This window comes from Hemitrygon akajei, chromosome 30 (genome assembly GCF_048418815.1).
Source record: "Hemitrygon akajei chromosome 30, sHemAka1.3, whole genome shotgun sequence".
Taxonomy (NCBI): domain Eukaryota; kingdom Metazoa; phylum Chordata; class Chondrichthyes; order Myliobatiformes; family Dasyatidae; genus Hemitrygon; species Hemitrygon akajei.
Window position 1 is genome coordinate 1,725,601 of NC_133153.1, and position 288,358 is coordinate 2,013,958.

Sequence of the window (288,358 nt, forward strand, 5' to 3'; positions counted from 1 at the left end):
CCAAGATTACCCCCTCGCAGTCCTGCAGAAATGTAAAGAATACTCTGAAGTAAAACGAGTACTAAAGCAAAAAAAGATTAGATTTTAAACTCCGTACCCTGCTAAACTTCGAGTGTTTTATGAAGACGGGACGCGGTTGTACCAGACAGTGGAAGAGGCGACTACAGACATGAAGGCCCATCAGCATGACCAAAACGAGGGAAAGCCTGGCAGAGGAATTATCCTGCTCCGCTTGGGAAATAGTGCGAGAATCGAGAAGGCAGGAGACGGGAGGAGGCCGAGAGAAGTATATCAGGAAGAGACCGGGAGTTTTCCAAAGACAGTCCTCACCCCCTCTAGAAGAGCCATAAGGTTTGGCTAACTTTAAAAATGTTGAGAAGCTAAACGGAAGCAAAAGTAGACAGTGATATACCTATCTCGAGAAATACTTATTATAATGTGGATTTTATATTACTTAGTTGTTATTCTTTATTCGCTCACTTACTCTTTCCTCCCCACCAAAATGAGAATATATGTGTGCACATATATGTATGTATGTAATATATGTGTGTGTGTGTGTGTATATATATATATATATATGTGTGTGTGTGTGTTTGTGTGTGGGGGTGTGTGTGTATATATATATATATATATATATAGGAGCACACAGGGATATCTTTTCTGTGTAATGGATTTGTTCACTGACTTTTATGAATACTGCAATGGGGGCCCTCAACTCACAAGTAGGAGGGGTTATCCCCCACAGCTAGACATTTCCTCTAGCTCAACGCAGGGTCATCTACTAGAGACCTCAGCCTTGGAATCACACGTTCGTTGCCATTTTTGTTATTATTTGCGTTTCTTGGTTCTTATTTGTTCAGGGAGTAGATCAATTAAGTTTTATTCTGCTAATTTCAATGATACATTGACAGATAAATACAGGTGACTAAGGACAAGGTAAAATTCATTTCTTTTAATGTCAATGGGCTATTAAATCCAATCAAGCATAATAGAATTTTATCCAAAATGAAAAAAGAACAAGCCCATGTAGTATATTTACAGGAAACTCATTTAAGTGATAATGAACATAAAAAACTAAAGAGAATGGGCTTCACTAATTTGTTTTTCTCCTCATATAAATCAGGACATAGGAGAGCAGTTGCTATTCTTATCTCAAGTAAGCTAAATTTTGAAAAAGTATTCAAAATGAGAGATAAAGAGGACAGATATATTCTGGTAAGGGGAAAATATAGACGGAAATTCAGTTACTCTATTGAATATATACACATCCCCGGGAAGTGATATTGGTTTCTTTCAGAAAATTACTGATATTATGGTAACGGAAACAGAAGGTCTCCTGATATGTGGGGGAGACTTAAATTTACAATTACAACCAAACTTAGACTCTTCCAATAGAAAACCCTATGAAACAAAATCTTTACATAAGAAGGTCAATACACTTTTTGAGGATATTGGTTTAATTGATATATGGAGGGACCTTTTCCCTGACAAAAGGGATTACACTCATTATTCTGCTCCACATTCTGTATATACAAGAATAGACTATTTCATAACATTTGGAAAAGACAAAGACAAAATAAACATCTGTGGAATTGGGACAATAGATGTAAGTGACCATGCACCTATACATTTATCTGTTGATTTTGATCTACAACCGAAGACTACTATTTGGAAACAAAATTCAAGTCTACTCAATGATCCGTACTTTAAGGAACAAATTAAAAAAGAAATTGGTCTCTACTTAGAATTCAATGATAATGGAGAGGTTTCACCTCCCATTTTATGGGATACTCTGAAGGCTGTCTTGAGGGAAAATTATAGCGATATCTTCATATAAGAAAAAAATAAGGAATAAGACATTAGAGGAATTACAAAATAGGCTGAAGGAACTAGAGAAAAAACACAAATTGAATTTGGCACAGGATACACTAGGGGAAATTAAAAAAAATAGGAATGAAATTAATAATTTGGCTATGCAAGAAATAAAGAAAAATTTAATGTTTCTGAAACAGAGACATTATGAAAGTGGATCTAAGTCTATGAAAATACTGGCGTAGAAACTGAAAAAATAGCAGAAAATACAATTCATAGAATTAGGGATCCAAGAACAAAAATGATAAAAAAAAATAAGCTAAGTGAAATTCAAGAAGCTTTTGAAGTATTTTACGAAACTCTATATTCCAAAGTTCCAGGGGGAAGCAAAACCCAATCTGACACCTTCCTGAATTCTCTAGAGTTACCCACTTTAAGCAAAGAACAAAATAGAACAATGACTGCTGACATAACTGAAGTTGAATTAAAAGCTGCAATTAGTAGGCTTAAATTAAGCAAGTCACCAGGATCAGATGGGTATATGGCACAGTGGTACAAAGAATTTAAAAATGAGTTAATTCCTGTTTTACTCCCCACACTGAACTGGGCTCTAAAAAAGGCACAAATGCCACCCAGTTGGAAGGAAGCGATAATCTCAGCTAAACCGAAAGAAGGCAAGGATAAAATAGAATGCAGGTCATTTAGACCAATATCCGCTCTTAATGTAGATTATAGATAATTTACCTCCATCATGGCCAAACGATTAGAGGAGTTTCTACCCATACTGATACGTAACGATCAGATAGGTTTTATACGACAACGCCAAACACAAGACAATATACGAAGGACACTTCACATTATGGATCATATACAAAAAAAAATCGAAGCAATAGTGATAAGTGTGGACAATGAAAAGGCATTTGATTCAGTTAATTGGAATTTTCTTTACAGAGTTTTACATAGATTTGGTTTCCAAGACACAATTATTAAAACTATACAAACACTATATGACAACCTTACTGCTAGGATTAAAATCAATTGATATTTATCAAATAGTCTTACCCTAGAAAGGGGCACGAGACAGGGTTGTGCATGGTCACCGCTACTCTTTGCATTATATCTGGAACCATTAGCTCAATATATCAGACGAACTGAAGATATCAGGGGAATTACTATTAAAGGTACAGAGCATAAATTGGCTTGTTACGCGGATGACATTTTGATCTATCTAGGGCAACCAACATACTCTTTACCTAAATTGATGCAATCCTTTGAACAACATAGTCAATTATCAGGATACAAGATCAACATAGATCAACCCAATTACTTTCATATAACTATATCCCACCAAGAGAAATTGAAAGAAGATATCATTGGGCATGGCAAACAGAGTCTTTCAAATATTTGGGCATCATTATGCCAAAAGATTTGGCAAAATTATCAGAATGTAATTATCAGCCTTTATATAAAAATTTTAAGGAAGATATGGTAAGATGGAACCTGATTCCTTTTTTTAGTCTCAGTTCAAGGATTGAATCTATTAAAATGAATATACTGCCCAGACTGTTATATCTCTTTCAGACAGATTAATCAAAATCAATTCAATGAATGGAACATGATATCAAGATATATTTGGCAAGGTAAAAGGCCTAGAGTTTGTCTCAAAACTTTGCAATTAGCAAACGAAAAGGGGGGTTGGGGCTTTCCTTCTCTTAGAGATTATTATTTTGAAGCACAGTTTATTGCTGTGATATGTTGGTACAACCCATCATGTGACGCTCAATGGAAAAACATTGAGGAGTGGGTACTTCCCATCCCCATACAAGCAATTTTGGCTGATAACAACCTGCAAATGTACATAAATACTATTGATAACCCATGGGTGAAATTGACTCTTAAAATATGGAAAACTACTATAAAAGAATATAATCTAGAGGGAAATATTGCAATTCTTAAATGGTGTGCATATGACTTGGATTTTACACTGAATAAACTGGATGCTAGATTTAAGGACTGGACAGCTAAAGGAATAACAGTTCCTTGCAACATAATGAAAGAAGGAACACTGTTCAGTTTTAAAATGCTTAAAGATTTATTAGAAAAACAAGATTTTTATCGGTATTTACAGATGCGACAGTATGTTAATAGGATGCTTAAAAATGTAACCAAGGCAAATACATGCTTGATAGAACTATTTAGAAAAGCATATAATTCAGGTAACGGTAGTAGAATCATTTCAAGCATGTATAAGGGTTTGTCAAATCTTAAAACACATTTGACTTCATACATTAAAACAAATTGGGAGAAGGAAGGAGGGATAATTATATCTGATGAAGAATGGACAATGGAGGTATCAATGGAAGTGTACCAGTTCACAGAAACGGAGGGAGTTCAGATGGAAAAACTTATTAAGATATTTATCTCAGAAATCCCATTATGATTTGCTAGAGAAATTGTGGAAATCAAAATGCAAATTATTATCATATTTTTTGGGACTGCCCTGTTTATCAAAGACTGCCCTACAAGACATCTTTAAATGTGAAGTACCCTTAGAGTAAGACCATATATTTTGGGTAGATACCTCATGAATGGTTGAAAAGAGATAAATATTTCATGAATATACTGTTGGTGACTGGTAAAAAGACTCTTACTAGGAAATGGTTATCACAGGAGATCCCAACTTTAAATGCATGGATGGAAATTACAATGGACATTTACAAAATGGAGAAGATAACAGCATCTGTTAATCATAAGCTGGAACAATTTGATTCATACTGGGAAAAATGGTTTAACTACATAATGCCTCATAGGCCTGATTTTATTCTCACAAATCAATGAATATGTTGTAAGAAAAAGATCACTCTCTACTTGTACATAGTTTTTTTTCCTTTTGCTTGTTTTTTTCTTCCCACTTCCCTCACAGGAAAATAGCCACTCACAGGAGACCTTGCCCACACCCAGAATTACGGCTGCACAGGTGGAAGGTCAACTGAGGAAGATCTGTACCAGCAAGGCGGCTGGACCGGATGGAGTTTCCCCACGATTACTGAGGGCCTGTGCTACTGAGCTGGGAGAACCACTACAATGCATCTTCAACATGAGCCTGGAGCAGAGAAGAGTACCCAGACAGTGGAAGACATCCTGTATTGTCCCGGTACCGAAGAAACCACAACCAAAGGAGTTGAATGACTTCAGACCTGTTGCCTTGACGTCGCACGTGATGAAGACCATGGAGCGGCTGATAATACAGAATCTGAGGCCACAAACCAGGCACGCCCAGGATCCTCTTCAGTTTGCATATAAGGAGAAGGTGGGAGTGCAGGATGCTATCACGTATTTACTGCACAAATCACTCTCTCACCTAGGGGGGGTCAGTTGTGCTGTGAGGATTACATTCCTTGACTTCTCTAGTGCCTTTAACACCATCCAGCCCAAGATCTTAAAGCACAAACTAACGGAGATGGGAGTAGACTCTCACATGGTGGATTGGATAGTGGACTACTTGACAGATAGACCTCAGTATGTGCGGTTGGGAGACTGTAGGTCTGACACGGTGGTCAGCAGCACAGGGGCGCCGCAGGGAACCGTACTCTCTCCGGTCCTGTTCACCCTGTACACATCAGACTTCCAATATAACTCAGAGTCCTGCCATGTGCAGAAGTTCGCTGATGACACGGCCATAGTGGGGTGTGTCAGGAATGGACAGGAGGAGGAGTATAGGAAACTGATACAGGACTTTGTGATATGGTGCAACTCAAACTACCTGCGTCTCAATATCACCAAGACCAAGGAGATGGTGGTGGACTTTAGGAGATCTAGGCCTCATATGGAGCCAGTGATCATTAATGGAGAATGTGTGGAGCAGGTTAAGACCTACAAGTATCTGGGAGTACAGTTAGACGAGAAGCTTGACTGGACTGCCAACACAGATGCCTTGTGCAGGAAGGCACAGAGTCGAATGTACTTCCTAAGAAGGTTGGCGTCATTCAATGTCTGTAGTGAGATGCTGAAGATGTTCTATAGGTCAGTTGTGGAGAGCGCCCTCTTCTTTGTGGTGGCGTGTTGGGGAGGAAGCATTAAGAAGAGGGACGCCTCACGTCTTAATAAGCTGGTAAGGAAGGCGGGCTCTGTCGTGGGCAAAGTACTGGAGAGTTTAACATTGGTAGCTGAGCGAAGGGCGCTGAGTAGGCTACGGTCAATTATGGATAACTCTGAACATCCTCTACATAGCACCATCCAGAGACAGAGAAGCAGTTTCAGTGACAGGTTACTATCGATGCAATGCTCCTCAGACAGGATGAAGAGGTCAATACTCCCCAATGCCATTAGGCTTTACAATTCTACCGCCAGGACTTAAGAACTTTTTAAAAGCTATTATTAATGCTTTTTGAGATGGTGATTTAGATGCATATCATATTTTTTTTACTGAATTAAGTATTGTATGTAATTAGTTTTGCTACAACAAGTGTATGGGACATAGGAAAAAAAGTTGAATTTCCCCATGGGGATGAATAAAGTATCTATCTATCTATCTATCTATCATCTATCTATAAGTGTATACCTCAGATAAATACTATGTGGAGATTTGTGACATATATGTCTGAAATACATCTTATGGAAATGTTTGTTTGATGATGAACTTCAATAAAAAAAATAAATTACAAGGAATTGACTGGGGTTCAGAAACCGGTGATCCAATTGCACAGGGAGGCATTGGGGCCAAAGTCTTTAAGCTTATTGATTAGTTTTGACGGGTTGATGGTATTGAAAGCCAAGCTGTAGTTGATAAAGAGCATTCTGATGTGTATGTATATCTTTGCTGTTGAAGTTGTTTCAGGGTTGAGTGCAGAGCTAATGAAGTCAGCACCATGAAGTACATCAAATAAGGTTGACTGAAAAAGTTTCTGTTTGATTTTTTATTGTAGAAAGTGCCAATTGTATGAAGATTGGTTTGGAAATACAGATTTTCACAAACTGAATGTTTTGTAATACCACTGAATCTACCCTGTCAAGCTTACAATGAAATAAATGCTACCAATCAATTCATCGTAATAACAAACAAAACTGGTTGCTACAAGGTACTACATACTTAGTCCACTCTGAATTAGCTCCATTTGCCTGTGTTTGGCCCAAATCCCTCTGGGCCTTTTCGATCCACATTATTAAATATTAAATGTCCTATTAAAAATAATAATTGCATCCACTTTGATGACTTCTTCTGGCAGCCTGTTCTCTGTACCCTCCAACCTTGGTGTAAAAATGCTTATCCTGAGTTAATATTTTCCATTTTACCTTTAAACAGATGCCAGTTTTAGACAATTCTACCTTAGGAACAATGTTATGTCTATCCGCCTTACCTACCCCTCCACCCCTATGATTTTATAAATCTCTATATGCCCTCACCCAGTGGCCTACTTTCAGATTTCCACTATCAACAATATTTTCTTCTAGATACTGGCTCTTTTGTTTATACCTCCACTTGTTCAATTGCTATCCTCATCAAAAAGCACTGCTGAATCTGGTTACATAACCATCCCTGGTTCAGAGATTTCCTTTTGTTCTTTCTTCACCTTCAGAATTTTACTGGACCTTAAAATTAGTTTCCTTCAAACTTTTTCCCAACTTGATGATTGATAATAAGTGTTAAACTTTATCTCTGGCTATATGTCTGATTAATGTTTTCAGATCTGCTGCATACAATATGTAGGAAAATACAGGAATTTAACCATATTAGAATGACCTATTTTGATAATCTCCCAATAGTTACAAATACAAACTCCCAATTCACTGATTAAAAAAGAACACTTTATTAGCAAAGAAACATAAAAGAAACATTTTTACCAAAAAAACACCCAAATATACAAATTGAGAAAATATAAATCATAATGTGTATGGCAAAAATAGATTTTAAAAAAATCCTCAAATACCTGACAGCACATCAAATGCCTATACTCCTTTTACATCAATTATAATTTAACCTGCAAAATCAAGTGTCAAAGAATAGCTGCAATTTACTCAAAATATCTGCACAAAAGGTTTAGTGGCATAAAAAAAATTTGAAAGACATAGCTTTTGACTAACGAAAATTAAAGAATGGGCTATCAAATCCACTGTCCTGTTGAATATTGTTTGTATTTTGTGGCTTGAATAAAGGATGCTTCTTTTGACTACAGCCTTTAGTTAGATGTGATACACATGTTTCTGTCCTTGGGCCCAACTGGGCACTATTATTTATTGTAGGGACAGGATTTAAAACTTCTTGCTCTTGCTCTATATGCAATCCTGAAAAAGCATTTTCATCAACAGAAAAAGAACTAATGCCAGAGGCTGCAGAGGAAACGGAGGGGCATAATTGTGCAATACCACTTGCCATAGAAAATGGTTTATGTTGCATGTTTGTATATGAAGAGGGTGTAGACCCAGCACTTAACTTAGAACATTTAATAGTCATGCTATAATCATCTAGATGACAAGTGTTTCTACCTGTCGGCCTAAAACTGAAAGTGTCTATTTTACGACAGTCAGCAGCTTCGAAGTTAACAACATAACTACCTTCATCTCTCTCAGGGGATTCACAGATGTCAGAAGATGTTCCAGTCAAAATTTTAGGGCAGATATACACTCTTGAGGAATACTTTGAAGATGGGATACCATTATGATCGCATGCCATTTCCAAATGGACAGCTTCTTTTAAAGGTGTGATCCCCATTTGCCTGCATGAACTTTGTAACGGTGCTCTATCAGAACAATTATCAGTTGAGCTGAATACATGTGTTTTGTTGAGAGATGCAAGGGTCAGAAATGTGGCTGAATTTTGACAAGAGGCTACACCACTAGCTTTATGACACTTTGGTTCTGACACAGCATCATTTGACAACAAAGAAGCATCCTTGGGGAAAATGCCAGCATTAAGTTTATGAACATTATCTTGTTTACCAGTTGACAAGTGTTCACCTGATGTGCCATTTTCAATAGTAGCACTGAATAATGATCTGTTCAAACTTTGTGGCACAGATGCATTGCTGGCTGTGCTCTGAACGAATTGTTGGATTCGGTCTTTGCTGGAAGAGAACTTCTCACTTTGGTTTGTCAGCATGTGTGCTGATGCTGGACTCCCTCCACAGTTATCAGAAATATTTCGAGTTGGTTCTGAACTCTTCTTCATAAGTTGTGCTTTAGATAGAAAAATATTAATAAAAACATAGCATAAAACTCACTCAAATATTACAAACAGTCTGCAAATACTGGCACTGATTAAAATCTAGCAATTTGTCCAGAAAGATGTCAATTACAATATGATAACTTGTACAAAAAATAATTACTTAACTCATATTATAATTATTAAATAGCAACACCCTTGTAAAAATAGTTCATTATTAAATTGGAAAATAAAACTGAACACTCATTTTAAAAGGTCTGGATAACTCAATATGCTTCAATAGTACTGAGTTACCTTTATTTATGATGCATGCAACACAAATTTTAACTGTAAAAATTCAATTCACCACTGATCTCAAGATCTTATGCATTTACCTTGATCAATCAACTTTATCAATTCTCTTTGCAGTCGATTTAAAGTTCATTACAAAGTTGCTTCAAACAAAACAACATTTCTGCAGCTACATTAAAGGGATAACATGTTTATATTAATAAGGAAAAATCAGTCAAATACTTTGATAATCAGGACTGGTATGTTAATTGAAATGTAGAGCATGAATTTATATCTGCATTGATCAAAAATTACCATCTTATCCTAGCCTTTCAGTAGGTCAAATCCGTCAAATCCATCAAATTCAGTCAATTCAGTCAAATCCATTATTGAATAGAAAGATAAAAAACCTACTACGTACTTATTAAAAGTTGTCTGGTGGGGAAAACAGCTACACGACACAAGTTCAGTAACTCAGTATTACTTATTTTCATCAGCATGGTTGTTTCTAAATAAATGTTCAAATAAAGTTTTAAACATTTTCCACCTTATATATAATCCATGCATACTTAGAAACAAGTACTGCACAGCAACAGTCTCTTATGCCAAGCATGAAGACAAATTAAACTAATCCCTACTGCCTGCACATGATCCACATCCATATTCCTGTACCTTCAGCATTATTCCAGGCACTACCATTTCCTGTACAAAACTCCTGCTGGTTAAACTTTCCACTTGCACCCTGGGTACAAGTAGATTCTGGCTGCCTACTTTATCAATACCTCTCATAATTTTTATAAACTGTTATCAGGACTCCCTTCAGCCTCCAATGCTCCACAGAAAACAATTCAAGTTTGTCCGACCTCTCCTTATTAGTCATACTCTCTAATTCAGGCAATATCATGATGAACCTCTTCTGCACCTTCTCTAAAGCCTCCAGATAACTTCCTGTAATGGGTGACCAGAACTGTACACAAAACTCCAAGTGTGGCCTGCATTGTGACTTCTTCATTCTTACACAACGCTCCTATCTGCTACTGATCTATATCCTGTAGATACTTTGACACCCTTCATCACAGTCTGCAGATCCACCAATTTTTGTATCATTTGCAAACTTCAAATCAGCACATCTATATTTTTATCTATATGATTTAGATACATCACAAGCAACAGTGGTCCCAGTACTGATCCCACTAGAACGCCACTGGTCACAGAATAACACCCATCCACCAATATCCTGTGTCTCCCTTGGACAAGCTCATTCTGAAACTAAACCATCAAGTCCCCATGGATCCCATGCAACTTAATCTTCTTAATCAAATTACCATGAGGAACACTGTCAAACATCTTGGCTGTGGATGTTGTCCATGTTTCACAATATCCACACCTCTACTTTTATCAATTCCCTCCTCAAAAAAACTCAATCAAATTTGCACTGCGTGAGCTACACAAAGTCCAAAAATCAAAATCTTGAATTACAAATTTCAAACTGTCGTACATACCCTTGTGGATTTCACATTTATCACGTTTTCGATTCACAAGAGGTGTTTCTATAGCTTTGGCTACTGCAGCCAATTTGCTAGCAGCACTCATTATCTTCTTTTCAGCACTGTAAATAATTATATAGGTATTTTAGTATGAAGTTAAACTGCCCATAAATTCTAAACAACCAAATTCTATTTCAGCAAAGAGCTTTCATAATCATACAGCACAGAAAAGTGAATTTCTGACACACCTCACCCTTGCTGACTCCATTTGCTCACATCTGGCTCATATTTCTTTAGGCCTCTGCTGTTAAAAGATCATTTTAAATTATGTAATTTTATCTCTTCCTCTAGCAGCTCAATCCAAAAAGTCACCGACCTCTGTGTGGAATAAATTGCCCCATAGAAATACCTTAACTTTCTGCACTCCTACTTTAAACCTAGACTCATGAGGAAAAAATACTCTACTTATCAAATCTTTTTTCATATAGTCCTCCATTCCAGGCAACATCCAGGTGAATCTCTTCTACTACCACTTTCTTCCATCAGTTTGCCAACCCGAACTATACAGAATACTCTAAGCGCCACATTAAGAACATTTTGAATCAGAACTAGACCTCACAAATTGCATTACATCACATTTGTCAGGATTAAATTCTATCTGGCACTATGTCTCTCAATTTTCCAGCTGATCTATGCTTTTTGTAACTCTTGGACAATCTTCTTTGCTAATCAAGACTCCACCAATTACCATGCTGTCTGCAAACTTATCAATCAGACCACCTACATTCTCAAAGTACTTTACTTATATAACAAGTGCGTGGAATGGGCTGCCGACGACAGTGGTGGAGGTGGATACGACAGGGACTCTTGGATAGGTACATGGAACTTAGAAAAATAGAGGGCTATGGGTAACCCTAGGTAATTTCTAAAGTAAATACATGTTTGGCTCAGCATTGTGGGCCAAAGGGCCTGTATTGTGCTGTAGCTTTTCTGTTTCTAAATAGCTATGGTCCCTGCACTGATCCCTGCCCTACACTACTTGTAGACTTCTAAGAAAAACACCCACCCACCATAATCCTCTGCCTTCTATCACCAGGCCAATTTTAGATACAGTTTGTCAACACACCTTAAACCTTAAACTTCTCTACAAACATACCACAAAGACCATGTCAAGGGTTTTACTAAAGACAATGTAAATCACATCTATTGCTCTACACTTACAAACTTTCATATGTTTCTTAGTTAAAAGCAGATTAAAATCAAGGCAGATTAGTTTTCAGCAACAAATTATTGAGCTGATTCTAGCTGACTGACAGCTAGCAGTTCCATAAGGAGTCACCAGTTGTCAGTAGCTCATGCTCATCTCAGCCTTTGATTGAGCACGTGAGCTTAAGCTGAAGGTCATTATTTAACAAAAATATATTTAAATTACTATTATGACATTTAGCTCAAAGTGATAACTTTCTAGGTTGGGCTTAAGTCTCTGACAGTAGGAACAGCTTTATTTCAGGGTTTTGTGTTGTCTCAAATCTCAAAAATTGCTTCAAATAGTGCTGCAGTCTTTAACTAATTGGTAATCACATCAGACAATATTCTGACAGAACATTAAGATTTTTACCCTTCACTGTTTCCACCATCGGCCAATAGTTGATGGAGACAAGTCAAATAGTACTTCCGCATTTTCCGCGCAGTTTGTTGACGTTCTCTTAATACTTCTGCACAAATCATTTCAGCTGCTCGTACCTTGCTCTCTTGAATGTAGTACAGCATATCTTCTGCACAAAGCAAGCAAATCTCTTAGTCACATTTACCAAAATTTATAAATGTCAATCTCAGAAAAAATATTTTATATAACACCAAATGCAAGGTCAGCACGCTCTAAGTGTTACACACCCAATGACATATTTTAAAGCACATTCATTGCTAATATAAAAACATATTTTAGTGTTCACTCCCAAAGGAATGACCTAATCTATTTTGTGACATAGATTGAGATATTAACATGAAATACAAAATCTTGTCTATTCTGGTCTTCCTTGATGGTGCCTAGTTATCTTTAACACCAAATTGGTATAACAGACCAGAATTAATATTAGCATTATTTTGACCAGTACTGCACTGAAATGTCAACTACAAAATTCTGGGGTAAGGATTGAACTCACAATTGCCTCAGAAGCCAGAGTTCCAGTACTTTCATATACAACAAGCTTATAGTTTTTTAACCTCATACTGTTCATTTATATCTCCTACTTAGATTCACAAATATGTCTATCCCGGTTGACCCAATGTTTCTGCCTGCTCCCCCACTTAACTTGTGTCCACACACCTTGACTCCATTTTGTCACCCTTGGTTCAGTCCCTTCCAGCCTACTCTGTGACACTTGAATCACCAAGTGATTGTCTCTTTTTCACTAAGGATACTGCTATAGGAAGGTCTTAAAGTGTTCCTGTTTCTTTGTGGACAAAATATCTAACCAATTCCCTTTCACCACCCCACTCATCCACCTTGTGAAACTGGTTTCCACCCTCAACAATTTCTCTTTTGGCTTCTCCCACTTTCTCCAAACCCAAGGTGTAGCCATGGACACCCACATGAGCTGAAGCTATGCCTGCCTGTTTGAAGGCTTCACGGAACAGTCTATGCTCCAAGCCTACACAAATAATGCTCCTCAACTCTTTCCATGTTACAAGGATATCTTATTGATGTTGCTTCCTGCATCAATTTCATCAACTTTGCTGCAATTTTCCACCCTGCCCTTAAATTTACTTGGCTCATCTCTGAAAGACAGACTGTCTATTAATACACCCTAACCTCATTATATGCGCCTTCATACAATGCGGATTCACAGTTATGTGTCAAACCTATTTCAACCGACTTCTCCTTATATGCATCCAAAACTCACAGTTATGCAAGGCTGTTGGGAGGAGAAGCACCACTTTCCCGCCAATATGTCATGTGTGCATGCCTCAGTCTCACTCCCGCCAGTTCCGCATTGGTTTTGGCAGCGTGTGGATGTGTGATCTTGGGCTCTTAAACTTTTGCTGTTATTACCTACGGTGCAGTGATTTTGTGCTTGAAATATTTAACTATGCCTCCTAAGCGTGTCGTGGTTTTTCGTGCTTTTCAAATGACCAGGAGACTCAGAAGATTCTTCAAGAAGGGTTAAACTTTAATTTGCAAATCAAAGCTGAGACAGTCATTGAGCTAGTCGCTGATTGCCTACTGATTCTCGGACACAGCAGCTTTTTAAAGCAATCTCCTGGTTTAGCTGCATTAACATATCCAAGCGGTCTATAGGTGCATATCACAAGTACATCCGCCACTATTGTTTTTACCTATTGACTTATTCATGTTCTAGTCTGACTACATAGCTTTAGTTACACATCTCTTAGCTACCTTTTATTAACACATATTGTCTCCTACATAGCTTTAGTTACACAGCCGACAAGTTCAAAGCAAAACATCTCTTAGCTACCTTTTATTAACACATATTGTCGTCTACATTCAATTGGATACATGCAGAGCCCATAGCAAACTTCAAAGCTGGCTACCTCTGATTAGCATATATTAACACACCATTGTCTTTTAGCATTTCACACAGTTTTGGTTACACAGCAAATAATACAAGTTTAGCACATAGCCAACTTCAAAGCTGGCGACCTCTCCCAGCCACCTCTCCCTAGCATATACCAACACACCATTGTCTCTAGCATTCCACATAGTTTTTAGCATTAAGTTTTATACTCCATAATATTTTATACCCCAATAAGCGTCCTATGTCAAGTCCTGGGCCATCAGCCAAGAGGCAGAGAACCGCTTTAACACTTGAAAAAAAGTTGGAAATTATAAACAGGACCGTGTCAGGTGAAGGTAACACAGCTCTGAGACGCTACTTCGGCCTGGGTGAGTCCACGATCAGAAACATAAAGAAAAATGCTGAGAAAATAGAAAGTGCAGTGATTGATTCATCATAAGTGTCTTCAAAGATTGTTACCAAAGTGTGTAATCTGATTATGTCAAAAATTGAAAAAATGTTGAGTTTGTACATTGAGCATGAAAAAAGAAAAAAACAACACTTAGTTCCGATCATCTTTGTGTGAAAGCTTTGGAAATTTATGGTTGCCTTTGTTCGGAGGCTAGTGAGGAAGTGTCATGTGATATTGTTAGCTTTGATGCGAGTAGGGGATGGTTTTCTAAGTTTGTTAATTGTCTGGGTTTAAGAACCAGCAGAAATGGAAAACACACTGGAGTCTGGTATTGCTATAAACTAATAGTGTTTATTAGTAACTAAGCAACAGCAGTAGGTTTTATCTCTGAAGTTGTTCCACTCCACACACGAAGTATCACCGACAGTGATCTTCAACGAATATCCTTTCAACACAAGTGGTACCACACCCAAATTCAGCTACGGGTCATCCCAAAGTGGTGGCCACAGGATACTCGAACAAAATCCACGTATGGATTATCACCAACAGTAGTTTATCACTGAGGTACCATCTTCAAGTGGTAAAACTACCAACCCCGGCCAGGATTATCACATACAGGTAGTTTCCACACCAGGTTACCCCAAACACACAACTGTGATAGCCACTTATCCAGTTCCACTCCTACAGTGATTTGCCACAGGGGTGCCTTTCTTCAGTGAACTACCACACCCAAACAAGGGTAACACACCAGTGGTAATCACAAAGGTTTCCCCCTCACCAGAGTACCCATTCCTGTGGATTAACTACGTGACAGTCACACCTTTTCTGCACTGCGAGAGCCACTGATCGATTTCCCCGAATCAATCTTCCAAAACCCCACCTTCCTGTGGGTGCAACAAAGCTCGTTCAGTGTCTGAAACTGTGAGTCTCGTGGTGTGTCTCTTGTGTTACAGCGGACCTGGTTTTTATCTCCACATGTTGGACACCAGCTGTCCATCAACTTGCTCTGCCCTCCTCTCTCTGTAAGAACTTTACAAGCAGGCAAGCGTCCTTGTGGAAATGTTAACAAACTGCTGAGAAACCATAACATCAATCTTTCGAGCAGTTTCTGTCTGTCTCTCTCATTGCGCTGGACATCTCTCTCTCTCTCTCTCTCTCTCTCAATAACAGCTCAAACAGTGTCCAAAAGCCAGTCTCATTCTTCTGACATTTTAAAGTGGAAGTGCACAGAAAATTTCAGAAAAGTTTTAAGGAAAAACTTCTTCTCCCAGAGAGTTGTGGGGGTGTGGAATGCACTGCCTCAGAAGGTAGTGCTGGCCAATTCGCTGGATGTTTTCAAGAAGGAGCTAGATAGGTATCTTATGGATAGGGGAATCAAGGGATATGGGGACAAGGCAGGAACCGGGTATTGATAGTAGATGATCAGCCATGATCTCAGAATGGCGGTGCAGGCTCGAATGGCCAAATGATCTACTTCTGCACCTATTGTCTATAAAATATGAACCCTAGTGGTACATAGCACAGGCTTCACAACTTGGCTGTATGTAGTGAGCAAGCTAGTGCTGACCATGAAGCTGCTGAACAGTACCCTGTGCAGTTGCGGGCTGTGATAGCTGAGTTAGGCATCACACCAAAGCAGGTGTTTAATGCAGACGAGTCCGGGCTTTTTTGGAAGCGTATGCCGAAACACACTTACATAAGTAAGGATGAAAAGACTGCGTTAACTTTCTATGATTTATTACTTTGAATATTATATTATATTTCATCAATTTAATATGAATGTTGCCTTGTGGTACTGCTTTTGTGTCATTTTGTTATGAAAATGTGAATAAATTACAGATAAAATATATTTAGGAAGCTCTCCAGAACGCATCCCTATTTTCTCCATCTAGAGAAAATGGCGGCACAATGACAGCGCGCGCGGCCACTCCAGGAATGAATATCTGTTATCTGTAAGTAGGGGCCATGAACAATCCTGATTTGATGGGGACGGACATGAGAAGCACAGAGGAACATCTGGTGAAACTTCTGACATGCCTGTTTCGCTGTTGCTGCTACTGTGCGATCGAAAATTCTCCGGAGAGGAAGGCTCCGAATCCTCATCTTTGCCTGTTGCTTGGCGGCCGGGGCCAGGGTAGAAGCACTCAACAGATATGGTGCTCGGTGTTGGAGGGCTGGTCGGTGGCTCAAAGTTTTTCGGACTGACTCAGAGTTGGCTGTGGTTGAATGCTTCGAGAGGCTGCATCGGGAAGCTCTGCGGCACTGGCGGTTCATGGCAGGAAGAGTTTTTCCTCCTTCTGCCGTCTACGTGAGATGATGGGCTATCGAGGACTTTGAGACTTTTTACCGTGTCCATGGTCTGCCCTGATCAAATTACGGCATTGCTTTGTACTGTTGTAACTATATGTTATAATTATGTGGTTTTTGTAAGTTAGTCTTGGTCTGTCTTGTGATTTTGTGATATCATACTGGAGGAACATTGTATCATTTCTTAATGCATGCATTACTAAATGACAATAAATGAGGACTGAGTGTCCTCACAATCTAATCTAAACAATTATTCACATTATGCGTTCCCATACTATGCGTCGTCTGAATGTATCCCCCACATATAACGAGGATAGGGTGTATCTTTTATAAACCTGCTGAATCTCACAGCTCTCTTGACTATATCTCTTCCCAAAATGACACTTGTAAAAATGCCATTTTATTTTCTCTGTTCCTCCATCTCTGTCACATCTGTTCTCATGATGAAGCTTTCTATTCACATCTCAGATATCCTCTTTCTTCAAAGAACAGGGCCACCACCATTGATGCTGCCCTCACCCACACCCTTTCTATTTCTTGCACATCTGCCTTCACCCCATTTTCCTCCTGACATAAAAGGAATAGGATTCCCATTGCCTTCACCCAACAAGCCTCCATACTCAGGACATTATTCTCTGTAACTTTTGCCATCAACAATAGCATCGGGGATGGGAACCAGAACAACAGAGTTGAGGATTGGGCAACTGGTATACAAGTAGGTACAGTGAGACTATGAGGAATGTCCAGCAGTTGATAGGGAAAAATTGCAGTCAGTGGGATGTATTGAAGAGTAACATGAAATAAAGTCAAAAAGGGTGATGAATTGAGGATTGAAGTTGTCACTTTTGAATGCATGCAGTCTATGGAATAAGGAAGATCATCTTGTAGCAAAATTAGAGATTGGGAGGTATGACTGTGGGATCACTGAGTAGTGACAGAAAAGATTATAGTTAGAAGCTCAATATCAGAGGGTATCATTGTATTGAAAGGTCAGGCAGGTAGGCAGAGTGGGTGGGGTGGCTCTATCAGTTTAAAAAAACCCCTCAAATCCTTCAAAAAAAGTGACAGAGGGTCAGAAGATCTGATAGAATCCTTGTTGGTATAATTAAGAAACTGGAAGTGTAAAAAGACCCTGATGGGAGTTATATTCAGGCCCCCAAATAGTAGCTAGGATGTGGGATACAAATTTCAATGGGAGATATAAATGTCATGTAAAAAGGCAACATTATGACAGTGATCGGGGATTTCAATACAGTATCCATGTTTATTGGGAAAATCAAATTCCCAAGAGAGAGAATTTGTAGAATGCCTACAAGATGGCTTTTTACAGCGGCTTGTGGTTGAGCCCAAGGAGAAAGGCAATTCAGGACTGGGTGTTGTGTAATGAACTAGATTTGATCTCTTTTTAGATTTGATCCATGAACACTACCACACTACTTTTTATTTATTTTGCATTACTTATTTTTAACTTAACTATTTAATAGGCATATATTACTTAATACAATTCAGTTTTTTCTCTGTATTTATTTATCATGTATTTCATTGTACTGCTGTTGTAAAGTTAACAAATTTCACCCCATATGCTGGTGATATCTGATTCTGATTAGGAAGCATAAGGTAAAGGAAACCTTCAATCATAAAATTACAGAATCCACCCTGCAGTTTGAGAGGGAGAAGACAAAGTCAGATGCAAGAATGTTACTGTGGAGTAAAGGGAATTAGAGGCACGAGAGAGGATATAGTAAAAGTTGATTGGAAGACACAATGGAAGGGATGATGCCAGAGCAGAAATGGCTGGAGTTTCTGGGGGCAATTTGGAAGGTGCAGAACAGATACATCACAAAGATGAAGTATTCTAAAGGGATAATGAGGCAACTGTGATGGCATGAAAAGAAAATGAAGGGCATATAATATAGAGAAAAAAGTTGGAAATTAGAGGATTCAGCTTTTAAAAACCAACAGAAGGTAACTAAAAAAGCAATAAGAAGAGATGAAATACTAAGGTAGGCTAGTCAGTAATAAAAGGGGATACCAAAGGTTTTGTCAAATATATAAAATAAAAGGGAGGTGAGAGCGGATACTGGATCACGGTAAAATGATGCTAAAGAGGTACCAATGGGAGACAAAGAAAAGGCAGATGATTCTAAGCATTTTGCATCTGTCTTTACCGTGGAAGACACTAGAAGTGCTCCAGAAATTCCAGAGTGTGGGCAAGGGGTGACTATAATTACTATTACTAAGGAGAAACATCTGATGGTAAACAAGTCACCTAGACCAGATGAACTATACCCCAGGGTTCTGAAAGAGATAGCTGAAGAGATTGTGGAGGCATTCATAATGACCTTTCAAGAATCACTAGATTCTTGAAAATTGCAAATATTACTCCACTCTTTAAGAAGGGAGGAAAGCAGAAGAAAGGAAACTATAAGCCAGTTAGCCTGACTTCAGTAGTTGAGAAGATGTCGGAGTCCATTAGTATAGATAAGGTTTTGAGGTATTTAGAGGCACATGCTAAAATAGGCCAAACTCAGCATAGCTTTATTAAGGGGAAGTATTTCCTGACAAATCTGTTGCAAATATTTGAAGAAATAACAGGTGACTCAGTGGACGTTGTTTTCTTGGATTTTCAGAAAGCCTTTGACAGGGTGCCACACATGAGGCTGCTTAACAAGATAAAAATCCATGATATTACAGGAAAGATATTAGCATGGATAGAGGATTGGCTGGCTGGCAGGAGGCAAAGAGAGCAATAAAGGGGATCTTTCTGATTGGCTGCCAGTGTCTAGTGGTGTTCCGCAGGAGTCGGTGTTGGGAAAGCTTCTTTTCACGTTAAATGCCAGTGATGGATGACAGAATTGATGGCTTTGTGGCCAAGTTTGTGGATGATACGAAGATTGGTGGAGGGGCAGGTAGTGTTAATAAAATAGGAAGTCTACAGAAGGACCTGGATAGATTGGGAGAATGGGTAAAAAAAAGTTGCAGATGGAATATAGTGTGTGATCACTCACTTTGGTAGAAGGAATAAAGGGGGAAGAATTCAAAACTCAGTGCAAGGAGACTTGGGGGGTCATCTGCAGGATTCCCGAAAGGTTAACTTCAAGGTTGAGTTGGTGGTAAGAAAAATAAATGCAATGTTAACATGCATTTTGAAAGAACTTGAATATAAACACAAAGATGAAATGCTGAGGCTTTATAAGGCATTGGACAGACTACAATTGTAGTATTGGTGCAGTTTTAGCCCCTTATCTAAGAAAAGATATGTTGGCGTTAGAGAGGGCCCAGAGGAGGTTCACAACAGTGATTCCAGGAATGAAAGGGTTAACATATGAGGAACGGTTGATGGCTCTGGGCCTGTACTCACTGGAATTTAGAAGAATGAAGGGGAATCCCACTGAAACCTAACAAATGCTGAAACGTTTGGGTTAAGTAGATGAAGGCGGGTGAAGAATGTTTCCTATAGTGGGTGAGTTTAGGACCAAAGGGCACAGCCTCATTAAAGAACAGAGATGAGGAGGAATTTCTTATATTTGGAATTCATTGTCACAGACAGCCGTGGAGGTCAAGTCAATGGGTATATTGAAAATGGAGGTTGATAGGTTCTTGATTAGTCAGGGCATCAAAGATTATTGGGAGAAGGCAGGAGAATGAAATTGAGAGATAATAAATTAGTCATGATGGAGTAGACCTGATGGGCTGAATAGCGTAATTATGCTCCCATGTCTTACAGTCTTATAGTCTTATGGTAGCACTCGGCATATCTTTTCTTCTACCCACTTCCACTTTCTCTGGGGAGTGATCTCTAAGTGACTCCCTTGTGCACTCATCCCCAATTTGACTTCCCATTCCATTCTAACATGACCTCCTCAACTGCCACAATGAGCCCACACTCAAACTGGAGGAGCAAAACTTTATCTCCATTTGGGTAGCCTCCAACCTGATGACACAAGCTATCATTTTTTTTTTACTTCCAATAATATCATCCCCCTCTACCTTCTTCTCATCCATTCTCTTCTCACCTCACCTGTCCATCTCCTTCCTCAGGTTCCTCATCATTAAGTTATAACCAAATAACCATATAACAATTACAGCACGGAAACAGGCCATCTCGGCCCTTCTAGTCCATGCCGAACGCTTACTCATTTAATCCCACTGGCCCGCATTCAGTCCATAGCCCTCCATTCCTTTCCTGTCCATATATCTATCCAATTTTACCTTAAATGACAATATCGAACCTGCCTCTACCACTTCTTCTGGAAGCTCATTCCACACTGCTACCACTCTCTGAGTAAAGAAATTCCCCTTCGTGTTACCCTTAAACTTTTGCCCCCTAACTCTCAACTCATGTCCTCTTGTTTGAACCTCCCCTACTCTCAATGGAAAAAGCCTATCCATGTCAACTCTATCTATCCCCCTCATAATTTTAAATACCTCTATCAAGTCCCCTCTCAACCTTCTACGCTCCAAAGAATAAAGACCTAACTTGTTCAACCTTTCCCTGTAACTTAGGTGCTGAAACCCAGGTAACATTCTAGTAAATCTTCTCTGTACTCTCTCTATTTTGTTGACATCTTTCCTATAATTCGGTGACCAGAACTGTACACAATACACCAAATTCGGCCTTACCAATGCCTTGTACAATTTTAACATTACATCCCAACTCCTATACTCAATGCTTTGATTTATAAAGGCCAGCATACCAAAAGCTTTCTTCACCACCCTATCCATATGAGATTCCACCTTCAGGGAACTATGCACCATTATTCCTAGATCACTCTTTTCTACTTCAATGCCCTACCATTTACCATGTATGTCCTATTTGGATTATTCCTACCAAAATGTAGCACCTCACACTTATCAGCATTAAACTCCGTCTGCCATCGTTCAGCCCACTCTTCTAACTGGCCTAAATCTCTCTGCAAACTTTCAAAACCTACTTCATTATCCACAATGCCACCTAACTTAGTATCATCTGCATACTTACTAATCCAATTTACCACTCCATCATCCAGATCATTAACATATATGACAAACAATATTGGACCTAGTACAGATCCCTGAAGCACACCACTAGTCACCGGCCTCCAAACTGACAAACAGTTATCTACCACTACTCTCTGGCATCTCCCATCCAGCCACTGTTGAATCCATTCTACTACTTCAATATTAATACCTAACGATTGAACCTTCCTAACTAACCTTCCGTGCGGAATCTTGTGAAAGGCCTTACTGAAGTCCATATAGGCAACATCCACTGCTTTACCCTCGTCAACTTTCCTCATAATCTCTTCAAAATTTTCAATAAGATTTGTCAAACATGACCTTCCACACACAAATCCATGTTGACTGTTCCTAATCAGACCATGTCTATCCAGATAATTATATATACCATCTCTAAGAATACTTTCCATTAATTTACCCACCACTGACATCAAACTGACAGGCCTATAATTGCTAGGTTTACTCTTAGAACCTTTTTTAAACAATGGAACAACATGAGCAATACGCCAATCCTCTGGCACCATCCCCGGTTCTAATGACATTTGAAATATTTCTGTCAGAGCCTCTGCTATTTCTACACTAATCTCCCTCAAGGTCTGAGGGAATATCCTGTTAGGACCAGGAGATTTATCCACTTTTATATTCCTTACAAGCGCCAGTATTTCCACCTCTTTAGATAGATAGATACTTTATTCATCCCCATGGGGAAATTCAACATTTTTTCCAATGTCCCATACACTTATTGTAGCAAAACTAATTACATACAATACTTAACTCAAGTATTCTTTAACTCAAAATATGATATGCATCTAAAATCACCCTCTCAAAAAGCATTAATAATAGCTTTTAAAAAGTTCTTAAGTAGTTTACTTAAATACATTGAGTCCTAACCCCGGCACTTTAACCTATCTTACTCCTGGCGGTTGCATTGTAAAGCCTAATGGCATTGGGGAGTATTGATCTCTTCATCCTGTCTGAGGAGCATTGCATCGATAGCAACCTGTCGCTGAAACTGCTTCTCTGTCTCTGGATGGTGCTATGTAGAGGATGTTCAGGGTTTTCCATAATTGACCGTAGCCTACTCAGCGCCCTTCGCTCTGCTACCGATGTTATACTCTCCAGTACTTTGCCCACGACAGAGCCCGCCTTCCATACCAGCTTATTAAGACGTGAGGCGTCCCTCTTCTTAATGCTTCCTCCCCAACACGCCACCACAAAGAAGAGGGCGCTCTCCACAACTGACCTATAGAACATCTTCAGCATCTCACTACAGACATTGAATGACGCCAACCTTCTAAGGAAGTACAGTCGACTCTGTGCCTTCCTGCACAAGGCATCTGTGTTGGCAGTCCAGTCTAGCTTCTCGTCTAACTGTACTCCCAGATACTTGTAGGTCTTAACCTGCTCCACACATTCTCCATTAATGATCACTGGCTCCATATGAGGCCTAGATCTCCTAAAGTCCACCACCATCTCCTTGGTCTTGGTGATATTGAGACGCAGGTAGTTTGAGTTGCACCATATCACAAAGTCCTGTATCAGTTTCCTATACTCTTCCTCCTGTCCATTCCTGACACACCCCACTATGGCCGTGTCATCAGCGAACTTCTGCACATGGCAGGACTCCGAGTTATATTGGAAGTCTGATGTGTACAGGATGAACAGGACCGGAGAGAGCACGGTCCCCTGCGGCGCTCCTGTGCTGCTGACCACCGTGTCATAGTTTCCATAACTTCCCTACTTGTTTCCCTTACCTTTCACAATTCAATATCGAAGTGAATACCTTAGTGAATATCGAAGAAAAGAAATTGTTCAAAATCTCCCCCATCTCTTTCGGCTCCACACATAGCTGTCCACTCTGATTCTCTAAGGGACCAATTTTATCCCTCACTATCCTTTTGCTATTAATATAACTGTAGAAGCCCTTTGGATGTATTTTCACCTTACTTGCCAAAGCAACCTCGTATCTTCTTTTAGCTTTTCTAATTTCTTTCTTAAGATTCTTCTTACATTCTTTATATTCCTTGAGCACCTCATTTACTCCATGCTGCCTATATTTATTGTAGATATCTCTTTTTCCTAATCAAGTTTCTAATATCCCTTGAAAACCATGGCTCTCTCAAACTTTTAACCTTTCCTTTCAACCTAACAGGAACATAAAGATTCTGTACCCTCAAAATTTCACCTTTAAATGACCTCCATTTCTCTATTACATCCTTCCATAAAACAAATTGTCCCAATCCGCTCCTTCTAAATCCTTTCACATCGCCTCAAAGTTAGCCTTTCTCCAATCAAAAATCCCAACCCTGGGTCCAGTCCTATCCTTCTCCATAATTATATTGAAACTAATGGCATTGTGATCACAGGACCCGAAGTGCTCCCCCAACACATACCTCCGTCACCTGACCTATTTCATTCCCTAACAGAAGATCCAACACTGCCCCTTCTCTAGATGGTACGTCTATGTATTGCTGCAAAAAACTATCCTGCACACATTTTACAAACTCCAAACCATCCATCCCTTTTACAGTATCCTCCAGAATTTTGCGTGTTAAGATTTTCAGCATCCACAGAATCTCATGTACACAATAAGCTACATCTGTTACTTAATACATGAAAGCTAAATTCGCTTTATAAAGCATTTTACGATGTTGAAAAATCTTCAAGAATACCATACTTAAATATTTTTGTACTGTAATATTTTATCAGTAAATATGCACTTTGTTTCAAATGGTGTCCCAAATTGTTTGCTAGGTATTGTTCTGGTGCTCCCACTACAATATTCTAATTTGAGCAAACTGAGGAAGAATGTCGCAATGGTAAAATGCCTGGCCAGACTACAAATTCAAGTTTGGATATGGAGTTGAACTTGGATATGCACCTCTGTATGAAAGTGCTTCCAATGCATGTAAATTTAAATACTGAAATAGTTTGGAAAAATTAAAGTACTTTACTTGTAAATTTTCTTCAATAAGTTGATATTGTTCTAATTTACCTTCACTACAAAATATCAGGAAGGAAACATAAGGATTCCAAAAAGTATTTGGTAAATTGCATTTAAATGATTTGATCACTCACACAGAAGTATTATTCTTCCAAAAATGTTAATACTCTGAACTACTATTATGGTCAACCTTTGAAGTTAACTCTGTAGTTCAGAATTGTTACATAGTTACACTTACACCATCACCTATCCAGAATTTTTAATGATAATTCACCTGCTTGCCATTGGTCAGCAACTATTTTATCATTCTATTTTGCAATAGACAGAATGACCAAGACAAACTTATGTTGTTTTGTTTACTTCCCACCTATCCCCTTAATTGGTTTCACATATGACCCACCAGCTTGTACTCCCTCCCCTCTTGTCACCATCTTATTCTGGCTTTTTACAGTATGGTAATTAAATTAGAGTCAGATACCTCTAATTTTGTTCACAGCCGTCAGATATTGATGGCGAATTTCTTCTAATCCTTTTGTAGAGATCAACTTAGATGAATTTTTAGAACTGCCTTGCTGCTGTAAACTGAAATTAAGTCAAAAATGTTAATTCCCTGCTTAATTAAAATTATACAAAACAAGAAAGCAAAAGTATAAATGATGACCAAGTAATATTTAAGCTTCTCCCTATGTACTTTTACCCTGCCTATACCCCTCATAATCTCATATACACGTAATCGCTCAATCGCTTATCTTCTGGGGAATGAAGTCCTAGTCTGTGTAACCTCTCCTTGTACCCCAGACTACACCCTGGTAAATCTTTTCCGCATGCTTTCTAGTTTAATAAGAGTGGTTAGCATAATGCTGTTATAGCGCCAGTGACCGTGGTTCTTTTTCAATATTTTTATTAATTACTTGAATAGATGAATACAAAATACATTATGATATTATGGAAACAAAAACAGGGTTGAAATGCCCCATATCTAGGTATAATGAATTAATCATAATATTGAAAAGGTATATTTTATTCTAATCTAAAACAAAATCAAAACCTCATAACAAAAAAAAAGCAAAAAAAAGCAGCTGTTCGGTTAAAAGAAAAGAATATAAAAAAATCTTGGATATATAATCGTAAATTCAAACATATAGTAGCCATCATCATTGCTGAACAAGTCAAAGATTGTGAAAGTAGTTCCAAAAAGGTCCCGATAATGTGAAAAAATCTTGTCTAGGTATAGAAATAAAACATTTAATCTTCTATAGATTTAAACATGACATGACACTTAACATTTTCGTGATTTTTATTAACGACCTGGATGTGCGGGTAGAAGGATGGGTTGGCAAGTTTGCAGCCAACACAAAGATTGGTGATGTGGATAGTGTAGAGGATTGTCGAAGATTGCAGAGAGACAGTGACAGGATGCAGAAGTGGGCTGAGAAGTGGCAGATGGAGTTCAACCCGGAGAAGTGTGAGGTGGTACACTTCAGAAGGATAAACTCCAAGGCAGAGTACAAAATAAATGGCAGGATACTTGGTAGTGTGGAGGAGCAGAGGGATCTGGGGGTACATGCCCACAGATCCCTGAAAGTTGCCTCACAGGTAGATAGGGTAGTTAAGAAAGCTTATGGAGTGTTAGCTTTCATAAGTCGAGGGATAGAGTTTAAGAGTCGTGGGGTAATGATGCAGCTCTATAAAACTCTAGTTAGGCCACACTTGGAGTACTGTGTCCAGTTCTGGTCGCCTCACTATAGGAAGGATGTGGAAGCATTGGAAAGGGTACAGAGGAGATTTACCAGGATGCTGCCTAGTTTAGAGAGTATGCATTATGATCAGAGATTAAGGGAGCTAGGGCTTTACTCTTTTGAGAGAAGGACGATGAGAGGAGACATGATAGAAGTATACAAGATATTAAGAGGAATAGATGGAGTAAGGGGTGGAAAGTTCAAGGGAAATTATAGGCCGGTAGGCTTGACATCGGTAGCAGGTAAATTATTGGAAGGAGTACTAAGAGATAGGATTTACAAGTATTTGGATAGACAGGGACTTATTAGAAAAAGTCAGCATGGATTTGTGCATGGTAGGTCATGTTTAACCAATCTATTAGGGTTTTTCGAGGAAATTACCAGGAAAGTGGATGAAGGGAAGGCAGTGGATGTTGTATACACGGAGTTCAGAAAGGCCTTTGATAAGGTCCCGCATGGGAGGTTAGTTAGGAAGATTCAGTCGCTAGGTATACATGGAGAGGTAGTAAATTGGATTAGACATTGGCTCAATGGAAGAAGCCAGAGAGTGGTAGTGGAGGATTGCTTCTCTGAGTGGAGGACTGTGACTAGTGGTGTGCCACAGGGATCAGTGCTGGGTCCATTCTTATTTGTCATCTATATCAATGATCTGGATGATAATGTGACAAATTGGATCATCAAATTTGCTGATGATACAAAGATTGGTTTTGTAGTGGACAGTAAGGAATGTTTTCAAAGCTTGCAGAGGGATTTGGACCAGTTGGAGAAATGGGCTGAAAAATGGCAGATGGAGTTTAATAGACAAGTGTGAGGTATTGCACTTCGGAAGGTCAAACCAAGGTAGAACATACAAGGTAAATGGTAGGACACTGAGGAGTGCAGTAGAACAGAGGGATCTGGGAGTACAGATACATAATTCCCTAAAAGTGACATCACAGGTAGATAGGGTAGTAAAGAGAGCTTTTGGTACATTGGCCTTTATAAAACAAAGTATTGAGTATAAGAGTTGGAATTTAATGGTGAGGTTGTATAAGACATTGGTGAGACCGAATTTGGAGTATTGTGTGCAGTTTTGGTCACCTAATTACAGGAAGGATATTAATAACGTTGAAAGAGTGCAGAGAAGGTTTACAAGGATTTTAAATCGCAGCAAGAGGCGGAGAGGGAAGAGGTAAAAGAAGTTCGGAAAGAAGCTGTTTTTTTTTAACTGATCGCGGCAAAGAGACTAGGCTGCACAGGCGCGTGTAAGTCGACCTCTGAGATCAGCAGGGGAATTTAAAAAGCGAGCAGAGGTTGAGTACGAGCTTCACTCCAGGTGAGGTAAGGCTGGGTAAGCTCCTTTAATTAATCCAATTAGATTAGGAGTAGGTAATGGAGGCAGCAGTTAGGGCAGCTGAGTGCTCTGTTTGCAGTAGCTGTCCCTGATGACTACACCTGCAAAAGGTGCATCCAGCTGCAGCTCCTGACAAACCGTGTTAGGGAACTGGAGCTGCAGCTGCATGAACTTCCGATCATTCGGGAGGCAGAGGCAGAAATAGACAGGAGTTTCAGGGAGATAGTCACCCCTAGGAGTCAGCAGGCAGGTAGTTAGTTGGTGACTGTCAGGAGAGGGAAGGGAAATAGACAGGAAGAGCAGAGCACCCTTGTGGCCGTTCCCATCAACAGTTTTCTAGGGAAGGTGGGACCTATTCCGGCAGGATGGTTTACATCTTAACTGGAGGGGGACAAATATTCCTGCAGGTAGGTTTGCTAGAGGGGCTCCAGAGGATTTAAATTAGATATCAGAGGGGAGGGGAACCAGAGTGTAGGAACAGATGTATGGGAGAAGGAAGAAAAAGACAGTAAAGTTCTTTGTACTGTTAGAGATAAACAGAGAGGAAGAGGTGGAGAATTTATTAAATGCATTTACTTTAATGCTAGGAGCATTGTAAGAAAGATGGATGAGCTTAGAGCATGGATTGATACCTGGAAATATGATGTTGTAGCTATTAGTGAAACATGGTTGCAGGAGGGGTGTGATTGGCAACTAAATATTACTGGATTTCATTGCTTTAGGTGTGATAGAATTGGAGGGACAAGAGGGGGAGGTGTTGCATTGCTTGTCAGAGAAAATATTACAGCGGTGCTCAGGTAGGATAGATTAGAGGGCTCGTCTAGGGAGACTATTTGGGTGGAATTGAGGAATGGGAAAGGTGTAGTAACATTTATACGGGTGTATTATAGACCACCTAATAGGGAGCGAGAATTGGAGGAGCAAATTTGCAAGGAGATAGCAGATATTTGTAGTAAGCACAGGGTTGTGATTGTGGGAGATTTTAATTCTCCACACATAGACTGGGAAGCCCATATTGTAAAAGGGATGGATGGTTTGGAGTTTGTAAAATGTGTGCAGGATAGTTTTTTGCAGCAATACATAGTAGAGATACCAACTAGTGTTGGATCTTCTGTTAGGGAATGAAATAGGTCAGGTGACAGAGGTATGTGTTGGGGAGCACTTCGGGTCCAGTGATCACAATGCCATTAGTTTCAATATAATTATGGAGAAGGATAGGGCTGGACCCAGGGTTGAGATTTTTGATTTGAGAAAGGCTAACTTTGAGGAGCTGCGAAAGGATTTAGAAGGAGTGGATTGGGACAATTTGTTTTATGGGAAGGATATAATAGAGAAATAGTGGTCATTTAAAGGTGAAATTTTGAGGGTACAGAATCTTTATGTTCCTGTTAGGTTGAAAGGAAAGGTTAAAAGTTTGAGAGAGCCATGGTTTTCAAGGTTTTGGAAAATTGGTTAGGAAAAAGAGAGGTATCTACAATAAATATAGGCAGCATGGAGTAAATGAGGTGCTTGAGGAATATAAAGAATTTAAGAAGAATCTTAAGAAAGAAATTAGAAAAGCTAAAAGAAGATACGAGGTTGCTTTGGCAAGTAAGGTGAAAATACATCCAAAGGGTTTCTACAGTTATATTAATAGCAAAAGGATAGTGAGCGATAAAATTGGTCCCTTAGAGAATCAGAGTGGACAACTATGTGTAGAGCTGAAAGAGATGGGGGAGATTTTGAACAATTTCTTTTCTTCGATATTCACTTCGATATTGAATTGTGTAAGGTAAGGGAAACGAGTAGGGAAGTTATGGAAACTATGACGATTAAAGATGAGGAAGTACTGGTGCTTTTAAGGAATATGAAAGTGGATAAATCTCCTGGTCCTGACAGGATATTCCCTAGGACTTTGAGGGAGGTTAGTGTAGAAATAGGAGGGGCTCTGACAGAAATATTTCAAATGTCATTAGAAACAGGGATGGTGCTGGAGGATTGGTGTATTGCTCATCTGGTTCCATTGTTTAAAAAGGTTTCTAAGAGTAAACCTAGCAATTATAGGCCTGTCAGTTTGATGTCAGTGGTGGGTAAATTAATGGAAAGTATTCTTAGAGATAGTATATATAATTATCTGGATAGACAGGGTCTGATTAGGAACAGTCAACATGGATTTGTGCGTGGATGGTCATGTTTGACAAATCTTATTGAATTTTTTGAAGAGGTTACGAGGAAAGTTGATGAGGGTAAAGTGGTGGATGTTGTCTATATGGACTTCAGTAAGGCCTTTGACAAGGTTCCGCATGGAAGGTTAGCTAGGAAGGTTCAATCATTGGGTATTAATATTGAAGTAGTGAAATTAATTCAACAGTGGCTGGATAGGAGATGCCAGAGAGTAGTGGTGGATAACTGTTTTGTCAGATTGGAGGCCGGTGACTAGTGGTGTGCCTCAGGGATCTGTACTAGGTCCAATGTTGTTTGTCATATATGTTAATGATCTGGATGATGGGGTGGTAAATTGGATTAGTAAGTATGCAGATGATACTAAGTTAGGTGGCGTTGTGGATAATGAAGTAGGTTTTCAAAGTTTGCAGAGAGATTTAGGCCAGTTAGAAAAGTGGGCTGAACGGTGGCAGATGGAGTTTAATGCTGATAAGTGTGAGGTGCTACATTTTGGTAGGAATAATCCAAATAGGACATACATGGTAAATGGAAGGGCATTGAAAAATGCAGTAGAACAGAGTGATCTAGGAATAATGGTGCATAGTTCCCTTAAGGTGGAATCTCATGTGGATTGGGTGGTGAAGAAAGCTTTTGGTATGCTGGCCTTTATAAATCGAAGCATTAATTATAGGAGTTGGGATGTAATGTTAAAATTGTACAAGGCATTGGTAAGGCCGAATTTGGAGTATTGTGTACAGTTCTGGTCACCAAATTATAGGAAAGATGTCAACAAAATAGAGAGAGTACAGAGAAGATTTACTAGAATGTTACCTGGGTTTCAGCACCTAAGTTACAGGGAAAGGTTGAACAAGTTAGGTCTTTATTCTTTGGAGCGTAGAAGGTTGAGAGGGGACTTGATAGAGGTATTTAAAATTATGAGGGGGATAGATAGAGTTGACGTGGATAGGTTTTTTCCATTGAGAGTAGGGGAGATTCAAACAAGAGGACATAAGTTGAGAGTTGGGGGCAAAAGTTTAAGGGTAACACGAGGGGGAATTTCTTTACTCAGAGAGTGGTAGCTGTGTGGAATGAGCTTCCAGTAGAAGTGGTAGAGGCAGGTTCGGTATTGTCATTTAAAGTAAAATTGGATAGGTATATGGACAGGAAAGGAATGGAAGGTTATGGGCTGAGTGCGGATCAGTGGGACTAGGTGAAAGTAAGCGTTCGGCACGGATGAGAAGGGCCGAGATGGCCTGTTTCCGTGCTGTAATTGTTAAATGATTATATGGATGTTGCCAGGACTTGAGAAACTGAGTTACAGAGAAAGGTTGAATAGGTTAGGACTTTATTCCCTGGAGCGTAGGAGAATGAGGAGTGATTTGATAGAGGTGTATAAAATTATGATGGTTATAGATAGAGTGAATGCAAGCAGGTTTTTCCACTGAGGCTAGGGGAGAGAAAAAACAGAGGTCATGAGTTAAGGGTGAAGGGGCAAAAGTTTAAAGGGAACATTGGGAGGGCTTCACACAGTGAGTGGTGGGAGTGTGGAATGAGCTGCCAGATGAAGTGGTGAATGCGGGCTCACGAGGAGCGGGTACTTCCCATCCCCATACAAGCAATTTTGGTTGATAACAACATGCAAAGGTACATAAATACTATTGATAACCCATGGGTGAAATTGACTCTTAAAATATGGAAAACTACTATAAAAGAATATAATCCAGAGGGAGATATTGCAATTCTTAAATGGTGTGCATATGACTTGGATTTTACACCAAATAAATTGGATGCTAGATTTAAGGACTGGACAGCTAAAGGAATAACAGTTCTTTGCAACATAATGAAAGAAGGAACACTGTTCAGTTTTGAAATGCTTAAAGAGAAACACTTATTAGAAAAACAATATTTTTATCGGTATTTACAGATGTGACAATATGTTAATAAGATGCTTAAAAATGTAACCAAGGCAAGTACATGCTTGATAGAGCTATTTAGAAAAGCATATAATTCAGATAACAGTAGTAGAATCATTTCAAGCATGTATAAGGGGTTGTCAAATCTTAAAACACATTCGACTTCATACATTAAAACAAAATGGGAGAAGGAAGGAGGGAGAATAATATGGAGGTATCAATGGAAGTGTACCAGTTCACATAAATGGAGGGAGTTTGAATGGAAAAACTTGATAGTTTTTCTCAGAAATCCCATAATGATAGTAACCTCCCTGTTTGCTACAGAAATTGTGGAAATCAAAATCAAAGCATTATCATATTTTTGGGATGCCCTGTTATCAAAAATTATTGGAGGGGGATACACAATGCCCTACAAGACATCTTTAAATGTGAAATACCCTTAGAGAGTAAGACCATATATTTTGGATATATACCTCAAGAATGGTTGAAAAGAGATAAATATTTAATGAATATACTATTGGTGGCTGGGAAAAAGACTCTTACTAGGAAATGGTTATCACAGGAGAGCTCAACTTTAAATACACAGATGGAAATTACAATGGACATTTACAAAATGGAGAAGATAACAGCATCTGTTAATCATAAGCTGGAACAATTTGATTCATACTGGGAAAAATGGTTTAACTACATAATGCCTCATGGGCCTGATTTTATTCTCACAAATCAATGAATATGTTGTAAAAAAATAACTCTCTACTTGTACATAGTTTTTTCCTTTTGCTTGTTTTTTCTTTCCACTCTTTTCTATAAGTGTATACCTCAGATAAATACTTTGTGGAGATTTGTGATATATATGATTATATGATACATATGTACAATGTCTGAAATACATCTTATAGAAATGTTTGTTTGATGATGAACTTCAATAAAAAAAATTACAAAAAAAAAAGAAAAACTTGGACAGGGATATGGATGAGAGGGGTTTGAAGGGATATGGCCCAGGTGCAGGTCAGTAGGACCAGGCAGAAAAATGGTTCGACACAGCCAAGAAGGGCCAAAAGGCCTGTTTCTGTGCTGTAATGTTCTATGGTTCGATGGGGATATTAGAGGGACGTTTTTTACTCAGAGAGTGGTTGGTGTGTGGAATGCACTGCCTGACAGATACACTAGTGAAATTTAAGAGACTACTAGACAGGTATATGGAGGAATTTCAGGTCAGGGTTATATGGGAGGTAGGGTTTAAGGGTCGGCACAACATTGTGGGCCGAAGCTCCTGTACTGTGCTATATTGTTCTCTATGTTCTATAACATCAATCAACCAATGGGCATGAGTAGGCAGAGCGGCATCTTTCCATTTAAGCAACAAAACTCTTCTGGCTAAAAAAGAAATAAAAGCCAAAACATGCAAATTATTCAGCTTAAGAGTAAAATTATTTCCTCCAACATGCCAAACAAGGCATTCAGAGGGTTGGGTTTAGAGTTTACTTTAAAAAGCTCCAAAAAAGTTTGAAATACTTCTTTCCAAAATTTATCAAGCCGTGGGCAGGACCAAAACATATGAATTCGAGAGGCCTCTTCGACATTATACCTATTACAGTATGGAGAACAATCTGAGTAAAAACGAGAGAGCTTATCTTTAGTCATATAGGCTCTATGAACTACTTTAAATTGTAAAAGAGAGTGACACACACATAATGAAGTGATGTGAACAAGTTTAAAAATTTCATTCCAAGTATCCTCATCAATTGAAAACTGTAGGTCTTGTTCCCAGAGATCTTTTAATTTTGTCTAATGGAATGTTTCTCATTGCCAACAACATACTATAAATATTAGAAATAGATCCATTATGAAAAGGTTTCAGAGTGAAAATGGTATCAATTAAATTCTTATCTGGACATTTAGGAAATGTATGAAGTTGAGAACGCAAGAAGTCTAATTCGTAAATATCTAAAAAAGTGAGCTTTATGAAGATTATATTAATAGATATTTGATCAAATGAGGAAAGACCATCTCCAACAAACAGATCCTAAAAACATTTAATACCTAGTCTATTCCACTGTTTAAAAACTACATCAGTCAAAGAAGGTTTAAAAAGTAATTAGAAAAAATGGGACTAGAGAGTGAATAACCAAATGTCCTAAAGAATTTTCTAAATTGTAACCAAATTCTCAAAGAATGTTTAACTATATAATTATCAGTTAAATTACTTAAGGATAGAGGAATTGAAGAACCAAGAAGACAAATGTTTAATTTTTATAGGTGCGCCATAGAAAGCATTCTTCTAGGGTGCATCACAACCTGGTATGGAAGTTCGAGACGTACAAAAAAGCTGGATGAACTCAGCAGATCGGGCAGCATCCGTTGAAAGAAGCAGTCAACGTTTTGGGTCAAAACCCTTCGTCAGGACTAAAGAAGGAGGGGGTGGGGCCCTATAAAGAAGGTGGGGAGAGGGTGGAAAATCCATCAGAGGAAAGATCAAGGGGTGGGGGAAGGGGAGCAGGGAGGTGATCGGCAGGAGAGGTAAAGAAGGAATCTAAGGGGAAAGTACTATGGGCAGTAGAAGAAGTCTTTTTGTCCCACAAAAAGGTACAGGAGCATGAAGATTCGTACGGCCAGATTTGGGAACAGCTTCTTTCCAACTGTGATCAGACTGCTGAACGGATCCTGACCCGGATCTGGGCCGTACCTTCCAAATATCTGGACCTGACTTGCACTACACTTTACTTTCCCTTTTCTATTTTTCTAATTATGATTTATAATTTAAATTTTTATTATATTTACCTTGATTTGTACTTCAGGGAGCGTGAAGTACAGAAACAAATATCACTGTGATGATTGTACGCTCTAGTATCAATTGTTTGGTGACAATAAAGTAAAGTAAATGATAGAAAATTTATTAACAGAATTAACTTCTGAATAGACTCAAACCGGACAGTCATCACGATTAATATAATATAACCAAAACATAAGGTAGCTTATGTTGACTGCCCAGTAGTAAAACCTAAAATTGGGTAGAGCTAATCCTTCATTTTTTTTAGTTTTCTGAAGGTGAACTTTGTTTAATCAGGGGATTTTATTCTTCCATAAATAAGAAGATATAATCGAGTCTAAAAGAGTCAAAAAAAGGAGTTAGGAATAAAAACAGGTAGGGCTTGAAATAAATATAAAAATTTAGGCAATAAGGAAAGGGGAGACCAGTTTGATAGTACCTTCTTAACATATTCCAAAAGAGTGATAAAGTTTTCTTTAAAAAGAAATTTATAATTTCTAGTAATTGTTATACCCAAATAAGTAAATTGATTTCTTACAATTTTAAAAGGTCAGAGTTGACTGATACCAAATTATTCAAAGGAAAATGTTCATTCTTATGAAGATTAAGTTTATATCCTGACTGAACTGACTGAATTCAGAAAGTAAAAGTACTGAGGGTAGAGAGGACTCCACATTAGAGATGTAGAGCAAAAGGTCATCAGCATAAAGCGACAACTTATGAGTTATGACAACTTATTTTATCCTTAAAATACCCGAGATATCAACGGATTCATGAAACACGATGGCTAAAGGCTCTAAAGCCAAATCAAAAAGCCAAGGACTCAAAGGACATCCTTGTCTGGTACCACATTGGAGATTAAATGGTTTAGAACTCAAGAGTTAGTAAGAACCTGTGCAGTGGGAGATAAATAAAGTAATTTAATCTATTAACCGAAACTGGACCCAAAGTTAAATTTTTCTAATATTTTAAATAAATAATTCCATTCAACCCGATCAAGGGCTTTCTCAGCATCTAAAGAGATAACACATTCCACAGTTTCTTTAGAGAGAGAGAGTAAATAACATTCAGTAAATGAAGAATGCTAAAATGAGAATAACGATTGTTAATAGATCCGGTCTGGTCATCAGAAATAACAGAAGGCTAATGTTTTCCATTCTATGAGCCAAAAGTTTAGATAAAAATTTTAGCATCAACATTAAGAAATAGGTCTGTAGGAAGAACAATCATTTGGATCTTTATTCTTTTTGAGAATAAGTGAAAGAGAGGCGTCATAAAAAGATTGTGGCAACCTGCCTAATTTAAAAGAGTCAGAAAAAACAGAAAGTAAGTGAGGAATAAGCAAAGGAGCAAAAGTCTTATAAAACTCTCCAGAAAATCCTTCAGGATCAGGAGCCTTCCCTGAACTCAGAGAATGGACAACCCGGGTAATTTCCTCAGAAGGAAAAGGTTGATCTAACCATTTTCAATTAACCTCAGAAAGTGAGGGAAATATTTAAATGATTTAGAAAATTATTCATAGCAAAACTGGCTTTAGGAGAATATACAGTTATACAGTTTAGAGTAAAATTCGCTAAAAGTATCATTTATTTCTAATTAATCAGAAGTTATATTACCATTCGCTTTGGAGATTTAGTTAATTTGACATTTAACTATTAAAGTTTTAAGTTGATTGCCAAAAGTTTGCCCATCGACAGGTTTGCCCATTGACAGGTTACTATCAATGCAATGCTCCTCAGACAGGATGAAGAGGTCAATACTCCCCAATGCCATTAGGCTTTACAATTCTACCGCCAGGACTTAAGAACTTTTTAAAAAGCTATTATTAATGCTTTTTGAGATAGTGATTTAGATGCATATCATATTTTTTACTGAGTTAAGTATTGTATGTAATTAGTTTTGCTACAACAACTGTATGGGACATTGGAAAAAAAGTTGAATTTCCCCATGGGGATGAAATTCTATATCTATTTTATCACCATGAACATAAAATTGACTTTTATCTTTTAAAAGTTGAGTTTCAACAGGGTAAGTTAAGAACAGATCATACAGATCATATTTAGTTTTAATTTCAACACGTCTTTTATATAAGACGGGATCCAGATTCCAGATCAGAAGTGCATTTATGATCTAAATGTTTCAGCTGATTGGCTATATCAGTTCTCTCCTTATTAGCTTTTTTCATAATACTTGCTGTATAGGAACTAAATTGGCCTCTAATATAAGCCTTGAAAGCATCCCAAATAATAAGGCTAGAAGTGCCATCTAGCATATTCTCTTCAAAGAAAAAATTTGACTTCCTAAAAATTTTAATAAAGTCTTATCTGATAATAAAATTGGATTAAAACGCCAAAATCTGTTTGATCGAGAAACACCCGGAAGATTTACAGATAAAAAGACCGGGACATGATCTGAAACAGCAATTTCTTTATATTCACAGGATCGAACAGAGGGTATCAAATGAACATGAGAAAAAAAAAGGAATATTCTCTACTTGTTGGATGTAAGAAATGCCAAACATCAATAATGTCACATTTCATTTAATAAATAAAAGCATCTGTCATATAGTTATAGTCTATTGAGGCCTCAACTTTAAAAATGAAAACTAAAAGCTGACTGAAAAATATCCGGAGATTATCTTCAGCATGCAAATTATAATGATTGAACTAAATAATTTCACTTTTGCACAAGAGTAATCTCATATGATTGTAAAACAATTGGAATTGCATGTCAGAGTTCCCTTTCAGATGCACAGCTGGACCTTGTCCAGGAGTAGGGCTATAACTCTCATGACTGTGCAAATTTAATTCATGTTGGACAGAGTGGCCGATGAAATAACATCTTCCTCATCAAAGCATTGGGAAGGAGTGTACACACCATGTTGTCTATTTTAACTGTGTTGCACTTCAATGATCCAGAAAGTGGAAACATAGGTTCAAATATTATCACATAACATAAAGCAGAAATATTAAAATATTGTAATTTATCATACTTCTTAAAACTATCAAGACAAGACTAGAGACGTCTTATGTTTATTAGAAGCTTCAGGTATATATTATCATTACTACCTGAGTTATAGGAAAAAGTTGAATATATTAGGAATTTATTCCCTGGAGCATAGCAGAATGAGAGGAGATAGGATCAAGGAAAACACAGATATGACAAGGTATAGGTAGTTTAAATGCAAGTAGGCTTCTTTTTTACAGCGAATGGGTGAGACTAGAACCAGAAGTTGTAGGTTAAATGTTTAAGAAGAACTTCACTCACTCAGAAGGTGGATCAAGCATGGAACAAGTTGCCAGCACAAGTGGGCGATGCAGGTTCAATTGCAATATCTAAGAGATGGGATGGGTATGGAGGGTATGGTTCTGGTGTGTGTTGATGGGTATAGGTAGAACATTTTGAACATACAGATCAGATGGGCCAGAAGGACTTTCTGTGTTGCAGTGCTCTATGACTCTATCAGTTCCTGTTCAAGATCTCTGTATCAGGAAATTAAGAGGAAACATGTTCATCACTGTATGCATACCTAAAAATCGTTTTCTGTCTCAGTATGGAGAGCAAGTAATGTTAGGAATATATGTTAGGAAATGAGTACTGATAATACACACAATCTTACAGTTTATCAACAGAGGATAAACAATCATTATATACCCTAGCTCAAATTCTAATCTAGCTTCTCCAAGTTATTTTAAGTCTATTGATTATCTGTTGACTTGCATTGGGTTAAACAAATTTATTATTCCGCACAAGTGAAGACATTAAAAAATCTTTGATCCAGCCCAAATTCTTGCAGACTCTGCTTCCCCCTTCAACCCTGCAAAACAAATGCTTTGGCCAATTAAAGCCAAGTCATTTTGAACAAGGAAATTAAGAAGTAAATTCTGCAAAGCAAAATCTGCAATAATACATAAGAAGGATGGAATATTTTTGAGAGAAAAATAGTATGATACCACAATGTCAAAATTGGGTGAAGACTTGATCATAACTGATTTTATCATAAAACAAACTTATAAAATAATAAAACTCTCACTAATGTTCTCTAGGACAGATAATACATTTCATTACAAACATACCAAGTATTTGTTTTATTGATGATTGATTTGTTTTCTTTCAGTCTTTTCAGAAGTTCATCCTTTTCATTTTGCATGAGCTTTATTGTTCTTTCATGTTCTTCTGTGAAATATCATAGTAGAATTTCAGAATTAATTTTCGATCAAAAGAGACTATTAAAATGATTAATTTTGATTTATTTTGTGGACACTCTATGAATTAATAACTTAAGTGAAAAGTCTACTAAAACTTACTTTCCTAAATGTAGAACTCCAGATCTGTTTGGTCAAAGCTACGGGAGCTAATACACATTTCTGTCATTTTCTTACTATGCAAACAATGGCTTTGTCACTTATTAAGAATCAAGACAAGGTCCCATAGGGGATGTTGGCCAAGAAGGTTCAGTCGCTTAGCATACAGGATGAGGTATTAAATTGGATTAAAAATTGGCTTCAAGGAAAAAGCAAGAGAGTGGAAATCGATGGTTGCCCCTTTGATTGGAGGCCTTTCACTAGTAGTGTGTCTAATACGTCAACAATCTGGATGATATTGTAGTAAATTGGATCAACAAATTTGAAGATAACATCAAAATTGCAGGCAGAGTTGACAGTGAAAGACTATCAAAGCTTGTAGTGGGATTGGGACCAGCTGGAAAAATGGGCTGAAAAATGGCAGATGGAATTTAACAGAGACAAGTGTGAAGTGTTGCGCTTTGGGAGAAAAAAAAAATCAGGCTAGACATTACACAGTAGGGCGAGTAGTGCAGTAGTACATGGATCTGGGAATGAAGTTTCATAACTCCCTCAAAGTGAGCACCACATAGCATAGTGGCTAGCGCAACAATGCTCAGGGCATCAAAAGTTCCAACTTCCTCTGTAAGAAACTTTGTGAGCAGATGAGATTCCTCCAGGTACTTTGGCTTTCTGCACAGTCTAAAGATGTACCAGTTAGAAAGTTGATTGGTTATTGTAAAATGTTCTGCAATGAGGCGAGGGTTAAATTGGTAGGTTGCTGGATGGCGTGACTTGTTCAGTTGGAATGGCCTGTTCTGTGCTGAACCTTTAAATAAGTAAAGTAAAAATGGCATCACAGGTAGTGAAAAGGGCTTTTGGCACATTAAACAAAATGCTGAAGGAACTCAGCAGGCCAGTATTATCTAGGAAAAGAGTGCAAGTTAAAACCTTCAGCTTTCATTCATCAAAGGATTGAGTGTAGGAGTTAGGATGTGAGGTTGTACAAGGTGTTGGAGAGGCCTAATCTGGGTATATTGTGTATTGCTCTGGTCACCTACCTGCAGGAAAGATATTGAGGACCTGTGTTATAGACACAGAACATAGAAAATCTACAGTACATACAGGCCCTTCGGCCCACAAAGCTGTGCTGAACATGTCCCTACTTCAGAAATTACCTAGGCTTACCCATAGCCCTCTATTTTACAAAGCTCCATGTACCTATCTAAAAGTTTCTTAAAAGACCCTATTGTATCCGCCTCCCCTACCTTTGCCGGCAGCCCATTCCACGCACTCACCGCTCTCTGAGTAAAAAACTTACCCCTGATATCTCCACTGGAAGAGACTCCGCCTACTGTTTAATGGAGTGACACACAGATTTGTGTGGCTGCAATTAATTCTTCCTTTTCCTCAGTTTAAACTTTGAATTTTTAACTTTTATTTGTCGGATCTTAGAGGGGAATAGTTGTTACTATGTCACAATCTTTAAGAAGTGGAAAGCAGCTTCCTGAATCCAGCAATGGAAAGGGGAAAAAGTCGGAGGAAACACCAGCTTCAGCTGAGCGTCTAGAAAATTCGCTGATGGGTTTCGATAAGAAGATAGACAACAACACGGTGCCCAGATTCTACCTGTCGCCCTGGCTATGAAGGATGGGTCTGGCCCCTTTCCCGCGCAACACCCCTGTCAGCTGGTCGTTGCCGCCATACCTGTCCTTTGTAGAAAAGTTCTTTCAGGTCAATGCCTTTGACCACAGGGCCATCAGGCAATAAGGTCCTGCAGGCACTGCAGGAGAAGGATGTGATGGACACAGTGGGGTGGTTCCCTGAGCAGACCATCCAGTTCATCTGGCAAAATGCCTCATCGCCAGACCTCACCAACAGGCACCAAGACCTCGTCTGGCTGGTGGTGAGAGGAGCCCTCCCAGTCAGATCTCTCCTATACGCCCAGAATGTCGTCTCCACATCCCGCTGCCCACGGGATGACTGCAGTGAGGAGTCGTCGATGACCCAACTCTTTGCACACTGTGGGTTCGCAGAGATGGTATGGAGGAGGATGGAAAGGACAGTGTCGAGATTCATCCCCAGCAGCTGCGTAACAGAGGTCTCTCTGATCTACGGGCTGTTCTCGGGGACGCACACGGAGACCAACATCCAGTGCTGCTCGCAGATTATCAACTCGGTGAAAGACGCTCTTTGGTTGGCCCGAAACTTGACGGTCTACCAGCACATGGAGATGGTTGTGGGAGAATGCTGCCGACTGGCACATTCTCGGCTGCAGGAGTACGTGCTGAGGGCCGCACTGAAACTTGGTGCAGCCACCGCAAGGGCCCGGTGGGGAAGGACCACAGTCTAGGGTTCTTCTCCCACGGGATTTGGGGGGGGGGGGGGGGGCTGGTGTATACCCCTCAATTAGGGTATGTAAATATGGAATAACAGAGTCCCACCTGGGTGGCAAAAAGATACGGAAATGTAAAGACCGTAATGGAAACATTTGTAAACAATTGAGAGTCATTGAATGGTTTATTGTACATAGTTTTATTTTTGAGTAAAGTATATTTTGTTTAATTAAAAAAACACGGTAAAACTTGATGCTACCTCTTCTGAGATGAAGTCGTTATGAGAGAGTTTTCAATTTGTGCAGGAAAACATTATTTCCCTGAATTCTGAATTTAAAGAGGCGAAGCGGCAAATCGTGGAGATTTCAACTCGCTTGGAAAAGTCTCAACATAAGATTATCGATTTGGAAGCAAGATCTCGTCAGAATAATATTTGAATTGTTGGATTGAAGGAAGGGTATGAGACTGGAGATTTATTAGACTATTTTGCTAACTTGTTTCAATCTCTGTTTCTGGATATTTTACCTCAACCTCCTGACATTGAAAGAGCACATAGAATTTTCACTGCGACATCTTGAGATAAACCAATGTCAGTTTTGGTCTGCTTCCTTCGTTTTAAAGTAAAAGACCAAATCATAAAATATGCAAGGAAACAAAGAATTTCTAAATTTAAAGGTTGTTTGTAATATACATAAATGATCTGGATGATGGGGTGGTAAATTGGATTAGTAAGTATGCTGATGATACTAAGGTAGGAGGTGTTGTGGATAATGAGGTGGGTTTTCAAAGCTTGCAGGGAGATTTATGCCGGTTAGAAGAATGGGCTGAACGTTGACAGATGGAGTTTAATGCTGAGAAGTGTGAGGTTCTACATTTTGGCAGGAATAATCCAAATAGAACATACAGGGTAAATGGTAGGGCATTGAGGAATGCAGTGGAACAGAGAGATCTAGGAATAACAGTGCATAGTTCCCTGAAGGTGGAGTCTCATGTAGATAGGGTGGTGAAGAAGGCTTTTGGAACGCTGGCCTTTATAAATCAGAGCATTGAGTACAGAAGTTGGGATGTAATGTTAAAATTGTACAAGGCCAAATTTGGAATATTGTGTACAGTTCTGGTCACCGAATTATAGGAAAGGTATCAATAAATTAGAGAGAGTGCAGAGACGATTTACTAGGATGCTACCTGGGTTTCAGCACTTAAGTTACAGAGAAAGGTTGAACAAGTTAGGTCTCTATTCATTGGAGCGTAGAAGGTTGAGGGGGGATTTGATCGAGGTATTTAAAATGTTGAGAGGGATAGATAGAGTTGACGTGAATAGGCTGTTTCCATTGAGAGTAGGGGAGATTCAAACGAGAGGACATGATTTGAGAGTTAGGGGGCAAAAGTTTAAGGGAAACACGAGGGGGTATTTCTTTACTCAGAGAGTGATAGCTGTGTGGAATGAGCTTCCTGTAGAAGTAGTAGAGGCCAGTTCAGTTGTGTCATTTAAGGTAAAATTGGATAGGTATATGGACAGGAAAGGAGTGGAGGGTTATGGGCTGAGTGCGGGTAGGTGGGACTAGGTGAGATTAAGAGTTCGGCATGGTCTAGGAGGGCCGGAATGGCCTGTTTCCATGCTGTGATTGTTATATGGTTATATGGTTCCGAGATTCATTTTTATGAAGATTATCCACGGGAAGTTATGGACCCGCGGTCTAAATTCGTTCCAATCATGAAGGTAGCCTATGATAAGGGATTATTCCCATCACTTCAATATCCAGCCTGATTAAAATTATTTTCCAAAGATTCGACTCCACATGTTTTTCTGGACCCCAAAGAGGCATTGGACTATGTTAACTATTCCGATTGTAGTCGAGGTTTGAATGGTTTTAGCTCTGCAGAATAGGAAAGTAAGGATAACTCAATAGCCCAATGCCAGTACCTGGTGATACCAAAGAGGTGGCAGAAACAACTCCACTCTCACTTGAATGAGACATGAAACTGACCTTTAAGGTTTAGTACGTAAATTTTATGTTCGTGAACAGTGAGTTGAAGCTGCTGACCCATTTCATCGAGCTTTTTCTTGAGTTGGTGACATTCTTGTTGAAATTGCTTTACTTGTGTGCTACGTTGTTCATCACATGGTTGATATTCAGGATTGAAGTTTTCCTTTCCAGAAAGCTGATCTGTGAAGTAAATTTTTAATGGGAAAAATTCACAAATTTTCATTACTATTCTTAAAAAAACTTTTTAATGCTAAGGTTTTGGATCACTTTCTTATATAAGTATTCATAACAAGATTAAAAGCTTTGAAATGATTAGAGTGAAATTAAATTTCTTTTCAGTATATTCTAAACTTTAAGTCTCATGATAAGAGAACAAATAGAACTTCTTCATATCTTATCAGATATTGTTTATTTTAACTTGTAGTCAAATGTCATGAAAATCTTTGCCTCACTGAAATAAATCAAATGGGCACTCTGTCTATATAAATAATTTCATTAAGACATCAACCAGTTTTAGTTTTTGAATTTAGAAAGAGTAAGTGAAATACCATATATAACCATATAACAATTACAGCATAGAAACAGGCCATCTCGGCCCTTCTAGTCCGTGCCAACGCTTACACTCACCTAGTCCCAGTGGCCCGCATTTAGCCCATAACCCTCCATTCCTTTCCTGTCCATATATCTATCCAATTTTACTTTAAATGACAATACCAAACCTGCCTCTACCACTTCTACTGGAAGCTCCTTCCATACAGCAACCACACTCTGAGTAAAGAAATTCCCCCTCGTGTTATCCTTAAACTTTTGCCCCTTAACTCTCAAATCATGTCCTCTTGTTTGAATCTCCCCTACTCTCAAAGCCTATCCACGTCAACTCGATCTATCCCTCTCAAAATTTTAAATACCTCGATCAAATCCCCCCTCAACCTTCTACGCTCCAATGAATAGAGACCTAACTTGTTCAACCATATTTACTTTCATTTTGCTGTACACTGGTATATAACTTACGTCGCATATAATCTAGTTCTTGCTTGATCTGAAGTTCTGACATCTCAAGTTTTCTAAGCTGCGCCTCCTTTTGGGTTTTATATTCTTTGTGTTGCTTTTCCATTTCTATTAGTGCATTCTGTAGATCTAATTTATTCTAAAGGAAAAAAGATAATGTATAAATAATATTGCCTACATCATTTTAGAAGAATGAGAAGCATACACATGAACTTTCCTTTTCCCATCTGAAAGTACATATGTGAAAGGGACAACTTGTCACAATGCCTCTCCACAATCTGTCCAAAATACAAGGGATGATTGATAAGTTTATGGCCTAAGGTAGAAGGAGTCAATTTTAGAAAACCTAGCATTTATTTTTCAACATAGTCCCCTCGTACATTTACACTTAGTCCAGCGATCGTGTAGCATATGGATCTTGGACCTCCAGAAAGTGTCCACAGCAGGGGTGATTGATAAGTTTGTGGCTTAAGGTAGAAGGAGATGAGTTATAACCATATAACAATTACAGCACAGAAACAGGCCATCTCGGCCCTTCTAGTCCATGCCAACGCTTACACTCACCTAGTCCCAGTGGCCCGCACTTAGCCCATAACCCTCCATTCCTTTCCTGTCCATATATCTATCCAATTTTACTTTAAATGACAATACCAAACCTGCCTCTACCACTTCTACTGGAAGCTCCTTCTATACAGCAACCACACTCTGAGTAAAGAAATTCCCCCTCGTGTTATCCTTAAACTTTTGCCCCTTAACTCTCAAATCATGTCCTCTTGTTTGAATCTCCCCTACTCTCAAAGCCTATCCACGTCAACTCGATCTATCCCCCTCATTATTTTAAATACCTCTATCAAGTTCCCGCTCAACCTTCTACGCTCCAAATAATAAAGACCTAACTTGTTTAACCTTTCCCTGTAACTTAGGTGCTGAAACCCAGGTAACATTCTAGTAAGTCTTCTCTGTACTCTCTCTATTTTGTTGACATCTTTCCTATAATTTGGTGACCAGAACTGTACACAATACTCCAAATTCGGCCTTACCAATGCCTTGTACAATTTTAACATTACATCCCAACTCCTATAATTAATGCTTCGATTTATAAAGGCCAGCATACCAAAAGCTTTCTTCACCACCCAATCCACATGAGATTCCACCTTCAGGGAACTATGCACCATTATTCCTAGATCACTCTGTTCTACTGCATTTTTCAATGCCCTACCATTTACCATGTATATCCTATTTGGATTATTCCTACCAAAATGTAGCACCTCACACTTATCAGCATTAAACTCCATCTGCCATCATTCAGCCCACTTTTCTAACTGGCCTAAATCTCTCTGCAAACTTTGAAAACCTACTTCATTATCCACAATGCCACCTACCTTAGTATCATCTGCATACTTACTAATCCAATTTACCACCCCATCATCCAGATCATTAACGTATATGACAAACAACATTGGTCCCAGTACAGATCCCTGAGGCACACCACTAGTCACCGGCCTCCAATCTGACAAAACAGTTATCCACCACTACTCTCTGGCATCTCCCATCCAGCCACTGTTGAATCAATTTCACTATTCAATATTAATACCCAACGTTTGAACCTTCCTAACTAACCTTCCGTGCGGAGCCTTGTCAAAGGCCTTACTGAAGTCCTTATAGACAACATCCACCGCTTTACCCTCATCAACTTTCCTCGTTACCTCTTCAAAAATTCAGTAAGATTTGTCAAACATGACTTTCCACGCACAAATCCATGTTGACTGTTCCTAATCAGACCCTGTCTATCCGGATAATTATATATACCATCTCTAAGAATACTTTCCATTAATTTACCCACCACTGACATCAAACTGACAGGCCTATAATTGCTAGGTTTACTCTTAGAACCCTTTTTAAACAATGGAATGAGCAATACACCAATCCTCCGGCACCATCCCCGTTTCTAATAACATCTGAAATATTTCTGTCAGAGCCCCTGCTAGTTCTACACCAACTTCCCTCAAGGTCCTAGGGAATATCCTGTCAGGACCCGGAGATTTACCCACTTTTATATTCCTTAAAACTGCCAGTACTTCCTCCCCTCTAAATTGGTCCCTTAGAGAATCAGAGTAGACAGCTATGTGTGGAACCGAAAGAGATGGGGGAGATTTTGAACAATTTCTTTTCTTCTGTATTCACTAAGGAGAAGGATACTGAATTGTGTAAGGTAAGGGAAACAAGTAGGGAAGTATTGGAAACTATGACAATTAAAGAGGAGGAAGTACTGGCACTTTTAAGGAATATAAAAGTGGACAATTATAGACAATAGACAATAGGTGCAGAAGTAGACCATTCGGCCCTTCGAGCCTGCACCGCCATTTTGAGATCATGGCTGATCAATTCCTATCAATACCCGGTTCCTGCCTTGTCCCCATATCCCTTGATTCCCCTATCCATAAGATACCTATCTAGCTCCTTCTTGAAAACATCCAGAGAATTGGCCTCCACTACCTTCAGAGGCAGTGCATTCCACACCCCCACAACTCTCTGGGAGAAGAAGTTTTTCCTTAACTCTGTCCTAAATGACCTACCCCTTATTCTCAAACCATGCCCTCTGGTACTGGACTCTCCCAGCATCTGGAACATATTTCCTGCCTCTATCTTGTCCAATCCCTTAATACTCTTATATGTTTCAATCAGATCCCCTCTCAATCTCCTTAATTCCAGCGTGTACAAGCCCAGTCTCTCTAACCTCTCTGCGTAAGACAGTCCAGACATCCCAGGAATTAACCTCGTGAATCTACGCTGCACTTCCTCTACAGCCAGGATGTCCTTCCTTAACCCTGGAGACCAAAACTGTACACAATACTCCAGGTGTGGTCTCACCAGGGCTCTGTACAAATGCAAGAGGATTTCCTTGCTCTTGTACTCAATTCCCTTTGTAATAAAGGCCAACATTCCATTAGTCTTCTTCACTGCCTGCTGCACTTGCTCATTCACCTTCAGTGACTGATGAACAAGGACTCCGAGATCTCTTTGTATTACTCCCTTACCCAACTCTACACCGTTCAGATAATAATCTGCCTTCCTGTTCTTACTCCTAAAGTGGATAACCTCACACTTATTCACATTAAACGCCATCTGCCAAGTATCTGCCCACTCACCCAGCCTATCCAAGTCACCCTGAATTCTCCTAACATCCTCATCACATGTCACACTGCCACCCAGCTTAGTATCATCAGCAAATTTGCTGATGTTATTTTCTATGTCTTCATCCAAATCGTTAATGTAAATGGAAAACAGCTGTGGTCCCAATACCGAGCCCTGTGGCACCCCACTAGTCACCACCTGCCATTCCGAGAAACACCCATTCACTGTTACCCTTTGCTTTCTATCTGCCAACTAGTTTTCTATCCATGTCAATGCCTTCCCCCCGATGCCCTGAGCTTTGATTTTAACCACCAATCTTCTATGTGGGACCTTATCAAATGCCTTCTGAAAATTGAGGTACACTACATCCACTGGATCTCCCCCGTCTAACTTCCTGGTTACATCCTCGAAAAACTCCAACAGATTAGTCAAGCATGATTTACCCTTGGTAAACCCATGCTGGCTCGGCCCAATCTTATCACTGCTATCTAGATATGCCACTATTTCATCCTTAATAATGGACTCTATATCTTCCCCACCACCGATGTCAGGCTGACAGGTCGATAGTTCTCTGTTTTCTCCCTCCCTCCTTTCTTAAAAAGTGGGATAACATTAGCCATTCTCCAATCCTCAGGAACTGATCCTGAATCTAAGGAACATTGGAAAATGATTACCAATGCATCCGCAATTTCCGGGGCCACCTCCTTTAGTACCCTAGGGTGCAGACCATCTGGACCTGGGGATTTGTCAGCCTTCAGTCCCATCAGTCTTCTCATCACTGTTTCCTTCCGAATGTCAATCTGTTTCATTTCCTCTGTTACCCTATGTCCTTGGCCCATCCATACATCTGGGAGATAGCTTGTGTCTTCCTTAGTGAAAACAGATCTAAAGTACTCATTAAATTCTTCTGCCATTTCTCTGTTTCCCATAACAATTTCACCCAATTCATTCTTCAAGGGCCCAACATTGTTCTGAACTATCTTCTTTCTCTTCACATACCTAAAAAAGCTTTTGCTATCTTCCTTTATATTCCTGGCTAGCTTGCGCTCGTACCTCATTTTTTCTCCCTGTATTGTCTTTTTAGTTAAGTTCTGTTCCTTAAAAACTTCCCAGTCCTCCGGGTCCTGACAGGATATTCCCTAGGACCTTGAGGGAAGTTGGTGTGGAAATAGCTGTGGCAATTAGTTATACAGCTCTTGTTACATGCACATGCAGTTCAACTCGGAGTGATTATGCAGAAAGTTTTAAGTTAATAACTCATCGGGGTGACTGATAAGTTCGTGGCCTAAGGTAGAAGGAGATAGGTTATTAACTTCAAACGTTCTGCATAATCACTCAAAGAGGTGACCTGCATGTGCATATAACGAGAGCTGTATAACGTATCTCCTTCTACCTTAGGCCATAAACTTATCAATCACCCATCTGTGGACACTTTCTGTAATTTAATTTTTTTTATTGAAGTTCATCGTCAAACATTTCCATAAGATGTATTTCGGACATTGTACATATAAATCATATAATCACATATTGTGGCGACCCACCTTCTGCGCAGTCGAACCGGCTCACAAGTAGCCAGCGCGCGGGGAGAGACTTTGGTAATGCACCTCTGATGTCATTTCCGCCCGGAGAGGGCGGGCGCTAGGGATTAAATGCCAGCGCCGCGAAGCTTGAATAAACTAATCTCGAAACCACTTACCGACTGCGTGTCGTCTCTAGCTCTGTATGTAGTACATCGCTACATTGGTGACCCCGAAGGTCCAAACGGGATTTGCACTAAAGATGACCGACTCTTCACTTGTTCACGCAGTTTCGCTGAAACTGTCGACTTTCTGGACACTGTGACCACGCATGTGGTTTAGCCAAGCAGAGGCCCAGTTCCAGATTCGGCAGATATCTTCTGATTCTGATTCCTGGCTGCCCAGGTTGTGGATTTCATACAGTCGCCCCCAGAAGAAGGCAAATATGAAGCATTCAAAGCGCTGCTCATTGGGACCTTTGGCCTCTCACGGCATGAGTGGGGTGCCCGCCTGCTTCACCTGGACGGTTTGGGAGACAGGGTGCCGTCAGCATTGATGAACGAGATGCTGGCCCTGGCTGACGGACACAAGGCCTGCCTCATGTTCGAGCAGGCGTTCCTAGAGCAGCTGCCCGAGGACATACATCTGCTGCTGGCCAACATAGATTTCAGCAACCCCGGAAGGTGGCGGCCCAGGCAGATGTGCTGTGGAAAGCCAAGAGGGAGAGCGTGGCATCCATCGGTCAGATTACCAGGCCACGCGCCCAACAGCAGACCAGACCAGGCCCGGCTGTGGGGCGCACACAACACAGAGGCAGGAGTGAGGAGGACAATGAACAGTGGTGTTTCTACCACCAGTGGTAGGGCACAGAAGCCCGCCGTTGTCGCCCGCCCTGCAGGGGCCAGGGCCAGCCGCCACTAATGGCTATGGTGGCTGGCCACCAGGACAGCCTCTTGTATGTTTGGGACAAACTTTGCCGCTTCTTGGTCAATGCCGGAGCGGAAATCAGCATCTTGCCACCGACAGGGTACAACACCCGCAACAGGAAGCCAGGACCCACCCTGAGGGCCGCAAACAGCAGCACGATACGGACCTATGGCACCCGCACAGTGCAGCTGCAGTTCGGCGCCAGCTGGTTCACGTGGGACTTCACACTGGCCGCCGTGGCCCAACCCCTCCTGGGGGCAGACTTCTTGCGAGCTCACAGCCTACTGGTCGACTTGCAAGGGAAAAGACTGGTACATGCCGAGACTTTCCAGACGTTCTCCCTGGGTGAAGCCAAGTTGCCGGCCCCACACCTAGACTCCATCATGCTGTCGGACAACGAATTCACCAGAATCCTGGCAGACTTTCCATCGATTCTGGCACCGCAGTTCACAGCAGCCATGCCCAGACACGGGGTACAGTACCACATCCCGACCCAGGGACCACCCCTCCACGCCTGCGCACAAAGGCTCCCCCCGGAAAAGCTCCTCCTGGCGAAGGAGGCGCTTAAGAGGATGGAGGAATTGGGGATCGTACGGAGGTCCGACAGCCCATGGGCCTCCCCCCTGCACATGGTGCCCGAAGCAGCCGGGGGTTGGAGACCATGCGGTGACTACCGCAGACTGAACAAGGCTACAACTCCGTGCCGCACATACAGGACTTTGCAGCAAACCTGCAAGGGGCAAGAATATTTTCCAAAGTAGACCTCGTCCGGGGATGCCATCAAATCCCGGTGCACCCTGAAGACATCCCCAAAACAGCACTCATCACCCCGTTCGACCTGTTCAAGTTTCTCCGAATGCCGTTCGGCCTGAAGAATGCCGCACAGACATTCCAGCGGCTAATGGATGCGGTGGGACGCGACCTGGACTTTGCGTTCATCTATTTGGACGACATCCTTATAGCCAGCAGTAGTCGCCAGGAGCATCTGTCCCACCTCCACCAGCTCTACTCCCGCCTGAGTGATTTCGGCCTCACGATCAACCTGGCCAAATCGACTTCCTGGGCCACAGGATTACCAAAGATGGGGCAACACCTCTGCCCACCAAGGTAGACGCGATCTGCCACTTTGCCTGGCCCAACACGGTCAAAGGCCTGCAGGAGTTCGTTGGTATGGTGAACTTCTACCACCGTTTCCTCCCCTCAGCAGCCCGTATCATGCGCCCTTTGTACACCCTGATGTCGGGTAAAGGCAAGGACATTACTTCGGACTAGGAGGCTGTGGCTGCTTTCGTTAAAGCCAAGGAAGCCTTGACAGATGCCGCGATGCTGGTGCACCCCAGAACGGACGTTCCGACCGCTCTCACGGTGGACGCATCCGACACAGCAGTCGGTGGGGTGCTGCAGCAGCTCATCGAGGGGCGCTGGCAACCCCTGGCATTCTTCAGCAAGCACCTACGACCACCCGAACTCAAGTACAGTGCTTTCGACCGGGAGCTGTTGGTACTGTATCTGGCAATCCGGCATTTCAAGTACTTCTTAGAAGGCAGGCCGTTCACCGTGTTCATGGACCACAAACCATTGACCTTCGCGTTCACGAAGGTGTCTGATCCCTGGTCGGCTTGCCAGCAGCGACACCTGTCCTACATCTCCGAGTACACAACGGACATTCAGCATGTCTTGGGAAAGGACAACGTCGTGGCAGACGCACTCTCCAGACCAGCTGTACAGGCCCTGTCCCTGGGGGTGGACTATGCAGCACTGGCGGAGGCACAGCAGGCAGACGACGAGATGCCCAGCTACAGGACCGCAGTCTCGGGTTTGCAGCTGCAGGACTTTCTCATAGACCCAGGTGATAGGACCCTCCTGTGCGACGTGGCTACTGGCCAACCTCGCCCCATCGTCCCGGCAGCCTGGAGGCGGTGAGTTTTCGACTCCATACACAGTTTGGCACACCCATCTATCAGGACAACCATCCGGCTGGTCTCCAGCAAGTTCGCGTGGCATGGACTTCGCAAGCAGGTCAGTGAATGGGCCAGAACGTGCGCACAGTACCAAACAGCCAAGGTGCAGCGGCACACTAAAGCCCCGCAGCAGCAGTTCGAACCCACCCACCGGAGGTTCGACCACATTCATGTGGATATCGTGGGCCCCCTACCAGTGTCCCGAGGAGTGCGGTACCTCCTAGCTATGGTAGACCGGTTCACGAGGTGGCCAGAGGCTCACCAACACATCTGCCGATTTCTGCACCCGAGCAGTGATCGCAACCTGGGTAGCACGTTTCTGGGTACCGGCCCACATAACCTCCTACAGAGGTGCCCAGTTCACCTCCAGCCTGTGGTCGGCTGTGGCCAGCCTGTTGGGAACGCAGCTACACCACACTACTGCCTACCACCAGTCAAACGGACTAGTGGAACGCTTCCACCGTCACTTGAAGTTGGCTCTCATGGCCCGCCTGAGACGACCTAACTGGGTGGACGAGCTTCCTTGGGTCCTGCTTGGAATTCGCACTGCGCCCAAAGAGGATCTGCACGCCTCGTCGGCCGAGTTGGTGTACGGCGCACCCCTGGCCGTCCCAGGAGAGTTCATACCAGCCCCAAGGGGGCAAGAGGAAGAACCCACAGCAGTCCTGGACAGACTACGCGAAAGGCTCGGCAACCTGGCCCCCGTGCCAACTTCACAGCACGGACGGACCCCGACCCAAGTACCCAAAGACCTGCAGGACTGTAAGTTTGTGTTTGTACGAAGGTGCAGACACCAGGCACCGTTACGGCAGCCGTACGAGGGGCCGTTCAAGGTGATCAACAACAACGGGTCCACATACATTCTGGACATTGGAGGTAAAGAGGAGGTTTTCACTGTGGACCGACTCAAACCAGCCCATGTGGACTTAATGTGGAGTAATGTTTTCTAAATATTCAAATTGTCAACATAAAGTTACTTTTCACTACCTCTTTGTGTAGAGTCTCTACGATGTCCTCAACTAGCTTTGTACAAACTTTCTGGAGACGGTCCTTCACTTTGTCAATCTGTGCATGGATGGGTTTGACAGGGTTACAATGTTCTTCTATTCTGAAATATGCAGAGTTTGAATTTATAATAAAATGTTTTGAGATCTGTCTCAGATAATGCTCAATTTCAGCAACAAGCTCAGATTCATACTGCTGTTTTTCATGCCTAATCTGTTCCTCTTGGCGGGCAGACCATTCCTTTTGTTTCTCGATGATGCGTAGGTTTAATTCTGTCTCCTTTTGTGCAAGAATCTCACTCCTCTGCCTCAAAAAGTCCTCTTTAGCTGCTTTAAGAACTTCATTGAGTTTATTTCTATGCTCATCCAAGAAGGTTTGATAATCATTTTCATTTAATTCATAAATTCTGTTTATCTCTTCTTGTTTTTCCTTATTCCACTGGGACTGAACTTTTGCTAGTTCAGTTTTAGCAGCTGCTGATGCTTCTTGTTTCTGACGTTCTAATTTATGTTCAAGAATGTCTATTTTTTCCTGCAGTTCAGCAATTTTAAAACTAGATCCTGCTTCATCAATTTCTTTCAAAGCATATTGTTTCCATTTCTCTTCATTTTCTTCCAATGCAATTGAGATCTGGAAATTACAAGTAAAAATCAAATCAACAAATCTATCTTAATGATAAAACAATATTTCTTCATTCCTACCCATTAATGTAATTTATATAATAATGACATAATCCAAAGCTCTTTCCCTCCCCATTGCCTTCTTTCACATCATGAATGCTATCTCAACAGTCACACGTTTTTCTAGTGGATTTTAAATTGATGATATCAGATAAATTCATGGCAGTGAAAGAAGACCACTCAACATATTCTGGTCAAAAATTCCATTGTTCAGCTCACAGTACAAAGTCTCGCAAATTATGGGCTTTGGGTTTCACTTAAATACTGTCCAAACACATGTGGATTGCATTTCTATCATCAATAAGTACTCCCGTTTGAGTACTATTGGGGGGGACGGGGGGATGGCCTATCTGGGGAAGCAACAGTGGCAGCACCTCTGGCACAGAGTCAGGCCCTGTGGCTCAGAAGGGTAGGGAAAGGAAGAGGATGGCAGCAGTGGTGGAGGGCTCTATAGTTAGGGAGGCAGACAGGCAATTCTGTGGACGCAGGAAAGAAACACGGATGGTAGTTTGCCTCCCAGGTGCCAGAGTCTGGTATGTTTCTGATTACATCCACAATATCCTGAAGTGGGAAGGTGAAGAGCTAGAGGTCGTGGTACATATTGGTAGGAAAAGGGAAGAAGTCCTGAAAACAGACTACAGGGAGTTAGGAAGGAAGTTGAGCAGGATCTCAAAGGTAGTAATCTCAGGATTATTGCCTGTGCCACGTGACAGTGAGTACAGGAATAGAGTGAGGTGGAAGATAAATGCGTGACTGATGGATTGGAGCAGGGGGCAGGGATTCAGATTTCTGGATCATTGGGACCTCTTTTGGGGCAGGAGTGACCTGTACAGAAAGGACAGGTTGTACTTGAATCCGAGGGGGACCAATATCCTGGCAGGGAGGTTTACTATTGGGGAGAGTTTAAACTAAATTGCTGGGGGGCGGAAACCGAACTGAAGAGAAGGGGGAAGGGGCGGTTGGCTCACAAATCGAGAAAGCTTGTAGATAGTGTGAGAGGGAGGACAGGCAGGTGATAGAGAAGGGACACGCTCACACCGATGGTCTGAGATGTGTCTATTTTAATGCAAGGAGTATTATGAACAAAGCAGATGAGCTTAAAGGGCATGGATCAGTATTTGGAGCTATGATATTGTGACCATTACAGAGACTTGGATGGCTCAGGGACAGGAATGGTTACTTAAGAGTGCCAGGATTTAGATGTTTCAGAAAGGACAGGGACGGAGGCAAAAGAGGTGGGGGGTGTGGCACTTCTGATCAGAGATATTGTCACGACTGTGGAAAAGGAGGAAGTCATGGAGGGATTTTCTACTGAGTCTCTGTGGGTGTAAGTTAGGAGCAGGAAGGGGTCAATAACTCTAACGGGTGTTGTTTATAGACCACCCATTAGTAACAGAGACATTAGGGTTAGAGATATTAGCAGATAGGGAGACAGATTCTGGAAAGATGTAATAATAGAAGGGTTCCACTGTCTAAGAACTGTTGCTCATGATATGTGCTAGTGAGGCCAGGAATAGGAAGATCATATACATATATATATATTAATAGTTAAATTAAATAAGTAGTGCAAAAAATAGAAATAAAAAAGTAGTGAATTAGTGTTTGTGGGTTCAATGTTCATTCAGAAATTGGATGGCAGAGGAGAAGAGGCTGTTGCTGAACATTTAAGTGTGTCCTTTCAGGATGTTGTTAAGCCAATACACAAAGTCAGGAATTAAAAGGTTGAGCATGGTGGGACTGATGTTCTGTTCTGAGCTGCATACATTTCAATGCAAAGAATATTGTAGCAAAGGTAGATGAGTTTACGGAATGGATCAGCACGTGGAATCATGACATTGTAGCCATTAGCGAAATTTTGATTCAGGAGGAACAGGACTGGAGTTTGTGACGGTTAGATGCAGACCATTCTATTTACCACGGGAATTCACCACAGTCCTTATAGTCGGTGTCTTAGCGCTAATGCTAAGGAGGCGCTCTGAGAACTGTACGGGGCTATTAGCGAACTGCAGAATGGACTGTTTATTGTTGACAGCGATTTTAACCACACAAACCTCAAGACAGTGCTTCCCAAATTCCATCAGTATGTGGACTTTGCAACAAGGGGGGAGGATGGGTTGGACCTTGTTTACACAAACATCCCCGACACGTACCTGGTGGAGCTCTGCCCCCATCTTGGATATTCAGACCACATCTCTGTTATGCTAATCCCAGCATACACACTGCTTGTCAGGCGCTCCAGACCAGTTCAGAAGCAGGTGAAACCCTGGCCAGCAGGCTTTTCAAGACTGCTTTGAGCACACTGACTGGCACATGTTCAGGGAGGCTGCAACTGATGGCTTTATGGTTAGAAGTGAGGAATAAGGTGGTATGACTGTGTTAGGGCCTGACAATGTGCTCCCTCGAACCCTGGGGGAGGCTACTGCAAAAATTGAAAGGGCTCTAGCAGAGAAGTTTAAATTAGGAGAATAGTAAATGTTGCTCTGCTGTTTAAGAAAGGCTCTAAGATAAGCTAGGAATTATAGGTTAGTGAACCTGCAGTGTGAAAGTTATTGGAAGATGTTCTGGGAAGACCACACATATAAATATTTGGTTAGACAAGGATTGATTAGGGATCAATGAAGTGAAGGATAATACAAAGAGCTTCTACAGGTATATTAAGAGCAAAAGGATAGTAAGGGATAAAATTGGTCCTCTTGAAGATCAGAGTGGTTGGCTATGTATGGAACCAAAAGAAATGGGGGAGATCTTAAACAGGTTTTTTGCGTCTGTATTTACTAAGGAAACTAGTCAATGGAAATAAGGCAAACAAGTAGTGAGGTCATGGAACCTATACAGATTGAAGAGGAAGAGGTGCTTGTTATCTTGAGGTAAATCAGAGCAGATGAATCCCCAGGACCTGACAGGGTATTCCCTCAGACCTGAAGGAGACTAGTGTTGAAATTACAGGGGCCCTGGCAGATATATTTAAAATGTCAGTATCTACGGGTGAATTGCAGGATTGGAGGATAGCTCATGTTGTTCCATTGTTTAAAAAAGGCTCTAAAAGTAATCTGGGAAATTATAGGCCGGTAAGTTTGATGTCGGTAGTAGGTAAATTATTGGAAGGAGTACTAAAGAGATAGGATCTACAAGTATTTGGATAGACAGGGTCTTATTAGGGAGAGTCAACATGGCATTGTGCTTGGTAGATCATGTTTAACAAATCTATTAGAGTTTTTCGAGGAGGTTACCAGGAAAGTGGATGAAGGGAAGGCAGTGGATGTTGTCTACATGGACTTCAGTAAGGCCTTTGACAAGGTCCCATATGGGAGGTTAATTAGGAAGATTCAGTTGCTAGGTATACATGGTGAGGTAGTAAATTGGGTTAGACATTGGCTCAATGGGAGAAGCCAGAGTGGTAGTGGAGGATTGCTTCTCTGAGTGGAGACCTGTTACTAGTGATGTGTCACAGGGATCAGTGCTGGGTCCAATGTTATTTGTCCTCTGTATCAATGATCTGGATGACAATGTAGTAAATTGGATCAGCAAATTACTGATGACACAAAGATTGGAGGTATAGTGGACAGTGAGGTCAGTTTTCAAAGCTTGCAGAGGGATTTAGACCAGCTGGAAAAATGGGGTGAGAAATGGCAGATGGAGTTTAATAGACAAGTGTGAGGTATTACACTTTGGAAGGAAAACCAAGGTAGAACCTACAAGGTAAATGGTAGGGCACTGAGGAGTGCAGTAGAACAGAGGGATCTGGGAATACAGATACACAATTCACTAAAAGTGGCGTCACAGGTAGATAGGTTTGTAAAAAGAGCTTTTGATACATTGGCCTTTATAAATCAAAGTATTGAGTATAAGAGTTGGAATGTTATGGTGAGGTTGTATAAGGCATTGGTGAGGCCGAATTTGGAGTATTGTGTGCAGTTTTGGTCACCAAATTACAGGAAGGATATTAATAAGGTTGAAAAAGTGCAGAGAAGGTTTACAAGGATGTTGCCGGGACTTGAGAAACTGAGTTACAAAGAAAGGTTGAATAGGTTAGGACTTCATTCCCTGGAGCATAGAAGAATGAGGGGGGAGATTTGTTAGAGGTACATAAGATTATGATGGGTACAGATAGAGTGAATGCAAACAGGCTTTTTCCACTGAGGCTAGGGGAGAAAAAATATCAGAGAACATGGGTTGAGGGTGAAGGGGAAAAAGTTTAAAGGGAACATGGGTGGGGGGGCTTCTTCACACAAAGAGTGGTGGGAGTGTGGAATGAGCTGCCAGATGAAGTAGTAAATACAGACTCACTTTTAACATTTAAGAAAAACTTGGACAGGTACATTGATGAGAGGTGTATTGAGGGATATAGGCCAGGTGCAGCTCAGTGGGACTAGGCAGAAAAATGGTTCGGCACAGCCAAAAAGGGCCAAAAGGCCTGTTTCTGTGCTGTAATGTTCTATGGGTCTATGGATAGTCAACTTGGCTTTGTGTGTGGTATGTCGTGTCTAGAGGTTTTTGAGGAAGTTACCTGGAAAATTGATAAAGACAAGACACTGAATGTTATCTACATGGATTTTAGCAAAGCCATATGGGAGATAGGTCAAGAAACTTCAGTTGTTTGGCATTCAAGATGAAATAATACATTGGATTGGACACTGACTTTGCAGAAGAAGCCAAAGTGATAGTAGGTGGTTGCCACTCTGACTGGAGGCCTGTGACTAGTGAAGTGCCACAGGATTCAGTGCTGGGTCCATTATTCTTTACCAACAATCTGGATGATAATGTGGATTCAGCAAATTTGCAGATGACTCAAAGATTGGAGATGTAGTGGAGATAAAGGGAGACTTAAAGCTTCCTGCAGGATCTGAACCAGTTGATAAAATAGGCTGAAAAATAGCAGAAGGAATTTAATGCAGTCAAGTGTGAGGTGGTGCACTTTGGGACGACCATCCAGGATAGGTCTTACACAGTGAGTGGTAGGGGGCACTGAGGAGTGAGGTAAATCAAAGGAATCCAGGAATACAGATTCATAATACCTTGAAAGCCTTGTGTACATTGGCACACAGTCCAGAGTGCAGGTTGATGGGACTAAGCTGACTAATGGTTCAGCACATGGGTCAAAGGATTTCTGAACACACAATACACCAAATCTTGAAGTGGATGGGCTACAGCAGCAGAAGACCATGAACATACACTCAGTGGCCACATTATTAAGTACCTTCCGTACCAAATAAAGTGACCACTGAGTGTAGGTGCAAACACGAGGAAATCTGCAGATGCTGGAAATTCAAGCAACACCCACAAAATGCTGGTGGAACACAGCAGGCCAGGTAGCATCTATAGGAAAAGCACATTAGTCCTGATGAAGGGTCTCGGCCCAAAACGTCGACAGTGCTTCTCCTATAGATGCTGCCTGGCCTGCTGTGTTTCACTGAGTGTAGGTGATTTGTACTGCAAAAAGAGATCTAGAACCCAGACTTGCAGAACACTTTTTGCCAGAGTATTATTTCAAAAATTCTATAAAAAGGAATGAATAACAATTCCATTTGGCAGATCTCTTCAAATTGACCAAGTAAAGGTGTGTGTGGCCATTATTTTGGATTTGCAAAAATCTATGCTTACAGCTTGCCACCCAATTTTCCTGGTCCTGACCTTAACACAACACATTACTGTATTCCAACTGAACACACTAAAAGAATGGTTACAGTACAAATTACACCACCCCTGAAACTCCATTCCACTGAAATCATTGGAAGTAAGATTCAAAGGAACAGAGCAATATGCTGCATACAATAAAACTACTGACCAGGATTAGTCATAAGTCATAGTAAGCTACAGCACACAAACAGGCCCTTTGGCTCATCTAGTGCCAAACCATTTAAAATGCATTAGGGTCCATCAATCATAGCCCTCCATACCCTTTCCACCCATGTATCTACTTCCCTTAAACGTTGAATCTAAATTAGATCCACTACTTGCATTGACAGCTTGTTCCACACTCTCACCAACCTTTCAGTGAAAAAGTTTTCCCTCGTTTCCCTTAAACATTTCACCTTTCACCCTTAACTCATAACTTGATTACTGAATAAAGGTTAATGGCCTTACTGAAATCCATATAGACCACATCCACCACCCCATCCCAATTTATCTTCTTGGCTACTTCTTAAAAAAAAATTATCAAATTTTTAAGACCAGGTCTCCCATGAATAAAGATCAGTGTAGTATGAACATTTCAGACCACAGTGACCATAGCTCCCTGATAGGAGCAGACAGTATGGGAAAATATTCTAATAGGAAGGGGCAAATTATGATGCTATGAGGCAGGAAATTAGAAGTGTACATTAGGAACTGATGTACTCAAGGAAATGCACAACAGAAATGAGGAGTTTAGGGAACATCTACATGCAGTTCTGGATAGGTTAGTTCCACTGAAGCTGAGAATAGATGGTAAGGTGAAGGAACCATGGTTGACAAGAGACATGGAACATCTAGTCAAGAGGAAGAAAGAAGCACACTTAAGGATTGGAGAGTGAAGATCAGACAGAGCTCTTGAAAGCTAAAGTATAAGGTTGACAAGAAGGAGAATGGACTTAGGTGAGCTATAAGGGGCATGAGAAGAACTTGGCAAGTAGAATTAAAGAAAATACCAAGGAATTCTGCACTGACATAAAGAACAGGAGGTTGACTAGACTGAGGATAAAAGAGGAAGCGTGTGCCTATACTCTGAGGAGTTAGTCAAAGTTTGCGATTAATACTTCACTTTAATATTCATTACTGAGGGGGATCTTGGTGAAGATTGTGTCAGTATAGTACGGGCTGGTATATGCTGCAACACGTCGATGTTAAGAAAGAGGATTTGCTGAAACTTTTGAAAAGAATTAGGATAGATAAGTCTCCAGGACCAGATGGGGTGTCAAAGTTTCAAAAATCAAAGCACATTTATTATCAAAGTATTCATATTATATACAACCTGAGATTCATTTTCTTGCAGACTCCCACAGAAAAACAAAGAAATACAATAAAATCCAAAAAAGACCATAACAAAGACCGACAAACATCCAATGTGCAAATACTAATAAAAAAAGTAAACAACTAATACTGAGCATGTCGACTGTCTACATAGATGCTGCCTGGCTTGCTGAGTTCCTCCCGTATTTTGTGTGTGTTATTTTGGACTTTCAGCATTTGTAGATTTTCTCATGTTTGTTGACACAAAGGTTGATAGCGTAGTGAATAAGTTAGGGTCATACAGTCAGAGAGAAATACAGCATAGAATCAGGCTCTTCGACTCAACTAGTCCATGCCAAAACCATTTTAACTGCCTTTTCCCAATTATTAGCACCAGGACCATATTCATTGATATCCCAACTACCCACGTATCTATATAAAATTTTCTTAAATGCTGAAATCAAGCTTGCATCAACCACTTGTCCTGGCAGCTCATTCCACACTCTCATGTCTCTATGAATGAAGAAGCTTTCCCTCATGTTCCCTTTAAACTTCTCACCTTTCACCCTTAAGCCATGACTCTGGTAGTCCCACCCAACCTCAGTGGTAAAAGCCTGCTTGCACTTACCCTATCTTGCTCTATCAAATCTCCTCTCAATCTTCTATGTTCTGAAGAATACAGTCCTAACCTATTCAATCTTTGCTAATAACTCAGGTCCTCCAGACCTGGCAACATCCTTGAAAATTTTCTCTGCACTCTTTCAACCTTGTTTATATCTTTCCTCCAAGTAGGTGACCAACACTGCACACAATACTCCTGAATACATTCATTTATGAAGACCAATATGCCAAAGCTTTCTTTACAACCTAATCTACCTGTGATACCGTTTTCAACGAATTATGTACCTGTATTCCTAGATCCTTTTGTTCGACCACACTCTGAAGTGTCCTGCTATTCACCGTGTAAGACCTACTCCGGTTGGTCCTTTCAAAATGCAAAACCTTGCACTTGTCTGCATTAAATTCCAGCTTCCATTGTGCAGCCTATTTTACCATCTGATGCACATCCCTCTGCAAGCCATGATAGCCTTCCACACTGTCCACTACATTCCCAATCTTGGTGCCATCCACAAATTTGCTGATCCAGTTAACTGCATTATCATCCAGATCATTGACATAGATGTCAAACAACAAAGGACCCAGCACTGATCCCTGCAGCACCCCACTAGCCACAGGACTCCAGCCAAAGAGGCAACCCTGTATGACTACTCTCTTGGCTTCTCCCACAAAACCAATGTCTAACCCAATTTATTACCTCATCCTGAATGCCAAGCGACTGAAGCTTTTTGACCAGCTTCTCATGCGGGATCTCGTCAAATGCCTTACTAAATTCCATGGAGACAACATTCACTGCCTTGCCTTCATCAACTTTCCTGGTAACTGCCTCGAAAAACTCTACAACGTTTGTTAGACATGACCTACCATCCACGAAGACATGATGATTATCTATAATAAGTCCATGTCTATCCAAATACTTATATATCTGGTCCCTTAGGATACCCTCCAATAACTTTCCCACAACTGATGCCAAAGTCAGGTGAACACCAAGAAATTTGGTGCTCTTTACGATCTCTACCGAGGAGCCGTCGATGTTCAGCGGGGAGTGGTTGCTGAAGTCAACAACCATCTCTTTTGTTTTGTTCACATTAAGAGACAGGTTGTTGGCCCTGCACCAGTTCGTTAGCCACTGCATCTCCTCTCTGTAAGCTGGCTTTGTTGCTAATTTTGCAGATGGTACCAAGATTGGTGGAGGGACAGCTAGAGTTGGTGAAACAGGTAGGATGAAGAAGGACTTAGACAGATTAGGAGAATGGGCAAGAAAATGGCAAATTAATTATAGTGTTGGAAAATGCATGGCCATGAACTTCAGTAGTAGAAATAACTGTGTAGACTATTTTCTAAATGGGGAGAAAATTCAAAAATCTGAGTTGCAAAGGGACTTGGAAGTCCTTGTGCAAAATACCCTGAAGGTTAACACAAAATACTCTACAGATACTGGGGTCAAAGCAACACGCACAACACGCTGGAGGAACTCAGCAGGTCGGGCAGCATCCGTGCAGACAAACAGTCAATGTTTCAGGCACAGACTCTTCCTCAGGGTCTCGGTCCGAAACGTTGACTGTTCGTTTCCACGGATGCTGCCCAACCTGCTGACACCCTAAAGGTTAACTTGCAGGTTGAGTCGATGATGAGGAAGACAAATGCAATGCAGCATTCATTTGAAGAGGTCTAGAATACAAGAGCAGGAATGTGATGCTGAGGCTTTATATGGCACTGGTGAAGCCTCACCTTGAGTACTGTGAACAGTTTTAGGCTCCTTATCTAAAAGATGTGCTGCCATGAGAGAGGGTTCAGAGGATGATTCCATGACTGAAAACGTTATCATATGAGGAACATTTGATGGCTCTGAGCCTGTTCACGCAGGAATTTAGAAAGACAAGGGGGGAATTTCATTGAAACCAGACTAGATGTGGAACGAATGTTTCCCATTGTGGGGGAGTCTAGAGCAAGCGGATAGAGATGCGGATAGAGATCCATTTAAAACAGAGATGCAGAGAAATTTCTTTAGCCAGAGGGTGGTGAATTTGTGGAATTAATTACCACAAGCAGCTGTGGAGGCCAGTTCATTTGATATATTTAAGGTGGTGATTAATAGGTTCTTGATGGGACACGCCATCAAAGGTTATGGACCATGGGAGTGAGTAGGGGCAAAATGGAACAGCCATTACAGAATGGCAGAACAGACTCAATGGGCCAAATGGCCTAATTTCTGCAACTATGTCTTATGGTCTTATAGATAGTGACGCTGCCCGTCAGAATACTGTCCACAGTACATCTATAGGTTGAACAAGTTAGGTCTTTATTCTTTGGAGCATAGAAGGTTGAGGGGGTACTTGATAGAGGTATTTAAAATTATGAGGGGGTAGATAGAGTTGATGTGGATAGGCTTTTTCCACTGAGAGTAGGGGAGATTCAAACAAGAGGACATGAGTTGAGAGTTAGGGGGCAAAAGTTTAGGGGTAAAACGAAGGGGAACTTCTCTACTCAGAGAGTGGTAGCTGTGTGGAACGAGCTTCCAGTAGAAGTGGTAGAGGCAGGTTTGATATTGTCATTAAAAAAAAAATTGGATAGGTATAATATGGACAGGAAAGGAATGGAGGTTTATGGGCTGAGTGCAAGTCGGTGGGACTAGGTGAGAGTAAGCGTTCGGCACGGACTAGAAGGGCCAAGCTGGCCTGTTTCCGTGCTATAATTGTTATATAGTTATAGAAATTTTCAAGTGTTTCATGTGACAAACTAAATCTTTTCAAACTCCTAATGAAACATAGTCAATGTCTTGCCTTCTTTATAGTTGCATCAATATGTATCAATCCTGAGATCATAACCCTGGAGGTCCTGCTCTCTAACTTAGCACCTAACTCTCTATGCAGAACTCTGTCCACATCATTAGTACCTACATGGACCATGACCTCTGGCTGTTTATTCTCCCATTTAAGAATGCTGAGGACTCGATCCAAGATGTCCCAGGCCCTGGCCACTGTGGGCAACGTACCATCTGAGAATCTCATCTTGCCCAGAGAAGCTCCTGTCTGTTCCCCTAACTAACAAATTCCCTGTCACCACAACATGCCTCATCTCCCACCCTTGAGCCATACTCAGTGCCAAAGACCCGACCACCTTGACCTTGCTCTGAAAATAACGTGGCGACAAGGAAGTCCACCCCTCCTACGAATGACCAGGTGCTGTGTCTCTCCGTGGCCGACGTGAGAAGAACCCTGTGCAGGGTCAACCCACGGAAGGCTGCTGGACCAGACAACATCCCTGGTAGAGTGCTCAGAGGATGTGCAGACCAGCTAGCAGATGTTCTCACTGACATCTTCAACATCTCCCTGAGCAGCGCCACCATTCCAATGTGCTTCAAGGCCACCACCATCATCCCCATGCCGAAGAAGTCTTCAGTGTCCTGCCTAAATGACTACTGTCCCGTTGCACTTACATCAGGCATGGGCAAACTACGGCCCGCGGGCCATATGCGGCCCGTTAAGCTTTTTAATCCGGCCCGCAGAACTTGATGAAATTATATTAATAAACCTTGTTAACACCTCAGATCCATCCTGAGAATCGCCACAACAAAACTAAATCCAGACTTTGATGCGCTGGCTAAAAAGGGAGACCAACAACACTGTTCCCACTGAAATTAAAAATAAGTTTCTTCGTTGTGTTATGTAAAAAATGCATTTGAAAATATTTTTTTCAATAAGCCTTACATGTTACATGTCATTTCTGTTAAGTGATGGACATGAGTAGTGCGCAGGTGCACGTACGTTCTCAAAATAAAAAATGCGCTCCAGATCAAATAACGCGCTCCGCATACTGGCGCGCTGTCACTGTTCTGTCCTTGTGCTGGTCGTTGTTGAGTTTTGGCACAGGGGACAATTGAATAAGAAGGAGCAGGACAAGTAGACCTGCATCTCCTACCGTTTTTGAAATAAAGACAGTCAGGAGGAGAGTGATGATGATAATATCTTGAAGGATAACAGAATTTTCAGTGCTTTAAAATAATAACTGTTACTATTAAAAAAAGCTGTATTTTATTCATTTAATTTTCAGTGTTTTAAAAGTCATTTCAATAAATAGCTAAATACCATGGGACTTCAAAGACAGATATTTTGTTGTAATGCATTTGTTCATTTTCAATTGAAATTAAAGCACATGTTTTCTACATATCCCATGATATTTTATTTTCTCTTATGAGGTGTATTACCAAAACACTCCGTCCATCTGCTCCTGGTCCGGCCCCCCTGTCAAACTTTAGAACCCTTTGTGGCCCACAAGTCAAAAAGTTTGCCCACCCCTGACTTACATCCATCATCATGAAGTGTTTCAAGAGGCTCGTCATGAGGCATATCAAGACTCTGCTGCCCCCTCACTGGACCCCCTGCAGTTTGCATACCGTCCCAACCGCTCAACAGATGACGCCATTGCCACCACCCTCCACCTGGCCCTCACCCGCCTGGACAAAAAAGACACATACGTTCGGATGCTGTTCATAGATTTTAGTTCAGCATTCAACACAATCATCCCTCAGAAACTGATTGGAAAGCTGAGCCTACTGGGCCTGAACACCTCCCTCTGCAACTGGATCCTAGACTTCCTGACTGGGAGATCTCAGTCAGTCTGGATCGTGAGCAGCATCTCCAACACCATCACACTGAGCACGGGGGCTCTCCAGGGTTGCGTGCTCAGTCCACTGTTGTTCACTCTGCTGACCCACCACTGTGCTGCAACACACAGCTCAAACCATATCATCAAGTTCGCTGATGACACGACCGTGGTGGGTCCCATCAGCAAGAACAATGAGTCAGCTTACAGAGAGGAGGTGCAGTGGCTAATGGTCTGGTGCAGAGCCAACAACCTGTCTCTTAATGTGAACAAAACAAAAGAGATGGTTGTTGACTTCAGGAGGGCATGGAGCGACCACTCCCCCCTGAACATCGACGGCTCCTCGGTAGAGATCGTAAAGAGCACCAAATTTCTTGATGTTCACCTGACGGAGAATCTCACCTGGTCCCTCAACACCAGCTCCATAGCAAAGAAAGCCCAGCAGCGTCTCTACTTTTTGCGAAGGCCGAGGAAAGTCCATCTCCCACCCCCCATCCTCATCACATTCTACAGGGGTTGTATTGAGAGCATCCTGAGCAACTGCATCACTGCCTGGTTCGGAAATTGCACCATCTCGGATCGCAAGACCCTGCAGCAGATAGTGAGGTCAGCTGAGAAGATCATCTCAGATGATCTCTCTTCCCGCCATCACGGACATTTACACTACACACTGCATCCGCAAAGGAAACAGCATTATGAAGGACCCCATGCACCCCTCATACAATCTCTTCTCCCTCCTGCCATCTGGGAAAAGGCTCTGAAGCATTTGGGCTCTCACGACCAGACTATATAACAGTTTCTTCCCCCAAGCTATCAGACTCCTCAATACCCGAAGCCTGGACTGACACCTTGCCCTACTGTCCTGTTTATTATTTATTGTAATGCCTGCACTGTTTTTGTGCACTTTATGCAGTCCAGTGTAGGTCTGTAGTCTAGTATAGCTTTCTCTGTGTTTTTTTTTATTACGTAGTTCAGTCTAGTTTTTTGTACTGTGTCATGTAAACCATGGTCCTGAAAAATGTTGTCTCATTTTTACTATGCACTGTACCAGCAGTTATGGTCGAAATGACAATAAAAGTTGACTTGACTTGACTTGTTTGGGTGTTCAGGATTACACATGGACACTGATAGGGTGCAAAGCTGAGAAGAGGGGGCAAATGGAATTCAATCTGGTAAAGAGTGAAGTGATACACTTTTGAATATTGAACTTGGACTGAAAACAGAGGTAATGGGAGGAATCTTAAAAGTGTGGAAAATTGGAGGGATCTTGGGTTGCACGTTCAAAGATCCTTCAAGTTTGCAGCACAAGTAGACACATTGGTTAAGAAGGCTTTTGGTGTATTTGTCTTCATTAGTTTTAGGATTATGATCAAGAATAATGAGTTAATGATTTAGCTCTACAATAGTGTACCAGATAAGACAATGAAAACCTGCGCAAGCCAACTGGCATGAGTGTTCAAGGACATCTCCAATCTCTCACTGTTGCAGTTTCCCACCTGCTTCAAAAGGACAGCAACCTCACTGGTGCCCAAAGAGAACAGGGCAAGCTGCCTCAATGACTATCATCCAGTTGCACTCATATTTACTGTGAAGTGCTCTGAGAGGTTGATCATGGCTAGAATTAACCCCTATCTAAGCAAGGATCTATATTTGCTGCAATTTGCCTTCCGGTAAAATAGGTCTACAGCAGATAAAACCATAAAAGCAGAATTAGGCCATTCACCCATCCAGCCTGCTCTGTGATTTCATCTTGGTTGATTTATTATTCCTCTCAATCCATTCTTCTGCCCTCTCCCTGTAAAAATTGAAGTGCTCATCAACTTATCAAGAACTTATCAACTTCTGCTTCAAATATAGACAATGAATTGGTCTACATAGCCACCTGTGGCAACGAATTTCACAGATTCACTATCCTCTGGCTTAAGAAATTTCTCATGATGTTCTAAATGGACATCCCTCTATTTTGAGGCTGTGCCCTCTGGTCCTAGACTCACCCACTATAGGAAACATCCTCTCCACATCCACTCTATCCAGACCTTTCAATATCCAATAGGTTTGAGTGAGATCTACCCCCTTATTCTTCTGAACTCTGGTGACTACAGGCCCAGAGTTATCAACTGTTCCTCATACGTTAACCCTTTCATACCCATAATCATTCCCATGAACTTCCTCTGGAGCCTCTCTAATGCCACCAAATTTTTTCACTGATAAAGGGGCCCGAAACTGCTCACAATACTCCAAGTACTGCAGTACTTGCCGATACTCTTCTCAACCACTGATTAAAGGTGAACTAGCCTTTAATTTTCCTTTCTTCTGCCTCCTTCAAGAATGGGGCCACCACTACAGAAGTGAAATTCAGCAGGATTGCAAACCAGTCAGGAATGTGGATAGATAAATAGCAGACAGCCTGGACAATTTGAAACATTGCACTATGGGAAGTTTATGATAAATGTCACAACCTTTAGCAGCACTGATCTACAACATTTGGAGTGTTGTGTACAGTTCTGGTCCCTGCATTACAGGAAGGATGTGCAGGTTTTGCTTTAGAGAGGTTGCAGAAGAGATTCCCCAAGGGGATACTTGGATTAGAGAGTATTAATTATAAAATGAGGTTGAACAAACTTGGATTGACTGAGGTTCAGAAATGATCTGATAGAAGTGTATAAAACTGAGAGAAGCATAGATAAGGTAGACAGTCATGATGGGAAGTCAGATACTAGAAAGCATACCCTTAAGGTGGGGGGGGGGGGCTTAAGGAGGTTTTTTTTTAAGGAGAGATGGTGGATATTGATTGATCAGCAATTAGTGAAGTAGTTGTTGAAGGAAAGCATTATCCTGGACTAACCTTCACTGAAGATTGACAAACTATGAACATGGTGCACTAAGATTGGCAATGAGATACCAATTAAAGAACTTCTACTCCTACAAAATTGCTCAGCACACAGCACAAGGCAGTTGTTTCCAATAATCAGCATGTTTGAACTCTCACCACAAAGTACAAAAAAGCTCTGTTGTGATTTCTATCTCAATGATCTTCCTCAATGCGTGGATTCAATCATGACAGATACCTATGAAGAGGATTCCTGCATATTTCCTCCCACCTTGCAGTTTCACTCAGCTGCACTACACAATATTTTGTAGCTATTTAGCAGGTACAAGGGGAGAGCACCTTTAAAGGCCTGGCATCCTTCCTAACTTGGGTGGCGGGGTGGAGATATATCTCTACTAAAGAAGGTGTAAGGCACTCCTTCCATCTGCTAGTCTGCAGGTCACCCTTGGGCAAGGGGTAATATCTGCTTAGCCCCCTGAACAAGGTCACGTGAAGCCATGGGATCAGGTGGAGGATGTTTATATGAGCAGCTGGTGTACATCACAAGTCCTGGTTACACAACCACTGACACTATGCAGACAATCTCTGAAGAGTGTTAATAATGTCTGGGGTCACCTATCTTGTAAAGACACTGCTCAGAAGAGGGCAATGGCAAACCACTCCTGCAGCGAAATTTGTCATGAACAAGCATGGTTAAGGAAAGACAGATAACACAACACATAACAAGTGAATGACTCTTTCCTAATGATCAGCATGGTGAAGATATAGCAGCTGGGAGCCAGATAAGGTGCTAGAGAGTTCTAAACCACTATAGTGCAATTTTTAACATCAGTTTTGAATAGAGTGCTAGTGTTGTATGCAGCACATGTTTAGCACAACAAACAGAAGAAATTCTAGACAAGTTGGGTATTAATGATTACAAGTAATATTTTAGTAAAAGTTGCAGTAAGTCTCATCATTTCTGAATAAAATAAAATCTCAAAGTTATCTTTTTAAATTTCTCAAATGATAAACATTATTTATAGCCTATTTTGACAGTCTAGGTAAAATGGTAAGGCTGAAACATTTTACCTGCATTGCTACATCTTTTTCATACTTTCTCTTCCACTTCATTTCCTCAATTTGTAAATTGGCCCTGTACTCAGGCATATCACACAATTCTTCCAACCAACGGTCATGAGCTTTTGTTAATGCTATTTCAACCTTAGAAAATAAGACATGTTATTTCATCATACTTACTTTAACTTACTCTTCCAAAATTTTACAGTTTAAAAAAAGTTTTCCTTCAAATAATGTTAAATGATTAACTAGGTATTCTGATCCATAAAACAAGCTTTTAAAGAATTGTTCAATTCTCAAATAATTAACCTTCAAATTTAAGCTATAGCTGCTTCACCACAAAATTCGGATTTTCATTCATTTATGGTCAATTTCTTGGATTTACAGGGTCAATTTCAATTTGTAAAATATCTTTGAAAAAAGTCAACCAAGTTCAATTCCCCAAGTACTTCTGAAGTCCTTTCTCACTGTGCAGAGGTTAATAAGACAGAATGACTTATTTTAAGTAATACAAATGAAGGGGTAAAATATTATACCAAACGTCATATTTTCCTCTGCCTTAGCTAACGAGTAGTGTTGTTCATAAGTAATTTGATAAGTAGACTACACAGTGTTGACACGAGAGACTGTAGATGCTGTCACAACAGCAAAAAATAGTTTGTTGGAGGAACTCAGTGGATTGGGCAGCAACAGTTGAGGTCAGGGCTGGGTTAATATTTTGGGTTGAGAACCTACATCACAATGTTCCATTCACTTGACCAACTTCAACATTAAGACCCATGAAGCAGTACCTGGGTAAAAGGGTATAGCTGATAGGAGGAAGTAAAAGAGAGGCTTACTACTTCAGGGCCAGGACTATAGGAATTTACTTGATTGACGAGTGGAAGTGAATTGAGGCAGTATAGACAGCTGAATGGCTGAGTCCCTTCCAAGAAACAAGATGCAAGAGGAACTCAGTGAGTGAGGAAGCATGTGTAGATGAAAGTGGATAGTTGACATTTTGGGTCAAGATGCGTTATCTGGATTACACTGGGAATAGGGGAGATAAAGAGGTGGAACAAGAGCTGGCAAGTGATGGGATTCAGGGAAGGAAGGGTGATAGGCAGAAAAAGGAAGATGAAGATAGAAACAGAGTGTGGGAGGTGATAGGTGGAGGTGACCAAGGGCTGCAGGTGATAGAATCTTATAGGATAAGTGCAGGATAAAATCGAATAAGGGAGGTGGTGTGGTGGGGAAGGGATACAGTGAGAGGAGTGCATGGGTGATGGGCAGATGGAGTGGATGGAGCTGGTGAAAGAAATTAGGTGATGGGATAGAGTAAAGGTGGAACTAGGTAGATTAGAGAGAGTAAGAATTGAAACACTTTACTGAAAGTTAGCAAATTCAATGTTCATGCTATCAAGTTATAGACTACCCAGTCAGAATGTGAGCTGCTGTTCTAGTTTATGTTTAGCCTCACCCTGTCAGCAGAGGAGGCTGAGGACAGATGTACCAGTGCAGGAATGGCAGAAATTAAATGGCTCACAAGCAGGAGCTCCAGTCATGGTAGACGAAGCACAGATGTTCTGCAATGTGATCACCTAGTCTGCGCTTCGTCTCAGCAGATTATAGCAACACACACACAAAATGCAGGAGGAACTCAGCAGGCCAGACAGCATCTATGGAAAAAAGTACAGTCAACATTTCGGGCTGAAACCCTTTGGTGGGACTGGAGAAAAAATGCTAAGGAGTAGGTTTGAAAGGTGGGGAGAGGGGAGAGAGAAAAACCATGCGACAGGTGCAACCTGGAAGGGGAGGGATGAAGCAAAGAGCTTGGTGAATCAAGTTGATTGGTGAAAGAGACAGGAGGCCAAGGAAGAAAGAAAAAAGGAGGGGGTGGGAGGCACACTAGAAGGAGGTGATGGGCGAGCAAGGAGATAACATGAGAGAGGGACAAGGGGATGGGAAATGTTGAAGGTGGAGAGGCATTACTGAAGGCTTGAGAAAGTAGTGGGTCTGGGTAAGCATGTGGTCAGAGTTGGAAAGCAGCAGGGATCACAGTGAGAGAGAGTTTCACTGAACTCTTGTCGAAGGGAAGATTTAAACTTCTTCAGGGTAGGCATCCCTGGAAAAGTCTTCGCAGAGCAGTGATCAAATCATAAACAAGAGAAAATCTGCAGTAGGATAAATACAGAAAGGGTGTAGCTCCTGGCAGAACTATGGCAATCCCAAAATAAAGGGCAGCCACTGAGGAATGCAAGAAAAATTCTTCATATTAAAGCATGCTAACTATTTGGAATATCTACTCAAGCAGACTATGGAAGATCATTCATTGAAACTAGGAAATGACAATTAAAGGTCCTGGAGGAATCAAAGGGTGTATTCATACAGGACAGAAAACTGGAAGATCAGATTGTTGAACGGTGAGCTGGTTCAAGGGGCCAAAATGCCCACTGTTGTTCTTTTCAATTGTTCTTGTGCAATTCTCTCCTCCATTGATATGGATACCACATTTACACTACTTCAAAATAGTTTTTGTGTGAAACCCTGTCTCAAAACAGTTGAGACATTAAAGGAAAAGGTATGCTTCATACACAAAATGCTGGAGGAACTCAAGAGTCAGGCAACATCTATGGAGTGAAATAAACAGTCAACATATTGGGCTGAGACCCTAAACAATGGGGACTACAATGGGATGAGAGAGGATTTGGCTAGCGTAGGCTGGGAACTCAGGCTATATGGTGGGATGGTTGAGGAACAGTGGAAGACTTTCTAAGAGATTTTTTGTGATGTTCCACAAAACTATATTCCAGTTAAAAGCAAGGACAGTTAGGGTGGGGAGAGCCAGCCTTGGATAACATTGAAACACAGAAAACCTTCAGTACAATACAGGCCCTTCGGCCCAGAATGCTTTGCTGAACATGTACTTACTTTAGAAATTACCCAGGGTTACCCATAGCCCTCTATTTTGCTAAGCTCCATGTATGTATCCAGAAGTCTCTTAAAAGACCCTATCATATCCACCTCCACCACCGTTGAGTAGAAAAGCAAATTGTGCAGAAGATACAGAGAGTCTGCAAAGTGATATAGATAGGTTAAGTGAGTGGGCAAGGGTCTGGCAGACAGAGTACAATGTTAGTAAATGCGAGGTCATCCACTTTGGAAGGAAAAATGGAAGACCAGTAAAAATTGTACCATGCTGCTGTGCAGGGGGACTTGGAGGGTGCCTGTGCATGAATCACAAAAGGTTGGTTTGCAGGTGCAGCAGGCTGTCAAGAAGGCCAATGGAACACTGGCCTTCAGTGCTAAAGGGATTGAATTTAAGAGCAGGGAGGTTATGCTGCAACTGTACAGGGTACTGGTGAGGCTGCACCTGAAGTACTGCATGCTGTTCTGGTCTCCTTACTTGAGGAAGGGTATACTGGCTTTGGAGGTGGTGCAGAGGAGGTTCACCAGGTTAATTCCAGAGATCAGGGGGTCAGACTATGAGGGGAGATCGAGTTGCCTGGTATTGTACTTGCAGGAATTCACATGAATGAGAGGAAATCTTATACAAACATATAAAATTATTAAAGGGATAGATAAGATAGAGGAAGGAAAGTTGTTTCTACTGACAGGTAAGACTAGAACTAGGGGACATAGCCTCAAGATTCAGGGGGAGTAGATTTAGGATGGAGACGAGGATGAACTGCTTTTCCCAGAGAGTGGTGAATCTGAGGAATTCTCTGCCCAATGAAGCAGTGGAGGCCACCTCAGTAAACATATTTAAGGCAAGGTTGGATAGATTTTTGCATAGTAGGGCAATTAAGGGTTAAGGGGAAAAGGCAGGTAGGTGGAGATGAGTCCATGGCCAAATCAGCCATGATCTTATTGAGTGGTGGAGCAGGTTTGATGGGCCAGATAGAAACATAGAACATTACAGCACAGTACAGGCCCTTCAGCTCTCCATGTTGTGCTGACCCATATAATCCTTAAAAGAAGTACTAAACCCACACTACCCTATAACCCTCTATTTTACTTTTATCCGTGTGCCTGTCCAAGAGGCTCTTAAATACCCCTAATGTTTTAGCCTCCACCACCATCCCTGCCAAGTTATTCCAGGCACTCACAACCCTCTGTGTAAAAAACTTACCCCTGATGTCTCCCCTAAACTTCCCTCCCTTAATTTTGTACATATGCCCTCTGGTGTTTGTTATTGGTGCCCTGGGAAACAGGTACTGACTATCCACCCTATCTATGCCGCTCATAATCTTGTAGACCTCTATCAAGTCCCCTCTCATTCATCTACGCTCCAAAGAGAAAAGTCCCAGCTCTGCTAACCTTGCTTCATATGACTTGTTCTCCAAACCAGGCAACATCCTGGTAAATCTCCTCTGCACCCTCTCCATAGCTTCCACATCCTTCCTATAATGAGATGACCAGAATTGAACACAATACTTTAAGTGCGGTCTCACCAGAGATTTGCAGAGTTGCAACATGACCTCTCTACTCTTGAACTCAATCCCCCTATTAATGAAGACTAGCATCCCATAGGCCTTCTTAACTACCCTATCAACCTGCGCAGCGACCTTCAGGGATGTATAAGTGTGAGGTGCTACATTTTGGTAGGAATAATCCAAATAGGACATACATGGTAAATGGCAGGGCAGTGAAGAATGCAGCAGAACAGAGTGATCTAGGCATAATGGTGCATAGTTCCCTGAAGGTGGAATCTCATGTGGATAGGGTGGTGAAGAAAGCTTTTGGTATGCTGGCCTTTATAAATCAGAGCATTGAGTATAGGAGTTGGGATGTAATGTTAAAATTGTACAAGGCATTGGTAATGCCAAATTTGGAGTATTGTGTATAGTTCTGGTCACCGAATTATAGGAAAGATGTCAACAAAATAGAGAGAGTACAGAGAAGATTTACTAGAATGTTACCTGGGTTTTAGCACCTAAGTTTAAAGGAAAGGTTGAACAAGTTAGGTCTTTATTCTTTGGAGTGTAGAAGGTTGAGGGGGGGGGACTTGATAGAGGTATTTAAAATAATGAGGGGGATAGATCGAGTTTACGTGGATAGGCTTTTTCCATTGAGAGTAGGGGAGATTCAAACAAGAGGACATGATTTGAGAGTTAGGGGGCAAAAGTTTAAGGGTAACACAAGGGGGAATTTCTTTACTCAGAGAGTGGTAACTGTGTGGAAGGAGCTTCCAGTAGAAGTGGTAGAGGCAGGTTCGGTATTGTCATTTAAAGTAAAATTGGATAGGTACATGGACAGGAAAGGAATGGAGGGTTATGGGGTGAGTGCGGGCCAGTGGGACTAGGTGAGAGTAAGCGTTGGCACAGACTAGAAGGGCTGAGATGGCCTGTTTCCGTGCTGTAATTGTTATATGGTTATATGGTAATGGATTTGAACCCCAAGGTCCCTTTGTTCATCCACACTCTTTAGTAACTGACCATTAATCTTGTTCTCAGTCTTCTGGTTTGTTCTTCCAAAATGCATCACCTCACACTTACAAGGATGGCCTACTCCTGCTCCTATTTCTTATATTCTTATCAGGCCAGAAAGCAGAATGTGAATAGAAAAAAGAGGTGGGGGTGGACAGGGGAGTAATTATTAGATGGACTATCTTTCAGACCCCCAAGCCATTGCTCCAGATGAGATGATACTTCAGCCAGTCCCCTTCCTTTCCAATCCTGATGAAGGGTCTCAGCTCAAAAAAGTCGACTGCTTATTCTGCTCTGTTGATACTCTCCGACTGAGTTTCTCCAGCATTGTGTTGCTTAATACTTGCAGTATCTCTTCTGTTTAAGAAATGCTTGAAATTTTTTCCAATTCATTCCAATTAAATAGTAACTTCTTTAGAACTCTTCTTATTGTGTCTTTTCACATTATATAGAGGTACAATTTTCACATCTTGCCTGTTTGGCCACGTTATCTTCATACTTCTTCTGCAGTTCTAGTTCAATTTTTTGTAACGCCTCATTAACTGCTGTTATTCTTTCCTCCTTTGTTTGCTGCTCCATTGTCAAATTATGGCTTGGAGGCCAAGCTTCTAATTCTTGGCATATATAAACCTCACTGTTAATTGCTTCCTGATTATCACAAACTTCCTCTCTCTTTGAAGAAGCCTTCTGTTCCATGGCTTTACGAAGACAAAGACGCCATTCTGTTTCAACTGCACGTATCACACATTCTGTAACCTAAAATCAAGAAAGGACACAACAAAACAATATCTAGAATTACAACACCCTCAATGAGATTTTAATGAACATTAGAATATTAGAACATTATAAAGTTTTTTGATAAGAACATTCACCCCGAAAAAGCTGGTCCAATTCTTATTCACATAGTGTGTTGAAATAACAATCTAGTTTAGATTTGAAAATCTCTAAGGTACCAGTCTCAACTACACAACTCGGTAATTTGTTTCCTATGTCCACAACTCACTCTGTAAAGAAATGCTTCCTGATGCCAGTCTGACATCTCTTTTTAACCAGTTTCCACCTATGGCCCTGTGTCCTTGATGATGGACTAATTTTGAAGTAGCAGCTGGCATCCACTTTACTGATATCCTTCATGATTTTGAGCACTTCTATCATGTCTCCTCTCATTCTACTCCTACTTAGGCTAAAAAGATTTAATTCTTTCGACCTTTCTTTAAAGCTCATACCCAGATCATCTGGACTATCTAGTTGTCCTTTTCTGGAATCTCTCTAGTGCCTTCACACAATACAGACCAAAATTGCACACAGCCTTCAAGGTGTGGCCTCACAAGTGCATTATACAGCTTAAGGAGAACATCCCTTGATTTGAACTCCACTGAGCGCACTACATAGTGCAACATTCAATTGGCCTTCCTCAGCACATGTGTATTGCCTAGATGCTGATAGTGATGCGTCTACTAGGACATCCAAATCCTTTTGAACTCAATCCCCCACACCCCCACTATATATTTATAGCTAATTTTTCTACTTCCTATATGTAATACTTTACACTTACTTACATTAAATTTCATCTGCCATTTATCTGGCTACATCTGGATTTTGTTTAGATCTAACTGTATTGATTCTGCTACTTGAATGTAATTAGCCCCCACCACCCAATTTTGGGTTATCCACAAACTTTAGTCTATTTGGTTAATGTGCTTATCAAAATCATTAATGTAAATTAAAAACAGCATCAGCCCCAAAATCGATTCCTGCAGAACTCCATTTTAAACATCTTCTAGGTATGAAAATAATCCTCTCTCCATAATTCATTATTTTCTGTTATTGAGCTAATTCTGCATCTATTTGCACACCTTACCCAGAATCCCTACCTCCTGTAGTTTTATTATTAGCCTCTCATGGAGTACCTTGACAAAAGCCTTCTGAAAGTCCAAGTAAATTATATCAACTGTTCTATTGTTATCATGCAGTCTGGTAAATTAAACTATTAAATTGACTATTGAACACTTGCCATTTCAATAGATACTAAACATTCACAACCTCTATGAATAAGGATTAGCACAAATACTTGCATGACAAAGCACCTTTTCAATTTCCCAGTACCTGAGGCCATTATTGGCATGTTACATACAATGAACAGAAATTATGCAATCTAAGAACTTTTTATGTTTATGGGAAAAAAAGTTCAGGAAATGTCAGTGACAGTACCTAAAATTAGCAGAGATGCATTTTCATAGTCACCTAGCATGCAAACGGGACTTTCTGATGACTACATCCAAACCTGGGCATCGATTCTGGTCTAATGACATCATAATAGATGGGCTTTTGTCCTGAAAACTACACATTACAAGTTCTCACTGCTTCAATTTTTTGGAATGAGGAACTTTCTACACACTAAAAGCAATCAACATCGTAAAAATCTGCCCTCTCAGATGACCAATAAGGAATAAGGATTCCCACAAAATACAAAAGACAAACATAATTAAATATGAAAATTATTGTCACTGCTGCTTTGCTACTTTTAGAACTTTGCTTTATGGCATATATGTCAAACTCAAGGCCCGTGGGCCAAATCCGGCCCGCGGTGGAATTATCTTTGGCCCGCAAGATAATATCTAATTACTATTAAAGCTGGCCCCAGTAATCGAAGCGCCTATGGCGTATGATATGGCTAATGCTGAGTTTATTCAGGTACCAGGTTTTCAGGGTTTTTAGTGTTTATTCGGCAGTCTTCTTCATAAGAAACGGAATTTGTAAAGTGAAACACTTTGTAGTTATAGCAGAGACTGAGACACATGAGAGCAGGCTGAAAAAATGGAGGCAACGAAAGCTGCGTTCGCACGCGTCCGACTGATCCGGCCCGCATGAAGCTGCATTTTGCTCAATCCGGCCCGTGACCTAAAATGAGTTTGACACCCCTGCTTTATGGTCACGATATTGTATCCGGCAACAATTACTCTTTGGAGTACTGAACTGGACGTGAAATGAGGAATTACTACCATTTTGTTAAGCCACATAGCTTTTAAAATTTAAATCAGGAAAAGTCAGTGTGTTTATGTAAAATAACAATGTAAAGTGTTACAAGTAATGGAACATATTTAAGTCTGTTAAAATCTACAGTGAAGTAAGACAAGATAGGACAAAGTCAACATGGTTTCTTAAGGGAAAATCTTGCCTGACTAACCTGTTAGAATTTTCTGAAGAGATTACAAGTAGGATAGATAAAGGGGATTCAGTGGATGTTGTATATATGGACTTTTAGAAGGCTTTTGACAATGTACCATACATGAGGCTGCTTACCAAGTTAACAGCCCATGGTATTACAGGAAAGTTACTAATATGGTTAGAGCATTGGCTGATAGGTAGGAGGTAACAGCTGGGAATAAAAGGATCCTTGTCTGGTTGGCTGCCAGTAACTCGTGGTGTTCCTCAAGGAGTCGATGTTGGGACAGCTTTATTTATATACTGTATATCAAGGATTTAGATGATGGAATAGATGGCTTTGTTGCCAAGTTTGCAGCTGATAACAAGACTGGTGGAGCGACAAGTAGAGTTGATGAAACAGGTAGGCTGCAGAAGGACTTAAGACAGAATAGGAGAATGGGCAAGAAAGTGGCAAATGAAATGCAATTCTGGAAAATACATAGAACATAGAATAGTACAGCACATTACAGGCCCTTTGGCCCACAATGTTGTGCTGACCCTCAAACCCTGCCTCCCATATAACCCCTCACCTTAAATTCCTCCATATACCTGTCTAGTAGTCTCTTAAACTTCACGTGTATCTGCCTCCACCATTGACTCAGGCAGTGCATTCCACACACCAACCACTCTCTGAGTGAAAAACCTTCCTCTAATATACCCCTTGAACTTCCCTCCCCTTACCTTAAAGCCATGTCCTCTTGTACTGAGCAGTGATGCCCTGGAGAACAGCTGCTGGCTGTCCACTCTGTCTATTCCTCTTAATATCTTGTATACCTCTATCATGTCTCCTCTTATCCTCCTCCTCTCCAAAGAGTAAAGCCCTAGCTCCCTTAATCTCTGATCATAATCCATACACTCTAAACCAGGCAGCATCCTGGTAAATCTCCTCTGTACCCTTTCCAATGCTTCCACATCCTTCCTATAGTGAGGCGACCAGAACTGGACACAGTACTCCAAGTGTGGCCTAACTAGAGTTTTATAGAGCTGCATCATTACATCGCGTCTCTTAAACTCTATCCCTCCACTTATGAATGCTAACACCCCATAAGCTTTCTTAACTACCTTATCTACATGGTCATGCACTTTGGTAGTAGAAATAAATGTGCAGACCATTTTCTAAATGGGGAGAAAATTCAAAAACCTGAGTTACAAAGGGACTCGGGAGTCCTTGTGCAGAGCAACCTAAAGGTTAACTTGAAGGCTGAGTCAGTGGTGAGGAGGCAAATGGAATGTTAGCATTCATTTCAAGAGGGCTAGAATACAAGAGCAGGGATGTGATGCTGAGGGTTTACAAGGGTCTGGTGAGGATGCACTTTGAGTATTGTGAACAATTTTGGGGCCTTCATCTTAGAAAAGATGTGCTGGCATTGGAGAGGGTACAGGAACAGTTCACAAGGATGATTCTGGGGTTGTCATACGAGGAACATTTGATGGTTCTTGGTCTGTACTCACTGGAAGTTAGAAGGATAATGGGGAGGATCTCACTGAAACCTTCCGAATGTTAAAAGGCCTAGACAGAATAGATGTGGAAATGATGTTTCCCATGGTGGGGGACTCTAGGACAAGAGGGCACAGCCTCAGGATAGATAGAGGGTGTCCATTTAAAACAGAGATGCGGAGAAATTTCTTTAGCTAGAGGGTGGTGAATTTGTAGAATCTATTACCACAGGTAGCTTTGGAGGCCAGGTCATTGGATGTACTTAAGGCAGAGATTGATAGGTTCTTGATTGAACAGAACATCAAAACTCACAGGGAAAAGGCCAGGGAATGAAGTGGGGGGGGGGGGGGGGGGGAGGAGAGGAGGATCAACCATGACTGAATGACGGAACAGATTCAATGGGCCAAATGACCTCATGTCTTATTTTCTTCGATAGAGTGGAAGTAGTTGGAAAAACAAAATTACAGTCACAATAAAATACACAACTTAAAAAATAAAATAAAATCAAACAAAACAATCATTAAAAAAAGCATTAAAAAACTTTTCAGAATCAGGATCAGGTTTATTATCAGGGGCATGTGACGTGAAATTTGTTAACTTAGCAGCAGCAGTTCAATGCAATACGTAATCAAACAGAGAGAGAAAAATAATAAATAAAATAAAACATAATAAATAAACAAGTAAATCAATAATTTACTGTTTTAAAGAAACAGCAGGGAAATTTTGAGTATACAAAAGATATATCATTAAGAAAAGGCACAATTCATAATCTCTGCACAGCTCAGCATCGAATTACATTTTTCCTACATTCATATACCGTAGATTCCGGACTACAGAGCGCACCTGATTAAAAGCCGCTGGCTCTAATTTTAGAAAGAAAATCAATTTTGTACTTGTACAGGCCGCACCGGATTTTAGGCCGCACCGGATTTTCGGCCGCAGGTGTCCCACGTTGTAATATGAGATATTTACACAGAAAGATATTACACGTGAGGATTTTTTAACTTTTAATTAAATCCATATGGTAACATAAACAAATACATATTGCAAATGCTTTTTTTCAAACCGTGCCTGTAACGCGGCTACTTTTAAATATACGTTGCGTATACTTTTTTACTGAACAACATTCCAATATCTCCTAACGACTGGTAAAAAATATATATACTGCAGCCTACCAGGAAAAGTTATTGATCACCTTTAACTTAAAAGCAGCGTTCGCTCAGATCCAATGCCGCTCGCATAATGCGCTCCCCCCCCCTTCCCGTTTATCGCAAACGGCATTTTTCCCACAAGACGCGGCGAAACCGGGTGTGACGTCATAGCATCCCGCGATGTAGTACAGAAAACAAATATAGTTAAAACACTTCTAACTTTAACTAGAAAATGAATTACTAAGCGAAAATATTATAAACTAAATAACTGCCATAAAGGCAGCACAATGCTTTTCTTCGAGTGTTTTCCATGTTGATGAGGGTGAGTACAAATGACTGATTTACAATAATTTAATTGTGAAAGTGCGCTTGATTTATCGTACAATTTAATTGGACCTCTGTGAACTACTCATCAATTTTATTGGTCTACTGTTACGAGGCAAAATGTTTTGGGCGGCATGAAAAAAATCATGCATTAGCCGCACCGTATTAAAGGCCGCAGTGTTCAAAGCTGTTCAAAATGTGGGAAAAAAGTAGCGGCTTATAATCCGACATCTACGGTAATTGTCAAGAATATTACCTTTTGCTGTTCTTCTTGCCACTGTGCTTTGGCTAGCTTTAATTGGCTCTCAACTTGTAACTTCATGTTGGTTTCTTCTTCTCTCATCCATTGTTGTTTTGCAGCTTGCATTGCAGTCTCATGTTTTTCATTAAGCCCATTCAAATTCTCTTGCAATTCTGCTAAAAATGTCTTTTTTAACTGAAAAATGTAAATATATAATTCAGTTACTGTACAAACAAAGCAATTGTATTTACGACCAAGTGCAAATACACCTTCTCCAACTGATATGAGTGTTAACACTGTAAAGAAAGCCTCGGTCAAAATTTGCTATTTTCTGAATATTTGGCACACTGGATGTTATGGCCCAGGGCCACAGGAATTGTACATTATTCTACCAGTACATTCTTTCTACTAATGCGTAGAAAGATGATTTAATAATTTGGTTAACTGACACTGTATTTTGAAGTTAACTCACACTAATGTTTCCTCATATGAATGGCAATATTTCCAGTGCAATATTTCCATTTCACAAAGTGGATTCATTTATCAGTGGATAAGAAACCATAAAAAGGAAGTGAGAAATCTCTTCAAATTGGCTTTAACTTAGGATCATATTGTGACTGAACTTGAACCCTGATTTTCAGAGGCAAAGGGACAACACAGTAAATAAATACAAAAACTGGCCTTTCTTCAAATTCAATTTCTATTAAATTATTTTCTTTTTAAGTTTTCTCATTCAAACAGTGTATAAATAACAAACTGAAAACAGGCAAAATATCAAATACATACTGTTATTGACAAGAGGAAATTAAACATAACCACACACACACAAAATGCTGGAGGAACTCAGCAGACCAGACAGCATCTATGGAAAAGAGTAAAGGCTGATTTGTACTTGTGCGTACAGGCTACTCTGCAGCCTACGCCGTAACCCTGATTTTCACTTCTGCGTCGGTCTACACCGTAGCGAGCATGCGTTGGTGTGCGCCAAAGTGCTAGTTGGCGGTGGGGTTTCTATGCCACTGTGTTGAGTTTCTTTGCGAGAGACGGATGAGGAAATGCATTTCAAACATTTTTGCATGTTGGCAGGTAGATTTGACAATTTGGTTCATCTATTTTGCATTGGTGTACGCACAGCCTACAGACATGGTGGAGAAGAAGCAACCGGAAATGCGTAGGAGGAAATGCGATGCTACCAAGTGGACCAGTTGTTGCGATCTGCATCGCCGCAACACGTGAGTAACTCTTCTGAAGAGGTGCAAGTCACCCTACAGTGTAGGGTACAGTGTAGGTATGGCATAGGGTACACGTAACCTACAGCGTCGATGCAATGCACAAGTATAAATCAGCCTTAATCAGTCATGTTTTGGGCTGAGACCCTTCATCAGCATTGGTTTGGACCTCCAGTATCTGCAGATTTTCTCATCTGTGTGATTAAAGATAGACACTTGATTAACATAGAACAATACAGCACAGTACAGGCCCTTTAGCCCACAATTTTGTGCCGACCCTTAAACCCTGCCTCCCATATAACCTTCCACCTTAAATTCCTCCATATACCTGTCTAGTATTCTCTTAAATTTCACTAGTGTATCTGCCTCCACCACTGACTCAGGCAGTGCATTCCACGCACCAACCACTCTCTGAGTAAAAAACTTCCTCTAATATCGCCTTTGAACTTCCCACCCCTTACCTTAAAGCCATGTCCTCTTGTATTGAGCAGTGCTGCCCTGGGGAAGAGGCGCTGGATGTCCACTCTATCTATTCCTCTTAATATCTTGTATACCTCTATCATGTCTCCTCTTATCCTCCTCTCCAGAGAGTAAAGCCTTAGCTCCATTAATCTCTGATCATAATTCACACTCTCTAAACCAGGCAGCATCCTGGTAGACCTCCTCTGTACCCTTTCCGATGCTTCCACATCCTTCCTATAGTGAGGTGACCAGAACTGGACACAGTACTCCAAGTGTGGCCTAACCAAAGTTTTATAGAGCTGCATCATTACGCCGCGACTCTTAAACTCTATCCCTCGACTTATGAAAGCTAACTCTCCATAAGCTTTCTTAACTACCCTATCTACCTGTGAGGCAACTTTCAGGGATCTGTGGGCATGTACCCCCAGATCCCTCTGCTCCTCCACACTACCAAGTATCCTGCCATTTACTTTGTACTCTGCCTTGGAGTTTGTCCTTCCGAAGTGTACCACCTCACACTTCTCCAGGTTGAACTCCATCTGCCACTTTTCAGCCCACCTCTGCATCCCATCAATGTCTCTCTGTAATCTTCAACAATCCTTTACACTATTCACAACACTGCCAACCTTTCTGTTGTCTGCAAACTTGCCAACCCACCTTTCTACCCCCACAACAACACACACAAAATGCTGGTGGAACACAGCAGGCCAGGCAGCATCTATAGGGAGAAGCACTGTCGACGTTTCGGGCCAAGACCCTTCATCAGGCCCTGAAACGTCGACAGTGCTTCTCCCTATAGATGCTGCCTGGCCTGCTGTGTTCCACCAGCATTTTGTGTGTGTTGTTGTTAGAATTTCCAGCACCTGCAGATTTCCTCGTGTTTGCTTTCTACCCCCACATCCAGGTCGTTAACAAAAATCACAAAAAGTAGAGGTCCCAGAACTGATCCTTGTGGGACACCACTAGTCACAACCCTCCAATCCAAATGTACACCCTCCATCACGACCCTCTGCCTTCTGCAGGCAAGCCAATTCTTAATCCATCTGGCCAAACTTCCCTGGATTCCATGCCTTCTGACTTTCTGGATAAGCCTATCATGTGGTTCCTTGTCAAACACCTAGACATACCACAAGTTGCATAAAATCGTATCAGTGCTACAGGTGTAATATCAAAGTCAGTAAAACCAACTCAAGGCTCTGCTGGAGTATCTTTCAATGGCTGGATTTAGTAAGACCGGATAATTTTCCATTCAATATTCCGCCAATCCTACAGACCAGAAGCACTAACATGAGGCTCATTAAATGTAAGGAAAAAAGTTACAATGTACAATGGAGAAAACAAAGTGTTAATGAACACCTCAAAGAGGTTCAGTTAAAAAAAATCCAATAACAAATAACAAAAATGTTTCTCACTAACTTCCTGTTCCACTGTTGTTAATTTGAGGGACATTTCCTTCTTTAATTGGCTCTCCAATGAGTCTTTTTCTTTACAGATGGCAATGTAACACTCTTGCACTCCAGACATCTCTTGATTGAGCTGTTCCAGTTGAGCACTAATACATGAAGAACAAAGCATAAAATAAAATATAGTTCTGAAAATGAAGGAGAAGAAAAATATATAATTCCAGCTTTTATTTCATCAACATGGTAATATTTCAGCAGATACTAGTGTTCAAAGTTTATTATATTATGCACACTTATTAGGTACACTGAGTAGCCACTTTATTAGGTACACCTGTAAACTTGATCGATAATGCAAATATCAATCAGCCAATTATGTAGCAACAACTCAATGCATAAAAGCATCCAGACATGGTCAAGAGGTTCAGTTGTTGAACAGACCGAACATCAGAATGGGGAAGAAATGTGATCTATGTGACTTTGACCATGCAGGGATGGTTAATGCCATATGCGGTGGTTTGATTATCTCAGAAACTGCTGGTCTCCTGGGATTTTCACACACAACAGTCCCCAGAGTTTACTAAGAATGATGCAAAAAATAAAATGTGGGGTGCTCATCCAGAGATTGAATGCTGTATAAGGACTGATTAAGTGGCATATTTGTGTGTTTAAGCCAATATTTTGTGGAAATTTATGATGGATGCTGTGGGAAGTACTTTATGATGGATAATACAGATATTAAGGTCATGTGCAATGCAACTACCAGTGACATGACACACTGGCTGATCGGATAGGGGTACCTGGTGAGGTGGGGCCATGGCCAGTTCATATCACTAGAGATGGCGAGAATGTAGCTGAGGGTGAAGATTTTAAAAGGCCAAGTTGTTCTCTATTCATTGGAGTACTGCTCAGATGCAACAAGTGTTCCCCTGCATAAAAACCCAGTTTCTATAAATAACAAGCACCACTTGGCGGAGTAGTCTGAGGCAGAGTAGAAAGGCTCTGGTTCAACAAGGTTTTGGTGAGAACAGGTAGAAGCAAGGTAAGCAGGTAAGTTCATTCCTTATTTCTCATTCAAATCTTGAGAGAATAGGGAGAATATCTACAGAGCCAGTGCTCTGTTCTGGGTGTCAGATATCGGATTTCCAGGAGACTCCCATTCTCCCCAATGGCCACACAGGTGACTGTCAGGAGAGGAAACGGAGAATGTCAGATAGTGGAGAGCACCCCTGTGGTTACCCCCCTCAACAATAAGTACTCCATTTTGAGTACTGTTAGCGGGGATGACCTACCTGGGGGAAGCATGAGTAGCCGTGCCTTTAGCATTGAGTCTGGCCCTATGGCTCAGAAGGGAACTGAACAGGATGGCAGCAGACACAGGGGACTCAATAATCAGGGGGACAGACAGGTGATTCTGTGAATGTGAAATCCACAAACGGATGGTAGTTTGCCTCCCAGGTGCCAGGGTCCGCAATGTTTCTGAACGTGTTCACAATATCCTGAAAAGGTAGGTTGAGCAGCCCTAAGTAATGGTACATATTGGTACCAACGACATAGGTAGAAAGGGGGGGGGGGGGGGGTCCTGAAAACAGAATACAGGGAGTTAAGAGGAAGCTGAGAAGCAGGACCTCAAAAGTAGTAATCTCAGGATTGCTGCCTGTGCCATGCGACAGTGAGGAGAGGAATAGAATGAAGTGGTAGATAAATGTGTGGTTGAAGAGTTGGAGCAGGGGGCAGGGATTCAGATTTCTGGATAATTGGGACCTCTTCTGGGGCAGGTGGGACCTGTAAAATGGGACAGGTTGCACTTGAACCTGAGGGGGACCAATATTCTTGGAGGCAAATTTACTAGAGCTGTTGGGAGTGGTTTAAACTAATATGGGGATGGGAACCAGTATGATAGAGGCTGAATATGAGCAAGCAGGTTTGCAAGTCGATGATGGGTGTATCATGAATGTAAGGAAGAACAAGCCAATGATTGGGTGCAAATGAAGAGAGAGCAAAGAGTTAAATATTACCACAGAGGCAAAATTCAAAAGGGCAAAGAATGTAGGACAGAAGGTACTGTACTTAAGTGCGTGTAGCATTGTGGGCATCACTGAGTCATGGCTGCAAGAAGATCATGGTTGGGTGTTTAACATCAAAGGATATACTTTGTATCGAAAGGACAGTCAGGAAGGCATAGGTGGTGTGGCACTGTTGGTAAGAAATGGAATTACATCTTTAGAAAGAGGTGACATAGGTTAAGAGAAGGTTGAATTTTTGTGGGTGGAGTAAAAAGCATCAAGGGTAGAAAAAACATTATGAGAATCATATATAAGCTTCCAAATAGTAGCAAAGATGTGGGATTGAGATTCAACAGGGAGCTGGAAAAGGCATGTAATAAGGATAATGATACAATTGTAATGGGAAGACTTCAATATGCAAGAGTATTGGGAATACCACATTAATATTGAATAGCTAGAGAGGAAATTTGCTGAATTCCTATGAGATGGCTTTTTAGAGCAGCTTGTGCTTGAGCCTACTCGGGGAAAGATCACCTCAGATTGGGTGTTGAGTAATATTTTTGTTTTAGTGGTTGGATACAACTGAATTGTTCTATGGTTCTATTATGGATGAGAGGGGTTTGGAGGGATGTGGCCCAGGTGCAGGTCAGTGGGACTAGGCAGAAAAATGGTTCGGCATAGCCAAGAAGGGCCAAAAGGCCTGTTTCTGTGCTGTAATGTTCTATGGTTCTATGAATGACTTGCTAGGCCATTTCAGAAGGCATTAAGAGTCAATCACATTGCTGTGGGTCTGGATTCACATATAGGCCTGACCAGGTAAGGGCAGCAGGATTTCTCCCCTAAAGGACATTAGTGAACCAGATGGGTTTTTTTTCCCACAAAAATCGACATGGTTTCATGGTCATCAGATATTTTTATTGAATTGAAATTCACCATCTGCCATGGTAGGATTCAAACTCATGTCCTCAGCGTATAGCTGGGTCTCTGGATTACTGATCCAGTGGAAATTACCATTACACCAAATTTCCCCAGTCAAGGCAACTCAGCTCCTGACCTTCTCGGTCCAAACATGGACCAAAGAGCTAAGTACCAGAGGTGAGGTGAGAGTGATAGCCCTTGACATCAAGGCAGCATTTGACTGAGTATGGCATCAAGATGCCTAGCTAAAATGGAGTCAAGGGGAATTAAAAGGAAAACCCTCCACTGATTGGAATCATACCTGGCACAAAGGAAGATAGTTGTGGTGGTTGGAGGTCAGTCATCTCACACTCAGGACATCACTGCAGGAATTCCTGAGGGAAATGTCCTAGGACCAACCATCTTCAGCTGCTTCACCAATGACCTTCTTTCCATCATAAGGTCAGAAGTGGGGGTGTTCACAGATAACTGCACAATGTGCTGCACCATTTGTGACTCATCAAAGCAGTTCATACCTAAATGCAGAAGGACCTGGAAAATATCTGGGTTTGGGCTGACAAGTGGCAAGTAATATTCGAGCCATGCAAGTGCCAAGCAATGATCATCTCCAACAAGAGAGGCTCTAACCATCATCCCTTGACATTCAGTGGTATCACTATCACTGAATCCTCTAGTATCAACATCCTGGGGTTTACCATTGACAAGAAACTGAACTGGTCTAGCCATATAAACACCGTGGCTACCAGAGCAGGTCAAAGGCTAGGAGTCTTGTGGCGTGTAACTCACCTCCTGACTCCCCAAAGCTTGTTCACCATCTACAAGGCTCAGATCAGGAGTGTAATGGAATACTTGCCACTCGCCTGAATGAGTGCAGCTCCATCAACACTCACAAAGCTCGACACCATCCAGTACAAGACAGCCCACTTGATTGGCACCTCTTCCAGAAGCATCCAATCCCTCCACCATCATCAAACTGTTGCAGCAGTGTATATTATCTACAAGATGCACTGCAACAACACAACAAAGTTCCTAAGGCAGTACCTTCCAGACCCATGACCACTACCATCTAGAAGGACAAGAACAGCAGATACCTGAGAACACCACCACTTGGAAATCCCCCTCCAAGTCACTCACCATCCTGACTTGGAAACATATTGCCATTCCTTCATTGTTGCTGGGTCAAAGTCATGGAATTCCCTCTCTAACAGCTCTGTGGGTGTACCTATACCTCGGGGACTTCAGTTGTTCAAGAAGGCAGCTCATCACCACCTTCTCAAGTGGCTTAGCTGGCCATGCCCACATCCCATAAATGAGTAAATAAAAATAACCCAGATCTTACTGGGGAGCTTAATGTAAAGGAACCCTTAGGAGACAGTATTCATTATATAATTGAACTCATACTGCAATTTGAGAGTGAGAAGTAGAATCAGATGTATTAGTAAGGGGAATTACACAGGAATGAGAGAGTAGCTTGCCCAGGTGGATTGGAGGAGGACGACGGTACAGCAGAGATGGCTTAAGTTTCTGGGATTAGCTCACAAGCCTTTGAGAAAGAAGCTCTCAAATGGCAGGGGTAGGCAACAAAGGAAGTTAAGGACTGCATAAAAGCCGAAGGGCACGTAAGGTAGCAAAAGTGAGTGGGAAGTTGGATGATTAGGAAGCTTTTAAAATCCAACAAAAGGCAACTAAAAAGCCATAAGAAGGAAAAAGATAAAATATGAGGGCAACCTGGCCAATAATATAAAGCCAGATACCAAAGATTTTTCAGTTATATAAAAAGTAAAAGGGAGGTGAGAATTGATATTGGACCACTGGAAAATAATGCTGGTGAGGTTGTAATTGGAGACAAAGAAATAGCAGATGAACTTAATGAGTATTTTGTATCTGTCTTCATTGTAGAAGACACCAGCAGGATGTGAGTGTCAGGGAGCAGGAGTGAGTGAACCTGAGAATACAAAGGAAAAAGTGCCAGGCAAACTCAAAGGTCTTAAGGTGGTAAAGAAGGCAAATGCAATGTTGGCATTTATTTCAAGGGGAATAGAATATAAAAATAAGGAGTTAATGCTGAAGCTTTATAAGTGAGGCCGCACTTGGAGCATTGTCAAAAGTTTCGGGCCCGATATCTCAGAAAGGATGTATTGTCACTGGAGAGAGACCAGAGGAGGCTCATGAGGATTATTCCTCAAATGAAGGGGTTAACATATGAAGAGTATCCTGCAGCCTTGGGCCTGTACTCACTGGAATTTAGAAGAATGCGGGGGGGGGGATCTCATTGAAACCTATCGAATGTTTTAAGGACTAGACGGGGTGGATGTGGAAAGAATGTTTCCTATGGGGGGGGGGGGGGGTGGTATCCAGAACTAGATGACACAGCCTCAAAACTGAAAGGTGACCTTTTAGAACAAAGGTAAGGAGGGTGTTTTTTAGCCAGAGAGTAGTGGATCTGTGGAATGCTCTGCCACAGACTGCAGTGGAGGCCAAGTCCGTGGCAGAAGTTAATTGTTTCCTGATCAGTCAGGGCATCAGAGGATATGGCGAGAAGGCAGGTATATGGGGTTGAGTGGGTTCCGAGTTCAGCCATGATGGAATGGTGGAGCAGACTCGATGAGTTGAATGGCCTAATTCTGCTCCTATGTCTTATGGTCTTTTCTATGGAGTGAGGGAAGACTCTGTCTGATGTGAAAGATCTAGTAAGTCCTTCAGGTGTAGACTGAAATTCTGAATTTGTTTCAACTACTACATCACTGGTTGATAAGTGCCAAAGCTATCATAGGCTGAGAATATTCTCTGGAGTCAAGCCCACACCCAATGGGGAAGAAGAATATGAGGCTTTGGTTGAGCAGACATCTCAGTTACTGGATCCATGGCAGTGCTTAGATAATATGAAAAAACAGAGACTAGTAGAGAGTTTAAAGGGTTTGGTGGCTAATACAATGAGCTTCCTAAAGGCAGAAAACCCATTAGCCATGTCAGCATGCTCTGAAAGATGTTTTTGTCACAACTGAAAATTCAGCTGACCTTATGATGAAGGTTGGGCACAATTTCCAGGGGAAAGGAGAGAATCTGTCTGCCTACCTTTTCGGGTTGCAGAAACTGCTGCACTGTTTGTGCCACAAAGGGGCATTCAACTGTCTGGCAGAAATTGCTTGAGGGTGGAGCAAGTTGTGAAGGGTGTACTGTCACATGACATGATTGCTTTACACAAGATGCACTCTCCTCCATCTTTTACAGAGTTACTCCGGAGAAGTTAGAGAGGAGGAAAAGATTTATTGAAGAGCAGAATGTTTCTAAACGCCAAGTAATGTCTTCAGTGGTGGTGTCTGTTGCTAAAATGACCTATGATGCCACCGAGATAGAACTTTTGAGAAATGAGGTTAAAAGCCTTTGAGCTGAGCTGACCCAATGGTTGTCTGTTAATGTTTCAACTAAACTTGACATGTCCACTAGGAAACCTGACCCACCTGTAGGACTTAATAAGCAGAGGAATGCGGCTGAAAAGGGTCTCTGACCAGAGAACTGATTAGTATTTTCTGTTAAAACTGTGGAGAATATGGACATTTCAAGCTAAACTGTGAGGGACAAAAAATTCTTCAAAAGTTAAGTCAGCGGTTAATCAAACAGAGAAGAAAAGAGCAAAACTCTGGAGGGGCCCAGAAAAGGAATGGACTGACGTCTCAGAGAGAATACATTCCAAAACAATGTGTCAAGGGAAATACTAAAGTGCAAAAAACTATTCCGAAAGATTTAGTGGTACCAAGCTCTGATGTATCCATATTTTCTTCGGCAGTTTAACGGGGGCACGACTGCGCAAGTGCGTGTAAGTCAGACTATGAGGCAGCGGGAGAATTTAAAGAGAGCAGTTAGACGGAGCGGGCGACGTTGTCGTGGGCGACGGAGTAGAGAGAGACCAAGTAGGAAGGCTTTGACTCGAGAGGCTCCGGCGAGTAGAGGCTGAGGACGAGCTTCACTCCAAGTGAGATAAGGCCAGGTAAGTTTCTTTAAAAGGAGAACGTTTCAAAAGTTGAGGCAACGTATTGGGTAGGTCATGTCAGCTGAGATCAGCCCTGTGGTTTGTTCATCCTGCAGCATGTGGGAAATCAGGGATACTTCCAGTGTCCCTGACGACTATGTGTGCAGACGTACAAAAAAGCTGGATGAACTCAGCAGGTCGGGCAGCATCCGTTGAAAGGAGCAGTCAGATTTTCGGGTCGAGACCCTTCGTTAGGACTAAAGAAGGAGGGGGCAGGGGCCCTATAAAGAAGGTGGGGGGGAGGGTGGAAAACCAATCAAAGGAAAGATCAAGGGGTGGGGGAGGGGGAGGGGATAGGCAGGATAGGTGAAGAAGAAATCTAAGGGGAAAGCACTATGGGTAGTAGAAGGCGGCAGAGTCATGAGAGGTGATAGGCAGCTAGAAGAGGAGACAGAGTGAAGGTGGGATGGGGGAAGGGAGAGGGAGGGAATTACTGGAAGTTGGAGAATTCAATGTTCATACCAAGGGGCTGGAGACTATCCAGACGGTAGATGAGATGTTGTTCCTCCAACCGAAGTTTGGCCTCATCATGGCAGTAGAGGAGGCCATGTATGGACATATTGAGTGGCAACCGGGAGATCCTGTCTGTTGTGGCGGACGGAGCGTCGGTGCTCGACGAAGCGGTCCCCCAATCTGCGTCAGGTCTTGCCGATGTAGAGAAGGCCACCGGATGCAACAGATGACCCCAACAGACTCACAAGTGTTGCCTCACCTGGAAGGGCTGTTTGGGGCCCTGAATGGTGGTAAGAGAGGAGGTGTAGGGACAGGTGTAGCACTTACACTTGCAGGGATAAGTACCAGTTGGGAGATCTGTGGGGAGGGTCGTGTGGACCAGGCAGTCGCGGAGGGAACGATCCCTGCGAAAAGCAGAGAGGGGTAGAGAGGGAAAGATGTCCTTAGTGGTGGGGTCCTGTTGAAGGTGGCGGAAGTTGCGGAGCATAATACGCTGGATCCGGAGGCTGGTGGGGTGATAGGTGAGGACAAGGGGGACACGGTCCCTGTTGTGGTGATGGGAGGATGGGGTGAGGGCTGAAGTGCAGGAAATGTAGGAGATGCGGGTGAGGGCATCATTGAACCTGAAACGTTGACTGCTCCTTTCAACGGATGCTGCCCGACCTGCTGAGTTCATCCAGCTTTTTTGTACATCTTGATTGGACCACAGCATCTGCAGTGCACTTTGTGTTGACTATGTGTGCAGGAAGTGTGCCCAGCTGCAGCTTCTGGCAGACCTGCAATGAGCGGCTGGAGCTGCGATTGGATTCATACTGGAGCATCGGAGATGCTGAGAAAGTCGTGAATAGAATGTTCATTGAGTTGGCCACACCACAGGTAAAGGCTACACAGGCAGAAAGGGAATGGGTGGCCACTAGACAGCGTAGCAGTAGGCAGGTAGTGAAGGAGTCCCCTGAGGACTCCTCCTAAACAGATATACTGTTTTAGATACTGTTGGGGGAGACATCTCATGAGGGGAAGGCAACAGCAGCCGAGTTCATGGCACCATGGGTGGCTCTGCGGCACAGGAGGGAAGGAAAAGGAGAGAGCTATAGTGATAGGGGATTCAATTGTAAGGGGAATAGATAAGTGTTTCTGCGGCCACAAACGAGACTCCAGGATGGTATGTTGCCTCCCTGGTGCAAGGGTCAAGGATGTTTCTTAGCAGCTGCAGGACATTCTGGAGTGGGAGGGTGAACAGCCAGTGGTCGTGGTGCACATAGGTACCAACGATATAGGTAAAAAACGGGACGAGGTCCTACAAGGTGAATTTAGGGTGTTAGGAGATAAACTAAAAAGTAAGACCACAAAAGTAATAATCTCTGGATTACTACCAGTGCTACATGTTAGTCAGAGTAGAAATAGGAGGATATTTCAGATGAATACGTGGCTTGAAAAATGGTGCAAGGGGGAGTGATTCAAATTTCTGGGGCATTGGAACCAGTTCTGGGGGAGGTGGGACTGGTATAAACAGGACGGTCTGCACCTAGGCTGGACTGGAACCAATGTCCTAGGGGGAGCGTTTGCTACTGCTGTTCAGGAGGATTTAAACTAATGTGGCAGGACTTCCGGTAAGATGGCGATTGTTTAGCTGCTCCGAACTTTTGTTCCGTTACTGTCGCTATCTTTGCACTAAATGTCTCCATTTTTTAAACCTTAGTTAGGAATTATTTTGGTATCTCTTACTTGCCTGTGAATATATCTAACTTACAATGTCTAGCAAGGGTTCTAAATCTGGGAGAAAAGAAGCTATGACCCCGTTGGACGAGACGATGGTTGCGCTTGGAAAGCTCCGAGACGAAATCTTAAAGGAATTTAAAACCGCTTTCAAACAGTTAGAAGACAAACTGGATTGGATCAACGATAAAGTGGACAAACATGCTGAACACTTATCTCGCATCGATTCAATTTCTGAAGATTTAGAAAGTCGTGTTCGATACTTGGAGACTCTCTGTTCCAGCTTAGAGGAAAAATCTAACAAACTTCTTTCCAAAATGGTGGATCTCGAAAATCGCAGCAGACGCTGTAATATCAGAATTCTTGGATTGCCAGAGGCGACCAAAAAGGGATCAACCGTGAAGTTTTTACCCGAGTTTCTCTGTGAGTTATTCGGGAAAGATTTGCTTCCGAAGCCGCCCGAGCTCGAACGGGCACACAGAGTTTACGTTCCCCCTGGAATTCTGGGCTCCCGCCCGCGACCAGTAATCTTGTGTTTCCATCAATACCAGGTAAAACACAGTCTGATCGTAGAGGCACCTCTACGCAGGAGGTCTTTTCCTTTCCAGGATACAACCATTCGCTTTGTGGAAGATTTTGCACCCCAGACCTTAAAGATGCGCGCTGAGTTTAAAGGCGCAATGAAAGTGCTTTTTGATCGTGGTTTCAAACCTTCCCTTCGTAACCCTGCCGATCTACGAATCAAGCTTAATACCGGGAAATACAAGTGGTTCAAATCAGCGAAGGAAGCTGAAGCGTTTGTGGCAAGTCTTCCGGCTATCCAGTCATCTTCGGAATCTGATCGGACCTCCTAAAATGGTGGATAAGTACTCCTCGTAGTAAAATTACTTTTTCTGGACTCGGAATTCACTTGAATCACTCAGACATTATTCATTGAAACTTTAAGGGCTGTTGACAATCTCTCCTGGGATTTGGTGTGTGTGTAATCTATTTTTATTCTTGTATAACTTTACCTACAGAGTTCTACAACTAACTCTAACTTGTTTTGGAGGTTCAAAGTATTTAGTGAAGGCCTCCCTGTTTGTCGGTTCACAGTTCAACTGCTGATTTATTTTTCCTTTGTTTTAAATATTTATTTATTTTATCTTTTTCTTTTCTTCACCCCTTTTTTCTAATCTCTGAATTTTTTTCTCCCTTCTCTGTAAATGGTTGATAAATACTCATCTTGAATTTATAATTTTCCCCTTCCTCTTCTTTTTTCTTTTTCCTTCTTACCTTTTTTTTTCCCTTTCTCTTACTTTATTCTTCTATAATTTTTCGCAGGTAGGTTAGTTTTGGTTTTCTTCCGATTTTCTCTGTATTAAGTTTTATATTTCTGCAGAAGGTGTTCTAATCTGTAGTTATGCTTTCTAGTGCATAAACTAGTTATTATTTGCTATAGTATTTATACGGAACTGTTGTTAATGACACAGATCTGGAAGTTGTATTTGGGTTAATTTTTTTGGTAGAGCTAGCTACTTGTTTTGGTAGCCGTCTAGTTTTGGGTTGTGCAGGTGGGGTAGGTTTTCCAATTCCAACATCTCTTTATTGCTTAGGACATGTTTATATTTTGACCTTACAAATCTATGTTTACATCTCTGCTCCCAGACTGCTATTGTACTGCTTGACTTTTTATATGCCTGCTGCCTTTTATGCATTAGTAATTGATAATGGCTAGTGCACTTAAATTCGTGAGCTGGAATGCAAAGGGATTCAACCACCCTGTTAAAAGGAGGAAGGTATTCTCACATATTAAACAACTCAAAGCTGACATTGTTTTCCTCCAAGAAACTCATATTCGTTGTTTTGATAACTCCCGGCTTCTGTCAAAGTGGGCGGGTCAGCATTTTCATTCATACTTTGCCGCTAAAGCTAGGGGAGTTTCCATTCTTATTAACTCAAATATTCCTTTTGAACTCCATAATAAAATATCTGATACAAATGGCCGTTTTATTATTGTTTCTGGTAAACTATATAACACTAAAGTTGTACTAGCAAACCTGTATGCCCCCAACTTTGATGATATTAACTTTTTTGAACGGTTTTTTTCCTCACTACCAGACTTAAACTCATACTCTCTTATACTGGGTGGTGACTTCAACTGTTGGTTGGATCCTAAACTGGACCGATCGTCCTCTGTTACCAGATCACCTACTAAATCTGCCTTAGCTATTCAATCGTTTCTCTCTAATTTTGGTATCTCTGATATATGGCGTTTCCTCCATCCTACGGAGAGAGATTATTCTTTTTTCTCACATGTTCACCATACCTTCACTAGAATTGACTATTTCTTACTCGATAACCAACTTATCCCATTTGCCCACTCTTGTGACTATGTTATGACCTCGGCCCCCTCCTTTGTGAGAATCGCAAGAGCCCTAGTCAAGGGGGGGGGGTCAACTGACCCAAGAGGGGGAGAGACGTGCTGAATAGACACAGGAAATGGGAGAGAGAGAGAGGGACGTGCGGAAGACCATGTTCTCCCGAGAAGCAGAATAAAGGCAACATTGACTATTGTCTCATGGAGACCACGTGAAAAGCCCTCGGGCAAAGTGGGCTGGTTGAGAGAGAGATCGCATCACCTGCAACCTGATTGACACCTGCGATCCCGTGAAGAAGTATAAAGGAGGGTCTGAGGGGGGGACAACCCTCAGACGCGCCAAGGAGACACCAAGGAAGCACGATACCAATTCCCGTGGGAGCGGGAAGCCATTTTGAAGGAAGCCACGTGCGTTAGATTCCAAAGTTTGAATCTGTGGCTGGAACCAATGGAAGACCGCTTTTACCTAACAACGGGGAAGCCTGCTCCCCTGATTCCAAGGATTTGCTCTGTAAAGACAGCGGGCAAGTGTTTATCCTTTCTCAACCATCTCTCTCTCTCCACAACGTGAAACCCCAGCGGTTCCCAAAAGGGAAAAGCCTGCAGACTTCTGAGTGACTCTTTATATTTCAATTGGACTCAGTATTATCCCCTAGACAACTATAGAGCTTATTTCTGATTGATTATTATTACACCGGTGTTTTAGATTGAGTTTTGACGATGTATATGATCTGAATGTTTTGTATTAACCATACGTTTGTGCCCCTTTTTGAATAAAACGTTTGAAAATAGTAGCATCCGACTCAGCTGATCCCGCTATCTTTGCTGGAAAGTTACCCGGTTACTGGGGAACGTAACAACTATCAGAGTATACTGATTTCTGACCATGCCCCAATTACTCTCTCTCTGAACTTTCCTGGTCTCCCTCAGAGGAACAAACACTGGTGGTTCGATTCAACTTTATTATCGGATGATGATTTCGTAAAATTTATTAAGGACCAGATAACCTTTTATTTTAACACTAATACATCACCTGAAGTGCCATCCCAGATTGTCTGGGATGCCATGAAAGCATATCTGAGGGGTCAAATAATCTCTTACACAGCAAATCTCAATAGAAGATCCCGTGCAGATCGAGCAGACCTCATTAACCAGATTAAAGATTTGGATCAAATATATGCCCAAACTAAGAACCCTGAATTATACAAGAAGCGCGTTGAACTCCAAACTAAATTTAACCTTCTGTCCACTCAACCTGTCGAACGCCAACTTCTCGAAAGCAAGAGCCGCTTTTACATTCATGGGGATAAGTCTGGTAAATTCCTAGCCAATCAGCTGAGGCGTTCCAAAGCCAAACAACATATTACAAAGATCCGGAAGGAGAACGGAGACTTTACATCGGATCATTTAGAAATTAATGACGCATTTAAAAATTTTTATTCTTGGCTTTATTCCTCTGAATCTCTGAATGACAATATCTCTGTGGATCAATTTTTACAGAATCTGAATATCCCCTCACTTTCATCTGATTTCAAAGCCAAACTCAATGCGCCTATATCACCAGAAGAAATATCTTTTGCAATTTCTGCACTGTCCTCAGGGAAATCTCCTGGACCTGATGGGTTCCCTGTGGAATTTTATAAATCATTCTCTTCACTACTTTCTCCTCAGTTACTTTCAGTATTATCTGACTTGTTTAATTATGGCAAATTGCCACCCTCTTTCAATGAGGCATCTATTATTCTTCTTTTAAAAAAGGGCAAAGACCCAACAGAGTGTTCCTCGTACAGGCCGATCTCTCTGCTCAATGTTGATGTAAAGATCTTAGCTAAAGTGTTGGCTCATAGATTAGAAACCGTTATTCCCTCCATTATCTCTGATGACCAAACAGGCTTTGTTAAAAACCGTCTCCCTTTTTTAAACATTCGGCGTCTATTTAATATTTTATACTCAGTTCCAACTGGGACTCCTGAATGTGTTATCTCCCTTGATGTGGAGAAAGCATTTGATCATATAGAGTGGAACTACCTTTTTGCAGTCTTAGAAAAATTTGACCTCGGCCAAAGTTTCATCTCTTGGATCCAATTGCTGTACCTGTGTCCTACTGCTTCTGTTCTAACTAATTTTCAGAAATCCCAAGTATTTAATCTCAAACGTGGCACCCGTCAGGGATGCCCCTTAAGTCCCTTTCTCTTTGATTTGGCTATAGAACCTCTGGCGATAGCATTTCGAAATTGTCCTGAATTGACCGGGATTTGGAGAGGGGGTGTTGAGCATAAAGTTTCTCTCTATGCTGATGACTTATTACTCTTTCTCTCAAATCCGTCTACATCCTTACCTCTAATGTTTTCACTTCTTGACCAATTTAGCCAGATCTCTGGCTATAAACTCAACTTACATAAGAGTGAACTTTTCCCAATTAATAAAGAAGCACAAGAACTAATATTTCGGGATCTCCCTTTTAAAGTAGTCCATAATCAATTTACTTATCTTGGAATTACAGTCACAAGGAAGTTTAAAGATCTCTTTCGTGAAAACTTTGTCAATCTTTCATATGCTATAAAACAGAGTCTGGTACAATGGTCACCTCTATCTATGTTCTTGGTAGGTCGTATTAATGTTGTTAAAATGTATGTTCTCCCCAAATTTTTATACTTATTTCAATCTATCCCAATTTTTATTCCTAGATCTTTTTTTGATTCCTTAGACTCTATTATTTTGTCATATCTGTGGCAGAATAAGCGCTCTAGAATTAATAAAATCCACCTCCAAAAATCTAAAAAAGAGGGTGGCATGGCTTTACCTAACTTTCGCTTATATTACTGGGCAGCTAATATACGTTGTGCTGCCTTCTGGTCTTTCTTCCACGGTCAACCCGAGTGCCCTAACTGGGTGGCAATGGAGTTGAGCTCCACTAAAGAATTATCTATATCTGCACTTCTTGGCTCTGCACTCCCTAGCAGTCTGCCCAGATCAATAGCTAATCCTCTGGTTAGACACACTTTGCGTATATGGGCTCAGTTCAGGAAATGCTATGGTTTCCAGGGGTTTTCCATTTCTAGCCCTGTCGCACATAATCACCTTTTTTTACCTACTACATACGATTCAGCATTCCATGTTTGGTACAGGAAGGGCATTAGACATTTTGAAGATCTCTTCATTGATAATCGCTTCGCTTCTTTTTAGTTAAGTTCAACCTGCCTAACGCTCACTTTTTCAGATATCTCCAAATCCGACACTTTACTGCTCCTTTAATTCCTAACTTTCCTGAAATGCCTGTGAAAAATGCTATGGACCTATTTCTTTCCATTAATCCACTAGGTAAAGGTTTAATTTCAATTATCTGAGATAAACTAGCAGCCTTACGACGGGCCCCTGTGGATAAAATTAAAATGGCCTGGGAGCAGGATTTAAATATCTCCTTATCCGAGGAGAGCAGGGACTCAGTTCTCAAATCGGTTAACTCAACCTCCCTTTGTGCTCGCCATTGCCTCTTACAGTTTAAGATTGTTCATAGAGCCCATATGTCTAAATCTAAACTATCTCGATTCTACCCTGGCATTAGTTCGCTCTGTGATAAATGCAAGAGGGGCGTGGCCTCTCTCATCCATATGTACTGGTTCTGTCCTAGCTTGGAGAAATTCTGGAAAGATGTCTTCACTACATTATCGGGTAATCTGAATCAGCACCTAGAAACTAACCCCTTAATTGCTCTGTTCGGATTTTGGGGCGAGACAGATTTATGTCTGGGTCCGACCAAATGCCGAATACTATACTTTGCCTCTCTCCTGGCGAGACGCTTGATCCTCCTTAGATGGAGAGATGTTGCCCCGCCCACTCATGCGCAATGGCTTAACGACATTATGGCCTGCTTGGACCTCGAAAAAATTCATTATTCAGTTCTTAATTCGGATCTAAAGTTCCATAAGGTCTGGGGACCTTTTATCGAGTACTTTCATAACCTTCCTCTTGACTAGGGTTTTTTTTTCCTTTTTTTTTCTCTTCTTTTCGGTCCCTTGTTTTCAGCTCCCTTTTTTTTTCTGGTAGTAGGCATTATTATCCTCTGTTGCTAAGTGTATTCACAGTCTGGGAGTTTGACTGTCCGGACTTATACTCTTTATACTGTGTGGTAGTTGGTCTGGAGTTGTTGTTTTTTTCTTGTGTTGTGGGGCTTGGGGAGGACACTAAGCTCATTTGTCTTTAATTTAGGTGCTTTTTTGTTAAATTCTCTTCCTTTGTAGCATATTGTTATTGTATGCTTAATCTTGCACTGTATTAATGCTCCTCATTGGGATTTGGGGTTTTTAATTTTGTAAAATGTTTTGAAAAACTAATCAAAAAAATTTAAAAAAAAAACTAATGTGGCAGAGGGATGGGAACAAGTGCAGAGAGACAGAGGGGTGTAAAATGAGGGTAGAAGCAAAAAGTAGTAAGGTGAAAAGTAAAAGTGGCAGGCAGGCAAATCCAGGGCAAAAATCAAAAAGGGCCACTTTTCAACATAATTGTATAAGGGCTAAGAGTGTTGTAAAAACAAACCTGAAGGCTTTGTGTGTCAATGCGAGGAGCATTCGTAACAAGGTGGATGAATTGAATGTGCAGATAGTTATTAATGAATATGATATAGTTGGGATCACAGAGACATGGCTCCAGGGTGACCAAGGATGGGAGCTCAACATCCACGGATATTCAATATTCAGGAGGAATTGCCAGGAAAGAAAAGGAGGTGGGGTAGCGTTGCTGGTTAGAGAGGAGATTAATGCAATAGAAAGGAAGGACATTAGCCTGGAGGATGTGGAATCGATATGGGTAGAGCTGCATAACACTAAGGGGCAGAAAACGCTGGTGGGAGTTGTGTACAGGCCACCTAACAGTAATAGTGAGGTTGGGGATGGCATTAAACAGGAAATTAGAAATGTGTGCAATAAAGGAACAGTAGTTATAATGGGTGACTTCAGTCTACATATAGATTGGGTGAACCAAATGGTAAGGGTGCTGAGGAAGAGGATTTCTTGGAATGTATGCGGGATGGTTTTCTGAACCAACATGTTGAGGAACCAACTAGACAGCAGGCCATTCTAGATTGGGTACTTAGCAATGAGGAAGGGTTAGTTAGCAATCTTGTCGTGCGAGACCCCTTGGGTAAGAGTGACCATAATATGGTGGAATTCTTAATTAAGATGGAGAGTGACATAGTTAATTCAGAAACAAAGGTTCTGAACTTAAAGAAGGGTAACTTTGAAGGTATGAGACATGAATTAGCTAAGGTAGACTGGCAAATGATACTTAAAGGGTTGACAGTGGATATGCAATGGCAAGCATTTAAAGATCGCATGGATGAACTACAACAAGTGTTCATCTCAGCTTGGCAAAAGAATAAACCAGGGAAGGTAGTGCACCCGTGGCTGACAAGGGAAATTAGGGACAGTATCAATTCTAAGGAAGAAACATACAAATTAGCCAGAAAAAACAGCACACCTGAGGACTGGGAGAAATTCAGAGTCCAGCAGAGGAGGACAAAGGGCTTAATTAGGAAAGGGAAAAAAGATTATGAGAGAAAGCTGGCAGGGAACATAAAAACTGACTGTAAAAGTTTTTATAGATATGTGAAAAGAAAAAGATTGGTTAAGACAAATGTAAGTCCCTTACAGCCAGAAACAGGTGAACTGATCATGGGGAACAAGGACATGGCAGACCAACTGAATACCTACTTTGGTTCTGTCTTCACTAAGGAGGACATAAATAATCTTCCGGAAATAGTAGGGGACTGAGGGTCTAGTGAGATGGAGGAACTGAGGGAAATACATGTTAGTAGGGAAGTGGTGTTAGGTAAATTGAAGGGATTAAAGGCAGATAAATCCCCAGGGCCAGATGGTCTGCATCCCAGAATGCTTAAGGAAGTAGCCCAAGAAATAGTGGATGCATTAGTGATAATTTTTCAAAACTCCCTAGTTTCTGGATTAGTTCCTGAGGATTGGAGGGTGGCTAATGTAACCCCACTTTTTAAAAAAGGAGGGAGAGAGAAACCGGGGAATTACAGACCGGTTAGCCTGACATCGGTGGTGGGGAAAATGCTAGAGTCGGTTATCAAAGATGTGATAACAGCACATTTGGAAAGAGGTGAAATCATCGGACAAAGTCAGCATGGATTTGTGAAAGGAAAATCATGTCTGACGAATCTTATAGAATTTTTTGAGGATGTAACTAGTAGAATGAATAGTGGAGAACCAGTGGATGTGGTATATTTGGATTTTCAAAAGGCTTTTGACAAGGTACCACACAGGAGATTAGTGTGCAAACTTAAAGCACACGGTATTGATGTGGATAGAGAATTGGTTGTCAGACAGGAAGCAAAGAGTGGGAATAAACTGGACCTTTTCAGATTGGCAGGCAGTGACTAGTGGGGTACTGCAAGGCTCAGTGCTGGGACCCCAGATGTATACAACATATATTAATGATTTAGACGAGGGAATTAAATGCAGCATCTCCAAGTTTGCGGATGACACGAAGCTGGGCGGCGGTGTTAGCTGTGAGGAGGATGCTAAGAGGATGCAGGGTGACTTGGATAGGTTAGGTGAGTGGGCAAATACATGGCAGATGCAATTTAGTGTGGATAAATGTGAGGTTATCCACTTTGGTTGCAAGAACAGGAAAACAGATTATTATCTGAATGGTGGCCAATTAGGAAAAGGGTAAGTGCAACGAGACCTGGGTGTCATTGTACACCAGTCATTGAAGGTGGGCATGCAGGTACAGCAGGCGGTGAAAAAGGCAAATGGTATGTTGGCATTCATAGCAAGAGGATTCGAGTACAGGAGTAGGGAGGTTCTACTGCAGTTGTACAAGGCCTTGGTGAGACCACAGCTGGAGTATTGTGTGCAGTTTTGGTCCCCTAATCTGAGGAAAGACATTCTTGCCATAGAGGGAGTACAAAGAAGGTTCACCAGATTGATTCCTAGGATGGCAGGACTTTCATATGAAGAAAGACTAGATCGACTAGGCTTAGACTCGCTGGAATTTAGAAGATTGAGGGGGGATCTTATTGAAACGTATAAAATTCTAAAGGGATTGGACAGGCTAGATGCAGGAAGATTGTTTCCGATGTTGGGGAAGTCCAGAACAAGGGGTCACAGTTTAAGGATAAAGAGGAAGCCTTTTAGGACCGAGATGAGAAAAAACTTCTTCACACAGAGAGTGGTGAATCTGTGGGATTCTCTGCCACAGGAAACAGTTGAGGCCAGTTCTTTGGCTATATTTAAGAGGGAGTTAGATATGGCTCTTGTGGCTAAAGGGATCATGGGGTATGGAGAGAAAGCAGGTACAGGGTTCGGAGTTGGATGATCAGCCATGATCATACTGAATGGCGGTGCAGGCTCCAGGGGCTGAATGGCCTACTCCTGCACCTATTTTCTATGTTTCTATGGAAGGTACTTATGCTAGAGTCAAACTTGACACTGGTTCTCAAGTTTCTTTATTTTATAAATCTTTTTATAACCAGTATTTGAGGCATTTACCATTGACACCACTCAGTGCCTTTGAGACTTGGGGGCTTAGTGCTGATGATTACCCGTAGAACAATTATTTGTCGTTGAAACTGGAGATTTTGGAAGCAGATGTCAGAGTAGCTGAGACTATTGACACATTAATATTGGTTTGTCGGATCCCGTTGAAAAACGTGAAGCTTCCATTCATGTGGAAACAAATACTCCCATTGTGAGAAGGCACGCAGGAACATGTAAGAAAAGAAATGAAGAGAATTTTCTGAAAACCTTAGACCATAAGACATAGAGCAGAATTAGGCCATTTAACCCATTGAGTCCACTCATGGCAGGTCCTGGATCCCATTCAACTCCATACACCTGCCCTCTCACCATATCCCTCGATGTCCCAACCAATCAGTATACCCACAGACTTGGCCTCTATCGCAGTCTGTGGCCAAGCATTCCACAGATTCACCACTCTTTAGCTAAAAAAAAATTCCTCCTTACTTGTGTTCTAAAAGGTTGCCCCTCAATTTTGAAGCTGTGTCCTCTAGCTCTGGATATTCCCACCAGAGGAAACAACCTCTCCATGTCCACCTTATCTAGTCCTTTCAACATTTGGTAGATTTCAATGAGATCCCCACACATTCTTCCAAATTCCAGTGAGTACAGGCCCAAAGCTGCCAAACCCATCCTTCCTGAGATACGGGGCCCAAAGCTATTGACAGTATTCCAAGTGCAGCCTGACTAGTTTCTTATAAAGCTTCAGCATCATCTCCTTGCATTTGCCTTCTTTACCACATAGTCAACCTGTGATTTAATCTTCTGTGAGTCTTGCATGAGGACTCCCAAGTCCCTCTGCATCTCTGATGTTTGAATTTTCTCTCCATTTAACTAATAGTCTGCACTACTGTTCCTTTTACCAGAAACTGCATTATCATACATTTCCCAACACTGTATTTCATATGCCACATTTTTGTCCATTTTTCCAGTTTGTCTAAGTCTTGCTGCGATCTCATTGCTTCCTCAGCACAACTTACTCCTTTACCAAGCTTTGTACCATCCACAAATTTTGCCACAAAACCATCAATTCCATTATCTAAATCATTGACAAATAATGTGAAAAATACTGACCCCTGAGGAACAGCACTAGTCACTGGCAGGCAACCACAAAAGGTTCCCTTTATTCCCACTCGCTGCCTTCTGCCTGTCAGCCATTCCTCGATGCAGGACAGTATCTTTCCTGTAATGTCCATTCACCCAGTGTTCAGAGCTGCTTTTGAGAAGGTGCAAGTTCCTCCTAAGCAGAATGATGAGGAATTATGTTGTACACCCGGTCTAAACCTGGAGGAGTAGCTAGAGTGATTGAGGACACCACTTTCTGAGAGAGGACTCTCAGTGGAGGTTGACAGCACCTGCTTAAACTGAAAGAAGCTGAGTTCAGTCAGGGGCAGAAGGAACTGCGTCACCAGAAGGTACAACTGATAGACAGGGTATACAGGAATGGTCACAAAGAGAGGCTGAGGTTGAAAAAGTTGAAGCTCAGGCAGTCTCAGAGTCAGGAAGCTCCCAGATAGGCTGACATATGATGCACCTGGGAATAAACTCTTCCTCAGGCTTCCAGCTGTTGATTATAACCAAAGTTTATAACCAATAACAAACTCTGCCATCATCTTCAGGGATAATGCCTGGGCATGTCCAGACCGATGGTATTAATACCTTCATAGTCCATCCCGCCTGAATGATTAGTCCTCATTCAATCAGGTTTCCACTCTCCCACCTTGTTCACAATTAAATTCCAGTTCTTACTTAGAGCAGGACCTTCGTCTTTGTTAAAATTCTTTTCCTCTAGTTTTATTCCAATGGCTTCCTTTAACAGGTGGTCCCAAAAGGCGCAGCACAGTAGTTTTGTGCTGTCAAAGTCAATACTATGGCCATTGTAAATGCAGTGTTCTGTTACTGCCAAACCAAATGGACCAAACCATCCTGTGCTCCATGATGCAGGATTCCACCTTGCCAATATACACTGCTCCGTAATCATAGGGAACCCTGTAAACGTCAGCCAGCCTGACTCCCAGGTTATCTTTGACCCAATAAGCTGTGACTTCCTTACAGGTTTGTGGATGGTACTAATTCAGTATTTCTTCAGGATCATGGCGATCCTTCCAGAACCATGGAAACGTAAGAAAGACAGGCAGTAATGACAGGTTCCTCCTCGTTGTTAGGTTTCCTGGTTTTTCTGTCAGCCCTTTTAAAGGCCCGATTGATTTCCTTCACCTTGTATTCATTCCGTAGGAACGTCATGTGTAGTAATCTTATTTCCTTGAGGAGACTTGACTGGTCTGAAATAGTTTTCACATGGTTAATCAAAGCAGAAATAACTGCTCTACACTGGGAGGTGTGTTGGTGGCTATTGTTGTTATGGTGCAAGTCCATATGAGTGGGTTTCCAATAGATGTTATAGCCAATGCTACCATCCAATATGTTTTTTCCACTTACAAATGGATTGGAGGTTGTGAAATCACGGAATTCATTTGAATGCTGAATTATTAATAATGGTTTGATAAGTTCCAAAGGCTTACAAAGTCATAAGCCAATGACTATTTTTGGTGGGGGAGAATGTAATGCCCTGGTTAAGATTTCTACTGCTATGCTGTGAGGTATTTTTATTTGAGCAGTTTTCTGCAAACACAGTGTGTCCCGTTAGTAAGCTTCACAGACTTGTATTTTGGCTTCGGCTAAAAACAAGGAAACAAAGAAGAGGGACGCCTCACTTCTTAATAAGCTGGTAAGGAAGGCAGGCTCTGTCGTGGGCAAAGTACTGGAGAGTTTAACATCGGTAGCTGAGCGAAGGGTGCTGAGTAGGCTACGGTCAATTATGGATAACTCTGAACATCCTCTACATAGCACCATCCAGAGACAGAGAAGCAGTTTCAGCGACAGGTTACTATCGATGCAATGCTCCTCAGACAGGATGAAGAGGTCAATACTCCCCAATGCCATTAGGCTTTACAATTCTACCGCCAGGACTTAAGAACTTTTTAAAGCTATTATTAATGCTTTTTGAGATGGTGATTTAGATGCATATCATATTTTTTTTTTACTGAGTTAAGTATTGTATGTAATTAGTTTCGCTACAACAAGTGTATGGGACATTGGAAAAAAGTTGAATTTCCCCATGGGGATGAATAAAGTATCTATCTATCTATTTTGTCCAACTCAGGTATGTTGAGTCTGCCAATCGAGTTTGGTCTTGGGATATTTGTCCAGTGGGATAAGAAACATAAGACAGGGAAGCAGAATTCGGCCACTCTGACATTCCATCATGCATCCTCATTGTATCTTTTGATGCTTTCACCAATCAGATTTCTGAAGGACAGTACTCTAGTTTGGGGACCATTCCGCAGGGGCTGCAGAGGAGAAGGGAAGATACTCGCAGAATGCCACTCAAATGCCATTGTAAGATGTGCTTTGTGCAGATGAAAAGTTCCAAGGGGGAAGTGTCAGTATTCCTGAGTTAGCCAGTGCGCTCAAGATGGTCATTGAGGCAAGTTCAAACTATGGATGATGTCTTTCAGGCAGAGCGTGGGCTCTGCGCATGAGGAAAGCAATACACCCAATTACTCCAGAAATCAGCTGCAACGTTCATGTGCACATTTAGACTGCTTTAATTGTAATGGGTCCTTTTATTTTTCCTTTCTTTTTCTGTTCGTTAAAGTTGAAAAATCAGTAAAATACTTCCTTTATAATTTTATGTTGGTGTATGCAAATGATAACTTTGCATGGAACAGTACACAGCATTCACTACAATTCACGTCCCTGCCCAGGACATTTCAACTTTGCTGTTTGATTGAACCTAAATCATACTGATCCTAAAGGTGTGCTGCTTCTGGAAGGTTGCCTTCTCTCTGCTGAGTCACGTGGCTGTTAACAGAGTTAACAAGTTTGTGACAAGCCCCGGAGAGAGGGTTGCAAAAAAAATCCAGTGAGCATCAGTTGTGTGGGCAAAAATGTAATGTTACAGGTCAGAGGAGAATGGCCAGACTGGTTCAAACTGACAGGAAGACGACAGTAACTCAAATAATTATGCATTCTAACGGTGATATGCAGAAGAACATCTCAGAAAACACAACACATCAAACCTTGAAACAGATGCGCTACAGCATCAGAAGACTACATTGGGTTCCACTGGGTGTCTTATAAGAGCGTATATGTTGTAAGTGAAGAAATGTGGTTGCAAAGCAGCCAGAAATGGGCAGTGGAGCATAAGATGGCGAAGGTGAGTTGAGAGGTGGATTAAGATATTATGATAATCACAGAAACGTGACTGAGGCATAGGTAAGATAGGCAGCTCTATTCTCTTGAATATCGCATTTTCAGGCATGATTCAGGGTGAAGGGGGTGGCAGTGTACAAAAAAAAAGGAGAAATTACACTACTGATCAGGGGGAGCACAATAGCACAGTGCAGGGAGGTAATCAGCAAATCAATATATGGGTAGAACTTATAAATATGAAAGGGACAATGGGATTATAATAAAGGCCAGTCAGAATTGCCAGACTGACAAATCCCAGTCAGAACAAATATAAAAGCAAATTTGTAGTAGTAGGTGACTTTAACTTTCCCAGTATTATCTAGGATTGCTTTAGTGAAAAGAGCCTATATTTGGGTGAAGTATGCTGAATGCACCCAGTAAGCTTTTTTAAACCAGTATGTACAAAGTTCTAGTAGTGAGGGAGATGTGCTCTAACACAAATAAGCAAGTGGTGGAACCTTTGGAAACGATAACCACAATTGTGTAAGGCAGTTACTCAAGTGGATAAAGATTGAATCACATGGAGTTCAACCTCGATTGCCTTGCTCATCAAGGGCGAACTAGCCAACTGGATGCAAAATTGGCCTGGTGAAAGAAATGGTTGTTTTTTCAAACTGGTGAACCACAGGGATTAGTTCAGGGACCACTATTACATATAAACAATTAGGAGGACAATGTCGGTAAATTTAGGGATGGTGTAGAGGACAGTAAGGAAGATCTTATGATTACAATAGGATCTAAATGAAATAAGAAAGAGGCAGATAGCATTTAACTCAGACAAGTGCATTGTGTTGCATTTTGGTCAGCTACCCGGGGGAGGACTTGCACAATAAATAGCAGAGCTGTGGAGAGTAGTGTAGAACAAAGACACCTAAGGATAATAGATACACATTACCTAAAAGTGGTGCCACAGAAAAACAGAGTGGTGAAGGTGGCATTTGGCATACATGCCTTCATCAGTCAGGGCACTGAGTATAGGGGTTGGAATACCATGTTACAGGAGTCTAAAACCAGAAGACACAGACTTCTGAGGTGGGAACTTTGACCAGGTATTTTATTTTTATACAGTGGCAGGTGCCTAGAATGTGCTGCCAGTGTGAAAACAGACATATTAGTGGTGTTCCTGAGATTTTTAACAGGCACGAGAGTATTAAGGAAATGGAGGGGTACGGATAGTGTGTAGGGAATTCATTCTCTCATGCTCTCAGTATTATTTACAGTTTATCTTCTTCTGCACATTGGTTATTTGCCAGTCTTTGTTTATGTATAACTTTTTGTAAAAGCAAATGTATTTTCTTTTTTTCTGTAAATGCCTGCAAGAAAATGAATCTCAGGGCAGTACTTTGTACATATAGTACTTTGGTAATAAATTCACTTTGAATCTTCATTAGGCATTTTCCTTAGCACAGATACCAAGGGCCAAAAAAGTGCTCTATGTTCTATAATTGCATGGCTTATTTATAAGTTGGAAAATGTTTTAGGTTTTTTGCTTTGTCTGAACGTATCTTAAGAATCAATTATGCTGATGTAAATAAGTAAATATTGATAAACCTGTGTGGCGTAGCTGTTATTACAGTCAGGAAGAAGTAGGTTTTCTATACTTATACAGGCAGTCCCCGGGTTATGTATGAATTCTGATTCTGAGTCCGTCTTTAAGTCAGATTTGTATAAGTCGGAACAAGTACATCCGGTATTATTTAGCGTCAGTTAGTCAAACGTTTGTCTCAGTATATAGTATATATTTTACCTTTCTATACATATAAAACACTTAAGAAATGTATGTATTCCAATAATTAAACCACTGCGTTGCTTAGTAATAATTGTAGCTTTCATCAGGGCAGGGCTTTTCACATGCTCCATTATACTCGCTTTATCCATTATCCCTTAAAATTGTTCCGATCGTTGACCAACTGTAGCTTAACGCTTTTCCAATGACCAATGGCATTTCACCTCTTTCCAAACTCTTTATTATTTGCACTTTATTTTCAATCGCGATCGCATCCCCTCAATGGAACAGAAACACTGCGGGCGGCGGGTCCCAACCTGCACAGCTCCCGAGGTCCGCTGGGTCCTAAGGACCATAGCACTGAATTCCCCGGGTCCTAAACTGCACCGCACTGAGACAGGTTAAATGGGACAAGTGGGGGCTGTGCTGGGTTTGGGTATTTGATCCTTCACAATACTCCACGTGGGAATTTAAACTGGAGTTGGCAGTGTTTCTTTTTATGACGCCGAGTTGCGAGCTCGACATCAACCTGGCACGGATGGTACATGAGTCACTGGATTGGCATCAACCCAGCACGGGAGCGGTCTGTCACTAAATCGAACTCGGGAACCTCTGTTCTCTAGCCCAGTGCTGATCTGACTGTGCCACCAGCCGACCAGAACGGGGGTGGGGGTGGGGGGGGGGGGGGGGTCAGGGTGAATCTTACTAAGAAAAATTTAAGCCAAATAAAAAGTTAAACACTCAACATAGTGTCAACGGCAATGACTTAAAATGGTGGACAGCGTTCTCCTTCATCGGTTCATAAGTACGAGTTGTCTGTAAGTCAGACGTTTGTAACTCGGGGACTACCTGTAGTCAGTAATGGACTTGCTTATCTTTCTCACGTGAATTGTTGGACTATGGAAAGTCAAATGAAGATGATATAATGTGAATGCTCCTTTAGGAGCATTGATACACAGAGAGATTTGGTGGTCCATAAGATGTATAAGATGATGAGAGGCATTGATCGTGTAGATCAGGCATGGGCAAACTACGGCCCGCGGGCCATATGCGGCCCGTTAAGCTTTTTAATCCGGCCCGCAGAACTTGATGAAATTATATTAATAAACCTTGTTAACACCTCAGATCCATCCTGAGAATCGCCACAACAAAACTAAATCCAGACTTTGATACGCTGGCTAAAAAGGGAGACCAACAACACTGTTCCCACTGAAATTAAAAATAAGTTTCTTCGTTGTGTTATGTAAAAAATGCATTTGAAAATATTTTTTTCAATAAGCCTTACATGTTACATGTCATTTCTGTTAAGTGACGGACATGAGTAGTGCGCAGGTGCACGTACGTTCTCAAAATAAAAAATGCGCTCCAGATCAAATAACCGCATACTGGCGCGCTATCACTGTTCTGTCAGTGACACTGGTCGTTGTTGAGTTTTGGCACAGGGGACAATTGAATAAGAAGGAGCAGGACAAGCAGACCTGCATCTCCTACCGTTTTTGAAATAAAGACAGTCAGGAGGAGAGTGATGATGATAATATCTTGAAGGATAACAGAATTTTCAGTGCTTTAAAATAATAACTGTTACTATTAAAAAAAGCTGTATTTTATTCATTTAATTTTCAGTGTTTTAAAAGTCATTTCAATAAATAGCTAAATACCATGGGACTTCAGAGACAGATATTTTGTTGTAATGCATTTGTTCATTTTCAATTGAAATTAAAGCACATGTTTTCTACATATCCCATGATATTTTATTTTCTCTTATGAGGTGTATTACCAAAACACTCCGTCCATCTGCTCCTGGTCCGGCCCCCCTGTCAAATTTTAGAACCCTTTGTGGCCCACAAGTCAAAAAGTTTGCCCACCCCTGGTGTAGATAGTCAGAGACTTTTTCCCAGTGTTGAAATGGTTACCACAAGAGGACACAGGTTTAAGGTGCTGGGGTGTAGGTACAGAGAAGAAGGTCAGGGTTAAGTTTTTTTACTCAGAGAGTGGTGAGTGCGTGGAATGGGCTGCCGGCAACGGTGGTGGAGGCGGATACAATAGGGTCTTTTAAGAGACTTTTAGATAGGTACATGGAACTTAGTAAAATAGAGGGCTATATAAGAAAAACCTGCCCAATTACCATCATCATATAACCTGTGGCACTAAAGGTCCCAACAGAATAGACCACCATTATATTAAGATAAGGAATGCCTACTGTTCCATACCAAGACCACGTTTCAGTAAATTAATCACTTATCTGCATACAAGCAGAGGTTAAAGATCAAAGCTCCAGATATTAGTACAACAAACAGGAGGTTGCAGGAGGAACAAACTCCTTATAGAATGACACCAGAATTGATCTCCGAACTCCGGAATGCCCTGCGCTGTAATAGCATTGGGCTAACTGCCACGTTACCATGGCGCCCAAGTAATTTATGATCACTTGAAAAGGTAGAGACTAATTAGGGGGATTCGGCATAGTCTGTCTGAGTTTTTTTTTGAGGAGATTACTAAGAAAATTGATGAAGACAAGGCAGTAGCTGCAGTTGACAAGGATTTAGCAAGTCTGAATGGTAGGTTGGCTCAGAAAGTTAGGGAATGTAGGTGTTTTAGCAAGCAAGATCCAAAAATGGCTTGGTGATAGGAAGTGGTGGAAGGTTGTTTTCCTGACTGGAACAATGTAGCTAGAAGTGTACAACAGGGATTGGTGCTGGGACCTTCACTGTTTGATAAGGAAGTTTACTAACAACATGAGGTTGCTGAAGCTGCAGATAATGAAGATACAGATTGCAGAGATGAACTGGAAAGCTGGGCAGAGTGGTGGCAGAGAGAATTTAATCCAGACAAGTGTGAGGTACTGCACTTTGTGTTGTTGAATACCAGCGAGATGTATTCAATAAATTGCAGAAAACTTAGAAACAACAATGCAGTGCCATTTCACAGCTTCTTAAAAATGGTCACAAAGGTGGTTACGGTAGTGAACGAAGCACTTAGCTTACTTAAATTCATAGGAAGGGGTATTAAGTACATGAGTTGGGATACCATGTTACAATTGTCCAAGATACTTATAGTATGCAATTTTGGTCAGCACGCAACGGAAAGGATATAGAAAGAAAGCAGAAGAGATTGAGCAGGATTTTGCTTAGAATAGAGAGATGGAGTAGTGACTGTTCTTATACAGCATAGAAGGCTGAGGAGTGATTTCGTGAGGTTATAAAATTATGAGGGATGTAGATATAGAAAGTCTGGGATATTTTTTCTCCAATGGTAGCAGAGTCTAAAAATAGAGAATATAGTTTTAAGGTGAAGGGTGGAGATTTATAGGATATTTTAGGGCAGGATTCTACACACAGAGGGTGCTGGTATATGGAACAAGCTCTGAGGTGGTAGTAGATGCCGCTTCTTAAAAATCATTGTATTTAAAAAGATTTGCACATATATTTAGTGGCCACTTTATTAGGTACACCTAATACAATAATCTTAATATAATATCTAATCAGCCATCATGTGGCAGTAACTCAATGCATAAAAGCATACAAATATGGTCAAGAGGTTCATTTGTACAGACCAAACACTAGAATGGGGAAGAAATGTGATTTAAATGACTTTAACTGATTGTTGGTGCCAGGTAGAGTGGATTGAGTATCTCAGATGCTGCTAATCACCTGGGATTTTCACAAACAACAATCTCTAAAGTTTACAAAAAACATCCAGTGAGTGGCAGTTCTGTGGACAAAAAAGCCTTCTTAATGAGAGAGAATAGAAGAGATTGGACAGAATGGTTCAAACTGATAGAAAGGCGACATTAACTCAAATAACCATGTGTTCCAAAAGTGGTATGCTGAAAAGCATCTCTGAATGCACAACGCTTCAGACCTTGAAGTAGATAGGCTACAGAAGCAGAAGACCATAAACATACATTCGGTGCCTACTTTATTGGGTACATAATAAAGTGGCCACTGAGTGCATACATGGATAGGAAAGGAAGAAAACTATATGATCCTTGGAGTTAGAGAAGATGGGCATCTTGGTCTGTGCAGGTGGATAGACCAAAGGGCCTGTTTCCATGCTGTATGACTCAATGACTGTGGGAAGCACTGAGGTACTTGGAAAATACCAACACAATCACGGGGAAACATGTAACTCCACACAGACATTACTGGAGGTCAGAACTGAATCTATAATTATTAGATGGTGCAAGATGTTTGCTAGGTAAATATACATCAAAATATGCTTATCACACTGAATTTTCCATTAAAGTAGATAAAGATTCTGAAAATGGTGTTATCATAATCAAGCAACACACACAAAATGCTGGTGGAACACAGCAAGCCAGGCAGCAACTATAGGAGAAGCACTGTCGACGTTTTGGGACAAGACCCTTCATCAGGACTAATGTTAATCCTGATGAAGTGTCTCGGCCCGAAACGTCGACAGTGTTTCTCCTATAGATGCTGTCTGGCCTGCTGTGTTCCACCAGCATTTTGTGTGTGTTGCTTGAATTTCCAGCACCTGCAGATTTCCTCCTGTTTACCATAACCAATATGTTCAGTTAACAATTTCTATTCTAAATTCAATTCACAAGATTACTTCATGGAGGTAAACTTAAAACTCACTTAACTCGTGTGAGCTGCTGTTCATATAACTGAGTTAGTTGAGCTTTCTCCAGTTCATGCTGTTCCATCAGCTCTTGCTTCAGTCGACATTTGGAATCCTCATGATGTTGCTGATGAATACGCTCACATCTACAGCCATTTGTCACGTTAAGAATCAGAAAAAGAAAGATTTTAATGAAGTTTTTATTTTGCTCTAACTAAAATTAACTAAAGCTTTCAGTACAAGAGTACAACACACAGACAGGCCCTTTCACTCCTGGTGTCTGTGCTGAACACTATGTAAAATCTCAGGTCATGACCTATATCTCTCCATTCCTTGTGTAGCTGTTATTTGAAAACAAAACACAACTGCAGAGAGACTAAGCCAGGAGAATCCACACTGTATGGACACACTTCCAAATAATGTATTTCAGAATCAAAAAAAGATACGTTTGATCCTTTATTACAAAACTAACATAGACAAACAACCTTGTAGCAATAAGAAATTAACAAAACTAAATTAGCGATAGAACAATCTAGTTAACAGTTTAATAGTGATATTAACAATACTAAGTGGTATAATAGCATATTTAGCATTCACAGAAAATACCATTCCCCGTCACTCACTCCCTCTTCACTAAACTGAACTAAGACAGAACATAAATACGTAACCTTGCTTCTACACTCCGCAACCCAAGTGACAGATTACCGTAATAAGAACATTGCGAACACAATAGAGACCGGAAATAGATACGCGCCTCCTACAGACAGAAAATAGGTAAATGGCTTCAACACCCTGCACATCAACATGTCTATCTGAAAGCCTTAAATAGCACTATCATTCATATCTGCTGCCACCGCCAAATCCTGGCACCCCATCCCAGGCACCGATAAAAAAATTTGCTCGGAAATTTCTTTTAAACTTTTCATCTTTCTGCTTCAGTGAATTTGATATTTCTACTCTGGGTAAAAAACACACAACCTCTCACAGTTTTACAATCTTCTATCATGTATCCCCACAGCTCCCAAAGTTCCAGAGAAAACAAACCAAGTTTGTCCAACCTCACCTTATTAGCTCATACCCTTTTATCGACATGGCATCCTCGAAACCTCTCCTGCACCAATAAACTCTTCTTGAGCTTCCAATCTTGGATTATAAACAACATTTCGATGACATCAGGAATGATGTCCGAGTGGGTTGTCCAGTGGTATTTATCCCCTGTACTCCATCCCTCCTGATTGGTTAGTCCTTATCCAATCAGGTTTCTGCTCTCCTACCTTGTTTACAATTGCATTGCAGTTTTTACTAAGAGTGAGACCTTCATCTTTGTTAAAATTATTTTCCTCTAGTTTTATTTCAATGGCTTCCTTTACTAGCTAGTCCCAAAAGCTATTGGCACAGCATAATGGTTTTGTGCCATCAAAGTCAATCCTAACCGAAGCACATGCTAAGATGGCGGACCTTGGAAGGGCAGGAGGATATCCAAGGCCTCCTCTACTGTCAAGATGAAGCCACAGTCAGGTTGGAGGAACAACACCTTATATACTGTCTGGGTAGCCTCCAACCTGATGGCATGAACATTGACTCCTCTAACTTCCGTTAATGCCGCTCCTCCCCTTCTTACCCCATCCCTGATTTATTTCTTTTCCCCCTCCTTTTTTGTTCTTTCACTGCCCATCACTCTGCCTGTTCTCCATCTCCCTCTGGTGCTCCCCTCCCCCTTTCTTTCTCCCTGGGCCTCCCATCCCATGATCCTTTTCCTTCTCCAGCTCTGTATCCCTTTTGCCAATCACCTTTCCAAATCTTAGCTTCACCCCACCCCCTCCGGTCTTCTCCTATCATTTCGCATTTCTCCCTCCCCGTGCTACTTCCAAATCTCTTACTACTTTTTCTTTCAGTTAGTCCTGACGAAGGGTCTTGGCCTGAAATATCGACAGTGCTTCTTCCTATAGATGCTGCCTGGCCTGCTGTGTTCCACCATCATTTTGTGCGTGTTGCTAAGGAAAAAAACATTGCCGAACAACTCAAGTTTGCAAAAGACTACGCAAATGTTCCACAACACTTCTGGGACAGTGTTCCATAGACAGACAAAGGATGAACATTTTGGAAGAAATGCACACCACTATATTTGGAGTAAAGAGCACTGCTCATGAACACCAAAACTTTTTCACAACTGTTAAGCATGGTGGAAGGAGCATCATGGTTTGGGGCTGCTTTGTTGCCTCAGGGCCTGAACACCTTGCAATTGTTGAGGGAACAATCAATTCAAAATTGTATCAAGACATTTTATAGAAGAATATCAGAGTAGCAGTCTGTCACCTGAAGCTTAATAGAAGTTGGATGATGCAACAAGGTAATGATAGGAAACACAAGAGTAAATCAAGAACAGAATGGTTTAAAACGAAGAAAATTTGTGTTTTGGAATGGCCAACTCAGAGTCCAGACCTTAACCCAATTGAGATGCTGTGGCATGACCTGAAGAGGGCTTTTCATGCGAGGTATCCCAGAAATATTAATGACCTGAAATAGATTTGTATGGAGGAATGGTCTAAAATTCCGTTGAACATACCGTCGTGCAAGTCTGACCAGCAGCAACAGGAAACATTTGGTGGAGGTTATTGATACTAAAAGAGAATCTACTAGGTATTAAATACAAGGGTTCACATACATTTTCCAGTCTGGAACATGAATTATTAAACAATGTGTTTAATAAAGCCATAAAGAGTACAATTGTCTCTATATTATTAGTTTAGCCAGATTATGTTTGTCTATTATCTTGTGGCCACAGTTATTGTGTTTAGCAATGATGTTGTGGCCATTACAGAGACTTGGATGGCTCAGGGGCAGGAAGAATTACTTCGAATGCCAGACTTTAGATGTTTCAGAAAGGACAAGGAGGGAGGCAAAAGAGGTGGGGGCATGGGACTGTTGATCAGAGATAGTGTCAGGGCCATAGAAAAGGAGGAAGACGTGGAGGGATTGTCTATGGAGTCTCTGTGCGTGGAAGTTAGGAACAGGAAGGGGTCAATAACTCTACTGGGTGTTTTTCATAGACCACCCAATAGTAACAGGGGCATCGAGGAGCAGATAGAGAGAGAGATTCTGGAAAGGTGTAATAATAACAGGGTTGCTGTGGTGAGAGATTTAAATTTCCCAAATATCGATTGGCATGTCCCTTGGTTTAGATGGTGTGTAGTTTGTTAGCTGTATTCAAGAAGGTTTTTGACACAATACGTAGGTAAGCCTACAACAGGAGAGACTGTACTTAATCTGGTATTGGGAAATGAACCTGGTCAGGTGACTGATCTCTCAGTGAGAGAACATTTTGGAGATAGTGATCACAATTCTGTCTCCTTTACAATAGCATTGGAGAGGGATAGGAACAGACAAGTTAGGACAACGTTCAATTGGTGTAAAGGGAAATATGAGGCTATCAGGCAGGAACTTGGAAGCATAAATTGGGAACAGATGTTCTCAGGGAAATATACGGAAGCAATGTGGCAAATGTTCAGGGGATATTTGTGTGAGTTCTGCATAGGTACGTACCAATGAGACAGGGTACAGGAACAGTGGTGTACAAAGGCTGCTGTAAATCTAGTCAAGAAGAAGAGAAGAGCTTTCAAAAGGTTCAAAAAGCTAGGTAATGATAGAGAGCTAGAAGATTATAAGGCTAGCAGGAAGGAGCTCAAGAAAGAAATTAGGAGAGCCAGAAGGGGCCATGCGAAGGCCTTGGTGGACAGGATTAAGAAAAACCCCAAGACATTCTACAAGTATGTGAAGAGCAAGAAGATAAGATGTGAAAGAATAGGACCGATCAAGTGTGACAGTGGAAAAGTGTGTATGGAACTGGAGGAGATAGCAGAGGTACTTAATGAGTACTTTGCTTCAGTATTCACTACGGAAAAGGATGTTGGCGGTTGTAGGGATGACTTACAGCGGACTGAAAAGATTGAACATGTAGATATTAAGAAGGAGAATGTGCAGGAGCTTTTGGAAAGCATCAAGTTGGATAAGTCACCAGGACCGGAGGAGATGTACCCCAGGCTACTGTGTGAGGCGAGGGAGGAGATTGCTGAGCCTCTGACGATGATCTTTGCATTATCAATGGGGACGGGAGAGGTTCCGGAGGATTGGAGGGTTGCGAATGTTGTTCCATTATTCAAGAAAGGGAATAGAGATAGGTCAGGAAATTATAGACCAGTGAGTCTTACCTCAGTGGTTGGTAAGTTGATGGAGAAGATCCCGAGAGGCAGGATTTATGAACATTTGGAGAGGCATAATGTGATTAAGAATAGTCAACATGGCTTTGTCAAAGGCAGGTCAAGCCTTACAAGCCTGATTAAATTTTTTGACGATGTGACTAAACACATTGATGATGGTAGAGCAGTAGATGTAGTGATATGGATTTCAGGAAGACATTTGACAAGGTACCCCATGCAAGGCTTATTGAGAAAGTAAGGAGTCATGGGATCCAAGGGGACCTTGCTTTGTGGATCCAGAACTGACTTGCCCACAGAAGGCAAAGAGTGGTTGTAGATGGGTCATATTCTGCATGGAGGTCGGTGACCAGTGGTGTGCCTCAGGGATCTGTTCTGGGACCCCTACTCTTCATGACTTTTATAAATAACCTGGATGAAGAAGTGGAGGGATGAGTTAGTAAATTTGCTGATGACACAAAGGTTGGAGGTGTTGTGGATAAAGTGGAGGGCAGTCAGAGGTTACAGCAGGACATTGATAGGATGCAAAGCTGGGTTGAAGTGGCAGATGGAGTTCAACCCAGGTAAGTGTGAGGTGGTTCAGGTCAAACATGATGACAGAATATAGTATTATGGTAAGACTGTTGGCAGTGTGGAGGATCAGAAGCATTTTGTGGTCCGAGTCCACAGGACACTCAAAGCTGCTGTGCAGTTTGACTCTGTGGTTAAGAAGGCATATGGTGCATTGGCCTTCATCAACTTTGGAATGAAGTTTAGGAGCCAAGAGGTAATGTTGCATCTATATAGGATCCTGCACAGACCCCACTTGGAGTACTGTGCTCAGTTCTGGTCACCTCACTATAGGAAGAATGTAGAAACCACAGAAAGGGTGCAAAGGAGATTTACAAGGATGTTGCTTGGATTGGGGAGTGTGCCTTATGAGAATAAGTTGAGTGTACTTGGCCTTTTTCCCTTGGAGTGACGGAGGATGAGAGGTGACCTGATAGAGGAGTATAAGATGATGAAAGGCATTGATCGTGTGGATAGTCAGAAGCTTTTTCCCAGGGCTGAAATGGCTAGCACGAGAAAGCACAGTTTTAAGGAGCTTGGAAGTAGGTACAGAGGAGATATCAGGTTTAAAAAACTTACGCAGAGAGTAGCAAGTGTGTGGAATGGGCTGCTGGCGACGGTGGTGGAGGCGGATACGATAGGGTCTTTTAGGAAACTCCTGGATAGGTATATGGCACTTACAAAAATAGTGTTATGGATAACCCTAGGTAGTTTCTCAAGTAAGGACATGTTTGGCACGGCTTTGTGGGCCAAAGGGCCTGTATTGTGCTGTAGGTTTTCTATGTTTTTAGGACCTTGTCACCATACATACCTATACCTCCCCACACCCCTCTCTGCTTTCCACAGGGATTATTTCCTTTGTGATTCCTATAGTCGTTCATCACTCTTCACTACCTCCTGGTACTTATCCCTGCAAGTGGCAGAAGTGCTACACTTGCCCACTAATCTCTTCCTCCATTCAAGATCCAGAACAGTCCTTCTATGTGAAGCAGCACTTGATCCTTCGACAACTTTCTTTATTGTCTACAGCTTCAATAATCTCTGTCATCTGCATACTTACTAAATATATTTTCATCTATGTTATTACATACATTATCACAAAACAATAGAGGTCCCAGTACAAATGCTTGCAAAATACCAGTCACACATCTCCAGTCAGCATAACAGCCTCCCATGCAAGCCAATTCTGAATCCAAACTACCAAGTCCCTATGGATCCCATTCTTGATCGATCCAATAAATGGAACAGACCAACCACTAGCCTGCAGTTAGAAAGGAATGTACTGGAAGTCAGATACATGTGCATGTGACTCCTGCATCAAGACTCTGCTAAATCAACATTTATAATCTCTACGATTCCATAACTTTCTAAGCTACGAGCCAGGTTATCTTTGTATCTGGCCTATGAGGTTCACAACAGCAACTGCTTGTGCATCAGCTGAGCATTGTTGCCCAATCTCAATCGAAGGAGAAATCTAGAAAAGCTTTTTCTTATTTATTTTACAGTATATTTACATTCTACTTCATTGGCAGCAGTGTGCACTTCTGATTAATTTCACTTTTTAAAATTTATGTCAAATTATTAAAATACATTTCTTTTTGTTAATTTTTCAACAACTTCAAATACCCCTGATTTCAAGGAAATTTATGGACAGCACCGAACATCACCTTTCCTGCCACTTATAAATACCTCTATGTTACAGATCACTTGCAGCAACTGGAACTGTGAAATACAGTCACAGGGCTACAGCAGAATATTTATTTCACTGTTAGCTTCATTGTGAAGTATTTCATCCTGTACCTGTCAATAGCGTCTTGCTTATCCTGTTCAAAATCCTGGATCATTTGGCGCATTTCATTGTACAATTCTTGGTTTGCTTCTTTAAACTGTTTTTCACTACTGGTTAGTTTTTCAATTTCTTGTTGTTTACCCTGAACAAGAGAAAAGACTGATTTAAAACATGCATCAAATTGAGAAGTGCACACATTGGGATACACAAGAGATTTCCACCTTCAGCAAAAATTCAAATTTCACCTCAATTTCTTTGCGGAGATCCTGAGTTTCACACGTTAGTTGCTCAATTTCATCTTGAAGAGTCTTTTCAGGAGCAGATCCTATTGCTTCCAACTCCTTTTCTAAAGAAATGGCCCTTACCTGAATGCAGTCAAAATTCAGTTATGTTATCTTGATGAGCACACAATATGTCATGGGGGAGAAAATGCTTATTTACTGAGTGAAATGTCACATCTACAAAGGAACTTTCAGAAACCAGCTGAGTGAATGCATGTATGAGAAAAAAGAGAACTACAGTGTATGTTTTATTAAAAAAACTATCAGAACAAATTCTCAGAACAGAAATAGGCCCCTCAGCTTAACTCGTCCATGCTAACCAATGTGCCTTCCTGAGTTAGTTCCATTTTCCTGCATTGGCCTACATGTCTCTAGCTCGTTCCTATACATAAAGCTATCCAAGTATATTGTAAAATGATGTAACTGTACCATCATCTATCACTTCCCTGGCTGCTTATTCCATATTTTCACCACTTCCTGTCTGGAAAAAACTTGCCTGATACGATCCCTTTACACATTTCTCTTCTCACCAATCTGTGCCCTTTAGCCTTACTCTTCTCTCCTGGATACTCATTATCAATGCATCTCATGATTTTATAAATGATGACCCCTCAGCATCCATTGCCTCAAAAGCCTGTTCAAACTCCCCTTACTAATTAAAGCTTCCAGTCCCAGCAACATCCTTATGCATCTTTTCTACAATCGACAGAGCTCAGTTGGAAACCAAGATGTCTTTAATGCAAAAAATAGGAAACATTCTGAGGCACATTTCAGCCTAGATGAAGGGTCTCAATCTAAAATGCTAATTGCCCATTCTCTCCACAGATGCTGCCTGACCTGCTACGTTTCTCCAGCATTTTACGTGTTGTTTTAGACTGCAGCATTTGCAGTCTCATGCCCTAAAAGTATTCCAAAGGCCCTTTTCATCACTCTGCCTACTCGTGATTCTACTTTTGGCGAATAATGTCCTTGTATTCCTAGGTGCCTATATTCCCAATGTCACTGTGCATCCTATTTTGGTTTGATTTCCTCAGATTCCTGGCTTGTCCTTGCAATCTTTCCTAAAAACAATACATCAGCAAAACAATACATCCAGCCTTTCAGTACTGGTGACTAAAGAAACTGAAATGTTAATTGTTTTTCTTCCATAGCCTTTCAGTTTTTATTTTACGTTTACAGCCTCTTCTCTGAAGAGTTGAACAGTCAGTGAACTGAAGCCAATTTTTTTTCTCATATAATCACCACTATTACTTAGAGGAAAAATGAAATATAGAAAGAAAGTATGCTACTCAAAATTGCTGAGGGATTTAGCAATATCAGCAATTCAAATAATCACAAGGAATATGCTCCCTAACTGCATAATAAGTAAAGGTATATTTGCTGTTGTCATTTGAGGGCCAGTAGCAATGTATGGTCAAGCAGGAAGTCAAAAAAAGCTTTAAAAACCTGTTCACAAACAACCAATTAAAAACACATATGGGTACTAATTTTCAGTATTCACAGTTTAAAACAGATTCAACCAACCTCATGACTTCTTGCCAATTTTTCAGCATTTTGTAACATTTTCTTTAGCTCAGCTATTTGTTTTTGATTTTCTTTAGTTTCATTCTGAAGTTGAGTCACTTGATGGCGCTTTGCTTTGATGTTACTTAGTGATCTTTCCAGTTCAGTCTTCAATTCTTGTATTACCTCATCCTTGCACAAGGTCTTTTCTGAATCTCCCTGGCACATTACATTTGAACTGGTAGAAAGAGGGAAAGAGAAAGGATAATATACTATCACTCCCAAGTACCTTATGAAATTTCTGAACAATACAGCACACAAAGAAACAGATTTCTTCTGTATCAATCTGTATCAAACTAGTCAATGCTAACAATACCCTAATGAACTACATATTACCAAGAATAATTTCTTTTGCATTGCCTCTAGCATGTTGGACTATATATAACTGTGCATAAAAATTATTGCCTCATCAGCCACCAAAAGGTTTCTTTTTTTGTAAAGAATGCCAGAAAATTTTGAAATTTTAAATTTTTGAAAATTTTTCTATTTGCAATTTGCTCTGGATCTCAGTTGCCCAATATCTACCCCTAAATTCAGTCCTTGTTCTTCATTTATTGCAAATAAGACAAAGATATGATTCTTTATTCACAGTATTACAGTTAACTTTATATCACATGCTACAACTTCAAATGTTGACCAATGAATGAATCAAATTAAGTATTAACTGAAATTTATTTATTTAGAGATACAGCACAGAACAGGCCCTTGTGGCCCAAAGAGCCACACCATCTAGCAACCCACCTATTTAACCCTAGCCTAATTGGCAATGATCTTTCAAAAATGATTGGACTCTGGCATGTTGCCTGAGGATTGGAAAACTGCAAATGTCACTCCACTCTTTAAGAGAAAGGGAGGCAACAGAAAGGGAATTATAGACTAGTTAGCCTGACCTCAGTGGTTGGGAAGATGTTGGAGTCAACTGTTAAGGAAGAAGTTATGGAATACTTGGTGATGTAGGACAAGATAGGACAAAGTCAGCATGGTTTCCTTAAGCGAAAATGTTGCCTGACGAACCTGTTGAAATATTTTGAGGAGATTACAAGTAGGATAGATAAAGGGGATTTAGTGGATGTTGTATATTTGGACTTCCAAAAGGCCTTTGACAAGGTGCCACACATGAGGCTGCTTACCAAGTTAAGAGCCTATGGTATTATAGGAAATTTAATAACATGGGTACAGCATTGGCTGATTGATAGGAGGCAGCGAGTGGGAATAAAAGGATCCTTGTCTGCTAGGCTGCCAGTGACTAGTGGTGTTCCGCGGGAGTCAATGTTGGGACCGCTTCTTTTTATGCTGTACTTCAATGATTTAGATGATGGAATAGATGGCTTTGTTACCAAGTTTGCAGGTGATACGAAGATAGGTGGAGAGGCAGGTAGACTGCAGAAGGACAAGGCAGATTAGGAGAATAGGCAAGAAAGTGGTAAATGAAATACAATGTTGGAAAATACATAGTCATGCACTTTGCTAGTAGAAATAAATGTGCAGACTATTTTTTAAATGGGGAGAAAATCCAAAACTCTGAGATGCAAAGAGACTTGGGAGTCCTTGTGCAGAACACCTTAAAGGTTAACTTGCAGGTAGAGTCGGTGGTGAGGAATGTTAGCATTCATTTCAAGAGGTCTAGAATACAAGAGCAAAGATGTGATGCTGAGGCTTTATAAGGCACTGGTGAAGCCTTACCTTGAGTATTGTGAACAAATTTGGGCTCCTCATCTAGGAAAAGATGTGCTGGTATTGGAAAGAGTTCGAAGGAAGTTCATATGAATGATTCTGGAGATGAAACGTTACCACTTGTGGAACGTTTAATGTCTCTGTGCCTGTACTTGCTGGAATTAAGGACAATGGGGGGCGATCTCAATGAAACCTTTTAAATGTTGAAAGACCTAGACAGCGTAGATGTGGAAAGGACACTTCCCATGGTGAGCAGGTCTAGGACAAGAGGACACAGCCTCAGGCTAGAGGGGTGTCCATTTAAAATAAAAATGCAAAGAGATTTCTTTAGCCAGAAGGTGGTGAATTTGTGGAAGTTGTCACCACAGCTGTGGAGGCAAAGGCATTGACTGTATTTAAAGCAGAGATCGACAGGTTCTTGACTTGACTGGTTAGAGGGAGAAGGCCGGGGAGTGAGGTTGAGGAGGGAAAAAAGGATCAGCCATGATTGAATGGTGGAGCAGACTCGATGGGCCAAATGGCCTAATTCCGCTCCCATGTCTTATGGTCTAATCACAGGACAATTCACAATGACTTATTAACCTACTCATTGGTATGTCTTTAGAATGTGGGAGGAAACTGTTGCACCTGAAGGAAAGACATGCTCAAAGGAAGGACATACAAACTTCGTATGGTCAGTGTCAGCATCGAACTCTAATGCCTAGAGCTGTAATAGCGTTGTCATACATGCTAATATTCATATCCAAATACGCAATTGTAAAAGATAACCTAAAAGGATTTTCCAAATTTGTTGTGAAAGAAGAAAATTTTAAAAATGCACCATAAAATGCTGCAATTTGCAAGTCCTATCATGAAAGCCATTTCAATTTCTACCTTTGTAGCCTGGGTATTTTCAGGTTCTCATTCTTAATGCAGAGGGCCACGAATGAATCTGATAATGGACCTTCTAATTCTTCAGGTGCTTCTTTAATGATGGCATTGATCTTAGCGGCAGATTCATACAGAGCAATTTGTTCTTTCAAGTCAGTCAGTTCTTCCTAAAAATAAACAAGTCTGCTTAACATTAATTTACACAGGATTTATGATGAGACCAATTCAGAGATGAACAGAAGAATGTAGGTCTGAAATAAAGCAAATAATCAACTACATTTGATATGTTTCAGAAAAATAACCTGCAGCAATGTAAACAATACAACAATTTCATGCTTCAAATTCATTGGTCACAAATAGAGCAAACAAGTGTATTGGGGCTCTACCATCCTTTTATATTAAAATAAGAGTTCTAAAGCTTCTTCAGTTCTTAGGTATAACAGCTTTTAAGGAGTCCTTTAGTTACATTTACGCTTGTATTATTCATTTCAGCCTTTTGTCACCATATACGTTTACATGTATTAGGGATCTGCTGTTTCAGTTTGTTCCACCTCATTTCCTTAAATTTTATTTGAATTATATTTTTCAAATATGCAGAAAGTCAAGATGTATTAGCAATAAAAAAATAGAGATTTGGATAATTTGCCATATTAAGTAGCAGTGATTACACCAAGACCTGTAAAGCTTTATTCATCTGGTCACTGACATTCCTAGCAGACTGAACTTGCTGAAGTTGGATCTGAAGTTCACTGATCTCCTGTATTGAACCTGAAACACAAATAACATTGTTAATGACCTAGAAATTTTGTACAAAAATGCACATTACGCTATCACTCATTTGAAAAATGTGTTAAAAGTTGGTGGATATTTTACACAAGATTTTGATTTACATCTGCTTGATTTACTACAGAATGTAATTTCTGTAACTCAGCAACTGTTATTATATGTATTATATATGAGCTTTGGAACGCTTCAATATTTCAAAGCCATACCGTACCTGTAGAAAGTATGAAATTGCAACAATCAACTAATGATAGTCACCTCTGCAGAAAATACCAACTGGGAACTGCAGTCTTTCCATTTTTTTAAAACCGTTCTGTTATTGATTTACACCAAGAAAAATAATGTGAGCTACCTTAATGACTATCTCCCGGTAGCACTCACATCTACAGTGTTGGTCATTTACAGAGGTTGGTCATGACTAGACTGAACTCCTGCCTCAGCAATTTGTCTATCGCCACAATAGGTCAACGGCTCTTCACATGGCTTTAGACCACCTGGACAACATAAACACCTATGTCAGGATGCTGTTCATCAACTACAGCTCAGCATTCAACACCACCATTCCACAATCCTGATTGAGAAGTTATAGAACCTGGGCCTTTGTACCTCCCTCTGCAATTGGATCCTCGACTTCTTAACCGGAAGAACACAATCTGTGTGGATTGGTGATAACATCTCCTCCTCGCTGACGATCAACACTGGTGCATCTCAGGGGTGTGTGCTTAGCCCACTGCTCTACTCTCTCTACACCCATGACTGTGTGGCTAGGCATAGCTCAAATACTATCTATAAATTTGCTGATGATACAACCATTGTTGGTAGAATCTCAGATGGTGACAAGAGGGTGTACAGGAGAGAGATATGCCAACTAGTGGAATGGTGCCGCAGCAACAACCTGGCACTCAACATTAGTAAATGAAAGAGCTGATTGTGGACTTCAGAAAGGGTAAGACGAAGGAACTCATAGAGGGATCAGAAGTGGAGAGAGTGAGCAGTTTCAAGTTCCTGGGTGTCAAGATCTCTGAGGATTTAATCTGGTCCCAACATATTGATGCAGTTATAAGAAGGCAAGACAGTGACTATACTTCATTAGGAGTTTGAATAGATTTGGCATGTCAACAAATACACTCAAAAACTATTATAAATGTACCATGAAGAACATTCTGACAGGCACCATCACTGTCTGGTATGGAGGGGCCGAAAGAAGCTACAGAGGGTTGTAAATTTAGTTGGCTCCATCTTGGGTATTAACCTACAAAGTACCCAGGAATCTTCAAAAAATGGTGTCTCAGAAAAGCCATTATTAAGGACCTCCAGCCCCAAGGGGGCATGCTCTTTTCTCACTGTAGGAGGTATAGAAGCCCGAAGCCACACACTCAGCAATTCAGGAACAGCTTTTTCCCCTCTGCCATCTGATTCCTAAATGGACATTGATCCCATATACACTACTTCACTTTTTTAGTATATATTTCTGTTTTTTTGCATGATTTTAATCTATTCAATATACATTTGCTGTAATTGACTTACTTATTATTCTTACTTTTTTTCTTCTATATTATGTATTGCATTGAACTGCTGCTGCTAAGTTAACAAATTTCACAACACATGCTGGTGATAATAAACCTGATTCTGACTCTTGTGTTTCGGATCACTATCTTGTTGCATCATCCAACTTCTACTCAGCTTCAGGTGATGGACTGCCACCCTGACATGCTCCTGTAAAATGTCTTAATGAAATATTGGATTTATTGTTCCTGCAAGCTGTCCAGGCCTGAAACAGCAAAGCAGCCCCAAACCATGATGCTCCTTTCTTCCACCATGCTTCACAGTTGTGATGAGGCTTTGGTGCTAATGTGCAGTACCCTATTCCCTCCAATCATAGCAGTGTGTGTTCCTGCCAAAAAATTCAACTTTTGTCTCATCTGTCTTCAGAACATTTCCCAGAAGCACTGAGGAACATCTAGGTGGTCTTTTGCAAAATTAAGACATTCAACAACGTTTTTTTGAGAGCAGTGGTTTCTTCTATGGCGTCCTTCCATGAACACTGTTCTTGTTCAAAGTTTTTCTTATAATGGACACATGACAAAGGCTTTAGCAAGTTCTAGATATTTCTGCAGGTCTTTTGCTGATATACCCTTGGGTTCTTTTTCACCTCCTTCTGCATTTCGCACTTTGCTCTTGCTGTGATCTTTGCAGGACGTCCACTCCAAAGAAGGGTAGCAACAGTACTGAATTTCCACCATTTGTAGATGTTTTTTTACTGCAGACTGATGAACACTTGGGTCTAAATGCTTTCATAGCCTTTTACAGCTTCATGCATCTCTACGATTCTTTTTCTAAGGTCCTCTGAAAGTTGTTTTGATCGAGGCATGGTGCACATACACAGATCTTTCTTGAGAAGAGCAGGCTCTGTCAGTGACAGAACTTTGTGTGTCTCTTTATTGGGCAGGACACCTCTGCAACCCACACCTCCAATTTCATTTCATTGATTGGAACACCTCACTCCAAACAGCTTTTGTAGAAGCCATTACCCCAGAAGTTCACATACTTTTGTGAACTTAGACTGTGATTGTTTAAATGGTGTATTTAACATTGATGAGAAATAGTACAATTGTTTGTGTGTTATTAGTTTAAACTGAGGCGTTATAAAGCATTGGTCAGACCACATTTGGAGCAATTTTAGGCCCCATATCAATGAAAGGAAGTGCTGACATCTGAGAGGGTTCAGAAGAGGTTTACGAGAATGATCACAGGAATGAAACGATTAACATATGAAGAGCATTTGATGGCTCTGGGCCTGTATTCACTGGAGTTTAGAAGAATGAGAGGGAATATCATAGAAAGGCTGAGATAAGGTGGACATGGAGAGGATGATTCCAACATTGGGAGAGTCTGAGAGCAGAGGGTGCAGCCTCAGAATAGAAGATGCCCCTTCAGAACAGTGATGAGAAAGAATTTCTTTACCCAAAGGTGGTGAATCTGTGGAATTTACTACCACAGTCGGTCGTGAAGTAAATATTGAGTGGGGCTTTATTGATATGGATGTCAAATGTTTTGGGGAAAAAGACAGAAGAATGGGGCTGAGAAGGGAATTAAATCAGCTATGATCAAATGATGGAGCAGACTCAATGGGCCAAATGGCCGTATTCTACTCCTATGTATTATGATTTTATGGTTGACTCCTCACACACACTGAAACATTCAAAGTATATTTATTATCAAAGTTATTTAGACTTTACTATGTTTGCAGTATACAACACTGAGATTCCTCTTCCCAGACAGCCACAAAGAAACAGCATGGAACCCATTGAAAAACAAATCATGCAAATGACAAAAAAGAGCAGAAAACATAGAATATAAAACACCAAAACAAAACCATTGAAACAATCTAGGAAATGTTCAATTTAGTTCAGTTCGGTTAAATTTAACACTGTTTTGTTCATTGATTGCAGGCCATAGAGCCAGACCACCCCAATCAAAATTACACAAACAGCAATAAAAAAGGTGTAGCTAGAAACACATGTAACATGAACTGCAGAGCCCAATCCACAAACCCTGTCGATTAAATCTTGCTCCCTCAGCATTGAGCAAGAGAATGAGACCAGTCAAACACAGGCACCTTCCTCCAGGAGCAGAAATTGCAAGTGAGAGAGAGGCCACACACTCAACACGAAACATTACCAAATTCCCTCAGTGATAGCAAAGCACCAGATCGTTCAATCGGCCAGAAAATACACCACCAAAATATAATTCACAGGTTCCAATTGCACACAAGTTAGCAGCAGAATCATATTTGATAGAAGTAAAAGTAAAAGAAGTAGTTTTGTGAACTGGTTGAAGGATGTTGCCTTTGATCACACTGGTCACTGCGCCATCTTCTTCAGACTACCAAGTACTTGTGCGAATGCCTTTTAAATGTTCAATATTAAAATATCCTCATTCCAGATAATCTCACCCTCTAAAACTTATCCTCTCCGACATCCTTTAAATTTCTCTTTTCACAACTTCAACCCCATCCCCTCTATCTTTAGACCCCCTGCTCCTGGAAAAAGACTCTGATTATATATCCTATCGATGTCCCTCATAATTTTTAAAATCTTTAGGTCACCCTTAAACCTCCTATATTCCAATGTGAATAAAACCATCCTATCTAATTCCTTCTTTATTAATACAGCTATCCATTTCAGGAAACATCCCAGTAAATCTCTTCTGCATTTCCTAATTGTATATTTAAACAAATTATTTCCAAAACAGTATCTACAACAGATTTGAACAATGAATGAGAATTTTCTCTCTTCCAACCTGTTTGTAGTAAATCCCTGCACTGTTGCTGGCTCATCTCTAGACTTTTTGTCAGACCATTAATTATGTCTGCTTTCTCCACTTTGGCTTCTTCTTGCTCTCGTTGCAACTGCTTTACTTGTTCCTGAAGTCGTTTACAATTCTCTTTCTTATAGAAAAGATAAATAAAGTATTATTCATAATTTTAAACAGTAAAATCTTTCTCTTCCGTGCACGCACACATACATGCACACACATACACTCACATAGTGCCTGAAACATCTAACTTTCACAAATTAAATGTACATTAAATATCTAACTTTTACCAATGGTTCAGTGTGTTATCAGAACATTTATTCCTTCCAAAGCATTCACAGGAAAACAGTTGTCAACTGTGGTTTTCATCTAGCTTCTACTGTACTTCTACTTTTTCCATCTTTTTATTATCATTATTAATAACAACAAAATAAAATTGATACATAGAGATTACACACATACATATTTCAACTAACTATAAAAGATTACAAGAACAATGATTACAGTATAAATGAGTATTCCCACATCGTAAACGATACAATATACAAATAGACAAGGCAAACCTAAGTGTACCATAATATAAAAGAAAAAGAAAAAAAGAAAAAAAATCATTATGCAAAAAACTAATCTAAAAATCTAATAATAGAAGAGAAAAAAAACCAAAAAAAGAGAAAAAGAAAAAATAAAAAAGAGAAAAAAAGGGGCTGTTTATAATATCTCACAAAAATACAAAATCATCAGTGTCGTCAACTCCGATCCTCTTGACATATATGCAATCAAAACTGGAAAATCAAATAGGCCTGGAACAGGGTCCTATTACATCATATGAAAATATTGAATAAATGGTCTCCATATCTTTTCAAATTTAGTAGAAGTGTCAAATACACCACTTCTAATTTTTTCTAAATTTAAACATAACATAGTTTGAGAAAGCCAAAGAAATACAGTAGGAGGATTAATTTCCTTCCAATTCAACAAAATAGATCTTCTAGCCATTAATGTAAGAAATGCAATCATTCGACAAGCGGAAGAAGATAAATGAAGTGAGTCCATCTACTGTACTTCTACTATTAAATAATTTTATTTTTTGAGAAATTGCCAGCAAACCACACAAATGCAGCAAAATTATACCAGTTCTAACCTGTTCTTCCAAAGAGATACTAGTTGCATCAAGTGTCTGCTGCATTGTCAAGATAATTGCCTCATGTTTTTCTTTAAGTGCACCGATAATATTTTCATGTTGTTCTCTGGCACGAGTAAGAGATTCTGAGCGACTGAGTTCTGATAGCTGTCGCTGCATGCTTTCCATGGCTGCTTCTGCAATTTTCTGGTTCTTCAGTGCCTGTATAGAAAAACAAATAACATGCACAATTAAAACTGAATATAATTATTATTCTAATTTGAATCTGAATCAAGAACACTAAACAAAATACTACTAGTGTGTTATGAACCCCATAACTGGGTCACTTATCAGCAAAGATAGAGAGGTCCGCTGAAGTCTGATGGTACCATTTTTAAACGTTTTTATTTATAAAGGGGCACAAAAGTAAGGTTAATACAAACATTCAGATAATATACGTCGTCAATACTCAATCTAAAGCACGGTGTGCTGCCTTTATGGCAGTTATTTAAGTTTATAATATTTTCGCTTAGTAATTTGTTAGCATTTTTTTAGTTAAAGTTAGGATTGTTTAAATCAATTTATTTGTCTGTAATACATCGTGGCTGCGATGACGTCACATCCGGGTTCGCCGCGTCTTGTGGGAAATTACCGGTTTGAGATACACGCAAGGGTGGGGGTCACTCACATGTGCCACTATAGCGCCGGTTAGGTTTTCTCTATGCACCAAAGACACAGTGAAGCAACGCTGTAAGTCATTAGATAATCGATATGTTGAGTTAAAATGTTAACGCCGATTCTGTTAAAAGTAACGACGGTCGGTAAGGTTTACGTTTTCGTCAGTTAAAGAGTCGGGATAGTTTGTATTGAAGTGTATCTAAAGCAGTCAATGAAGCAGCTAGATTCTGACTGTATGCTGCACTTTAATGTAATGTAGTTATTGTAGCTTTACCTTTGCAAGTATTCACAATGTAAATGTGATATTTAGAAGGAAACAAACACTGTACCAATCTTGTATTGTTTTTCAACAGTTTTCACCATACGTTAATGTGAAGAGTGAACAGTAAATGGTTAATCTTACTGCGGCCTTGTTGCATTGACTCTGGTTTATCTCGACGTTTACCTCGGCGTTACGTCACACCCGAGCGAGAACGTTACACACGGGTATAGTAATAATCAACAATTCGAAGTAGCTCTATCGTTTGTCTAGGGGTAAAACGATTGTCCGATGGAAATATAAAAAGTCTCGCCAGTTCATGAAGGCTTTTAGCCGTTTGAGGGACCGCTGGGTGTTCACGGGTTGGAGAGAGAAAATAAACTTGCCAGCCTGTTGGACTCAAATCGTGGAATCGGGAACGTGAGTTCCCCGTTGTCAGTTCGGAATCCTTTTCGGGGTTATTAGCCACTCGATTCCCTAGCTAGGGGAACCAAATCACACGTGGCTCCCGAGCAGCTTCCCGTTCTTACGGGAGCGATCAGCGATGGTGTCTCCGTCTGGTGCAGTACCGCCTCCTGCAGTCTCCGTTTTATCATGGCTGGCAGATTTGTAAATGTCAATCAAGGTAGGGTGATACAATCCCCACCCCCACATTGCCCGAGGGCGTCCATGTCCCTGATAGCTGGCACGTACTATAGAGTTGCAATTCACACAGGTGCCTCTAAGAACAATGGTCAAATCCGTTGCATTGTCTCTCATTTCCTGGGTCCAAGACCCGAATTAATAGCGATCTTGTGATTCTCCGGAAGGAGGGGGCTGGTCCCGTACCCTTCGGCCCCTCAGAGCTGTGGTACATTCATAACAAGTGTCAGAGAAAACATATGTTCCCAGGAATTCCTTGGACTGAAGTGTATCAAATCATGAGTGGCCTAGAAAAAGTGAATGCACACAATCTTTGTAACAGGGAAAGGGAATGAAAAATAAGAGGACATAAGCTTAAGGTGCCAGTGAAGAGATTTGAAATAGAACTAAAGGGCAACTTCCATGCAGTGAGTGCAACATAAGTGGAATGAGCTGCCAGAGAAATTAACTGGGGAAGATAAAATAAAGACAATTTTTAAAAATGGTTAAGAACATGGATTGGAAAGGCTTTAGAGGGATACAGGGAAGTGGAACGAGCTAAGGCACCTAAATCGACATGGCTACCTTGGGCTGAAGGGCCTGTTTCCCTGCTGTGTTACTCTACGACTCTGAGTTATTTCAAGTAGACACAAATCAGCTGGCAAGTTTTCATATGCAATATGATTTTTATTTGATCAATAGTACAAATGCCACCCAGTAATTGTAAATTTAAATAAATTATTCTCACTGGATCAGAGTGTGAATTAGAATTTTCTCTTTCATATGTGGGTTCATATGCGAGTCCAATTCAGATCTGTCTATGTTAATCTATTCAGATCTATAAAGAGAATGAGCAATTTCAAGTTTCTGGGTGTCTATGGCTCTGAGGATCTAACATGGTCCCAACATATAGTTGCAGCTATAAAGATGGCAAAACAGCAGCTATATTTCATTAGGAGTTTGAAGAGATTTGGTTTGTCACCTAACACACTCAGAAACTTCTACAGATGTACCATACTACATTACTGTCTGGTATGGACTACTGCACAGGATCGCAAGACGCCACAGAAAGTTATAAAATTAGTCAGCTCCATCATGGGTACTAGGCTACTCAGTTCCGTAGTATCCAATACATCTTCAAGGAGCTGTGCCTCAGAAAGGCAGCAGCCATTGTTAAGGACCTCCCCCCACCCCCACATTACCCAGAACATGCCCTCTTCTCATTGTTACCATCAGGAAGGAGGTACAGAAGCCTCAAGGCACACACTCAGCAATTCAGGAACAGTTTCTTCCCCTCCGCCATCCGATTTCTAAATGGACACTGAACCCATCAACTCTACCTCACTTTTTATTTCTGTTTTTGCACCATTTTTAATTTAACTAAATTGAACCTTTTTCTCTATATTTATCATGTAATGCATTGTACTACTGCTGCTAAGTTAACAATTTCACGACATATGCCGGAGATATTAATCCCGATTCTGATTCATTCTTTTCTCTCTCAAACCTAATGAGTCAATTTTACCATTTTCACTAAGAGTAAAATTTCTAAATATAAATGATGAACCAATTTATCTAAACAATGATTTAATTTTGTCTGTTTAAAATTAATTACACTGATAAAGATTTCACATATGTAGAAATCCAAAGTATTTTTACTTACTTGTTATTATCTGAACACAGATAAACAGGTCCTTTTAGATATTAAGAAAATCAAGTAATAAAGAGTTCATGCAGAAAGTATCACTCAGGCAAAATATCAGCAATAACCTTATTGAATAATGAGGTAGGCATAACCAGACAAACATTATTATTTCAAACATAATTACATGCATGTTGCTTCATTTTAGTGGACATAGAAGCATGATGTAAAAGTGCCACATAACTGGCAATGGTTGACGATACCACAGTTCAGAGGGTCTCATGGGTGCAATAGAAACGAATGAACATAGTGGAGCAGAGGAGAGCTATACTCATTTTAAGTGTTAGACTGACACTGGGTCCCTGCATTGGAAAATGCTCCTGTTTCTACCATTAAAAACTCTTCACAACTGAAAGAAAATTTAAGCACAAAACTTTGTAAAATATTCTATGCAGTAGTTTCTGCGATGAAGATTAAAAATACATGGAGAAATTCTTTACATTACATTGTAGTGGTGTGCTACACGCAGCACTGAAATAATGACATATAGTCGGTGAGCTGCAGTTGCAAAAGAGGTTTATTCAAACTTCACAGCCTCACTTTAAAGCCTTCCTGTTTCCACCCTCCCCGGGCGGGAATGCTGTATTCACAGTCCCGTCCCGCACGCGGGCTTTTCCCCTTGCTGGTGAAGCAGGCTTGGCGCCCTCTTTGGGACCGGCCTCAATGCCAGCGTGCGCCACTTTGAGCCGGTTCGAGTGCGCTGGGAAGTGGGTCGCCACATAACCACCCCCCCCAGAACCGGCGATACACCCCCCCAATGTCCTCAGTCTGGGTTGGACTCTGTGCCACAGTGCCTGAATCTCGACCGGCTGCGCCAAGTCCACGTGGGCCGGTTTGAGTCAGTCCACTGTGAAAACCTCCTCTTTCCCCCCAATGTCCAGCACGAATGTGGACCCATTGTTTCTGATCACCGTAAACGGCCCCTCATAGGGCCGCTGTAGCGGTGCCCGATGTCCGCCCCGTCGTAAAAAAACAAACTTACAGATTTGCAGGTCTCTGGGTATGCAGGTCGGGTTCTGCCCATGCTGTGAAGTGGGTATGGGGGCCAGGTTACCGAGCCTCTCGCGTACTCTGCCCAGGACTGCTGCGGGTTCTTCCCCTTGCCCCCTTGGGGCTGGTATGAACTCTCCTGGGACGACCAGGGTGCCCCGTACACCAACTCGGCCGACGAGGTGTGCAGATCCTCTTTGGGCGCCATGCGGATTCCGAGCAGGACCCAGGGAAGCTCATCCACCCAGTTAGGCCCTTTGAGACCGGCCATGAGAGCCGACTTCAGGTGACGGTGGAAATGCTCCATTAGTCCATTCAACTGTGGGTGGTAGGCAGTTGTGTGGTCCAGCTGTGTCCCCAAAAGGCTGGCCATAGCTGACCACAGGCTGGAGGTGAACTGGGCGCCTCTGTTGGAGGTAATGTGGGCCAGTACACCAAAGCGAGATACCCAGGTTGCAATCAGTGCCCGGGCGCAAGATTTGGAGGTGGTGTCGGTTGGCCTCTGGTCATCTTGTGAACTGGTCCACGATAGTCAGGAGGTGCTGCGCTCCTCGCGACACTGACAGGGGGCCCACGATATTCACATGAATGTGGTTGAAACGCCGGTGGGTGGGGTAGAACTGCTGCGGCAGAGCTTTGGTGTGCCGCTGCACCTTGGCTGTTTGGCAGTGCATGCACATTTTGGCCCATTCAGTGACTTGCTTGCGGAATCTGTGCCAAATGAACCTGTTGGCTACCATCCGGACGGTTGACGGTGGTGCGCTAAGTTGTGAATGGAGTTGAAACTCTTCGTGGGTTATGTGGAACAGACTATGCTCCAAATCTATACTGGTACTGCTCCCCAACTTTTCCTTTGATACACTGACGACTACATTGGTGCTGCTTCCTGCACCCATGCTGAGCTCGTCAATTTCATTGACTTTGCCTCTAACTTTCACCCAGCCCTCAAATTCACTTGGTCCATCTCAGACACTTCTCTCTCCTTTCTCGATCTCTCGGTCTCTATCTCTGGAGATAGACGGTCCACTGACATCTTCTATAAACCCACTGACTCCCATAACTAACCTTGATTATACCTCTTCCCACCCTGCCAAATGCAAAAATTCAATTCCTTATTCCCAGTTCCTCCGTCTCCGCCGCATCTGCTCCAAGGATGAGGTTTTCCGTTCCAGGACATCCCAAATGTCCTCTTTCTTTAAGAATCGTGGTTTCCTTCTGCCGTCATCAGTGATGCCCTCACCCACATCTCCTCTATTTCCCGCACTTCAGCCCTCACCCCATCCTCCCGTCACCACAACAGGGACTGTGTCCCCCTTGTCCTCACTTATCACCCCACCAACCTCCGGATCCAGCATATTATCCTCCACAACTTCTGCCACCTTCAACAGGACCCCACCACTAAGGACATCTTTCCCTCTCTACCCCTCTCTGCTTTTCACAGGGATCGTTCCCTCCGCGACTGCCTGGTCCACACAACCCTCCCCACAGATCTCCCAACTGGCACTTATCCCTGCAAGCATAAGTGCTACACCTCTCCCTACACCTCATCTCTTACCACCATTCAGGGCCCCAAAAAGTCCTTCCAGGTGAGGCAACACTTCACTTGTGAGTCTGTTGGGGTAATCTATTGCATCCGGTGCTCCCGGTACGACCTCCTCTACATCAGCGAGACCCAACATAGATTGGGGGACCGCTTCGTCGAGCACCTACAACAGACAGGATCTCCCGGTTGCCACTCACTTTAACTCTCCTTCACATTCCCATTCGGATATGTCCATACATGGCCTCCTCTACTGCCATGATGAGGCCAAACTTCGGTTGGAGGAACAACATCTCATCTACCGTCTGGGTAGTCTCCAGCCCCTTGGTATGAACATCGAATTCTCCAACTTCCGGTAATTCTCTCCCTCTCCCTTCCCCCATCCCACCTTCACACTGTCTCCTCTTCTAGCTGCCTATCACCTCTCATGACTCTGCCTTCTTCTACTACCCATAGTGCTTTCCCCTTAGATTTCTTCTTCACCTATCCTACCTATCCCCTCCCCTCCCCCACCCCTTGATCTTTCCTCTGATTGGTCTTCCACCCTCCCCCCACCTTCTTTATAGGGCCCCTGCACCTATAGCACCTTCTTTAGTCCTGACGAAGGGTCTCGACCTGAAACGTTGACTGCTCCTTTCAACAGATGCTGCCCAATCTGCTGAGTTCATCCAGCTTTTTTGTACATCTTCAATTCATGCACTCTGGTATTAGAGATTTTATCCCTGCGAAACAGATACTCTCTCTCCACTCTATCTATGCCTCTCATAATCTTGTAAACCTCTATCAGATCTTCCCTCAGCGCCAGTGCTCCAGAGAAAACAACCCAAGTATATTCAGCCATTTGTGATATTACATGCGCCCTAAACCAAGCAGTATCCTGGTAATTTAAACAACACACACAAAATGCTGGTGGAACACAGCAGGCCAGGCAGCATCTATAAGGAGAAGCACTGTCGACATTTTGGGCCGAGACCCTTCGTCAGGACTAACTGAAAGGAAAGATAGTAAAAGATTTGAAAGTAGTGGGAGGAGGGGGAAATGCAAAATGATAGGAGAAGACCGGAGGGGGTGGGATGAAGCTAAGAGCTGGAAAGGTGATTGGCAAAAGTGATACAGAGCTGGAGAAGGGAAAGGATCATGGGACGAGAGGCCCCGGGAGAAAGAAAGGGGAAGGGGGAGAAAGCACCAGAGGGAGATGGAGAACAGGCAGAGTGATGGGCAGAGACAGAGAGAGAGAGAAAAAAAACCAACAACTAAATATGTCAGGGATGGGGTAAGAAGGGGAGGAGGAGCATTAACGGAAGTTAGAGAAGTGAATGTTCATGTCATTAGGTTGGAGGCTACCCAGCCGGTATATAAGGTGTTGTTCCTCCAACCTGAGTGTGGATTCATCTTGACAGTAGAGGAGGCCATGGATAGCCATATCAGAATGGGAATGGGACATGGAATTAAAATGTGTGGCCACTGGGAGATTCTGCTTTCTCTGGCAGACCGAGCATAGGTGTTCAGCGAAACGGTCTTCCAGTCTGCGTCGGGTCTCACCAATATACTCTGGCGGACCTTTGCATTTCCCCCTCCCCCCACTACTTTCAAATCTCTTACTATCTTTCCTTTCAGTTAGTCCTGACGAAGGGTCTCGGCCCGAAACGTCAACAGTGCTTGTAATGTATTATGTGAGTATTCGTAGGTCAGAGTGCGTATGACGTCAGAACACGGGTTTTGTAAAATGGAAGTCTGGTGAATAAACGTGTGTGTTTAATACTGCGGTGTCCGAGTCACATTAACGCTACATGGTGTCAGAAGTGGGATTCGAACCCACGCCTCCAACTGTTGCACCAGTCGTGCATGCTCCAAGGAAGGTTCCAGTAGCTCTCAGGGATCGAGTAGTGGAGGAGCTACACAGAATGGAACAGATGGGAGTCATAACGAGACAAATTGAACCGACCGACTGGGTGAATAGTATGGTGACAGTGGTCACAGAGAAAAAGATTAGGATTTGCATGGATCCACAAAATCTCAACCGAGCCATCAAAAGAGAGCACTATCCGCTGCTCATGGTTGAAGAGGTTGTCTCCTGCATGCCTAATGCAAAATACTTTTCAGTATTGGATGCAAATCAAGGTTTCTGGCAGATCAAGCTGGATGAAGAAAGTTCCAAATTATGCACTTTCAACACGCCCATAGGGAGATATCGTTTCCTGCATCTACCCTTTGGGATTTCTTCTGCATCAGAGGTATTCCAGAGGTCAGTGGCACAAATGATTGAAGGCCTGGATGGAGTGGTCAGTATCATTGATGATTTGCTGATATGGGGTGACACCATTGAGGAGCATGATCAGAGATTGAGGAAGCTTCTGGAGAGAGCACATGAGTACAACCTAAAACTGAACAAAAGTAAATGTAGGATCAGAACTACAGAGATCAAATACATAGGTCACGTACTCAGCGCTGATGGGCTAAAACCAGATAATGAAAGGGTCAGGGCTGTGGTACAGCTACCACCACCTGAAGACAAGCAAGGGCTTTTGAGGTTCATGGGCATGAGACAGTATCTTGCCAAGTTCATTCCCAACTTATCGGAGGTCAGTGCTCCACTTCGAAAGCTACTAGAGAGCAACACTGAATGGCATTGGGAAGATGAACAAAAGAAAAGCTTGGACACATTGAAGCAGTTGGTTACCAATGCACCAGCACTCAAGTTCTATGATGTCAATAAACCGATGACAATGTCTGTGGATGCCAGTTCGGAAGGAATAGGAGCTGTTATACTGCAGGATGGGAGGCCTGTGGCATATGGATCACGAGCACTTACAGACTGTCAACGCCGATATGCTCAAATTGAGAAGGAATTACTTGCCATAGATTATGGGTGTGAGAAGTTCCACCAGTATGTATATGGCAAAGAAATCCAGGTTGAGAGTGATCACAAACCACTTGAGAGCATCTTCAAAAAGCCACTTCATCAAGCTCCTATGAGGCTGCAAAGGATGCTTCTCAGGCTACAGAGGTACACTCTCACAGTTACCTATAAGCCAGGAAAAGAACTGCACATCACTGATGCTTTAAGCCATGCTTACCTCAAAGAGCAAAAGGAAGAGTTGCTAGGAAGAGAGCTGGAGGTCAACTGGGTTACACCTCAGCTACCTATTTCTGAGGAGAAGTTGAACATGTTCAGGAAAGCGACTGCAGAAGATCCTGAAATGCAAATGCTAAGAGACATTACAATGAATGGATGGCCAACAGAAAGAAAAGATGTTCCAATCACCAAGTTAAGTGACACGTCCAGTCAAGGTGTCATTACCGCAATGAAGTCGACATTTGCAAGACATGGTATTCCAGGTATTGTCGTCAGTGACAATGGTCCACAATATGCCAGTGGTGAGTTTAGAGAGTTTTCAGAAAGCTGAGAATTTCAACATGTTACTTCCAGTCCTGGGCATGCTCAGTCTAATGGACAAGCAGAGAGATCTGTACAAACTGTGAAGAACATGCTCAAGAAGGAACAAAGCAGCAACAGTGACCCATACATTGCTCTGCTTGAATACCGCAACACACCGATTGAGGGTGTGGGGTTCTCTCCTGCACAGCTGTTGATGGGACGTAGTCTGAAGTCCAAGCTGCCAACATCCACAACTCTACTGACTCCTGAAAGTAATACTCAAGTACATGACAAGCTAAAGTACAAGCAAATAAAGCAAAAGAGCTACTGTGACAGACATACAAGACAGTTACCAGATCTGCATATAGGTGAAAATGTCAGAATACAGAGAGGAGACACTTGGCAGCCAGCTGTGGTTGTGAATAGGCATCAGCAACCAAGATCCTTCATAGTTCGCACGCCAGATGGAAGAGTCTACAGGAGGAACAGGAAGCATCTGCTGAAGACAGGTGAGAGGGTGTTTCCACGTACAGATACACAGGACATTTCCACGGATACAGACATGGAAACAAACGACACCAAGAGTGAGGGGCGTGACGAAACCCCACGACGCAATGACGGTGAAAGTTCGGCGCAGACAGACCGAGGTGGAAATGCAGACACAGAGGTTACTCGAGAGACTGACTCTGAAGGACAAACACAGTCACAGTTCTATCGCACAAGGTCTGGGAGACAAGTCAAACTTCCAGCTAGATACAGAGACTAGATCTACCTACAGTCTCGCACAGTTTGAGACAAAATCACACGTTATAAGTTCCAAGGTGTGAAATAAAAGGTTTATTAGTCTATGTTAGTAAAAGAAAATATACTGCTGTTAATATTGTAAGATACAATGTAGAATACAGTATAAGAAGTTAAGATTTTTATTAGTTTATGTCATGTCATGGCTGTTGTAATATTAGAAAGTCATACCTAGAGGCATTGTTTTGGTAATACACAGTATTGTAAAAAAAAACCTGAGAAAGGGGATGTAATGTATTATGTGAGTATTCGTAGGTTAGAGTGCGTATGACGTCAGAACACGGGTTTTGTAAAATGAAAGTCTGGTGAATAAACGTGTGTGTTTAATACTGCTGTGTCCGAGTCACATTAACGCTACAGTGCTTCACCTTATAGATGCTGCCTGGCCTGCTGTGTTCCACCAGCATTTTGTGTGGGTTGTTTAAATTTCCAGCATCTGCAGATTTCCTCGTGTTAGCATCCTGGTAAACCTATTCTGCACCCTCTCCAAAGCCTCAAATCCTTGCTACAGTGGGGCGAAGAGAACTGTATACGATACTCCAGATGTGGCCTAACCAGAGTTTTATAATGTTATAGATAAAAGAAACTGATATTTTTCAGCAAAAAGAGTGAAATTACTGAATATAAAGGCAAATCAGTTAACCTGAATATGACTTAAAACCTGAAATTAAGATCTGTTAAAGTTACAGGAATGTAGAAATCTAATGTTATAAATTTATATTTACCTCTTTTTCACTTGCACTCAGGTCTTCAATTCTGGATTCCAGTGCTTTAATTTGACCTTCTAGTTGAACTTCATGTTCCTTAGCATCTTGAAGTAATTTCTTTAATTCCTGACAACTAATAGTGATACCTTCTTTTTCCCCTGCAAAGCAATATACCTTAGTGAAAAATTACTTACATTAAAATTCATCAGTACTAGAATCAAGGTATACTCAGACTGTCAATTATGCTCCAGGATGTAATGATTGCAGGCATTTTCTATCACAGCTTTGTATTTTTGGATGTGTTTAGTAAGCAGCATGTTAAATTAGAATGCTGTTTACACAAGTAAAACCTCAAATATTCTGATTCAATATACAAGAATGCTGTTCCATTGCCTGAGCCATCACTTACTGCTGCACCACTAAAGCCTTTGTTGTTCATCTCCCTCTCTGCATTTCTGCAACAATAGCAGTGAATACAAATTCATTTTCCTTTCTCAGCACTGGGCAAATGAAATACACAAAAATATTAAGTAAAATTAATTATTTTCTTAATAATAATTAGTTACATCTTTCCTAAAGTAAATATTACTGTTTCACCACAGAAATATTACTCTTTACAGCACAGCTCACCATGTCCATCCTGATCCATCAAGTGCACATCCAGTTTACCATCATTTGGTCCACAGCCTTTTATGCTTTCGTGCTTCAAGTTCCTGTCTAGATACCTCTTAAATATTGAGAGTGTACCTACCTGTAATGACCACTTGGGTACCATCTTCCACATTCCAACCACCCTCTGAGTAAAGAATTTCTTCAACATATCCCTCTAAGCTCTTACTCTTCACTCTAATCTGATATCCCTGGTTTTAGATGACACTGCTTTGGTGAAGAGTCTCCTATTATCTATCTTCTTATGTCCATCACTCCTACTGTGGCATGGGCTCCTAACAGCAGCTTGCCAGAGTTCCCTATCCTGGGTCAGTATTTCAAATGCAGGTGTAGCCCATCTGTAAGTCTTCTAGGAAAAGCTCCTTCCTCTACTAGGGATGAGGTCTTTGGAGTTTCTGTGGGCCTTTCTGTAGCACAGGGTTTTTGTGGGATAAGGTTACTAGTCCCGTGCCCAACCCTGCTACTTTGGCAGTCAGACTTGGGACTGTCCATGGGGGAGTTAACTATTATTTAAGCTCATCATAATTTTTTGTTTTTAAACTTAATCAGATTCTCTCTCAGCCTCATCCACTCTCGTCACAATACAGCAACTGTAACCTCTTGTGTTTCCAGCCTGATTCTAGCTCCACCCTCCCTTAAATGATAAATCTACTTCAAATCAATTTCAAAATCAGATTTATTTCAAAAAGGCCAAGATTCTGTACTCTCAGTTTGAAAGCCATGAACAGAATACACTGGTATCCCAGTTAGGACCATCCAATAGTGTGCTGATTTACAATGGTGAATCTCCCCAACTTAAAGAGATATCTGCTTGAGTTGTGTTGGCATGAACTTCACCTCCCTACTTGTCAAAATGAGGAGCTCAATTGTTGCATCTCTGTGCTGACATTTCACTAGCAAAACAACAGTCGAGGCTGCCGGTAGGGGTAAGGTCAGGTGTTAAGCATGCTTGGCTCAGCAATGAGCTGTGATGAGGGGCTCAGGGCTCACCACTGGCCGGCACAGTGAAGGAGTAACAACGGCTGTTTCTGGTATTTGTCGGCCACCCAGATCTCTTGGTCTCTCACCATCTTCACTTGCACAGAGCTGCCTCTCTTTATTTGGCTGCAGAGCACACTCCAATATGAAAGAGTTATCCTTTTGTAACAAGCTCAGCTGCGGCTTGTGCCTAACCTATCAACATTTTCCTCCCTGGGGATTCATCATAAACAACAGCATATTATCAATAACACTGGCCAATTTGACTTTTTAAAATTATTATTTAATATCTGCTGAATATTTAAATTTTTCTGTTACCTTTAGTCATTGCCAGCTGATGATTCAAATATCTGATTTCACAGGCACATTCCTCTCCCTTTTGTTGCATTTCCTCTATCATTCTTCCTCGTGCATCATAAAGTATCTGTAACTGTGCAAATCGATGAGCTTCCATGGAACCTGTAGAAGAGGTAATCTTTTAGTGATAGAAACAAATGAGAATATTAAGATAGACAAACATTAGCTTTTTAAAAAAATATGTATTTGATACAGCTGCAAAATGAAATAAAACATAAATCACAAAATAATGACCCTTATTTTAGGAAAATGTAACCCTGAATCATCTTACTCTATTTTGACTAACATACATGGCATCCAGCACAAATTGGCCAATTTATTAGACAGACCAGTACACCTGCTGGTCAATGCAAACATCACATAATCTGGCAGCAGCTCAGTCTATAAAAGCATGATCAAGAGGTTCAGTTGTTGTTCAGGCCAAGCATCAAAATGGGGAAGAAATACGATCTAAGTGACTCTGACTGTGGAAAAGTGGTTAGTGCCATATAGGGTGGTTTGAGTATCTCTGAAGTTGGTGATTTCCTGGGATTTTCATGCACAACAGTCTCTAGAGTTTACACAGAATGGTGTGAAAATCTACAAATATCCTGTGCGTGGCAGGTCTTAGGTGAAAATGCCTTGTTAATGAGAAATATCAGAGGAGAATGGCCAGATTGGTTCAAGCTGACAGGAAGGTGACAATAATCAAACAACCATACGTTACAACTGTGGTGTGCAGAAGAGCATCTCTGAACACACATCGAAACTTGTAGTGGATGGGCTACAGTAGAGGAAGACCATGAACATGCACTCAGTGGCCATTTAATCAGGATTTATCTAATAAAGTAGCCACTTAGTGTGTATTCATCAGGATGAATAGCACACTTCAAATGTCTTAACAAGGCAATTAAAGCCAGATTATATTTCACTGTATTTGGCACACATTAAATATAAAATTACAAATTCTTTGATTTTGAAAAAGAAAAATGTTTAATTTTTAGCTTAAAACACTTAATTAGCATATAATAAAAATGTTGCAAAGTTACAAAGTGAACACTAAATTTGAGCATAAGTTGCACTCCATTTATTGTATATGACTAAGGGTAGGCACAATATATTAAAAGCAGAATCCCTTATGCTAATGTTTAACAACTTCTGAAATTACCTAAGTGAACTTTCTTTACAAACACCTTGATACATGTTGTGAGAGCACAAATGGCATGATAAGTTTGAAGATGACACTAAAATTGGTGGCATTGTGGACAGCAAAAAGGCTGTTTATGGCTGCAACAGGATGTCGATCAACTGGGAAAGTCAGGTAGGAAATTACTTTTGGAATTTAACTCTAGAAAGTGGGAAGTGATGCATTTTGAGAAGTTAAATAGGGTGAGTGGAGGAAATATGTCAGACATTTTGGGCAGCTATCCCAGTCCGTTTGCCTCCTTTCGTTCTTTTATTACAGTGTGATACCAAACCACGATCATTTCTGAATAGCTGGCCAATCACCAACTTCCCATCTATGTCAATCCCATTTAACAACAGTTGTTCCATAACCTTCCACCCTTTTGCGATTCAAGTGTTTGTTTATATACTTAATAAATGTAAGAGTTCCTACTTCTAGTTTGTATAAAACAAATACAGTACCAATAAAACTATACAAAATGAAAAAATCTGCAGATGCTGGAAATCCAAGCACCACACAAAATGCTGGAGGAACTCGGCAGGCCAGGCAGCATCTATGCAAAAAAGCAGCTGATTTTTTGGGCCAAGACACTTTGGCAGGACTGGAGAGGAAAAAGATGGGGGAGGAAAGAGAGAAACACAAGGTGATAGGTGAAACCGGAAGGGGGAGGGATGAAGTAAAGAGCTGGGAAGTTGATTTGGTGAAAGAGATACAGGGCTGGAGAAGGGTGGGGGGGGGGGGGGGGAGTGGAGTCTGATAGAATAGAACAGAAGGCCATGGAAGAAAGAAAAGGAGCACCAGAGGGAAGCGAAGGGCAGGCAAGGAGATAAGGTGAGAGAGGAAAAAGGGGATGGGTAATGGAGGGGGGGTGGTACATTACCAAAGTTCGAGAAATCGTTATTCATGCCATCAGGTTGGAGGCTACCCAGATGATAAGGTGTTGTTCCTCCAACCTGAGTGTGCCTCATCACAACAGTAGAAGAGGCCATGGATTGACACATTGGAATGGAAATGGCAAGTGAAATTAAAATGGGTAGAGTTTAAATGGGTAAACTGGGAGATCCCACTTGTTCTGGTAGAGGGAGCATAGATTTGGTGAAACAGTCTCCCAATCTACGTTGGGTTTCACCGATATACAGGAGGCCACACTGGGAGCACCAGACACAGTATATGACCCCAAAAGACACACAGGTGAACTGTTGCCTCATCTGGAAGGACTGTTTGGGGCTCTGAATGGTAGTGAGGGAGGAGGTGTAGGGGCAGATGTAGCACCTGTTCCACTTGCAAGGGTAAGTACCAGGAGGGAGATTAATGGGGAGGGACGAATGGGCAAGGGAGTCACATAGGGAACGATCCCTGTGGAAAGCAGAACGTGGGGGGAGGGAATGATGTGCTTAGTAGTGGGATCCCGTTGGAGATGGCAGAAGTTTCAGAGAATTATATACTGGACGCAGAGGCTGGTGGGGTTCTAGGTGAGGAAAAGAAGGGTCCTTTTGGAAGCGTACCTGAATGCAGAGGCTGGTAGAGTGGTGGCAGAATGGGTTAAGAGCAGACATGTATTGATTGGAAGAGATGTGGTTGAGGGCAGCATTGATGGAGGAGGAAGGGAAGCCCCTTTCTTTGAAAAAGAAGGACATTTCCTTCATTCTGGAATGAAAAGCCTCATCCTGAGAGCAGATGAGGCGGAAATGGAGGAATTGAGAGAAAGGGATGGCATTTTTACAAGTAACAGGGTGGGAAGAGGTATAGTCCAGGTAGCTGTGAGAATCTGTGGGTTTATAATAGACATCAGTAGATAAGCTGTCTCCAGAGATAGAGATAATGAGATCGAGAAAGGAGAGGGAGGTGTCGGAAATAGACCAGATAAATTTGAGGGCAGGTCGCAGTTGGAGGCAAGATGAAGTCGACGAGTTCAGCATGGGTACAGGAAGCAGCACCACTGCAATCGTCGATGTAGCGTAGGAAAAGTGGGGGGCTTAAGAGCATTGACTGTTGCATGTAGCTGACAAAAAGGCAGTCATTGCTGGAACTCATGCGAGTGCCCATCGCTACACCTTTTGCTTGGAGGAAGAGGGAGGAGCCAAAGGATAAGTTATTAAGAGCGAGGACAAGTTCCGCCAGTCGGAGGAGGGTAGTGGTGGAGGGAAACTGGTTGGGTCTAGTGTCTAGAAAGAAACAGAGAGCTTTGAGTCCTTCCTGATGGGGAATGGAGGTCTATAGGGACTGGACATCCAGAGTGAAAATAAGCTAATGGGGGTCAGGGAACTTGAAATCACTGAAAAGATTCAGAGCATGTGAAGTGTCACGGATGTTGGTAGGAAGGGACCAGACCGGGAGGTAAGACAGAGTTTAGGTATGCAAATAAGAGTTCAGTGGGGCAGGAACAAGCTGAAACAATGGGTCTACCTTGGCAAACGGATTTGTCGATCTTGGGTAGGAGGTAGAAGCGGGAAGTACAGAGTGCGGGAACTATGAGGCTGGTTGCAGTTAGTCAGATCCTGTTTGAAGGGTAAGTAAGAAGAGGTGTCTGAGAGCTGTTGCTGGGCCTCAGCAAGGTAGAGGTCAGTCCACCAGAATATTACATCACTCCCTTTATATGCAGTTTGATGGTGAGGTTAGGATTAGTGTGGAGGGAGTGGAGAGCAGAGTGTTTGAAGGGGTGAGGTTGGCATTGGAGAGGAGTGCAGAAGTTGGGATAGTTGATGGCAGTTGGCAATGAAAAGGTCTAGAGCAGACAGAAGACCATGGTGGAGTATCCGGGAAGAGGATGAGGATTGAAGACCGGAGAAGAGGCCATCGGTGTGGGGTGGGGAGTCTTTGCCAAAAAAGTAGGTTTGGAGATGGAGGTGGTGAAAGAAAATCTCAGTCATGGCAGGCACAGAACTGTGGCTGCAAACTGAGGTGGGTGCAAAGGGACAAACTGAGGGCAGAACGTTCAGCCTCTGAGAGAGAGTAAGGTCAGAGGGAATGGTGAAGACCTGGCACAAATCAGAGGGGGGGAAAGGGGTTGGTAGTGTCTGAGGAGAAGGGAGGTTTGGGGTGTTCAGGGATGGTGGGGTGAGAGGAAGATGAAGTCTCCAAGGGGCCAAGAGCTGGCGATGGAACTGAGAGAGACAGAATTGTGGAGTGATGGTGGTGGAAGGGGAAAAAGTTGTTCTACACAAATACACAAACATTACTTAGACTACATTCTGTATGTAGAATCAGAATCAGGGTTAATTACACTGGCCCAAGTCATGTTGTTTTGCAGCTGTGTTGTCCATGGAGAGGAAGAAGCTGTTCTTAAAACACTGAGTGTGTGTCTTCAGGCTCCAGTACCTCCTCTTTCATGGCAGCAATGAGAAATCGGCATGTCCTGGGTGATGGGTGCCACCACCTTTCTAAGGCATCACCTTTTGAAGATATCCTCAATGTTAGAGCTATCCCTGCCCATGCTGGAGCAAGCTGAATTTACAACTTTCTGCAATTTTTTCCAATCCTGACCTGAGGACTTTCTATACCAGACAGCGGTACAACTAGTTGGAATACTCTCCATGATACATCAGTAGAAATTTGTTACAGACTTTGATGACATACCAAACCGACTCAAACTCCTAATGAAATATAGCCAATGACATGCCTTCTTTGTAATTGCATCAATATTTTGGGATCAGGATAGGTCATCAGAGCTATTGATACCCTTTCCACTGCTGATCTCTCAATGAGAGCTGGTGCAAATTCTCTTGACTTCTCTTTCCTGAAGTTGATCACAAGGTTAATATGACACCACTCAACCAACTGATCTATCTCACTTCTACATACCTCCTCGACACCCTCTGAAATTCTACCAACAATAGGTGTACCATTGGCAAATTTGTAGATGGTGTTTAAGCTATGCCTAGGCACACAGTCTTCAGTGTAGAGAGTAGAACAATAGATTAAGAACACATCTTTGAGGTACACTGGTGTTGGCTGTCAGTGAGGAGGTGTTAGTTCTGATCCACACTGACTGTAGTCTCCCAATGAGGATGTAATTTGCAGAGACCCAGGTTTTGAAGCTTGCTGATTTGGACTGAGGGTATGAAGATGTTAAATGCTGAGCTGTAGTCAATAAACAGCAGCCTGATGTTGATATTACTGTTGTCTGTGTGGCTCAAAGCTGAGAGGAGAGCCAGTGAGAAGCATCTGCTGTAGGCCAATTGTGACAATAGGCAAATTGCAGTAGGTCCAAGAGTTGATTCTGGCCATGACCAAACTGTCAGACCACTTCATCATAGTAGACATGAGTGCATCTGAGCGATAGTCATTGAGGCAGCTCACCCTTCCCTTCTTGGGCACTGGTATGATTGATGGACTCTTGAAGCAGCTGACCTCCAATTGCAGCAGTGAGAGACTGAAGATGTCCTTGAACATTCCCATCTGTTGGCTAGCACAGGTTTTCAGTGAACACCATCAGGACCACATAGCTTGGGAGGATTCACATGACAGATGTTCTTTGAGACTGAGATCACAGGATTATCAGATGCTGCAGGGATTTGCAAAGGTGTAGTTTTATCCACCCTTTGAAAAACTGCATGAAAAGTGTTGAGCTCATCTGGAAGTGAACCATAACAGCCGTTTATGATGTTAGGTTTCGACTTGTAGGAAATAATGGCCTGCAAACCCAGTCAGAGCTGATGTGCATATGATTCCATCTCTAACTTCAAATGGAATAGTTTTTATATTCTTATAATAACCTTCCGTGAGTCGAATCAGTATAGTTCTGGATCACCTCAGCAGACGGCAAATCTACTGGTTCATCCAGGGCTTTGGTTTGAGTATGTTCAACAAGTTTATGAAGGCACACACTCATCCACACATCTTGATGAAGTCAATGACATTCAGATTCGAAGATGAACCCATGAATACAGTCCAGTCCACCGATTCAAAGCACTCTTGTAAACCTCCCTTTAGTTATCACCACGTGCTGCAATCATCAGTCTTTGCCTATGCCCTGGGAATAGAATTACAGCCAGATGATCAGACTTGCACAAAGGTGTTGGCTCCTTTGATTCCACAGGTGGTATGTTGGTGATAGTCGGTCAAAGACTTCTTCAAGCCACCCTGGTTGAAATCACTCGCAATGATCAGGAAGGCACTGGTGTAGATTGTTTCATGATCACTGATCATGGTTCTCATCTGCTCCAGTGCCTATCTCAGATTGGACAGGTGTGAAATGTACATTGGTACCATGATGTCAGTGGAAAACTCCCTCAGCAGATAAAATAGTTGATTGCTGGTTTCTAGATGTTCCAGGTCAGATGAGCAGGACTATGCACCACAATGAGTTAATCATGAAAGACCTTCTGCCCACTCTACCTTTATTAAGAGACGCTACTGTCCTGTCCATGCAGTGGATGGCTGCACTGCTGCATCCAAAATAGTAAGGGTGAACCACATTTTGTGAAGCAAAGCACAGGGCAGTCTCTGATGTCCCCCGGCACTACAAACTAGCTCTGAGGTCATCAGTTTCATTTTCCAGAGATTGTACATTCACCAGCAAGATAGTAGGAAGTGCGAGCTTAGAGGCTTTGAATGTCAATCTTATCTGTAGACCAGCAAGCTTTACACATTTCCTTTTATTAAAGCAAAATTGCACTCATGACCTAATTCTGCAGTCCACTGAGTTTGAGGATCAATAGATTTTTTAAACAGCTTAACACAATGTTGCTTACTGAAGATTCCATGGCTGTGACTGTGGATTTCAGCTGAGATAGTCCTAAATGGGAATATTTGATGATTACATTTGGAGCTGTACTTAGTCACCACTTTCCCCACTGATATAGTGTACAATTCTGGCCACCACACTGAAGAAACAGAAAATACATGCCCTGGAATGGAGTACTGAAATATAACCCTTAGAGACTAGACGAGCTGGAACACAGGTGGCCTTCTGAGGGTTTATAAAATTATGAGGGACATAGATCATATAGATGGTCAATCTATTTCCCCAGGAAAGGGGAGATATAAAAGTAGTAAGAGGTTTATAGGTGAAAGGGGAAAAATTTAAGAAATCTAAGAGGTAATTATTATTATTTTTTTTTTAAAAACACAGAGATGTGAGTGGTTTGGTCCATCTGGATCAAACTGCCGGAAGAACTGGTAGCGGCGAAACACCTATAATAGTTGGGATACACAGATGGATAAAGGCCCAATGCAACCTAATGGAATTTCCATAAATAAGTATCAAGGATTGCATGGTGAGGTGGACTGAAAGGGCACTTTTCCATAATGGAAATTTCTATGAAAACTGTAGGTTATTTGCACACAGCAAGATCACACAAACAGAAACATCAAGTTATAAGAGGCTTCTTCCATCCTTCCATCTTAATTCAATTGGACACCATGGTAGCATACTGGCTAGCACAATGCTTTGCAGAACATAGAATAGTACAGCACACTATAGGCCCTTTGGCCCACAATGTTGTGCTGACCCTCAAACCCTGCCTCCCATATTACCCCCCACCTTAAATTCCTCCATATACCTGTCTAGTAGTCTGTTAAACATCTCTAGTGTATCTGCCTCCACCACTGACTCAGGCAGTGCATTCCACGCACGAACCACTCTCTGAGTGAATAACCTTCCTCTAACATCCCCCTTGAACCTCCCTCCCCTTACCTTAAAGCCCTGTCCTCTTGTACTGTGCAGTGGTGCCCTGGGGAAGAGGTGCTGGCTGTCCACTCTATCTATTCCTCTTAATATCTTGTATACCTCTAGCATGTCTCCTCTCATCCTCCTTCTCTCCAGAGAGTAAAGCCCCAGCTCCCTTAATCTCTGATCATAATCCATACTCTCTAAACCAGGCAGCATCCTGGTAAATCTCCTCTGTACCCTTTCCAATGCTTCCACATCCTTCCTAAGGTGAGGCAACTAGAACTGGACACAGTACTCCAAGTGTGGCCAAACCAGAGTTTTATAGAGCTGCATCATTACATCGCGACTCTTAAACTCTTTTCCTCAACTTATGAAAGCTAACACCCCATAACTATCCTATCTACTTGCGAGGCAACATTTCAGGGATCTGGGGACATGTATCCCCGGATCCCTCTGCTCCTCCACACTACCAAGTATCCTGCCATTTACTTTGTACTCTTCCTTGGAGTTTATCCTTCCAAAGTGTACCACCTCACACTTCTTTGGGTTGAACTCCATCTGCCACTTCACAGCCCACTTTCCATCCTATCAATGTCTCTCTGCAATCTTCAAAAATCCTCTACAATATCTACACCACCACCAACCTTTGTGTCATCTGCAAACTTGCCAACCCACCTTTCTACCCCTACATCCAGGTCATTAATAAAAATCACAAGAAGTAGAGGTCCCAGAACAGATCCTTGTGGGATACCACTAGTCACAACCTTCCAATCTGAATATACTCCCTCCACCATGACCCTCTGCCTTTGCAGGCAAGCCAATTCTGAATCCACCTGGCCAAACTTCCCTGGATCCCATGCCTTCTGACTTTCTGAATAAGCCTACTGTGTGGAACCTTGTCAAATGCCTTACTAAAATCCATGTAGATCATATCCACTGCACTACCCTCATCTATATGCCTGGTCACCTCCTCAAAGAACTCTATCAGGCTTGTTAGGCACGATCTGCCCTTCACAAAACCATGCTGACTGTCCCTGATCAGACCATGATTCTCTAAATGCCCATAGATCCTGTCTCTAAGAATCCTTTCCAACAGCTTTCCCACCACAGACGTAAGGCTCACTGGTCCTATGATTACCTGGACGATCCCTACTACCTTTTTTGAACAAGGGGACAACATTCGCCTCCCTCCAATCCTCCGGTACCATTCCCATGGACAACGAGGACATAAAGATTCTAGTCAGAGGCTCAGCAATCTCTTCCCTCGTCTCGTGGAGCAGCCTGGGGAACATTCCGTCAGACCCCGGGACTTATCCGTCCTAATGTATTTTAACAACTCCAACACCTCCTCGCCCTTAATATCAACATGCTCCAGAACATCAACCTCACTCATATTGTCCTCACTGTCATCAAGTTCCCTCTCATTGGTGAATACCGAAGAGAAGTATACATTGAGGACTTCGCTCACATCCACAGACTCCAAGCACATCTTCCTACTTTTATCTCTAATGGTCCTACCTTCACTCCTGTCATCCTTTTGTTCTTCACATAACTGAAGAATGCCTTGGTGTTTTCCTTTACCCTACTCGCCAAGGCCTTCTCATGCCACTTTCTTGCTCTTCTCAGCCCCTACTTAAGCTCCTTTCTTGCTACCCTATGTTTCTCAATAGAGCCATCTGATCCTTGCTTCCTAAACCTTCTTCCACCTGACTAGATTTTCCACCTCACTTGTCACCCATGGTTCCTTCACGCTACCATTCTTTATCTTCCTCACCGGGACAAATTTATCCCTAACATCCTGCAAGAGATCCTTAAACATCGACCACATGTCCATCGTGCATTTCCCTGCAAAAACATCATCCCAATACACACCCGCAAGTTCTAGCCTTATAGCCTCATAATTTGCCCTTCCCCAATTAAAAATTTTCCTGTCCTCTCTGATTCTATCCTTTTCCATGATAATGCTAAAGGCCAGGGAGCGGTGATCACTGTCTCCCAGATGCTCACCCACTGACAGATCTGTGACCTGACCTTGTTCATTACCTAATACTAGATCTAGTATGGCATTCCCCCTAGTCAGCCTGTCAACATACTGTGACAGGAATCCATCCTGGACACACTTAACAAACACTGCCCCATCTAAACCTTTGGAACTAATCAAGTGCCAATCAATATTAGGGAAGTTAAAGTCACCCATGATAACAACCCTGTTATTTTTGCACCTTTCCAAAATCTGCCACCCAATCTGCTCCTCGGTATCTCTGCAGCTACCAGGGGGCCTATAAAATACCCCAGTAGAATAACTGCTCCCTTCCTGTTCCCGATTTCCACCCATACTGACTCAAAAGAGGTTCCTGCTACATTACCCACCCTTTCTGTAGCTGTAATAGTATCCCCGACCAGTAATGCCACCCCTCCTCCACTTTCCCCCCTCTCTATCCCTTTTAAAGCACTGAAATCCAGGAATATTGAGAATCCATTCCTGCCTTGGTGCCAGCCAAGTCTCTGTAATGGCCACTACATCATAATTCCATGCATGATTCCAAGCTCTCAGTTCATCACCTTTGTTCCTGATGCTTCTTGCATTGAAGTACACACACTTTAGCCCTTTTACCTTACTACCTTTACACCCTTTATTCTGCTGCTCTTTCCTCAAAGCCTCTCTATTTGTTAGATCTGGCTTTACTCCATGCACCTCTTTCACTGCTCTATCACTCCAGGTCCCATCCCCCTTCCAAATTAGTTTAAACCCTCCCGAACCATGCTAGCAAACCTACCAGCAAGGATATTGCTCCCCCTCGAGTTCAGGTGCAACCCATCCAATCTGTACAGGTCCCACCCTCCCCAGAAGAGATCCCAATGGTCCAAAAATCTAAAACCCTGCCTTCGGAACCAACTCCTCAGCCACGCATTCAACTGCCATCTCCTCCAATGCTTACCATCCCTATCACGTAGCAGTCGCAGCAATCCTGAGAATGCCACCCTTGAGGTCCAGTTCTTCAGCCTTCTGCCTAGTTCCCGAAACTCACACTTCAGGACCTCATCCCTCTTCCTGCCAATGTTGTTGGTACCAATATGTATCACGACTTCTGGTTGCTTTCCCTCTCGTACCAGGTCATGCACCAGGTCAGAGACATCCCCGGACCCTGGCACCCGGGAGGCAACAGACCATGCGGGTGTCCTTCTCATGTCCACAAAATCTCCTGTCTGCTCCCCTGGTTATAGAGTCTCCAATGATGACAGCTCTCCTCTTCTCCGTCCCATCCTTCTGCACTACAGGTTCATACTCAGTGCCAGAGACCCTGCCACCGTGGCTCACACCTGGTCGGTCGTCCTTGCCAACAGTATCCAGGACAGTAAACTTATTATTCAGGGGAATGGCTACAGGGGTGCTCTGCACTACCTGTCTACTCACCTTCGCTTTCCCCCCTCTGACTGTCACCCAACAACCTGCTTCCGGCAGCCTAGGTGTGACTACGTCCCTGTAGCTCTCATCTACGACTGCCTCGATTTCCCTTATGAGTCGAAGGTCATCCAGCTGCTACTCCAGGTTCCTCACACAGTCTTCCAGATCGCCCAGCCACATGCACTTCTGGCAGATGTGACTCTGCGGGAGAGGGTAGTTGCCCCAAGACTGCCACATCTCACAGGAGAGGCACATCACCATCTCAGGAGGCATTGTCAAGACTAACTGGGAACAAACTCGTTCTCCACCTCTTCTTGTCAAAGCCTCTCCAGTCAAAGCCTCAAATCTCCACTCCTTCACTGGCCCACTCACTCACTTGGCTGCTTTCCACACACCGCTCCATTTGAGCTACCCCTCTATTTATTTGTTTGAGCTTTTCAAACTGCTTGGTCACCTGACCTCAATTGCCCAATCAGCTGCTTTCTGCTGAGTCTAAGCTATTCAAATCTTGATTGTCTAATCAACAGCTTTCTGCTGAGCTCTTCAAATCTTGATTGACTTGACTGCACAGTCCAACTGCCAAAACTGCCAGAATCTCCCAAGTCAAAGCCCTCAAAGCATCACTCCTTCACTGGCCCGCTCACTCACTGGCCGCTTTCTACATGAACCAGCAATATGAGTTCAATTCGAGCCACTGCCACAAGTTGTACGTCTCCCTGTCACTGCATGGATTCCCTCTGGGTGCTCCAGTTTCCTCACACAATCCAATAATGTACCAGTTGGTAGGGTAATTGGTCAACATAAATCATCCCATGATTAGGCCAGGGTTAAATTGGGGGTTGCTGGGCAGGGTAGCTTGAGGTGCTTGAATGGCCTATTCTGTGTTGTCTCAAGAAATAAAGAATAAAGATAAATAAAATTAAATAAATAACACTTGAAAAAATAACATTGGATGCATTCTTTAATTTGTGATTCAGAATGCCAAGCTCTATCATGACTTAAAATGCAAAATGCACATAAAATCAAAGGAATAATTTCTGACCTTCTCCACTATCGAGGAATTTGCTCTGCTTTGGCTCCAATCTGTTTCCTGTACTTTGGATTTTATCTATTTTACAAGACTCTCCCGGTGGATTAGCAGCAGGATAAGGGTTATATTTCACTTTGTATAGGCCTGCAGTTTCATTTGTAATAAAATGCTGTGGAAGGTATGCAAATAAAATGTTAAGGTTTTCTACATTATTATAAATAACTCTACAGAAGCTACATGGCAAATTAGACTACACCATTGATCAATAAAACACAACCCATTTTAAATTGATTTATATTTACAATGCTACAAATACCCGTCATATGAAGAATGTCTGATGGCTCTGGGCCTGTATTCACTGAAATTCATAATTGAAACCTATGAAATGGTGAAAGGATGTTGTTTCCTATGGTGGGAGACTCTAACAGAGGACATAGGCTTAAAATAGTAGGGTGCCCTTTTAGAATAAAGATGAAGAGGAATTTCTTTAGCCACAGAATGGTGAATCTGTAGAAAACAGTGGAAGCCATCCTTATGTATATTTAAGGCAGAGGGTGATAGATTCTTGATTCGTCAGAGCATGAAGGGATACAGGGAGAAGGCAGGAGAGGAAAAATGGATCAACCATGATGAAATGGTGGAGAAGTCTTGATGAGCTAATTGGCCTAATTCTACTCCTATATCTTTTGGTTTTACTATCTTATAAGAGAAAGCAAGGCAACTAAAGATGATGCAATAGCTATGTGAAAAGAGTGGAACAAAAGACACAGAAATGGAGAAAACCTGAGGCTACAGGACAAAATGAAGTGAAGCAATGAAGGGACAGGAACATTATGGAATTTTAAATCTGAAGCACTGATCAAGAGGGCTAGGATGCCAGGTGCCAGGATATGGATAGCAGAATTTAATCTAACTCAAGGTTAAGGAAGAAAATGTAACTCCAGTTAGGAAATAATTTGAAGAATCTGGATGTAACAATGAGAATTTCCACTATTTTTTGTCAAAAAAGGCGATTATTATAAAGGAGAGGATATATCTGATCCAAGCCATCAAAGTTGAAAAGCATGAAGCCAATCTATGATCCACAATGGTAAAGTGGTTAGTACAGGCGGCAATTGGCCCAATCATCTTATCCATTTCCTATAGTTCGGTAACTTTCTTCTCCTGAAAATATTTATCCAATTCCCTTTTGAATATTATAACTTTATCTTTTTCAACTAAACTTTCTGGCAATGCATTCCATTTATGCTAAAACTTTTCCAGATACTTTATCTGAAAAATTAACATTAAAAATAAAGCAACACACAAAAAATGCTGGAGGAACACAGCAGGTCAGGCAGCATCCACAGAAAAGTGTAAACAGTCAACACTTACTCTCACATGAGGAGTGTTTGATGGCTATGGGGCTATATTGTTTAGAAAAAAAGAGGCAGGACAAATCTCTTTGAAAATGATCAAATATTGAAAGGTCCAGATACAGTGGATATGGAGAGAATGTTTCCTATAGTGGGGAATCTAGGACCAGTGGGCACAACCTTAGAATGCAACAATGTCCCTTTAGAACAGAGAGGAAAATGAATTTCTTTAGCCTGAGGATGGTGAATCTGTGGAATTCATTGCCTCAGATGGCTGTGGAAGCAAAATAATTTGGTAATAACGAATAATGACGGAAACTAGACGGTAGCCTTGGACATGGAATCTATCAGAAACCTATTCACACGGACTTGTACCTCAACAATAAGAACCACCATCACACCTCCCAATGTAGAGCAGTTCTTTCTACTTTGATTAACCGTGCGAAAACTATTACGGACATGGAGAGTTTCCCTGAGGAAATAAGACAATTAAGCACATCGTTCTTACAGACTGGCTAAAGTGAAAGAAATCAATCAGGCCCTTAAAAGGACTAACAGAAAAACCAGGAAACCTAAAAACAAGGAGGAACTCTTCACTACCGCCTGTCTTCCCTATATTTCCATGGTTTCGGGAAGGATTGCCAGGATCCTGAAGAAACACCATCCACAAACCTGTAAGAAAGCTCAAGTCACAGCTTATGTGGGTCAAAGGCTTATTCAGAAAGTCAGAAGGTATGGGATCCAGGGAAGTTTGGCCAGGTGGATTCAGAATTGGCTTTTCTGCAGAAGGCAGAGGGTTGTGGTGGAGGGAGTACATTCAGATTGGAGGGTTGTGACTAGTGGATCTGTTCTGGGACCTCTACTTTTCACGATTTTTATTAATGTCCTGGATGTGGGCGTAGAAGGGTGGGTTGGCAAGTTTGCAGATGACACAAAGGTTGGTGGTGTTGTAGATGGTGTAGAGGATTGTCGAAGATTGCAGAGGGACATTGATAGGATGCAGGAGTGGGCTGAGAAGTGGCAGATGGAGTTCAACCCAGAGAAGTGTGAGGTGGTACACTCTGGAAGGACAAACTCCAAGGCAGAGTACAAAGTAAACGGCAGGATACTTGGTAGTGTAGAGGAGCAGAGGGATCTGTGGGTACATGTCCATAGATCCCTGAAAGTTGCCTCACAGATAGATAAGGTAGTTAAGAAAGCTTATGGAGTGTTAGCTTTCATAAGTCGAGGGATAGAGTTTAAGAGTCGTGGGGTAATGATGCAGCTCTATAAAACTTTGGTTAGGCCACACTTAGAGTACTATGTCCAGTTCTGGTCGCTTCACTATAGGAAGGATGTGGAAGCATTGGAAAGGGTACGGAGCAGATTTACCAGGATGCTGCCTGGTTTTAGATTATGATCAGAGATTAAGGGAGCTAGGGCTTTACTCTTTGGAGAGGAGGAGGATGAGAGGAGACATGATAGAGGTGTACAAGATACTAAGAGGAACAGACAGAGTGAACAGCCAGCACCTCTTCCCCAGGGCACCACTGCACAGTACAAGAGGACATGGCTTTAAGATAAGGGGAGGGAAGTTCAAGGGGGATATTAGAGGAAGGTTTTTCACTCAGAGAGTGGTTGGTGCGTGGAATGCTCTGCCTGAGTCAGTGGTGGAGGAAGATACACTAGAGAAGCTTAAGAGACTATTAGACAGGTATATGGAGGAATTTACGGTGGGCAGGCATAGGGTTATATGGTAGGCAGGGTTTGAGGGTCGGCACAACATTGTGGGCTGAAGGGCCTGTAATGTGCTGTACTATTCTATGATTCCAAAATTGACCTGGGGCGCAGGTCAGCTGCCATTCAGAGGATTCCATAAGACATAGGAGCAGATTTAGGCCATCTGGCCCATCGAGTCTACTCTGGCATTCAATCATGGCTGATCCTTTTTTTTAAATCCTCCTCAACCACTGTTCCTGGCCTTCTCCTCGTAACCTTTGATGCCATGTCCAATTAAGAGCCAATCAATCTGTGCCTTAATTACACTCAATGACGTGGCCTCCACAGCTGCATGTGGCAACAAATTCTACAAATTCACCACCATTTGTATAAAGAAATTTCTCTGCAGCTCTCCATCCTGAGGTTGTGCCCTTTTGTCTCTGTAATACGGAACAATGTAAGTCACCCAGGCTGAACACACGGTAGAAACACACATCAAGGAGCATAGGAGATACATTCGTTTGGGGTACGCAGAGAAATCAGCAGAAGCAGAACATTGCATTTGTAATGGCCATCGATTGACTTCAATGGCACAAAACTACCATGCCACGTCAATGGCTTTTGGGACCACCTAGTAAAAGAAGCCATTGAAATAATACTGGAGGAAAAGTATTGCTCTAAGTACTTGAATTTGATTGTAAACAAGTTGGGAGAGCAGAAACCTGATTGAATGAGGATTAGCCGGTTGGGAGGGACGGAATACAGGGGTAAAATTCCACCAGACTAAACATGCCCAGGCATCATCCCTTAAGAAGATGACAGAGTGCTAGGCGGCTGCTTAGAGGAGCCCATGGCTGCTGATTGTTGGGACAAGGTTTGAGCAGTCAGGGTATTTATAAAGCTTTGAAATTTGCATCACCTGGCCTTTCCTAATGATGACAGTGAACAAGCCATAGCCCTAACAAGCTAATTACGGTCTGAGACCTTGGTAAAAGTTATCTGAGAGCTCAAATCTCTTGGGCTGCCCAAACTTTTGCATGGTGCTCCTTTCCTTTTTATCACTCTAAAATTGTACAAAACAAAAATCTTGCTTAAAATGTTGAAAAGAATGTTTCATCTTTAACTTTGACTTTTGGAGATCAGTTCATCTTCTACTCACTTAATTATTCACAGTAACAGAAATTTTGACGGGGGTGCCCAAACTTATGGGTGCCACTGTATTTAAAGCAGTATTTGATAGGTTTTTGATTTGTAAGGGAGTCAAAAATTATAGCGAGAAGACAAGAAAATGGAGTTGGGAAGAATAATATACAGGTTGAGTACCCCTTATCCAGAATCTGAAAACATCCAAACGCAAATTTTTTTTTTTTTAAACACTGCTATGACGTGAAATTCTTAATTTATGACAAGGTGCTAGGGAAGTTCCCAGCTGATGCACACATCTCTGCATACCAGACGGCTCTGAAAAGTGACCTCACATAAGTAATGAACAGAAGAATAGAGAAACACTGTATAAAGCAAAAAATGAAAATCTCGATCTTAGATTGTTAGCTTAGGAGTGAACATATGCCACTTAACGGTATGTTGATCATAAAACAAGCAAAGATCTATCACAACAATCTAAAAATTGAAGGTAATTGTGAGTATTCAGCAGGCTAATTACAGAAATTTAAGAAAAGGCACAGCATTAAATTTTTAAAGAATCTGATGATCATGAAAAATTAGCACCAGAACAAGTCTATGAAGTTGATTGTTTTTAGACCTTACATAAAACCTAAAAAAGAAATAAAAATACAGTGTTATCAAAACTTGACTTCATAGGTGGATACTGGAAGCCTGCCATTGCTCCAAATTCTAAAAAATCCCGAATCCAAAACACTTCTATCCCCAAGCATTTCAGGTAAGGGTACTCAACCTGCATCAGCCATGATAGAATGGTGGAGCAGATTTCATGGGCAAATGACCTAATTCTGCTCCAAAGTCTCACAGCATTGTGCTCTTATACTTTTGCCCACATTGCCACTTGAAATCATGCTACTTCCTTCTCTCAGTTGCTTCATCTCTACCGCATCTATCCTCAGGATGAGGCTTTCCATTCCAAAAATTCAGAGGTTCCACCCTTCTTCAATGAACTGATTTCCCTTCCTCTGCATCCAATGCTGCCCTCACCTGCATCTCCTCCATTTCCTGGACATCCACCCACCCTGCCACCACAACAGGAACTGTCTCATGAGCCTCTTCATCCATCACATCATTTTTCATAACTTCTGCCATCTCTAATGAGATCTGTGAGATGGCCATTAAGTGGCAACTGTTTGCATACAATTCCAAAGGGAATAATCAAATATTCCTGCTTAGGACTACAGCAGCTGAAATCCACAGACACAGCCATGGGTACTTCATAAGCAGCATTGTTATAAGACGTTTCAAATATCAATACTCAAAACTGACGAAACTGACAAAACTCAGATGGCAGACTCAGATTACAAGCGCAGTTCCCTCTAAGAAAACGGAAGCGGGGACACTGTGCTGGTTTACAGATATAATTGACTTCCACTCCCAATTATCCTGCAGGCAAATGCAGTCTCTGGGGAAAAAAAAATCAGGATCTCAGAGCAAAATTGTTGTATCAGAGAGAAATTAGGGACCACTGTGTACTTCACTTCATGGAAACATGGCTATACCCCACCACTTCAGACGTAGAACTGCAGCTCAATGGCTTCACCAATGTCCACAAAGACAGCGAAGCTCAGTGTCTTAAAGGCAGAGAAGGTGGAGTAGCTTTATGATTATCTCATCGTGATGCACAAACATGATGGTATTGTTTCCATCCTGCTCACCTGACCTAGAACATGTAGCAGCTAAATATTGCCTATTCTAACTGAGGGAGATTTCTGTCATCTTGATAGCGGTGTACATTCCCCCTCAGGCCAGCACCAGGCAGGCACTGAGCAACATAATCAGCAGTCATAAAATATCGCACCTTGACACCTTCCCTATAATTGCGGGAGATTTCAACCAGGCAAGTTTGAAGAAGTTTCTGAACAACTACTACCAATATAGTCACCTTTGGAACCAGAGGAACCAACATACATGACCACTGTTATACTACCATCAAGAACGCTCACCATACCATCCCACAGCCACACTTTGGAAAGTATGATCACCTGGATGTACTGTATTTCTACTCCAAGCATACAGGACTCCAAGACTGCAGCAACAGTGGTAAGGACCTGGAAGTGGTATGGTCAACAGAGGGGGAGGAAAGTTTACAGGACTGCTTTGAGTTAGTGGACTGGGCAATATTTAGGAATACATCTTTGAGCCTGAATACACCACAGTTGTCACCGACTTCAGCAAGACCTGTGTAGGTGAGTCTGTGTCTTCCAGAACATACTGGACGCACCCAAAGCAAAAGTAATGGATGAACCAGGAGATTTGTAGTATGCTAAGAGCTACATCTATGCATTCAAGACCAGTGATCCAGAACTACATGAGAATTCCAAGTATGACCTTCAGAAGACTATTTTAAGGGCAAAAAAATAATTCTTACTGCTGTTACAGTCAGAATCAGATGCATATCAGTTCTGGCAGTGTTTAAGGCCATTATTTCATACAAAGCAAAACCTAACATCATGAATGGCTGTGATGCTTCACTCCCAGATGAACTCAATACCTTTTATGCAAGCTTTGAATGGGAGAATAAAACTACACCTGTGCGAATCGCTGCAGCATCTGGTGACCTTGTGATCTCTGTCTTGGAAGCTGATGTCACAGTATCTTTCAAGACAGTGAACCCTTGCAAGATGACACGCACCAATGGAGTACCTGGTTAGGCTCTGAAAACCTGTACCAACCAATTTGCGGGATTGTTTAAGGACATCTTCAATCTCTCATTACTGCAGTCAGAGGGTCCCAACTACTTCAAGTGGGCAACAATCATACCAGTGCTGAAGAAGAAAGGGTGAGCTGCCTCAACAACTATCATCCAGTGGTACTCAATACCTACTTAGCTTTAAGAGATTGGTCATGGCTGGACCCACTGCAATTTGCCTATCACCATAATGGCTCTACAGCAGATGCAATCTCACTAGCTCGCCACTCAACCTTGAATCCCCTGCACATTAGTAATACCTATGTTAGGCTGATGCTTATTGACTACAGCTCAGCATTCAACACAATCATACCCTCAGGTCTCAATAACAAGCTCCAAACATGACATGACAGCAGCTGCATTTCATTAGAAGTTTGAGCAGAATTGGTGTGTCACCAAAGACACTCACAAATTTCTAGATGTACTGTGGAGAAACTTCTAACTGGTTGCATCACTGTTGGGCAACTGAACAAGTTTGGGAAAATCTGTAGAACATTGTAAACTCAGCCAGCTTCAAAGGTACTACCCTTCCCAGCATTCAGGACATCCTCAAAAGGCAATGCCATCAAAAAGGCAGCATTCATCATTAAAAAGCCTCATCACCCAGAACATTCCATCTTCTTATGCTACCATCAAGGAGATGGTACAGGAGCCTGAAGACACACACTCAATGTTTCAGGAACACCTTCTTCCCTTTCATCAGCAGATTTCCAAATGGACAATGAACCCACTAACACTACCTCACTATTATCACCCTCTCTTTTTGCACAACTGACTTAAATTTCTTTTTTTATATTATTCTAATTGACAGTTTTTATCTATTCCAATGTACTGCTGCCACAAAACAGCACATTTCACAACACATGGCAGGGACATTAAACCCAATTCTAATTCTTGTTCACTCGTTCCTCCCAGTAATCTCAGGGCACTTATTGCATAAGCTACATCCACCCTGACACTTCTTCCCTCACCACCATTCATGTTCTCAAACAGCCCTTTCAGGTCAAGCAACACTTCGTCTGCAGGCCTGTTGGGAGTCAGCTACTGCATCCAGTGCTGCCAGTGCAGCCTCCTCTATATCAGAGAGACCTGACATAAAGGCAGGTACAACTCATTTGGATGGGTACATAGAGGGCAGGTTATGGGCAGGCAACTGGGACTGGCAGGAAGAATGCTGTGGTCATCATGGACCAGATGAACCAAGGAGCTTATATTCATGTTGACTCTATGACTCGATTATTTTACAACCTGGATTTAAGAATATCTAGTTACAAATATGTAAAATTCATAGTATAAATGAAAAATAAAAACATATTATTCTTATCCAGATCCAAAATTTCTAAATACACTGAAATAAATGTTACTGTTGGTACACAACTTACCCTGCTCTGCCCATTGTGCACTGGATTTTCTGCAGAATAACAAACGTCTGTTGTACTGTTGTTTGCTCCATGATCATTCCAATCTCCCTTCTGTTCCCAGATTTGATGTCCTCTGGAAGAAACAGTTTCATACAAAAAATGAAACAGATGTTTTTAAGTAATTCATGGACAGGGAAGATTTGTAATAAGAAAGGCTTAGAGGTATGTAATCCAAATCCTGGGAAACTAAACTAGCTTTGTTGGACATCTTGGAAGCCATGAAACAGTTGGGCTGAGGGAACCGATTCTGTGTTGTATTACCCTATTAATATTAATACACACTGGCCTGGAATTTTCTGGATATAAAGAAACTGCTAGTTTTGCAGTTACCTGGGGTAGATTCCCTGCAGGAACTTCCTGAATGAAACTCCTGATGGCAAACAAGCCTAGCAAGTGGATTAAGAAGGGAAAGGAGCTGATTAAAACACCCAAACTCCAGCAGAGTGACCATTTTGGAGTGAGTGTGATTTTAAAATGCTGTGTTTGAAGTACAAGTGCTGAAGTGACAGAGCATTGTTATCTTAGTGGTCAAGAGATGGCAAATCAAGGCAGTTCTTACTACCCACACAACCCAGATGGAGCTACAATTGGACTCACTGAAGTGTATTTGTGATGCTTTACAGACAGGAGTTTTAGTGAGGTGGTTAATCAAAAGGTTCAGGCAACAGGTCACCACACTGGAAAGAATGAAATGGCAGATGGAGTGCAGGACTTCCACTTAGCCATTCCTTTCAATAACAAGTGGATGCTATTGGGTAGCCGGCTGAGATGGCCTTTAAGAGGAGAGTAACTTCATCTGCCAAGTTTGTGGCACAACAGGCTCTGATGCGAGAGAAGGAGAGATACAGTGTTAGGAGACATTACACCTACGGCATCTCCTCCCCAAGATTAAGGATGTCTTTAACTAAGTACAGAACTTTCTCAAGAGGGAGGGCAAGCAGTTAGAGATCATTTTACACAATTACATAGATGGAAAAAGGGATGTGGTCCTTCAGAGTATATACAGGGAGTTAAGAAAAAGTAAAAGAAATGGGACCTCTAGGGTTGCAATGCCCTCTTCCACACACAAGTAGGAATAGGAGGAAATGCCAGATAAGTGCATGGCTGAGGAACAGTTGCAGGAGGAGGGATTCAGGTTCTTGATCCACTGGAATTTCTTGGTTCACTGGAATTGTCCTGTACACAAGGGACCTGAACTGGAAGGGGAAAAGTCAATAGCTTGGTGGGGAGATTTACTAAAGCTACTCAAGAGGTTTAAACCAGTCTGGATGGAGTTGATACCCAAAGTAACAGATGAAAAAGTATTGAGGTTAAAAATGAGCAAGCCAGGTAGCAGGCCAAATAAGGCAGGGAGAAAGTTGGTCTGATAGCTTAAATGCATTTATTTTAAAGCAAGAAACTTGACAGGTAAGCTAGACTATCTTGGGTCATGGATTGGCACAGGGGATAATTTTATAGTTATTATAGGTTGATTGCAAGAGGTTTTCAGGAGGTAAAGGGATATCTGATGATTAGAGTCACAGTTATTGAGCAACGGGCAAGAATACAGCTTAATGGTCCAAGATATAGAAACTACAGCTATGATAGAGATAGAGGTAAGAGAGGAGTGGCGGGTGGTGGTGGAGTTACATTTGTGATTATGATGAACATCACATCAGCACTTCGAGAGGATGTTCCTGGGGGACTGCCCAGTGAGGCTACATTTGTAGAATTTTAGAAGTAAATGTGATCACGTTGATGTGATGAAATAATACTATCGGTCCTCCCCCCATAGTCAGAAGGAATTAGAGGAGCAATATATAGATAAATCATAGGCAAATGTAACCATGACAGGATTGTCATTGTAGCTGATTTCAACCTCCCTAACTTCCCTGACACTGACTGTTAAGTGTCATAGTGTTAAGGTATTAGATGGGACTGAATTTCTTAAATGTATTCAGGAATGTTTTCTGAGAAAACTTTGCCTCTACTACCAAGCCAATTCTATATCCAACTGCCCTGTTCACATGTTCTAACCTTTCACACCAACCTACCCTGCAGGACCTTGGCAAAGGCTTGTCACTCCCTGTGGTCACCTCTTCAAAAAAATACACATCATGAGACATAATTAATTTCCCACACAAAAAGCCATGCTATTTCTTTGTCAGCCTTTGCGCTTCCAAATGCAAATAAATTACACCATTCAGCAGCTGAATGCTGCTCCTCTTAAGAAATAGGCTTTTGATCTCCCTTTCAAAAATGAAGCTCTGCAAGTGGGTGTTATGTCAGTGGGGAATATAACATATAACAATTACAGCACGGAAACAGGCCATCTCGGCCCTTCTAGTCCGTGCCGTACACTTTGGGTCCAGCCACCATAATTCTTTAAATGATAAAATAGTTAAACAATCTGCTGGAGTCACTAGCAGGACTTGTTTTTAAGTTTTAGATTCAAGCAACTGTAGTCTCTTCTTCTTCTAATCAATATTGCCACTGATGCCAGCATGAACTTTATTATACCGGATCTTGGTTTATTACATTTCCAGGTACTCACATTTTCTGGTTCATATTTGTACCCATCGTCAATTGGCCCACTCCTTTCCATATATCCAACCTCTTAACAAATGTATAATTACATCTATTTGTAATACATGCAAGTCCAAATATAACAATTATTAAAATAAAAACCTGTTATTAGCAGTGCAATTGGAGAAATTCAGCTCTGGAGAAGTAATGTCTCTGCTGTCCTCCAACATATCATCAGGAAGATCAGTCATCAACAACTGGTGTAGCTGAGTATAAAATAAATAAATAAAACATTAGTACAACAATTAAACAGACATGTACCAAATACTATATTCTGCTCCTTTAACCCACAAGGAACAGTCAGTCATGCTTGTGTTCAAAACAGAAAGGATTTCCACTTATCATTAGAAGTTCGAGGAGATTTGGTATGCTACCACATATCAGCACATTTCTACCTATGCATAATGGAGAACATTGTGACTGGTTGAATCACTGACTGATATGAAGCCTACAATGTACAATGCTAAACGCAGCAGAAAGTTAATACTTTCTAAGGCATGCTATCTAAGGCATGTTTAAGAGGTGGTGCTTCAAGAAGTCAGCACCCATCATTGAAGGTCCTCACCAACTGGAACATGACCCCTCCAAGTTACCACCTTTGTGGAGGAGATACAGAACCATGAAGACCCACACAGAACATTTTAAGAACAGCTTTTAAACCTCTACCATCAGATTTTTGAACTGTTCATGACACTACCTCAATATGTCTTTTGCACTGCTTATTTTTGTAACATAGTAATCTTTGCCTCTTTCACTCTATTGTTGCTACATTCATATGTTCATAACAAATTTCACAACATAGTTCAGTGATAATAAACCTTATACCTAAATATAGCAAAGTATAAAGTCAAATATACACTAGTCACTATCCAAGAGGACAATTACTGAAAATATCACATTCTATGATGGTATTGTACTAGAAACATAAATTCCTGTATCAAACTACAATCATTATAGATTATATACACAGTGACCACTTTATCCAGTACCTTCTGTACTTTAAAATATAGCCATTGAGTATATGCTTGTAGTCTTCTGTAGCTGTAAGCCCATTCACTTCATGTTTCAATGTATTGTTTGTTCAGAAATGCAATTCTGCAGACCACTATTGCAAGGCATGGTTATTTGAGTTACTGGCACCTTCCTGCCAGCTTGAATCATTCTCCTCTAGCTTCTCTCAACAAGGCATTTTCACCCACAGAACTCCCAATCATTGGATGCTTTTTTAAATTTTCACACCATTCTCAGTAAGCTCCAGAGACTTTGTGCATAAAAATTGCAGGAGATCAGCAGTTTCTGAGATCCTCAAAACACCCTGTCTGGTCCCAACAATCATTCCACAGTCAGTCAGTTAGATCCTTTTTTTCCCATTCTGATATTTGGCCTGAACAACAACTAAACAATGTCTGTATGTTTTTATGCATTGAGTTGCTGCCAAATGATAGGCAAATTAGATATTTGTATTAACGAGCTGTACAGGACTAAGTGCACAGGACAAGGTGGGCTGCAAGGACCCATTTCTATACTGGATCTGCTATCATTGGAGAAGGCAATCTACTGTTCCTCGCCCGTGTGCAGTAGGACTGTCTTTATTTGGTTGTGTCCATCTTTGTTTTTGATGTGAGATGGTTTTGATAACATTGGTCAACAAATTTTTTCAAAAGTGTTGCGTTCTCAGAATGTTTTTTGTTTATGATAGACTGCTTGAAAATGAACACAAATATAATTTCAGACTACTTGCATCATGTAGGAATTTGTAGAAACAACAAATTAATTTATTGAATATAATGTATTTAATTGCATAATGGTGCTGATGCTTTACAATAGATTCAGATTCAGATTATTGTCATTTAGAAACCACAAATGCAATGCAGTTAAAAAATGAGACAACGTTCCTCCAGAATGATATCATAAAAGCATATGACAAAACAGACTACACCAGAAAATCCACATAACGTTTGGCAATCCCCAATCCAGAGTCCGGAGAGGCTGCTGCGTATTAATATTGCGCTACCATTTTAGCGCGTTCCCTGGAAAGGAGCTCCAAATCCACCAGACAAACAAGACCAAAAACAAAAGCTACAAGACCTGCACAAAACCACATAGTTACAACATACAGTTACAACAGTGCAAACAATAGCATAATTGATAAAAAGCAGACCATGGATGTTAAATATACCAGTAAAAATAGTCCAAAGATGTTAAAGGACTATAAGTTCAAAAGAAATCACTACACAGTTTCCACAAGTCCCCAGGGTCCCGACAGACTCGACATCCCATGCCGGCGGCAGAAGGGAATATCCCTGCTATGGACTTCCATGGCGCCGCCCGACTCAGCCTCGCAGACACAGCACACAATGTAAGCTCCGTCGAACCCAGCCTCGCAGACGCAGCACACGCCGAAAGCGACCTGACCGCAGCAAACTCCGAGTCCATCGAACGTCTGAGCCAACGACCATCCCCTCCGGCACAGCTTCTCCGAGCACCATCCTCTGCCGAGCGTATTAAGACGGCCCCGTCAACAGCCATTGGCAACACGCCCCCAAGGACTGAGGGCCTGTTCTTCCCAGCAGAGTCCCAGACCTCACAGCAGCAGCAGCAACAAAGAAGATCTTCCTGGAGATTTTCCAATGTTCCTCCGTGCTCCCACGTCTGTTTTCAATCGATTATGATTGCGCACGGCACTCCACTTCACAAATAACAGATTATCAGCTCCGGAGTGGCCGCTGCAAGCTGCATCATGCCGCCATCTTGGAAATTTCAACTAAGTTAAAAATATTTTGTTAAAGACTTCCATTTGTACTCAGTGCCTGAGGCTTCTCGCTTAAGTGTCCGACAATAATTCACCAGCATTGATGGATTCCAGTTGCCCTGGTATCTTTTCCCCATGACCACAATGTCCTAGTGAAACCTTTCACCATGCTCGTTACTAACAGCACCAAGATTTGCAGGGAAGCAGTCTAAATGGGAATGCAGAAAATGAATCCTTAGTGACATGTTTCATTTCATGGTTTTATATGCTTGAAGCATGCTTTCAACCAGCTGCGTGTAGTTTGGTGCTCTGTAGATGCCGAGAAAAATTTTATCAACTTCCTTAAATGCCTTCCATGTGATTTTCTCCAGTTCCACTAGAAATTCTTCAAATTGCCTGTCATTGATGACCTGTTTGATTTGTGGATCAACAAAAATGCTTTCCTTAATCTTGGCATCAATTATTCTGTGAAGTATCTGTCTCAAATATCAAAATCTTTCATAGAAATTTTTGTGCCTGGTGATAGCAAATTCCATCCTTACAGTCTTGAACCCAATAATTATTACTAAAACCTGTCCTGCCATGCAGCAGCTGTATACCCAAGCATGCCTGGACAAGATAGGAAACTTTCCAGCTTACATTGTAGGCAACATTTTAATTGACTTGAATTATGAATTGAAATAATAAACATAAGTGATTTCAAAAAATAGGGTGTAATAGGGAAATTTCATGATTAGTGGCCCAAGATTCATAAGATACACCTAAAGGTATTCAGGAAGCAAAATCTTTGTTGTCCAGTGTAATTGGCCAGTGCTGTACTGCACAGAGGGAAGGATGATAGGCTGATGAGGAGCGAGGAGTGCTTCATCCGAGCATTGCATGGATTCACCCATTTTTATATTTTATTGACTCCTTTGTTTTACAGACCTGTTTCACAGTCTAATGTGACAATCTTTGAAGTTCAATCTTCTGAGACATTTTACTGCACAAGTGCAACAATGGACGCAAAAGAAGTCAGTCTTTACAATGAAAACTACTTAACAATAGGTTTTATGTGGATTAGTAATTCAAGTTGTCCTATTTCATTGCCTAGTCTGTGGCAAACAACTTACAAATGAAGCAATGGCTTCTGCAAAATTGAAAAGACACCCAAGTACAAATCACAGCCAAATAAGACCATAGCATACAGGAGCAGAAGTAAGCCATTCAGCCCATCAAGTCTGCTCTGCCATTCAATCATGGCTGATCCAATTCTTCTAGTCATCCTAACTCCCCTGCCTTCACCACATGCCCTTTGATACTGTGGCTAATCAAGAACCTATCTATCTCTGCCTTAAATGCACCCAACAACAGCCGCTCAATTCCATAGATTTACCAACCTCTGACGAAATTAATTTTTCTGCATCTCTGTTCCAGATAGACGTCCTTCAATTCTGAAGTAGTGCCCTCTTGTCCTAGACTCCCCTACCATGGGAAATAACTTTACCATATCTAATCTGTTCAGGCCTTTCAACATTCAGAATGTTTCTATGAGATTCCCCCTCATTCTCCTGAACTCCAGGGAATTCAGCCCAAGAGCTGCCAGATGTTCCTCGTACAGTAACCCTTTCATTCCTGGAATCACTCTCGGGAATCTTCTCCAAATCTTCTTCAATATCAGTATATCCTTTCTAAAATAAAAAGCCCAAAACTGCACACAATAATCCAAGTGTGGTCTCTGGAGTGCTTTATAGAGCTTCAACATCACATCCCTGCTCTTATATTCTATACCTCTAGAAGTGAATGCCAACATTGCATTCGTCTTCTTCATCACCGACTCAAACTGGAGGGTAATCTTTAGGGTCCCTTTCCATATCTGTGTTTGTATTTCATTTGCCACTTCTTTGCCCATTCCTCCTAAACTATCTAAGTCTCTCTGCAAGCTCTCTGTTTCCTCAACACTATCTGATTCTTCATCTATCTTTGTATCATCGGCGAACTTAGCCACATATCCATTAATCCCACAGTCCAAATCCTTGACATACATTGTAAAAAGCAGTGGTTCCAACACCAACCCTTGTGGAACTCCACTGGTAACCGGCAGCCAGCCAGAATAGGATCCCTTTATTTCCACTCTCTGCTTTCTGCCAATTAATCAATGCTCCACCCATGCTAGTAACTTCTCTGTAATTCCATGGGCTCTTATCTTGCTAAGCAGCCTCTTGTGGGGCACCTTGTTCAAAGCCTTCTGGAAATCCAAATACACCACATTCACTGCATCTCCTTTGTCTAGCCTGCTTGAAATTTCCCCAAAAAATTACAATAGGTTAGTCATGCAGGATTTTCCTTTCAGGAAACAATGTTGGCTTTGGCCTATCTTGTCATGTGCCTCCAGGTACTCCGTAATCCCATCCCTAAATATCATTTCCAACAACTTTCCAACCACTAATGTTAGGCTAACAGGAATATAGTTTCCTTTCTACTGCCTCCCACCCCTCTTAAATAGTGGACTGTTACAAACTGTAATGTTTTAGAAACAAACCAATAGCAATAGATTACACCTGGAGTCTGGTTTTGATGTTAAAACCACTATCTTTATTAATAACTACTTAAAATATTGTAACTTAAACAAGATAAACAAAAGTTAACAGCATCATATGTATGTGTGTAAATATAACTCCCAAACTATTGAGCTTGGGGGAACAAGGCTTAGGGTCTTGAAATGGTAAAGCATAAAAATTCAGTTCATCCACAGAATAAATGATGGGAGAGAGATATTTGTAATCCAAAGTAAAATGTAGAGAGAAGGCAATTACGTCAAATTCTACAGGTTCCACGGTAATTAATAGATATCAGTGGTCGAAGATCCTCCATCCAAATCCACATACGAATTACCACCAAAGTGATCTGTCGCAGGGATGTCGTTTTCTAAGGGTTACCACATAACATATCCAGGCAAGGATTAACTTCGAGTGGTCCCACAGGACATTCCTTAATCCACTCCTACGGATTATACAAAGTTACAGCCACACATTCGATGTGCACTGGATCGATAATCAACCCACCCTTGTGGGTGTAGCAGAGTTCCAAATTCCCCAGCTTCGACAAGCTGGAGCTGCTACCCTTTTCCAGGTTCGCTCCACTCTCTCTCTCTTCTTCTGACTGTGACTATGACTGTCTGCATCCTTGTTTTAAAGGTAAACAAGCTGCAAGTCAGTCAATGAACAACATCATAGTCTTGCCTCACTGAAGCGCTCTTTTAAAGTGACAGTCCACAGTAAACAAAACCTACGGGTTCGTAACAGGAGTAACATTTACACTTTTCCAGTCATCCAGTACATTGCCAGGATCTATCGATTCCTGAAAGATCATTGTTAATGCCTCCACAATCTCTGCAGCTACTTCCTTGGGAACCCGAGGGTGCATTCCATCATGTCTAGGAGATTTATCCACCTTCAGACCATTAAGCTTCCTGAGCACATTCTCAGTCGTAATTTTCACTGTACATAGATCACTCTTGAATGTCCGGTATACTACAGATATCTTGCACTATGAAAACTGATGCAAAATTCACATTTATTTCCTCTGCCATCTCTGCATCTCTCATTACAATATCTCCAGTGTCATTTTCTACTGGTCGAATACTCTCTTTTACCCTTTATATACTTAAAAAAGCTTTCAGTATCTTCTTTGATATTAGTCACCAGCTTCCTTTCATAATCAATATTTTCCTTCCTAATGACCTTAGTTTCCTTCTGCAAGTTTTTAAAAAGCTTCCCAAATCCTCTATCTTCCCACTAGCTTTGACTTCATTGTCTGCCCTCTCACTTGCTTTTACTTTGGCTCTTCACTTGTCAGCCACAGTAGTGTCCTTCTTCCATTCAAAAATTTCTTCTTATTTGGAATATATCTGTCTTGCACTTCCCTTATTTTTCACAGAAACTCCAGCCATTGCTGCTCTGCTGTCCTTCCTGCTAGTGTCCCTTTCCAGTTAACCTTGGCCAGTTCCCCTCTCATGCCATTGTAATTACCTTTATTCCACTGAAGTACTGACACATTGGAATATATGTCATATATGGAATATATACTTCCAATATAACTCGGAGTCCTGCCATGTGCAGAAGTTCGCTGATGACACGGCCATAGTGGGGTGTGTCAGGAATGGACAGGAGGAGGAGTATAAGAAACTGATACAGGACTTTGTGATATGGTGCAACTCAAACTACCTGCGTCTCAATATCACCAAGACCAAGGAGATGGTGGTGGACTTTAGGAGATCTAGGCCTCATATGGAGCCAGTGATCATTAATGGAGAATGTGTGGAGCAGGTTAAGACCTACAAGTATCTGGGAGTACAGTTAGACGAGAAGCTAGACTGGACTGCCAACACAGATGCCTTGTGCAGGAAGGCACAGAGTCGACTGTACTTCCTTAGAAGGTTGGCGTCATTCAATGTCTGTAGTGAGATGAAGATGTTCTATAGGTCAGTTGTGGAGAGCGCCCTCTTCTTTGTGGTGGCGTGTTGGGGAGGAAGCATTAAGAAGAGGGACGCCTCACGTCTTAATAAGCTGGTAAGGAAGGCGGGCTCTGTCGTGGGCAAAGTACTGGAGAGTTTAACATCGGTAGCTGAGCAAAGGGTGCTGAGTAGGCTACGGTCAATTATGGAAAACTCTGAACATCCTCTACATAGCACCATCCAGAGACAGAGAAGCAGTTTCAGCGACAGGTTACTATCGATGCAATGCTCCTCAGACAGGATGAAGAGGTCAATACTCCCCAATGCCATTAGGCTTTACAATTCTACCGCCAGGACTTAAGAACTTTTTAAAAGCTATTATTAATGCTTTTTGAGATAGTGATTTAGATGCATATCAGATTTTTTACTGAGTTAAGTATTGTAATTAGTTTTGCTACAACAAGTGTATGGGACATTGGAAAAAAGTTGAATTTCCCCATGGGGATGAATAAAGTATCTATCTATCTATCTTAAGTTTCTCCTTCTCAAATTTCAAAGTGAACTTGATCATATTGTGATTACAATAACCTAAGGGTTCCTTAATCTTAAGCTCTCTTATCACCTCTGGATCAATGCACAACACCCAGTCCAGCACCGCCGATCCCCAGAGGGCTCAACAACAAGCTGTCCTAAAAAGCCATCCCTTAGACATTCTACAAATTCTCTCTTGAAGTCCAGTACTGGCCTGGTTTTCCCAATCCACTTTCATGTTAAAATCTCCAATGATCATGACAAGGCTCTTTTGACAAGCCTTTTCTATCTCCTGCTGTAATTTGTAATCCACATTCCAAGACCAGTATACAATTGTCATCAGGGTCCTTTTACCCTTGCCATTTCTTAACTCAACCCATAGAGACTCTACACCTTCTAGTCCTAGGATGTCATTTTCTAATGACTTATTATTATTTCTTATACACAGAGCCACACCACCCCTTCTGCCTACTAGCCTATCTTTCCAATACACTGTATATGCTTGGATGTTCAGTTCCCAATGGCAGCCATCCTTTAGCCATGTTTCAGAGGTGGCCACAACATTATACTTGCCAATCTAGCTGAATTTCAGGATCATCCATTTTATTTCTTATGCTGTGTGCATTCAATGACACATAAAAGTGCTTTTATTTTAAATGGCTATTGGGATCTCAAAACATACAGAGTACAGGTTTTGTTAATAAAGTCACAGTCACCAAAAAGTTTCAGGAAGCAAGTTATTTAGGAGCAGAAGTTAATACAGGCAGTCCCCAGTTTATGTACCAGTTCCATTCCTGAGTCCGTCTTTAAGTCGGATTTGTATGGAAGTCAGAACAAGTACATCCGGTATTATTTAGCGTCAGTTTGTCAAACGTTTGTTTCAGTAGATAGTATATGGAATGTGGAATGTGGAATTAGGATGTGGAAGCTATGGAGAGGGTGCAGAGGAGATTTACCAGGATGTTGCCTGGATTGAGAACAAGTCATATGAAGCAAGGTTAGCAGAGCTGGGACTTTTCTCTTTGGAGCATAGAAGAATGAGAGGGGACTTGATAGAGGTCTACAAGATTATGAGAGGTATAGATAGGGTGGATAGTCAGTACCTGTTTCCCAGGGCACCAATAGCAAACACCAGAGGGCATAGGTACAAAATTAAGGGAGGGAAGTTTAGGGGAGACATCAGGGGTAAGTTTTTTTTTGTTTGTTTGTTTTTTTTTTTAACACAGAGGGTTGTGAGTGCCTGGAATGACTTGCCAGGGATGGTGGTGGAGGCTAAAACATTAGGGGTATTTAAGAGCCTCTTGGACGATCAATGCCTCTCATCATCTTGTACACCTCTATCAGGTCACCTCTCATCCTCCTTCACTCCAAGGAGAAAAGGCTGAGTTCACTCAACCTATTCTCATAAGGCATGCTCCCCAATCCAGACAACATCCTTGTAGATCTCCTCTGCACCCTTTCTATGGCTTCCACATCCTTCCTGCAGTGAGGCAACCAGAACTGAGCACAGTACTCCAAGTGGGATCTGACCAGGGTCCTATATAGCTGTAACACTACCTCTCGGCTCCTAAATTCTATTCCACGATTGATGAAGGCCAATACACCATACACCTTCATGCCCTGATCAATCAAGAATCTATCAAAGAATACGTACACAACGCTAGAAGAACTCAGCAGGTCAGGCAGCATCAGTGAGAAAAGAGTAACCAACGTTTCAGGCCGAGACCCTTCATCAGGAATGGGGGGGAAGAGAGGGCCGAAGCCCAGTAATAGAGATAGGGGAGGGGGGTAGGGCCTAGAGATGCCAGGTGGAAAACCAATCAAAGGAAAGATAAAGGGGGGAGGGGAGGGGATAAACATGAAAGAGCTGTAGAGATAAAGAAGCAGAAAGTTAAAAGGGGAGAGAGGCAGAGAATGACCTGGGAATAGGGGAAGGGGAAGGGGGAGGGAATTACCAGAAATTGGAGAATTCAATGTTCATACCACCAGGGTGGAGGCTACCCAGACAGTGGATTAGGTGTTACTCCTCCAACCTGAGTCTGACCTTATCAAGTAGAGGAGGCCATGTATGGACATATCTAAATGGGAATGAGAGGCAGAGTTGAAGTGGGTGGCAACCAGGAGGTCCTGTCTATTGTGACGGACGGAGCATAGGTGCTTGATGAAGCGGTCCCCCAATCTGCGTCGGGTCTCGCCGATGTAGAGGAGGCCGCACCGGGAGCACTGGATGCAATAGATGACTCCAGCAGACTTGCAGGTGAAGTGTTGCCTCACCTGGAAAGACTGTCTGGGGCCCGGAATGGTGGTAAGGGGGGGAGGTGTGCGGACAGGTGTAGCATTTGCGCTTGCAGGGATGTGGGGAGGGACGTGTGGACCAGGTAGTCGCAGAGGGAACGATCCCTGCGAAAAGCTGAGAGGGGTAGGGAGGAAAAGATGTGCTTGGTGGTGGGGTCCTGTTGAAGGTTGCGGAAGTTGTGGAGGATAATATGTTAGATCCGGAGGCTGGTGGGGTGGTAGGTGAGGACAAGGGGAACCCTGTCCCTGTTGTGGTGATGGGAGGATGGGTTAAGGGCTGAAGTGTGGGAAGTGGAGGAGATACGGGTGACGGCATCTTTGATGACGCCAGAAGGGAAACCACGATCCTGAAAGAAAGAGGACATTTGAGAAGTCCTGGAACGGAAAGCCTCATCCTGGGAGCAGATGTGGCGGAGACGGAGGAACTGGGAACAGGGAATGGCATTTTTGCATTGGGCAGGGTGGGAAGAGGAACAGTCAAGATAGTTATGAAACATCCTCTCCACATCCACTCCATCAAGGCCTTTCACCATTCGATAGATTTCACTCTTCACTCTTCTGCATCCTAGTGAATAAAGGTCCAGAGTCAGCAAATGCTCTTCATATGACAAGCCATTCATTCAACCCTGGAATCATTTTCGTGAACCTCCTTTGACCCCTCTCCAGTTTCAGCACATTGTTTCTAAGACAGGGGGCTCAACCCTGCTCACAATATTCCTTGAGGCCTCACCAGTGACTGATAAAAGTCTAAACATTACATCTCATCATTTATACTCTAGTCCTCTTGAAAATGCTAACATTGCAATTGCCTTCCTCACCACAGACTCAAACTGCAAATTAACCTTTAGGGAATCCTGTACAATGACTCCCAAGTCCCTTTGCACCTGTTTTTTGTATCTCCTCTCCATTTAAAAAAACAGCCAACTCTTTCATTTCTTCTACCAAAGTGCAAGACTATACAGTTCCCAACACTGTATTCCATCTGCCATTTCTTTCCCATTCTCCTTGCCTGTTTAGGTCCTTCTGTAACCTCTCTACTTCCTCAAAACTTTACAACAACGCCATCAATTCCATCATTCAAATCAATGATATAATGTAAAAAGAATCAGTTCCAACACAGACCCCAGTGAAACACCACTAGTTACCGGCAGCCAACCAGAAAAGGCTACCTTTATTCCCTACTCTTTGCTTCCTGCCAATCAACCACTATTTTATCAATGCTAGAATCTTTCTTGTAATACCATGGGCTCATAGATTATTAAGCAGCCTCATGTGTGGCATCTTGTCAAAGGTCTTCTGAAAATCCAAGTACACCTTTGTCTCTCTTGTTTGTTATTTCTTTAAAGAATTCTAACAGATTTGTCAGTAAAGATTTTTCCCTGAGGAAACTATGCTGACTAAAGTTTATTTTATCATGTGCCTTCAAGCACCCTGAGACCTCAGCCTTAATAATCGGCCCCAACATCTTCCCAGCTACTGAGCTCAAACTGGCCTACAGTTTCTTTTCTTCTACCCCTCTCCCTCCTTGAAGACTGCAGTGACATTTGCAATTTCCCAGTCTTCCAGAAACATTCCAGAATCCAGTGATTCTTGAAAGATCATTACAAATGTCTCCACAACCTCTTCAGCCACCTCTTTTGGAACCCAACTGGTGCAGGTGACCTTTCAGTTTCCCAAGAACCTGCTCTCTAGTTAGGGTAACTTCACACACTTCATGACCCGACATCCAGAACTTCCACAATACTGCTAGTGTCTTCCACAGTGTAGATTGACACAAAATACTTATTCAGTTCATCCACCATTTTCTTGTCCCCCATTACTACTTCTCCAGCAATTTCCAGCAGTCCAATATCCATTCCCGCCACTCTTTAGGTATCAGAAGAAACTTTTGGTATCCTCCATTATTGACTAGCTTCCTTTCATATTCCATTTTCACCTTCTTAATGACATTTTAGGTTGCCTTCCGTTGGTTTTTGAAAAGCCTCCCAATCTTTCTAACTTCCCACTAATTTTTGCTCTATTACATTGATATACAAAAGTTTGGGCACTCCTGGTCAAAATTGCTGTTACTGTGAATAGCTAAGCGAGTAAAAGATGACCCGATTTCCAATAGACAAAGTTAAAGATGATACATTTCTTTAATATTTTAATCAAGATTACTTTTTTATTTCCATCTTTCAAAATTTAAAAAAGGAAAATGGCCCAAAGCAAAACTTTGGGCACCGTGCATTGTCAGTACTTAGTAACACCCCCCTTTGGCAAGTATCACACACAAAATTCTGGTGGAATACAGCAGGCCAGGCAGCATCTATAAGGAGAAGCACTGTCGACGTTTCGGGCCAAGACCCTTTGTCAGGGCTAACTGAAAGGAAAGATAGTAAGAGATTTGAAAGTAGCAAGGGGAGGGGAAAATACGAAATGACAGGAGAAAACCGGAAGAGGTGGGGTGAAGCTGAGAGCCGGAAAGGTGTTTGGCAAAAGGGATACATAGCTGGAGAAGTGAAAGGATCTTTGGACGGGAGGCTTAGGGAGAAAGAAAGGAGGAGGGGAGCACCAGAGGGAGATACAAATACACAAGGCTGGGTGAGCAGAATCATTTAATAATGTTGATTGCAGCCCTGTACAAGAACCAGTAAGAAGGTGAGCCAGGTAAGTCAGGTGACCTTGAGCCAATGGGATGAGGATCTGCCAGTTCAATTGATGAGGAGCACGACAAGAGTCAGGAGCTCTAGATATGCAGGGGCAGTAACTCTCCAGCACCAGAGACCAACTCTTGTGGATAAGGAGGACCCCACGGACATGTGGGGATCGGAACCTACTGTATGTGGCCTATCAGCGGCATCAAGAGAGTTTTACCAAGAGGAATTTCTCATAGGTCAGCGACAGTTATTTAAAAAGGGAGCTTCGAGTGTGTTAGTCCATTGTACACGGCCTATCAGCAGCAATAACCAGAGCATGATCCATGAGTTAAATAGCAGGGAAGGTTTGGGCATAAAAGGGAGACACTGCCTAGCGGAGCGGTCAACAAAGCAGCGGTCATCGACGGAATGCTCTGAGGCAGAGTGGTAGGGCTTTGGCGAGCTAAGTTACCTGTGAGGAATAGAAACAGGAAGTATGTCCGTGAGGCCGGTGTTCTGTACTGGGTGTCAGATGTGGGAAGTCCGGGAGACTCACAGCCTCCCGGATGGCCACATCTGCACCAGGGGCATTGGGCTGCAGCTCCTTGGGGATCAGGTTATGGAACTGGAGATGCAGCTCGATGACCTTCATCTGGTCAGGGAAAGTGAGCAGATGATAGGAAGGAGCTATAGGCAAGTAGTCACACCAGGGACTTGGGAGACAGATAAGTGGGTAAGTCAGAAGAGGGAAGGGCAAGAGTCAGATACCAGAAAATACCCGTGGCTGTCCCCCTTAACAGTAAGTACTCTTGTTTGAGTACTGTTGGGGGTGGGGGTGGGGTGAGACTGCCTACCTGGGGTAAACAACAGTGGCTGCGCCTCTGGCACAGAGGCTGGCTCTGTGGCTCAGAAGGGTAGGGAAAGGAAGGAGGCAACAGTAAAAGGGGACTCTATAGTTAGGGGGTCAGACAGGCGATTCTGTGGACACAGGAAAGAAATGCGGATGGTAGTTTGCCTCCCAGGTGCCAGGGTCCAGGATGTTTCTGATCGCATCCATGATATCCTGAAGCAGGAAGGAGAACAGTCAAAGATTGTGGTATATATTGGTACCAATGACATAGGTAGGAAAAGGGAAGAGGTCCTGAAAACACACTAGGAGTTAGGAAGGAAGTTGAGAAGCAGGACCTCAAAGGTAGTAATCTCAGGATTACTGCCTATGTCTCACGATAGTGAGAATAGGAATAGAATGAGGTGGAGGATAAATGCGTGGCTGAGGGATTGGAGCAGGGAGCAGGGATTCATATTTCTGGATCATTGGGACCTCTTTTGGGGCAAGCATGATCTGTACAAAAAGGATGGGTTGCATTTGAATCCCAGGGGTTCAGTATCCTAGTGGGGAGGTTTGCTAAGGCTATTGGGGAGAGTTTAAATTAGAATTATTGGGGTGGGGGGTGGGAACCGAACTGAAGAGACAGAGGAAGGAGCGGTTAGTTCACATATGGAGAAAACTTGCAGACAGTGCGAGAGGAAGGATAGACAGGTGATGAGAAGGGATTCGCTCACACCAATGGTTTGAGATGTCAATTTTTTTTTCTTTTTTTGTAATTTATTTTATTGAAGTTCATCATCAAACAAACATTTCCATAAGATGTATTTCAGACATTGTACATGTATATCATATAATCATATATGTCACAAATCTCCACATAGTATTTATCTGAGGTATACACTTTTCTATAAAGAGTGGAAAGAAAAAAACAAGCAAAAGGAAAAAACCATGTACAAGTAGGGAGTGATCCTTTTTTTTACAACATATTCATTGATTTGTGAGAATAAAATCAGGCCTATGAGGCATTATGTAGTTAAACCATTTTTCCCAGTATGAATCAAATTGTTCCAGCTTATGATTAACAGATGCTGATATCTTCTCCATTTTGTAAATGTCCATTGTAATTTCCATCCATGCATTTAAAGTTGGGCTCTCCTGTGATAACCATTTCCTAGTAAGAGTCTTTTTACCAGCCACCAACAGTATATTCATTAAATATTTATTTCTTTTCAACCATTCTTGAGGTATATATCCAAAATATATGGTCTTACTCTCTAAGGGTATTTCACATTTAAAGGTGTCTTGTAGGGCATTGTGTATCCCCCTCCAATAGTCTTTGATAACAGGGCAGTCCCAAAAAGTATGATAATAATTTGCATTTTGATTTCCACAATTTCTCCAGCAAAACAGGGAGGTTACTATCATAATGGGATTTCTGAGAGGGTGTAATAAAATATCTTATCAAGTTTTTCCATCCAAACTCCCTCCATTTCTGTGAACTGGTACACTTCCATTGATACTTCCATATTATTGTCCATTCTTCCTCAGATATAATTATCCCTTCTTCCTTCTCCCATTTTGTTTTAATGTATGAAGTCGAATGTGTTTTAAGATTTGGCAACCCCTTATACATGCTTGAAATGATTCTACTACCGTTATCTGAATTATATGCTTTTCTAACTAGCTCTATCAAGCATGTACTGTCTATTTTAATGAAGGAAGCTTCATGAACAAAGCAGATGAGCTTAGAGCGCAGATCAGTACTTGAAGCTATGATGTTGTGGCTATTACAGACTTGGATGGCTCAGGGGCAGGAATGGTTACTTAGAGTGCCGGGTTTTAGATGTATCAGGAGGTCAGCAGGAGACGCTCATGGAGTGAGCACTGTTTCAGATTCGCTCCATAACCTTTACTTTTTTTAACCTATGATCACCCTTATTTAACTTACTTTTACCTACACCAAAAGATTCTTGCTACTTTTTTGGACTTATCTTTAAGAGTCTATTGTGAATTTTGAAAAAATGAGTACAGAAATGGCTTTGAGATCTAAAGGACGAGAACCTGGGAAAGATTCTAACGGGAACGGAAAGAAGAAAAAGACCGATCCTAAGCGCACTGAATTGACTTATGAAATGTTATTGGAGCTTTTAAATGAAAAATTTGAAGAACAACAAATTTTCAAACAAGATATAAAGGCTTTTCAGGATTATATGGATAAGACTGATTCAGTAGTTAACCAGCAGCAAGCTCTAATCGCAACTTTGCAAGAGGACGCTCGGAAGCGAGACTTGATAATCGAAAAACAGGAGCAGAAATTATCTTGGGACGATTAAAACAGGTGGAAACACTTAAAGCCAAGAGTGTCGACTTTGAAAATCGGTCCAGAAGACAGAACTTACGCATACTTGGTCTCCCGGAAGGTATTGAACAAGGGGACCCCTCAAAGTATTTTGCTCAACTTTTAAAGGATGCGTTCCCTTCTGTATTCCCAGACAGTCCTTCGTTACTTGATCGCGCTCACAGAATTATGCATTGATCACCAAGTGCTTCAGCTAAACCACCGGTTGTAATTGTCCGATTTCACTATGTGCATGTTAAAGAGCAACTTATTCGTGTGGCTCGGCGTTTAGGGATGGTCAAATTTCAAGAATTCGATTTTCGATTAGTGAAGGATTTTAGTCCAGAAGTAATGAAGGCAAGGCTTCTTTTTAAACCTCTGATGTCCGAAAGCTATGAGAAAAATCTAAAACCTGCGCTCTTATACCCTGCGAAGCTCAGAATCTCACCTCCCAATGCACCATGGTGTGTTTTCCTTTTTACATCTGAAGCTCGAAGCTTTCTGAATAAGAATTACCCTACTGCTGCGGATTCTCGTCTCTAATAAATGAGTGATTTTGATCGTTACAAGATAGTTTTTGTTTCCAAAGCCAGGTTTAGTTTCTGGCTATTGGTGTAGGTTTACTCTATATTTTATACTCTAATTAAAGTTTTTTTTTTCGACGTACTAATCTTTTTATTTTACTTACTTCAACCACTGTACTTTATCTTTGGTCATTATTATTAATCCTTCGAAGGCGAATTTTTTTTTACTAAGATGGCGGTTTCTTCTCTAAAATATTTTTGGCTTTTTTTTTGATTTCGCCATTTTTTTCCTCTCGTCTTCTTCCTATAATGCATTTCTTATCACAGTTGAAATTTTTTTTTGGTTTGTTTGGGTTTTAACCCGATATACAAGTTACCAGTGATTATATTCTTTTCGGGTTTTTTTTACTAGCAATTATATTAAGAAGTTTGGTTTTAGTATAGTGATCATTATTTTTTTTAGAGTTTGGGTGGATCTTTTTTTTTCCTTTATATACGGAGTTGCCTTCTGCAGATATGGGGGTAGATTTAGTTTCATTTCTCTTTCTTCCCAGCCTTCTCCTGACTGGGGAGGGGCTTTCACTTCTTGGGTGGGGGGTGGGAGATTTTTTTCTAAATCTAATGATCTTTATATCAGTTTTTTTTTTAGTTTTTCATTTGGGCTGATTTTAAACTACTAAAATGTCCGCAATGTCGTCACTTCTGGGTCCGTCCCTTATTTTTGTTCCTCTTCCGGGTGCATGAGTTCATAATTTGGTTAACCCTTTATATACCAAAGGGTTGATTTCAGAAATATGGCTCAGACCATTAATTTTGTCTCTTGGAATACTAATAGCTTAAACCATCCGATTAAACAGAAAAAGATTTTCAAAGTATTCCGAAGACTGAATGCACATATTATTTTTGTACAAGAAACTCATGTGAGGAAAGAGAACAATCATCGTTTTTTTAGGTTTTGGAGGGGTCAACAGTACCATTCGAATTCGAATGCTAAAGTAAAGGGAGTTTCAATTTTTATTGACTCCTCTATTGCATTTGTCCAACATGATATTTTTTCGGATCCAAATGGTAGATTTTTGTTAATTACTGGGTTACTTTTTAACAAAAAGGTTGCTATGGTTAATGTTTATGCTCCAAATGTGGATTATCCCGATTTTTTAAGTCCTTATTTACTTCTCTACCTAATCTAAATGAATATAGGTTAATAATGGGTGGTGACTTTAATTGTTGTTTAAATCCTTTGTTGGACAGATCTATATCTACTCAGACTTCACCTAATAAGTCAGCCACTTATATTAACTCTTTTTTGACTGATAATGGAATTTTTGATATTTGGAGATTTCGGCATTCTAAGGACAAAGAGTTTTCATTTTTCTCACATGTTTATCATTCTTACTCGAGAATTGATTATTTTTTTATTGACTTGTTTCATTCCATCGGTAATTGGTTGTAATTATGATATTATAGCCATCTCTGACCATGCTCCATTGAAACTTTCTATTAAATTTACGGATACAGCTTCTAGTGCTAGACAATGGCGATTTGATTCTACCTTACTGCAAGATCCGGATTTTATTAAATTTATGAAGGAACAGATCAATTTCTTCTTTTCAACTAATTCCACGGATGATATTTCTTGCGGAACACTTTGGGACACTTTTAAAGCATATATACGTGGACAGATTATCTCCTATTCCGTTGGTTTGAGAAAACGCATTAAGAAGGAAACACTTTTATTGGTTGATAAAATTAAAGAGATTGACAAGAAATATTCAACTGCTCCTAGTAAGGAGCTTTACAAACAAAGGGTTGAACTTCAAATGGAACATAGTTTATTACTTACATCTTCGATTGAAAATCAATTAATGAAAACCAGATCTGATTTTTATATACATAGTGATAAATCGGGTAAACTGTTAGCTAGTCAATTGAAGAATGCTTTGGTTAAACGCCAAATTATTAAGATTCATCAGCAGAATGGGGATCTGACAGTTAACCATGATGAGATAAACAAATCTTTTCAAGATTTTTATACCTCCCTGTATCATTCTGAATTCCCTCATGATTATAATATCATGTATGATTTTCTTGGGAAATTGAATTTTCCAAAATTATCATCAGATGATCTTTCAATATTAGAAACTCCTATTATGGATGCAGAAATTAAAGGGGTTATTTCCTCTATGAATTCTGGGAAAGCACCAGGTCCAGATGGGTATACAGTAGAATTTTTAAAATGTTTTTCCTCTACTCTTTCTCCTTGGTTATGCAGGGTTTTTGAAGAAGCAATTAGATTGGGTAATCTGCCACAATCTTTTTATACAGCTTCCATTTCTTTAATATTGAAGAAAGATAAAGACCCTACTGACTGTGCATCCTATAGACCAATATCCTTATTGAATGTAGATTCCAAGATCTTTTCCAAGTTACTGGCATCCAGGCTGGAGAAGGTATTACCTCAAATTATCTCGGAAGATCAAACTGGTTTTATTAAAAATCGCTATTCTTTTTTCAATGTTAGGAGATTATTGAATATTGTTTATACTCCTTCACATAGCACTTCAGAATGTGTCATTTCATTAGATGCGGAGAAAGCATTTGATAGAGTTGAATGGCCATACTTATTTACTGTGCTTGAGAAGTTTAATTTTAGTCCGACATTCATTTCCTGGATTAAACTGATATATCATACTCCAGTAGCCTCGGTGTTTACTAACAATCAAAGATCTCCCTTTTTTTGTTTATTTCGGGGTACTAGACAAGGCTCTCCTCTTGGTCCGTTATTATTTGATATTGCTTTAGAACCCTTGGCAATTGCTATCAGAGAATCACAGAACATTTTTGGCATTACTCGTGGGACGGATATACATAAGCTATCATTATATGCAGATGATTTATTATTATTTATTTCTGATCCTGAGAAATCTATTCCTGCAGTTATATCACTGTGGCTCAATTTAGTAATTTTTCCGGGTATAAATTAAATCTTAATAAGAGTGGATTGTTTCCTTTAAATAGACAGGTTCCAATTTATGGAAATTTACCTTTTAAATTAGTTAATGACTCTTTTATTTACTTAGGGATTAAAATCACAAAAAATTGTAAGGACTTATTTAAGGTTAATTTTTTACCCCAATCGATCAGATTAAATGTTTGTTTACCAAATGGTCACCATTATCTTTATCTCTGATAGGTCAGATTAATGCTATTAAGATGGTTATTTTACCCAAGTTTTTATATATATTTCAAGCGGTACCAATTTTTATTCCGAAATCTTTTTTTGCTAATGTTGATTCAAAAATTTCCTCATATATATAGCAGAATAAAAATCCTAGATTAGGTAAAAAATATTTACAGAAGGCAAGGAAGGAAGGTGGATTGGCATTGCCTAATTTTAGATTTTATTATTGGGCAGTCAATATCCGATATTTGATATGTTGGTTACAGGATTGGGATTTATCTTTTAGCCCCCATTGGGTGAACCTGGAAATTAAATCTGTACAAGGATTTTCATTGGGTTCTATTTTAGGGTCTTCTCTTCCCTTTGCTCTTTCTAAATTGCAGAAACGAATTGACAATCCGATAGTTAAACATACTTTACGTATATGGTTTCAATTTCGGAAATTTTTTGGGTTGACTCAGTTTGCTTTAAATATTCCTATTGTATCCAATTGCTTTTTTTATCCTTCTATTATAGATCAAGCTTATTCAGCTTGGAACACTAAAGGATTACTATGATTTTCCGATTTATTTTTGGATAATTGTTTTATGTCTTTTGAACAATTATCTAATAAATATAATTTGCCTAGATTTCATTTTTTTAGATATTTACAGATTAGGAATTTCTTAAATACTGTACTTCCTACCTTTCCAATTCTTGTGTCTTCGGGTAGTTTGGAGAATTTGTTTGAACTAAATCCTTCTCAGAAAGGGGTAATATCAAAACTCTACAATATAATTATGAAGATACGTTCAGAGCCCTTCTATAAGATTAAAAATGATTGGGAAACAGAACTTAACCTTACTATCCCTATTGAGAATTGGGATAAAATTCTTCAATTAGTTAATTCATCATCTATACGTGCTAAACATTCATTAATACAGTTTAAAGTTGTGCATAGGGCTCATATGTCCAAGGATAAATTGGCTCATTTTTATTCCTATATAAATCCTATTTGTGACAGATGTCATTCTGAGATAGCGTCTTTAACTCATATGTTTTGGTCTTGTCCGCTTTTGAAAAAATATTGGAAAGACATTTTTGATATTATTTCCATGGTATTGAACATTGATTTACAACCTCATCCTATTACTGCAATTTTTGGTTTACCAATGATGGACTCAGTCCATTTATCCTCTTCTGCTTGTCGAATGATTGCATTTCTTACATTAATGGCTAGAAGATCTATTTTGTTGAATTGGAAAGAAATTAATCCTCCTACCGTATTTCACTGGTTTTCTCAAACTATGTTATGTCTAAATTTAGAAAAAATTAGAAGTGTTGTATTTGATACTTCTATTAAATTTGAAAAGATATGGAGACCATTTATTCAATATTTTCATATGATGTAATGTGACCCTGTTCCAAGCCTATTTCTTTTTCCAGTTTTGATTTTACATATGTTGAGAGGATCGGAGTTGACGACACTGATGATTTTGTATTTTTGTTAGATATTATAAACAGCCCTTTTTTTCTTTTTTCTTTTTTTTCCTTATTAGTTATTAGATTGTTAGATTAGTTTTTCTAGCATAAATTTTTTTTCTTTTTCTCTTCTTTTTTTTTAATATATATTATGATATACCTAGGTTTGCTTTGTATATATGTTACTTGTATTGTCCATGATTTGGGAAGACTCATTTATATTGTAACTATTGCTTATGTATCCTTTCATGTTCAGTTGAAATTTGTATGTTTGTAATCCCATTATCTATGTATTAATCTTATTATATTGATATTAATAACAATAATAAAAAGATTGAAAAAGAAAGAAAGATGTATTGAAAGAAAGGACAGGGAGGGAGGCAAAAGAGGTGGGAGCATGGCACAGCTGATCAGAGATAGTGTCACAGCTGCAGAAAGGAGGAAGTCATGGAGGGATTGTCTACAGAGTCTCTGTGGGCGGAAGTTAGAAACAGGAAGGGGTCAATATCTCTACTGGGTGTTTTTTATAGACCACCCAATAGTAACAGGAACATCGAGGAGCAGATAGGGAGACAGATTCTGTAAAGATGTAGTAATAAGAGTTGTCATGGTGGGACATTTTAATTTCCTAAATATTGATTGGCATCTCCCTAGAGCAAGGGGTTTAGGTGGGGTGGAGTTTATTAGGTATGTTCAGGAAGGTTTCCTGACACTGTAGATAAGCCTACAAGAGGAGAGGCTGTACTTGATCTGGTATTGGGAAATGAACCTGGTCAGGTGACAGACCTCTCAGTGGGAGAGTATTTTGGAGATAGTGATCACAATTCTACCTCCTTTATCATAGCATTAGAGAGGGATAGGAACAGACAGGTTAGGAAAACATTTAATTGGATTAAGGAGAAATATCAGGCAGGAACTTGGAAATATAAATTGGGAACAGATGTTCTCAGAGAAATGTACAGCAGAAATGTGGCAAATGTTCAGGGGATATTTGCATGGGACTCTGCATAGGGACATTCCAATGAGACAAGGATGGTAGGATTCAGGAACCAAAAGCTGTTGGAAATCTAGTCAAGAAGAAAAGCTTACAAAAGGTTCAAAGAACGAGGTAATGATATAGAGATCTAGAAGATTATGTTAGCAGAAAGGAGCTTAAGAATGAAATTAAGAGAGCCAGAAGGGGCCATGAGAAGGCCATGGTGGACAGGATTAAGGAAAACTCCAAGGCATTCTACAAGTATGTGAAAAGCAAGAGGATAAGATGTGAGAGAAAAGGACCAATCAAGTGTGACAGTGGAAATGTATGTATGGAACCAGAGGAGATAGCAGAGGTACTTGATGTGTACTTTGCTTCAGTATTCACTATGGAAAAGAATATTGGCAATTGTAGGGATGACTTACAGCGGACTGAAAAGCTTGAGCATACAGACAGTAAGAAAGGGGATGTGCTGGAGCTTATGGAAAGTATCAGGTTGGAAAAGTCTCTGGGACTGGACAAGATGGACCCCAGGCTACTTTGGGAGGCGAGGAAGGAGATTGCTGAGCCTCTGGCAATGATGTTTTCATCATCAATGGGACCGGGGGGGGTGGGAGGGGGGGTTCAGGAAGATTGGAGTGTTGCAGATGTTGTTCCATTATTCAAGAAAGGGAGTAGAGGAGTAAATTATTAACCAGTGAGTCTTACTTCAGAGGTTGATAAGTTGATGGAAAAGATCCCGAAAGGCAGGATTTATGAACATTTGGAAACGCATAATATGATTAGAAATAGTCAAGATGGCTTTGTCAAAGGCAGGTCATGTATAACGAGCCTGATTGAATTATTTGAGGATGTGATTAAGCACGTTGATGATGGTAGAATAGCAGATGTAGTGTATATGGATTTCAGCAAGGCATTTGATAAGATACCCCATGTAAGGCTTATTGAGAAAGTAAAGAGGAATGGGATCCAAGGGGACCTTGCTTTCTGGATCCAGAACTGGCTTGCCCACAGAAGGCAAAGAGTGGTTGTAGACGAGTCATATTCTGCATGGAGGTCGGTGACCAGTGGTGTGCCTCAGGGATCTGTTCTGGGACCCCTTCTATTTAAGATTTTTATAAATGACCTGGATGAGGAAGTGGTGGGATGGGTTACTAAATTTGCTGATGACACAAAAGTTGGAGGTATTGGGGATAATCTGGAAGGCTGTCAGAGGTTACAGCGGGACATCGATAAGATGCAAAACTGAGCTGAGAAGTGGCAGATGGAGTTCAACTCAAATAAGTGTGAGATGGTTCATTTTGGTAGGCCAAATATGATGGCAGTTTATAGTATTAATTGTAAGACTCTTGGCACTGTGCAGGATCAGAGGGATCTTGGAGTCCAAGTCCATAGGACACTCAAACCTGCTGTGCAGGTTGACCCTGTGGTTTAGGCGGTATACAGTGCATTGGCCTTCATCAATCGTGGGATTAAGTTTAGAGCCGAGGTAATGTTACAGCTATATCGGACCCTGGTCAGACCCCACTTGGAGTACAGTGCTCAGTTCTGGTCACCTCACTACAAGGAGGATGTGGAAACTATAGAAATGGTGCAGAGGAGATTTACAAAGATGTTGCCTGGATTGGGGAGCATGCCTTACGAGAATAGGTTGAGTGAACTTGCCTTTTCTCCTTGGAGTGACAGAAGATGAGGTGTCCTGATAGAAGTGTATGAGATGATGAGAGGCATTGATCGTGTGGATAGTCTGAAATGGCTATCATGAGAGGGCACAGTTGTAAGGTGCTTGGAAGTAGGTACAGAGGAGATGTTAGCATTTTTTTTTTTAAGAACACAGTTCTTAAAAGGGCTGTAGGTGATGGTGGTGGAGGCAGATACAAAAGGGTCTTTTAAGAGACTCCTGGATAGGTACATGGAGCTTAGAAAAATAGAGGGCTTTGGATAACACCAGGTAATTTGTAAAGTTAAGTACACCCTATCCTCATTATATGCAGGGGATACGTTCCTCGAAGTCTATGCATAATGTGAATAATTATTTAAATGGAGAAAATAGGGATGCGTTCCAGAGGGCTTCTGAAATATGTTTTATCTATAATTTATTCACATTTTCATACCAATACAACACAAAACCAGTACCTTAAAGCACATTCGTATTATACTTAATCAATTTAAGGTAATATTCAATGTAATAAATAATAGAAAGTTAACATACTAGGGTATACAGTACTCACCAACAGTGGCAGGTGTGTTCACACCGGGAGATGAGTGGTTATTGTGGTGTTGGGCAGCTTTACGTGGATAAGGTACATGGATGGTTGTGGTCGTCAGGATCATATCAAGCAAGGGGCGAAGGAAGACTCACAGAACTCTTAAGAGTTCTGGCACTGGTTTGAAGAAAGTGGTGAGGGTCGCTTGCTTGGCAGCATTTTGTTTTTCAGCATAAATTTGCTCCTAGGGAAGAAGAGTTGACGGCAGAGAACAACTGAAATGCTGAATCCGTTCTAAACTTGGGTCCATGTTCATCGCCATTTCTGCCAAGTGTTCCGACTTCTACCAATCCCTCACCGTTGGTAAACTCCCGGGATTTTCAAAATTGTCTGTTGCTTGCAGCATCTGCGAGACAGTTCGCCGTAAAATAAATACGCTTGAATGTGGATCTCACCTTGGTTCAGTGGCTGAATCAGCGATGTTGTGTTAGGCGGCAGGAAACGCACTTAAGTTAGGATGAATGCTGTCCAAATGTTTAGGATGGACTGGCGTATTGTCAAGCAACAAAAGAACTTTAAAAGGCAAGATTCTGTTCCCAGCGGTAGTGTCCCAGAGCAGTGTTACCTTCACCTGATGCTGTGCTGCTTATAATTTCCAACTTTTTTTCAAGTGTTAAAGTGGTTCTCTGCTGCTCGGTTGATGGCCCAGAACATAACTTCAGACACTTAGGAGGCATAGTTAAATATTTCAAGCACAAAATCGCTGCACCGTCGGTAAAACCAACAAAAGTTTAAGAGCACAAAATCGCACATCCACACCTTGCCAAAACCAATGCAAGACTGGCAGGAGTGAGATTATGAGGTGCGCACACGTGACTTGTATTGGCGGGAAAGCAGTGCTCCTCGCACAAGTTTTGGACACATATAAGGAGACATTGGTAGAAATAGGTTCCTTGAATAACTGTGAATCCGCATAGTCTGAAGACGCATATAACGAGGATATGGTGTACATGCTTGGCACAGCATTGTGGGCCTAAGGGCCTGCATTGTGCTGTAGTTTTTCTATGTTTCTATGAAACCACAAGAAACACCTGGCTAGCACAGATTCCTTTCCCAGGTAATAGCTTTTCACTTAATTGACGAATCATGGAGGGTCAGAGATTCTCATGTGTTTGCACACAGGTAGTTAGTTTGTGAACAGAAGTGCTTTTTAGTTGAGACAATATAAGTTATTTGTCGGTAAGTAAAGATTCTCTGTGCCTCATTGATCATTATTACAAGGGGCGTTGCTTGTGCTTTGCTTAAAGTGAAAATCAAACTAAGAAGCACATCTTCCAACTCAGTTTGTCTTCCAATTACTTTTGTTTCACAGTCACAAAACTTAAAAGGGGCGATGAGCAAGTTTTAAAATGAACCCCAGACAACCACCTACCTATTGAAGCGCAGCAAAACATTGTAGTTTTAAATAAAAAGCACAATGAGACAGTCAATTTTTTTTTAAAGCACAGTATGCTTTCTTTGCAACATAGTAAAGAAATTGACAAATTCACACATTCATAATCAGTGAGTACGAGGTGATAACCATATAATTACAGCATGGAAACAGGCTATCTCGGCCATTCTAGTCCGTGCTGAATGCTTACTCTCACCTAGTCCCACCGACTTGCACTCAACCCATAACCCTCCATTCTTTTCCTGTCCATATACCTACCCAATTTTACTTTAAATGACAATATCAAACCTGCCTCTACCACTTCTACTGGAAGCTCGTTCCACACAGCTACCACTCTCTGAATAAAGAAGTTCCCCCTCGTGTTACCCCTAAACATTTGACCCCTAACTCTCAACTCATGTCCTCTTGTTTGAATCTCCCCTACTCTCAATGGAAAAAAGCCTATCCACGTCAACTCTATCTATCCCTCTCATAATTTTAAATACCTCTATCAAGAAATTTTAAATATGTTCCAATGAATAAAGACCTAACTTGTTCAACCTTTCTCTGTAACTTAGGTGCTGAAACCCAGGTAACATTCTAGTAAACCTTCTCTGTACTCTCTCTATTTCGTTGACATCTTTCCTATATTTCGGTGAACAGACTGTACACAATACTACAAATTTGGCCTTACCAATGCCTTGTACAATTTTAACATTACATCCCAACTCCAATACTCAATGCTCTGATTTATAAAGGCCAACATACCAAAAGCTTTCTTCACCATCCTATCCACATGAGATTCCACCTTCAGGGAACAAAGCACCATTCTGTTCTACTGCATTCTTCAATGCCCTACCATTTACCATGTATGTCCTATTTTAATTAGTCCAACCAACATGTAGCACCTCACACTAATCAGCATTAAACTCCATCTGCCATCTTTCAGTCCATTCTTCTAACTGGTCTAAATCTCTATGCAAGCTTTGAAAACCTACTTCATTATCCACAACGTCACCTATCTTAGTATCATCTGCATACTTACTAATCCAATTTACCACCCCATCATCCAGATCATTAATGTATATGACAAACAACATTGGACCCAGTACAGATCCCTGAGGCACACCACTAGTCACCGGCCTCCAACCTGACAAAGTTATCCAACGCTACCCTCTGGCATCTCCCATCCAGCCACTGTTGAATCCATTTTACTACTTCAGTATTAATATCCAACGATTGAACCTTCCTAATTAACCTTCCACGCGGAACCTTGTCAAAGGCCTTACTGAAGTCCATATAGACAACATCCACTGCTTTACCCTCGTCAACTTTCCTAGTAACCTCTTCAAAAAAAATTCAGTAAGATTTGTCAAACATGACCTTCCACGCACAAATCCATGTTGACCGTTCCTAATCAGACCCTGTCTATCCGGATAATTATATATACCATCTCTAAGAATACTTTCCATTAATTTACCCACCACTGACATCAAACTTACAGGCCTATTATTGCTAGTTTTACTCTTAGAACTCTTTTTAAACAATGGAACAACATGAGCAATACGCCACTCCTCCAGCACCATCCCCGTTTCTAATGACATTTGAAATATATCTGTCAGAGCTCCTACTATTTGTACACTAACTTCCCTCAAGGTCCTAGGGAATATCACATCAGGACCCGGAGACTTATCCACTTTTATATTCCTTAAAAGCGCCAGTACTTCCTCCTCTTTAATCATAGTTTCCATAACTTCCCTACTTGTTTCCCTAACCTTACACAATTCAATATCCTTCTCCTTAGTGAATACCGAAGAAAAAAAATTGTTCAAAATCTCCCCCATCTCTTTTGGCTCCACATATAGCTGTCCACTCTGATTCTCCAAGGGACCAATTTTATCCCTCATTATCCTTTTGCTATAAATATAACTGTAGAAACACTTTGGATTTATTTTCACCTTACTTGCCAAAGCAACCTCGTATCTTCTTTTAGCTTTTCTAATTTCTTTCTAAGATTCTTTTTACATTCTTTATATTCCAAGCACCTCATTTACTCCATGCTGCCTATACTTAATGTAGATAACTCTCTTTTTCCAAACCAAGTTTCCAATATTCTTTGAAAACCATGGCGCTCTCAAACATTTAACCTTTCCTTTCAACCTAACAGGAACAGAAAGATTCTGTACCCTCAAAATTTCACCTTTAAATGACCTCCATTTCTCTATTACATCCTTCCCATAAAACAAATTGTCCCAATCCACTCCTTCTAAATCCTTTTGTGTCTCCTCAAAGTTAACCTTTCTCCAATCAAAAATCTCAACCCTGGGTCCTGTCCTATCCTTCTCCATAATTATATTGAACCTAATGGCATTGTGATCACTGGACCCGAAGTGCTCCCCAACACATACCTCCGTCACTTGACCTATCTCATTCCCTAACAGGATATCTAACACTGCCCCTTCTCTATTTGGTACCTCTATGTATTGCTGCAAAAAAACTATCCTGCACACATTTTACAAACTCCAAACCATCTAGTCCTTTTACAGTATGGGCTTCCCAGTCTATGTGTGGAAATTTAAAATCTCCCACAATCACAACCCTGTGCTTACAACAAATATCTGCTATCTCCTTACAAATTTGATCCTCCAATTCTCACTCCCCATTAAGTGGTCTATAACCTATCCTGCCAAAGCACTGCTGTAATATTTTCTCTGACAAGCAATGCAACATCTCCCCTGCATGTCCCTCCAATTCTATCACACCTGAAGCAACTAAATCCAGGAATATTTAGTTGCCAATCACACCCCTCCTGCAACCATATTTCACTAATAGCTACAACATCATATTTCAACATCCATGCTCTAAGCCATATATGTCAAACTCAAGGCCCGCGGGCCAAATCCGGCCCGCGGTGGAATTATCTTTGGCCCGTGAGATAATATCTAATTACTATTAAAGCTGGCCCCAGTAATCGAAGCGCCTATGGCGTATGATATGGCTAATGCTGAGTTTATTCAGGTACCAGGTTTTCAGGGTTTTTAGTGTTTATTCAGTTTCCCTGGTTTATTTCCTGAATATCATTAATGAATAAATTTTTTTTCTATTACAGCTGGCCCGCCGGTATATTGCATGCACCACTACTACTACAAATCCCACAATGCACTGCCAGTGCATTGCTTGCGCTTGCCTTACTCTATAATGAGGGTGCCTTGGGATAAACTTGTGGGACTGACGACAGATGGAGCGTCCGCGATGTGCGGTCAAAAGAGTGGATTGGTGGGCAGGATCCGGGAGAAGATGCGGGAGGAAAACGGCGCAGGTGAGCTGACAGCTTATCACTGCATCATACACCAGTACATCATACACCGTTGTGTGGCAAAGCCTTGAAAATGGAACATATAATGAGCACCATAACACGAGCAGTTAACTTCATAAGAGCCAAAGGTTTGAATCACCGTGAGTTCAAGTCGTTTCTGGAGGAGTTGGGTTCAGAATATAATGATTTGCCCTATCACACAGAGGTGCGATGGTTAAGCCAAGGAAAAGTGCTGAAAAGATGTTTCGAGTTGCTTGAGGAGATCTGTCAGTTCATGGAAAGCAAAGGGAAAGACACAACTGCGCTCCGGGATAAAAAGTTGCTTTGTGAAATGGCGTTTCTGTGTGACATCACGAGCCATCTCAATGCGCTCAACCTGCAGCTTCAGGGGCGGGGTCGTGTGATCACAGACATGTACGCTGCAGTGAGGGCTTTTAAAACCAAGCTGCGCCTGTGGGAGACGCAGATGCAGCAAGAAAACTTGAGCCGTTTTCCGTGTTGCCAAACTATGAAAGAGCAGGTTTCTACCGCAGTGTTCCCACGTGCAAAGTTTGCTGAAAAACTTAGCATACTTGGTGCCGACTTCACACGGCGATTTGCTGACTTTGAAGCCCAAAAAAGCAGGTTTGAACTGCTCAGTAATCCATTTGCAGCTGACATGGAAAGCGCACCAACCAACATACAAATGGAGCTGATTGAACTCCAATGTAGTGACACACTCAAGGCAAAGTATGACTCGGTGGGCGCTGCACAGTTTCTACGTTTCATTCCCGACACAATGCCCCAGCTGCGTACCCAAGCTGCTGAAATGCTCTCTATGTTTGGCAGCACATATCTGTGTGAACAACTGTTCTCTTTGATGAAGATAAACAAACATCACACAGGAGTCGTCTTTCTGATGAACACCTTCACTCAATTCTGAGGATTTCCTCAGCTCAGAGCCTGACTCCAAACATTGATGAACTTGCATCCAAGATGAGATGCCAAGTATCTGGCTTAGACTAGTGTGAATCACAGAGTGTTGGCCTGTGGAAAAATGTTTTCATTAGAAATTACTCCGGAAAAGCTACAGATAAAGCCATAAGAAATAAATGCAACTGATTTTTTATTTATTTAATGTTCAATGTTGTTTTTGTAGGCAATAACCTAAGCTTTGTTAGTTCCAGGTTAATATGTGTAATAAATTCATTTCAATAAGTTTTGCAATAAACGCTGAACCAGTCCGGCCCTCGACTTGTACCGATTTTTTAATTTTGGCCCACTGTGTATTTGAGTTTGACACCCCTGCTCTAAGCTCATCCACCTTTCTTACAATGCTCCTAGCATTAAAATAAATGCATTTAAGAAACTCTCCACCTCTTCCTCTCTGTTCATCTCTAATGGCGCAAACAACTTTAAATCTTCTTTCTCTTCCTTCCCCTATACATCTGTTCCTACACTCTGGTTCTCTCCCCCCCCCCCCCCACCCCCGTATCTAGTTTAAATCCACTGGAGCCTCTCTAGCAAACCTACCTGCAAAAATATTTGTCCCCCTCCAGTTCAGATGTAAACCGTCCCGCTGGAACAGGTCCCACCTTCCCTGGAAAACTGCCCACTTATCTATAAATCTGAAGCCCTCACTCCTGCACCGTGTCTTCAGCCATCTGTGCTATCTTACTATTTCTAAACCCACCTGCACATGGCACTGGTAGCAATCCTGAGATTGCTATCCTGGAGGTCCTGTCCTTTAACTTGGTGCCTAACTCCCTAAACTCACCTTTCAGGACCTCCTCACTTTTCCTACCTACATCATTGGTCTCTACATGGACTACGACATCCAGTTGCTCACCCTCCCTCTTGAGAATACAGAGAACTCGATCCGAGATATCACGGACCCTGGCACCAGGGAGGCAACAGACCATCTGGGATTCTCCATCTCTTCCACAGAACCTCTTATCTGTCCCCTTACTATTGAATCCCCTATCACTACTGCTCTCCTCTTTTCTCTCCTTCCTTTCTGAACTGAGGGCCCAGTCTCGGTGCCAGAGACACAACCGCTGCAACTTGTCCCTGGTAGGTCGTCGCCACCAACAGTATCCAAAATGGTATAATTACTATTGATGGGAACGGCCACAGGGGTGCTCTGCTCATTCTGTCTAACCCCCTTTCCTCTCCTGATACTCAAATCAAAAAGAGATTGGTGGCATCCGTCGGTCTCGAGAGACCATGGATCTGCGCCTGGAGTTTCCAGGGCGCAGGCCTGAGCAGGGTTGTATGGGAGACCGGCAGTTGCCCAAGGTGCAGGCCTTCCCCTCTCCATGCCACTGATGTTGTCCAAGGGAAGGGCACTAGGACCCATGCAGCTTGGCACCGGTGACGTCACAGAGCAATGTGTTGTTAAGTGCCTTGCTCAAGGACACAAACACGCTGCCTCAGCTGAGGCTCGAACCAGTGACCTTCAGGTTACTAGCCTTGCCCACTAGGCCACGTGCCAACACAAAAAAAAGATTGCACAACAGATAACTGGTTCACGTGTACTGAGTGAACTGCACAATATTTGAAAGCAAATGGAACAGACAATAAGTTGGTGCCAGCTTTGCTGAGGGCACTGTGTTTAAAGGCATACAGTGTGCTTAGAAAATTAACAGCTCCATCCAAACCAGCCAAAATGGGTTTTACTGATTGTGAAAGTAATCTACGAATATTTAGAACTGAAAGTTGATTACAGAGCACTTTAGGCTTCAAAAGTGGAAACAAAATGAAGGGAGGTTCATTTAGTGAGGCTAAATTGAAGAAACTGCCTGAACTTTCAGTTTAGTGATGGATTTAATGATGGACTGAAAGATTATTTAGATTGTGGAATCTTACAAGAAAGCATTCAGAAACAGCTAACTGAAGCACAACTTGCATTTCAAAGAGCAGTTGAAATAGTTGTATCAATAGAATCAGCAGATGCAATAGAGTTCCAGTCAGGAATGAAAGTCAGCACGAACAAAATTGCAATGTTGAAACAGAAACCAACCTGACCAAACAAACTGCATTACCATTGTGGCAAGGGATCACATACACCAGACTAATACAGGTTTGAAGGCAAAATGTGCAGAAAACGCAACAAAGGAGGACATACCAAGAACATGTTGGGCAAACGAAAATAAATGGCCTGTAACAGGGAAGAGAAAAAGGCTAAAATGTGAAGCTACAGTTTCAAAAAGAGCACTAACCTGCATGCTGTCGATGAAACATCTGTTAACTATGAAAGTGATACAAGACTGAGTAGCCTTGATATTTACAATCTGAAAAGTAACCAAACACATTCCCCCCCCCCCCCCCCACTATCTGCTTTCTGCAGGGAACACTCCCTACATGACTCTCTTGTCCATTTGTCCTTCCCCACTGATCTCCCTCCTGGCACTTAATCTTACAAGCAGAACAAGTGCTACACCTGCCCCTACACCTCCTCCCTCACTACCATTCAGGGTCCTAAGCAGTCCTTCCAGGTGAAGCAACACTTGTTGGGGGTCTTATACTGTGTTCAGTGCTCCCAATGTGGCCTCCTGTATGTCGGTGAGACTCAACGTAGACTGGGAGACTGCTTCACCAAGCATCTGCGTTCTGTGCGCCAGAACAAGCAGGATCTCCCAATGGCCACCCATTCCCATACGTCCATCCATGCCCTCCTCCACTGAAGCACAACTTGCATGTAGAAGAGCAGTTGAAATAGGCCACGCTTAGGTCAGAGGAACAAATTTGGGTAACCACAACCTGATGGCATGAACATTGATTTCTCAAACTTCCAGTAATGCCTCCCCCCTCACCATTTCCAATCCCTTTTCCCTCTCTCATGTTATCTCCTTGCCCACCCATTGCCTCCCTCTGGAGCTCCTCCCCCTCCCCCACCTTTTTTCTTTCTTCCTTGGCCTTGTCTCTTTCAGCAATCAACTTCCTAGCTATTTGCTTCATCTCTCCCCTTCCAAATTTCACCTATCACCTGGTTTTTCTCTCTCCCTTCTTCTCCCCACCTTTCAAATCTACTCATTTTTTTCCCTCCAGTTCTGCTAAAGGGCTTTGGCCCAATAAGTCAACAATGCTTATTTCCATAGATCTACCTGGCCTACTGAGCTCTTCCGGCATCTGCAGATTTTCACATTTGTGAATAGACAAACAATATGGCTTACACCAGAAGTGAACAGCAAATAATTAAAATGGAATTGTACACTGACTCAGCTGCAGCTTTATACAAAATGAGTTTGAACAGTATTTTAAAGATACTGAACTGAAGCCTGCAGATATCCAACTAAGAATTTATACTGTGGGAATGACATTCATAATAATGAAACACAACAGCTAACAAGCCATACTGAACTTATATGTGGTAGAAACAGGAAAACCAGCATCATGGAAATGAGCAGCTGAGACAACTACAACTTGATTGGAAATCTGTCCACAATTTGCATGTCACATCCCCAGAAATACAGTCAATTAAAATCGAATTAAGAATGGTACAGTCAGCCCTCCTTATCCACGAATTCCGCATGCGCGAATTCAACCAACCACGAATCGCGAAAACCTGGAAGTGATCTTCCTGCACTTGTTGTTCGAGCATGTACAGACCTTTTTTTCTTGTCATTATTCCCTAAACAATGCAGTATTACAACTATTTTACATAGCATTTACATTGTATTAGGTATTATATAGAGATGATTTAAAGTATACAGGATGATGTGCGTGGGTTATCGTGGATCAGGATTTTTAAAAAAATCAGAAGTTCTCTTACTAAATAAGTCGGAACAGCTACATCCGGTATTATTTAGTGTCAGTTAATCAAAGACATCTGTCTTAGTATATAGTATATATTTTACCTTTCTATGCATATAAAACGCTTAAGAACGTATGTTTCAGCGCCGGGCTCAGGAACAGAAATTACAGATCACTCCCGAGTGCACTCTCCACTGTGCCGGGTTGATGTGGAGGATCAAAAACCCAAAACCCCACAATTAAACCACTGCGTTGCTTAGTAATGATTGTAGCTTTCATCAGGCAGAGCCTTTATCACTTTATCCCTTAAAATTGTTCCTATCATTGACCGACGTAGCCTAATGCTTTTCCAATGATCGATGGCGTTTCACCTCTTTCCAAACGCTTTATTATTTCCACTTTATTTTCAATCGTGATCGTGATTATTTTTGTGAACAGAAACACTGTGGATACAGAGCTCTGCGCCAGGTCTTAATATCCACCGCACTGAGACAGGTTAAATAAGGTCTGGGGTTCCACTGGGTCCTAAGGCCCATCGCATTGAGACAAGTTGAATAAGGGACTTGAGCATCCGCGAATTTTGGTATCCGCGAGCGGTCCCGGAACCAAACTCTCGTGGATAAGGAGGGCCAACTGTACTAGATGAGGCCATAGCAGTGTTCAAGGATGTCATTGGAAACTAAAATATGTAAAATCGTGTTATATGAAAAATGCCACATCTATAGATTTGCAAGACCCATCTAGTTGCTTATACCATCGATGATAAAGTAGCCAGTGAGCAAAATTGCACGGAATCTACAGGAATTCTTTCCAAGGTTGAGTGGAGTTCATGGATAATGCCAGTGGAAATGGAAGAAAGGTCCAAGTTTTTCCTCAAGTAAAGATTCACAAGGGTTTTGTGGCTATAATAGGCTTATTTTTGGAGTAGCATCTGCACGCTGAGAAAGCTATAAACCAGGTGTGGCAAAGCTGCCCAGGCACTCAAGTGTTACTTAGTTGACATCATTACCTGTAAAATGACAAGGAACACCACCAAAATCTCAAGACAGTGTTGAAAAGATAAGATTATGGCCTTAGAGCATAATGCAACAAGTGTGAATTCAATAAACCAAGCACACATTGACACCTAAGTTTTACACAAGTGGGCTGAGAAAATTCACGCAGTGATGGATGCCACATCACAAATGCAGTTCATTTTAGGATTTGTCAAGTACTATAACAGTTTCCTACCAAACTGTTGGGAACGTGGCTTCAGCATACTGTGCTTCCTTCCTGATGGCAACAATAAGAGGGCTTGACCTAGGTAGTGGGGGTCCTTAATGATGGATGCTGCCTTTTTGAAGCATTGCTGCTTGAAGGTGTAGTGGATGCTGGGTAGGTTAGTGTCCGTGATGGAGGTGACTGAGTTTACAACTTTCTACAGATTTTTTGATCCTGTGCAGTGCCCTACCACCATACTGGATAGTGACACAGCCAGTTAGAATGCTCTCCACATTACATCTGCAGAAATCTGCAAACATCTTTGCTAACATACCAAATCTCTACAAACTCCTAAAGAAATATAGCCACTGTTTATAAATGCATCAATATTTTGGACCCTGGTTAGATGCTCACAGATGATGACACGTAGGAATTTGAAATTACTCACCCTTTCCAGTGTGCAACATCAGCTGGTTTTCCAAAAGACAAAAGAAATGATAACATCAGACACTGGTACTCACACATTATGAGCCACGTTGTCCAGTGAAGCTTGCCATGCACTGTTCAGGATGCCACCACATCCAGATGAAAAGTATCCAGAACTGTCAAAAACATATTCTGCAGTCCCAGAATCAACTTCTACAACCACAATGTAGGAGGCCCCAGAACCCGAGATTGTCTCACAGCCACAAATCTCACCTGCCAAGCAGTGACCACCTTTGGCAGGAAAAACATTATCCCTCAAAAGTAAGAAATCCTCCACAGTGATTCAATCTTTAGGTCTGAATGGGACAGTTAAAATTTACTATAGGGTCCCTCTCCCCCTGCACCCCCCCCCCCCACCTCTGCACCCATGTGTTTCCCCGCCTGCCTGCCCGTCTCTGTCTGTGTCTGTCTATAAAAAGTATTCACCTCTGGGGTAGTTATCATCTTTTATTGTTTTACAACATTAAATCACAGCGGATTTAATTTGTTTTTTGTTGACACTGATCAACAGAAAAAGACTTCCATGGCAAAGTGAAAACTCATCTCTACAAAGTTATCAAAATGAATACCTAATATAAAACACAAAATAATTTGTTACATAGGTATTCACCCCCTTTAATATGACACACCAAATCATCACCTGTATAGATAGATAGATAGATAGATACTTTATTCATCCCCATGGGGAAATTCAACTTTTTTTCCAATGTCCCATACACTTGTTGTAGCAAAACTAATTACATACAATACTTAACTCAGTAAAAAAAAATATGATATGCATCTAAATCACTATCTCAAAAAGCATTAATAATAGCTTTTAAAAAGTTCTTATGTCCTGGCGGTTGAATTGTAAAGCCTAATGGCATTGGGGAGTATTGACCTCTTCATCCTGTCTGAGGAGCATTGCATCGATAGTAACCTGTCGCTGAAACTGCTTCTCTGTCTCTGGATGGTGCTATGTAGAGGATGTTCAGAGTTTTCCATAATTGACCGTAGCCTACTCAGCGCCCTTCGCTCAGCTACCGATGTTAAACTCTCCAGTACTTTGCCCACGACAGAGCCCGCCTTCCTTACCAGCTTATTAAGACGTGAGGCGTCCCTCTTCTTAATGCTTCCTCCCCAACACGCCACCACAAAGAAGAGGACGCTCTCCACAACTGACCTATAGAACATCTTCAGCATCTCACTACAAACATTGAATGACGCCAACCTTCTAAGGAAGTACAGTCGACTCTGTGCCTTCCTGCACAAGGCATCTGTGTTGGCAGTCCAGTCTAGCTTCTCGTCTAACTGTACAGCTTTGGAAGTCACATGATTAGTTAAATGGAGATTTTTTTTTGGGAGACCTGTGTGCATTCAGGTGTTTTCACTGATGGTGGTAAAAATACACCTGTATCTGGAAGGTTCAACTGCTGATGAGTCAGTGTCCTGGCAAAAACTACACCATGAAGACAAAAGAACACTCCAAGCAACTCCACAAAAAGGTTATGGAAAAGCACACATCAGATAGATTGAAGAAAATTTCCAAGTTACTGAATGTCCACCAAGTACAAGGAGGGGGACTAGTGAGGGAAGCCACCAAGAGCCCTGTAACAACTCTGGAGGAGTTACAAGCGTCAGTAGCTGAGATGGGAGAGACTGTGCATTCAACAACTGTTGCCCAGGTGCTTTACCAGTTGCAGCTTTATGAGAAAATGCAAAGAAAAAGCCACTATTGAAAAATCTCACATGAAATCTTGGCTGGAGTTTGCCAGATGGCATGTGGGAGATTCTAAAGTCAGGTGGAAGAAGGTTCTATGATTTAATAAAACTAAAAATGAGTTTTTTTGGCCAGACTAATGCTATATCTGGCTTATGCACATCATCAAAAATGCACCATCCCTAGGTAGCTGCTGCATCAAGCTGTAGGGATGCTTCACTACAGCAAGCCTTCCATGTCTTGTGAAGACAGAGGATTAAATGAACACAGCAAAATAGTAGGAAATCCTGGAGGAAAACCTGATGCAGTCTGCAAGAGAACTGCAACTTGGAAGGTTTGTTTCCAAGCAAAACAGTGATCCCAAGCATAGAGTAAAGCCACAAAAGACTTAAGAACAATCAAATTAATGCCCTGGAGTGGCTAAGTCAGAGACCAGACCTCAATCCAATTGAGAATGATCTGACAGAGCTTGACCAGTGTTTTAAAAAAGAATGGGGGTATGTACAGATGTGCAAAGCCAATAGAGGCCTATCCACACAGACTCAAGGCCATAACTGTTGCCAAAGGTGCATCTACTAAATACTGACTTGAAGGGGGTGAATACTTATGCAATCAATTATTTTGTGTTTTACATTTGTAATTAATTTAGATCACTTTATAGAGATCTGTTTTCAATTTGACAGGAAAGAGTCTTTTTCTGTTGATCAGTGTCAAAAAGCCATATTAAATCCGCTGTGATTCATTGTTGTAAAACATGAAAACTTCCAAGGGAGGGGTGTGAATATTTTTATAGGCACTGTATGTATTTAATATTTCAGTTGTATTTTAGTAATATTGTAAATATATTGTTTGATTACATACTTTGTGGTTTACAAAATATATTATGGGCTATACGTAAAAGCACACAAATGACATACATCATTATGCCACCACATTATATGCTTAAAGTAACAACAAAGATACACACCTCCCTACTCCCTTGTTTTTCTTCCAATTAATATCATGTTTTGGAGTTACAAAACATAAGAGAGTATAATTGTTGAAGTAGCAAAACTGGTTTCTGGCATCTCCAAGCCTCATGCTTAAAGCAGCAATGCGCAAGACAGCTCCAAATTGTCATACTGCTTATTTTTCACCAACTATAAGTGACAAAAAAAAAATCACTGTTTTTTGACCACAACTGACCCTACTAAAAAAGGTTTGCTCTAAACGCAACTTGGTGTCTAACAGTCACACAAGTGCACGCAACTAACACTAGTTTCAAACTGTTCGGCAAGTCTCCTGTCCCAATTAAGCAGCACAGTGTCCCAAACAAACAAAGCAAATTCTGGCTACTTTTAAGATTTTCTTTTAAGAATCATCCCAAATATAAAAAGCTGCCCCAATTAACCAATGGCACAATTAACTAGAATTCACTGTAGCCCAAATGTTACAATTGTACCCACCTCAAACACTTCCCCTAGCAGCTCATTACAGGTACTCAGAATCAAGTTTATTATCGCTGACATGTATTGTGAAATTTGTTTTGCAGTAGCACAATACATAAATTATTAAAAGTTACAATAAGAAATGTTTTAAAAATTAGTGCAAAAAGAGAATAGTTCATGGACCGTTCAGAAATCTGATAGTGGAGGGAAGAAGCTGTTCCAAAAGCACAGAGTGCATCTTCAGGCTCTGTATCTCCTCCCTGACAGTAGAAATTAGAAGAGGGTATGTCCTGGATGGTGAGGGATGCTGCCTTCTTAAGGTATTGCCTTTTGAATATGCCCTCGATGGTACATCCCCTAACCTAGTGAGGAGACTAGTGAAAGTGATGGCGCTGTCTGAGTCTACACCCCACTGACTCATTTTTCAGAGTACTCGCCACGAAACATCTGTGGATATTTACTAATCTTGCTGTACTAATTCACGTACTAATCTTATGTACTAATTCAACCTCAGATTCCTAATGAAATACAATTACTGTCATGCCTTCTTCACAGTTGCATCAATTATGTTGCATCCAGGATAGACCTTCAAAGAAGTTGAAGCTCAGGAACTTGAAGCTGCTGACCTGTCCACTTTTGACCACTTGATGAGGACTGGAGTGTGTTCTCCTAACTTCTCCTTCCTGAAGTCTACAATCAATTCCTTGGGTATGTTATGAATGTACCACAGCTCTGAGGGGCCGAAGGGTGCGGGGTAGCCCCCTCCTTTGTGAGAATCACAAGATCACTATTGAGTCCATTCCGGAGACACAGGAAATGAGAGAAAGACATGCAGAATCCACAAGTCGTTGGAATGTGTCTTGGCCTCCGAGAGGCGGACCCATTGATGCCAGCTATTGTCTCTTGGAGACGGACTTGTGTATTGCATCGACGCCCCAGGCAATGAACCAAGGGGGAGGTCGGTGGAGGGATTGCATCTTCTCAACCTGATTGACATCTGAGACCCTGTGAGTCAGGATAAAAGAGGGTCTGTGGGAACAGCCCCTCAGACGCACCAGAAGACACGCTAGAAATCCTGTGACAGCGTTTAATAGCGACAGCCGGTGGGGGGCTCGTGTGCGTCCTTCCCTTGCCTGGGATTGGCGGCCTCACCACGGAAGAACGGCTTTAGCTAAAGGAGAGGCCACAAGTGAACGGCCACCCCCAACGAGACTCCGACGGATCGAACTCATAAAGGTTGGAAAACCCGCAGGGTAACTGTTCCCATTCTATTCCTATTTCTCTCTCTCTCCAACAAAGTGCAACACAGCGACAACCAAAAGACAGCAGCTTGTGGAACTGCAGTGAACTGTATATTTCCATTGGACAATTCATTATCCCCTAGACAACGATAGAGCTTATTTCTTATTGATTATTATTATACCCGCACCTTTAGATTTAGTATTGACAATGTATATTATCTGTATGTTTGCATTGATATTATTTTTGTGTATCTTTACTAATAAATACTGTTTAAAAATAATACCATCAGACTTCAGCGGACCTCTCTATCTTTGCTGGTAAGTGACCCAGTTACGGGGTACGTAACAGGTATATTGATGTTGAGTGCAAAATTGCTGTTGCAACAGCTCTACGTAACGCTACATCTCAGATCTCTTTTAAACGTTGCCCCTCATATTGTATCTTAACCTTTTGTTTTGGTCTCCCCAACCCTGGGGTAAAAGACTATGACCATCCACCATATCCATGAATTTTTAAACTTCTCATTGTCCTCTACCCCAAGAAATAAAGATCCAGCACAGATAACCTCTCCCTATAACTCAGGCCCTCTAGTCCAGGTAATATCCTTCTAAATCTTGTATATGCTCTCTACCTTGACAATGTCTTTCCTACAAAGAGGATGACCAAAACTGCACACAACACTCCAACTGCAGACTCACTATTAACTTACATAACTGCAACATAGTCTACCCCTAAACCCGATATCCTGAATGATAAAGGCCAGTATACAAAATGCCTTCTTCACCACCTTATCTACCTGCACACCTACATTCAGCAAACTATGCACTCGTACTCAAGGTCCCCCTGTTCCACAACACTAGTTATTCTCCTGCCATTTAATATATAGGTCTTACCTTGGTTTAACTGATCAGGATCCCTTTGTAATTCATTGTAACCTGCTTCATTATCAACATGACCCCCTAATTCAGGATCAGAGACTTGTACAGGTACAGGGATAAGAAAAGGTTTGATTGATGGGCAACATAATCAGCTTGGACAAGTTAGGCCAAAGTGCCTGTTTCCTTGTTGCATTATTCTATGAATCTATGCCAACAGAAAGAAATGTGCAACTAAAGTAATGTGGTATGACAAGTTAAAGTGAGTGGCAGGAAACAAGTGTCCTTCATACAACCAAAAGTAATAAAATAAGCAAATTCAGAAGGTACAATTTAATAATTCTATACAGAAATGGCTGAAAAATTGCATATCTATAATATCCGGGCCACTTCAAAGTGGCAGTTATCAGTGAGCTACATAATTTTGAGTGAGGAGAATAACAAACATTACCTCTGTTACCCATAAACTGAAACCATAAGAGTAAATTGATGAAAATAGTCTTGACAGACAAAAATCACATTAATTAGAGAATGTAATGAGGTCATTAGGTAGTGCAAACATTATGAGTAGAGTTATAAAAATAATTTGATCCAGAATTGGTTTATGTATTCATAATTAAGCTAAGGTAGTCATGTCTAGTTCTGAGTACAAGCAAAAATGGTAGAAGGAAATAGCGCAGAAATTTGAAGCTCCTTCTTGGCTCCTGCATCTACATGGTTGGACCAAGACACGTTATCAGTGATAACCACTCTTAAGAATGTGAAATTTTGTGACTTCAGCACAATTAATATAAACAGGAGCTCTTTCTACAGGCAATAATCACATCTTGTTTTGCTGACGTTGAGGGGAAGGTTTTGGCACTACACCTTGTCACTAGGCTGTCCATCTCCTTCCTGTACTCAGGCTCATTTGAGATTTTCCCACTACTGTGGTGTTGTTTTCTAACCTGTACATGGAGTTACAGCAGGTCCTGAATGTTCAGGAAATAAGGTAGGGGCTTGAGGAGATAGCCTTATGGGGCATCAGCATTAATGGTAATCCAGGCTGTGGTGTGTTGCCTATCATTACAGACTAATAAAAGACAACTAGGAAAGCTTAATCTGGGGGCAAGGCATACCTAATTAATGTGATCGTTATTCAAAGAAGTCATGAAAATGATTAATGAAAGTTGTACAGGCAGCATTTGGCAAGTAAGGCTCGTTCAGGAAATGACAAAACTTGGGATTTACAGCAAGTTGACTGAATGGATACAAAATCAGTTTGTTCATTATGTGTTGTGTCCTATGATGTGGGTAATCAATGGTCTTTCCATGACCAATACTGCTCTTGGCAAGTTTTTCTACAAATAGGTTATCATGGCTGTCTTCTGGGCAGTGTCGCATAGCCAGTACTTGTGATATACACCAGCTACTCATACAACCATCCAATAGACAGTAGGTGCAGGAGTAGGCCATTAGGCCCTTCTAGCCAGCACCGCCATTCACTGTGATCATGGCTGATCATACACAATCAGTACCCTGTTCCTGCCTTCTCCCCATATCCCTTGACCACGCTATCTATAAGAGCTCTATCTAACTTTGTCTTGAATGCATCCAGAGACTTGGCCTCCACTGCCTTCTGGGGCAGAGCATTCCACATATCTACCACTCTCTGGGTGAAAAGGTTTTTCCGCATCTCTGTTCTAAATGGCCTATCCCTTATTCTTAAACTGTGGCCTCTAGTTCTGGACTCACCCATCAGCGGGAACATGCTTCCTGCCTCCAGTGTGTCCAATCCCTTAATAATCTTATATGTTTCAATCAGATCCCCTCTCATCCTTCTAAATTCCAGTGTATACAAGATCTTTCAACATATGACAGTCCCGCCAATCCGGGAATTAACTTTGTGAACCTACACTGCACTCCCTCAATAGCAAGAATGTCCTTCCTCAAATTTGGAGACCAAAACTGCACACAATACTCCAGGTGGGGTCTCACCAGGGCCCTGTACAGCTGCAGAAGGACCTCTTTACTCTTATATTCAATTCCTCTTGTTATAAAAGCCAGCATGCCATTAGCTTTCTTCACTGCCTGCTGTACCTGCATGCTTGCTTTCATTGACTGATGTACAAGAACACCTAGATCTCGTTGTACTTCCCCTTTTCCTAACTTGACTCCATTTAGATAGTAATCTGCCTTCCTGTTCTTGCCACCAAAGTGGATAACCTCACATTTATCCACATTAAACTGCATCTGCCATACATTTGCCCACTCACCCAACCTGTCCAAGTCACCCTGCATTCTCATAACATCCTCCTGACATTTCACACTGCCACCCAGCTTTGTGTCATCGGCAAATTTACTAATGTTACTTTTAATCCCTTTATCTAAATCATTAATGTATATTGTAAACAGCTGCGGTCCCAACACCGAACCTTGCAGTACCCCACTGGTCACAGCCTGCCATTCCGAAAGGGACCCGTTAATCGCTACTCTGTTTCCTGTCAGCCAGCCAATTTTCAATCCATGTCAGTACTCTGCCCGCAATACCATGTGCCCTAATTTTGCCCACTAATCTCCTATGTGGGACTTTATCAAAAGCTTTCTGGAAGTCCAGGTACACTACATCCACTGGCTCTCCCTTATCCATTTTCATAGTTACATCCTCAAAAAACTCCAGAAGATTAGTCAAGCATGATTTTCCCTTCATAAATCCATGCTGACTTGGACTGATCCTTCTACTGCTATCCAAATGTGTCGTAATTTCCTCTTTTATAATTGACCCCAGCATCTTTCCCACCACTGACGACAGGCTAACCAGTCTATAATTCCCTGTTTTCTCTCTCCCTCCTTTCTTGAAAAGTGGGACAGCACTAGCCACCCTCCAATCAGCAGGAACTGTTCCTGAATCTATAGAACATTGGAAAATGATTACCAATGCGTCCACGATTTCTAGAGCCACCTCTTTAAGTACCCTGGGATGCAGACTCAACAGTCTATCCAACACCGTTTCTTGCCTAATATAAATTTCCTTCAGTTCATCCTTTACCCTAGTTCCTTTGGCCACTATTACATCTGGGAGATTGTTTGTGTCTTCAACTCATCTGCCATTTCCTTGTTCCCCATAATAAATTCACCCGTTTCTGTCTTCAATGGCCCAATTTTGGTCTTAACTATTTTTTTGCTATTCACACACCTAAAGAAGCTTTTACAATCCTCCTTTATATTCTTGGCTTGAGGGGCCAATTGGCCTACTCCTGCTCCTATCTCTTATGTTCTTGGCTAGTTTACCTTTGTACCTCATTTCTTCTTGGCGTATTGCCTTTTTTGTTATCTTCTGTTGCTCTTTAAAAGCTTCCCAGTCCTCCGGTTTCCCTCTCATCTTTGCTGTTATACTTCTCTTTTATTTTTATACTGCCCTTTACTTCCCTCGTCAGCCACGGCCGCCCCTTACTCCCCTTAGGATCTTTCTTCCTCTTTGGAATGAACTGATCCTGCACCTTCTGCATTATTCCCAGAAATACCTGCCATTTTTGTTTCACTGTCTTCCCTGCTAGGGTATTGTTCCATTGAACTTTGGCCAGCTCCTCCCTCATAGCTCCACAGTTCCCTTTGTTCAACTCTAATACTGACATATCCGATTTTCCCTTCTCCTTCTCAAATTGTAGGTTAAAACATATCATATTATGGTCACTACCTCCTAATGGTTCCTTTACTTCGAGGTCCCTGATCAAATCCGGTTCATTGCACAACACTAAATCTAGAACTGCCTTCTCCCTGGTAGGCTCCAGTACAAGCTGTTCTAAGAATCCATCTCGGAGGCACTCCACAAACTCCCTTTCTTGGAGTCCAGTACCATTCTGATTCCCCCAGTCTACCTGCATGTTGAAATCCCCCATGACAACTGTATCATTACCTTAGTGACATGCCAATTTTAACTCTTCATTCAATTTACACCCTACATCCAGACTGCTGTTTGGGGGCCTGTATATAACTCCCATTAGGGTCTTTCTACCCTTAGAATTTCTCAGTTCTATCCATACTGACTCTACATCCCCAGGTTCTATGTCCCTCCTTGCAAGGGACTGAATATCATTCCTCACCAACAGAGCCACCCCACCCCCTCTGCCAGTCAGTCTGTCCTTTCGATAAGATGTATATCCTTGAATATTCATTTCCCAGGACCTGTCCGCTTGAAGCCATGTCTCAGTTATTCCCACAACATCATACTTGCCAATTTCCAACTGAGCCTCAAGCTCATCTACTTTATTCCTTATACTTCATGCATTCATATATAATACTTTTAATTCGGTACTCCCCTCTCCTTTCATATCAATTCCTATTTCACTTGGCCATACTGTATGATCTCTTCTTGAGCTTTCTACTCCATTGATTCTGTTGTCCTTTTTAACTTTTCTTATTTTCACTTTCCCTTTAACTCCATCCTTATATTTCCAGTTCATCCCCTCCCCCCCACTACTTAGTTTAAACACATCCATGTTGCAGTGGCAAACCTGTCTGCCAGAATGCTGGTCCCCCACCTATTAAGGTGCAACCCGTCCCTTTTGTACAATTCATCCCTACCCCAAAACAGATCCCAGTGGTCCAAGAATGTAAATCCTTGCTTCCTGCACCAGTTGCTCAGCCACACATTCAGATCCATTATCTCCCAGTTCCTGCCCTCTCCAGCACGAGGAACTGGAAGCAAACCAGAGATAACCACCCTGGAAGTCCTGCTTTTCAGCCTTCTTCCGAGTTCTCTGAAGTCCCGCTGCAGAATGTCCTTCCTCTTCTTTCCGATGTCATTTGTGTTGACATGCACCACCACTTCCGGCTGTTCACCTTCACCTTTGAGGATTCCCTGCAATCGGTCCATGATGTCCTGGATCCTAGCACCAGGGAGGCAACACACCATCCTTAAATCTCGCCTATTGCCGCAGAAACCCCTTTCCGTACCTCTTACTATGGAGTCCCCTACTACCACGGCTCTTCCTGATGTCTGACTCCTCGGCTCAGCTTCTGCACCAATTTTCCGCTCATAGACCTGTCCACCTCTCAGACTGGCAGTATCTTCTGTCCTGACAGCTTCCAAGAAGGTGAACCTGTTTACGAGAGGTACATCCCCTGGGGTCTCCTGTACTTCAAGCATCCTTTCCTTCCTCATCGTCGCCCCCTTTCTCTCTTCTGGTATCTTGGGTATAACGACCTCACTGTAGGTCCTGTCCAGAAAACCCTCGTTTTTGCGGATAAACCTGAGGTCATCCAGTGCTGCAACATGCTCCTTCAGAAGCTGAATCTGGACACACTTTCCACAGTTGTAACAGCCGAGGGGACCATCAGTGTCCCTGACCTCCCACATCATGCACGTAGCACACTGAATCAGCTTAGCCGTCATGTCTTCACCCTCTGCAATTGTGCCTGGCGTAGTCTCCTTGCCGAAGACTCTCGAGCCAAAGACTAGCACTTTTCACACCAGGCACTTCCCTCGACCAGGCCACTTCCCGACCAACAGTTCCCATGGTTTCACAGGTACAACACCTTGCCCAAGGGTGACCTGCAGGCTAGTGGAACGAAGGAGCTCATTACACCTCCTTTAGTAGAGACGCATCTCCACTTCACCACATGAAATTGGAAACAAGATCATCTTGCCCATAGAAGATAGAGGGTTATGGTGGATGGCCAAAGGATACAGCAGGATACAGATCAGTTGGGAATATCAGTGCAGAAGTAGCAGATTCAATTTAAATGTGCAGTATTGCACTTTGAAAGATCCAACGTAAAGGGTGAGCACACTGTGAGTGGCAGAATCTTTTAACAAAAATGATGAATAGAGGTGCCTTGGGATCAAGGTACATGGATGGCTCCATAAAAGTGGTTACACAAGTTTTATAGGGTACTAAAGGCAGCAACTGGCAAGTCTATCTTCATTAGTGAAGCAGTAATTTCAAGAGACAGGAACTTATGTTACATATTTATAAATCTCCTGTGTTTTGTTTTGTGTTTTTTTTTTAAATTAAGTGCAATCGTGAACAATAGCCAGATCAGAAATGCAGATATAGTCAACTAGTTCCCAAAGAGAACTCTGATAGGCCTATCTGATGGTTCACTGCTGCTCAGCAATAAAACATTTTAAAAAATCATACGTATAATTAAGAAACATTTTAAAAATAGTAGAAATACTGGAGTCATGATGATCATGATGAAGTCTGCTGGAGAGAGACATTTATACACATGCTGTCCTCCACAATTCAGAGAGATTGAAGGATAGGTTACAAGGTGACAAAACGTGACAGGAGCACTTGGAACTCCTGGCTACATCTGTAGTATTGTTGTTATTACAAAGGATGTCAAGGCTTTGGAGAGAATGCACAAGTTTATCAAGATGCTTTCTGCTTGGCAGACATGCTATAACAGATTGAAAAAGCTAGGGCTGTTTTCTCTAGAGCAGCAGAGATTTAGTGAAAGTTTATAAAATTATACAAAGTATATATAGGCAGCCAGCATCATTTTACCATATCTAAAATGAGACAGAAAGCACAAAGGAGATGTGCAGAACAAGTGGGTTTTTTTTTTAAAAAGAGTGATGGTGAGCCAGGAAAGCACTGCCATGAATGGTAGTGCAGCCAGATAGCAAAGGAGCATTTAAGAGATTTTTAGAAGAGCGCGTGAATATGCAGAGAAGGGAGAAATTGAATCAATATAGGAAAGAGCATTAAATTCATGAGGAAGACTTGGCCTAATTATTTCACCACAATCTTATTGGCCAAAGAGCTTGTCCTGTGCTGTACTGTTCATATGAGAGAACCATGGATGCCCAGCATATTTAGGGGATTATAAGAATTTAGGACATGAGAGGCATCAAAGATGCAGAGCTCCATCAGGAAAGCAAGAGTTCAAGCAAAGGATAACCATTATCATATTGAATGGCAAACCGGACCTTGAAACATCACAATGAACATGTAAAAGTCTGCACACATTAAATTTTAATTAAAACAAAATCCATCTGAGAAATAAGATAGGAAGGGTGGCAGAGAGAGAAGTAGTTTGGCATTTACCTCCTGTTCTCGTTCATAATCTTCTTTGTCATACTCTTCATCTTCATGTTGGGTTGGCAAAGCTGCACTGTCAAAGTCCAGGGACATCTTCAACTGATTCAGTGTAACAAACCTAACAGTGTAATAGAACCATTTTTTGTTTAAAATGCAGATCGTATATCACAACTTTGCTCTACATAATTTCAAGGAAGAACTTGAAGTTTTATAACTAAATTAAAACTTATTGTACATGTTATTAAACAAAAATTTCAGCCCAGTGAAACATCCATTCATGCCTTTAGTCACCTTCAACATTTTTTAAAATACCCTCATGTTTTATCCTCCATTCATTATAGGTTTGCAAAAAAAACCTAAATGTAAAAGTGTCTGGAAGATGAATTCCCCCTTTGGCCTGAACAACTTTTCTGTAACCATCGCCAAATCAGTACCGCCTGATGCTAAATAGCGGGAAATTCCAGAAACATATCCAGACTAGCATGTTCTAAACTAACTCTCTCCCTCTCCCTCTTTCATTAGGCAGCTTAAGGTAAAGGAATCTTTAGAAATGCAGTCAGCACAATATACCAGGGAGAAGCTAAGTATCAAATCTGTCAGTATTATAGTGGGTTAAAAGGAACTACAGGAGCTGACCACAGTTGATTGGAAGGGAACACTGGCAGGGATCACAGCAAGAGGCAAGAATGGATATCACTGGTCACTGGACAATGACACTGGAGAAGTAGTAATGGCAGATGAACTTAAATATTTTGTCAGTCTTAATGGTGGATGCCAGAAAATTGAGTGCAACAGGGGGCAGAAGACAGACTATTTTCTAAATGGAAGGTAAATTCAGAAATCCGGTTCAAAGAGTTCTCTTGCAGGATACTCTAAAGGTTAACTTGCAGGTTGAGTCAGAAGGAAGAAAGGCAAATGCAATGTTAGCATTCATTTCAACTGGACTAGAGTGTAAAAGCAAGATTGCAAGGTTGAGGGTTTTTAAGGCGTTGGTCAGACTGCCTTTTGAAGTACTGTGAGTAGATTTGATCCCTTATTTAAGATCAGACATGCTGGCATTGGAAACAGTCTAGAAGACAGAATGAAAGGTTAATGTGTGTGGAGCAACGGATGGCCTGGGCCTGTAGTCACTGGAATTTAGAAGAATGACAGGGTGGAGCCAAATCTCATTGAAAGCTATTGAATGTTGAAAGGCCTAGAAGAGTGGAGGTGGAGATGATGTTTCCTGTACTGACGAAGTCGAAGACCAGAAGACACAGCCTCAGATGTCCCTTTAGAACATAATGAGTAAGAATTTTTTCCAGCCAAAGGGTCTTGAATCTGTGGAATTTATTTCCAGATGGCTATAATGTCAATCATTTGGTACATTTAAAGCAGAAATTGATAGATTCTGATTAATAAGGGTGGCAAAGATTACAGGGAGAAAGCTGGAGAATGGGGTTGAGGGATAATAGATCAGCCATGATGGAATAGCAGAGCAGATCCAATGGGCCAAATGGCCTAATTCTGCTCCATTGTCTTTATGGATGACAAGCAAAAGTTCAAGCATCCATTTGGTTAGAGCCATTAACTGGATCACTGTATTCTGCCCTTGGACTCCTCATGATCCACAGGTGAGAGCACAAAACATGCTAGTTCTAACATGCAGACTAGGAAATCAATCTGAGTCTACTCCTGGTTATCTTAGCAGAAGTGCAGCAGGGTCATTATTCTTAATGAAAAGTAAAAGTCAATGCCAACCATTTTTCTTCCAAATTAATCAAGTTAAATACATTTAAATCATTCATGAACAATTTACATCTGTCAGTAATCTAGAAAGGGGGAACAAGATTTACATGCTTTCAAAGATATACAAGTTACTGTATCAAATGTTCAAGAGCAAGTTCCTGTTGAGATGAAGGGTAAAACTGGTAAGTGGATATTGGGTGCAAGTTGAATAGGGAGTTAACATCGGCATGTGGCAAAGGTAATGTCGCAGTAGTTATGGGGGATTTCAACATGCAGGTGAACTGGGAGAATCAGGTTGGTGCTGGACCACAGGATAGGGAGTTTGTAGAGTGCCTACGGGATGCATTCTTGGAACAGCTTGTACAAGAGCCGACCAGGGACAAGACTATTCTGGATTTAGTGTTATGTAATGAACAGGATTTGATAAGCGATCTTGCAGCAAAGGAGCCATTAGGAGGTAGTGATCATAATATGATAAGTTTTTATCTGCAATTTGAGAAGGATAAGGGCAGCTCGGAGGTGTCAGTGTTGTAGTTGAACAGGGGAAACTATGGAGCCATGAGGGAGGAGCTGGCCAAAGTTGACTGGACAGATAGCCTAGCAGAAAAGACAGTGGAACGGCAATGGCAGGTATTCTTGGGAATAATGCACAAGGTGCAAAATCAGTTCATCCCCCAGAGAAGGAAGGATTCAAAGGGGGGGAAAGGGGTCACAGTGATTGACAAAGGAAGTCAGAGATTGCATAGCATGAAAAAAAAGAAAGTATGACAGTTGGTGAGTGGGAGGACAGATGATTGGGAAGTTTTTAAGGAACAACAGAACTTAACTAAAAAGGCAATACGGGGAGAAAAAATGAGGTACGAACGCAAGCTAGCCAGGAATATAAAGGAAGATAGCAAAAGCTTTTTTATGTATGTGAAGAGAAAGTAGTTAAGAACAATGTTGGGCCCTTGAAGAATGAATTGGGTGAAATTGCTATGGGAAACAGAGAAATGGCAGAAGAATTTAATGAGTACTTTAGATCTGTTTTCACTAAGGAAGACACAAGCAATCTCCCAGATGTATGGATGGGCCAAGGACATAGGGTAACAGAGGAAATGAAACAGATTGACATTAGGAAGGAAACGGTGATGGGACTGATGGTACTGAAGGCTGACAAATCCCCAGGTCCAGATGGTCTGCATCCAAGGGTACTAAATGAGGTGGCCCTGGAAATTGCGGATGCATTGGTAATCATTTTCCAATATTCCTTAGATTCAGGATCAGTTCCTGAGGATTGGAGAATGGCCAATGTTATCCCACTTTTTAAGAAAGGAGGGAGGGAGAAAACAAAGAACTATCAACCTGTCAGCCTGACATCGGTGGTGGGGAAGATGCTAGAGTCCATTATTAAGGATGAAATAGTGGCATATTTAGATAGCAGTGATAGGATTGGGCTGAGCCAGCATGGATTTACCAAGGGTAAATCATGCTTGACTAATCTGTTCCGAGTTTTTCGAGGATGTAACCAGGAAGTTAGACGGGGGAGATCCAGTGGATGTAGTGTACCTCGATTTTCAGAAGGCATTTGATAAGGTCCCACATAGGAGATTGGTGGGTAAAATCAAAGCTCAGGGCATCGGGGGAAGACATTGACATGCATAGAAAACTGGTTGGCAGATAGAAAGCAAAGGGTAGCGGTGAATGGGTGTTTCTCGGAATGGTAGGTGGTGACTAGTGGGGTGCCACAGGGCTCGGTATTGGGACCACAGCTGTTTACGATTTACGTCAACGATTTAGATGAAGGCATTAAGAATAACATCACCAAATTTGCTGATGATACTAAGCTGGGTGGCAGTGTGACATATGATGAGGATGTTAGGAGAATTCAGGGTGACTTGGATAGGCTGGGTGAGTGGGCAGATACTTGGCAGATGACGTTTAATGTGAATAAGTGTGAGGTTATCCACTTTGGGAGTAAGAACAGGAAGGCAGATTATTATCTGAACGGTGTAAAGTTAGGTAAGGGAGAAATACAAAGAGATCTAGGAGTCCTTGTTCATCAGTCACTGAAGGTGAATGAGCAAGTGCAGCAGGCAGTGAAGAAGGCTAATGGAATGTTGGCCTTTATTACAAAGGGAATTGAGTACAAGAGCAAGGAAATCCTCTTGCATTTGTACAGAGCCCTGGTGAGACCACACCTGGAGTACTGTGTACAGTTTTGATCTCCAGGGTTAAGGAAGGACATCCTGGCTGTAGAGGAAGTGCAGCGTAGATTCACGAGGTTAATTTCTGGGATGTCTGGACTGTCTTACGCAGAGAGGTTAGAGAGACTGTGCTTGTACATGCTGGAATTAAGGAGATTGAGAGGGGATCTGATTGAAACATATAAGATTATTAAGGGATTGGACAAGATAGAGGCAGGAAATATGTTCCAGATGCTGGGAGAGTCCAGTACCAGAGGGCATGGTTTAAGAATAAGGGGTAGGTCATTTAGGACAGAGTTAAGGAAAAACTTCTTCTCCCAGAGAGTTGTGGGGGTCTGGAATGCACTGCCTCGGAAGGTAGTGGAGGCCGATGCTTTCAAGAAGGAGCTAGATAGGTATCTTATGGATAGGGGAATCAAGGGATATGGGGACAAGGCAGGAACCGGGTATTGATAGTAGATGATCAGCCATGATCTCAGAATGGCGGTGCAGGCTCGAAGGGCCGAATGGTCTACTTCTGCACCTATTGTCTATTCTCTAAGAAGCAAGACGTACTTGTCAAGAAAGAAGCATACATGAAGTTGAGAAGGTCGGAATTAAACAATTCCCTTGAAAACTACAAAAAGATTAGGAATACTCTGAGGTAAATCAGCAGTACAAAGAAAGGGTATGAGATGCATCTGGCAGGCAAGGTTAAAGAAAATTCCAAGAGATTTATATAGCAGTATTAGGGGTGCTCTGAAGAAAATAGATCCCTTTAGAGATCAGCAGGGCTACCTCTTTCTTCACCCACAAGGGATGATTGGGATTTTAATAAATATATCTCCTCATTTTACTAAGGAGACAATCATGGTCATGTAGGGACCAATGACGTGGGTAGGAAAAGTGAGGAGGTCCTGAAAGGTGAGTTTAGGGAGTTAGGCACCAAGTTAAAGGACAGAACATCCAGGATAGCAACCTCAGGATTGCTACCACTGCCACATGCAGGCGGGTTTAGAAATAGTAAGATAGCGCAGATTGACACGTGGCTGAAGACATGATGCAGGAGGGAGGGCTTCAGATTTATAGATAATTGGGCAGTTTTCCACGGAAGGTGGGACCTGTTCTGGCGGGACGGTTTACATCCGAACTGGAGGGGGACAAATATTTTTGCAGGTAGGTTTGCTAGAGAGGCTCCAGTGGATTTAAACTAGATATAAGGGGGGAGGGGAACCAGAGTGTAGGAACAGATGTATGGGAGAATGAAGAAACAGAAGATGTAAAGTTGTTTGCACCATTAGAGATAAACAGAGAGGAAGAGATGGAGAATTTCTTAAATGCATTTATTTTAATGCTAGGAGCATTGTAAGAAAGGTGGATGAGCTTAGAGCACGAATTGATACCTGGAAATATGACGTTGTAGCTATTAGTGAAACATCGTTGCAGGAGGGGTGCAATTGGCAACTAAATATTCCTGGATTTCGTTGCTTCAGGTGTGATAGAATTAGAGGGACAAAGGGGGGAGGTGTTGCATTGCTTGCAAGAGAAAATATTACAGTGGTGCTCTGGCAGAATAGATTAGAGGGCTCATCTAGGGAGTCTATTTGGGTGGAATTGAGGAATGGGAAAGGTGTTGTAACACTAATAGGGGTGTATTATAGACCATCTAATGGGGAGCGAGAATTGGAGGAACAAATTTGTAAGGAGATAGCAGATATTTGTAGTAAGCACAGGGTTGTGATTGTGGGAGATTTTAAATTTCCACACATAGACTGGGAAGCCCATACTGTAAAAGGACTAGATGGTTTGGAGTTTGTAAAATGTGTGCAGGGTAGTTTTTTTAGCAGCAATACACAGAGGTACCAACTAGAAAAGGGGCTGTGTTGGATCTCCTGTTAGGAAATGAGATAGGTCAGGTGATGGAGGTATGTGTTGGGGAGCACTTCAGGTCCAGTGATCACAATGCCATTAGTTTCAATATAATTATGGAGAAGGATAGGACTGGACCCAGGGTTGGGATTTTTGATTGGAGAAAGGCTAACTTTGAGGAGATGTGAAAGGATTTAGAAGGAGTGGATTGGGACAATGTTTTATGGGAAGAATGTAATAGAGAAATGGAGGTTATTTAAAGGTGAAATTTTGAGGGTACAGAATCATTATGCTCCTGTTAGGTTGAAAGGAAAGGTTAAAAGGTTGAGAGAGCCATGGTTTTCAAAGGATATTGGAAACGTGGTTCGGAAAAAGAGATCAACAATAAATATAGGCAGCATGGAGTAAATGAGGCGCTCGAGGAATATAAAGAATGTAAAAAGAATCTTAAGAAATAAATTAGAAAAGCTAAAAGATACGAGGTTGCTTTGGCAAGTAAGGTGAAAATAAATCCAAAGGGTTTCTACAGTTATATTAATAGCAAACGGATAGTAAGGGATAAAATTGGTCCCTCAGCGAATCAGAGTGGACAGCTAAGAGATGGGGGAGATTTTGAACAATTTATTTTCTTCGGTATTCACTAAGGAGTAGGATATTGAATTGTGTAAGGTAAGGGAAACAAGTAGGGAAGTTATGGAAACTATGATTAAAGAGGAGGAAGTACTGGCGCTTTTAAGGAATATAAAAGTGGGTAAGTCTCCGGGCCCTGATGTGATATTCCCTAGGACCTTGAGGGAAGTTAGTGTACAAATAGCAGGAGCTCCTACAGATACATTTCAAATGTCATTAGAAACGGAGATGGTGCCGGAGGATTGGCATATTGCTCATGTTATTCCATTGTTTAAAAAGAGTTCTAAGAGTAAAACTAGCAATAATAGGCCTGTAAGTTTGATGTCAGTGGTGGGTAAATTAATGGAAAGTATTCTTAGAGATGGTATATATAATTATCTGGATAGACAGGGTCTGATTAGGAACGGTCAACATGGATTTGTGCGTGGAAGGTCATGTTTGACAAATCTTATTGAATTTTTTGAAGAGGTTATGAGGAAAGTTGAAAAGGGTAAAGCAGTGGATGTTGTCTATATGGACTTCATTAAGGCCTTTGACAAGGTTCCACACGGAAGTATAGATAGGAAGGTTCAATCGTTAGGTATTAATATTTAAGTAGTAAAATGGATTCAACAGTGGCTGGATGGGAGTAGTGGTGGATAACTGTTTGTCAGGTTGAAGGCCTCAGAGATCATATACATTAAAGGTCCAGATGATGGGGTGGTAGATTGGATTAGTAAATATGCAGATGATACTAAGATAGGTGGTGTTGTGGATAATGAAGTAGGTTTTCAAAGCTTGCAGAGAGATTTAGGCCAGTTAGAAGAGTGGGCAGAAAGATGGCAGATGGAGCTTAATGCTGATGAGTGTGAGGTGCTGCATTTTGGTAGGAATAATAAAAATAGGACATACATGTTAAATAGTAGGGCATTGAAGAATGCAGTAGAACAGAGTGATCTGGGAATAATGGCGCATAGTTCCCTAAAGGTGGAATCTTATATGGATAGGGTGGTGAAGAAAGCTTTTGGTATGCAGGCCTTTATAAATCAGAGCATTGAGTATAGGAGTTGGGATGTAATGTAAAAATTGTAAAAGGCATTGGTAAGGCCAAATTTGGAGTATTGTGTACAGTTCTGGTCACCGAATTATAGGAAAGATGTCAACAAAATAGAGAGAGCACAGAGAAGACTTACTAGAATGTTACCTGGGTTTCAGCACCTAAGTTACAGGGAAAGGTTGAACAAGTTAGGTCTTTATTCTTTGGAGTGTAGAAGGTTGAGGGGGGACTTGATAGAGGTATTTACAATTAGGAGGGGGATAAATAGAGCTAACGAGGATAGGCTTTTTTCATTGAGAGTAGGGGAGATTCAAACAAGATGACATGAGTTGAGAGTTAGGGGGCAAAAGTTTAGGGGTAACACGAGGGGGACTTTCTTTACTCAGAGAGTGGTAGCTGTGTGGAACGAGCTTCCAGTAGAAGTTCGATATTGTCGGAATATTCCAGCAGGTTCAATATTGTCATTTAAAGTAAAGTTGGATAGGTATATGGACAGGAAAGAAATGGAGGGTTATGGGCTGAGTGCAAGTCGGTGGGACTAGGTGAGAGCAAGCGTTTGGCACGGACTAAAATGGCCGAGATGGCCTGTTTCCCTACTGTAATTGTTATACAGTTATGGTTATACAGTTGCTCAAAAGATAAGTTAAACAAGTAAAGATGTTTTAGAGGATATTTATAAAAGGTAAAAAAAAAGTGAAGTTCCTCCCCATGCGTTTTTTGGCGCATCGGGCAGCCATTTCTTTAGCGTTTGTCTGTTCTACAAGGCCAAGTTGCTAGACAGATGGATAGTGTGCAAAGAGCCGACCAGATTCAAACCCTGAATGACTTGTTCCAAAGTATGGGTGTGAATACCACTAAACCAACATCACAGACAGTTATATTTATAGGGAGGAGATATTTGCAGGCTTACAGCACATTAAGGTGGACAAATTTCCAAGACCTGACTGAGTGTATCCTTGGATTTTGTGCAAGGCTAGAGAAGAAAAAACACAGCCAAATTTAGGTACTTAAACTGTAGCCTATTAAAATACATTTGTCTTTCTATTCATCCAGTTCTGGTCGCCTCACTACAGGAAGGATGTGGAAGCATTGGAAAGGGTACAGAGGAGATTTACCAGGATGCTGCCTGGTTTAGAGAGTATGGATTATGATCAGAGATTAAGGGAGCTAGGGCTTTACTCTTTGGAGAGAAGGAGGATGAGAGGAGACATGATAGAAGTGTACAAGATATTACAAGAGGACATGGCTTTAAGGTAAGGGGAGGGAAGTTCAAGGGGGATATTAGAGGAAGGTTTTTTACTCAAGAGAGTGGTTGGTGCGTGGAATGCACTGCCTGAGTCAGTGGTGGAGGCAGATACACTAGTGAAGTTTAAGAGACTACTAGACAGGTATATGGAGGAATTTAAGGTGGGGGGTTATATGGGAGGCGGGGTTTGAGGGTCGGCATAACATTGTGGGCCGAAGAGCCTGTAATGTGCTGAAGTATTCTATGTTCTGTCTCACATAGATATTGCTCTACCCATCAAAACTTGTTCATAAATTTGAATTATAACAAATTATGATTTATCAAATAATTTGTCATTTGTGAGCTGTTAGAACTGCAAGACTGTAGTTTAAATTGGAAGCCGATTTTCCATAAAATGGTTGGTGCACCCTTACATTTATTTTGTGCAACAGCTTCCACCATATAACCTGATCTTATAGCTTCACCATCAGCTCATGTTAGGTTGACCCACTTTAAAGATACTGGCACCAGGAACATCTGTGATTGGCTCAGCAGCTTTGGGAAAGTATTCTCTTTTCCTGCTGAAATCTGAGTAAGTTGCTCACATTTCAACTCTAGCAATCATCAGGACACAATACCTGCATCGACATGCTGATGACCCTATTCTCCTTGAACCATTTCCCTTTTTTAAACATGTTTATCACTTCAACATTTTCAATCTTGTCAAACATTAATCAAAAAGCTGACACTGTCACCAAAATCACAAATGCCAAAGGGTAACCAGAAAAACACCAGGTACTCACTGTTCACTATAGAGACAGATCTCTTAAAGAGATCTCTTTAAGAAAAGAGGAAGGCAACAGAAAGGAAATTATAGACCAGTTAGCCTGACCTCAGTGGTTAGGAAGTTGTTGGAGTCAGTTGATAAAGGTGAGGATATGGAGTACTTGAAGACACAGGACAAGATAGGACAAAATCAACATGATTTCCTTCAGGGAAAATCTGAAACAAACCTGTTGGAATTCTTTGAGGAGATTACACGTAGGATAGATAAAGGGGACTCAGTGGATGTTGTATATTTGGACTTTCAGAAGGCCTTTGACAAGGTTCCACACATGAGGCTGCTTACCAAGTTAAGAGCCCATAGTATTACAGTAAAGTTGCTGGCATGATGAGAGCATTCGCTAATTGATAGGAGAAAGCTAGTGGGAATAAAAGGCACACAAGTGAATTCCTGCAAACGGAAGAAGTGCTACACCTGCCCCCACACTTCTTCCCTCACCACCATCCCAGGCTCCAGACAGTCCTTTCAGGTGAGGCACCACTTCACCTGCGAGTCAACTGGGGTGATATGCTGTATCCGGTGCTCCCGATGTGGCCATTTATACATTGGGGAGACCCGCCGCAGACTGGGAAACCGTTTCGCCGAACACCGGCGCTCAGTCCTCCAGCAGTGGCGGGATCTCCCTGTGGCCACACACTTCAATTCCACAGACCACTCCCACTCCGACATGTCTGTCCATGGCCTCCTCTACCGTTAAGATGAGGCCACACGCAGGTCGATGGAGCAATACCTTATCTCCCGCCTAGGTAGCCTCCTTCCTGCCGGCATGAACATCCAACTCACAGACCTCCGTTGATACCCCTGCCTCCCCTTACCCCCATCCCTATCTATTATTTTAGTCTGGTTCTCTTTCTCTCTCTTTTCTCCCCCCTCACTATAATCTCCCCCCAGCCCTACCTTTCTTTCTCTTTTATTTCCCATAATTCTCCACCTTCCCCCAAGCACATTTCCCTCCAGCCTATCACTTCCCAGCTCTCTACTTCATCCCTCCCCCACTTCTTATCCCCTGTCCACCATCCCATGTTACTTCACTCCTGATGAAGGGTTTCGGCCCGAAACGTCATCACTACCTCCTCCCATAGATGCTGTCTGGCCTGCTGAGTTCTGCCAGCATTTTGTGTTTTTATTTGGAAATAAAAGGATCATTTTCTGGTTAGCCCCCAGTGACTATTGGTGTTCCCCAGGGGTCAGTTTTGGGACAACTTCATTTTATGCTGTATATCAATGATTTAGATGATGGAATAGATGGCTTTGTTGCCAAGTTTGCAGGTGATATGAAGATTAGTGAAGGGGCTGGAAGAATTAAGGAAACAGGTAGGCTACAGAAAGACAGATTAGAAGAATGGGCAAGAGAGTGGCAAATGAAATACAATGTTGGAAAATGCAGGGTCATGCAATTTGGTAGTAGAAATAAATGTGCAGACTATTTTCTAAACAGGGAGAAAATCCAAAAATCTGAGATGCAAAGGGACTGGGAGTCCTTGTGCAGAGCAACCTAAAGGTTAACTTGCAGGTAGAGTCAGTGTTCAGGAGGCAAGTGCAATGCTAGTATTCATTTCAAGAGGTCTAGAATACAAGAGCAGGAATGTGAGGCTGAGGCTTTATAAGGCACTGATGAGACCTCACCTTGGGTATTGTGAACAGTTTTGGGCTCCTCATCTAAGAGATGTGCTGGCATTGGAGCAAGTTCAGAGGAGGTTCACAAGGGCGATTCTCGGAGTGAAAGGAGCGATATTGTCATTTAAAGTTAAAGTAAAATTGGATAGGTATATGGACAGGAAAGGAATGGAGGGTTATGGGCTGAGTGCAGGTTGGTGGGTCTAGGTGAGAGTAAGCGTTCGGCACAGACTAGTAGGGCTGAGATGGCCTGTTTCCGTGCTGTAATTGTTATAAGGGCTATTATACAAAGAATGTTTGCTAGCTCTGGGTCTGTACTCACTGGAATTTAGAAGGAAGAGGGGGTTCTCATTGAAACCTTTTGAATGTTGAAAGGCCTAAACAGTGTAGATGTGGAAAGAATGTTTCTCATGGTGGGGGAAGTCTAAGACAAAATGGCACAGCCTCACAATTGAGGGGCGTCCATTTAAAAGAAAAGCAAATTTTTTAAAGCCAGAATTTAAGCCAAATTCTTAAATTTTTTAAGAATTTGTGTGGAATACATTACCACAAGTAGCTGTGGAGGCCAGGTCATTGGGTCTATTTAAGGGAGAGCTTCATAGATTCTTGATTGGACATGGCACCAAAGTCAGGGGAGTGGGGATGAGGAGGGGAAAAAAGGATCAGCCATGATTGAATGGCAGAGCAGACTCGACGGGCTAATGGTCTAATTCTGCTCATATGTCTTATGGTTTTGTATAGCAAAGAAATGGGCTCTTTGGATCATCACCAACTGCTCATTGCCCTCCAATGTAGTACACAAACACTGAGTCTCATACCATCAAGTCAATTTTGCATCCAATTGGCTAACTCGTCCTGGAACAAATGTGATCGACTTTTCTGACTAGCCTACTTTATAGTAGCTACCTCAGAATCAGAATAAAGGTTTAATATCACCGACAATGGCATGTAATTTGTTAACTTTGCAGCAGCACTATAATGCAATATATGATCATATAGAAAAAGTGAATTACAGTAAGTATATATATGAATGCCAAATAGTTAAATTAAATAGGTAGTGCAAAAACAGAAATTTAAGACAAGTGTTCATGGGTTCAATGTCTATTCTGAAATCAACAGTCAGAGGAGAAGAAGCTGTTCCTTAATCACCGAGTGTGTACCTCCTTCCTGATGGTAACAATGAGAAAAGGACATGTGCTGAGTGGTGGGGGCCCTTAATGATGGACACCACCTTTTTGAGGCACCACTCATTGAAGATGTCTTGGATACTATGGAGGCTAGTATCCACAATGGAGATGACCAATTTTACAACACTCTGCAGCTTACTTCGATCCTGTGCAGTAGCCACCCCTCCATACCAGATAGTGATGCAGCCAATCAAAGTGCTCTCCAAGCTACATCTGCAGAAATTTTCAAGTGTTTTAGGTGATATATCAAATCCCCTCAAACTCACAATGAAAAATAACTGCTGTCTTGCCTTCTTCATAACTGCATCCATTATGATGGGACCGGGTTAAGTCCTCAGAGATATTAACAGCCAGGAACTTGAGACTGCTCACTCTTGAAATCTGATCCCTCCATTAGGATTGGTGTGTTCCCTCAACTTACCCAATCAGCTCTTTAGTCTCACTGACGTGTGTGCAAGCTTATTGCTGCGACACCAATCAACTAGCTGCTATATCTCACTCCTGTAAGCTCTCTCTTCACCATCTGTGATTCTGCCAACTATGGCTATATCATTAGCAAATTTATAGATAGCATTGGAGCTACAGTACGCCTAGTCATGGGTGTAGAGGAAGAAGAGCAATGGGCCAGTGTTGATTGTCAGCAAGGTGGAGATGTTATTACCAATCCACACAGATTGTGGTCTTCCATTAGGAAGTTGAGAGAGGTACAGAGTCCCAGGTTCTGTAGTTTTTCCAATCAGGAAATGATGGTGTTAAATGCTGAGTTACAGTCAACCAACAACACCCTTACATAGTGTTTGCATTGTCTAACTCAGGGATGGCCAGCCTATGGTGCATGCGCCAAAAGTGGCACATTGGATGATTAGAAGAGGTGCATTGCATCCCAGTAATATTAATAATTAAAAAAAATCATACTCATGCAAAAAGTGTTAACCAAAAACCGAATTGTAGAAAAAAAACTATAACAGGAATTCAAGTAGCTTAGAGCTAGAAATGGGTTTTACTGAGAATTAATCTAAAACTTTTCAATTTTATTATTTCATGCACAACTTCTGGCGAATGTTATCTTCTTTCACATTAACCTGTTTTCAAATTTTAAAAATGTTCAATGAGTCAAACTAGGAAATAAGGACTTTTGTTCTGTAGTCGTTCCATAACTGTTCAATACATGTTTGATACTTGTTTGATCCTGAGGCACCAAGCGTCTGCACCAACAGTGCATCACAGGTTTTTGCCAGTCAGTTTCCAACGGACACTCGTGCACTATGGAGTTGTGCTTTGTTCGTCCTTTGTGAACATTTTCAGTTTTGTACTTTTTTGAAAATTAAGCCTTGTTTTTACATTCAGTTACCCATCACAGTGCAAAAGAAAAGCAGAAAGTGATAGTAAGGGCGAATTCAATGAACAGTGGGAAAATGAGTTCTTATTTATAGCGGGTCCATCAGGAAAACCGTTGTGCATTGTTTGTGAAAACACTTCCTCACATAATAGAAGACATGATCTTAATAGACACTATAAAACACAACATCAGACTGAAATAGAAGGAAATCTGAAGCTAGTGCTTGGGTTTGAGTTACGGAAAGAATATGTGATTAAGAAAAAGAAAGAAATCAAAAGCAGACAAAATATATTTGTTAAAAGTCTCATTAAGGTAAGTAATGTTTATCTTGTTTTTATATTAAATCAATATATCATGTAAAAATGCTAAATATGTCTCTATTAACATATTTTTACAAGAATTGAATCGGGGTACAAGAGTTGTATGGCTCATCTGAACTCGTATGTGAAAAATGACACATGGAATGTAAAAGGTTGGCCACCCCTGGTCTAAATGATCCAAGGTCTTGCCAAAATCCACATACAAAACATCTATTGCCCTCATCTGAACTCTTGTTCACCACTTCAAAAAATTATCAAGTTCAAGAGAAATAACTTCATACAAACAAATCCATGCCAGCAATCCCTATATCAGCTCTTGCCTTTCTAAATGCTGGTGGATTCAGTCCCTAAGTATTCCCTCCAGTAACTTACCCACCACTGACATTGGGCTCACTGGACTGTACATATGAAATTTTTCCACAAAGCCTTTCTTAAACGGGAGGCACAATGTCTCAGCTACAGCTTAGATGACCATAACAGATACCAGAGACACGAGGTGCACGTAGCAGGAAATTCAGAGAATTAGACTACAAGTCTACCCTGCATGTCAGTGACCAGGATGCTTCACTCTCTGAGAGACTGAATGTCTTCCATGCCCAGGTTGATGCACAGAACAAAGTGCTAACGAGGAAGGCACCTGAGGTGAGGAAGACCCTGGCTAGAGTCAACCCACACGAAGCTGCAGGGCCCAATAATTTACCAGGTCATGTCCTGAAAGACTGCAAATCCCAGCTGACGGAGGTGTAATGGATATGTATTCAATATCTCTCTGGAACAATCCATTGTCCCCTCGGTTTTCAAGGCAGCAACCATCATTCCATTGCCAAAGAAGGAGACAATAACCTGCCCAAATGACTACTGCCTGGTGGCATTATCAACCATTATTAAATGCTTTGAGCAGCTGGTCACAGAACACATTAAAATATTTCTCCAAGCTACAAATCCACTGATGCCCTCCACTCTGTCCTGTCCCACCTGGAAAATGGGGTCTCATTTGCGAGGCTGCTGTTTATAGACTTCAGTTCAGCGTTCAACACCATCTTACCCCAGAATCTGGTGGGGGAAACCGTCCTCGCTGGGTCTCAACACTGGACTTCATAACAGTAAGACCATAGTCAGTCCACGTGGGCAGCAACGCATTTCGTCCCATTACACTGAGCACTGCTGATGCTTGACGAGTCGCGGGATCCAGCTCAAACTGCGTCATCAATTTTGTGGATTACACAACAGTGGTTGGGTTTATCAAGAACGATGACGAGACGGAGTATAGAGAGGAAATGGAGCAGCCGGTGGATTGGTGTGAGAAGAACAACCCAAGACAAATGGCAAAGGAAGGTGCAGACAAACCATGCCCCATGAATACGTGGCACCTCGGTGGAGAGAGTAAAGTGCATCAAGTTCACCTCCCTGAACAAGACAGCACAGCAGTGCCTCCACTAAGATTGTGGCTCCCACCCCCCCGTCTTAACTACCTTTTAGTTAAGAGCATCATTGTAAGCATGATGCTCCTGACAAGTTGCATCTCCATCTGGTATGGAAGCAGTCGAGCATTGGACCAGAAATCCCTACAAAGGTCTGTGAGAACAGCTGAGAGGATCATAGGGGTCTCCCTACCATCCATCGGGAACATTTATCAGGAGCGCTGCATACATACACAGGGCCCTTGGTATTATTAAAGATCGCACCCATCCACCCAGCTTCCCCTTCGACTTCCTACCATCAGGCAGGAGACTACAATGAATAAAAACAAGAACGGTCAGGATGAGAAAGTTTCTTCCTCCGGGGAACTCCTTTATTCAAAGTGTCACTGGTTAATCAATTCCGTATCTTCCATTATTTAAAATGAATGTACTTTATTTTGTTATTTATGTGTGATTCACCTGTAGATTTTAGCCTTAACTTCATAAGTCATCATGAGTTATGAGCACTACTGTGCTTTACACCCTGGTTCAGAGAAACATTGTCTCGTTTCTAATTACATTATATACCGTAAATTCCGGACTATAAGCCGCTACTTTTTTCCCCACGCTTTGAACACTGCAGCCTATACTACGGTGCGGCTAATGCATGTTTTTTTTTCATCCCGCCAAAAACATTCTGCCTCGTAACAGTAGACCAATAAAATTGATGAGTAGTTCACAGAGGTCCAATGAAATTGTACGATAAATCAAGCGCACTTTCACAATTAAATTATTGTAAATCAGTCATTTGTACTCACCCTCATCAACATGGAAAACACTCGAAGCATATGATGCAGCTTTTAAGTTAAAGGCGATCAATCTGGCGGTTGAAGAAGGAAATCGAGCTGCTGCACATAATCTTGGCATAAATGAATTGATGGTGAGACGGTGGAGACGCCAGCGTGAAGAACTGAGTCAATGCAAAAAGACGACAAAAGCTTTCAGAGGTAATCATAGCAGATGGCCCGAACTTGAAAACTTTCTTGAAGACTGGGTTAACACAGAGAGCAGGCGGCCGCGGTGTTTCCACCGTGCAGATCAGACTGAAGGCTAAAGCAATCGCCACCAAAATGAAAATCGAAGATTTTAGAGGTGGGCCATCGTGGTGTTTTAGATTTATGAGATGAAAAGGCCTGTCCGTCAGGGTACGCACGACTCTGTGTCAGCAGCTCCCTCCCGACCACGAGGAAAAACTTGCTAACTTCCGCACATTCACTCAAACAAAGATAGCGGAGAATTCCATCGGGCCAGATGATATCATAAATATGGATGAAGTACCTTTGACGTTTGACCTGCCTCTCACTCGGACTGTTAATAAAAAAGGTGACTCCTTCATCACACTGAAAACAAGTGGCCATGAGAGAACGCATTTTACTTGTGTTCTGAGCTGCACAGCATCCGGACTAAAGCTTCCACCGATGGTGATTTTTAAGTGGCTGACAATGCCAAAGGAAAAATTCCCAAAAGAAATCATGGTGAAAGTCAATAAGAAAGGTTGGATGATGGAGAGTCTAATGAAGGATTGGCTGAGAGAGTGCTACGCCAAGCGACCAGGGGGATTTTTTCACAGAAAAAAAGCATTGCTCGTTATGGACAGCATGAGGGCCCATATAACAGATTCAGTGAAAGCTGCCATCAAGAGTACAAACTCAATTCCAGCTGTGATTCCTGGGGGCACCACGAAGTATTTGCAGCCACTGGACAACAGCGTGAACCGGGCATTTAAAGTGGCGCTGCACGTTGAGTGGGAGACTTGGATGACGAGCGGCGAGAAATCCTTTACCAAAACAGGCCGCATGCGAAGAGCATCTTTAACTCAAGTCTGCCAGTGGATCCTAAATGCATGGAGCCGTGTCACAACATCCACCATCACCAACAGGTTTCGAAAGGCTGGACTGCTGCGTGATGAAGAGGACCGCGTGCGCTCAAGTGAGAGCGACAACGAAGAGACTGAAGTGAGTGACGAGATCCTGAGGTTGTTCAATTCAGACACTGAAGAAGAGGACTTTGATGGTTTTAGTGCGCAGGAGGAAGATGAAGAAGGCGATCAATAACTTTTCCTGGTAGGCTGCAGTATATATATATTTTTTTACCAGTCGTTAGGAGATATTGGAATGTTGTTCGTGCACTGTTCAGTAAAAAAGTATACGCAACGTAATTTGTGTGTTACCGATACGTATGTATATTTAAAAGTAGCTGTGTTACAGGCACTGTTCGAAAAAAAGCATTTGCGATATGTATTTGTTTATGTTACCATACGGATTTAATTAAAAGTTAAAAAATCCTCACGTGTAATATCTTTCTGTGTAAATATCTCATATTACAACGTGGGACACCTGCGGCTTAAAATCCAGTGCAGCCTGTACAAGTAAAAAATTGATTTTCTTTCTAAAATTAGAGTGTGCGGCTTTTAATCAGGTGCGCTCTGTAGTCCGGAATTTACGGTAGTTAAATGACAATGAGTTTGACTTGACTTGATACAAGACAGGAATTAGGAGTCTGATCCACCATTTCATCATGCCTGATCCATTTTCCCTATCAACTCCAATCTCCTGCCTTCCCCTGTATCCCTTCATGCCCTGACTAATGAAGAATCTATCAACCTCTCCCTTAAATATACCCAATGACATTGCCCCCACAGCCTCTTGTGACAACAAGTTCAGCAGATTCAGCACCCTCTGGCTAAAGAAATTTCTCCTCCTCATCTCTATTCTAAATGACGTGACTCTATTCTGAGGCTGTGTCCATCTGGTCTCAGATTCCGCCACCTCCTCTCCACATCCACTCTATTAGGGTCTTTCAACATTCAATAGGATTCAATGAGATACTCCCTCATTCTTCTGAACTTTCAGTGAGTACAGGCCCAAAGCCATCAAACGCTCCTCATAGGACAAGCCTTTCAATCTCAGAATCATTTTTGTGAACCTCCTTTGAACCCTCTCCAATGTGGGCATATCCTTTCTTCGATAAGTGGCCCAAAACTGCTTTCAATACACCAGTGCTTTACAAAGTCTCAACAAAAGCTTTATAAAGCTTTTATATTCTAGTCTCAAAATGAATAACACTGCATTTCCCTTCCTCACCACCAACTCAACCTGCAAATTAACCTTCCAGGAATCCTACACAAGGATTCCATATTCCCTTTGCACCTCAGATTTTTAAAATTTTCTCTCCATTTAGAAAATAAGAGATTTTATTTCTTCTACAATGTGTATGAATATACACTTCCCGACACTGCATTCCATGTGCCACTTCTTTGTCCATTCTCCTAATCTGTCCAAGTCCTTCTATAGCCTCTCTGCTTCCTCAAAACTACCTGCCACTCCACCTGTCTTCATTTTGTCTGCAAACATGGTCACAAAGCCATTAATTCCTTCATCCAAATCTCTGAATATAACATAAAAAAGCAATCCCAATACAGACTCCTATGCAACACCACGAGTCATCGGCAGCCGACCAGAAAAGGCTCCCTTTATTCCCACCTTGTCTCCTAGCAATCAGCCACTGCTTCAGTCCTACTGAAAGGTCCTGGCCTGAAATGTTGACTGTACTCTTTTCCAAAGGCACTGCCTGGCCTGCTGAATTCCCCCAGCTTTTTGTTTGTGTTGCTTGGATTTCCAGCATATAGATTTTCACTTGTTTGTGACCACTTTATCCATCTTTCCTGTAATTCTATGGGTTCTTTTCTTGTTAAGCAGCCTCATGTATGGCACCTTGTCAAAAGCTTGCTGCAAATCCAAAATCAACCAATTCTCCTTGGTTTATCTTGCTTCTTATTTCTTCAAATAATTCCAGATTTGTTCTGTAAGATTACACCTTAAGGAAACCATGCTGACTTTGGCATGTTGGATGGAGTTATTTTCCAATCTTGGCAATCTATTGCAAATGTTTTGTCACTATAAAAGGAGACATGATCAGTGTGCTGTTCACTTGTGATGTGTCCTCCGAATGCTTGGCCTTAATATACTTATCAATCAGTTGCCTGGTCACCATTATGGAAACTCAACTCAACCAACCATCAACCACCCAAGCAACACATTTTCTGAGTTATTCCTATTTTATCATGTGCCCGATTATCCTGAAACCACATCCTAACATTTGACTGCAGTGTCACACTGAGGGCAGACTAACTGGCCTATAATTTCCTTTATTCTGCTCATGATACAAATACCTCTACAACAGACAAGCAATCTCTTCCCTGACTTCTTGCATTGTCATAGTATCCCTATCTGATCACAATATTAATTTTGTTGTCCCATCAAAGCATTCCGCTGATGACAAATGACATCAAAAGTAAGACTGGAAATTGCAGCTACTTAGTACTTTCACCCCAAGTTGATCGATCCTTCTATCAGAGTCATGCAGTTGATTTATAGAGCATGAAAGTAGACCCTTCAATACAACTGCTTAGTGCAAACCAAGATGCCGCATGCAAGCCATTCCCATTTGGGCCACAGCTTCTCAACCTTTCCAATCCATGTACTTGTTCAAATGTTTTTTTTTAAGTTATCATTGTACTTGCTTCAACCATGTCCACTGGTAGTTAACTACACTTAGGGTGGCTAAAAAAGCTGCTCTTCAAGTTATTCTTAAACAACTCCCCTCTCTCTGTAAACCTATTCCATCTAGCTGTTCATACCCTTGAGAAAAGGACTGAGTGAATTCATCCTATGATTTCATACATCTTTTACCGAGATATACAATATCAGGTTCCTACACTCCGAAGAATAAAATCCTGACGTGTCCAAAATCTCACTATGATGGACCCACTCAAATACTAACAACATCCTTGTATTTTTTTCTGCATTCATTTCAGTTTAATATATTTCCTATAGCAGGGCACAAACTCAACAGCATCCTGTAAACCTTATGACACTGTCTACCTGTGACTCCACTTTCAGCAAACCATGTGCTTATACTTCAAGTCCCCTCTTTTACAAAGTCCAGTGCTTCACTGTGCAAGTCCTACCTGAATTTGACTTTCCAAAATGCACCACCAGCTGAATTTAAACTCCATTTTCTATTCATAGGTCCAGTTCCTCAGTTGATCAATATCCCCCCCCCCCCGTAACTTTTAATAACCACTGCATTGTCCAATACACCAAAGTTTACTCGATTTGTGTAAACTTGTGTTGCTTTATACTTTAAATGAGTTTGTCTATAACTACCACTATAAGAAAAATGTGGTTGAACTGGAAAGAGTGCAAAGATTTACAATGATATTGCTGGAATTAGAAGGCCTGAGTTTTTGCTAAGATAGATCTTTACGTGGAGCACAGGAAAATGAGAGGTGACTTTTTTCGAGGTTCATAAAATTACCAAAGACACAGGAGAATGGTAACAGTCTTTTTCCCCCAGGATAAGAGAGTTCATAACTGCGGATGGCTGAGAAGGAAAGACCTGAGGGGGATTTTTTTTTTAAAACTCAGAGCGGTGAGTATATGGAATGAGCTGTCAGAGGAACTAATTATAAATTCATTTAAGTAGCAATTGGATAACTACGTGAAAGATGGGGCTTGGAAAGATACGTGCCGGGCTGTGAGCACTGATTCAGCAGAAATTAGTTAATACTAAGCCGCATTGCTCTATGTCATTAATTTGAAGATGTATTTTGCAATCAAACTCAATGGAAGTGTTTCCAAAAGCACCGATACCTCGTGGATATCCATCCACAGCTTACCACTAAACTCTCAGTAATGAGCGGCTGCTCATGGTGACGATAGAGTAAGTTCCCAGGACTGTAATAAGTTCCCCGGAGCCGGGCTCCTGCAGCAACTTTAGGCCGGCCACGGCCTGAACTTATGCAGACATAGACCCGATTCTCAAATATGGTGATACACGAGCCGGTGAAATAACTGACACTTACCAAATGTTAAATTCAACACCACAGCCCTGTCATTACGGGTGAAGGGGTCATAAGGAACAACCACCGACCGCTACACTTAACTCTTCCTTTCCCATTACAACCAGGTAAACTTGCCTGGACACCGGACGGAATTGACGTTACATAATTGACATCCGATAAAGCCAAGGACAAGGTCGGACCAAGCTTTGAAATGGGCGAGTCTCCAATCAGAGTCAGAGAGGCGGGACTTCCGATGATGCTGTTCTGTGACGCAATGATGCTCTCCCGCCGTAGTATGGAAGCTGGCGCTTGAACGCCGCGGGAAAAGGCCAGCCGCTCATTGGCCATATTTCATCCAATGAGCGGTTGTTATTGACCAATCTCACCTAAAGGTGCCAGTCTATTGGGCGATCTCTCTCCGCTTATGGATCGCTGCTAAAATTCAGAACATTCAATTTATAAACAGTTGTCAGTGAAAGCGGCCTAACCTAAAGATGCTTTGTGTTTATGATTTTTAGAGATTCTGACCAACTTGTTATGCTATGGCGGGGCACCGTTGAGAGCATTCTGACTGGCTGCATCACTGTCTGGTATGGAGGGGCTAGTGCACAGGACCAAAAGAAGCTGCAGAGGGTTGTAAATCTGGTCAGCTCCATCTTTGGGTACTAGCCTACAAAGTACCCAGGATATCTTTAGGGAGCGGTGTTTCAGAAAGGCAGTGTCCATTATTAAGGACCCCCAGCACCCAGGGCATGCCCTTTTCTCACTGTTACCATCAGGTAGGAGGTACAAAAGCCTGAAGGCACACACTCAGTGATTCAGTAACAGCTTCTTCACCTCTGCCATCCGATTCCTAAATGGACATTGAATCATACCTCACTTTTAATTAGTGTTTCTGTTTTTTTGCATGTGTTAATCGATTGAATACACGTACTGTAATTGATTTACTTAATTATTATTTTTTCTGAACTATATGATGTATTGCATTGAACTGCTGCTGCTAAATTAACAAATTTCACGTTACATGCCAGTGATAATAATTGATTGTGATAAATTAATGATTATGAGTATAGATTCATAATCTCTACAATACCACAAGCTACAAAAGGGATATAAACATTTTAAGAGAACTTAGTTCCCTGTTTTAAAAAGTATGTCAATGATAAAGTATTATAATTTGCAAGTTTACAAAATATACTTGACAAAGTATTATAAAATATGAGTTCATATTACTCATAAATTATGGGCAACACAATTTATACACAAAACTGTGTATTTTCAACACCACACATACACAATTTATAATACATTGCAGAAAATTTATTCCACAGATCATACAGGCCAATACACAATACAATATGAGCTTGTAACTTCTAAATGAACCAATTATTTCACATTGGAAAAGAAAGACAATCTGTGTTTATATTTCACTATCTCCATTCTATTTGGAATTTTCCAAAGGACTCCACAGCAGTGGCATAAAACATGGCAGCCAGGTTGCATGTGGCAAGTTTATATAGTTACTTTTTTATCATTTTTAACTGTTGATTTGAGGCACAAATACCACTTGGCACACATTTGACCCCCCTCTCCTCAACCACTTTTTACAAAAAGCCCACCTGATCTTCATCAATGATGGGTGATAGAGCTTCATTTCATTGTTTAATTCTAAAGGTTACAACTGTGACACCTTGGAATATTGGCTTTAGTTTTGTGTGCAGTCTTCTGGAGTGAGGCTGAAAACCAGATCCTTTGTCTCAGACAAGACTGCTACTTAATCTAGTGACAGTCAAAACACGAGAAACACATGGATTGTTGGGGAAAAAATACAAAAGGGATTGTAACCTGGTGCAGGTTTTCAGCATGGAAAACAGAAAGGTTTAGGAAATTAAAATCAGAGATAGCCTCTGAGGTTTACAGAGATAAGGCTCAAGCAAGGAATTAGCAAGGAAATGCCATTAGCAAACAAGGTTAAAATGAATCTCAAGCCATTTCGTTCTTCCATTAAAAGGTTAACTAGGGGGAGAACAAGATCACTTAAGGATAAAGGAGGGATTTTATGAATGGAGTCAGGGGTTGCAGGTAAATTTGGGGCAGCGCAATACTGTAGTGGTTAGCACAATGCAGTGATTCAGGCTCAATTCCCACCCCTGCCTGTAAAGAGTTTATATGTTCTCCCCATGACTGCATGGGCTTCCTCTGGGTGCTTTGGTTTCCTCCCACAGTCCAAAGATGTACCGGTTGGTAGGTTAATTGGTCATTGTAAATTGTCCCATGATTAGGTTAGGATTAAATTGGGAATTGTTGGATGGCACAGCTTGAAGGGCTTGCTCCATGCTGTATCTCAATAAATAAATAAATAAATGTGTACATAGAGTTGGGATTCACCAGGGAAGGACTTGGAGGATAGAGGTAACAGTGTGGGGCATGCTAATGTGAAAGGTGTATTAGGAAAGAGATGGCATTTGATTCTTTGAAGAGCATCAACATGGATAATTCACCAGAGCAAGATGGGATGTATTCCAAATTGTAGAAAGAGGTGAAGAGGAGATTCTTGGAGCTTTGACACTTGCTGCTGGAGATTTGGAGTGTAGCCAATGTTCTTTCAGTTTTAAATGGTGCTGGTGAAGCACCGTGACTACTTGCTGGTAGTAAACAAAACTAACAAAGCTGCCAACTACTTTATTAATCATACTTAATGTGTAAATGACAATGGCAATCAGTAGCCTGTAAATTCCCTTTTGGAGTTGAGCTTTTAAACTGCTTATACCACCTGGTATTTTTGCGGTATAAACTAAAACACCAAAGCTATAGGACAGTTGCCACGTGCTGTGTATGCAGAATTGAGGTGGTGGGGCCCAGGCTCAGTCCATGAGTGAGGAAAGACCTGAGATTTGATCAATTTAAGTGCCAGGCCAAATTGGAAAGGTCCAGTATGGACCTGGGTCTGAAAGTGTATCAAAGCAGTAGGGCCTGGGTCCAAGAGCAAGGAACAACCCAAGGTTTAGACAATTTAAGCACCAGACCAGATTGAAAAAGTAAGGGTGTTGAGTGCTGGGCCAGTTAGCTCACTGCTCCATGAGGTTTACTGTGCTGAACTGAGGCTGTGGCCTACAATGAATGGGTTTCTGGACTGGCTGCAGTGATGTAAGATTCAAAATTAAGATGTGCGTTTCTGAAACAGGTCCGGGTTAAAGTCAAGGGACAAATGTGATTTAATTATGTTTAGGGACAAATGTGATTTAATTATGTCTGGGTTAAAGTCTGTAAACAAGTGTGATCTAATTATGAATGCAGAAGCCTTGACAAAATTAACAGTTTGTGGAATCATTGAAGTCCTGAGATATGGACTATTGTTTTACAGAAACGTGTAAAAAAACAACTCCAAATATGGAATGGGATAAGACTATGTACCTCCCGAGTCAGGGAGGAGGGGTGGTAAGGAAGAAGGATAAAACCTGCTGCCCTGTAAGGTTCAGGGTTCCCTTCTCTGAGGGGGCCCAGCTCTGCAGAACTGTTAATAAACTTTGTTTCCTTGAATTTGTCTTGAAGCCATTATTCGGGAGTGTGGCTCGTTTCTGACAACTTGGGGCGCTCGTCCGGGATCCACACTCCAGCCGTGAGGGGGGCAAGGAAGGACATCGGAGAAGGTGCACCCTGCCGAGTTCGGCAGTCCCTGATTCCTTGCTCGTCGCCCCGCGCGGCTTGAGCGAGTGATATCCGGCGGACTCAAGGAAACAAAGAGGGGTTGTCGAGGCAGTTGAGACAGTGAGCGATCGAGTAATTTCTGTGCACAGGACCCAGGTAAGAAATTGAATTCCTGTAGAGACGTAGTACACAAGAATCGTGGAACTGCGGGGTTCCTGCAGGTGATTTCTCCTGTAGAGACGTAGTACACGAGAATTGTGGAACTGCGGGGTTCCTGCAGGTGATTCTTCCTGTAGAGATGTAGTACACGAGAATTGTGGAACTGCGGGGTGCCTGCAGGTGAATTCCTGGGCGATCGCGGGAATACAGGTTCCGGAATTGGACAGGAGTGACCGAGCTAGGTGGGTCACATTCAAATTAAATTCCTGCAGAGACGTAGTGCACGAGAATTGTGGAATTACGGGGTGCCTGCGGGTGGATTGGAACCGAGCAAGTCCTCGAGATGGGGAATAAGGGGTCTAAGAGAGAAAAGGGTAAAGGAAATCCAGGCGCCAATGATGAAAAATACCCCGGGGTACCCCCTGATAGTCCGTTGGGACGGATGTTAGAAAATTGGGATTATGGGAGGCGAAAAGGGAAGTCAAAGAAAAAATGATACAATACTGTGAATTCTGGTCCCGCCAGCCGATCCAAGGGTCGGCTGTGTGGTGGCCTAAGTTCGGGTCTAGCGAGGATTGGGTACAACAAGCCCTTAATCTGTACGTGAATTCAAAACCTAACGTTAAACCCGAAGAAAGTGATTATGCCCTATGCTGGTTACCAACGACAAATAGTTATAAATTGAAAACGATAAATGAAGGGGGACAGAAAAAGAATACATGGGAGGTGCTCGACCACCTGCCGCCCCATATGTGCCCCCTACCGCTCCGCAAATCGAAGACCCTGAGACGGAGGTTGGCCAACAGCTGATTCGTGTTGAATTTGTATCGAAAGCATGGCCAGATAAAAAAAAACTGGAAAAACTAGAAGATTGGAATACTAAACCCTTAAGTGAACTACTTAGGGAGGCACAGAAAGTGTTTGTAAGAAGGGATGAAGAGAAGCAGAAGACGGCAAGGATAATGGTCCAGACAGTGCGACAAGTAACCGCAGATAGTAGAGAGAGAGACGGGGACCATGGTTGGATCGAGGTAGTAGCCCGGAGCAAGGAGGAGGGCTAAGGAAGGCTTTAAGATGTTTTCACTGCAACGAAGAAGGACACTTCAGGCGCGAGTGCCCCAGATACCGATGGGAAGTGCGCTCGTACGCTATGATGGAAGATGAAGACTAGGGAGGTCGGGGGTTCCACCCCTTGGGGATGAATTATCGGCAGGAACCCCTGGTAAATTTAAAAGTAGGTCCCCAAGGGTCAGATACAACCTTTATGGTAGATTCGGGTGCCGAAAGATCTAGCGTAATCCAGATACCTCCCGACGCCCGAACCGGAACAAAGGTAATGGGAGTATCCGGTATTGGAGGCAAAATAATACAAGTACCTGTTATAGAAAACGTGAAAATTGAACATGAGGATAGGGTAACGGGACAGGACCTACTTTTGTTACCCTCTGCGAGATTCAACCTGCTCGGGCGGGATCTGCAAGTCAGGCTAGGCATCGGGACTGTGCCCAGGAACGGGAAGATAATGGTACAGCTGTTTGCCCTCAGGGAAGAAGACGATAGGAAAATAAGCCCGGAGGTATGGTACCAGGAAGGGAACCGGGGGGGTTTGAACGTCCCCCCTTGCAAATCTCACTATTACCTAACAGTTCGCCAGTACGGAGAAAACAGTACCCTATTTCAATGGAAGGAAGAAAAGGGCTGCAACCGGTGATTGAAGGACTGATCGCTGACGGACTACTGGAGGAATGTATGTCACCGTATAATACCCCAATACTCCCGGTGCGAAAGCCAGAGGGGACTTATCGGATGGTACAAGACCTGCGGGGCCTAAATGCAGTAGTCCAAACCCGATACCTGGTAGTGCCCAACCCTTACACACTGATGAGTAAGATCTCCCCTGACCATGAATGGTTCAGTGTAATAGATCTAAAAGACGCCTTCTGGAGTTGCCCGCTAGAAGAGAGCAGTCTTGACATATTTACGTTCGAATGGGAAAATCCTACGACGGGGCGGAAAAGACAACTCCGGTGGACGGTCCTGCCACAGGGGTTCACCGAATCACCTAACCTATTTGGGCAGGTCTTGGAGCAAGTACTAGCAGAATTCCAATGTGCTCCAGAGAGCCAACTGCTACAGTATGTGGACGATCTATTACTATCCGGGCCAACACAGGAAGGGGTGCAGGAAGACACCATCAGACTACTGAACTTCCTGGGGAAGCAGGGGCTACGGGTCTCAAAGAAAAAGTTACAATTTGTAGAAAAGGAAGTAAGGTATCTGGGACATCGGGTCAGTAAAGGACAGCGATGCATTACCCCAGAAAGGATAGCTGGAATAACGGGAATGTCACTACCACGTACCAAGAAGGAGATACGCACCAGTTAGTTTGCGATGCACTTGATATCGAATGGAAGTACCATACCCCGTGGCATCCCCAGAGTTCGGGAAGAGTAGAACGAATGAACAGTACCCTGAAGGCACAGCTAACCAAGTTGATGTTGGAAACCAAGCTACCATGGACCAAGTGTTTGCCGATCGTTCTCCTGAGAATACGAACTGCACCCCGCAAGGATATAGGAATATCTCCTTATGAGATGCTCTTTGGACTGCCATATTGGAATAAAATAGAGGGGTATCCCACACTACATGGGGGTGATTTATTTGTAAAGAACAATTTACTGGCCTTGTCCTGTTCCTTTGCAGAACTGCGGAAAAAGGGTCTCTTGGCCCAGACTCCGCTGCTCGATTTTGCTTTACATCAGATCGTGCCTGGAGATTGGGTTCTGGTAAGGACCTGGAAGCCGGAGAAGTTACAGCCACAGTGGGAAGGCCCTTTCCAGGTCCTGCTAACAACAGAGGCGGCTGTACGGACAAAAGAAAAAGGGTGGACACACGCATCCAGGGTAAAAGGACTGGTGAAGCCTGAGAGCCGCACTGAGTGGACCTGTGTTCCCGGTGAAGAACCGATGGTGGTGAGGCTAAAAAGGCAGCAAAAATGAACTCTATGTGGACTGTAACATTATTGACTGTAATATATTTGATTCTATATGTCGGGGAAATTGAAGGGAAATGTGACAAGTGCAGAACCGTGGTACGAGTGGGGCAGAGGGTGTTCCCAGGATCATTTGTCCCACTCGCATGTGAATGATCGATGCTATGATCTAAGCAAGAGAGAAACATGTTGGGAGAATAGTAAACCTTATTACCAAGTCTATAATAAAGGATACATGGGACAGGGGGGGACCATGAGAAGTCTCTGCTGTCCCAGGAAAGACCGGAGTTCTTCCTCCTGCATCAGGAGGGTGACCGGAAGCTGGGAATTAAGCTGTTTGATTCATTAAGGAGAGAAACACGGGAGATAAAGGTGGGCGAGTGGGGTGATGAGTGGCCACCGGCTCGCATCATTGAATACTATGGGCCAGCGACCTGGGCCCAGGATGGGTCGTGGGGGTATCGCACTCCTGTCTACATGTTAAACCGAATTATTAGACTGCAGGCGGTGGTGGGAGTGATAACCAATCAAACGGCACTGGCATTGGAGCTGTTGGCAAAACAGCAGAGTCAGATGCGAACAGCAATATACCAGAACAGGCTGGCTGTGGATTACCTATTGGCCTCTGAAGGCGGGGTATGTGGGAAATTCAATCTTACAAACTGTGGCCTTAAGATAGACGACAGTGGAAAGGCCGTGTTAAAAATATCCGACAAAATTCGGAAACTGGCCCACGTGCCAGTACAAACCTGAAGATCCCTGGGGAACATGAGTTGGCTAGACGGGCTACTGGGAAGTAGTTGGTGGCGCACCGCTCTCCTAGTAGCAGGCGGGGGTCTAATGATTCTCTTACTTTTGCCGTGTGTGATTCCTTGTATACGAACACTGATCAGGCCAGTATATTCCAGCTCCAGGCAGTATATTAAAGAAGAAAGTGGGCCCCCTGGGAGTGAGAGAAATGCTAGCTGAAACGCACATCTTAAAAAGAAAAAGGGTGGTATTGTAAGATTCAAAATTAAGATGTGCGTTTCTGAAACAGGTCCGGGTTAAAGTCAAGGGACAAATGTGATTTAATTATGTTTAGGGACAAATGTGATTTAATTATGTCTGGGTTAAAGTCTGTAAACAAGTGTGATCTAATTATGAATGCAGAAGCCTTGACAAAATTAACAGTTTGTGGAATCATTGAAGTCCTGAGATATGGACTATTGTTTTACAGAAACGTGTAAAAAAACAACTCCAAATATGGAATGGGATAAGACTATGTACCTCCCGAGTCAGGGAGGAGGGGTGGTAAGGAAGAAGGATAAAACCTGCTGCCCTATAAGGTTCAGGGTTCCCTTCTCTGAAGGGGCCCAGCTCTGCAGAACTGTTAATAAACTTTGTTTCCTTGAATTTGTCTTGAAGCCATTATTCGGGAGCGTGGCTCGTTTCTGACAAGTGATGACTGGCTTCATAGCTGTGGACTCACTCTCATGAACTTCAGTTCTGAATGCTAGTTGCTTATTTTTATTGATTGCATGATTTGTTTTTTTCAGCACGTTGGGTGTTTGACAGTCTTCTTGCTTTAGTGGGTTCTATTGGGTTTCTTTGTTTGTGCCTGCTTGTAAGGGGATTAATTTCCAGGTTGTATATGGTAGATGGTATAAGATTCTGGAGAGGATTCTTCAGAATAGAATTTACACACATTTGGAAACACATGGCCTAATTAAGGTCTTACTAATTTGATTGAGTTTTTTGAGGAGGTGACCAAAGTGATGAATGAGGATTGGTGTTATACTGCCTTGAGATCCTGGTGTTCGGCAGGGTTCGGTGCTGTATTATAGCAACAGATTTGTCTATAATATGTTGCTTGTGATTATATAGAAATGACGTGAATGAAAATGTAGATGGTAATATAGACAGCAAATTTGCAGATAATATAAAAATAGTTGTGGAGACTGGAAGGGCTGTGAAAGGGTATGGCAGAATATAATCAGTTAAGGGTGTCAAAAAGGCAAGCAGAGTTCAATTGTTGAGGTGTTACATTTTATGAGATCTAATGCAAGGTGAAAGTATGAAATTAATCCCAGGACTCTTAATAGCACTGATGTAGAAAGTATAGATCTTGGGGTACAAGTCCACAGTTCACTGAAAATGGCCATGCAGGTAGAAAGGGAGATAAAGAAGGCACTTGGAGCATTTGACCTTCATCACTTAGGGTACCAGGGAGTGTTGTAGAACATAGGAACCTAGGAGTATAGGTACAAGATGCCCTGAAAGTGGCATCAGAGATGGAGAGGGTGGCAAAGGCAGTGTTCAACACACGGGCCTTCATTGGTCAGGGCATTGAGTATGGAAGTTGTGATGTTATGTTACAGTTGAACATGACATTAGTGAGGCCACATTTGGAGTATTTTGTTCAGTTTTGGTCATCCTGAATGGCTGGATCCGTATGGATACCATTAAGCTGAAAAGAGTGCAGGGCAGATTTGCAACAATGTTGCTGCGACATTTTTCATTGGAGAATAGAGGAATGAGGGATTATGATGAGGGTGAATGCACAGTCTTTTCTCATGGTTGGAGAATCAAGAACTAGAAGGTATAAGTGTAGGGTGATAGGAGAAATTTAACTGTAACCTTGAGGGGCAACTTTTTAACCCAGTTTGTCTAAAGTGCTTGTTTCCTTGCTGTATAACTCTAGCATACCGTGGAGACTTTTTACTGGATGCTGCCTGGATTAGAAAGCATGTGTTCTGAGGTGATATGACATGTTCCTATTAAATCCATACATTCTACCTCAGGTATGACCTCTCCAATGTCTTGTATAACTACAACATGACCTCCTATCTCCTAAACTCAGTGTTGTGACTGTAGAACAGCATGCCACATTCATCACCGGCTACCCGTGACAACGCTTTTATAGAACAATGTATTTGTAACACTTGGTCCCCGTTCTACAATACTCACTCGATTTTCACTGTGAAAATCCTACACTGGTTTGACGTACCAAAATGCAACACCTCACACTTATTTTAATTGAGTGCTATTTGCTAATCCTCTGATGATTACACTTTGCTGATCAAGAACCCCCTGTAATCTTGATAGCCTTCTACATTACAATATTACCTATGTCAGTGTCATCTACAAACTTAGTAACCATGTTTACAAATTATTTGTACATTTGTATACAAATTATTTATCAGAAACAGGTTTAAAATCACCGGCATCTGTCACAAAATTTGTTAACTTTGCAGCAGCAATACAATGCTATACATGATAACATAGGAAAAAAAAGTAACTAAGTTACAGTAAGTATATATATATATGTACATTAAATAGTTAAATTAAAATAGTGCAAAAACAGAAATAATGTAAAAAAAAGGGAGGTACTATTCATGGGTTCAATGTCCATTTAGGAATCAGATGGCAAAGGGGAGGAAGCTGTTCCAGAATTGCTGAGTTTGTGCCTTTGGGCTTCTGTACCTTCCTCCTACTGTAACAATGAGAAGCAGGTATTTCCTGGGTGATGGGGGTCCTTAATGATGGACACCGTCTTTCTGAGGCACCACTCCTTGAAGGTGTGTTGGATACTATGGAAGTTGGTACCCAAGATGGAACTGACTAATTTTACAACTTTATAACCATATAACAATTACAGCATGGAAACAGGCCGAGATGGCCCTTCTAGTCTGTGCCAAACGCTTACTCTCACCTAGTCCCACTGGCCTGCACTCAGCCCATAACCCTCCATTCCTTTCCTGCCCATATATCTATCCAATTTTACTTTAAATAACAGTACCGAACCTGCTTCTACCACTTCTACTGGAAGCTCATTCCACACAGCTAACACTCACTGAGTAAAGAAATTCCCCCTCGTGTTACCCTTAAACTTTTGCCCCCTAACTCTCAACTCATGTCCTCTTGTTTGAATCTCCCCTACTCTCAATAGAAAAAGCCTATCCATGTCAACTCTATCTATCCCCCTCATAATTTTAAATGCCTCTATCAAGTCCCCCCTCAACCTTCTATGCTCCAAAGAATAAAGACCTAACTTGTTCAACCTTTCTCTGTAACTTAGATGCTGAAACCCAGGTAACATTCTAGTAAATCTTCTCTGTACTTTCTCTTTCTGTAGCTTCTTTCAGTCCTGTGCAGTAGCCCCCACCCCCCCCCCCCCATACCAGACAGTGATGCACCCTGTCAGAATGCTCTCCATGGTACATCTGTAGAAGTTTTTGAGTGTTTTAGGTGACAAACCAAATCTCCTCAAACTCCTAATGAAATACAACCACTGTCCTGCCTTCTTTATAGCTACATTGATACGTTTGGACCAGGTTAGATTCTCAGAGATCTTGACACCCAGGAACTTGAAATTGCTCAGTCTCTCCACTTCTGATCCCTCTATGAGAATTGGTTCGTGTTCCCTCGCAAACCCCATGAAACACTGTACCTGTCTGACTGTAGACAGTTTGGGCCACTCTGCAACCTCCTGAACTTTACTAGGGCCCATTTGGACACTGGATGGGGTAAGTATATAACCCAAAAATGACACCTGGTCTTTATGGAATTCACATTTTTTAGGCTTGGCACACAGGTTATTTTCAAGAAGGTGTCTGAGTACTCTCCAGACATGCTGGACGTGCTCCTGATGACAGCAGGAATAGATAAAGATGTCATCTAAATACACAAACACAAACTGGTTCAACATGTCCCTGAGCACATCATTAACCAAGGCCTGGAATACAGCCAGACCGAGAAGCATCACTAGGTGTTCATATTGAAATATGAATTTGCTGAAAGCCGTTCTCCGCTCATCCCCTTCTCTTATGTCCCTGAGCACATCATTAACCAAGGCCTGGAATACAGCCAGACCGAGAAGCATCACTAGGTGTTCATATTGAAATATGAATTTGCTGAAAGCCGTTCTCCGCTCATCCCCTTCTCTTATGGGAATCTGATTGTAAGCATTGCGCAGATCAATTTTGGAAAATATGGTTGCTCCCTGGAGATGTTCAAACACAGACGCCAGCAAGGGAAGAGGGTAGTGGTTCTTCACAGTGATGTTGCTCAGGGGCTGATAATCGACACAGGGATGGAACTTGCCATCTTTCTTGCTCAAAAGAAGAAGCCCACTACTGCTGGCAAGGTTGACGGATGGATAAACCCCATGCTCAATGCCTCCTTAATGTATTCCTCCATGGCCACTGTTTCAGGATGAGAGAGGGAAAAGAGATGGTCCCAGTGAGGACTAGTGCCAGGTAGGAGGTCTATGGCGCAGTCATGTGGCTGGTGTGGGTGCAGGGTGGTGGCCTTTACTGAAAATCTCAAGGAGATCCGCATATTCAGCCAGAATCCCAGACAGGTCCACATAGCTGACGCAGGAGGGGATTCATGGGATGGAGCTTGAGCTGGACCCAGACAGGTAGACAGGCATGCTGGTCCCCATTCTTGGAGTACCTTCAGAGACCAATTGATCTATGGGTTATCTCGGGATAACCGGGGAGACCAAGTACCAGTGGCAGTTCAGGTGAATTAACCAGATAGAAAAATATTTCTTCATGATGGTTGCCTTCGAGCACCAGTTGGAGGGGTTGGTTGGAAAGTGGATCTGATTGGTTCCCAGAGGTCGACCATCCAGTGCCTTGACATTGATCTTTTCTCTTAATTCCTGAGTTGGAACTCCTCATTTCTGAGCAAGAGAGATGTTCATCTGCCCAGAAGCGTCCTGAATCACCACAATAGAAGCAGGAACCTGTTCTCCAGCGCTGCTCTCATTCCTCCTGAGACAGGCGCATGTGTCCCACTTGCATAGGCTCCTCCATGTCTGGGAGCTGGGTGGTGAGGGAGGGGGAGAGGGCAAGGAAAGACAGTGATCTGAAGTTTGAAACATTCTTTCCCTGTGCCACTCAGTCACCCGGTCGTCAATTTGAATAGCCAGATTAATCAGGTCATCCAGACTATCCTGCTCGTCCCAAATAGCAATCTCATGCTGGACCCCTGAATTCAGTCCGCACTGGAAGGCAGTGATGAGGGATCTCTCATTCCATCCTGTCTCTACTGCAAGGATATGGAAATTGACTTCATAGGCTCTCACCTTTCCTCTTCCTTGGCGCAGGTCCAGGAGTCGATGGGCAGCCTCCTGACCCCGTACTAGAAGATCAAAAACCCTCCTTAACTCCGCCACTGAATGTCGGAATGACTGGGCTACAGGGTATCCTTGCTCCCGTAAAGCGTTGAACAGGCTAAGTGGAGGTCCATCAAGAAGATCGACCATGTACGCCAATTTTCACGCATCGTCACCAAAACAACCACGTTAGGCTTGGAATGTCAGCTCTCATTGAGTAATAAAATTCCTGCAGCCATCGGGATCACCTGAATATCTGCCTGGTGGTGGAATACTCGGTTCCTGAACAGTCGTGGGAGTCGGATTTGGTCTGGGTGTGGGAATGGGAGCATTAGTTGCAGAGATTGTTGTGGCAGCAGAAAAAGAGGACCTGTGAGATGCTGGGAGTGGGACTGAGGTGGCCTGAAGCGGCTGAATTGTGCTGGTAAGTATGTTAATGGCTGTCAGCTGATGCTGGCTGTTCACAGTAAGTTCATGGACAGTGGCTGTGAGTGCAGAAATCACAGACACCTGAGTCCGATTGTCTGTGGTGAGCTGTTGAACATTTGCGGCTAGGGACGATACCTGTACTTCCAAGTGAGACTGGGCTTGTTGGCACGAGATTATCTGCCTCATTGTCTCCATAACTTCACTGAGAGCAGATTCCATTGCCTGTAGCCTATTGCCTACCTGAATTTCACGGCCAAGTTCAACTGCTTTCTCTCTGCTGGGTCCATTTTTGTGTTCGAGATTTGCTGTCACCACAGTTCGGATATGGCCCAAGTGTGGAGTGAGAAACCTGAAGTGGGTCAATAGTTCACAAACTTTAATGAAAACAGTGTTAAAGGGAAAATAAAACAATAAACGCTAGGCCAAACAGGGCCATTAACTAAAACTCTCAAATGGAAAACAAAGCCTACACTGCAGCTGAAAAGAACATCTAAACATTAAACGAATACCACTAGACTACAGAGTCAGTTGACTTGGTAGTCCAATTTCTTAGGCAAGGCCGAATGCGAACGGGCAGCAAAGCGTTGCTGTGCTCTGTCCAAGTCTCGACAAGCACTACGACCACAAGTATGGAGTTAAGTCTATCACAATTAAATAATAATTAGCATATTCACAAATGCAATTGCCATATCTACTGCGCTACCGAATCTGTGGTTGTGACAAGGAGAGGTTGTTTTCTTGACACCACTTCTTCCTTGTAGGTCACCTCATTATTGTTTGAGATAAGGCCAATCAATATAATGTTGTTGGCAAATTTAATTAGCAGATTAGAGCTGTGGATTGCAATATAGTCATGGGTATACAGGAAGTAAAGGAGGGGACTCAGTACACAGTCCTGAGGGGCTCCTGTATTGAGAGGTTGGAGTATTCAGTGTATTCAGTGGGTTGGAGGTGAAGGAGCCCATTCTTACAACCTGCTGGCAATCTGACAGGAAGTGCAGGATCCAGCTGCACAAGGCAAGGTCAAGGCTTCTTGTTAAGTCTGGATGGAACTATGGTGATGAATGCCGAACTGTAGTCCAAGAACAGCATTCTCATATAAGCATCCTTCTTCTCAAGGACAGTATGTAGAGCAGTGGCAGTGGCTAATAACCCATATCATATTCGGGAGCTTAAGGTAAAGGAACCCTTAGGAGACAGTGATCATAACTTGATTGAATTCATATGGCAATTGGAGAGGGTGAAGCATAAGTCATATGTATCAGTGTCACAGTGGAATAAAGTGAATTATAGAGGCATGATAGATCTTTCTCATTACCTAGTTTTTTGAACTTTTGGGAAAACCTAGCCTTTTGATCATATCTCCTCTTATTTCCTTCATTCTGCTTGGTAGCAGAGACCTCTGCTAGTTCATATGTCTTTTGCAATTTCCTCCTCATGTCAAACACATACCTGATAGGTCTTCTGTGGTAAATATTTCCCACCAGTCCTAAAACAGAAGTTAATAGACAACCTTACTTTGCGCACAAACATCAAATAATATGGCAAGTATTCTGCGGCTTCATTCTGTGTACAGTTGTTGCAGTGGACCAGATGCCCAATATGCTGACTCCATTTGTTCTTCTTGCTGATCTCCAGGATTCCTAGCATGTCTAGCAATGTCTGGTTGAATCTCTTAGGCTGGGGAATCACCTTCAGGGTGATAAAGCATAATCCTTGACTTTTCAACTCCCTTCCCTGATCGCTATGTATACATCTGGAAGGCCATAATGAATGAAATACTTCTTCACTGTGGCCACGATAGATGCCATTTGATCCTTTGGCTTGAACGTATCTGCTGTAGTGATCAGTAATAACCAAGACATTCACCGTGTTGCTGGAATCAGGCTTTATGGAGAGGAAATCCATACATGCCAGGTCAAATGGCCTCACGCTCTGCAAATGGAATAAAGGAGTGGCCCTCATAGGGACTGTCTTCCTCCAAGTACATTGAATGCACGACTTACAGTACTCTTCGACCTCAGGCTTCATTCAGGGCCAAAAGAACCAATCTCTGACCTATGGAGGTCTTGTCAAACCCCAAATGACCTGAGTCATCATGAAGTGACTTCAACACAATCCTCTGATACAGCTCAGGCAGAACCAACACGGAACACTGAAGCCTGTCTGGAGGAGACATGACCCGGCATAGAACCTGATTCCTCAACTCCAGTTTGTTCCATTCACTCAGCAGTAGACATTCGGCAGGGAGTTTCATCATTTCAGCTTGGGCCATTTCTCTTTCCACAATAGCTAACCAAACAGTACCTAGACAAGTGTCATCTCGCTGAGTGGCAGTCACTTCCCCAGGACTCAACTCAGGCAACAGCTTTGTATTCAGAGTGGTCAGGTTGCAGTAAGCTTGTGGAATGACACAACCGGAAACTCCTAAATGATCCGCTGCTCGATTCTGCCCTAGCTCTGCCTCTGCCTTCACTGTGATGGAAAACTGGCACATGGCTTTAACTCCAGGGGCAGGAACGCTCTCCCACTCTCTGTCCCTGTCCAGCCCTTCATGTGCACGTCGGGACAAGTCAAGTCACTTTTTATTGTCATTTCGACCATAACTGCTGGTACAGTACACAGTAAAAATGAGAATGTTTTTCAGGACCATGGTGCTGCATGAACAATGCAAAAACTACACTGAACTACGTAAACCAACACAAAAACTACACTAGACTACAGGCCTACCCAGGACTGCATAAAGTATGCAGAATAGTGCAAGCATTACAATAAATAATAAACAAGACAATCGGCAATTGGAGAGCAGAATGGGTGGGAGAGTTGGCCGGCTAGGGCTTGCTTTTTTCCTGGCATGGACTCCTGCCCACTTGCCTCGCCTCTGCTTCCTTGCACACCGCTTACGACATCCCCAACTTTGGCCACCGGCATCAGGCGACTCCGAGGACTGCAGGCCTGATTCCCTCAGCAAGCCGAGGTCGCACAATCTAACCAGCAGATTTTCATGAAGGTGTGTTTTTGGGCAATCTCTGTATTGTAGCAGATAGTCACTCTGTTATCCTTTGCCCTCTGTTATCCATTGCCCTAAACCCTAATTATGCCTTAAAATTAAACTTAAAAAATAAATTAAAGTAGCACCAGATCACATCACTGTTCTGGCTCCCTGGCCAGTACCTCAGGTGAAATCGTAAGCAGACTATACCGCTAACCATCGCCTGTGACATCCCAATTTCACCAAGGTCAGGATATAGGTCAGTGGGTTGTTGTCCCTCCTCACTTTGAACTTGGCACCATAGAGGTAATCACTCAACTTATCCACCACTGCCCACTTCAATGCCAGGAACTCCAATTTGTGTGTGAGGTAGTTTCACTCAGAGGGTGACAGACTCTGGCTGACAAATGCAACAGGTCTCAACCCTGTGACCTGATCCTGATACACAACACCCCCCAAGCCCTCTCTGCTGGCATCTGTATGCAATACATATGGCAACCGGGGGTCTGCAAAAGCCAGCACAGGTGCTTTCATCAGCAGCTCCTTCAGCGACTGAAAGGTCTCTTCACGTTTTGCATCCCATTTCACTCCAAAAGTCTCCAAAGGGCTAAGATAATCTTTACCATCTTCTCCTTTTGTCCTCCTCCCATTCTTCCCCAAGGAAGGTTAACCGCACAAAAGCTGATTCAAAGGATGACTCACTGTAGAGTAGTCCTTTACAAACCTCCAATAGTACCCACCTCCAACAGAGTCCAAGGGACAAGCGTAGGGTGCTCACATTCTTGGGCCTTGGCCATGTGGTCATCGCCTCTATCTTTGATAGATCCATAGTTACTCCATCCATGAGTCAATGTGCTCAATGTAGTTGACAGATGTCTTGCAGAACTGGCACATCCCAGGGAAAGTTTTAATCCTTCAGCTTTCAGGTGGCTTCTCACCTTCAGTAGTTTTATCTCATGCTCTTCCAGAGTGGACACTATGAGATCATCCAGGTACACCAGCATCTCAAGCAAGTTCATATCCCCAACAGTTATCTCCATGACACACTGTATAGTAGGCAGAGCTCCAGATAAGCCATGGGGCAGTCCTTCAAGCTGAAAGAATCCAAGTGGACTTATGAATGCCATCTTCTCCTTGTCAGCCTCACTCATGATTACTTGATAATACCCACTCCTCAGGTCCAGTGCAGGTGTCCGCCGTTTTTCAAACATTCGCTTTACGACACCTCGCTGTTACAAAAGACCTACATTAGTTACCCGTTTTCGCTAACAGAAGGTGTTTTCACTGTTACAAAAAAAGGCAGCGCGCGCGCCGAGCAGCCAAGCTCCTCCCCCAGAACTGCATTCTAGCCGGCATTGCTTAAACACGTGCCTGTGAGCATCTGTGCTTTATGTCGATTTATTCTGTGCATCCGTTAGCAAGATGAGTTCTAAGGTATCAGAAAAGCCTAAAAGAGCATGTAAGGGTGTTACACTTAGCGTAAAACTAGACATAATAAAGCATTTCGATCATGGTGAATGAAGTAAGGATATAGTGAGTTTGGCTAAGGGTTTGTGGAAGTTGACGAAGATGATGTTGAAGAGCTTTTGGCATCCCATGACCAAGAACTGACAGATGAAGAGCTGATGAAGAGGAAAGGATAACAGTTGAAGCCGAACACAGTAACGATCGGCCCAAAAGTGAAGTCGTCCAGGAACTGAACGTGAAGCAATTGCGTGAGATTTTCGCTGCGATTGACCAATGATTGCAGAAAAGTATGACTTTAATTTTGAAAGGGTACGTAGGTTTAGGGCATATTTGCAGGATGGTTTGAGTGCTTACAAAGAACTGTATGATAGAAAAATGCGCGAGGCTAAGCAGTCAAGCATACTGTCGTTTTTCAAGCCTTCCACATCAGCCACAGCAGAAGACAAACCCTGACCTTCGACATCGAGGCAGGCAGACATAGAAGAAAGCGACCTGCCTGTCTTGATGGAAACAGACGACGATGAGATGACACTCTAGTGTTCCACCACCCCAACCTCCGATGATGACTCAGCCTAACACACAATCATCAGTGTACTCGCTGTCTTCCCAATTTCGGTAAGTGAAACTACACTGGACGTACATTAGTTCTACTTTATATAGGCTGTGTATTTTTATGTGTTATTTGGTATGATTTGGCAGCTTCATAGCTTAAAGATTACTGGAAAGAGTTCTTCTGCAGAGAGCGCCTGCGCCGTGTGTTTCTGCCAAGAGTGCTTGCGTTGAGTGTTTTTGCCGCGAGTGCTGCCGAGAGCACATGCGCCGAGTCTTTCTGCTGAGAGCGCTTGCATGAGATTTTCGCTGCGGTGGACAGTGCTGCAATGATTGCAGAAAAGTATTCCTACTTTATATAGGCTGTGTATTTATCAGATCATTCCTGCTTTTACTATACGTTATTGTTATTTTAGGTTTTATGTGTTATTTGGCATGATTTGGTAGGTTATTTTTTGGATCTGAGAACGCTCACAAATTTTTCCTGTATAAATAAATGGTAATTGCTTCTTCACTTTATGACATTCCAGCTTGCGAACCATTTCATAGGAACGCTCTACTTCGAATAGCGGGGGGAACCTGTACATTGAACCACTTCACTCTACTTAGGCAGGTCAATGCATTCTCGATCCTCAGAACAGTGTACTAGTTCAGAAATGTGCGTTGGTTCAGAGTTTGATAGTCAACACACATTCATACCTTCCCATTCTTAATTGATTCACCTCAGCCATTTGGATGGCTCCTCTATGCTACAAGCAACCCAGCTGTCTTTCTAGGCAAAAAATGTTGGTAGAAATTTCCTACCTCTTCTCCTGAAACATGCTCCTACACCCCAACAAAAGCTCCATTGGGCTTCCTGTCATGCCAAAGTATTTTCTAGCACTTGCATATAGACTGCAGAGGTAGCTAAGGGGTTCTTTGCCTTTAAGGACCTCACTACTTCATCAGCAGGACCTTTTAGACTCTCTGCCAGTCGATGTCTTTTCACATTATCAGAACACTGACACTCATCCGAGAGGTCTGCTCTGCCCAAGTTTCATATTCCTCCTCCCCCTCAGACTGGGCTTCAATCCTGAGAACATCCTTAGCCTACCATAACTTTGACTCTCTGCTGGCGCACTTTGCCATTTATCCACCAGAGCCATAAGGGCTGATAGCAACCCAGAACATTCACCCCTCACTGGAGGGCTCATTAGAGCTTTCACATCAGACCATTCCTTCCCCTCACTCTGCAGAAACAAGAGCAACTTGTCTTTAAAGTCTCCACCCTCAGCAACAGGAAACTCAGCTTCCAATTCGCCACTCTTGCCTACACTCCCCTCTTCTCTGAGAATATGGAGGACCTATGGCCCCACATCTCCAGTTACTCCATTGGTACCAAGCAGATCCACTTCCATTATGTCAGTGCTAGTCTGAACTAAAACAAAATCTTTGCCTGTAGTTTCGTATAACTGCCACTCCATGATCATAACTTCCCCTAATGTTTTAACAGTGTTTAAAACCCTAATCAACAATTCATCTGGGCTGCGGATATCCAACCACTTAGAACACAAGCATTGGCTACAGGTAGTCTCTTTGAGTCGCATGTATATTTTATCATAATCTACATCTTTTTTGTTTGTATGAGAGTGATCATTAATAGAGTAATTCAAACTCATGTAATTGTGCCAACGAATTGTTACTTACTTTGCAATTTAACAATTTATTCCTGCTTCTACCTTATCCTGTAAACATGCTATTCCTGTTTCTCAGTTCTTTTATCTCCACTGCATCTGTTCCCAGGAAGAGGCTTTCCTGTCCAGGACTTCAGAGATGTCCTCCTTCTACTAAAAATGGAGTTTCCCTTCTTCCACCATTGACACTGTCATTATCCCCATCTCCTCCATTTTCTAGACATCCGCATTCACGCATTTTCCCCGTCACCTTAACAGGGATAGGGTTCCTTTTATCCTCACCAGCTTCCATCACATCATTCTCTGCACTTCTGCCATCTTCAAAGGGATCCTAGCATCAAGCACATCTTTACTTCACACTCCACTTAGCAGGAATCATTCATCCCTTTCCACTAATCTCCCTCCTGGCACAGATCCATGCAAGTGAGATAAATGCTGTAACTACCCATAGATCTACTCCCTCAACTCAATTCAGGGCCCCAAACAGTCCTGCCAGGTGAGGCAACACTTCACCGGCAGGTCTGTTGAGGTCATCTATTGTACTTGGTGCTCCCTGTGTAGCCTCCAAAGCATTGCTGAGACCTGATGTAAACTGGAGGACTGCTTTGCCAAGCACCTCTGCTCCATCCGCTGAAAACGGCATTCCCCAGTGGCCAACCATTTTAATTTCTATGCCTATTTCCATTCCAACACGTTGGTGCATGGCTTCCTCATGATGAGGCCACTCTCAGGGTGGTGGACAATATTTAATATTCATTCTACGAAGCCTCCAACCAGATAGCATGAACATCAATTTCTTCTTCCAGCAATTTGTTTTCTTTCTTTATTTCTTTCCCCCTCCCCCTTCCCTCTTCTTCTGATCCCCACTTTGATCTTTTACCTCTTCTCCTCACTTGCCTATCACCTCCTCCTGGTGCCCATCCTTTTTCCCTTTCTCCCATGGTCCATTCTCCTTTCCTATCAGATTCCTTTTTCTCCAGCTCTTTACCCACCTGGCTTCACCTATCGCCTTCTTGCTCGTCCTACTTCCCCTCCCCCCACCTTTCTATGCTAGCATCTTCCTCCTTCCTTTCCAGTCCTGACTTCTGGTTTAAGATGGTGCTGATGAAGTACAGCAAGGACTTGCTGGCAGCAAATGAAACTGTTAATTACTTTAATCACATTTTGTCTGAAAAACTATTACCACAACCTGTAACTTCCCTTTTGGAATTGAGCTGTTGAACTGTCTCTATGAGCTGGGATTTTTGTGGTATGAACAGAATTCTTGAATTTGCTGGGTGGCTGCAGCGTGGTATGTACATGGTGGCAGGGCCCAGGCCCAAGAGCAGGGAATGAGCCAATGTTTGGCTATTGGAGTGGATTTGGAGGCAACTTAAGGTGGCAGAACTGAGGTGAAGCAGAGTTGAGCCCAGGCCCTTGAGTGAGGTTTGACTGATTTAAGCACTAGGCTGACTGGAAAAGTGGGGGTATGACCGAATCAAGGCAGTGAGTCCCAGGCCCAAGAGTGCCCTGAAGCAGTATGTCCCGGGTCTGAGAACGAGCAACAAGCAACTGTTTGGCCAACTTAAGCACCTGGCCTGACTGTAAAGATCAGGGTGTTGGGGCTAGAGGTGAGAGACAGACTGGTGTTCAGCTCGCTCTTCTCATTTACTCATTTCTGTGCTGAACTGAGGCTGTGGTCTGCAACTAACAGGCTTCATGACTGTACACTGACTTTCGTGAATTTCAGTTCTGAATTTGCTTACTTTTATTTGCTGAGCTTGTTCTTATTTCCCTGCACATTGGGTGTTTGATGGTCTTTTTAAAAAAGTGGATTCTCTTGGGTTTCTTTGCTTTGTAGCTGTTTGTAAGGAGATGAATTTCAATGTCATCTGTAGTATACATACTACTGTAGTGGTGCGCAAAGCGCTACGAAAGGAACACATGGAGGCAGAGAGAGCTGAACTTGGAATGGCTTTACTGATTCAAACTCGCGCTGAAATCCCCCCTCCCATGGGTCCCTGCGACCAGCGGGGCGGACGTGACGTCAGACCGTCCCCGGAAGGTCTGCCTCAAGCGGGCTGCGCGTCTGCCTGCAGCTCCCGATGGCGGTTCGAGCCCCGTGTGTGCGGACTGCCACACCACCCACCCCCCAGAAATGTCCATCGGGGGAGTGGAGCCCCCAGTGTATGTGGTTTGCCTGGGTGACCGGCCTCGCCGGCGCGGTGCGGGTACTCTCACTCGTTGCTCAATGTCCAAATGCACCAGTTTGAAGCAGTCCACTGTAAAAGTCTCTGCCCAGCCACCCACTTCCACAACACACATGGATCCGTTGTGCTGGATCACCCTGAAGGGTCCCTCGTACGGCTGCTGGAGGTGACCTGTGTATGTCCCTGCGAATAAAAACATACTCACAGTCTCGGAGGTCTTTAGGGGTGAAGGATAGCATGGGACCATGCCTGGAGATCGGGTCCGGTGCCAGGGTCCCTACCTTGTTCCGCAGCCTCGTTAGCACCACTGCTGGAGTTTCTATCGAACCTCAGGCCTCTGGTACAAACTTGCTCAGGACCCTCGGGGGTGCCGTAGACCAATTCCACCGAGGAGGTGACCAGGTCCTCCTTGGGGGCTGTGCGGATGCCCAGTAGGACCCAGGGAAGCTCATCTGTCTAGTTGGGGCCCCTGAGGTGCCCCATCAGGGCTGACTTGAGATGTCGGTGGAATCTCTCTACCAAACCATTGGACTGGGGATGGTACGCTGTGGTGTGATGCAGCTGGGTGCCCAGGAGCTGTGCCAATGCCGTCCACAAAGCAGACGTGAACTGCACCCCTCTGTTGGAGGTGATGTCCGTTGGGAGGCTGAATCTGGCGATCCAGTTGGCAATGAGCGTCCTGGCGCAGGACTCAGTGGACCTGTCTGCGAGCGGTATGGCTTCCAGTCATTTGGTGAACCTGTCTACCATGGTAAAGATATACCTGGCACCCTGGGAGACTGGCAGGAGGCCGATGATGTCCACATGGATGTGTTGGAACCTCCTGTGCGTCGGCTGGAACTGCGGGAGGGGAGCCTTCACGTGCTGCTGGACTTTGGTGGTCTGGCAGTGTACACAGGTCCTGGCCCAGTGTCCGACCTGTTTGTGCAAACCGTGCCAGACGAATTTGTCTGCTACCAGCTTGATGGACGCCAGGATGGACGGGTGGGCCAGGTTGTGCAGCGTGTTGAACACCCGGCGCCTCCATGCCACTGTTGACCACGGGTCGGGGTTTGCTAGTCGACACGTCGCACAGGAGTCGATCCGCTGCTGGGCAGATGGAGACATCCTCCAACTGGAGCCCTGAAACGGCGGTGCGGTAAGCCGGGATCTTGGTGTCCGACTGTTGTGCTTCCGCCAGTGCTGCATAGTCTATTCCTGTGGACGATATGCCTACTGAGTGGAGGCAGGGGCGAGACAGTGTGTTGGCAACGACGTTGTTCTTCCCTGCGATGTGGCAGACGTCCGTGGTGAATTCCGAAATAAAGGACAGGTGCCTCTGCTGCTGAGCTGAACATGGGTCTAATACCTTGGCCAGTGCGAAGGTGAGGGACTTGTGGTCCGTATACACGGTGAACTCCCTTCCCTCGAGGAAATGCCGGGTAGCCAGGTAGAGCGCTAGCAACTCTGTCGAAGGTGCTGTATTTCACCTCTGGTGGCCATAGGTGCCGGCTGAAGAAAGTGAGTGGTCACCACTGGTCCTCGATGAGCTGCTCCAGGACTCCACCAAATCCCGTGTCGACTGTGAATGCCGTGGGTACATCAACTCTCGGGTGCACTAGGAGGGCCGCCTTCGCCAGCACCTCCTTGGTCTGCTCGAATGCCTTGTTATGACCCCAGCCCCCTCCTTTGTGAGATTCGCAAGAGCCCTAGACAAGGGGGGGGGACAAATGACTCAAGAGAGAGAGGGAGACGTGCTGAAGACCATGTTCCCCCGGGAAGCAGAATAAAGCGACTCTTTGACTATTGTCTCATGAAGACCACGTGTAAAGCCCTCGGGCAAAGTGGGCTGGTCGCTCAACAAGACAAAAACCTCGGACATAGCCATTGTCTTGGGAGACACCTTTGTGAGATAAGGAACTGGCCTACGTGCAAAATCTCAGGGCAATGTGAGATGGGTGATGGGGGAAGGATTTCCTCGCCCCCCCACCCTGATGGACATCTACAACCCTGCCAGTCCAGATAAAAGGTGGGCTGCTGAGGCGGGGCGCCAGACGCACCGGAAGACGCGCTTGAGATCCTGTGACAGCGTTTTGATATCGGCAGCAGGTGGTGGGGTTCGTGTGCGTCTTTTCCTTTCCTGGGATTGGCGACCTCACCACGGAAGAACGGCTTAGCTACAGGGGAAGCCACAGATGAGAGTCCATTCCCCAACGAGACTTCCGACTACCTCCTACAGGTTGGAAAACCTGTCGGGTAAATGTTTCATTCTCTCTCTCTCTCTTTCTAACAAAAGTGCACCAACGCGACACCACGACAACGGCAGCGGGTGGAACTGCAGTGACCGCAAAAAGACTTTGATATATCCAGTAAACAAAATATATCTACATTACCCCTAGACAACGATAGAGCTTATTTCTGATTGATTATTACTATACCTGTGCTTTAGATTGAGTTGTGACGACGTATATGATCTGAATGTTTTGTATTAACGATACGTTTGTGCCCCTTTATAAATAAAAACGTTTGAAAATAGTAGCATCAGTTAACACATAAGTTTGATATTCATATGTGTTAACTGTAATATATATTGTCAATATGGATAAGATTATTAACTTTGTTTCTTGGAATACTAATGGTTTAAATCATCTGATCAAACAGAAAAAAACATTCAAAGTATTCCATAGAATGAATGCTAATGTTATTTTTGTACAAGAGACTCATGTAAGGAAGGTGGATAGTCAGCGGTTGTTTAGGTTTTGGAAGGGCCAACAGTATCACTCAAATTCGCAAGCCAAAGTGAGAGGTGTTTCTATTTTTATAGACTCATCAATTTCTTTTATACATCATGAAACAATTTCAGATCCGCAAGGTAGATTTTTGCTTATTACTGGTTTACTTTTTAATCAAAAAGTTGTTTTAGTTCATGTTTATGCTCCAAATACTGATTGTCCTGAATTTTTTAAATGCTTATTTACATCCTTTCCCAATCTGAATCAATATAGATTGATAATGGGTGGGGATTTTAATTGTTGTCTAAACCCTTTGATGGATAGATCCAAGCCCACCCAAACTCTTCCGAATAAATCGGCTTCTCTTATTAATTCTTTTATGATTGATTCAGCTATTTGTGAAATTTGGCGTTTTTTACACCCTAATGACAAAGAGTTTTCATACTTTTCCCATGTGTATCATAATTACTCAAGAATTGATTACTTTTTCATTGATCAGCATTTACTCACAGATGTTACAGATTGTAAATATGACTCTATTACTATATCTGATCATGCACCTTTGAAGTTATCCATTAAGATGACGGATTCATATATTAATACTAAAGGTTGGAGGTTTAATCCTGTTTTATTGCAGGACTCTGACTTTGTCAACTTTATTAAACAGCAAATTGATTTGTTTTTCTCAACAAATTCTACAGCAGAGATCTCTAGTGGAATTTTGTGTGATACTTTTAAGGCATATATTCGTGGACAGATTATTTCATATTCTGCTGGAGTTAGGAAACGAACTAATTCTAAAATATTAACATTAGTTGATAAAATTAAGGCAATTGACAAGATCTATTCATTGACCCCTAGCAAAGAACTTTATAAAGAAAGAGTGGAACTTCAAATGGAGCATAGTTTACTATTATCCTCTTCGATTGAAAGTCAGTTAATTAAATCGAAAGCTCAATTCTATACAAATGGAGATAAGTCTGGTAAATTACTAGCTAACCAATTGAAAATTGCTTCAGATAAGCGACAGATTACTAGGATTCGTAAGCAAGATGGTACTCTGATGATTGATCATAAAGAGATAAATAAAGCCTTTCAAGATTTTTATAATTCGTTATATCAATCAGAATGTACTAAGGACTCTTCTATAATGAATGAATTTTTAAGGAAATTGAATATTCCAAAAGTAACTGTTGAGGATAGTGTATTTTTGGATACACCTATTACGGAGTCTGAAATAGAAAAGGCTATTTTTTCAATGAATTCGGGTAAAGCTTCGGGTCCAGATGGTTTTTCTGCAGAATTTTTTAAATCCTTTTCTTCCATACTTTCTCCTTGGCTTTGTAAAATTTTTAAAGATGCATTAAGTATAGGCAAACTACCACAATCTTTTTATGAAGCTTCTATTTCTTTAATTCTTAAAAAAGATAAAGACCCTACTGAATGTGCATCCTATCGGCCTATATCTTTGCTGAATATGGATTTTAAGATTTTTAGTAAAATTTTGGCTATTAGATTAGAAAATATATTGCCTTGGATTATTTCTGAGGATCAGACTGGATTTATTAAAAATTGCTATTCATCTTTTAACATTAGAAAATTAATTAATATTATTTATACCTCTTCATTTAAAACACCAGAATGTGTCATCTCTTTAGATGCCGAAAAAGCATTTGATAGAGTCGAATGGTCATATTTATTTAATACATTGCAACATTTTAATTTTAGTTCAAAATTTATATCATGGATTAAATTAATATATCATAAACCTTTAGCTTTGGTCTTTACCAACAATCAAAGATCCCCTTTTTTTCAATTATTTCGGGGTACAAGGCAAGGTTGTCCTCTAAGTCCTTTATTATTTGACATTGCTTTAGAACCCTTGGCTATAGCTATTCGTGAATCACCCAATATTTTAGGTATTACCCCTGGGGAGACGACGTATAAGGTATCATTATATGCGGATGACTTGTTATTATATATATCTGACCCTGAAAGATCTATTCCTGCTATTTCTTCTTTGCTTGCTCAATTTAGTAATTTTTCTAGTTATAAATTGAATTTTAATAAGAGTGAACTATTTCCGTTAAATATGCATGTTTCAATTTATAATCATGTACCATATAGAATTGTTACAGATTATTTTATTTATTTAGGTATTAAAATTACTAAAAAACATAAAGATTTATTTAAAACTAATTTTCTACCTTTAATAGATCAAATTAAGCAACTTGCTAATAGGTGGTCTCCACTATCTTTGTCTTTGGTAGGCAGAGTTAACGCCATTAAGATGATGATACTACCTAAATTTTTATACTTATTTCAAACATTACCAATTTTTATTCCTAAATCTTTTTTTGATATGGTTGATTCTAAGATACCTTCGTATTTGTGGCAGAACAAAAATCCTAGACTAGGCAAAAAATATTTACAGAAGCCTAAGAAGGAGGGCGGCTTGGCTCTACCAAACTTAAGATTTTACTATTGGGCAGTTAATATACGGTATTTGATATTTTGGACACAAGAATCGACTACAGTTGCTGGCCCACAATGGGTAAATTTGGAATGTAAATCTGTGCAAGATTTCTCATTGATCTCAATCTTAGGATCTTCACTTCCTTTTTCGTTACTCAAAATGAATAAACAGATAACTAATCCCATAGTCAAGTATACATTACGAATCTGGTTTCAATTTCGTAAATTTTTTGGCTTGAATAAGTTTATGCTGTCAAGTCCTATAATATCTAACTACTTCTTCCGACCATCATCTATAGATCAAGCTTTTCTTTTATGGAAAACAAAAGGTATAACATGTTTTCGTGATCTGTTTTTGGATGATAACATTATGTCCTTTGAACAGCTATCTAATAAATATAATTTATCTAAAACCCATTTTTTTAGATATTTGCAAGTTAGAAATTTTCTATATAATGAATTAAAGTCTTTTTCGAAAGAATGTCCATTGGACATTACAGAAAGAATTTTGGCTCTCAATCCTTGTCAAAAGGGTTTAGTAGCTATCATTTATAATATGATTATGAATGTACAGCCAGATATATCAGAAAAAATTAAGAAGGAATGGCAGGAAGAATTGCATTGCCCTATATCTACTGAGCAATGGGAAAATTTTTTATCATTGGTAAACTCATCCTCTATCTGTGCTAAACATGCTCTAATACAATTTAAGGTTGTACATAGAGCTCACACGTCTAAAGATAAACTTGCTCGATTTTATTCTTATGTTAATCCAACCTGTGATAGATGTCATTCTGATGTTGCTTCATTGACCCATATGTTTTGGTCTTGTCCTTGTTACAAAACTATTGGAAAGATATTTTTAATATTATTTCAAGAGTTTTAAATATTAATTTCCAACCACATCCTTTTACCGCAATTTTTGGTCTACCAATGATAGATAATAAGCGTTTATCCGCTTCATCCCAACGAATGATTGCATTTGTTACATTAATGGCTAGAAGATCTATTTTACTGAATTGGAAAGAAATTAACCCTCCAACTGTATTTCAGTGGTTTTCTCAAACTATTTCCTGTTTGAGTTTAGAAAAAATTAGAAGTGTGGTTTTTGATTCTTCAGTTAAATTTGAGGAAACTTGGAGACCATTTATTCAACATTTTCATATGAATTAAATGGTCTGATCCTGAACCTTATTGTTACTATCCTTAATTGTGTGGATGGAGGTTCGGAGTTATCGGCACTACTGTATGTATTTAACATTATGCAATTGCCCATGTTGGTTAGTTTTTTTTTATTAGTTTTTTTTTAAGTTCTCTTTTAGTTTTTTTGGTTTTTGTTTTCTTTTTTATCTTTTTCTTAATTCCTTTACATTAATACTATGAGTTTGGGGGGCCTTATATATTGATTATTACATATCTGATTGTTTATTTGAACTATTAATTGTGTACTCTCAAATGTTTTGTACTCATATTTAACTTATGTTTTTCTTAAAATTAATAAAAAGATTTGAAAAGAAAAAAGAAAGAAAATAGTAGCATCAGGCTTCGGTGGATCCATCTATCTTTGCTGGAAAATTACCCGGTTACTGGGGAACGTAACAAGTGGGGGCTCATCCGGGATTTGAAACCAAAGGGGAGGGTCAGTGAATCAGGCTGCAAGTCCAAACTTAAATCTGGTAACGCAGGTAGCCAGACAGGAAACCAGCAAAGATGGATGTGGGTGAATTTATGAGAAATCCGACTGTAGAGGCGCTAGGGACGGCTACCAAATCAGACTTGGTAAATCTGGCAAAGGGGTTAGGCCTCGCAGAGGTGAGGTCATCAATGAAAAAGCAGGAAGTGCGAGGGGTCATAAATCAGTATTTAGGAGGAGTTTGCAGCTGAGGATTTGGAAAATATCCCCGAAAAGAGATTAGCGAGTGGCACAGATCAGGTAGAGTTGGAGAAAGTAAGGTTGGACCATGATCTTAAAGTAAAGCAGCTAGAAGCAGCTGCAAAGGAAAAGGCTGAGGAACGAGCTGCAAAGGAAAAGGCTGAGGAACGAGCTGAAAAGGAAAAGGCTGAGGAAAGGGAGCAGGTGTTCAAACTAAAGGAATTAGAGATGAAACGGGGTCATGAGCTCCAGCTAAAGCAGCTAGAAGCAGAAGCAGAAGAGAAAGAGAAACAAAGGAGCCATGAATTGGAGCTGGACAGGCGAAAGCAAGAGCGAAGAGCTCAAGGGCAAGAGAGAGAGGAGGGGTTTGATGTTAGTCGGGCGTTGAGGTTGGTACCCCCGTTCGAGGAGACAGATGTTGATAGTTATTTCTTGCTTTTTGAAAAGGTGGCAGTGAATCAGAAGTGGCCCAGAGAGCAGTGGGTGGCGTTGTTACAAAGTGTGTTACGAGGGAAAGCACAGCGGGCATATGCCACGTTGCCCCCAGAAGGGGAAGGGAATTATGATCAAGTAAAGGAGGCCATTCTCTGAGGTTACGAGTTAGTACCTGAGGCGTATAGACAAAGGTTCCGAAATTTAAGAAAAGGATGGAATCAAACATATACCGAGCTAGCCCATGAGAAGGGTGTGCTCTTGGACCGTTGGTGCACCGCGGAAAAGGTGGCCGAGAATTATGGGCGTCTCAGGGAGTTATTTTTGATTGAGGAATTTAAAGGTTGTGTTCCGGAAGAGATCCGGATGTATTTGAATGAGAGGACGAATCAGTCCATCTCAGAAATTGCTAGGGTCGCAGATGAATATGCCCTAACCCACAAGACAAAGTTTTCCTTGCCAAAAGGTTACCAGAGAGACCGTGGGAACGGTAGAGAAAGTCCGCCGGCTGAGGTGGAGATCCCGCTGGGAGCTAGTGGTAAAATTGAGGAGGAGATGCAAGACGGCAGGAGAGGTCCTGGCTTGACCTGTTTTAATTGTGGAAAGGTGGGTCATATTGCATCTAAATGCTTTGCTCCGAGAAAGGAGCCAGAGAGAGGGAAAGCAGCGATCCCTATCGGGTGTGCAGTGGTAATCAGAAAATCGGCAAGAGGGTCCCAGGGGAGCAGAGAGCGCGATGGGTCAGAGATTTATATGTCACACGGAACCGTGTCTGTGAGGAAAGGGGACCCGCCAATTCCCGTACGGATTTGGAGAGACACGGGGGCGGAGCTATCATTAATTAGCCGTAACGTATTACAATTCGGATCTCCGACGGGCGAGGTAGCCCTGAGAGGAATAGGAAAAGGGACAGAAAGGGTGTCTTTGCGTAGGGTCATTTTGGATTGTGAGCTGGTGTATGGATCAGTTGAAATGGGGGTGCCATCAGAATTCCCGAGAACGGATGTGGATGTCCTCCTTGGGAACGATTTAGCAGGAGGAAAAGTTTGGTCGGCCATGACTATGACCCGCCGACCGGTGCGTGTTGAGGCCCCGCCCATAGAGACCCTGAGCTATCCCGCATGCGCGGACACTCGCAGCCTGTCGAGAGCGGCAGCTGAGAACGGGAGCAGTTTAAAATTGGCCAGTTTTGATTTGGCCCAGACGTCTTTACCGACCCTGTGCCACGAGGGTTTCGAGGGTTGTAAAACGAGGAATAGTAATGTAAAAGGGGGTAAGGGAGAGAAGGTAGATCTTCCCTTAGCGAAGAAAAATGTCCTAGAGGTAGGAAATAAAGATGAGAAACAGATAAAGCTGTTAAAAGGTCCAGGGTTGGACATGGATGATCTGTCTGGTTTGGCAGGACTGTTTGAAGAAGTTGAAAATTCTAAAGGTGTTCCCGATAATGAAATGAGGGCAGTCCTAGATGAAAAGGATGCCATTACCTTGAAGAAGTCTGCTGGGTTGGCAGATGGGGTTGTTTCAGCCCGCGGGGTTGAGTTTACTCCGGAAGTGAGTTGCCCAGAGAGTAACTGGGAGGATCAGGGGAATTTAGAATTTGAAAAGGGTATGGGTATTGAAAGCCTGGAGGAGGCCAATGCCCCGTTTGAGTGTGTCCAAGATGGGGATGCATGTAGTCCTGAACCTAGTCACGGAGCTCAGAAAAAGTCTGAGGTATTTGACTCAGCTGGACGAGACGGTCGTCCTTTTGGAGCAGATAGACTTGGTTCGGGAAAAAAGGGGTTAACCTTGGGAAGTGTGAGTTCCCAGATGGTTGTGCTGAAGGGGGTGTTCAGAATTAATGTGGAGTTTACAAATGGGGAGATAACTGTTGTTGTGGAGGAGAACGGTAAATCTGTAGTTCCCAAATCGAATGAAAAAAAGTTAAAGTCTAGATTGATGCCTGCGCATCGATTACAGGTTGATTTGGAATGTAAGGGTGCCTCACACGCTATTGTTATTCAAGAAAGCGCTGTGAGGAAGCCAAGATTTAAATGCGGCCGGAGAAAAAGGTTCGAACTGAAACACATCAGCCTGCATGGTCCTGACAAAAGGGTTAACTACCTGTGTAGCATTAAAGAATTGGGTGGAAATTCCCATGATGGACTAGGTTGGGGACACGGAGTTAAGAGAATAACCCTCGTGGAAAGGAAAGGCGGGAGAGCACCTCGCCAAATTACTCAAGTTCCCCACGGGGAGACTCTCCGGAAAAGAGGCGATGGTTAATAGAAAATGCCATTTTTAACCAGCAACGCCGGTTGTACGGGTTTACGCCAAAGCCTGTGACTAATAAAGACAACCCCTTTGGAGACCTGCCGGTGAAATAACACGACCAAAACGATTAGTATTTGGATAAACTTTTGTAGATGCACCTAAGCTAAGATCACACCTCCTTAGTTTTGTTGCTGAAGAAAATAAATAAATAGGTGGTTATTGAGCTGAAGTTTGATGCTACCAGACTTTAGTACGGTACGCGATGTTAAGATATTAAAGAAAGGGACACTGTAATTGTTACCTGTTTAGATACTGACTTGAATGTATAACGGTAGTACTCTGTGAAGAGAGGAGCTTGTGTATTGTGTTAGAAAAAAAATCCTATAAGACTCTGTACCAACTTGTTTTTAACCGCTGGTAAAAAACTTTTAAGAGGGGAGGTGTTATGACCCCAGCCCCCTCCTTTGTGAGATTCGCAAGAGCCCTAGACAAGGGGGGGTCAAATGACCCAAGAGAGAGAGGGAGACGTGCTGAAGACCACGTTCCCCCGGGAAGCAGAATAAAGCGACTCTTTGACTATTGTCTCATGAAGACCGCGTGTAAAGCCCTTGGGCAAAGTGGGCTGGTCGCTCAACAAGACAAAAACCTCGGACATAGCCATTGTCTTGGGAGACACCTTTGTGAGATAAGGAACTGGCCTATGTGCAAAATCTCAGGGCAATGTGAGATGGGTGATGGGGGAAGGATTGCCTCACCCCCCCCACCCTGATGGACATCTACAACCCTGCCAGACCAGATAAAAGGTGGGCTGTCGAGGCGGGGCGCCAGACGCACCGGAAGATGCGCTTGAGATCCTGTGACAGCGTTTTGATATCGGCAGCAGGTGGTGGGGTTCGTGTGCGTCTTTTCCTTTCCTGGGATTGGCGACCTCACCACGGAAGAATGGCTTAGCTACAGGGGAAGCCACAGATGAGAGTCCATTCCCCAACGAGACTTCCGACTACCTCCTACAGGTTGGAAAACCTGTCGGGTAAATGTTTCATTCTCTCTCTCTCTTTCTAACAAAAGTGCACCAACGCGACACCACGACAACGGCAGCTGGTGGAACTGCAGTGACCGCAAAGACTTTGAGATATCCAGTAAACAAAATATATCTACATTACCCCTAGACAACGATAGAGCTTATTTCTAATTGATTATTACTATACCTGTGCTTTAGATTGAGTTGTGACGACGTATATGATCTGAATGTTTTGTATTAACCATACGTTTGTGCCCCTTTATAAATAAAAACGTTTGAAAATAGTAGCATCAGGCTTCAGTGGATCCATCTATCTTTGCTGGAAAATTACCCGGTTACTGGGGAACGTAACAAGCCATCGACTCCGCGTCCCATGCCAGTTCTTTGGCCTTGCCGGCCATCTGGTCAAACAAAGGTCTCAAGATGCGGGCTGCCGCCGGCACGAACCAATGATAAAAGTTGACCATCCCTACAAACTCCTGCAGGCCCTTGACCGTGCTGGGCTTGGGGAACTGGCAGATGGCCTGGACCTTGTCTAGTAGGGGAGCTGCGCCATGTTGGTTGACTCTGTGGCCCAAGAAGTCAATCTCCATCAGCCCGAACTGGCATTTTGCCGAATTGATTGCCAGTCCATGGTCGCTCAGGCGTTGGCAGAGCTGGTGCATATGTGCCATGTGCTCTTGGTGCGAACTGCTGGCCATCAGGATATCGTCCAAGTAAATGAAAGCGAAATCCAGGCCACGTCCCACTGAGTCCATGAGCCTTTGGAAAGTTTGGGCTGCATTCTTGAGACTGAAAGGCATTCAAACAAGCAGAACGGGGTGATGAGGGCTGTCTTGGGCACATTGTCGGGGTGCACTGGGATCTGATGGTATCCCCTGACCAGGCTGATTTTCGAGAAGATGGTTGCTCCGTGCAGGTTCGCCGAGAAGTCCTGGATGTGGGGTACCGGGTATCTGTCAGTGGTTGCGGCATCATTGAGCCTTCTGTAGTCTCTGCAGGGCCTCCATCCTCCTGCGGACTTGGGCACCATGTGCAGTGGGGATGCCCACGGGCTGTCTGAGCGGCGTACGATCCCCATCTCTTCCATCTTACAGAACTCCTCCTTGGCGAGGTGGAGCTTGTCGGGTGGGAGCCTTGCGTGGGGATGTGGTGCTGCACGCCGTGCTTGGGGTTGGCCGTGGAGAACTGTGGGGTGACTATGGAGGGGAAGTCCGCCAACACCCTGGCAAATTCGTTACCCAAGAGGGTCACAGAATCCAGGTGGAGGGCCGGTAGCTTGGTTTCTCCAAGCTGGAAAGTCTGGAACATCTCGGTGTGGATCAAACGCTGGCCTTTCAAGTCGACCAGGAGGCAGTTGGCTTGTAGGAAGTCTGCCCCTAGTAGTGGTTGTGACACCGCTGCCAACGTGAAAGTCCAAATGAAAGGACTGGACCCGAAATGCAGTGCGATAGTTCGCAGGCCGTATGTCCAAATACTGGTATCATTTGTGGTGGTGAGTTAGGGTCCTGGGACTGCGTTACGAGTGTTCATATTCGAGGGGGGGAGTACGCTGACTTTGGCCCTGGTGTCTACCAGAAAGCACCGCCCAGAGTGTTGGTCCCAGAGGTACAGGAGGCTGGCTCGGTGGGCGTTTTCCGGAAAAGCACATGGTAGACGGCAGCGGCGTGCGCCTGAGCCCCATCTTTGGTGATAGAAAAAACCATTGTTCCGAACTTTCGTCTTCTCCCCCCGTGGGTCTTGGCGGCTTCGGTTGTGGAGACGGTGCTTTGGGGCGCACGACTAGGCCCATGGAGGCTGCTCCACGTTGCTTGCTCTGCCAAAGGACGTCTGCTTTAGCCGCGACCCTGCGTGGGTCACTGAAATCCTCACTCGTGAGGAGGAGGCGGATGTCCTCTGGCATTTGCTCGAGGAACAACTGTTCGAATAGAAGGCACAGCTTATGGCCATCCATGAGCGCCAGCATATCATTCATGAGCTCGGATGGCGTGCGGTCGCCCAGGCCGTCCATGTGCAGGAGCCGTGCAGCCCGTTCACAGCGGGAGAGTCCGAAAATACGGATCAGGAGTGCCTTAAGCTTAGTGTACCTGTCTTCCGTTGGTGGCTGGTGTAGGATGTTGATGATCCAGCCTGCCATCTCTTTGGTCGAGCATGCTGACCATGTAGTAGTACCACGTGGCGTCGGCTGTAATGTCTCTGATATTGAACTGGGCCTCAGCCTGCTCGAACCAAATGTGGGGCTGAGTGGCCCAGAAAGTCGGAAGCTTCAGAGAGACTGCGCTGTGCAAATTGCTTGGATTCATGGCTGGTTGCAGAGTCACTGGTTCCAGATGCTGTCTGGAAGGTCGGGGTCACCAATGTAGTGGCACGCAAAGCACTACGAAAGGAACACACAGAGGCAGAGAGAGCTGAACTTGGAATGGCTTTACTAATTCAAACTCACGCGCTTAAATCCCCCCTCCCATGGTTCCCTGCGACCAGTGGGGCTGACATGACATCAGACCATCCCCGGAAGGTCCGCCCCAAGCAGGCCGCATGTCTGCCTGCAGCTCCCAATGGCGGTTCAAGCCCCGTGTGTGCGGACCGCCACACTACAATAATAAATGAACTTCGAACTTTCATGAAGGGTCTTGGTCTGAAATGTCGATTGTTTATTCCTGTTGAGGTCCTTCAGCATCTTGTGTCTGATGCTCTGGATTTCCAGCATCTGCAAAATTACTGTATTTGTATTTTATCTAACTTCTTGGGTAGTGGGGTGGGGCCCCTGCTTAACCCCCCCAATCAGGGTCACGTGAAGCCATGGGAGCAGGTGATGGATGGTCATATGAGCTGCTGGTGCATGTCAAAAGAGCTGGCCATGCAACCTCTGACACCAGGCAAACAATTTCTGAAGAATATTGGTAATTGCTGGGGTCACCGTCTTGTAAAGACACTGCCCAGAAGAAGGCAATGGCAAAACACTTCTGTAGAAAACGTTGCCAAGAACACTCATGGTCATGGAAAGACATAATATGACATAGCACATAAAGAATGCATGACCATTAATAGATGTAACTGTTTAGTATGTTTAGACATAAGAGCAGAATTAGGCCATTTAGTCCATTGAGTCTGCTCAGCCATTCAATCATGGTGATCCTTTTTCCACCCTTCCACCACATAACCTTTGAAGCCATGTCCAATCGAGAACCTATCCAGCTCTGCCTTAAACAAATCCCAACGACTGAGCATCCACAGCTGCTTGTGGTAATAAATTCCACAAATTCAGCACATTCTGGCAAAAGGAATTCCTCTGCATCTCTGTTTTAAATGGACGCCCCTCTATCCTGAGGCTGTGCACTCTTGTCCTAGGTTCCCCCATCTTTCCACATCTACTCTCTCTGGGCCTTTCAATATCAAAAGATTTCTAAGAGATCCCCTCTCATCCTTCTAAATTCCAATGAGTGCTGACCCAGAGCTATCAAACGTTCCTCTTTCATTCCTGGAATCATCCTTACAAACCTCCTCTGAACACTCTCAAATCCCAGCACATCTTTTCTTAGATGATAAGCCTGAAACTGTTCACAATACTCAAGGTGAGGACTCTCCAGTGCCTTATAAAGCCTCAGCATCATATCCCTGTCCTTGTATTCTAAACCTTTCTAAATAATTGCTAACATGGCATTTGTCTTCCTTGCCACCGACACTATCTGGAAGATACCCTTTAGGGTGTTTACACAAAGACTGCCATGACCCTTTGCACCTCAGATTTTTGGATTTTCTCCTATTTAGAAAATAGTCTGCACGTTTATTCTACTGCCAAAGTGCATGACCATGCATTTTCCAACAATGTATTTCATTTCAAGTCAAGTCAACGTTTATTGTCATTTCGACCATAACTGCTGGTACAGTGCATAGTAAAAATGAGACAACGTTTTTCAGGACCATGGTGTTACATGACACAGTACAAAAAACTAGACTGAACTATGTAATAAAAAAACCACAGAGAAAGCTACACGAGAATACAGACTGCATAAAGTGCACAAAAACAGTGCAGGCATTACAATAAATAATAAACAGGACAGTAGGGCAAGGTGTCAGTCCAGGCTTCGGGTATTGAGCAGTCTGATAGGTTGGGGGAAGAAACTGTTACATAGTCCGGTTGTGAGGGCCCGAATGCTTCAGAGCCTTTTCCCAGACGGCAGGAGGGAGAAGAGATTCTATGAGGGGTGCATGGGGTCCTTCATAATGCTGTTTCCTCTGCAGATGCAGCGTGTAGTGTAAATGTCTGTGATGGCAGGGAGAAAGACCCCAATGATCTTCTCAGCTGACCTCATTATCTGCTGCAGGGTCTTGCAATCCGAGATGGTGCAATTTCCGAACCAGGTAGTGATGCAGCTGCTCAGGATGCTCTCAATACAACCCCTGTAGAATGTGATGAGGATGGGGTGGTGGGAGATTGACTTTCCTCAGCCTTCGCAGAAAGTAGAGACGCTGCTGGGCTTTCTTTGCTATGGAGCTGGTGTTGAGGGACCAGGTGAGATTCTCCGTCAGGTGAACACCAAGAAATTTGGTGCTGTTTACGATCTCTACCGAGGAGTCGTCGATGTTCAGTGGGGAGTGGTTGCTCCGTGCCCTCCTGAAGTCAATAACCATCTCTTTTGTTTTGTTCACATTAAAAGACAGGTTGTTGGCTCTGCACCAGTCCATTAGCCACTGCACCTCCTCTCTGTAGGGTGACACGACATTCTTGCTGATGAGATCCACCACGGTCATGTCATCGGCGAACATGATGATATGGTTTGAGCTGTGTGTTGCAGCACAGTCGTGGGTCAGCAGAGTGAACAGCAGTGGACTGAACACACAACCCTGGGGACCCCCCTTGCTCAGTGTGATGGTGTTGGAGATGCTGCTCCCGATCCGGACTGACTGAGGTCTCCCAGTCAGGAAGTCTAGGATCCAGTTGCAGAGGGAGGTGTTCAGGCCCAGTAGGCTCAGCTTTCCAATCAGTTTCTGAGGGGTGATTGTGTTGAATGCTGAACTGAAGTCTATGAACAGCATCCAAACGTACGTGACTTTTTTGTCCAGGTGGGTTAGGGCCAGGTGGAGGGTGGTGGCAATGGCGTCATCTGTTGAGCGGTTGGGATGGTACGCAAACTGCAGGGGGTCCAGTGAGGGGGGCAGCAGGGTCTTGATATGCCTCATGACGAGCCTCTTGAAACACTTCATGATGATAGATGTAAGTGCAACGGGACAGTAGTTATTTAGGCAGGACACTGAAGACTTCTTCAGCACAGGGACGATGGTGGCGGCCTTGAAGCACGTTGGAATGGTGGCACTGCTCAGGGAGATGTTGAAGGTGTCAGTGAGAACATCTGCTAGCTGGTCTGCACATCCTCTGAGCACTCTACCGGGGATGTTGTTTGGTCCAGCAGCCTTCCGTGGGTTGACCCTGCACAGGGTTCTTCTCACGTCGGCCACGGAGAGACATAGCACCTGGTCATTTGTAGGAGGGGTGGACTTCCTTGCCGCCACGTCATTTTCCACCTCAAACAGGGTGTAGAAGTTATTCAGTGCATTTGGGAGGGAGGCATCACCTGCACAGTCAGGTGATGTTGTCTTGTAATTGGTGATGTCCTGGATGCCCTTCCACATGCGCCGCGTGTCGCCGCTGTCCTGGAAGTGACTGTGGATTAGCTGGGCATGTGCACACTTTGCCCCTCTGATGGCTCGGGACAGTTTGGCCCTTGCTGTTGTTAGAGCTGCCTTGTCGCCTGCTCTGACGGTGGAGTCGCGGGACCTCAGCAATGCACGCACCTTTGCGGTCATCCATGGCTTCTGGTTGGCACGTATAGTGATGGTCTTGGACAGAGTAACATCATCAATGCATTTTCTGATGTAGCTGGTCACTGATGCTGTGTACTCCTCTAAGCTGGTAGAGTCACCATCGGCTGCAGCCTCCCTGAACATGTGCCAGTCAGTGTGTTCAAGGCAGTCGTGAAAAGCAGAGATGGCTCCTGCTGGCCAGGTTTTCACCTGCTGCTGAACTGGTCTGGAGCGCCTGATGAGAGGTCTGTATGCTGGGATTAGCATAACAGAAATGTGGTCTGAGTATCCGAGGTGGGGGCGGGGATCTGCCTGGTACGCGTCGGGGATGTTTGTATAAACCAGGAGCAATGCGTTCTCTCCCTTCATTACAAAGTCCACATACTGATGGAATTTGGGGAGCACTGACTTAAGGTTTGTGTGGTTAAAATCACCGGCGACAATAAACAGACCATCAGGGTGTGCGTTCTGCAGTTCGCTAATAGCCCCGTACAGTTCACAGAGCTTTGTGAAGGTTTGTTTTTGGACGATCTCGGTATTGTAGTAGTGTCTGGCGATGGTAGATAGCCGCTCTGTTATCCATGTGCCCTAGTTAAAAATTGTGTATCAAACTTAAAATAGAAAATTAAATTAAAGTAACACCAAATCTGAAAGGCCGCTGCTGCCATGCTGCGCTGCCTCATGGGATCATTTGCCACTTTATTCCCCATTCTCCTAATCTAAGTCCTTCTGCAGCCTATCTGTTTCCTCACCACTACCTAGCTCTCCATCAATCTTCATATCATCTGCAAACTTAGCAATAACGCCATCTATTCCATCACCTATATCATTGATATACAGCATAAAAAGAAGTGGTCCCAACACCGAACCCTGCAGAACACCACTAGTCACTGGTAGCCAACCAGAAAAGGACCTTTTTATTCCCACTGGCTGCTTCCTACCAATCAGTCAATGCTCTAGCCATGCCAGTAACTTTCCTGTAATACCATGGCCCTTAACTTGGTAAGCAGCCTCATGTGTGGCACCTTGTCAAAGGCCTTCTGAAAGTACAAATATACAACATCCACTGCATCCTCTTTATCTATCCTACTTGTAATCTTCTCAAAGAATTCCATCAGATTCGTCAGGCAAGATTTTCCCTTAAGGAAACTGATGCACCATCAATAACTCACGCTGAGACTTAGGAAGTGAGATATCGGCTTTTATTGACTGGAAGAATAAACAGCACTACATCCTAGGGAAAATGAGGGAGAGCAGCAGCCCACAGTCGCCTTTATACAGGGGTCTGTGGGAGGAGCCACAGGAGCAGTCAGCAGGGTCTGTGGGAGGAGCCACAGGAGCAGTCAGACAGGTATATCTAGTTCACCACAGAAACCAAGTTGACTTTGTCCTATCTTGTCCTGTCACCAAGTACTCCATGCTCTCGTCCTTACCAATTGACTCCAAAATCTTCCCAGCCACTGAAGTCAGGCTAACTGGTCTATAATTTCCTTTCTGCTGCCTTCCTCCTTTCTTAAAGAGTGGAGTGACATTTGCAATTTTCCAGTCCCCTGGCACCATGCCAGAGTCCAATGATTTTTGACAGATCATTACTAATGCCTCCACAATCTCTATTGTTACCTCTTTCAGAACTCTAGGGTGCAGTTCATCTGGTCCAAGTGACTTATGTACCCTGAAGTCTTTCAGCTTTTTGAGTACTTTCTCCCTTATAATAGTAACTACACCCACTTCTCTTCCCTCACACCTTTCAACACCTGGTACACTCCTAGTGTTTTCCACAATGAAGACTGGTGCAAAATACCCATTTAGTTCATCTGCCATCTCCTTGTCTCCCATTATGACTTCTCTGGCCTAATTTTCTAGCAATCCTATATCTACTCTCATCTCCCTTTTATTATTTACATATTTGAAAAAGTTTTTCCTCTCCACCTTGAAAGCTTGCTTTCATATTACATCTTTTTCCTCCTATTGATTCTTTTAGTTGCTCTCTGTAGGTTTTTAAAAGCTTCCCAATTCTCCATCTTCCTGCTAATTTTTGCTTTGTTGTACCCTCTCTTTTGCTTTTACATTAGCTTTGATTTCCCTTGTCAGCCACGATTGTACCATTTTGCCATATGAGTATTTCTTCAATTTTGGAATACATCTATCCTGCATCTTTCTCATTTTTTTTTTTGTAGAACTCATGTCATTGCTGCTCTGCTGTCATACCTGCCAGCATCTCCTTCAAATTTACTTTGGACAACTCCTTTTCCATACCACTGTAATTTCCTTTACACCACTGAAATACTGATATGTCAAACTTTACTTTTTTCCCTATCAAATTTCAAATTGAACTCAATCATATTGTGATCACCATCTCCTAAGGGTTCTTTTACCTGAAGCTCCCCAATTACCTCTGGTTCATTACATAACACCCAATCCAGTACAGCTGATCCCCAGTCGGCTCAATGACAGACTGCTGTAAAAAGCCATTTCATAAGCATTCAACAAATTCACTCTCCTGAGATCCATTACCAACCTAATTTTCCTAACTGACCTTCATTTTGAGATTTCCCATAGCTATCATACAATTGCCCTTTTGACATGCTTTTTCTATTTCTTGTTGTAATCTGTGGTCCACATCCCAACTACTGTTGGGAAGCCTGTATATAGCTGCCATCAGGGTCCTTTAACCCTTGCAGTTTCTTAACTCATTCCACAAGGGTTCAACATCTTCTGATCCTATGTCACAACTTTCTACTGATTTGATGCCGTTCTTTACCAGCAGAGTGATGCCACTCCCTCTGCCTACTCTCCTATCCCTCTGACACAATGTGTAACCTTGGACATTCATATCCCAATTACAACCATCCTTCTGCCATGATTCAGTGATGACCACCACATCATATTTGGCCATCTGGCCATCTGTAATAGTGCAACAAGATCATTCACTATATTTCTTATATTCTGTGCATTGAGATACATTTTGGGTCTGTATTTGCTACCCTTCTTGATTCTGCATCCCTTATGTACTGATATTCATCCTGCAACTTTGTCCTATCATCTGCCTGCTGTTCACTATCAGTCAGACTGCTCACTATCTTTGCTTTTTTACCATGACTCCCTTCACTCCGGTTTCCACCCTCCTGCCAAATTAGTTTAAACCCTCCCCAACAGCTCTAACAAACCTGCCTGCGAGAATATTGGTCCCCTTGAGTTCAGGTGCAACCTGTCACTTTTGAACAGGTCATACCTCCCCCAGAAGAGATCCCAATGATGCAAGAACCTGAACCAGCTTCTCAGCCATACATTTATCTGCCAAATCACCCTGTTTCTACCTTCATGGGTGCATGGCACAGGCAACAATCTAGAAATTACTACCCTAGGGGTCCTGCTTCTCAACTTTCTACCTCGCTCTCTAAATTACTAATGGTTGCATACGTACATACAGTTGTAGTGTTTCACCTAGTAGTTACAATTCTGTCTTTCTGGAAGCTTCTTGCTATCACGTTACAGTATTTGAATAGGGCTATCTGTTTGTTTAGCTCTTATCTTCAAATTTGAATGGAATGCCTCTTATTGATGGTATAAAAACAGAACACAGAAGAGAACACCAGGGGAACAGGCCAATCAGCCCACACTGTTGTGCTGAACCAGCTAAAAAGCACATCAAAAACACATAAACACTCCTAAATACACCATTCCATATCTCTCCAACTTCCTTCCATCCATGTGCCTATCCAACTGTCTTCTTTTCACCATCTTCTTTTGCTTCCTTCACTGGACACCAATATTCTCTTACCAATTCTCTTTGTTCCATTGATACAATGATTGTGAAGCAACAATTTTTTATGCTTCTTTCTTGACTTCAGAAAAAACATTGGATCAAAACGTTAGAACCCAACAGCGGTTTAAGCTAGAAATGCAAGAGGCTGGGAACCAGACTCTAGGGCAAATACAACAGTTGGAGGGAAAGCTGTTATTAAGCTGATATAAAAAGACAATAATCAAAAGGTTGAGCATGGTATGAATGATGTTTTGAGTTGCATCTATTTCAATATATGAACAATTGTAAGTAAGGCAGATGAAGTTAGAGCATAGATCAGCACATGGAATTATGACATTGTAGCTATTAGTGAGACTTGATTGCAAAAAGGGCAGGACAGGGATTTCATTGTTTTTGACATGTTCGATTTTGTGGGATTAAAAGGGGAGAGGTGGCATTACTAATAAAGGAAAATATCATGACAGTGCTCAGACAGGAGAAACTGGAGGGCTCATTTACTGACGCTACATAGGTGGAACTGAGGAAAAACAAAGGATGAAAAATGGAATTGGTCCAATAGAAGATTGGAGTGGTAATCTATGTGTGCAGCCAAAAGAGAAGGGCGATACCTTAAATGGCGTTTTTACATTTGTATTTACCTGGGAAATGGACACAGAGTTTATACAAGTAAGGCAATGCAGCAACAAGGTCATGGACCCTATACAGTTGCAGAAGAGGAGGCATTTGCTCTCCTGAGGCAAGCCTACAGCACAATACAAGCCCTTTGGCCCACAATGCTGTGCTGAACATGTACTTACTTTAGAAATTACCCATAACCCTCTGTTTTTCTAAGCTCCATGTACCTATCCAGGAGTCTCTTAAAAGACCCTATTGCATCTGCCTCCACCACCGTCACTGGGAGCCCTCTCACCACTCTCTGCGTGTATAAAAAAAAACTTACCCCTGCCATCTCCTCTGAACCTACTTCCAAGCACCTTAAAACTGTGCCCTCTCATGCTAGCCATTTCAGCCCTGGGAAAAAGCCTCTGACTATCCACACAATCAATGCCTCTCATTATCTTGTACACCTCTATCTTGTCACCTTTCATCCTCCATCGCTGCAAGGAGAAAAAGCCTATTCTCGTAAAGCATGCTCCTCGATCCAGGCAACATCCTTGTAAATCTCCTTTGCACCCTTTCTATAGTTTCCACATCCTTCCTATAGTGAGGCGACCAGAACTGAGCACAGTACTCCAGGTGGGGTCTGACCAGGGTCCTATATAGCTGTAACACTACCTCTGGGCTCCTAATTTCAATTCCACAGTTGATGAAGGCCAATGCACTGTGTGTCTTCTTAACCACAGAGTCAACCTGTGCAGCAGCTTTGAGTGTCCTATGGACTCGGACCCCAAGGTCCCTCTGATCCTCCACACTGCCAAGAGTCTTACCATTAATACTATATTCTGCCATTATATTTGACCTACCAAAATGAACCACCTCACACTTATCTGGGTTGAACTCCATCTGCCACTTCTCAGCCCAGTTTTGCATCCTATTGATGTCCCGCTGTAACCTTTGACAGCCCTCCACACTATCCATAACACCCCCAACCTTGGTGTCACCAGCAAATTTACTAACCCAACCCTCCACTCCCTCATCCAAGTCATTTATAAAAATCACGAAGAGAAGGGGTCCCAGAGCAGATCCCTGAGGCAAACCACTGGTCACTGACATCCATGCAGAAAATGACCTGTCTACAACCACTCTTTGCTTTCTGAGGGCAAGCTAATTCTGGATCCATAAAGAAATGTCCACTTGTATCCCATGCCTCCCTACTTTCTCAATAAGCTTTGCATGGGGTATCTTATCAAATGTCTTGCTGAAATCCATATACACTACATCTACTGCTCTACCATCATCAATGTGTTTAGTCACATCCTCAAAAAATCCAATCAGGCTGGATAAGGCATGACCTGCCCTTGACAAAGCCATGCTGACTATTCCTAATGTAACACAGTGTAAGGTTTCACTGCTAATGTAATGACCTCTCTGTAATGTTTCACTGCTAAGGCTAAGGTAATGGTTTCTCTGTAGCAGCAATGTTTGGGTTATGACTAGAGATAACTGGGCATGTTAGCCAATGAGCGGGATGTTGTTCTTTCTTGTGTGTCTGGGAGAGGGATTTTGCGGTCTTTTGTCAGAGAGAGATGAAGAGAGAGGATGCAAATGGAGACAGTTGGTAGACCACTGAATGGAGCAGACTAAGGAAAGATCAGGCAGCAGGTCAATGGACCACACAACGCCCCCTTTGCCCAACGCCTGGATCTGGGCTGTGTGGTGATAGGAGAAGTGTGCCTTGGCAAAGTACACAGACCGACAGTTAACACACTCAAAACCAACGTGCTAGAGAGTGGCCGCCATTCAATTTTTCAACCTTGCACAAGCTTCATGTGTATCAAGGAAGCACGACAAGGCTTCACCAAGGTAGTATGGGAACTGATTACTCTCTACATTGAACAAGTCAAAGAACTCTGGTCTGACTAGTGAGCGATTGCTCTGGTCATCCAGAATTACATAGGCTTTGATGGCCTTGTCTTTGGCTCCCCTAGGGTACACCTTAGTGAGGCAGATCTTTAAGCAAGAACGGCTTGACTGAGCTTGACCCCAAACTTCTGTGCAGCTCGAGCTGACAACAGTTGTCCTGGAGTGAGCCTCTCCCTCCCCGCCGTCCTCTTGTGAGTGTGAAGGAGCTTTGTCGGTTTGCGGTAACGGGCCGGAGTGCATGGCCCCATCGTGATTAGTGCTGTTACATTCCAAACACCTCACGGGGATCGTACACTCTCTAGCAAGGTGAGAGGTAGAGGACCAGCATTTAAAACATATATTTTTCTCCTTGAGGAGGGCCATTCTCTCGTCAAAGGGTTTTTTCTAAATGTTCTGCATTTTTAAGGGGGTGGGGTTTATTGTGCAATGGACAATTCTTGCTAGGGTCATTGTTAGTTGTAGAGACTTCAGTTTTACGCACCGAGACAGGTTGATTGATGTTAAAATTATTTGAAGTGGATTTGACTGACTTGGTGTGAATTGTACTGCTACCTTGACTCATGAAGCTAGGGTCGTTTTGCTTCTTCGCCTCCTTGCACACAAACCTAGTGAAATACTTAAAGGGAGGAACTAGACCACCATTCTCTTCTTATACTCTGAGCCAACAGACACCCACCTCTCCTGCAGCCCAAATGGAAGTTTGTCCACGATTGGTCTAATTTCGTATGAAGTATCTAAATATGACAGGCCAGTTAAATAGCTGTCTTCTTTAGCGTGCCTTCAATCTCCATGAGTAGATCTCCGAGCTCTCTTAACTTAGTGTGGTCCTTGGCTGACACCTTAGGAAAATTTTCCAGACATCGAAATAATGCCGTTTCAATTATTTCAGGGGCCGCATAGCACTCCTGAAGTCTCTCCCATGCTTTGCGTAAAGCTAGCTTGGGGTTGTTGATGTACACTGAACGTATGCGTCTCACTTGTTCGCATGATTCTTTTCCCAGCCATTTCGTCATAAGATCCAACTCTTGGGTTGCTTTGAGCTGGACTCCACCGATAGCGTTAGTGAATGAGGAGTACCATGCATGATAATTTTCAGGCTTGTCATCAAACTGGTATAGTCCTGAAGTGACGAGATCTTGCCGTGCTAAATACTGTGCCATGGGTTCGACTGCAAGAGGCATGCTGGCTGGGGGAATATGTCGGCGGGCATGTGACCGAGGGTGTACATTCGTTATGGGATTTGCTGTTCTGAATTCAGCCTTTGCCTCTTCTCTTGCCAAATCTGGTAAGTTTGGTGTCGAGAAGTATTTGTCGTTAGCCCTTTCATTCTTGAGTTCGTCGCAAAGTTGCAAGGGTAAATTATCTTCCTCAGATGGATGTGATGCAATTGGATTTCTCTTTGACTCCTCATGAAATGGGACATTAACAAATAAGTATGGAGAGGAAGAATGACTCTTTAAGTCCATTTGAGACCGGACGTAGTCGCTAATGGGTTCCACTCTGGTCCTTTCTGAAGTAGATTTTACTTCATCTAGAACGTGCATTTTTTCAGTGCTTTCTAATATTTCTGCTTCCACCTTGGTAGCTTTGGCTTCTCAGTGTAGCGTCAGCACTTCTAACCCTGCTTCTATCCTTACCCTTTCCATTTTCAGTTTTGCTTCCTGTTCAGCGTATGACGCTCACACCTTGGCGGTTTCTGCTTTAGCTCTTGCGTGGGCAGTCTTATTTGTTGATGCCCTACTGCTCCTGGTGCTGGATGGCAACGACTTGATGCTGGATCACGATACCATCGTATCACTTGTTGAAACACCTGATAATGCCGCCTTTTCACAGTAGTGTTCTCATTCAGGTGTAAGAACTCTGAACTAAACACCGAGTTAAACAGTAGTCAATGAAGCAGAATCCCAGTAAGATTAACCATTTACTGTTCACTCTTCCACATTAACGTATGGTGAAAACTGTTGATAAAACAATACAAAATATATACAGTATTTGTTTCCTTCCTTGCATCGCATTTACATCATAAATACTTGCAAAAGTAAAACTACAACAAACTATATTATATTAAAATGCGACATACAGTCAGAATCTACCTACGCCATCAACTGGCTTTAAATATACCACACAACTATCCAGCAACTCTTTAAATAACAAAGAACATAAACTTTATCAACCATCATTACTTTTAACAGAATCAGCATTAACATTTCTACTTCAACATATCGATTATCTTATGAACTTACGGCGTTGCTTCTATGATGTTTCTTAGTGCGTAGAATGAAAACTTTTCTCACGCTGATCCTGCACACACAAGCCCCCTCCTTCCCGTTTCTCCAAACCAGTATTTTCCCACAAGACGCAGCAAAACCAGGTGTGACGTCATTGCATGCCGTGATACACCAGACAACGAATTTACTTTCATCAACCTTAACTTTAACTAGAAAATAATTACAAACAAATTACTAAAGCGAAAATGTAATAAAGCTAAACAAATGCTTTAGGGCAACACAGTGAGTGCCTGTTGAATCGGCTTCTGTGTGCTTACCCTCCCTTGAGGAAGAAAGGACAGGAATGTAGAGAGTATCTTAGTTTGTCAGAGCCCTTTAGACCAAGGTGGGATGCAAAATGTGAAGAGGCCTTTCAGTCGCTGAAGGAGCTGCTGACCTAGGTGCCAGTGCTGGCTTTTGCGGATCACCGATTATCGTACGTACTGCACATGGATGCCAGCCAAGAGGGTTTAGGGGGCATTCTGTATCAGGATCAAGGCAACAGGTTGAGGCCTGTTGCGTTAGTCAGCTGGAGTTTGTCGTCCTCTGAGAAAAACTATCTCATGCACAAGTTGGAATTTCTGGCATTGAAATGGGCAGTGGTGAATAAGCTGAGTGACTACCTCTACGGGGCCAAGTTTGAGGCAAGGACGGACAACAACCCCCTAGCTTATATCCTGACAGGTGGTTGATGGCATTGTCTGCCTATGATTTCAGCCTGAAGTACCGGCCTGGAAGCCAGAATATTGATGTGGACGCTTTGTCCTGACGTGGGCATGAGGGACTAGTCAGGGATGAGGAGTGGGAGAGCGTTCCTGCCCCGGGGGTGAAGGCCATGTGTCAGTTTGCCATCTGTGGGAAGGCAGAGGGAAATGAGGGGCAGGAGTGAGCAGTGGATCAATTAGGAACTTCTGATGACGCCATTCCCTAAGTTTATTGTAACCTGACTGCTCTGAAGACAAATCAGCTGCCAGAATTGAGTCCTGGGGAAATGACAGCAGCTCAGTGAGATAATCCAGGCATTGGTACCATTTGGGCATTCGTCGAAAAGGGAGACAGGGCTCAGGCAGAGAAAATGAAACACACATCGGTGCCTCCATTATTGTGAGAATGGCCTCAGTTGGAGTTGAAGAACTAGATCTTACACCGGTCACGTCACTAACTGCAAGTCGTGCATTCGATGTTAATGGTGGAAGACACTGCCTACGCAGGCAGCTCCCTTGTTCTACTTGCAGAGTGCGGGCCTCTGGACCTAGTGTGTGTGGATTTCCTGTCAATAGAACCCGATGCCAGCAACACAGCGAATGTCTTAGTCATCAAGGACCACTACACTAGATATGCTCAGCCTTTTCCTACCAAGGACCAGAGGACATCTACGGTGGCAGTTGTAGAATATACCTTCTGGAGCTACTTGGATATGTCTTCAGTGATGAACCCGGGATCATAGGATGTTTTGGGTCTTTAATCATCGGACACCCTCACCCAGGTGACCCAGCCGGGGATGATCAGCCCCTAAATTGTGTTCAAGTGGCACACTAATCCACGGATCCCCCCTCTGGATCCACAGCCACCGCAAGGCCTTTTCATCAGCCTTCACAATGCTCTTGGTGGCTCTTCTGCACTGCAGTCCTTCTACTCCAAGGAGTTTAAGAGTCCGCTGTAATGCATGGCCAGCAAAGCCCCAGGACCCAACTACTACTGGGTCACAGCGAGCTCTCCAGCACTCTGCAACAAGATCTGTGTATTTAGCCCTCTTGCGCTCGTTGGCCTCTTCAATCCGGTCTCCTAGGGGACATTAAGTTCCAGCAGGACCACTTGCTTTGTAGACTCCGATATTAACACCATGTCCAGGTGGAGCGTAGTAGCTGCGATTATCTCAGGGAACTTGAGCTACCTCCCTAGGTCGACTTGGAGCTGCCAGTCTCATGCAATGGCAAGAAGCCCTCCCGAGGAGCTAGGACAGTGTTGAGCCTTCTCCCCCGCTCTAATAAAGATGATGGACTGTTTGGGAATGTGCTGAATTTTGCTGTCTTGAATCGCTGTGCTGATTGCGTCCACCATAGACCTTAGGACTTGGTCATGGCTCCAGTGGTATCACCCTTCCCCCAACACCTTCGAGCAGCAACTGAAGATATGCTCCAAAGTGCCCCTCTTCTGGCACAGTTGGCATGCTGGAGTGTTTGCCATGCCCCACCTGTGCAGGTTGGCCAGGCTTGGGAGAATGTCATAAACTGATTGGATGAGAAACTTGATGTGCAGTAGTTCGGCTCTCCAGAGCTCTGTCCAGGTCAATTTGCGAGGTTCCGCATGCTCCCATCTTGCTGCATTGATCTTCCTCCACTTCTGCTCCTATCTCGTCCTGAGCCAGTTGACGCTTCTCCTTTCTGCGGGTTTTGTTGTAGCATGGTTTGGGAAAACAGCCCAGTCCTGCCCGCCCCACCACCATAGTGCCTACCAAAATGTTATGCCGCAGCCAGGTAGATACCTGCTCTGTTGACAGAGGTGTTATAGGCGAAGTATCTCATTTATTATGGCCTTCCCAGGTGCCTACATAATGATCAGGGATGGGATTTTGAGTGAGTTACTGGCATGCTTGGAGTCGAAAAGTCGAGGATCACGCCCTATCACCTGCAGGATAATCCCCAATCAGAAAGGTTTAATTGGACCTTGCTAGACATGCTCAGGACCCTGGAGATCAGCAAGAAGACCAAGTGGAGTCAACTTATTGGGCATCTGGTTCACAGTTACAACTATACATGAGATGAAGCTACTGGATACTCGCCATATTATCTGATGTTTGGGTGCGAGGCAAGGTTGCCCACTGACTGTTGATTTGGGACTGACAAGGGTGACTTGCCCCCGGAGACTTATCTGAAGTATGTGTCTGATATGAGAAGAGATCTGTAAAGGGCTTATGAATTAGCTGGGGTTGAGGCTGTCAAGCAGAATCAAGGAAGTAAGAAGAGGTATGATCAAAAGGTGAGGTTCTTCCAACTCCTGCTGGGAGACCAAGACCTCATAAGAAATTTGGGGTTACCTGCAAAGCATAAGTTGGCTGACCACTGAGTGGCTACGCCCTATGTGGTGGAGAGTCAGATGCCAAACCTACCAGTTTTCCAGGTGAAACCAGAGGATGGGAATGGGCCTGTCAAGGTTCTCCATCAGAACCACGTTGCCCCTGGGTTAAGAGGTGCAGGTAGACCCAGAGCCTGACTTGGAGCCTACATCTAGTAAGAGGACTCTGCAGAAACACGAGGCAACTGCAGGGCCCACAGCATGCAAGATTAGGCCGGCCTCCACCACTGAGAGGGATTCTGAGTCAGAGGATGAGGACCTGGATGTGTGGTATATGCTGCATTTCACTAACTCCCCATTGATTGAGGAAGAGACTCCCGGCCCTTCTCCCTCTGAGTCAGGTGAAGTGGGGGGGGGGGGGGTGCTATCTATGAGCAGCCTGGGTTGCAGCAGGACTCTGCAGGGGAGGAAGCGGGGTTTGGCCACGGGAAAGAAGGCTCCAAGTTGCAGATGGGCACGTGATAGATGGGGGAGGCCTCACCAGGTAGACCGGAAGTATCTCCAGTAGTGTCTGAGCCTGAAGAGTTAGGTGAGGGGAGTGTGAAGGTCTCAGAGAATTAGGAGACCACCGGATAGGCTGGCTTCCATAGCACCAGGGGAGCAAAGTGTGACCCCTACTGTTTTGGGGAGCTACATCACTGCCTTTTACACCTGGATTGGGCTTTGTGTTTTGCAGGAAGGTTTGGTGAATTATCTCAACGTCATGAGGACATGACTAAATTTGGTGGGGGGGGGGGGGGGGGAGAATGTAACACGCTGTAAGATTTCAGGGCTAATGTAATAGCCTCTCTGTAATGTTTCACTGCTAAGGCTAAGGTAATGGTTTCTCTGTAGCAGCAATGTTTGGGTTATGACTAGAGATATAGGGCATGTTAGCCAATGAGTGGGATGTTGTTCTTTCTTGTGTGTCTGGGAGAGAGATTTTGCGGTCTTATGTCGGGGAGAGAGGACATGAATGGAGACAGTTGGTAGACCAGTGGATGGAGTGGACTGAGGAGCGAGGGTTAGCTACCCTCGGAGGATGATGATGGGAGCAAATAGATGACACCGTGAGCTCCAATGTTTGTACATTAGACTGTTTCATGAGAATGGGCCCTTTTCTTTTTTTTGTTTCTTTAATAACCATATAGTCAAATTAAGAATTATAAAGCTCAATCGTTTAATCGCATATTATGTACTGTTTGTTATTTCATGGTACTGATTTGTAACAGGGGACACATCGTGCAGTATCCAAGATTTCTTAAGTTTAGCCTCGCTGGGGGACTATCATCCCCTAGATGAAGCTGCAGGCCGAACCAAGGGTTACACTAATCATTTTTATGCCTCTCCAAATGTTCATAAATCCTGCCTCTTGGGATTTTCTCCATCAACTTACCAAACACTGAAGTAAGACTCACTGGTCTGTAATTTACAGGGCTATCTCTATTCCCTTTCATGAATAAGGAAACAACATCTGCAAACCTCCAATCCTCCGGAACCTCTTCCATCCTCATTGATGATGCAAAGATCATTGCCAGAGGTTCAGCAATCTCCTCCATCACCTCCCACAGTAGCCTGGGGTACATCTCATCTGGTCTCGGAGACTTATCCCACTTGATGCTTTCCAAAAGCTCCAGCACATCCTCTTTCTTAATGTCTATTTGCTCAAGCTTTTCAATCTGCTGTAAGTCATCCTACAGTCACCAAGGTCCTTTTCTGTAATGAATACTGAAGCAAAGTATTCATTAAGTACCTCTGCTATCTCCTCTGGTTCCATACATACTTTCCCACTGACATACTTGATTGGTCCTATTCTCTCATGTCTTATCCTCTTGCTCTTCACATACTTGTAGAATGCCTTGGGTTTTCCTAAATCCTGCTCACCGAGGCTTTCTTATGGCCCCTTCTGGCTCTCCTAATTTCATTCTTAAGCTCCTTCCTGCTAGCCTTATAATCTTTTAGAACTCTATCACTACCTAGTTTACCAAACCTTTCGTAAGCTTTTCTTTTCTTCTTGACTAGATTTCCAACAGC

At 42.2% G+C, this 288,358-nt stretch overlaps 1 protein-coding gene across 3 annotated transcripts; it reads right to left on the bottom strand.

Annotated features, from left to right (window-relative positions):
* Positions 1-7,599: 7,599 nt before the first annotated feature.
* On the bottom strand, positions 7,600-236,101 carry cep152 (centrosomal protein 152). Of its 3 annotated transcripts, XM_073032843.1 has the most exons (27): positions 235,965-236,101; positions 214,685-214,796; positions 167,195-167,298; positions 164,489-164,600; positions 156,192-156,348; positions 143,927-144,067; positions 141,980-142,119; positions 131,306-131,506; positions 130,150-130,297; positions 125,741-125,832; positions 125,068-125,231; positions 122,482-122,698; positions 120,922-121,041; positions 120,688-120,818; positions 114,142-114,270; positions 84,557-84,692; positions 81,465-81,644; positions 75,563-75,844; positions 69,693-69,824; positions 52,944-53,591; positions 44,420-44,555; positions 43,409-43,588; positions 38,878-38,977; positions 25,383-25,486; positions 12,347-12,503; positions 10,744-10,850; positions 7,600-8,985 (listed from the first exon to the last, which is right to left on the bottom strand). In XM_073032843.1, the coding sequence occupies exons 2-27, from the start codon at positions 214,769-214,771 to the stop codon at positions 7,889-7,891; spliced, it is 5,202 nt and encodes a 1,733-aa protein (XP_072888944.1). In that variant the 5' UTR covers positions 214,772-214,796; positions 235,965-236,101; the 3' UTR covers positions 7,600-7,888. The 3 variants fall into 3 exon arrangements, with proteins under 3 accessions (XP_072888944.1, XP_072888945.1, XP_072888946.1); XM_073032844.1 differs by lacking the exon at positions 120,922-121,041; XM_073032845.1 differs by lacking the exons at positions 156,192-156,348; positions 167,195-167,298; positions 214,685-214,796; positions 235,965-236,101 and having other exon boundaries at positions 164,489-164,603.
* Positions 236,102-288,358: the final 52,257 nt, after the last annotated feature.

Coding starts and splice junctions, on each gene's coding strand:
- cep152 (XM_073032843.1), bottom strand. CDS start 214,771: ATGTCCCTGGACTTTGACAGTGCAGCTTTGCCAACCCAACATGAAGAT. Junction 125,232..125,740: donor AGATGAATAAAGCTTTACAG/GTCTTGGTGTAA, acceptor GTTTATTTTTAG/GAAGAACTGACTGACTTGAA. Junction 38,978..43,408: donor TTACGTACTAAACCTTAAAG/GTCAGTTTCATG, acceptor GATATTTCACAG/AAGAACATGAAAGAACAATA.